Source organism: Mustelus asterias, chromosome 17 (genome assembly GCF_964213995.1).
Source record: "Mustelus asterias chromosome 17, sMusAst1.hap1.1, whole genome shotgun sequence".
Lineage (NCBI taxonomy): Eukaryota > Metazoa > Chordata > Chondrichthyes > Carcharhiniformes > Triakidae > Mustelus > Mustelus asterias.
Genome location: NC_135817.1, coordinates 21,382,823 through 21,654,507, shown reverse-complemented (window position 1 = coordinate 21,654,507; position 271,685 = coordinate 21,382,823). Strand labels below are relative to the sequence as shown.

The window sequence follows — 271,685 nt, the reverse complement described above, 5'->3', positions numbered from 1 at the left end:
GCGTGCTTCACTACATGACATAATGTCTGCCTGGCAATGGCCTTATTCTCACATGATTGCTGTCCACCATTGAGCCATTTCATCAGTTCCAAAAATGGAACAGTGAGCTGCAGACTGATGACAATGTCATTAATCAATGTCATTAGGGTTGGCTTTCTGTGAAGAACTCTTGAGGTTTTGCAGATTCCACCAATCACACAACAGAATTACTGACATTATATCAAAGTCATCATTCATTTCATCTAACATTGAGACAACGAACTCACATCTCATGCGCTATTGCATGTTTTAAGGAGCACCACATCGTTTTGTCATGATTAGACCGGGGTTAGATGAAAATCACAAGCTCACATTAATGCACATCCATACACACCAGTTTCTGCATTACTCACCTGAGCTTAGTGTGTGTTTAATAATTCTAATAAGTAATGAACATATTTCCTGAAAAATCAACTGTTGATTATCAGTGTAAGCTTGTGGTCACATAACAATTAGTAATCCTTCAATGTAGATGTGGGACACTCTGACCATTAACATTCACCATGAGTGCTAGCAAAGGAAAACTGATGAGTCTTTTCCTTCTGGCTTAATCAAATTCTGTGCATGTGAGAGACTGAGTGTGAGAGAGTGTGTCTAAGTGTTGGACTGTGAGTATGTGAGAGAGTTTGAGAGTGTGTGAACATGTTTACTTCCCAAAATTCGTTCAAGACCACTCTGTTATGACATGTCTCAGATGTCAGTTAGAAACTGTTATTGAAGTTTACAATGTCACCTGAACCAACAATGAAATTTAAGCCTTATAATCATTCTCAGATACTCAGTTTACTTTATTCATCCAACATAGTAAAAAGGCAGAAATATGCAAAGCATTCTTCTTTGCTTGGGAAAATTCCAGAAAGTGAGTAAAAGTGTTTTCAAGTCGTGAGTACATTAACTTTGCTACTTATTTAGAATATTTCAGTTAAATCTTGATAATGCTATTAATAAAACTGTCACTGAAAAACTTGCATAAAATGAGACTTGGAGCCACAACACTAAACTTGAATCTCACATTATGCTGATGAGACTAGCAGACTTTCACTATCATAGCCTGTACATTCTGCAAAACCAAGAACTAATCCACACAGCAGTATCAGAAAGCCTCATGAAACATCAAGTTTATAGGATCAAATGGTGAAAATAACTTATTAATAGTTTACTGTGTAGCCGGAATCTCGCACTGAATTAAGTTTCAGAAATTCTAAAGCTTTGAAAAGTCATTACACTTCCACTCTCCTACAGAAGTCTACATCTAATATTTGTCAATGATATAGATATTAGAATTTGTATTAGAACTTTCAATTTATGGTTGCATTTTAATTGGGTATCGTTGTTTTGAAATGATAGTCGGGTCACTGAAATGGCCATTTTTCAAGATTAAAATTGTGCAATAGTTTTAGGAATTTGATATGTGCATACAGTTCTACACTAATGTATTAAAGTGCAACAAACAAAATACCAAATGTTCTTTTCAACAATAACAACCTTACACAAACTATCCTTCTTGAGTGATTCTTTTTGCACTGTTATGGAAAGAATGGCTTGAGAAACAAACATCTGACTGGTGAATATTTTGTAGTCGTTAATGTGAACAGCTTACAGATAAACTATCCTGTGACGTAGAGGGTGAAATTCCAGTCTTCCCTAACTGAAAAGTAAGTCAGCATGAGTATTAAGCAGGCAGTAACTACTTCATACTCAGGGTAATTTTTTAAAGCTAAAATTAGCAGATAGAGGAATCTTGGCCACCTACTCTGGGGTTTCAGTTGGTCTAATAGGCAGTTGGTCTAGTTTCAGTATGGATTGTTAAATAGTATGAATGGGGTTTGGTGATTGTTTTATGCAGACACTTTTCAAAGCTGGTTTAATTGTATAAAATAACAATCGATCCTTCAGTAGAACTCATTCAAGCAACCTAGGAGAAAGTGTGAAATCTAAGCAAACTTTACAAACCTTACTTGTTGCGTATCTTATAGTTGCTACAATTAATTGGTCATATTGGCCAAGATTCTCCAACCCTGTCCGCGGCTGGGATTCTCCAGTCCCTCATCTATCGAGGAAATAAAATGTTGTCCATTTGGCCTTGGTCAACAAATAGCCCTGGTGGTATCAAAAAGCTTTGCCATGTCATGATGATCAGCATATATATGGACAGGCTTTCTCTTTCCACCAGCTGTCCTTTATCTTCCAGATTTGTCTCTGGATATTAGCCCTGGTCTGTTGGAATACTGCCTTCTTGACATCTGACCTTGTGTTGTTCTGCTAGGCAATAAAGATTGCTCATTTTTGTTCTGGGAGGTCACATATTTCACCTTCATTTTCATCAAGCCAGTCCTAGTGACCTTGCTGCTCGGATTCAATGGAAGGGCACAGGAGTCTAATGTATCTGACTTTAATTGCAACGATGTGGAGATGCCGGCGTTGGACTGGGGTAAACACAGTAAGAAGTTTAACAACACCAGGTTAAAGTCCAACAGGTTTATTTGGTAGCAAAAGCCACACAAGCTTTCGAGGCTCTGAGCCCCTTCTTCAGGTGAGTGGGAATTCTGTTCACAAACAGAACTTATAAGACACAGACTCAATTTACATGAATAATGGTTGGAATGCGAATACTTACAACTAATCCAGTCTTTAAGAAACAAAACAATGGGAGTGGAGAGAGCATCAAGACAGGCTAAAAAGATGTGTATTGTCTCCAGACAAGACAGCCAGTGAAACCTGCAGAGTTTCACTGGCTGTCTTGTCTGGAGACAATACACATCTTTTTAGCCTGTCTTGATGCTCTCTCCACTCCCATTGTTTTGTTTCTTAAAGACTGGATTAGTTGTAAGTATTCGCATTCCAACCATTATTCATGTAAATTGAGTCTGTGTCTTATAAGTTCTGTTTGTGAACAGAATTCCCACTCACCTGAAGAAGGGGCTCAGAGCCTCGAAAGCTTGTGTGGCTTTTGCTACCAAATAAACCTGTTGGACTTTAACCTGGTGTTGTTAAACTTCTTACTGTGTTTAATTGCAACCACAGTTTTAGAATGGATTTGGATGTGTGGAAATTTTCCAGATCTGCTCCTGGAATTCCTCTCTTTGGTTGGGCTGCTTAAGGGCTGAGACATTGATCTGCTTACACTTGTACTTTTGAGACTTGTGATATCTTGGTGCTAAGTGAATGTTCATCACTGATCAAACAAGTCTATGATCTGTCCAGCAGGCACCAGTCCCTCACATTGATCATGCGATCCAGACATCACTTAGATCTTTGATCTGCACAATGACATTATCCAAGATGTGCCATTGCTTTGAGCTAGGATGCCTTATACTTGTTCTTCTCGTGGAAGAGCGTGTTTATTATAATGAGGCCCATACTGAGCAAACTCTGAATGCAGGTAGACGCTATTCACATTGAGTTTTCCAGTTTTTTCACAATGGGTCCACCCCAGGCATAAAGTCATGACTAACCTTGGTGTTGAGATAGCAGCGAGGATTTCATCAAGGTCACAATGGATCTTCTCCTTACGATCTTCATCGGAGTCTTTCACTATACAATGGGGGAGTTCTGGCAGGGCATCCAAGAAATTAGTCTGGATGGCATGAGAGTCATTATCAGCCTTTCCTTTCCTGGACAAGGTGTATCCCCCTTTGCTGCTTTTTCCTTCGGCTGCCCCTCTGCAAGAAGGTGAGCATCATTAAAGACAGCAATGTCAATTTGGAGTTGTGATATGATTGCAATTCTTTTTTTCGGATGGTCACTCTTGAGACTACCCGTGAGCGTTCCAACATTCCAAATTGTAAAATTTAAAGTTTGCTACCTTTGATTCCATAATGTGGAGATGCCAGCGTTGGACTGGGGTAAGCACAGTAAGAAGTCTGACAACACCAGGTTAAAGTCCAACAGGTTTATTTGGCAGCACTAGCTTTCGGAGCGCTGCTCCTTCATCAGGTGAGTCAGGACTTGTGTTTACAATCAGGGCATATAAAGACACCAACTCAATTTACAAGATAATGGTTGGAATGCGAGTCTTTACAGGTAATCAAGTCTTAAAGGTACAGACAATGTGAGTGGAGAGAGGGCCAAGCACAGGTTAAAGAGATGTGTATCGTCTCCAGCCAGGACAGTTAGTGAGAGTTTGCAAGCCCAGGCAAGTCATGGGGGTTACAGATAGTGTGACATGAACCCAAGATCCCGGTTGAGGCCATCCTCATGTGTGCGGAACTTGGCTATCAGTTTCTGCTCAGCGATTCTGCGTTGTTGTGTGTCGTGAAGGCCGCCTTGGAGAACGCTTACGCGAAGATCAGAGGCTGAATGCCCGTGACTGCTGAAGTGTTCCCCGACTGGAAGGGAACACTCCTGCCTGGTGATTGTCGAGCGGTGTTCATTCATCCTTTGTCGTAGCGTCTGCATGGTCTCCCCAATTACCATGCCTCGGGACATCCTTTCCTGCAGCGTATCAGGTAGACAACGTTGGCCGAGTCGCAAGAGTATTCTTGCAACTCGGCCAACGTTGTCTACCTGATATGCTGCAGGAAAGGATGTCCCGAGGCATGGTACATTGGGGAGACCATGCAGACGCTACGACAATGAATGAATGAACACTGCTCGACAATCACCAGGCAGGAGTGTTCCCTTCCAGTCGGGGAACACTTCAGCAGTCACGGGCATTCAGCCTCTGATCTTCGCGTAAGCGTTCTCCAAGGCGGCCTTCACGACACACAACAACGCAGAATCGCTGAGCAGAAACTGATAGCCAAGTTACGCACACATGAGGACGGCCTCAACCGGGATCTTGGGTTCATGTCACACTATCTGTAACCCCCACGACTTGCCTGGGCTTGCAAAATCTCACTAACTGTCCTGTCTGGAGACAATACACATCTCTTTAACCTGTGCTTGGCCCTCTCTCCACTCACATTGTACCTTTAAGCCTTGATTACCTGCAAAGACTCGCATTCCAACTATTATCTTGTAAATTGAGTTTGAGTCTTTATATGCCCTGATTGTGAACACAAGCCCTCACTCACCTGTTGAAGGAGCTTGAGGCTCCGAAAGCTAGTGCTGCCAAATAAACCTGTTGGACCTTAATCTGGTGTTGTCAGACTTCTTACTTTGATTCCATAGCCAGGAGGAAGTGGGACAGTCACTTTAGGGCACCTTTTCCAACCTCCTACCCATTATGGGTGAACAGAGGATACCCCGAAGCTTAGTCACAGATGTTGCTGCCCAAAGACACCTTTGTCTCAACACAGGTGTCCAATGAAATTCATGAATCTGCTTCATGTGTGCAAGTTCTTGACTCAATCCTCCCAGTGTCACAGCCCTGTCCCAGTTGCCAGTCCTGCATCGCCACAGGATTGGAAAATGGATGCCAGTAGAAGCCTACGCGTGACTTTGTTTAAAATTGTGATCTTTGGGTGCTGTGATTGTCCACACGATCTTAGTGGTTTGGTGATCAAATTTCTGTGACATGTCAGACCATGATGACCAAGACCACCTTGCCATTGCTGCCTTCTGACTTCTTAGCCGGTGAAACGCACAGTCTCCCTTCACTTGTTCCGGCATTGAGGACTTTTGGACAACACTTGGTCTGGTTTCCCAACCTTGCTGTCATGGGTAGCCAGGAGCAAGGAACTCCCGATGGCATTGCTCAAGCGATTGTCAGAGTGCACAAACCTCTCTACCACGTCAAGGTGGCAATCCATAGGAGGATCAAATTGCATTAGCATTATGGGTAGACCTGGTCTTGTAACTCAAAATTTAATTGCAATACAGTATTAATTTTGAAGATTTAAAATTGTAAGAGGCCTTAGATTTATAAATAGGATATTTAATTTCCACAAACACTGAGGTTTATTAGCCTCATCAAGCGTGCATATCCTGCAACCATTAAGAAGTGGCATTGGCAGCAACTTGCGGCATGGACTCTCCCTTTTTGCCACTCGAAGATATAAATGCAGATGTTGGAAGCAATTTTAAAAAGTTAAAATTGAATTTGAATTATTGCAAGCAAATTCAAAACAGTTTGAAGCAGTGGATTACTTTGTTTTTAAATTTTCTGAAGTTTTCTTTACTAATTATGGCTAAAACCAGTGCTATAAAAGATCTAATGCCAGCTTTGAACTGTTTTCATCCTAATTCTTCTTCACTTCTCTCCATTTATTGTATGTTGTCCCATAGATACAGAAACAAAAAATGTGAAAAAAGGTTCTGTACTTTTATTATCGTTATTGCAAGCAAAGTTGCCTATATTCTTACCAAATTAAATGTAATGGGGCATATTTTGGAAATGAAATTACATTTCAATATTCAGGTGGCAAAGTACAATTTGTAAAGATTTCAGTTTTTTAGTTCAATAGGCAGAATTGACTTTTCAAGCTACAATTTATGGCCTGAATGTCTTATAGAATCCGGATAGTGCAGAAGAGGCCATTCAGCCAATCGAGTCTGCACCAACTCTTTGACAGAGGCCCTCTCCCATGCCCTTTGCCAGTAACCCCACACATTTCCCATGACTAATCCATCTAGTCTACATATCTTGGGACACTAAGGGACAATTTAGCATGGCCAATCCATCTAACTTTAATATCTTTGGACTGTGGGAGGGAACTAGAGCACCCAGATGAAATATATGTAGATATTGGAGAACGTGCAAACTTCACACAGTCAGACACCCAAGGCCAGAATTGAACAGGTGGCATGGTGGTATAGTAGTTAGCACTACAACCTCACAGCGCCAGGGACCTAGATTTGATTCCTGGTTGGGTCACCGTCGGTGCAGAGTCTGCACGTTTTCCCCGTGTCTGCGTAGGTTTCCTCCGGGTGCTCCGGTTTTCTCCCACAGTCCAAAGACGTGCTGGCTAGATGCATTGGCCATGTTAAATTCTCCCTCAGTGTACCCGAACAGGTGCCGGAATGCGGCGACTAGGGGAATTTTCCCAGTAACTTCATTGCAGTGTTAATGTAAGCCTACTTGTGACACTAATAAATAAAAGTTTTTTTTAAAATACTGAACCCGGGTCCCTAGAGATGTGAGGCAGCATTGCTAACCACTGTGCCACCAAGCTTATTTTCATTCTATTATTTTAGAAGTATATATTTGACAAATGATAAGTTTTTATATAATGGCTTAAATTTTCTTTTCATTCGTGTTTTTGCTTTGGTTTCATTCCTCAAGTGGATGGGGTTAATATTTTAATCATTACATCACAGTATTAGGCAATGCTACTAATGAATTACCTATTGGAGATCATCTATCCTGCTAATGTACTGAAATGAATTTGCAGTAACACTGACATTGACAATGAGTTTGGGTACTTCATTTATTTTTTATATGGTACAATTTTTATTTGATTTTGAAAGTACTGTATTTTTGTGACAAGGCAATAAAACTTCAAAGGAAACCCACTTGACAGAAAAGGAGATACATTCCCTTAAAGTGGGAGATTGTCCTTCACATATACTATAGCAGAATTATGGACAGGATTTTCAGACCAGCAGATGTTTTTCTTACTCCACCTGTGAAGAAGCCTTACAGGCATCGCATCTACACGAAGGAAAATCAGTCTGGGACCCATCATGTATCACGTCTGTTGCACCAATGATATGGATTTAGACTATGAATGATGGATAAAATTAATAGAATAACTTTTATTTTAATAAAGCATAAAGTTTATAGTATAAATCATTGCAGTTTCAGTGAAATTAACCATTTAGTCATATTAATTTCTTCATTTTTCTTTAAGAAACATTGTCAATTCTTGATTGTTGCAAAACCAAGCATTAAGACTTGAGGCAATTATATATTGTTGTGCAGAGTAAATGTGTGTTCAACCCTGTATTTATTTCATTGTTAATGTTTCCTTTTTATATCATACCTGAGTAGAATGTAACAAATTTTGTTTAAAAGGGAAAAAAATGTTGTTTGCACTATATAGTACTATAGATTTATGTATTTTATAAATCTATTGGGTGTGATCTGAATTATTTGAATGTTTGACCCACGCAAAAAGCTTGCTATAAGTGGATCATGTGTGTCACTGTATAAAGTGCTTGTAGCTGAGGGTATTTTAGAGACAAATTGCATAGTCAAAGCCAGCTTCAGAGCATGGCAAGTTTAATAATTCAGATTAAACCAAGGAACAGTGTTGGCTTCACATTTAGTGATTCTGTGTCAAATTTATTATTGTTTATTTCATCACATGATTCAGTTACGTCAGTTTTGTACTGTAATAGCCAGTGTCATGTCAAATCTATAATTGTATCTTTTATAAGAAACATTTGAGTCTGACAAGCTTTCTGGTAATAATTGCTCCGAAGAATATTTTTATGGTTTTATTTATACATCCAAAACAATATAAGCACCAGATATTACAGTAACTTTTTAAATATTCTGTTATGTAATGTTGGTTAGCACATGCATAAATGTCATGCCTTACACTGAGCCAGTTTATAACTACAAATTATGGCTTTCAATTTGACAAATTTTGAACAGCACATTTTATGCTTACTTGTGTTGAATTTATTGCAAGCACGCCATTCTGTGTAATAGTTGTTTTAATAATGCTGTACAGTACTTGATTGATGCAGTACAAAGTTTGTGTGGTGACTTCATTGAATATCAGAGAGCTGAATTTTTACTCAGAGAATACAGCATCGTCAGGGATCAGTTTTGTTTGCTGCAGAAAATATTATGAATTTTGTTCTATTAAAGTAATAAAAAAAAGTTCTTATACTTGTTGTGCCTTTCATTTAAGAGTTTAAACTTCAAATGAAAATGTTTTTCATAATAGGACACCTTGCATTTTCAGGAACATGAATTACTTATTGCTGCATTCCTCCAAATCTGGCCTCCTGCACCTCCCCGATATTCTTGGCTTCACCATTGGAGTCCACACTTTCAGCTGCCTAGGCCTGAAGTTCTGGAATGTCATCCCAACTCTTTAGCTCTCTCTCCTTCAGTAAGAAGTTCCTTCAAACCACCTCTTTGACCAAGCTCTTGGTCACTTGCCTGAAAATCTCACAAGACTTGTGTAAAATTATGCTCCTGTCAAGTCCCGTCTTGAGACATTATATCACATTTTATTAGGGACTAGCTCAGAAACCCCAAACTATGTTATGAAGCCCAACTAGACCCCAAATATTTTTTTTTACTTTGGCATTAGTGTGAGGATAAAGTATTTCACCCCAGGTGTGATTCTGTTGACTCACAAGGAAGCTTTTATCAAAACAAACTTTATTGTAAGAATACAGTTTAAATACAATGAATGAATTAGCTTAACTTTAAACAATTGAAATACTTAAATATGACAAGATACAATTCTTAACTGCTAACCTATCTCTATTAGTCCCAATTGACTTAAACACCTCTTCAAAATCAGTTCGCAAACATCACAGGCTTATGAGCTGGTATATGGGCTGCTAGTTTTTAAGCTTCCAGAATACTTATGGAGAGAGAGAGATCTATTTTCTAGCAGGTCCTAAACAGCAGACTCCAGAGAGAGAAAAAAAAATCACCTGCTTCTCGCAGACTCAAGCAGACGGATTCACATGACTCTTGTCAATCAACTTAATTAGACCCTACTCTGAAACCTCAAGGGAGAAATCAAAAATACACAGAAATGCATTCGCTCAGATTAAAACAAACACCCCATTACCTAGGATCAATTGTTCTTCTACATTCTCAGCACATGGGCTGCCTGGAGCAAACAGATCAACACTGTTTAAACAGAGCTGGCTCTTAAACATATCCTTCACAAGAGACATAATATAAATACATTTCTTAAAGGCACAATATTATCACAATTTAAGGGCACCATATAAATTCAGGTTGTTGTTGCTCTTTAGTAATAAATTTTGATCAGTTTAACCCCATCAAACAATTTAAGAAAATAGGAAATAGGAGCAGGGTTAGACTATTTGGCCCTCAAATCTGCTCTGTTATTTAATATGGCTGATCTTCTGCCTCAGATCCACTTTCCCCTCTACTCCCCATATCCCTTAATTTCCTAAGAGACAAAAAGTCTTTCCTCCAGCCTTGAATACATCATTGGATGAAACATAGAAATGTTTCATTTCTATGTTTCATCCAATGATGTATTCAAGGCTGGAGGAAAGACTTGATGAGCACATGTAACTTGCCAGAATAGAGAATTCATAACCCTCTGAGGAAAAAAATTCTCCTTATTGCGGTCCTAAATGATCGGCTCCTTATTCTAACACAGTGCTCCGTGTTCTAGATTTTCTAGCCAGGGGAAACAATCTCTCAGTGTCTAGCATGTCAAGCCCCTTCAAAATATTGTCTGTTTCAATGAGATCACCTTTCATTCTTCGAAACTCCAGAGAATACAGGAGCTATTTATTCAGCCTCTCATCACAGGACAACCTCCTCATCCCAGTAATCAATTTAGTGAACCATTGCTATACTGCCTCCGAGGTGAGTATATCTTTACATAGGTATGAAGACTACACACAGTTCCTCCAGATGTAGTCTCACCAAAGCTCTGTATAATATGCACGGTAGCACAGTGGTTAGCACTGCTGCTTCACAGCTCCAGGGTCCCGGGTTCGATTCCCGGCTCGGGTCACTGTGTGGAGTTTGCACATTCTCCTCATGTCTGCGTGGGTTTCCTCCGGGTGCTCCGGTTTCCTCCCACAGTCCAAAGATGTGCAGGTTAGGTTGATTGGCCAGGTTATAAAAATTGCCCCTTAGAGTCCTGGGATGCGTAGGTTAGAGGGATTAGCGGGTAAATATGTGGGGGTAGGGCCTGGGTGGGATTGTGGTCAGTGCAGACTCGATGGGCCGAATGGCCTCCTTCTGCACTGTAGGGTTTCTATTAAAAAAAAAATAATTGTAGCAAGACTTGTTTCATCTTCCAGTCTCCTTGTAATAAAGGCTAACATGCAATTTGTATTCCTAATTACTTGTCAAACTTACATGGTAATTGTCTGCGTTCCCTGTACGAGTACACCCAACTCTGTCTGAGAATCAATGTTTATAAGTCTTTTAAAATTGCTTTTATATTCTTATGACAACAATGAATAATCTTGCACTTCCCCACATTATATTCCATTTACCATATTGTTGCTTACTCACTTAACTGTCCAGTTCTCTTTGCAGCCTCTTTTTGTCCTCCTCACAGCTTGCATTCCCGCCTAACTCTGTATTGTCAGCAAACTTGTAAACATTACTCTCTGCCTTTGACTCAGTTATTAATATAGATTGGAAATAGTTGAGGTCCCAGACTTGATCATTGTGATACTCCACTGCCAGCTGGAAAATACCCTATTTATCCTTAGCCTCTGCTTCGTCTCCAGTAGTCATGATGTGGAGATGCCGGCGTTGGACTGGGGTAAGCACAGTAAGAAGTCTCACAACACTAGGTTAAAGTCCAACAGGTTTATTTGGTAGCAAATAGTATTTGCTACCAAATAAACCTGTTGGACTTTAACCTGGTGTTGTGAGACTTCTTACTCGTCTCCAGTAACCAGTCCTCTCTAGTCATGCTAATATATTTCCCTAACTTGACTGAATTTTGTGCATTATCCTTCTGTGCAGCATATTATCAAATGCCTTTTGAAAATTCAAGTAAACTACATTGACTTTACTTACCCTGCTAGTTGCATTCTGAAAAAGACTCTAATAAGTTTGCCAAACACAATTTCCATTTGGTAAAACTATGTTGGCTCTGTCTGATCACTTTATTATTATCTAAGTACATTGTTAACAATGGATCCCAACAATTTGCTGACAATGGTTGTTCTCCATCTTTATTGATGAGCAATATTACATTTACTAATTCCAAATATTTTGATAAAATATCAGATATTTTGAAAAAATGGCAGTACAACAGAACTTTGAAAACTCAGAACCAATGCATCCACTGTCTCCACAAATAGTTATTTCAGAAGTCACATCAGGTCCTGGTGATATTTCAGTTTTACTCTAATTTGTGTTTTCTATAGACCGCCCAATAGTAACAGGGTTGTTGAGGAGCAGATAGGGAAACAGATCCTGGAAAGGTGTAATAATAACAGAGTTGTCGTGATGGGAGATTTTAATTTCCCAAATATTAGAAACATAGAAACATAGAACAGTACAGCACAGAACAGGCCCTTCGGCCCACGATGTTGTGCCGACCTTCATCTGAAACCAAGATCAAGCTATCCCACTCCCTACCATCCTGGTGTGCTCCATGTGCCTATCCAATAACCGCTTAAATGATCCTAAAGTGTCTGACTCCACTATCACTGCAGGCAGTCCATTCCACACCCCAACCACTCTCTGCGTGAAGAACCTACCTCTGATATCCTTCCTATATCTCCCACCATGAACCCTATAGTTATGCCCCCTTGTAATAGCTCCATCCACCCGAGGAAATAGTCTTTGAACGTTCACTCGATCTATCCCCTTCATCATTTTATAAACCTCTATTAAGTCTCCCCTCAATCTCCTCCGCTCCAGAGAGAACAGCCCCAGCTCCCTCAACCTCCCTCAACACGTGGGTCACGGTTAGGAGGGGTAATAGTCAGAAGGGTGATGTGCCAGAAAGCACCCCAGTGGCAGTCTCCCATAAGAGAAAGGGATGGGCAACAGATGGGAGAAGGGAAGGGAGTGAGCAGTCTGTGGAGGGATCCCCTGTGGTTGTCCCCCTCCACAATAGGTATATTGTTTTGGATTCTGTGGAGGGGGATGACCCTCCAGGGGTAAGCCACGAGGACCAGATCGCCTCCACGGAGACAGGCTCAGGGGTCCGGAAGGGAAAGAAGGGGTTTAGGAGAGCGATAGTTGTGGGGGACGCAATAGTTAGAGACACGGACAGGCGCTTCTGTGGGACTGAACGAGAATCCAGGATGGTAGTCTGCCTCCCTGGTGCCGGGGTACTGGATGTCTCCGAGAGGGTAGGAAGCATATTTAAAAGGGAAGGTAGTCAAACGGATGTGATTGTACACATTGGGGGAAATGATGTAGGTAGGAAGAGCAGGGGGGTCATACGAGAGAAATTCAGGGAGTTGGGTGCTAGGCTAAAAAGTAAGACCTCCAGTGTAGCAATCTCTGGACTGCTCCCGGTGCCTAGTGCAAGTGAGGCTCGGAACAGGGAGATTCTACAGTTGAACGCGTGGCTAAAGGACTGGTGCAAGAGGGAGGGTTTTAAATTCATAGATAACTGGGAAATCTTCAAGTCAGGATGGCAACTGTACAGAAAGGATGGGTTACACCTTAACTGGAAGGGAGCAAATATCCTGGCTGGGAGTTTTGCTCGAGTGTTTCGGCAGGATTTAAACTAGTGTGGCAGGGGGGTGGGGAACAAAACAGGAGGTCAGTAAATACTGAGGCTGGGGTCGAGCTGGGGGCCAGGGCAAGGCTAGCTAAGAAGAGGAGCACTCTGGAGGAGGAGGACCTGACTGGGCCTGGAGGTCTGGAGTGCATCTGCTTCAATGCGAGGAGTGTAACGGGTAAAACAGACGAACTTAGGGCCTTAATGCTTGTGCGGAATTTGGATGTGGTTGCGGTGACGGAAACTTGGTTAAAAGAAGGACAGGACTGGCAGCTGAATATTCCGGGGTATCAGTGTTTTAGGCGAGACAGAGGAGGGGCTAAAAAAGGTGGGGGAGTAGCGATATTAGTTAAGGAGCATATTACCGCGGTGCAGAGGGTAGACAACTTAGAGGGGTCATGTACTGAGTCGCTGTGGGTGGAACTCAGAAACAGGAAGGGTGCAGTCACTATGCTGGGGGTGTACTACAGACCACCCAACAGCCCACGGGAAGTGGAGGAAAGGATATGTCAGGAGATTCTGGATAGGTGCAGAAAACATAGGGTTGTTGTAGTGGGGGACTTTAATTTCCCTGGCACAGACTGGAAAGTGCTTAGAGCTGGGGGACCGGACGGGGAGGAATTTGTAAAATGCGTACTGGAAGGTTCTTTGGAACAGTACGTAGATAGCCCGACTAGAGAGGGGGCTATACTGGACCTAGTTCTGGGAAATGAGCCCGGTCAGGTCGTCAAAGTTTCATAGAAATCATAGAATGATTTCTAAAGTTTCGGTAGGGGAACATGTGGCAAATAGTGACCACAACTCTGTTAACTTTAGGATAGTAATGGACAAGGATGAGTGCTGTCCTACGGGCAGGGTGCTAAATTGGGGGAAGGCTGACTATAGCCGGATTAGGCAGGAATTGGTGGATGTTGATTGGGAGAGGATGTTCGAGGGTAAGTCCGCGTCTGGCATGTGGGAGTCTTTTAAGGAACTATTGATAAGGCTGCAGGATAGGCATGTGCCTGTGAAAAGGAAAGATAGGAAAGATAGGATTCGAGAGCCGTGGATAACCAGGGAAATTGAGGATCTGATTAAAATGAAAAGGGAGGCGTACGTTAAGTCCAGGCAACTGAAAACAGATGGAGCTCTGGAGGAATACAGAGAGAGTAGGAAAGATCTCAAACGGGGAGTTAGAAGGGCAAAAAGAGGGCACGAGATGTTCTTGGCAGGCAGGATTAAGGAGAATCCTAAGGCATTCTATTCATACGTTAGGAACAAAAGAGTTGTCAGGGAGAAAATCGGACCTCTCAGGGACAAAGGAGGGGAATTATGCTTAGAACCCAAGGGAATAGGGGAGATCCTAAATGAATACTTTGCATCGGTATTCACGAAGGAGAGGGGCGTGTTAACCGGGAGTGTCTCGGAGGGAGGTGTTGACCCGTTAGAGAAAATCTCCATTACGAGAGAGGAAGTGTTAGGTTTTTTAGGGAACATTAAAACTGACAAAGCCCCAGGGCCTGATGGCATCTATCCTCGACTGCTCAGGGAGACGAGAGAGGAAATTGCTGGGCCTCTGACGGAAATCTTTGTCGCTTCTTTGGACACGGGTGAGGTCCCTGAGGATTGGAGGATAGCGAATGTGGTCCCGTTGTTTAAGAAGGGTAGCAGGGATAACCCAGGAAATTATAGGTCGGTGAGCTTGACGTCCGTGGTAGGGAAGTTGTTGAAGAGGATTCTTAGAGACAGGATGTATGTGCATTTAGAACGGAACAATCTCATTAGTGACAGACAGCATGGTTTTGTAAGAGGGAGGTCGTGCCTTACAAATTTGGTGGGGTTTTTTGAGGAAGTGACAAAAACGGTTGATGAAGGAAGGGCCGTGGATGTCGTCTATATGGATTTCAGTAAGGCATTTGACAAAGTCCCACATGGCAGGTTGGTTAAGAAGGTTAAGGCTCATGGGATACAAGGAGAAGTGGCTCGATGGGTGGAGAACTGGCTTGGCCATAGGAGACAGAGGGTAGTGGTCGAAGGGTCTTTTTCCGGCTGGAGGTCTGTGACCAGTGGTGTTCCGCAGGGCTCTGTACTGGGACCTCTGCTATTTGTGATATATATAAATGATTTGGAAGAAGGTGTAACTGGTGTAATCAGCAAGTTTGCGGATGACACAAAGATGGCTGGAATTGCGGATAGCGAAGAGCATTGTCGGGCAATACAGCAGGATATAGATAGGCTGGAAAATTGGGCGGAGAGGTGGCAGATGGAATTTAATCCGGATAAATGCGAAGTGATGCATTTTGGAAGAAATAATGTAGGGAGGAGTTATACAATAAATGGCAGAGTCATCAGGAGTATAGAAACACAGAGGGACCTAGGTGTGCAAGTCCACAAATCCTTGAAGGTGGCAACACAGGTGGAGAAGGTGGTGAAGAAGGCATATGGCATGCTTGCCTTTATAGGACGGGGTATAGAGTATAAAAGCTGGAGTCTGATGATGCAGCTGTATAGAACGCTGGTTAGGCCGCATTTGGAGTACTGCGTCCAGTTCTGGTCGCCGCACTACCAGAAGGACGTGGAGGCATTGGAGAGAGTGCAGAGAAGGTTTACCAGGATGTTGCCTGGTATGGAGGGTCTTAGCTATGAGGAGAGATTGGGTAGACTGGGGTTGTTCTCCTTGGAAAGACGGAGAATGAGGGGAGATCTAATAGAGGTATACAAGATTATGAAGGGTATAGATAGGGTGAACAGTGGGAAGCTTTTTCCCAGGTCGGAGGTGACGATCACGAGGGGTCACGGGCTCAAGCTGAGAGGGGCGAGGTATAACTCAGACATCAGAGGGACGTTTTTTACACAGAGGGTGGTGGGGGCCTGGAATGCGCTGCCAAGTAGGGTGGTGGAGGCAGGCACGCTGACATCGTTTAAGACTTACCTGGATAGTCACATGAGCAGCCTGGGAATGGAGGGATACAAACGATTGGTCTAGTTGGACCAAGGAGCGGCACAGGCTTGGAGGGCCGAAGGGCCTGTTTCCTGTGCTGTACTGTTCTTTGTTCTTTGTTCTTTGTTCTTTCCTCATAAGACCGACACTCCAAACCAGGCAGCATCCTGGTAAATCTCCTCTGCACTCTTTCCAGCGCTTCCACATCCTTCTTATAGTGAGGTGACCAGAACTGCACGCAATATTCCAAATGCGGTCTCACCAAGGTCCTGTACAGTTGCAGCATAACCCCACGGCTCTTAAACTCCAACCCCCTGTTAATAAAAGCTAACACACTATATGCCTTCTTCACAGCTCTATCCACTTGAGTGGCAACCTTTAGAGATCTGTGGATATGGACCCCAAGATCTCTCTGTTCCTCCACAGTCTTCAGAACCCTACCTTTGACCCTGTAATCCACATTTAAATTTGTCCTACCAAAATGAATCACCTCACATTTATCAGGGTTAAACTCCATTTGCCATTTTTCAGCCCAGCTTTGCATCCTATCTATGTCTCTTTGCAGCCTACAACAGCCCTCCACCTCATCCACTACTCCACCAATCTTGGTGTCATCAGCAAATTTACTGATCCACCCTTCAGCCCCCTCCTCTAAGTCATTAATAAAAATCACAAAGAGCAGAGGACCAAGCACCGATCCCTGCGGCACTCCGCTAGCAACCTGCCTCCAGTCCGAAAATTTTCCATCCACCACCACCCTCTGTCTTCGATCAGATAGCCAGTTACCTATCCAATCGGCCAACTTTCCCTCTATCCCACACATATTGATTAGAATCTTCCTAGAGTAAGGGGTGTAGATGGGGAGGAGTTTGTTAGGTGTGTTCAGGAGGGTTTCTTGACACAGTATGTAGATAGGCCTGCAAGAGGAGAGGCTGTACTTGATTTGGTATTGGGAAATGAACCTGGTCAGGTGTCAGATCTCTCAGTGGGAGAGTATTTTGGAGATAGCGAACATAATTCTATCTCCTTTACAATAGCATTGGAGAGAGATAGGATCAGACAAGTTAGAAAAGTGTTTAATTGGAGTAAGGAGAATTATGAGTCTATCAGGCAGGAAATTGGAGGCTTAAATTGGAAAGAGGTTTTCTCAGGGAAATGTACGGAAGAAATGTGGCAAATTTTCAGGGAATATTTGTCTGGAGTTCTGCATAGCAACGTTCCAATGAGACAGGGAAGTTATGGTAGGTTACAGGAACCGTGGTATACAAAGGCTGTAATGAATCTAGTCAAGAAGAAAAGAAAAGCTTACAGAAGGTTCAGGGAGCTAGGTAATGTTTGAGATCTAGAAGAGTATACGGCTAATAGGAAGGATCTTAAGGAAATTAGGAGAGCCAGAAGGGGTCATGAGAAGGCCTTGGCAGGCAGGATTAAGGAAAACCCCAAGGCATTCTACAAGTATGTGAAGAGCAAGAGGATAAGACGTGAAAGAATAGGACCTATCAAGTGTGACGGTGGGAAAATTTTTATGGAACCGGAAGAAATAGCAGAGGTACTTAATGAATACTTTACTTCAGTATTCACTATGGAAAAGGATCTTGGTGGTTGTAGTGCAGACTTGCAGCGGACTGAAAAGCTTGAGCATGTAGATATTAAGAAAGAGGATGTGTTGGAGCTTTTGAAAAGCATCAAGTTAGATAAGTCGCCGGGACCGGATGAGATGTACCCCAGGCTACTGTGGGAGGCGAGGGAGGAGATTGCTGAGCCTCTGGCGATGATCTTTTCATCATCAATGGAGACGGGAGAGGTTCCGGAGGATTGGAGGATTGCGGATGTTGTTCCTTTATTCAAGAAAGGGAGAAGAGATAGCCCTGGAAATTATAGACCAGTGAGTCTAACCTCAGTGGTTGGTAAGTTGATGGAGAAGATCCTGAGAGGCAGGATTTATCAACATTTGGAGAGGTATAATATGATTAAGAATAGTCAGCATGGCTTTGTCAAAGGCAGATCATGCCTTACGAGCCTGGTTGAATTTTTTGAGGATGTGACTAAACGCATTGATGAAGGAAGGGCAGTAGATGTAGTATATATGGACTTCAGCAAGGCATTTGATAAGGTGCCCCATGCAAGGCTTATTGAGAAAGTGAGGGGGAATGGGATCCAAGGGGACATTGCTTTGTGGATCCAGAACTGGCTTGCCAACAGAAGGCAAAGAGTGGTTATAGATGGGTCATATTCTGAATGGAGGTCGGTCACCAGTGGAGTGCCCCAGGGATCTGTTCTGGGACCCTTACTCTTCATGATTTTTATAAATAACCTGGATGAGGAATTGGAGGGATGGGTTGGTAAGTTTGCTGATGACACAAAGGTTGGAGGTGTTGTGGATAGTGTGGAGGGATGTCAGAAGTTGCAGCGAGACATTGATAGGATGCAAGACTGGGCGGAGAAGTGGCAGATGGAGTTTAACCCAGATAAGTGTGAGGTGGTTCATTTTGGCAGGCCAAATAGGATGGCGGAATATAATATTAATGGTAGGACTCTTGGCAGAGTGGAAGATCAGAAAGATCTTGGGGTCCAAGTTCATAGGACGCTCAAAGCAGCTGTGCAGGTTGAGGCTGTGGTTAAAAAGGCGTATGGTGTACTGGCCTTCATCAATCGAGGAATTGAGTTTAGGAGTCGTGAGATAATGTTGCAGCTATATAGGATCCTGGTCAGACCCCACTTGGAGTACTGTGCTCAGTTCTGGTCGTCTCATTACAGGAACATAGAGAACATAGAACAGTACAATACAGAACAGGCCCTTCGGCCCACGATGTTGTGCCGAGCTTTATCTGAAACAAAAGGATGTGGAAGCCATAGAAAGGGTGCAGAGGAGATTTACAAGGATGTTGCCTGGGTTGGGGGGCATGCCTTATGAGGATAGGTTGAGTGAGCTCGGACTTTTCTCCTTGGAGAGATGAAGGATGAGGGGTGACCTGATAGAGGTGTATAAGATGTTGAGAGGTTTTGATTGAGTGGAGAGTCAGAGGCTTTTTCCTAGGGCTGAAATGGTTGCCGCAAGAGGACACAGGTTTAAGGTGCTGGGGAGTAGGTACAGAGGAGATGTCAGGGGTAAGTTTTTCACTCAGAGGGTGGTGGGTGCGTGGAATGGGCTGCCAGCGGATTCGATAGGGTCTTTTAAGAGACTTTTAGATAAGTACATGGAACGTAGTAAGATAGAGGGTTATAGATAAGCCTAGTAATCGCTGAGGTAGGGACATGTTCGGCACAACTTTGTGAGCTGAAGGGCCTGTATTGTGCCGTTATTTTTCTATGTTTCTATGTTTCTAATTTTCTCGAATGATTTTCTCTAAGTTTCTCTAATACTTTTTTCTGCTGATATTAATTAACTTATGTTCCTCACTCTTATTAGTAAAGTAAAGTTTATTTATTAGTCACAAGTAAGGCTTACATTAACACTGCAATGAAGTTACTGTGAAATTCCCCTAGTCACCACAGTCCAGCACCTGTTTGGGTCAATGCACCTAACCAGCATGTCTTTCAGGATGTGGGAGGAAACCGGAGCACCCAGAGGAAACCCAAGCAGACACTGAGAGAACGTGCAAACTCCACACAGACAGTGACCCAAGCCGGTAATGGAACCCGGGTTCCTGGCGCTGTGAAGCAGCAGTGCTAACTAACCACTGTGCTACCATGCCACCCTGCTTGGGTACCCTCTACTTCTGGTTTGTGATTTGTGTATTTGACGGGCGGCACGCTGGCAAGTGGTTAGCACTGCTGCCTCACAGCACCAGGGACCCAGGTTTAGTTCCGCCCTCGGTCACTGTCTGTGTGGAGTTTGCACATTCTCCCCGTGTCTGCATGGGTTTCCTCCGGGTGCTCTGGTTTCCTCCCACAGTCCAAAGATGTGCAAGTTAGGTGCATTGGTCATGCTAAATTGCTCCTTAGTGTCAGGGGGACTAGCTAGGTAAATGCATGGTGTTATGGGGATAGGGCCTGGGTGGGATTGTGGTTGGTGCAGACTCGATGGGCCGAATGGCCTCCTTCTGCACGGTAGGATTCTATGACTGTGAAGACAGACACAAAGGGCATGAGTTGAGAAGAAATCCCAAGGGTCTAATTTGGGTTGCCTGACCACACAAGCAGGTGGCGGGACCTCCTCAGGGTGGGGGGACATTCCCATCAGCAGCTAATTAACATCTGTCAAACGAAGGAGCCAGCCGATAAAGAAGCTTGGGCATGTCAAAGAGAGGTGCCATATTTAAAGGGCAGTCGTCAGCCTGCATGCAGTCCCCACACATTGGTCATTAAATAAGGTGCAGACCAGGGAGGCTATGAAGGAATGGCTGGAGTGAGAGGAAGGGTGTCTTCACATTTCAGTGACGCCTCATTGGTGGTGTTCCTACAGGCAATGAAAGAACAAAGAGCGACTTTGTTCCCAGGGGTTGAAAAGAGGCAGCCAGCAAGCCTTATAAGGCATTGCTGCAGATGGCTGAGGACATCAGCAGCCATAGGTTGGTTGTGTGAATCAGGGTGTAGATCTGGAAGCATTTCAATGACCTGGTATGGCATGGCAAGGTGAGCGGCATTCATTAGAGACCTTGTGTAATCAGTCTTCAATGGAAAGTGCTTGTGTAAATCAGATTAAGGATTGGAGACAAAATGATCCAACTTTATATTAAATTAAGGCATATCCTACATGGTGGATTCCAAGGATGGCCCTCTGAAGAAATGAAACCCCACCTTAGTAAGAAAGATGAACTTAGTGTTGAGGACAGGATCATTCTTTGGGGGTTCCGAGTCATTGTTCCATCCCCAAGATGACGTCCAATATTAACAGAACTACATAATAGCCACCCAGGAGTATCCAAAATGAAAACGCTGGCTATGAGTTACCTCTGGTGGCTCAGTTTTGACTCTGACATCACAGACTTGGTGAAGCAATGTGACCTATGCCAGGAAAATCAAAAACGCCCTCCATCAGCTTCCCTACACCCATGGGCGCGGGTACATGTGGACTTTGTGGGACCCTTTATGGTTGCATATTTTTAATCATGGTAGATGCACACTCCAATTGGTTGGAGGTGCACTGCATGGGTTCCAGTGTCTCAGGCTATGATCGAGAAATTATGACAAAGCTTCAGTATACATAGAATACTGGACGTCCTGGATTCTGATAATGGTGATTTCCAGAACCTGTGCTCTCCAATGGTACCCAACATGTCCGAACTGCACCTTCTCACCCGTCGTCAAATGGATTGGCAGAACGGGCAGTTCAAAACTTCAAAAATGGCAGGAAGAAACAACATGCAACAGCCATGGAGACCAAACTAGCACGATGTTTGTTCGATTACAGGACTGCACTGCACATAACAACAGGTGTTGTCTAGGGGAGCTGGTAATGGGATGATAACTTGGCACCAGATTGAGCCTGCTATTCCCAAAGCTTGGTACACAATAAAGGGTGTTCAGTGACAAGAAACTGATGTTTGGCTGAATTACTACAGCAATTACTACACTATATCCTTTCTTAGGTAAGGAGACCAAAACTGCACACAATACTCCAGGTGTGGTCTCACCAATGCTCTGCACAACTGCAGTAAGACATCTTGCTTCTGTACTCAAGTCCTTTTGAAATGAAGGCCAACATACCATTTGCCTTTCTAACTGCTTGCCATACCCTGCATTCTTGCTTTCAGTGACTGGTGTACAAGGACACGATGTGGAGATGCCGGCGTTGGACTGGGGTGAACACAGTAAGAAGTCTCACAACACCAGGTTAAAGTCCAACAGGTTTATTTGGTAGCAAATACAATAAGCTTTCGGAGCGCTGCTCCTTCGTCAGATGGCGTGGAAATGTGCTCTCAAACAGTGCAAAGAGACACAAAATCAAGTTGCAGAATACTGATTAGAATGCGAAGGGATTTGCATTCTAATCAGTATTCTACAACTTGATTTTGTGTCTCTTTGCACTGTTTGAGAGCATATTTCCACTCCATCTGACGAAGGAGCAGCGCTCCGAAAGCTTATGGTATTTGCTACCAAATAAACCTGTTGGACTTTAACCTAGTGTTGTGAGACTTCTTACTGTGTACAAGGACACTCCAGTCCTTCTGTACATCAACATTTCCCAATCTATTACCATTTAAATAATATTCTACCATTCTGTTTTTCCTTCTGAAGTGGATAACTTCATATTTATCCATGTTATACTGTATTTGCCTACTCATTCAGCTTGTCTAAATCACCTTGAAGCCTCTTAACATACTCTTCACCACTCACATTCCCACCATGTTTTGTGTTGTCAGCAAACTTGGAAAATATTACATTTGGTTCCCTCATCCAAATCATTGATGTATATTGTGAATAACTGGGGCCCAAGCATTGACCCCACTAGTCATTGCCTGTCACTTTTAAAATGACCCATTTATTCCTACTCTGTATTCTTTGTCTGCTAAGTTCCGACGCGCCACAGCGAAAAACCGCACCGACCTCCACAGAAGACAAACACGGGACATGGTGGACAGAGTACCCTTCGTCGTCCAGTACTTCCCCGGAGCGGAGAAGCTACGGCATCTCCTCCGGAAACTTCAACATGTCATTGATGAAGACGAACATCTCGCCAAGGCCATCCCCACACCCCCACTTCTTGCCTTCAAACAACCACGCAACCTCAAACAGACCATTGTCCGCAGCAAACTACCCAGCCTTCAGGAGAACAGTGACCACGACACCACACAACCCTGCCACAGCAACCTCTGCAAGACGTGCCGGATCATCGACACGGATGCCATCATCTCACGTGAGAACACCATCTACCAGGTACACGGTACCTACTGTTGCAACTCGGCCAACGTTGTCTACCTGATACACTGCAAGAAAGGATGTCCCGAGGCATGGTACATTGGGGAAACCATGCAGACGCTACGACAACGGATGAATGAACACCGCTTGACAATCACCAGGCAAGACTGTTCTCTTCCTGTGGGGGAGCACTTCAGCAGTCACGGGCATTCAGCCTTGGATCTTCAGGTAAGCGTTCTCCAAGGCGGCCTTCACGACACACGACAGCGCAGAGTCGCTGAGCAGAAACTGATAGCCAAGTTCCGCACACATGAGGACAGCCTAAACCGGGATCATAGAAATCATAGAAACCCTACAGTGCAGAAGGAGGCCATTCGGCCCATCGAGTCTGCACCGACCACAATCCCACCCAGGCCCTACCCCCACATATTTACCCGCTAATCCCTCTAACCTACACATCCCAGGACTCTAAGGGGCAATTTTTTTTTAACCTGGCCAATCAACCTAACCCGCACATCTTTGGACTGTGGGAGGAAACCGGAGCACCCGGAGGAAACCCACGCAGACACGAGGAGAATGTGCAAACTCCACACAGACAGTGACCCGAGCCGGGAATCGAACCCGGGACCCTGGAGCTGTGAAGCAGCAGTGCTAACCACTGTGCTACCGTGCCGCCCCATTGTTGGATTTATGTCACACTATCAGTAACCCCCACAGCTTGCCTCCTGGACTTGCAGAATCTCACTAGCTGTTCTGTCTGGAGACAATACACATCTCTTTAACCTGTGTTGAATGCTCCCTCCACCCACATTGTCTGTACATTTAAGACCTGGCTGGCTGTAGAGATTTGCATTCTAATCAGTATTCTGTAATTTGATTTCTGTGTCTGTTTGCACTGTTTGAGAACAGATATCCACTCCATCTGACGAAGGAGCTGTGCTCCGAAAGCTTATGGTATTGCTACCAAATAAACCTGTTGGACTTTAACCTGGTGTTGTGAGACTTCTTACTGAACCAATTCTCAATCCAGACCACTACTCCCAATCGCAGGTGCACACTAACCTCTGTGGGACTTTATGAAAAGCATCGTCAAAATCCAAATACATTGAATCTATTGGTTCTCCCTTATCTATTCTGCTAGTTGCATCCTCAAAACTCCAGTCGGTTTGTCAAATATGATTTCAGTTTCATAAATCCATGTTGACTTTATCTTAATCCTGGTGATATTTTCTAAGTGTCCTGTTATTGCATCCTTTATAATAGACTCTGACATTTTCTCTATCCCTGATGTTAGGCTAACCAATCTGCAATGCCGTTTTCTCCCTTCTTCCTTTATTAAAGAGTGGGGTTGCATTTGCCACCCTACTATCTGCCAGGATTGTTCCAGAATCTGTAGAATTTTGGAACATTGATAACCAACACATCCACTATTTCCAAGAACATTGTCTGTACATCCAAGTCCAGGTCTTCAATATATGCCAAAAAGAGCAGTGGCCTTCATACCAAACTCTGGAAAACATGACTAATATGCTTCTCCAGCCTGAAAAACAATTGGCTACCATTAATGCAGAGACATGGAACTTTGTTTACTATCACTTCAGTAAAGTCATCTGCTTACTGTGATCATCTTAGAGCTATTTTTAATCATTACCCACAGATTAAGGTTCTAAATGTTGTGATTGATTATTTACAAAGGATTTACAGTACAGAAACTGGATGTTTGGCCCAACTATCAAGGCTGCTATTTATGATACCGACAGCCTGCTGCAACTCTCATGACCTCTTCCCTACCTTGTATAACTCTATTTCCTTCTCCCTCAATCAGTCTTAAAGATTCTCCTTAAATACATCAATGCAATGTGCTACAACCACACTGTGGCAGCATTCCGCAATTTCTTCACATTCGACGCATCAAACCCTTTCTTAATTTTAAACTTATTTCATCTTAGTCTCTTTTCCAGAGAAGCAAGCCCACGCTTCTCGCTTTTGCTTGATATTTGATTCCTCTTAATTCTAGTAACATCTTTGTATTGTAAATCTTCGCTGCACTTTCTCTTGTGTTTCATTTTTTTTGCTGCATGGAGATCAGAACTGCACATGGTACTCAAATGTGGTCTAACCAGGGATTTAAAATTACTTCACTGCTTTTGTATTGTATTCCTTTAGAAATGAACTCCAGTGCTTTCTTAACACTCTTTATGACCTTATCAATTTGTACTGTTACTTCTCGCAATTTACATTTCTACATTCTCTTTGCTCCTGTACCCCATTTAATTGCTTGTCTTCCATGGACTAACTGGCCTCCATTTTCGGCCTCCCAAAATGAATTACCTACCTCACACTTTACCAACCTGTTTATATCTTTCTGTGTTTTGGTACATCCTCTGCATTGTTCCTCCACGCCCACCAGTACCCACCTCCCTAAGCAACACCACCAATCCAGTATTTCTGTGAATTTTGACATACATGCAGCTACTGAGTTCAAACCATTTATGCTCATGTTCAGTAATCATGGTCCTGCATGAATCCCTATGGAACATCACTTTCCACTTTCTGCTAGTCCAAGAAACTTTACTGAACTCCTAGCCAACATATACTGATTTGAATGAAGGCAATCAAATGGGTGGATAAACTGAAAAACAAATCTTGATAAAGAGTTACTTATCTAACACAGCAAATAGACAGGAAGCTGTAGTAACCATTAGAAATGCTATATAAATATGAGTAATGAAAAGAGAAACATCCAAATACACAGCACAGACAGGCACAAGGAAGATGGCTACTAATTCAGGGAGTGATTAGGAAGGGTAAAGGAGGTCAGGCAGAATTTCCAACAAATCGCACCTAGTGGAGTGAAGGGAGGGAGTTGTACAAAAGGATATCAGAAGAACAGGGGAATTGAAGTGTTCACAAGAGTATACTGGTAGAGTGGAGCAAGAGCATGTAGTAATTAAAAGGCAAGGATTTTAAATCTAATACTTTGGAGCAATGGAAGTCAGCAAGAATATGATTGATATACGGAAGTGGGAGACAAGTACACTTAGTATGGGGCAAAACAAGTGTTGCAATTTTGGGCAAGTAGTGGAGGATGGACGATGAGCCAGTAAGCACAGTTTAGAATAAACAGGTCTGGAGGTGAAAAAAGTGGGTATGCATTTCAGTGACAATGACGTTGAGACAAGTAATGCCACAGAAGTGGAAGTGGTCTTTGCAATGGAAAGGATGTAGCATTTGGAAACTGAGCTATGCGCATTAAGATCACAAATGGCCTGGTTCAATCTGCAAACTGAGGGGAACATGGCAGCAGTCGTTTACAATATTGTTAATGCTCTTGGCAATGAGATTGCAGGAGGTGTGGTTGAAGTATGTGTGGAAGCTTGCTGTTGCACATCTTGTAGATTCTATATATTACAGCCACAAATTGCTGGCTTAAAAGGAATAGATTTCAAGTGTTACAACAACTTTATTCATCAAGCATGCTGTGTCTCAGATGGTTTACAGTTTCTTATTGTTGCAGTTGCAACAAGACAAATAATTCTATCACAAACCTGACTTATGCCTTGCAGTCATGATGTGCAGGTGCCGGCGTTGGACTGGGGTAAACACAGTAAGAAGTTTAACAACACCAGGTTAAAGTCCAACAGGTTTATTTGGTAGCAAAAGCCACACAAGCTTTCGGAGCTCCAAGCCCCTTCTTCAGGTGGGGTATGCCTTGCAGACAGCAGATAGTTTTTGAAGGGTCAGAAACTGAGCCACAGCATCCAGCCTCTGGTAGCCAGTGTTGACATGCCTAGCTTCTGGCCAATAGTGACACTCAGATTTGAGAAAGCTTGATGTATACATGAGGCATTTGGATTGGTTAGGTAGAGGTAAATACTACGTGAGAAGCCTGGTTAGAACAAAGAACAGTACAGCACAGGAACAAGCCCTTTTCCCACCAAGTCTGTGCTGACACAGATGCCTCTCTAATCTAATATTTTCTTGCCTCTATGTGGTCCATATCCCTCTATTCCCTGCCTATCCATGTATCTATCCAGATGCCTTTTGAACATTATTATAGAATCTGCTTCCACCATCTCCTGGGCGGCACGGTAGCACAGTGGTTAGCACTGCTGCTTCACAGCTCCTGGGTTCGATTCCCGGCTCGGGTCACTGTCTGTGTGGAGTTTGCACATTCTCCTCGTGTCTGCGTGGGTTTCCTCCGGGTGCTCTGGTTTCCTCCCACAGTCCAAAGATGTGCGGGTTAGGTTGATTGGCCAGGTTAAAAATTGCCCCTCAGAGTCCTGGGATGCATAGGTTAGAGGGATTAGTGGGTAAATATGTGGGGGTAGGGCCTGGGTGGGATTGTGGTCGGTGCAGACTCGATGGGCCGAATGGCCTCCTTCTGCACTGTAGGGTTTCTATGATCTCCTCTGGCAGCACGTCCAGGCATTCACCATCCTCTATGTGAAAAAGTTGCTCCTTACATCTCTTTTAAACTTTCCCCCTCTCACTTTCAACCTATATTTAATTGACCCATGGGCCCTAGGGAAAAGACTCTGACTATCCAAATCGCATCACCTCACATTTGTCCAGGTTAAATTCCATCTGCCACCTTTTGGCCCAGGTCTCCAGCGACTTATATCCTACTGTATCCTCTGATAATCCTCCTCACTATCCACTACTCTCCAATTTTTGTATCATCTGCAAATTTACTAATCAGACCACCTACATTTTCCTCCAAATTTTTTATATATATTAGAAACAACAAAGCCCCCAACACTGATCCTTGTGGAACACCACATGTGACAGACCTCCAGTTGGAAAAATACCCTTCCACTGCTGTGCTTTTTTCCAGATATGAGGTGATGCGATTTGGAAAGTCTACTGCAGAAGGGAAGTATACAGTAAATAGTAGAGCCCTTAGAAATATTAGCATACAGAGGGATCTAGGTGTGCAACCTGAAGGTGGCAATTCAGGTGGACAATGTGGTCAAGACAGCATAAGGCATGCTGGCCTTCATCGGTTGGGGTGTTGAGTATAGGAATTGGAAAATCATGTTGCAGCTGTCTAAGACTTTGGTTAGGCCGCATTTGGAGTATTGTGTATAATTCTGGTCACCACACTACCGGAAAGATGTTTTCCAATTTACAGCAATCAACTTGGCAACTCAAAAAATGCACATCTGAGGTTCAGCCACCATGTTCCACATCATTTCAGTTAAAATGAATTTTTAAAGCAGTCATTTAAACATCTCAAACAAGGTCCCATCAAGATTTCATGGCTCCTCTTCTGCCCAAGCCAGTTTTGTATCCATCTTACCAGCTCACCTCAGATCCCATATGACTTCACCTTCTGCATCAGCCTGCCATCAAGAACCTTATTGAAGGCTTTACTACCATCCATATATACAACATCCACTGTCCTGCCCTGGTTAAATTTATTTTCCTCAAAGAATTCAATCAAGTTTGTGAGACACAACCACCCCTTCACAAAACCATGCTGCCTATCGCTAATAAGCCTATTCTCTTCCAGATGTGAGTGCATCCTGTCCCTAAGAATCTTCTCCAATTATTTCCCCACCACTGATGTAAGGCTCACAGGCCTGTAATTTCCCAGATTGTCTCTTCTGCCCTTCTTAAACAGAGGAACAATGTTAGCTACTCCCGAATCCTCTGGTACCTTCCCCGTGGCTATGGCAGATACAAATATTTTGGCCAAGGCCTCAGCAATTTCTTCCCTCTCAGTATTCTGGGATAGACCCTATCTAGTCCTGGGGACTTGTCCACCTTAATGTTTTTCAAAACCTCTAATACCTCCTCCCTTTTTATCTCAACATGTCCTAAAATGTCAACATCCTCTTTTCTACACTCACCATCCACCACATCGTTCTTTGTGAATACTGAGGCAAAGTACTCATTAAGGACCTCACCCAACTCATCTGGCTCCACACACAAATTCCCTCCACTATCCTTGATTGGACCTACCCTTTCTTTAGCTAACCTCTTCCTCTTTATATACACATAAAAAGCCTTGGGATTCTCCTTAATCTTGCCTGCCAAGGACATTTCATGGCCCCTTTTTGCCCTCCTAAATCTCTGTTCTTCCTTGCTATCTTTGTATTCCTCAAGAGCCTTATCTGTTTTCAATTTAATGAAATTTATGTAAGCCTCCTTCTTTTTCACTAACCTCACAGTCTCTGTCATCCAGGGTTCCCAAACCTTGCCATATTTATCCTTCATTTTTACAGGGACATACTTGTCCTGAATTGTTAACAATTGATTCTTAAAAGACTCCCACATATCGGATGTGGGTTTACCCTCAAACAGCTGCCCCCAGTCTACATTTCTTATGCTGCCTTATACTGTCGTAGTTAGTCTTCATCCAGTTTAGTGCTTTCACTCTGGGACTACTTCTATCCTTTTCTACAAGTAATTTGAAACTTATATAATTGTGATCGTTGCTCCCAAAAATGGTCCCCATTCATCAATCACTTGTCGAGGTTCCTTTCCCAGAAACAAGTCTAAGATGGCCTCTCCTGAATTGGACTATCTATATATTGCCTCAAGAAGCACTCTTGGACACACTAAATAAACTGTCCCGTCCAAGCCCTCGGTTCTAAAGGAATCCCAATCTATATTGGGGAAGTTAAGATTGCTCATCACAGCAACTCTGTTGTTTTACATCTTCCCATAATCTGCCAACATATCAGTTCCTCCATTTCACACTAGCTGTTGGGAGGTCTGTAATACAACCCCAACAGGATGATTGTTGTAGTTCCTGAGTTCTACCCATATGGCCTCACTGCATGATCCCACCAAGGTGTCCGCCCTCTGTAGCTCTTTCGATATGATCCCACCAAGGTGTCCGCCCTCTGTATAGCTGTGATATTCTCCCTAATCACTAAAGCAACAACCCCACCTCTTTTGTCACCATCTCTATCTCGCCTGGAATGCTAAGCTGCCAGTCCTGCCCTTCTTTCATCCACGTCTCCGTAATTGCCACATCATAATTCCATGTAGTAAGCTTTAAGTTCATCTGTCACATTCCTTGCATTAAAGCAACCACATCTCAGACCATCTGTCATGTTTTGTACTCTCCCTATGTTTTATTTCTCTTAGCCTTACTGGACCCATTCACTGAGTTCTCCACAGTCTCTGTACTCTCTGACCGACTGTTAGGAGTATGATCATTGCCATTGACCAGTTGGGCTGAATGACCTGTTTTTGTGCTGCAGGCTATAAGTGGGGGCTATAATAGGATGGCCATTGATGAAGCAGTTGTAGATGGGTGGGCCAAGATTGCTGCCATGAAGAAATAATGAAGCTTTGATGAATGCCCTCCTACCTGATAATTTTCTTGTGGGTCTGGATATGGTTGCGGATCCAGCAGGGGGAAAGGGACACTATATTTTGCTAGGGTTGTTTGGTCTTACTCAGATGACATTGATATGGATGACAATATTTGTTACCTCCCTGCTGTCATTAGGCTCTTCAATCTTTGCCTGATCAGGGCTGTGATGAGGTCTGAAGCCAGGTGGTCCTGGCAGAATCCAAACTATCATCAGGACAATTGACAAGTAGCAGCCACTTAACAGCTATATTATTTTTATTGCTGATAAACAAAAGCTGTTTAGGTTCATGATTGGCTCAATTCACCCTTTTTGTTGAGCATGGAATGTAACTGGATGGTATATCTTTTGGGAAAGTAGAAGTTGAATTGGAATTGCTTGACTAGGGGGAAGTGAGCAGTCAACATTTTTTCACAGCACAAGCACAATGTGCTTTATCAATCCATTACTTCTGTGTACATCTTCAACACTGCAGCTAGAATGTTACCAGAACCTCTAGCTTTTCTGTGTCGAATGTCTGCAGATCATAAAATTCCTGCAGTGCAAAAGCCCATCGGGTCTGCACCGACTCTCCAACATAGCATCCCACCCAGACCCTAACCCTGTAACCCCAAGTATTTATTCCACTAATCTCCTAACCTACACGTCCTGAGACACTAAGGGGCAATTTAGCATAGCCAAGCAACCTAACCTGCACATCTTTGGACTGTCAGAGGAAACCGGAGCACCTGGAGGAAACCCATGCAAACATGGGAAGAATAGGGCGGCACGGTGGTTAGCACTGTTCCTTCACTGTGCCAGGGACTCAGGTTCGTTTCCTGGCTTGGGTCAGTGTGTGGAGTTTGCACGTTCTCCCAGTGTCTGTGTGGATTTCCTCCGGGCGCTCCGGTTTCCTCCTACAGTCCAAGGAAGTGCAGGTTAGGTGGATTGGCTATGCTAAATTATCTATGAGTGTCAGGGGAATTAGCAGAGTAAATATGTGGGGTTACAGGGATAGGGCCTGGGTGGGATTGCTGGCGTGCAAGCTCAATGGGCCAAATGGCCTCCTTCTGCACTGTAGGGATTCTAATGTGCAAACTCCACATAATCACCCAAGGCCAGAATTGAACCCAGGCCCCAGTGAGGCAGCAGTGCTAACCGCTTTATGTCACTTTAAATCATGTGAAGTGAATTAAATTTTTTGGACAGTGCCATCTATGATGTTCAAAACCTTCAGAGGAGGCCAAGTAGAGCTACTCACTCAGCACTTTTGGCTTATGTTGTTGGAAAGCCACAGTTGAAAAGCTGTGTGCAAAGGTTGTTCTTACACTGCTGTGTCCTGGGCTCCACCGTGGTTGAGACTGGAGCTGTGCATGCCATCTTCTACTGTGATTTACTTCATTCTCCAGCACCATCCTCAATTAGATGTGACAGGCTTACAGAGCTTTTCTGCTATCAGTTGATTGTGTGACCATTTATTGCTGTCTATAGCTTTTGGTGTTTAGCACAATGATAGATTCATTTATTTTGAGATCAGCAAACATTGTTTCGGAGAACTACCTCCATTTTGCTCCAAGGAACCTTCTATTGCCCATCTTCTCTCCAGGTTTGGCCTGCAAACTTGTGCAGTTCTCCAATTGACCTTTGGCCTAGCTAAGTCAGCATTCCCCAGGTGCCTTTTTGGGAAAACCTCGAGTTTGATTTCCCCAACACCCCCAACCAAATCTAGCTCTGTTCTGGTTAAAAAGATTTATAATGCAGCTTCAATAGGCCGGCACCAGTACTTCTCCAGCCACATTCCTTTATATTTCCCACTTGATAGTGACAGGGAATGAGTTATCTTCCAGCGTGCAAGATTAAAAGTAGTAATTGTATCTAATTTTGCAGCTGTTGATACAGTGGTCTGCTTAATAGATGCCAAGTTTCAGGCAGCTGGATATTTCCTTAGTCTGTCACATTCAGCATAGCACTCATGCCGTACCATTTGTCAGATGTGTTAATTGTCAGAGGTAGTAAAACACAAGACTGAAAACAGACCAAGATCATTTATTCCTTGCCAAGATGCTGTATTATGTACAGTGCTTTGACTATTGCTCATTATATCAGAGTTGCAATAGAGAAATGTGCAGTTAACACCAAGAATGGGACTGTTCATAAACACTGATGAGACGATGGTATTTAACTTATAACACAAATACACTTGGAAGTATCATACACAAGTTTATATAACTACAAAATGTTTATTAACCATTATGCATAAAGTATTTTTTCCATAAGTATGTAATTACCTATGCAAAAAATAGTTTTCTTACTAAACAGGAGTTACCTTGTATAAAAAGGCAACCAGCAACAAAATAAAAATTTCTACTTTCACAGACTACATACTTACGTAAAATAGTCATTTCCTCCGATTAACATACTTATTTATGAAATACATTCAAACTGTTACTGGCTAAGAGATATTACATTCTTGTCCCTGATTTATTTTTTCTTCACAGGCACAGATAGTAACACAGCTTACTATCAGTATGTTAGGTCTCAGTGTAAAAAACATGGCTGGTTGACTACACATCATCAGTCAACAAATTACAAAAAATAAAATTGAGGGTAAGAACGCAGTATAAATGTACAAACAGTTAAGGTCTTTTAAGATAACCTGCCAAAACATTGTGCTGGTCTAGTTTTCAGTTACTGCATAACAGTGTAAACCTCTGTCTGATCCCTTCAAGGGTGACAGTATTAGCCTGGTTGATCATATGACAAAAATCATACGTACAAGATTGATTGCTCCACTGGAGCATAGGAAGAGCCAGGTAAGAATAGTCACAGGGTTTGCTGAGGCAAGAATACCTGTTCACTCAAAAATCCTTCTAGTAATCTAGAAGCTTTGCATAAACATTTTAGTACAGTAAAATCCTGATGCAGATATCCTTTGGATTTTAGCTATTTTGGTACCAGAAGATTAAAAGCAGTTATGGATTAACAGAAACCTGCAAATGGAACACTGCAGCACTACTGCATTTTAACACCAGAAAAAAAGATATGTGTCCTGTATTTAACAGCAGACTCAATGATGTCAAAAAGAATTACAACAGCATTTACAGAAACACCATAAATGCATAATATTCAGCATTTCTGCACTCTTGTTATTTGAAATTAAACTTACACACATCCTTTGACACTGATTAAAATACAGACCCATTTCAAATACTACATTGCAGGATGAAACTGTACATTTTTCTTGGTTTAAAAGTCATTAAATAGCAGTACGGCCACTCCTCTTTAAGAGAAATCCTAAAATGATTTCACATAATGGAGGATTTCAGTGACTTTCAAGATCAACATTTCCATCAGGTGGATGAAAGAGAAAGAATTTTCTGTTAATATTTTCCATGCTTCAATCTCTCAATGTGATAACAAAGCTTCAAAGCTGGGCCCAACTTCAGTCCCATATATTTCATTATCATGTCACTTCGCAGTAAAAGTAATGCCTTCCCATCAATTTCCTGCAATATACCATAAAATACATGTTAAAGCATTAAAATATGTTTAGACAACACAGATTCTAGCCTAGACACAGGGCTGAAAACCACATGCATTTCAAAAAGTGTCAAATAACTCTGAAAAATACTTGCATGTTTTCTGAAGAGATCTGCATGTGGTGCTAAAGCCTGGGGATCTGCTTCCCTAACAAACTTCATAACTTCTTCAATAGACCAAGTGGAAGGATCTTTGCTATTAGTTCTTGGGGATTCACGTTCTGTCGAATGAAGGTCAGGTCCAGTAGTAGAACTTGCAGCTACATCAAAAAAAAAATCAACATGAACACAAGCCTAAACATTCATTTCTACTATGGACAAATTCAATTCAGCTATTTTTTGGGTTAAAAAAAAAAATCACCTCAGATAAGGACACCAGAACTGCACACAATCCTCCAGGTATGGCCTCACCAAATTCGTATACAATTGCAGCAAAACATCCTTATCCCTATACTCAAATCCTCTCGCCATGAAGGCCAACATAGCATTTGCTTTATTTACTGCCTGCTGTATCTGCACGTTTACTTTCAGCGACTGATGAACGAGGACACCAAGGTCTTGTTGAATATCCATCTCCCTCAATTTACACCTATCAAGTAATAGTCTGTCTTCCTATTATAGCTACCAAAGTGGATAACCTCACATTTATCCACATGGCACATTTGCCATGCAGATGCCCACACACACAGCTTGTCCAAATCACGCTGAAGCATCTCTGCATCCTCCTCACAGCTCACCCTCCCACCCAACTTTGTATCATCTGCAAATGTGGAGATAATACATTCAGTTCCCTCTTCCAAATCATTAATATATAACAGTTGCGGTCCTAGACAGATCACTGCGGAACCCCACTAGTCACTGACTGCCAACGCTTTGCTTCCTATCTGCTAACCAGCTTTCTATCCATCTCAAGACTTTACCTGCAATCCCATGTGCTTTAACTTTACAAAGTAGTCTGTTACGCGAGACCTTGTCAAAAGCCTTCTGAAGGTCTAAATAAACAACATCCACTGGCTCTCCTTGGTCAACTCTACTAGTTACATCCTCAAAAAATTCCAATAGATTCGTCAAGCCTGATTTCCCTTTGATAAATCCATGCTGACTGTGTCTGATTGTACCACTGCCTTCCAAATGTCGAGTTACGAAATACTTGATAATAGACTCTAGCCACTTTCCCAGTATTGACATTAGGCTCACTGGTCCATAGTTCCTTGTTTTCTCTCTACCTTCCTTTTTGAATAGCGGGCTTACATTAGCTACCCTCCAATCTGTAGGAACTATTCCAGATCCAAAGAATTTTGGAAAATGAAAATGGATCTATTTCCAGGGCCATTTCCTTAAGTACTCTGGGAGGAAGATCATCAGGACCTGGAGATTTATCCACCTTCAATCACATCAACTTCCCCAAAACAATTTCGCTACTAATGTTGATTTCCTTCAGCTCGTCACTTAAATGTTTCTCTCAGCACTTCTGGTACATTGCTTCAGTCTTCACAAAGGAAGACATGAATAAAGTACAAATTTAATTCTTCAGCCGTTTCTTTAACCAGTTATGAATTCTCCCGTTTCTGACTGTAAAGGGCTTACATTCGTTTTTGTCAATCTTTTTCTCTCTACACATCTATAGAAACTTTTAGTCAGTTTTTATGTTCCCTGCTAGCTTACTTTCATACTCCATTTTTCCCTTCTTAATCAATCCCTTGGTCCTCCTTTGCTGAATTTTAAACTGCTCCCAATCCTCAGGCCTATTGCTTTTCTTGCCAATTTGTATGCTTCTTCCTTGAATCTGATACCATCTCTAATTTCCCTTGTAAGCCATGGTTTGGCCACAATTCCCTTACAACTCTTGGGCCAAACAGGAATAACAACTTCTGGAGTTCACCTATTCGTTCTTAAATGCCTGCCATTGCCTGTCCACTGTCTTTCCTTTCAGTAATATTTCCAGTCCGTCATGGCCAATTCAACCCTCATACCATCATAACGACTTTTATTGAGATTCAGGATCCTGGTCTTAGAAGCAACCTTGACAAAGAATTCTACTATATTATGGTCACTCGTTCCCAAGGGTTCTCTCACAACTAGATTGCCAACTAATCCTTTCTCATTGCACAACACCGTGTCCAAGATGGCCTGCTCCTTGTTTGTTCCTCAACATATTGCTCCAGAAAACCATCCCGTATGCACTGCAGAAATTCCTCCTCTATTGTACTGTGACTAATTTGACTCTCAATCTATATGCAGATTAAAGTGGCCCATAATCACAGATGTTCCTTTAACACATGCATCTCTGATTTCCTGTCTAATGATTTTTCCAACATTACCATTAGTTTGGCAGTCTGTATATCACCCCCACCAATGTTTTGTGCCCCTTGTTGTTTCTTAACTCGATCCATACAGATTCCACATCATCTATGCTAATATCTTTCCTCAATATCGTATCAATATCATCTTTAATCAACAATGCAACTCCACCATCTTTTCCAAACACTGAATAGCCCTCAATGTTGTTTCCATCCTTGCTCACCTTGGCTACGGGGTGAGCTGGGAAGGGTTTTAAAAAATATATATAAAGCCACTCACCTGGCAAATCGTTCTCATTGTTCGTCGGAACAAGCTGAGAGGAGGATCGATTTGTGGTGGGAGAGTGAAGGTAAGCCACTGACTAATTTTTAGTTTTTCGCGGGGTTCCTTTTATTAAAAAAAGTTACTTTAAAAGTAAAGCGGAAGTGGGCCGCGGGGTGAGCTGGGAAGGGTATTTTTAGTGTGTAAAGTTCAAAAGGCAGGCCGCACTATCCAGCGGGCAGCGTCGGTAGCGGGCAGCGGGGTGAGCAGGTATCAGAGTGAGAGCTAGAGGGCTTTGGCTCATCGGGCTTAGGCGGAAATGGGCGAGGCAGGTAGGATTATTTCTTAGTTTGTAATAACTTAAACCAGGTAATTGGGATGGAGGGTCATGTGATGTGCTGTTTCTGCATGATGTGGGAGCTGGTGGACCCCACTGTGGTTCCCAGTGAGCACGTCTGCAGTAAGTGTTGGTTGTTTGAGGAACTCTGGCTCAGGGTTGATGAGCTGGAGTCTGAGCTTCGGACACTGCGACATATCAGGGAGGGGGAGAGTTACCTGGACACTGCGTTTCAGGAGGCAGTCACACCCCTTAGACTAACTAATTCAGCCGGGGGTCATGGACAAGAGGGTGTGGCTGAGTGAGGCAGGAAGTGGGATCCAGAAGTTAGAGTTGCAAGAGCCTCAGTCCCTGAATCTGTACAACAGGTTTGAGATTCTTGCTCCCAGCGTGGACGTGAACGGGGACTGCAAGGAGGACGAGCAAACTGCCCACGGCACCGTGCTACAGGGAGCCATTCAGGTGGAGGATGACAAAAGAAATGTAGTGGTAATTGGGGATCGTGTAGTTAGGGGCATTGACACTATTTTTTGTGACCAGGATCGAGAATCCCGAAGGTTCTGTTGCTTGCCTGGTGCTCAGGTCCAGGATATCTTATCTGGGTGGCAAAGGAACTTGGAGTAGGAGGGTAAGAATCCAGTTGTAGTGGTCCACGTAGGTGCCAACGACATAGGCAGAACACGAACAAAGGTTCTGCAGAGGGAGTACGAAAAGCTCGGAGCCAAATTAAAAAGCAGAACCAACAAGGTGGTAATCTCTGGATTACTACCTGAGCCACAAGCAAATTGGCGCAGGGTCAATAAGATTAAGGAGGTAAACGCGTGGCTCAAAGATTGGTGTGGGAGGAATGGGTTTGAATTCATGGGACATTGGCACCAGTATTGGGGAAGATGGGACCTGTTCAGATGGGATGGTCTTCGTCTGAATCGTGCTGGGACCAGCGTCCTGGCGAATCGTATAACCAGGGCTGTAAATAGGGCTTTAAACTAAATAGTGGGGGGAGAGAGGAGGGTTCAGGGGTATGGGGAATTACAAAATCAAAGGTAAAAGGAGAGGGTACGAGTGCAGGTTAATGATGAGGACATTCATCTAGTTAAAGGAGTCAAGGGCTCAGGCAGAGTAAAAAAGGTGACAAACACAAGTAGGGAGGTGGTCAACGCAGTGCAAGGAGATGGTCTGGGGAAGGATAACCAGTTTGCGACAGGTAGGGACAGAGCGTGCAATCAAAAGAATGTACGAACAAATCGGGTCCATATAAAGGCTAGCATAAAGACACTTTACCTGAATGCACGTAGCATTCAAAACAAAGTGAATGAGTTGATGGCACAAATCAGTACAAATGGGTATGATCTAGTGGACATTACAGAAACGTGGTTGCAGGGTGACCAGGACTGGGAACTGAATATCCAGGGGTATCAGACATTTCAGAAGGATAGACAGGAAGGAAAAGGAGGTGGGGTAGCTCTGTTAATTAAAGATAACATCAGGGCGGTAGTGAGAGACGATATAGGCTCTAAGGAGCATAATGTGGAATCATTGTGGGTGGAGATGAGGAATAGTAAGGGGAGAAAGTCACTGGTGGGCGTGGTCTATAGGCCCCCAAATAATAACTTTGAGGTGGGTCGGGCTATAAACAAGCAAATAATGGATGCGTGCAAAAACGGAACAGCAATAATCATGGGGGATTTTAACCTGCATATTGATTGGTTGACTCAAGTCAGACGCAGTGGACTTGAGGAAGAGTTCTTAGAATGCTGTTGGGATAGTTTCCTCGAACAGTATGTTACAGAACCTACGAGGGAGCGAGTTATCTTGGATCTGGTCCTGTGTAATGAGACAGGTAAAATTAATGATCTTCTTGTGAGGGATCCTCTTGGAATGAGTGATCACAATATGGTTGAATTTCTAATACAAATGGAGGGTGAGAAAGTAGGGTCCCAAACCAGTGTCCTCTGCTTGAACAGAGGGGAGTACAATAGGATGAGGGCAGAATTGGCTAATGTAGACTGGGAGCGCAGACTAGTTGGTAGGACAGCTGAGCAACAGTGGCGGATTTTTAAGGAGATTTTTCTCAGTTCTCAGCAAAAATATATTCCTGTGATAAAGAAGGAATGTAAGAAAAGGGATAAGCAGCCGTGGATAACTAAGGAAATAGAGTATTAAATTAAAAACCGATGCATACAGAGTGGCCAAAGCTAGTGGGGAATTAGAAGATTGGGAAAGCTTTAAAAAACAACAAAGAACTACTAAGAAAGCGATAAAGAAAGGAAAGATAGATTATGAAACTAAACTAGCACAAAATATAAAAACTGATAGCAAAAGTTTTTACATATAGAAAGGAAAAGAGTAGCTAAAGTAAATGTTGGACCCTTAGAAGACGAGAAGGGGGATTTAATAATGGGAAAACAAGGAAATGGCTGAGGCCTTAAATAAGTTTTTTGTGTTGGTCTTCACGGTAGAGGACACAAATAGCTTACCGAAAATTGACGGTCGTGGGACTGTAGGGGGTGAGGTCCTTAAAACGATTACTATTACTAAAGAGGTAGTGCTTGGTAGGCTAATAAGACTAAAGGTAGACAAGTCCCCGGGCCCGCATAGAATGCATCCCAGGGTACTGAAAGAAATGGCAGAAGTAACAGCAGATGCGTTGGTTGTAATTTATCAAAATTCGCTGGACTCTGGGGGAAGTGCCGGCTGATTGGAAAACAGCTAATGCGACGCCACTGTTTAAAAAAGGAGGTAGACAAAAGGCGGGTAACTGCAGGCTGGTTAGCTTAACGTCTGTAGTTGGGAAATTGCTGGAATCCATCATTAAAGAAGAAATAGCAGGACACCTGGAAAAAACTGGTTTGATCAAGCAGATGCAGCATGGATTCATGAAGGGAAAGTTGTGTTTGACGAATTTACTGGATTTTTATGAAGATGTAACGAGTGCAGTTGACAGAGGGGAACCGGTGGATATGGTGTTTTTAGATTTCCAGAAGGCGTTCGATAAGGTGCCTCACAAAAGGTTGCTGCGGAAGATTAGGGTACACGGAGTTGGGGGTAAAGTGTTAGCGTGGATTGAGGATTGGCTATCTAACAGGAAGCAGAGAGTTGGAATAAATGGGTGCTTTTCTGGTTGGCAGTTGGTGACTAGTGGCGTGCCGCAGGGATCGGTGCTGGGGCCTCAACTGTTTACTATATACATAGACGATCTGGAGGAGGGGACCGAGTGTAGGGTAACAAAGTTTGCGGATGACACAAAGATGAGTGGGAAAGCGAATTGCGTGGAGGATGTGGAAAGTCTGCAGAGAGATTTGGATAGGCTAAGTGAATGGGCGAGGATCTGGCAGATGGAGTATAACGTTGACAAGTGAGAGGTTATCCACTTTGGAAGGAATAATAGTAAAATGGACTATTATTTAAATGGTGAAAAATTACAACATACTACTGTGCAGAGGGACCTGGGGGTCCTTGTGCATGAATCGCAAAAACTCAGTTTGCAGGTGCAGCAGGTGATCAAGAAGGCAAATGGAATGTTAGAAACCCTACAGTGCAGAAGGAGGCCATTCGGCCCATCGAGTCTGCACCGACCACAATCCCACCCAGGCCCTACGCCCATATCCCTACATATTTACCCGCTAATCCCTCTAACCTACACATCTCAGGACACTAAGGGGCAATTTTAGCATGGCCAATCAACCTAACCCGCACATCTTTGGACTGTGGGAGGAAACCGGAGCACCCGGAGGAAACCCACGCAGACACGAGGAGAATGTGCAAACTCCACACAGACAGTGAACCAAGCCGGGAATCGAACCCAGGTCCCTGGAGCTGTGAAGCAGCAGTGCTAACCACTGTGCTACCGTGCCGCCCAAATGTTGGCCTTTATCGCGAAGGAGATGGAGTATAAAAGCAGGGAGGTCTTGCTGCAATTGTACAAGGTACTGGTGAGGCCGCAACTAGAGTACTGTGTGAAATTTTGGTCCCCTTATTTGCGGAAGGATATATTGGCCTTGGAGGGAGTACAGAGAAGGTTCACCAGGTTGATACTGGAGAGGAGGGGGGTTAGCTTATGAGGAGAGATTGAGTAGATTGGGCCTGTACTCGTTGGAGTTTAGAAGGCTGAGGGGAGATCTTATAGAGACATATAAGATAATGAAGGGGCTAGACAGGGTAGAGGCAGAGAGATTCTTTCCACTTAGAAAGGAAACAAGAACTAGAGGACACAGCCTCAAAATAAGGGGGAGTCAGTTTAGAACAGAGTTGAGGAGGAACTTCTTCTCTCAGAGGGTAGTGAATCTCTGGAATTCTCTCCCATTGAAGCAGTGGAGGCTACCTCGTTAAATATGTTTAAGTCACAGGTAGATAGATTTCTAATCAATAAGGGAATTAAGGGTTATGAGGAGCGGGCGGGTAAGTGGAACAAAACCACGATCAGATCAGCCATGATCTTATTGAACGGTGGGGCAGGCTCAAGGGGCTAGATGGCCTACTCCTGCTCCTATTTCTTATGTTCTTATGGAGCCATGTCTCCGTAATGCCAACTATATCATACCCCTTTACATTTATCTGTGCAACTAATTCATCCATTTTGTTTCGAATGCTCCGAGCAGTCAGGTACAAAACCTTAAGGTGGGCACTTTTAAATGTTTCTTTTCCCTTTCTTACTATTTTTTTTTTAACTCTGTTCTTATCTGACTCGATTTCTCTGCCCATCATTTTCTTTATTCCCCTTGCTATCTTTTCCCCTTGTTCTTAATTCCCCCTGCCCTGAATCCTTGCAAAGGTTCCATCCACCTGCCATTTTAGTTTAAACTCTTCCCAACCACTCCAGCAAGTACCCCTCAGCCCTCCCTGCCAAGGACATCAATCCCGATCCTGCCCAGGTGTAACCCGTCTAATTTGTACAGGCCCAACCTGCCCCAATGCCCTAGGAATCTGAAACCCTCCCCCTCACACCATCTTTTCAGCCACATATTCATCCTATGTATCCTGCTGTTTCTACTCTGACTAGCATGTGGCACAGGTAGTATTCCTGAGATTACTACCTTTGGGGTCCTACTTTTCAGCTTGCTTCCTAGCTCCCTATATTCTGCTTTTAGGGCCTCATCCCTTTTTTTAACCTATTTGGTTTGTACCAAAGTGTATACAACCACTGGCTGTTCGCCCTCCCCCTTCAGAATGTCCTGCAGCCCTCCGAGACATCCTTGACCCTAGCACCAGGGAGGCAACATACCATCCTGGAGTCTTGTTTGTGGCCACAGAAATGTCTATCTATTCCCCTTACAACTGAATCCCCTATAGCTATTGCATTCCCACACTTCTTACTCCTCTTCTGTGCAGCAGAACCAACCATGGTGCAACGGATTTGGCTGTTGCTGTTTTCCCCTGAAAAGCCATTCCCCTCAACAGTATCCCAAACGGTACATCTGTTTTGCAGGGGAACAGCCACAGGGGATTCCTGCACTGCCTGCCTAGCTCTCTTGCTCTGTCTGGTGGTCACCCATTCCCTTCCTGCCTGTGGAGTCTGAGCCTGTGGTGCGACCACCTCTCTATACGTGCTATCCACAATACTCTTCACCTCACGGATGCTCCAGTGTCCCCAGCTGCAGCTCCAGCTCCAAAACCCAAACTTCCAGGAGCTGCATCTGGAGACACTTCCTGCTGGCCCCGGGCACTGGAAACATTCCCGGCCTCCCACATAGAGCACGAAGAACATGGCTTGGAGCTCTCCTGTCATGTCTTACCCCTTTAAATTAAACTTAGGCTGGGTCTTTGAATTACTAGCTCATTGACAATACCATTACACCACTGCATCACCTTATGATATTATAGGGCCTCTTTCAGATTCAGCAAGTAGCTGGGTGCTGTCAGCATACTGCAAGTTTGTTATATTCTTGCCTCCAACCTTTAGCCCTGTAAGTACATCCATCTCTCCGAATATTTGTTCTCTGTCCAGATTAAATAGTTTTGGTAATAGTACATAATATTGTGCTGCTCCTCTCTTCACTTGAAAGATATCTGCTTGTCTATCTTTTAAGATAATGCTTGCAATTTGCTGCCAACATAGGCTTTGGATAAATTTCATATCATTGTTATCAATGCCCAGCAGCACAACGATTAGCTTTTGGTGATAAACATGATTGAGCACTACATACGTATGTACAGCCACACTGTGATGGAACAGAACCTAATGCTATAAATCTTTATAAAAATATATCCTCATTGCTATTTCTTAATTTTAATACCCCTTTTTGCTGAATTAGGATCATTAAATTGGCTGACCCCGAGTAACCAGAACAAAGAGGCCATCTCAGTGTCAGAAATGTCTCATCTTGTTATTTCTGAGAAGCTACTAACAGACGACCTAATTTTAAAGGGAGCTACATGAAGGCCATTTGCGTTTGAGAGACCAGGCATGCCCGCAGAGTCAGAGAGTCTACAACAACAATGGCCTCCCAAACATTCCTTTTAATTCAATGGCGACAAAGTTAGCAGTTTTGAAGACCAAGCCGTATTCAGACACTAGATAAAAAAGGTTGAAGACCTTGTGGGTAAGTAAGGCCAATTGACTCAAAACTCTGGCTTGTTAAACATGTTAATATTGCCTTCCTGAACTGCAAGCCAGTTTGTTGCATTAACATCTGATTAGCAAGCCACATTGACATGGGTGGCACGGTGGCAAGCACTGCTGTCTCACAGCCCCTGGGTTCGATTCCCGGCTTGGGTCACTGTCTGTGTGGAGTCTGCACATTCTCCCAGTGTCTGCGTGGGTTTCCTCCGGATGCTCCGGTTTCCTCCCACAGTCTGAAAGATGTGCTGGTTAGGTGCATTGGCCATGCTAAATTCTCCCTCAGTGTACCCCAACAGGCGCCGGAGTGTGGTGACTAGGGGATTTTCACAGTAACTTCATAACAGTGTTAATGTAAGCCTACTTGTGACACCAGTAAATAAACTTAAAAGGAGGAACTCTGGTGAGGTTGGACAATAGGCAATCTACTCTGCTTCTGCTGAAAGTTCTGTACTATTGTCTACAAACTGAAACATCACTACATCTCTATTTTATCATGTGAAGTTTACACTACTAGAAAAGCTAATCCTACCACCACTGGTTTTATACCCACTGATCTCTGTGAAGGAATTCCTCATGGGATGTTGATTCTGGACCACACATGAACCAATATTTATTTTCTGTGGCCTCTTTACTGTAAAACCTTATTTTCTTTATTTTTCCTTTTACTGTATGTGTGCAGCGGCAGATGTTCTGAACCCTCCTTTACAGCTTCTTGAATGTGCACAATGAAGTAACCCATTTGAGTTCATCCTCTCTCATGTTTGTTGAAGAGTAATAGCAAAAACCATGGGGGTGAGGTACATGCCCCTGCTTATTAAAAAGGAAACAAATCAAAAAACCCTTCGGTCACGGATGCAGTGCATGCCACCACCCCTGTAACACATATATACACACATGCATGCACCATGGATTAAATTATGAGGACATGTTGGATAAAATTGAGTTGCATTCTCTTAAATTTGGAAGATTGAGATCTCTAATTAAAGTGTTTCACATTATAAAAGGGTTGAACATAATAGATACAGAGAAGTTATTTCAGCTGATCTAGGAATTCCAGAAAAAGGAGGTAAAATTTTTAAACTAAGGGCTAACCCATTGTGGAGTAAAATCAGGAGACACTATTTCACACAAAGGCTAGTGGAAACTTGAATTCCCACCACCATAAGATGTGTATGCAAGGTCAAATAGGAGCTTTAAGACTGAAACAGCAGATTTTTATTCAGAATAGAGAGATATGGATCAAATATAGTAAATGGAGTTTAGGTACAGAGCAGTCATGATCTACTTAAATGGTTCAAAAGACTGTCCATCTCTCCTCTTAAATTCCTATGGTCCTTAGAATCATAGAAACCCTACAGTGTAGAAAGAGGCCATTTGGCCCATCGAGTCTGTACCGACCACAATCCCACCCAGGCCCTACCCCCATATTCCTACATATTTACCCGCTAATCCCTCTAACCTACGCATCTCAGGACACTAAGGGGCAATTTAGCATGGCCAATCAACCTAACCCGCACATCTTTGGACTGTGGGAAGAAACTGGAGCACCCGGAGGAAACCCACGCAGACACGGGGAGAATGTGCAAACTCCACACAGACAGTGACCCAAGCCGGGAATCGAACCCGGGTCCCTGGAGCTGTGAAGCAGCAGTGCTAACCACTGTGCTACCGTGCTGCCCTTCTCATGTGCCTTTAAGCTGAAGCAGAATTGCAACATTGCATACATACCTCCAAATTTAAAAAAAAAGTTGCAAATGTTTTATTTCTGATGTGTAAGTTTCAAACAGCCTGGCCATCTGTTTCATTTCAAGAGCACAAAGCAAAAATAGTTTGCAAGTATATGCCAGATGGTTACACTGCGGAAGCACATTTATCTTCAACTGAACTATTCCCCAACTGAATTGGAGGATCATCTTGATATTTCTGCTTTGTTTAGATGATTAAGGAATTAGTTAACATGCGTCATGTAACACTGTCATCTAGACACACTTGATTCAGTATTACACACTGTTAATAGGTTCAACAGTTGAATGCTTTATTTTGTATATCAGAAGGCAAGTTAAGCATAGTCTTTTATCTTTCTCTCCAATTTAAACAAGATATTTCTCTTTCTTCACACCAACTAATGAATCCAATGGATCAATGTGATCAAAAACGAATTATTTCATTTTCTTTATTCAAAGCATATTCTAACGTATTACAATGACAAATTTACTTAAGCTTCCTCCTCAAATAGTTGGATTTGTCTTTTTTCCATGCTTCTGAAGTATGAGGGGGGTTTGGTTAGAAGTAAGAGATAAAGATTTTCTACGTTTTGGAAATGAGCGCTTTGTAGGATGTGTCTCTCTCTGGGCAGGTCTGAGAATTTTCATTTATAGATTTGACTTATACCTTGCTTCCTGTTATAACAGCAGAATAACAATCGCTGTATTGATGTGATGACCTCATGCAGCGTAAATGTAAAAGTACAATTGATTATTTGGGTAATTTCAGAGGACTAGCTTCAGGTTACCAATCAAAGTTACAAGTTCATTTTCTTCCTTCTCTTTACTGAATTTTCTTCCTCCCTAACATTTGTAGTCATGTAATGTTCAGCCTTCTATGGTTCCATATAATAGCTTTGAAGGTTCTCTGATTTTGTGCTGTGGAGTGCCAATTCTTCTTAGATGCTATTATGTATTTAACTTCAATGACATAATTTGTCATGGACTGCAGAATAAATTGGAATATTTTAACCAGGTAATTTAGGAATAAATTACAACACAATACATAAATTACATAATACATAAATTACCATATGGAAACAGGCTGCTTAACCCTATTGCATCTTTTTATTTCCCTTTCTTTCCTGCCTCTATTTAACCCTTAGTTCACCAAAATGTGTTTATGCAATAAGCTGTAATGCTACTATGAAAGGAATGCTGCAGAATCTAATTACCTACCTTCTATTCTTCTTTGCATACGGGTTCTGTTGACATCATAGTAACCATTGTTTGCTGAATTTGAAGTCTGTCTTCGCAAAGTGGAGTTTGAGGTAGAGCCTGAGGGTACAACAGAACTTCTGAAAAAAAATTTATTTCCTGAGTTACGATATTCACTTGAATTTCGTTGAGGGGGGCTAGGTGGTTTAACAGAATTCAGGGCAGAATCCAAGGACTCCGAATATTTGTGTTCCTTTGGTATAACATTCTCTTCTGCAGGCAATGTTTCTGCTGAAGGCAAAGTAAAATAAAAAAAATCTATGAAAAACATTTGAAATAGAATATCTTTCCACTGACTCACCATTTTTCACAAGAAGCAAATTTCACACGTATAAATCTGTGCATAATCTTTATTCTTGATTGGCTTTCTTCACGACATGTGGCTAGCCTTTTTATTGATTGTACAATTAGTAAAAATCACTTAATTATATAGTGTATTACAAATGACTTCCTCACACATTAGCTCACTTAAATATGATGGAAATGGACAATGTTAATTTTCTCAGTTGAAAAATTAACACTTCACCAAATTACTCCCTTGCCTCCCTCCTGAAACCACTGGTTTCAGAAGTATGGTTTCACTAATAGTAAGGAAGATTTGCAGAAATTTCTTACCAGGAGAATTGTTGGGGCTCGGATTGCCACACAAAGTGTGAGTAAAGCAAAGCTCATTGCACTTTTTAAGGGGAAATTGGGTAATTATCTAAAACCTAGGAAGATTGTCTATATGGATTTCAGTAAGGCATTTGACAAAGTCCCTCATGGCAGGTTGGTTAAGAAGGTTAAGGCTCATGGGATACAAGGAGAGGTGGCCAGATGGGTAGAAAACTGGCCTGGCCACAGGAGACAGAGGGTAACAGTCGAAGGGTCTTTTTCCGGTTGGAGGTCTGTGACCAGTGGTGTTCACAGTAAGAGTTTTAACAACACCAGGTTAAAGTCCAACAGGTTTATTTGGTAGCAAATGCCATTAGCTTTCGGAGCGCTGCTCCTTCGTCAGATGGAGTGGAAATCTGCTCTCAAACAGGCCACAGAGACACAAAATCAAGGTACAGAATACTGATTAGAATGCGAATCTCTACAACCAACCATTCTCATCAGTATTCTGTAATTTGATTTTGTGTCTCTGTGCCCTGTTTGAGAGCAGATTTCCACTCCATCTGACGAAGGAGCAGCGCTCCGAAAGCTAATGGCATTTGCTACCAAATAAACCTGTTGGACTTTAACCTGGTGTTGTTAAAACTCTTATTGTGTTTACCCCAGTCCAACGCCGGCATCTCCACATCATGACCAGTGGTGTTCCGCAGGGCTCTGTACTGGGACCTCTGCTATTTGTGATATTATATATATATATATATATATATATTTCATAGAATCATAGAAACCCTACAGTGCAGAAAGAGGCCATTTGGCCCATCGAGTCTGCACTGGCCACAATCCCACCCAGGTCCTACCCCCATATCTACCCCCTGACCCACACATCTCAGGACATTAAGGGGCAATTTTAGCATGGCCAATCAACCTAACCCGCACATCTTTGGACTGTGGGAGGAAACCGGAGCACCCGGAGAAAACCTACGCAGACATGAGGAGAATGTGCAAACTCCACACAGGCAGTGACCCTGTTTCTACCCTAGTTCTGGGAAATGAGCCCGGTCAGGTCGTCAAAGTTTCGGTAGGGGAACATGTGGCAAATAGTGACCACAACTCTGTTAACTTTAGGATAGTAATGGACAAGGATGAGTGCTGTCCTACGGGCAGGGTGCTAAATTGGGGGAAGGCTGACTATAGCCGGATTAGGCAGGAATTGGTGGATGTTGATTGGGAGAGGATGTTCGAGGGTAAGTCCGCGTCTGGCATGTGGGAGTCTTTTAAGGAACTATTGATAAGGCTGCAGGATAGGCATGTGCCTGTAAAAAGGAAAGATAGGAAAGGTAGGATTCGAGAGCCGTGGATAACCAGGGAAATTGAGGATCTGATTAAAATGAAAAGGGAGGCGTACGTTAAGTCCAGGCAACTGAAAACAGATGGAGCTCTGGAGGAATACAGAGAGAGTAGGAAAGATCTCAAACGGGGAGTTAGAAGGGCAAAAAGAGGGCACGAGATGTTCTTGGCAGGCAGGATTAAGGAGAATCCTAAGGCATTCTATTCATACGTTAGGAACAAAAGAGTTGTCAGGGAGAAAATCGGACCTCTCAGGGACAAAGGAGGGGAATTATGCTTAGAACCCAAGGGAATAGGGGAGATCCTAAATGAATACTTTGCATCGGTATTCACGAAGGAGAGGGGCGTGTTAACCGGGAGTGTCTCGGAGGGAGGTGTTGACCCGTTAGAGAAAATCTCCATTACGAGAGAGGAAGTGTTAGGTTTTTTAGGGAACATTAAAACTGACAAAGCTCCAGGGCCTGATGGCATCTATCCTCGACTGCTCAGGGAGACGAGAGAGGAAATTGCTGGGCCTCTGACGGAAATCTTTGTCGCTTCTTTGGACACGGGTGAGGTCCCTGAGGATTGGAGGATAGCGAATGTGGTCCCGTTGTTTAAGAAGGGTAGCAGGGATAACCCAGGAAATTATAGGCCGGTGAGCTTGACGTCCGTGGTAGGGAAGTTGTTGGAGAGGATTCTTAGAGACAGGATGTATGTGCATTTAGAACGGAACAATCTCATTAGTGACAGACAGCATGGTTTTGTAAGAGGGAGGTCGTGCCTTACAAATTTGGTGGAGTTTTTTGAGGAAGTGACAAAAACGGTTGATGAAGGAAGGGCCGTGGATGTCGTCTATATGGATTTCAGTAAGGCATTTGACAAAGTCCCACATGGCAGGTTGGTTAAGAAGGTTAAGGCTCATGGGATACAAGGAGAAGTGGCTCGATGGGTGGAGAACTGGCTTGGCCATAGGAGACAGAGGGTAGTGGTCGAAGGGTCTTTTTCCGGCTGGAGGTCTGTGACCAGTGGTGTTCCGCAGGGCTCTGTACTGGGACCTCTGCTATTTGTGATATATATAAATGATTTGGAAGAAGGTGTAACTGGTGTAATCAGCAAGTTTGCGGATGACACAAAGATGGCTGGAATTGCGGATAGCGAAGAGCATTGTCGGGCAATACAGCAGGATATAGATAGGCTGGAAAATTGGGCGGAGAGGTGGCAGATGGAATTTAATCCGGATAAATGCGAAGTGATGCATTTTGGAAGAAATAATGTAGGGAGGAGTTATGCAATAAATGGCAGAGTCATCAGGAGTATAGAAACACAGAGGGACCTAGGTGTGCAAGTCCACAAATCCTTGAAGGTGGCAACACAGGTGGAGAAGGTGGTGAAGAAGGCATATGGTATGCTTGCCTTTATAGGACGGGGTATAGAGTATAAAAGCTGGAGTCTGATGATGCAGCTGTATAGAACGCTGGTTAGGCCGCATTTGGAGTACTGCGTCCAGTTCTGGTCGCCGCACTACCAGAAGGACGTGGAGGCATTGGAGAGAGTGCAGAGAAGGTTTACCAGGATGTTGCCTGGTATGGAGGGTCTTAGCTATGAGGAGAGATTGGGTAGACTGGGGTTGTTCTCCTTGGAAAGACGGAGAATGAGGGAAGATCTAATAGAGGTATACAAGATTATGAAGGGTATAGATAGGGTGAACAGTGGGAAGCTTTTTCCCAGGTCGGAGGTGATGATCACGAGGGGTCACGGGCTCAAGCTGAGAGGGGCGAAGTATAACTCAGACATCAGAGGGACGTTTTTTACACAGAGGGTGGTGGGGGCCTGGAATGCGCTGCCAAGTAGGGTGGTGGAGGCAGGCACGCTGACATCGTTTAAGACTTACCTGGATAGTCACATGAGCAGCCTGGGAATGGAGGGATACAAACGATTGGTCTAGTTGGACCAAGGAGCGGCACAGGCTTGGAGGGCCGAAGGCCTGTTTCCTGTGCTGTACTGTTCTTTGTTCTTTGAAGGGGGGGGGAGGTTTAACACAGATATCAGAAGGACATATTTCACACAGAGGGTCGTGGGGGCCTGGAATGTGTTGCCGGGCAAGGTGGTGGAGGCGGACACACTGGGAACGTTTAAGACTTATCTAGACAGCTATATGAACGGAGTGGGAATGGAGGGATACAAAAGAGTGGTCTAGTTTGGACCAGGGAGCGGCGCGGGCTAATTGTTCCTTGTTTCTCGTTTCAAGGCTTCATTCTATGATCATCTTGCTGGTGCCAGTACAGAGCGAGACTGCGGATAGTTGGGAACCTGTCTCGGGGGCAGGGAATTCATATGGTGTTCATGGAAGTGGAAATGACTAGCGTTGGGAAGCATTTTCCGATCAGGGCCATTGTGATCTCCTGGACTCGTTTCGATCGCCTCAGGGGGTCGGAGAGGAATTTCCCAGATTTTTTTTTTTCCCCATATTGGCCCTGGGGTTTTTCACTCTGGGTTTTCGCCTCTCCCTGGGGATCACATGGTCTGGAATAGGGGGGTGGGGGTGAGTTAATAGGTTGTAATGAACAAAGCATCGTAGCTGTGAGGGACAGCTCAGTGGATAGGATATTGGTATGTAGATAGGCTGGAAAATTGGGCGGGGATCCTGGATTCAGGATTCAATCCTGGACCGGGGAGCGGCGCGGGCTTGGAGGGCCGAAGGGCCTGTTCCTGTGCTGTATTGTTCTTTGTTCTTTGACCCAAGCCAGGAATCGAACCCAGGTCCCTGGAGCTGTGAAGCAGCAGTGCTAACCACTGTGCTACCGTGCCGTGCCGTACCGTACCGTGCATAAAAATGATTTGGAACAAGGTGTTATCAGCAAGTTTGCGGATGACACGAAGATGGCTGGACTTGCGGATAGCGATGAACATTGTCGGACAATACAGCAGGATATAGATAGGCTGGAAAATTGGGCGGAGAAATGGCAGATGGAATTTAATCCAGATAAATGCGAAGTGATGCATTTTGGAAGAACTAATGTAGGGGGAGTTATACAATAAATGGCAGAGCCATCAAGAGTATAGAAACACAGAGGGACCTAGGTGTGCAAGTCCACAAATCCTTGAAGGTGGCAGCACAGGTGGAGATGGTGGTGAAGAAGGCGTATGGTATGCTTGCCTTTATAGGACAGGGTATAGAGTATAAAAGCTGGAGTCTGATTTTGCAGCTGTATAGAACGCTGGTTAGGCCACATTTGGAGTACTGCGTCCAGTTCTGGTCGCCGTACTACCAGAAGGACGTGGAGGCTTTAGAGAGAGTGCAGAGAAGGTTTACCAGGATGTTGCCTGGTATGGAGGGTCTTAGCTATGAGGAGAGATTGGGTAAACTGGGCTTGTTCTCCCTGGAAAGACGGAGAATAAGGGGAGACCTAATAGAGGTGTACAAAATTATGAAGGGTATAGATAGGGTGAACAGTGGGAAGCTTTTTCCCAGGTCGGAGGTGACGATCATGAGGGGTCACAGGCTCAAGGTGAGAGGGGCGAGGTATAACTCAGAGATCAGAGGGACGTTTTTTACACAGAGTGGTGGGGGCCTGGATTGCGCTGCCAAGTAGGGTGGTGGAGGCAGACACGCTGGTATCGTTTAAGACTTACCTGGATAATCACTCTGAGTCTGGGAATGGAGGGATACAAACGAATGGTCTAGTTGGACCAATGAGCGGCACAGGCTTAGAGGGCCGAAGGGCCTGTTTCCTGTGCTGTACTGTTCTTTGTAAGATACAGGACTATGAGAAATGGGCAGGTAGTGGAATTAATTTTTGATTGTTTTAGCAAAGAGATTTTGCAGATTCGATGGCTTGAATTGCTATCTTCTGTGCTATAAACTCCCATGGCTCTATGGCTCCTGCACTTAGTGCATTGAGAAGTCTCAATGTGTAAACTTTAACTGGAGTGACTGCTTGCAAGGTATTTGGGGCTGTGCATGCACATTAAATTGATTGCATTTTGTATGCACGCAGCCACAGAATGTCGACTGAAGAAGCTGGAAGTGAGGCCTAATGAACCATGTTGTTCTCAATCCTGTTGTATTGTCCAGCCTAGAATTGCCTTGCTCGGCCTGTTGACTGAGAGCAGAATAACCTGCTGTATTATATTATTCCAGAGCCTGTTACAAAATATAGAACATAACAGCGCAGTACAGGCCCTTCGGCCCTCGATGTTGCGCCGACCTGTGAAATGAATCTAAAGCCCATTTAACCTACACTATTCCAATATCATCCATATGTTTATCCAATGACCCTTTAAATGCCCTTAATGTTGAAATGGCCTATGGATCTCAGTGGTGCAAAAGCAACAGAAAGCCAGTAAAGATTTACCAGAAAATAAACTTCTGGGTCCAGGTGTAAGTAGGGTACACACACTTGTGACAACGCACCCATAATTTTATTGACTGGCAATTTTTTTAAAATTATTTCATGGGATGAATGCCAGTAGAAAGGCTAGCACTTATTGCCAATCCCTAATTGCCCCCAAGACTGCAGCCCATGTGGTATAGATATACCAACAGTGCTGTTAGGAAGGGAGTTCCAGAATTCTGTCTCAGAAAGTGACAGGATGGCAGTACAGTTCCAATTCATGATGGAAATGACTTGGAGAAGAACTTGCAGGTGGTGGTGTTTCAATGTCTTTGCTGCCCTTTGTCTTCCAGATGGTAAGGGTTGTGGGTTTGGAAGATGCTGTTAGAACCATAGAAAAGTTACAGCCCAGAAAGTGGCCAGGCAGCCCATCATATCTGGGCCAACCAAAAAAAAAAGGATAAAAGAAATTAGCCACTCATTGTAATCCCACTTTCCAGCACCTGGTCAGTAACCTCCCTACAAGAGAGGGGCGTAGTACTAAGCCTAATTTTAGGGAGAGAAGCTGGGCAGGTGGTAGAAGTGTCAGTGGGAATCATTTCAGTGACAGTGACCATAACCTGGTAAGATTTAAGGTAGTTATGGAAAGGACAAAGATGGACTGCAAAAGGTTCTGAATTGGGAGAAAGCCGATTTTTTATATAAGACAAGATCTGGCCAAAGCAGACAGAGAGTAGCTACCTGTAAGAAAATCCACATCAGAACAGAGGGCACCATTCAAAAAGGAAAAAAAGATAAGAGTACAGGGTCAACATGTCCCATAAAGTCCAGAGAACTCTGGATGTCACGAGATATACAGGATTGGGTAAGGAATAATATGAGGTTTAAAATCGGACATGGAGTTTTACAGCACAAAAAGAGGTCCTTCAGCCTGTCATGGCTGAGCTGGCCATCAAGTGGCTATCTACTCTAACCTCATTTTCTCACACTTAGACTTGTATGCTATACCAATTCAAGTACTCAGCTAAATGCTTCTTCAATGTTTTGTTGGTTCCTGCCTTAACCAACCTTTCAGGCAGTGAGTTCCAGATTCTCACTACCCTCTGGGTGAAACAGGTTTTCCTTAAAACCCCTCTAAATCTCTTGTGCCTCATCTTAAATCTGTACCCCCTGCTTATTGACCCCTCAAGAGGAAGCATTCCTTCCTATCTATTCTATTGATGTCCCTCATAATTCAATCTCCTTCTCTGCTCGAAGGAAAACAACCCCAGCCTTTTTTCTTGGTTGAAACACTAGAGCCCAGGCAACATGCTGGTGAATCTCTTCTACATTTTCTATAGTTCACATCCTTCCTATGGTGGTGTGACCAGAACTGCAAACAGTATTCCAGCTGTGGCCTAACAAATGTTTTGTGCAGCTCCATCATAACCTTCCTGGCTCTTATATTCTGTGCTTAAGGCAACAAAGACAAGTATCCAAAATGCCTTCTTAACCACCTTATCTACCTATCCAGCTGCCATTTAGAAATCATAGAAATCATAGAAACCCTACAGTGCAGAAGGAGGCCATTCGGCCCATCGAGTCTGCACTGACCACAATCCCACCCAGGCCCTACCCCCACATATTTACCCGCTAATCCCTCTAACCTACGCATTTTAGGATTCTAAGGGGCAATTTTTAACCTGGCCAATCAACCTAACCCGCACATCTTTGGACTGTGGGAGGAAACCGGAGCACCCGGAGGAAACCCACGCAGACACAAGGAGAATGTGCAAACTCCACACAGACAGTGACCTGAGCCGGAATCGAACCCGGGACCCTGGAGCTGTGAAGCAGCAGTGCTACCCACTGTGCTACCGTGGCTTTCCAACTGATGCTGTACCTGTATGCTAACTTTGTGTACTTTGTATGAGCAGACCCAAGAAAATGCTGAAGTTCAGAGTGACAAGTTCCACACCATTTAAATAAATATTGCTTTGCTATTCTTATTAAAGTGAATAACCTCACAACATTATACTCTATCTGCCACCATCTTGTCTTTTCACTTAACTTTTCTATTTCTCTTTGCAGTCTGTGTTCTCCTCACAGCTTATATTTCCAACCAGCTTTGCACCTTCAGCAAACTTACTCTTGGGTCTCTTCATCTAAGTTAATGTAGATTGCAAATAGTTGGTCTTTGCGGCATTCCGTTGGTCACTGCCTTCCAACTTGAAAATGTCCCCTTTATCCCTACTCTTTGTTCCCTGTCTGTTAACCAGCCCTCTATCTATGCTAATATATTTTTCCCAATTACATAAGCTCTGATATTGTATGTGTATCTTTTATTTGGCAACTTAACACATGCTTTTCAGAAATCCAAGAACTCAAGAGGTGGAGGAGTGGCATTGATAATCAAGGAGAGTTTAACGGCTGCAGAAAGGCATTTCAAAGGGATCTGCCTACAGAGGTAATATGGGCTGAGGTTAGGAATAGGAAAGGAGCGGTCACGTTGTTAGGAGTTTACTATAGGCCCCCAAATAGTAATAGAGAGGAAGAAATTGCTAAGCAGATTATGGATAGGTGTGGAGGTCACAGGGTAGTTGTCATGGGGGACTTTAACTTTCCGAATATTGATTGGAACCTTTATAGGTCGAATAGTTCGGATGGGGCAGTTTTTGTGCAGTGTGCGCAGGAGGGGTTCCTGACACAATATGTGGATAAGCTGACAAGAGGTGGGGCCACATTGGATTTGGTAATGGGAAATGAACCGGGCCAAGTGTTGGATTTGGTTGTGGGAGAGCACTTTGGAGTTAGTGACCACAATTCGGTGTCTTTCATTATTGCAATGGAGAGGGATAGGGCGATACGGCAGGACATAGTTTACAATTGGGGGAGAGGTAATTATGATGCGATTAGGCAGGAATTAGGAAGCATAAGATGGGAACAGAAATTATCAGGGAAAGGCACTAATGATAAGTGGAACTTTTTCAAGGAACAAATACTGCGTGTCCTTGATAGGTATGTCCTTGTCAGGCAGGGAGGAAATGGTCGAGTGAGGGAACCATGGTTCACAAAAGAGGTTGAATGTCTTGTCAAGAGGAAGAAGGAAGCGTATGTAAGGTTGAGAAAACAAGGTTCAGTTGGCTCGATGGAGGGTTACAAGTTAGCAAGAAATGAGCTGAAAAAGGGGCTTAGGAGAGCAAGGGGGGGCATGAGAAGTCCTTGGCGGGTCGGATCAAGGAAAACCCCAAGGCTTTTTACTCTTATGTGAGGAATAAAAGAATGACCAGGGTGAGGTTGGGGCCAGTCAAGGACGGCAGTGGGAATTTGTGCATGGAGTCAGAAGAGATAGGAGAGGTGATGAATGAATACTTTTCTTCAGTGTTCACCAAGGAGAGGGGCCATGTTTTTGAGGAAGAGAGGGTGTCACAGGCTGAAGGAAGTAGATGTTCGGAGGGAAGATGTACTAGCAATTTTGAATAAACTGAAGGTTGATAAGTCCCCTGGGCCTGATGAAATATACCCTAGGATTCTTTGGGAGGCAAGGGATGAGATAGCAGAGCCTTTGGCATTGATCTTTGGGTCCTCACTGTCCACGGGGGTGGTCACAGTAAGAAGTCTCACAACACCAGGTTAAAGTCCAACAGGTTTATTTGGTAGCAAATACCACAAGCTTTCGGAACGCTGCCCCTTCGTCAGATGGAGTGGTTATCTGCACGGGGGTGGTGCCAGAGGACTGGAGACTGGCGAATGTTGTTCCTCTGTTTAAGAAAGGGAATAGAAATGACCCTGGTAATTATAGGCCGGTTAGTCTTACTTCGGTGGTCGTTAAGTTGATGGAAAAGGTCCTTCGGGATAGGATTTACGACCATTTAGAAAGATGCAGCTTAATCCGGGATAGTCAGCACGGATTTGTGAAGGGCAAGTCTTGCCTCACAAATTTGATAGAATTTTTTGAGGAGGTAACTAAGTATGTAGATGAAGGTAGTGCAGTTGATGTCATATACATGGATTTTAGTAAGGTGTTTGATAAAGTCCCCCATGATCGGCTTATGAAGAAAGTAAGGATGTGTGGGATAGAGGGAAGTTTGGCCGATTGGATAGGTAACTGGCTATCTAACAGAAGACAGAGGATGGTGGTGGATGGAAAATTTTCAGACTGGAAACCGGTTACCAGCGCAGTGCCACAGGGATCAGTGCTTGGTCCTCTGCTATTTGTAATTTTTATAAATGACTTGGAGGAGGGGGCTGAAGGGTGGTTCAGTAAATTTGCTGATGACACCAAATTTGGAGTAAAAGTGGATGAGGTGGAGGGCTGTTGTAGGCTGCAAAGAGATATAGATAGGATGCAGAGCTGGGCTGAAAAATGGCAAATGGCGTTTAACCCTGATAAATGCGAGGCTATTCATTTTGGTAGGACAAATTTGAATGTGGATTACAGGGTCAAAGGTAGGGTTCTGAAGAATGTGGAGGAACAGAGAGATCTTGGGGTTCATATCCACAGATCTCTGAAGGTTGCCACTCAAGTGGATAGAGCCGTGAAGGAGGCCTATAGTGTGTTGGCGTTCATTAACAGGGGGTTTGAGTTTAAGGGCCGTGGGGTAATGCTGCAACTGAATAGAACCTTGGTGAGACCACATTTGGAATATCATGTGCAGTTCTGGTCACCTCACTATAAGAAGGATGTGGAGACACTGGAAAGAGTGCAAAGGATATTTACCAGGATGCTGCCTGGTTTGGAGGGTAGGTCTTATGAGGAAAGGTTGAGGGAACTTGGGCTTTTCTCTTTGGAGCGGAGGAGGTTGAGAGGAGACTTGATAGAGGTTTATAAGATGATGAGGGGGATAGATAGAGTGAACGTTCAAAGACTATTTCCTCGGGTGAATGGAGCGGTAACTAGGGAGCATAACTATAGAGTTCATGGTGGGAGATATAGGAAGGATGTCCGAGGTAGGTTTTTTACTCAGAGTGGTTGGGGAGTGGAATGGACTGCCTGCAGTGATAGTGGAGTCAGAAACTTTAGGAACATTTAAGAAGCTATTGGAAAGGCACATGGAGCACTTCGGGATGATAGGGAGGAAATAGCTTGATCTCGGTTTCAGACAAAGCTCGGCACAACATCGTGGGCCAAAGGGCCTGTTCTATGTTCTACGTCTACTGGCTCCCCTTTATCTCTCCTGCTAGTTATATTCTCAAAATAAATCAATAAATTTGTCAAACACCATTTCCCTTTTGAAAACCATGTTGACTTTGACTGATCTTATGATCAGGCATCATTCATCCAGGTAAGTGGCAGGTATTCAAAGAACAAAGAAGCACAGGAACAGGCCCTTCGGCCCTCCAAGCCCGTGCTGCTCCCTGGTCCAAACTAGACCATTCTTTTGTATCCCTCCATTCCCACTCCGTTCATGTGGCTCTCTAGATAAGTCTTAAACATTCCCAGTGTGTCCGCCTCCACCACCTTGCCTGGCAGCGCATTCCAGGCCCCCACCACCCTCTGTGTAAAATATGTCCTTCTGATATCTGTGTTAAACCTCCCCCCCTTCACCTTGAACCTATGACCCCTCGTGAACGTCACCACCGACCTGGGGAAAAGCTTCCCACCGTTCACCCTATCTATGCCTTTCATAATTTTATACACCTCTATTAAGTCTCCCCTCATCCTCCGTCTTTCCAGTGAGAACAACCCCAGTTTACCCAATCTCTCCTCATAACTAAGCCCCTCCATACCAGGCAACATCCTGGTAAACCTCCTCTGTACTCTCTCCAAAGCCTCCACATCCTTCTGGTAGTGTGGCGACCAGAACTGGACGCAGTATTCCAAAATTCCATCACATGGATGATTTGTAGATGGTAGAACAGCTTTGGGGAGTCAGGTAGTGAGATACTTGCTGTAGGATTTCCAGCCTCTGACCTGCTGTTGTAGCAAAGTATTTAGATAACTGGCTTAGTTAAATTTCTGGTTAATAATAACCCCAGGATATTGATGGTGGGAGATTCAGCAATTATAATGCTGTTGAACAAAGGGAGCTGGTTAGATTCTACAAGACCATAGCAGAAGTAGAATGGCAGAAGTGGGGCATTCAACCCATATTGTCTGCTCCACCATTCAATGAGATCATGACTGATCTCTTGTTGGAGATGGTCATTGCCTGACACCTGTGTGGTGCGAATGTTACTTGCCATTTATCATTCTTTTGGTCTTTCTACATGGATGCACAAACTGCTTCATTATCTGAGGAATGTTTTTAATGGTGCTTTACACTGAGCAATCTCCAGTGAACATATCCATTTCTGACCTTATGAAACAGCTGAAGATGGTTGGGTCTGGTACACTGCCCTGAGAAACCCCTGTGGTGATACCCTGGGACTGAGATAATTGGCTACCACAACGACCTTTGTGCTCGATAAGACTCTAGAGCTTTCACCTGATTTCCAATTACTTCAATTTTGTTAGGGTTCCTTGATGCCATATTTCATCAAATACTGATTGGTGTCAAGGGCAGTCAATCACATGTAACCTATGGGGTCTTTTGTCCCAAGTATGAGCACTGTATGTAATTAAGTCTGGATCTGTGTAGCATCTGTGATGCTGGGAACCTCATGAGGCTGAGATGGATCATCCATGGGCACTTTTGGCTGCAGCATTGTCTCTTGCACTCATGTACTCGACTCACCCATCATTGAGCATACGTGGAGCATTATTGTGGATTCTCTTTCACAGATCTACTGTCGATGCATCCTCATCTTTCAAATTCTACCAACTCTGGAATAGTTCCTGCAGATTGGAAGGTGGCAAATATAACCCCACTTTATAAGGGGGGGAGAAAGAGAGAAAATGGAGAGCTTCAGACCTATTAGCCTGACATTGATATTCAGGAAAATGTTAAAATATGTAACAAAATATGTGTAAACAGGAGACTTATGAAATAATGGTAGGACTGCGCAGAGTCCACATGGATTTATAAAAGAGAAATTATGTTTAACAAACTTGTTTGGAGTTTTCTGAGGATGTAACTAGCAGAATAGGTAAGGGGTAACCAGATAATGTGCTGCCTTTAGATTTTTAGAAAGCTTTTGATAAGGTCTCACACAAGAGGTTAGCAAACAAAATTAGAGTACATGGAACTGGGGGGAATATACTGGCATGGATTGAGAACCGGTTAATGGACAGAAGGTATGAGTAGGAATGAATGGGGAATTTTCATATTGACAGGCTGTGACTAGTGTGGTGTTGCAAGGATCAGCGCCCGAGCCCCAGCAATCCCCAATCTATACCAATCCAAACCAGCCATTTACTGTCCCATCAGTCTATTCTCAGTCTTTAGCAAAGTAATGCAAGGGTTCATCAACAACATTACCAATCTCACCAATAACATGCTCACCAATATTCAGTCTCAGTGCCATCAGGACACTCAAATCCAAGCTTCATAGAATCATAGAAACATTACAGTGGGAAGGCGGCCATTCGGCCCATTGAGTCAGCATTATAGATTGTGTCCAAAAATGGATTTAAAAAAGTGAATTCCATGGGTCATAGAGGGTTACAGCATGGAAACAGGCCCTCAGCCCAACTTGTCCATGCCAGGTGATATGAGATGACTTGAGTGACTGCCCTTGATACCAAGTGTGATGTTAGTGTACCTTTAAAAGTTTTTTAAAAATGTCATGCTCTCTGCAGCTCACAGCCTTAGCTGATCTCATTGTGGCACTGGGTTTGTCTAGGGCTTGTCTACTTTAAACCCCCATTAAGTGGCTTAAATGGGGGTTGTTTATTTTTACTTTGGGAATTAGTTTTATGAGCCAGCATTGTCAGAAGGAAGAATATTTGCAGGTCAGGTGACAGGAGCTCTTTTCATTTTCAGTTCTGAGCTGCTCGTTTTAGTTTGTAGAAGGGACATCAAGCTGGAAAGAAGTGTCTTTCTCTCGCTCTCCCTCGTTTTGGGAAGTTCTGCTAGTTAGATCAAAGCAAGACTTCTTGCCTTCCTGCAGTAGAAAAGCTGCTGTTGGTGGCTTGACCAGAGTCTCTCCCTGGTGTTCTGGGAAGCTATTCTGACTTCAAACTGTTCCGAGCGTATTAATAGAATTGTGACATTCATCCAAAGGACTCAGTTCCAGTATCACGTGAGCATTAGTATTTGCTGTGTTAAATCTGTGGAAGGGTTTTGTCTAAAAGGAAGTTTTTGCTTAATTGGAACATGAGATATTTTTGTTAAAGGTTATATTATCGTGGTTTTGTTTTGTTTTTAATTGATAAAAATTATTGCTAATTTTCTTTACTTGTTAACTATATTGTTAATTAAACCTTGTTTGGTAAAAACTCCCTAGTGGGTCTTTTGAATCATACCCGTGGTGAAACATATGCTTATCCTCGCCAAATTCAAGGTGCAAAACCTATGATCCAGGTGGGCTCCATAAAACACTCTGGAGTTTCTGACCTGAACCGTAACACAAGACAATATTCATCAACTATCTTACCAAAATTAAGACCCTGAATTTCAGCTGGCTTTTCAACTAGACTAAGAATCACTAGCACCTGTGATTTGTAATTCTCTGCCTCAGAGGGCTGTGGCAGCTCATTGAGCATGTTCAAGACAGATAGATTTCTACATATTAAAGGGATATGGGAATAGTTCTGGAAAATGGTGTTGAAGTGGAAGATCAGCCATGATCTCATTTAACGGCAAAGTGGACTCATAGGGCTGATTGGCCTACAAAGAAAATTACAGCACAGGAACAGGCCCTTCGGCCCTCCAAGCCTGCATCGACCATGCTGCCCGACTGAACTAAAACCCCCTACCCTTCCGGGGACCATATCCCTCTATTCCTAACCTATTCATGTATTTGTTAAGACGCCCCTTAAAAGTCACTATCGTATCTGCTCCCATGACCTCCCCCAGCAGCGGGTTCCAGGCACCCTCTGCGTAAAAAAAACTTGCCTCGTACATCTCCTTTGAACCTTGCCCCTCACACCTTAAACCTATGCCCCCTAATAATTGACTTTTCCACCCTAGGAAAAAGCTTCTGACTATCTACTCTGTCCATGCCTCTCATGATCTTGTAGACTTCTATCAGGTCGCCCCTCAACCTCCGTCGTTCCAGTGAGGACAAACCAAGTTTCTCCAACCTCTCTTCATAGCTATTGCCCTCCACACCAGGCAACATTCTGGTAAATCTTTTCTGTACCCTCTCCAAAGCCTCCACATCCTTTTGGTAGTGTGGCGACCAGAATTGAACACTATATTCCAAGTGCGGCCTAACTAAGGTTCTATAAAGCTGCAACATGACTTGCCAATTTTTAAACTCAATACCCCGGCCAATGAAGGCAAGCATGCCGTATGCCTTCTTGACTACCTTCTCCACCTGCGTTGCCACTTTCAATGACCTGTGTACCTTTACACCCAGATCCCGCTGCCTATCAATACTCATAAGGGTTCTGCCATTTATTGTATATTTCCTCTCTATTAGACCTCTCAAAATGCATTACCTCACATTTGTCCGGATTAAACTCCATCTGCCATCTCTCTGCCCAAGTCTCCAACCGATCTATATCCTGCTGTATCCTCTGATGATCCTCATCGCTATCCACAAATCCACCAACCTTTGTGTTGGCCGCAAACTTACTAATCAAACCAGTTACATTTTCCTCCCAATCATTTATATATATTACAAACAGCAAAGGTCCCAGCACTGATCGCTGAGGAACACCGCTTGTCACAGTCCTCCATTCAGAATTGCACCTTTCCACTGCTGCCTTCCGTCTTCTATGACCGAGCCGGTTCTGTATCCACCTTGCCAGTTCACCTTTGATCCCATGCAACTTCATCTTCTGCACCAGTCTGCCATGAGGGACCTTGTCAAAGGCTTTACTGAAGTCCATGTAGACAACATCCACTGCCCTACCCTCAATCATCTTCGTCACTTCCTCGAAAAACTCAATCAAGTTAGTGAGACACTGCCTCCCCTTCACAAAACCATGTTGCTTCTCGCTAATACGTCCACTTATTTCCAAGTGGGAGTAAATCCTGTCTCGAGAATCCTGTCCAATAATTTCCCTACCACTGATGGAAGGCTCACCGGCCTGGATTACTCTACTGCTGCTCCGATTTCATATGTTCTTATGTTCTCACATTAGTTGCTTCATTGTCCACCAATATTCATGACTGGATGTGGGACTGCAGAACTTTGATCAGATCCATCGGTAGAGGTATTGCCTAGTTCTGTCTATAGCATGCTGCATCTGCTATCAAGTAGATATACCAGGTTTGCACCTCATTTTTAGATATGGTGGGATTTGGGATCAAATCTCTCCAGCTTTAGTCCATGGCTGGAATTTTACAGTCCCGCCCACCATGGGAATCGGAGCGGGCAAAGAGCGGACCATGGAAAGGTCCGTTGACCTCGGATGGGATTTTACGGTTTCGGGACGAGTGAGGCTGCAAAATCCCACCCCATGTCTCTGGATTACTATCCAATAAAAACATTACAGCTATGCTACTATTCTTACCATCTATAAAATTAGATTATAAAGTCTTTCACATTTTACCTGCCAATGACAAGTATAATTATAATTGCAGGCATATCAGAAGATCTTCACAAAGCTAACTACAGCTTCACTTTGTACATTATAGTAAAATATTATTCTCACATGATTTGCACCTTCCTTGGTCACACTGTGCAATCACAGCAGCACAGAATGCTGAAGCCTTACAATGACAGGATTGAACATTCTAAAGGACACTGAGTTACTCTGCAGCAGAATTGATCAAATAACACATTCCAGACAAACTGTTGAGTTTGTCTTGTCCTCCAAGGGGTCTAATCAGAACTCTGGTCCAACCCGCTAGTGTTGCAGATAAACGGTGCCAATTTTAACAACGAGTGTCAGCAGCTCGTGGGGCATTACACCAATTCCAATCCTGTGTTTACTCAAAATGGTCGCCTGGTGGGGGTAACTGTGATCAGGAGCAGAAACTCCGACTAATTTTTCCATTCCTGATTTAGGGATGTCAGAGGTAATAGTACCATCCGTATCACTCCTCCATTTAAGCTTTCAGATTTCAATGGTTCAGCAACTCACCGGTTTAATAAGCTGAGCCATATAGAAAACATCTAGGGCGGCACGTTGGCACAGTGGTTCACAGCACCAGGGACCCAGGTTCAATTCCAGCCTCAGGTCACTGTCTGTGTGGAGTTTGCACATTCTCTCTGTCTGCGTGGGTTTCCTCCGGGTGCTCCGGTTTCCTCCCACAGTCCAAAGATGTTCGGGTTAGGTGGATTGGCCATGCTAAATTGCCCCTTAGTGTCAGGGGGACTAGCTAGGGTAAATGCATGGGGTTATGGGGATAGGGCCTGGGTGGGATTATGGTCGGTACAGACTCGATGGACCAAATGTCCTCCTTCTGTACTCTAGTTTTTCTATGATTCTATATCTTCATTGTCTAAACACTATAATGGATGATCTGACTTCACAACTAAAATTAGATGCAAATACCAACTGTTTGGAGTCATAATCCTTATTAGAGCTGTAAGCTACTACCAATCTTGATAGGTCTACCTGCTGACAGGCATTAAGCAAAAAGGTGTTACAATTATGATGTCTATTAGATTATGTTTTGGACTGTGTCATTAAATTCAAAGTAAAATGAAAATGGGCTCACGTGACTTATGAAGTCTACTGTGAAAACTGTAGGCTGGCTGGTTTGACTGTTGAAGTTAAAGAAAGGCTTAGATTGTTTACTGGGAAGAAGGTGCAAGGTAGAGAGGAGCAGCAGGACCATTCACAGTGAGAAGCCAGTGCCACCCTCATGAGCCCACTATTGCACTCTACAAATCCCAGAGAGGTCCTGTGGATAGGAGAAAGGAAGACAGTAGGAGTAGGAGTGCTTGTATATCCTAGGTCCATACAGCAGAGCCTGGTCTCCAGTTGTCTTGAATCCCTTGTCACTGGACCAAGGCCTTGCTCCGTCAAGATTATGGGGTAGTTGGTATACAAAAGCCACCCCACATTAAAAGAACTCGCACACAGGTATTCTCCACCTTAAAATGAAATTCAGGATCTGAAATTATAGACAACTTCAACAATGACAGACTGGAACAGTGTACGGCTCAAATATGTGGATTATGTACAGCAGGCATTTCAAAATTCTGGAGAAGTACCATCAGTGATGCCTCTGCAAGAGCTTGCAAATCCATTGGCAGGATAGGTGCACTAAAGTTAGTGTTCTTGCTCAGGCCAACATCCCCAGCATCAAAGCATTGACCATGCTTGGTCTGCTCCACTGGGCAGGCCACATGCTTGACATGAGACTCCTGAAACAAGTGCTCTACTCAGAGCTTCAACGTGGCAAGTCCCGGGGGGGGGGGGGGGGGGACACTTCAAAGAAAATCTCAAAGCCTCCCTGAAAATGTGAAACATCCCCATCAACACCTGGGAATCCCTGGCCCACGATCGCCCGAAATAGGGAAAAGCATTTGGGAAGGAGCTGAATACTTCAAGTTTCATCGCTGAGAGCAAATTGAAGTCAAACATTGATACATGGCAACCATGGCCACCAGCCGCTACTTGAACCACTGTTTGCGACACCTATGACAGAGAAAGTAGGTCATGCACTGCAATTCTCAGTCACCTGAGAACTTAATTTTAGTGTGGTAGCAAGTCAACCTTGACTCCAAGGGGTTGCCCACGACGAACAGACATTTAGTTAAGTGTTTTTATTCATTTGTTACAGTAAAAATCTTAAAAAATGAAAGCCTGTTGTGTCATCCTTTTCAGCTATTAACTGTAAGTTTGAATTTCTTTCTAAATGTTATTGGATAGTAAAAGGTAGATTTCTCACTTTCATACTTTGAAAGAAAATACTAAGTAACGAAGTAGAGCCGAAAAAAGTCAATATAGGCTCCAATCACCAGAATGCATTTGATTTGCCTTATTTTATCCTCCAACATAATTTTCTACAGATGTCACTCCAGTTTTTCTTAACATTAGTTACTTTGGGTCATCCTGACTTGAAACATTGGTTCTATTCTCTCTCCACAGATGCTGAGTTCTTCTGTTTTTGTGACAAAGTAATTTTGCCCTGAAGCTAAACTGTAACACATTTCAATAATTTTCATTAGATGTAGCTTGCACTACATCCAAGGACGTTTTTAACCGCAGGATGAAAACTACCAAAAGACGCAAGTTCTATTTTCAATCTCTTTCAGAGCTAGTGTGCTAAAACATGACAAAATAAATACAATATATGCATCAGTAAATATGTATATATACAAAAGAGAAAGTCATACAAAAATGTGAATTTCAGCTTCAACATTTACCTTGTTTGGAAAGTTTATTCAAAGTTAAACTCACAATGTGCAGACCAACTGATTCTCAAATATTTACTCAAGTTCTTAAACACTAAATTGGCCAAAACAGCTAAACATAAAAACAAAAAGTAATTTAAAAAATATATTCTAGCTTATATTCTAAGCCATTAGTTTTCTGGCTCATCAACTGCTAAGTTATTTTTTCGTTCTCTCAGCCTAGCAGCACTAGAATTAAATAGCATACAAAATAGATTACGACAAATAATGGAACTGATTGAGGTATATACCAACTTCAACCATTCTTCTCTCCACTGCAGTCTCTTGTCAAATATTTATAAATCATTATATATTCAGATAAAACACTAAGTGCATCAATAGTGGTGCCACCAGTCAGATGAAATGAACACGCAAGGAACTTTCCTTGGCTCATGTTATTCTATTGTTCATCCCGCTTAAAATTTATATAGGATCCCACAAGGGAAAATATATTTAGCAAAAACACTGTACAGAAAAAATTAGGCTTGGAATATTTATTATTTATCAAAGTAAATGTACATTGTGTCTTTACACTGACACTGGTCTCTTTAAAACGATATCCACATCATTATTCAATGCTTAAGAGGATCAAATAATGGTCATCTTCAATTAGCTATACAGTACCTTCTGAAGGATGTGACTCTGTTCTAGGAAGTTTTGGAGAGAGGGGAGCAGTGTAAGGTGGAGATTCCTGTGGAAATCGTTTCAATCCCCTGTTTAGTGTGGTTGGATCTAACGTCTCTTCTTTGGCTAAGAGAAAGGATTCCATTTGTCACAAGTACATTATAGCAGTAACATTTTTTTTTTTACAGAAACTAAAATCTCAGCCATTCATCTGATTAACCAAAAATGTAGGATAAAGGAAAGACCAATTTGATAAATCATCTAAGTTTTGCTTCATATTCATGAACTATTTTACATCAGCCACAGTTTCTTTTTGAAAGTTTAAATTGAACTGGTAACCATTCTACAAAAATAACTAGGGCATATACAAACAGTTAATTTTTGATAGAGAGAGAGAGAGAGAAAAAGAGTGCATAGCTAGAGGCAGCCAGTCTCTATGGTTCATTGCACAGGAACATGAATGGGAGCTTGAGAGACGATATTCATGAGGATTTAGAATGAGATGGGAAGACTTGCTGAGCTTGAGCTAGAGGGAGAATCTCAAAAACCCTCACTGTGGAAAACTGTTCTGGGGTTAAACGTTTCCAGGCTGAGAAAGGAAAAGTACAGAAGTAAACACTGGGGAACTAAGAATCATTATGGATTGGTTCCGGGAGAACTGAATGCCCACTTAAAGGTGTAGGACCCTATTTTACCATTTTGATTCTAAGTTCTGGGCGAACTTGAAACTGGGAGTGTTTGAGATCTGACTTTTAGACCCGTTCTCAGGTACGTACACACTGCATGAAAAAATATCAACGATTCCGAATAGAGGTGCAGAAGCCTGTGGGTGGGGCTTAACGTGCCCAAATTCCTGCAGCTCCGATCGGCACTTCCAACTGCACACGCACAGAAAAAAAGATAGAATGCAACTCCCCTGCCACATCACTCCCGGGCAGATAATGCCTCCCCCTGGCCCCCACAAACATTGCCCCACCCCCCCCAACATTACTGACCCCCTTATCCCCCCACCAGCCAGACCGATCGCAGACCGCTCCCCCCTCCCTTCCCCCACACCAATCTCAGGCAGTGGCAGTGAACCACCCCCCCCGCCCCGCCGATCGATCTCAAGCAGAGAGCCATCAGACGCTCGGTACTTACCTCCTCACTAACTGGAGTGCCCGAATCAGACTTTTGTGGAGTATGTCTGTTTCACGCTGATTCTGGATAGGCGAATATGGTGGTAAAGAGGGAAGTGCCAGTAAGGTTGGGCATGCAACCTATTAAATCAATTTAAATGATGCAAATACATTTAAATAGCTGTCGTGCCCGTTTTGGGCGTGGTCCCGATTGCTTCCATTTTCATGTCTTGGTAAAGGGGGAACCGGAGCGGAGGCAGGAGTGGATCGCGCTACTCTTCTCACGCCCAACTTTACCAAATTTTCACACCCAAAATTGTGATAATAAAATCGGGCCTGTAGAATACAACTGTGGCATGAGATTTTTGGTTGTGGCAAAAGCGGAAGTTGTTTCTGTAGTTCTGATATAAGTGCAGATTATTATTCAGCTACGTCATCTTTATAATTTGATTTAGAATTTTGAAGAAGCCTGATCAACATCATTATCAGAGCTTTCTGTTAAGATTTCTTTAAATCTTGGCACTGACCAATTTATTAAACTTTTTCTTCATACTGCATCAGGTTTCACTCCAGTAATTCTGCAAAGGCAATGCTACAGTAATTCTGCAAAGGCAATGCTACCAAGGTAACCTGCCTGGTTGCTTCAGCTGTGGACAAGAGAAGGATTACGTACATCTCCAGTTGCATCACATTACAGTTCCCCAAGTACGTGTTGCTTTTACAGTGCTATTTATGGCAGTCTACAAATAGTCCAGCCTTTTCAGGATTTTGGAACGTCCTTTTACTGTGACAGTAACAGGGACTATTGGGAAAAATACAGGCTCCAAGAGTCTCTTTTTCAGGATTCCATTGTTGGACTGAGTGACCATAAGACCATAAAACATAGGAGCAGAATTAGGCCATTCGGCCCATCAAGTCTGCTCCACCATTCAATCATGGCTGATATTTTTCTCACCCCCATTCTCCTACTTTTTACCCATAACTCCTGATCCCCTTATTAATCAAGAACCTATCTATCTCTGTCTTAAAGACACTCAATGACCTGGCCTCCACAGCCTTCTGCAGCAAAGAGTTCCACAGATTCACCACTCTCTGGCTGAAGAAATTCCTCCTCATCTCTGTTTTAAAGGATCGTCCCTTAAGCCTGAGGCTGTGCCCTCTGTTCTAGTCTCCCCCACTAGTGGAAACATCCTCTCCACATCCACTCTATCCAGGCCTCGCAGTATCCTGTAAGTTTCAATAAGATCCCCCCCATATCCTTCTAAGCTCCAACGAGTACAGACCTCAACCGTTCCTCATACGACAAGCTCTTCATTCCAGGAATCATTCTTGTGAATCTCCTCTGGACCCTTTCCAAGGCCAGCACATCCTTCCTTAGATACAGAGCCCAAGACTGCTCACAATACTCCAAATGGGGTCTGATCAGAGCCTTATACAGCCTCAGAAGTACATCTCATATTCCAGTCCTTGCAGCATGAATGCTAACATTGCATTTGCCTTCCTAACTGCCAACTGAACCTGCATGTTAACCTTAGGAGAATCTTGAACAAGGACTTGAACAAGTCCCTTTGTGATTCTGATTTCCTGAGCATTTTCCCATTTCGAAAATAGTCTATGCCTCCATTCCTCCTTCCAAAGTGCATAACTTCAAACTTTCCCACGTTGCATTCCATCTGCCACTTTTTTGCCCACTCTCCTAACCTGTCCAAGTCTTTCTGCCCCCTTGCTTCCTCAATACTAACTGTCCCTCTACATATCTTTGTATCATCTGCAAACTTAGCAACAGTGCCTTCAGTTCCTTCCTCCAAATCGTTAATGTACATTGTGAAAAGTTGTGGTCCCAGCACAGACCCGAGGGACACCACTAGTCACTGGCTGCCATCCTGAAAAAGACCCCTTTATCTTCACTCTCTGCCTTTTGCCAGTCAGCCAATCCTCTATCCATGCCAGGATTTTACTCTTAACACCATGGGCTCTTAACTTATTTAACAGTCTCCTATGTGGCACCTTGTCAAAGGTCTTCTGGAAATTTAAATAAATCACGTCCACTGGCTCTCCTTTATCTAACTTCCTTGTTATCTCCTCAAAGAACTCCAACAGATTTGTCAGACATGACCTCCCCTGATGACGCTGTGCTGACTCAGTCCTATTTTATCATGCACTTTCAAGTACTCCACAATCTCATCTTGAATAATGGACTCTAAAGTCTTGCCAATAACTGAAGTCAGGCTAACCGGCCGATAATTTCCTATCTGCTGCCTCGCTCTCCCTTCTTAAACAGTGGTGTTACATTAGCTACTTTCCAGTCCTCTGGGACCCTCACTTGCCTCCAGTGATTCCTGAAAGATCACCCCAAAGCCTCCACAATTTCCTCAGCTATCTCTTTTAGAACTTTGGAGTGTAGTCCATCCGCTCCAGGTGATTTATCCACCTTCAGACCTTTCAGTTTCCCCAGAACCTTCTCCTGAGTGATGGCCAGTACCTTTACCCCCTGATTCTCCTGGAGTTCTGGCATCCCACTGGTGTCTTCCACCGTGAAGACTGATGCAAAGTAACTATTCAGTTCCTCTGCCATTTCTTTGTTTCCTATTATTACTTCTCCAGCCTCATTTTCCAGTGGTCCTGCCTCTCTCTTACCTTTTATATATTGAAAAAAAACTCTTCCTAATTTTTTTTATATTACTAGCTAGCTTACACTCATGTTTCATCTTCTCCCCCCTTATTACTTTTTTAGTTGTCCTCTGCTCGCTTTGAGGCTTCCCAATCCTTGCCACTTTGTATGCTTTTGCGCTGTCCTTGACTTCCCTTGCCAGCCATGGATGCCTCGTCCTCCCCTTAGCATGTTTCCTCCTCCTTGGGATGAATTTCTGTTGTGCCTCCCGAATAACCTCCAAAAGCTCCTGCCATTGCTGTTCCACTGTCTTCCCTGCTAGGCTCCCTTTCCAATCAACTCTGACCAGCTCCTCCCTCATGTCTTTGTAGTTATCTTTATTGAATTGTAATACCGTTACATCTGATTCCAGCTTCTCCCTCTCAAACTGCAGGGTAAATTCTATCGTACTGTGGTCACTGCTCCCTAAGAGTTCCTTCACCTTAAGTTCCCTAACCAAGTCTGCCTCATTACACATCACCAATTCCAGAATTGCCTATTCTCTAGTAGGCTTTGTCACAAGCTGCTCTAAAAAATCCATCTCTTAAGACATTCCACAAATTCCTTTTCTTGAGATCCACTACCTACCTGATTTTCCCAGTCCACCAGCATATTGAAGTCCCCCGTGATTATTGTAATATTGCCCTTTTTATATGCCTTTTCTATCTCCTGATTTATTTTCTGTCCCACATCTTGACTACTGCTCAGGGGCCTGTACATAACTCCCATCAGGGTCTTTTTACCTTTGCGATTCCTCAACACTACCCACAGTGATTCTATATCGCTTCTTGCTGTTGATTAAACTTCATTCCTTACTAACAGTGCAACCTCGCCCCCTCTGCCTGGCCTTTCAAAAGGACAGCAAGAGTTTTACCAACACCAGGTTAAAGTCCAACAGGTGTATTTGGTAGCAAATGCCATTAGCTTTCGGAGTGCTGCTGTCCTTAACTTCCCTTGTCCAACGCCAGCATCTCCACATCATGACTTTCAAAAGGACACATATCCTTGGATATTTAGATCCCAGGCCTGATCCGCTTGCAGCCACGTCTGTGAGATGCCCACAACATCGTACCGGCCAATTTCAATGTGCGCAACAAGCTCATTTACCTTGTTCTGTATACTGTGCGCATTTGGGTACAACACCCTCAGTCCTGCATTGACCATCTCCCTTCTCATACTTGTCAGCTTTTTTTGCTCTGCCTGAGGTTAGATTCCTACCACCTTCCATACTCTGTTCTATTATGTGGTCTTGAAACTTTACTAACCTCTCCTGAGCCCTTGGCTCCTTTAACTAGTTGATCAGAGTTCACCCTGCTGAACTCTGACCTCCAACCATAACTCTGATGTACCTTTTTCAGACACTATATCTTGCAGATTTGTATAAAGTTTAACATTAACTTCCCAGCGATCCTGTACTGGAGGGGCCCGATCACCTGCCTTTTGGAACTCTCAACATAAACGCTATGGACCAGATTCTCTGACCTTGCTCGTAGCCAGGATTCTCCCATCCCATTGCAGTGAATGGAGATTTGATTGCGTGCCACTTGCAGTAGCGGCGGGGTGTGAACAGCTGGAGAATTCTAGCCTGGGTTTTTAAAAAGATTTCAGCATTCTGGCATAATTCAAATAACTACAAGTTGTCCCATTCGGTATTTTTTCGCCGAAGGCTCCGAGATCTGCTGATTAACAAATAATCATCCTCAGTGATAGCGTACGCGCACATTGCTGTGTTGTTCTTTTGTGCCTTGTTATAAAATCTTGAAAAGTTACCTATTCTAACTATGATGAAAGTTTTGAACTAAGCTACAAAACACTCAAAAACAATTCAGCTCCATACACATGAAGTGTCTCTAAAGTTGTGTTTTTCATTCTATCTAATGAACAACAAAAACAATGAACTTAATTTAAGCAGCCCACAAAATTCAAAGATTAAATTGAAGCACTGCTGTTTCAATTATACAACTCAATTCATGCCGGCTAAACAGATGCAGTGAAGGCAAAGTTAACAGCAGCATGCAATTTATATGTGGATGGACTAAGAAAAGAAAGCAACTTTCAACAACAATTTACACTGCAGCTATATTATCTTATTACTGCCCGACAGCCTCCATGTTTTCAAAGTGCTTTTATTCTAGTGTTAACTTTTAATGTATATACAATGGATGGTATATCAACATATTATTAGTAGCATTTTTGAAGCTGTAGATTATTACTTTTGGACATGAGCTTTTTGTTCAAAATGTTTGGGAGCTTGAACCCAAAGTGATGTTGCTCAGAACCACTGTCACCTCAGCAAAATAGTGGGCATGCCCAGCAGCTATTCAGGAACCTTTCCATGTCCCAATCTATGCATTACTTCATCCAGAAAATCAACACCACCAACTCAAACTGGCAAGCTTTCTTTTGAAATGTGATCATAAACAACATTTTCTTCTCAGGTTGAAAACGCCTGCTTAGCTTTAATAATTTTCCACTGAAATGAAATAATTGCCAACACCTGACATTGTAAAACTTGGCACTATTGCAACTGGAGAGCAGAGAAGGGGAGATGAAGATGACATGACAATTGATTGAGACAGTATGATGATAAATAGATTGAGACAGTAAGATGACATTGAGCACACAATCTGAAAATTAAGATGAAGCAGGGCAAAATCAATAAAGCTTTCCTTTTATCCTACCATCTCACCAAAAATAGGGAAATATGACTGGTAAGGATGTAATCAGTTCAGGAATATCTGTAAATGTACTTCAATTGGCTGATCCAGATTTCACTTCATCCTCAATATTTTCACTTTTAGTTTTCCAGAAAAAAATGGCAACAAACTAATTAACGTCCTGGGTGTGCTATTGTGCAGATCTGTATTAGCAAAATCTGCAGTTTGAATGTAAAATCATAATAGTTTTATTTTTAATTGAAAGCGAGTCTTCTTTACCTGTTTTAACTCTCTCGTATTCTGTTGGACTGTGTGCATTACCTATATACGGGCTGAAAGGTTGGCTGCTAAAGAGGTTCTCACATTGCAGACTGTAACAGAGTTTCTCCAGAAATCTCAACACAAACGAGACACTATTTACAGATGGAAGCTTCACAGTGTGTTTCTCTCCATCAAATGTGGCTATAAAAGGAAAAAGAAAAATAGTAGAGTGGTTGTTGGACTAAGTGCAAAACAGTTCAGTATACCACTAGATAAAATTAATTAATTGCATATAAATCAAGTACAGAACATTAAAAAATACTTAATTTTGTTTACGAATCTCAGATTTTCAAAAAATATCTAGTTGCTTGCCAAAATTTCAAAATTATCTGGGAAAGTTACAGAATTAGCATGTTATGTGACATGACTGTTCTTGGGACTACCAATCACAAATTTAGATAGGAAAAAAGGGTATTGAATAAAATGCATGCCAATTTAAACTCAAGATCTGTTGAAGAGCTTTGGATTCCATTTGGAACTCGAGGTGCAGAAAAAACTCTTCATCCCAAAGTATACACCCATAAAATATAGCCCTTTAAGGTTATAGAACAGTACAGCACAGTACAGGCCCTTTGGCCCTCAATGTTGTGCCGAGCTTTGTCCAAAACCAAGATCAAGCTATCCCATTCCCTATCATTCTGGTGTGCTCCATGTGCCTATCCAATAACCGCTTGAAATTTCCTAAAGTGTCTGACTCCACTATCACAGCAGACAGTCCACTCCACACCCCAACCACTCTCTGAGTAAAGAACCTACCTCGGACATCCCTCCTATATCTCCCACCATGAAGCTTATAGTTATGCCCCCTAGTAACAGCTACATTCACCCGAGGAAATAGTCTCTGAACGTCCACTCTATCTATTCCCCTCATCATCTTATAAACCTCTATTAAGTCGCCTCTCAACCTCCTCTGCTCTAAAGAGAAAAGCCCTAGCTCCCTCAACCTTTCCTCATAAGACTTACCCTCCAAACCAGGCAGCATCCTGGTAATTCTCCTCTGCACTCTCTCCAATGCTTCCACATCCTTCTTATAGTGAGGTGACCAGAACTGCACACAATATTCCAAATGTGGTCTCACCAAGGTCCTGTACAGTTGCAGCATAACCCCACGGCTCTTAAACTCAAACCCCCTGTTAATAAACGATAACACACTATAGGCCTTCTTCACGGCTCTATCCACTTGAGTGGCAACCTTCAGAGATCTGCGGATATGAACCCCAAGATCTCTCTGTTCCTCCACATTCCTCAGAACCCTGCCGTTGGCCCTGTAATCCGCATTCAAATTTGTCCTACCAAAATGAATCACCTCGCACTTATCAGGGTTAAACTTCATCTGCCATTTTTCGGCCCAGTTCTGCAACCTATCAGTGTCTCTTTGCAGCCTACAACAGCCCTCCACCTCATCCACTACTCCACCAATCTTGGTGTCATCAGCAAATTTACTGAACCACCCTTCAGCCCCCTCCTCCAAGTCATTAATAAAAATCACAAATAGCAGAGGACCAAGCACTGATCCCTGTGGTACACTGCTGGTAACTGGTCTCCAGTCTGAAAATTTTCCATCCACCACCACCCTCTGTCTTCTATGAGATAGCCAGTTACTTATCCAATCGGCCAAATTTCCCTCTATCCCACACATCCTTACTTTCTTCATGAGCCTACCATGGGGAACTTTATCAAACGCCTTACTAAAATCCATGTATACGACATCAACTGCTCTACCTTCATCTACACACTTAGTTACCTCCGCAAAGAATTCAATCAAATTTGTGAGGCAAGACTTACCCTTCACAAATCCGTGCTGACTCATAGAATCATCATAGAAACCCTACAGTGCAGAAGGAGGCCATTCGGCCCATCGAGTCTGCACCGACCACAATCCCACCCAGGCCCTACCCCCACATATTTACCCGCTAATCCCTCTAACCTACGCATCTCAGGGGCAATTTTAACCTGGCCAATCAACCTAACCCGCACATCTTTGGACTGTGGGAGGAAACCGGAGCACCCGGAGGAAACCCACGCAAACACGAGGAGAATGTGCAAACTCCACACAGACAGTGACCCGAGCCGGGAATCGAACCCGGGACCCTGGAGCTGTGAAGCAGCAGTGCTAACCACTGTGCTACCGTGCCGCCCATTATAAACCTCTGGTAACTGGTCTCCAGTCTGAAAAGTTACCATTCTGACTATCCCGGATTAAGCTGCATCTTTCCAAATGGTCATAAATCCTATCCCTCAGGACCTTTTCCATTAACTTACCGACCACCGAAGACTAACCGGCCTATAATTACCAGGGTCATTCCTATTTCCTTTCTTGAACAGAGGAACAACATTCGCCACTCTCCAGTCCTCTGGGCACTATCCCCGTGGACAGCGAGGACCCAAAGATCAAAGCCAAAGGCTCTGCAATCTCATCCCTTGCCTCCCAAAGAATCCTAGGATATATCCCATCTGGCCCAGGGAACTTATCGACCCTCAGGTTTTTCAAAATTGCTAATACACCTTCCCTCAGAACATCTACCTCCTCCAGCCTATCAGCCTGTATCCCATTCTCATCCTTAAAAACATGGTCCTTCCGTGTTCACCAAGGAGAGGAAAAGTATTCATTCATCGCCTCTCCTATCTCTTCTGACTCCATGCACAGGTTCCCACTACTATACTTGACCGGACCTAACCTCACCCTGGTCATTCTTTTATTTCTCACAAGAGTAAAAAGCCTTGGGGTTTTCCTTGATCCGACCCGCCAAGGACTTCTCATGCCCCCCACCCCCCCGCCCCCCAGCTCTCCTAAGCCCTTTTTTTTTTTAGCTCATTCCTTGCTACCTTGTACCCCTCAAGCCACCCAACTGAACCTTGTTTTCTCATCCTTACATACGCTTCCTTTTTCCTCTTGACAAGACATTCAACCTCTTTTGTGAACCATGGGTCCCTCACTCAGCCATTTCCTCCCTGCCTGACATTGACATACCTATCAAGGACACTCAGTATTTGTTCCTTGAACAAGCTCCACTTTTCATTTGTGCCTTACCCTGACAGTTTCTGTTCCCATCTTATCTTCCCTAATCGCATCATAATTACCCCTCCCCCACTTATAAACCTTGCCCTGCCGTAAGGCCCTATCCCTCTCCATTGCAATAATGAAAGACATCAAATTATGGTCACTATCTCCAAAGTGCTCTCCCACAACCAAATCTAACACTTGGCCCGGTTCATTGCCCAGTACCAAGTCCAAAGTGGCCCCACCTCTTGTCAGCCTATCCACATAGTGCCAGGAAACCCTCCTGCGCACACTGTACAAAAACTGCCCCCATCCGAATTATTCGACCTTTAAAGGTTCCAATCAATGTTTGGAAAGTTAAAGTCACCCATGACAACTACCCGTGACCTCCACACTATCCATAATCTGCTTTGCAATTTGTATCTTGTATATGACAACTTATGCTTTTATAGAACATAGAACAGTACAGCACAGAACAGGCCCTTCGGCCCATGATGTTGTGCCGAGCTTTGTCTGAAACCGAGATCAAGCTATTTCCTCCCTATCATCCCGAAGTGCTCCATGTGCCTATCCAATAGCTTCTTAAATGTTCCTAAAGTTTCTGACTCCACTATCACTGCAGGCAGTCCATTCCACACTCCAACCACTCTCCGAGTAAAGAACCTACCTCGGACATCCTTCCTATATCTCCCACCATGAACCCTATAGTTATGCCTCGTTACCGCTCCATTCACCCGAGGAAATAGTCTTTGAATGTTCACTCTATCTATCCCCCTCATCATCTTATAAACCTCTATCAAGTCTCCTCTCAACCTCCTCCACTTCAAAGAGAAAAGCCCAAGTTCCCTCAACCTTTCCTCATAAGACCTACCCTCCAAACCAGGCAGCATCCTGGTAAATCTCCTTTGCACTCTTTCCAGTATCTCCACATCCTTCTTATAGTGAGGTGACCAGAACTGCACACGATATTCCAAATGTGGTCTCACCAAGGTCCTATACAGTTGCAGCATAACCCCACGGCTCTTAAACTCAAACCCCCTGTTAACAAACGCCAACACACTATAGGCCTCCTTCACGGCTCTATGCACTTGAGTGGCAACCTTCAGAGATCTATGGATATGAACACCAAGATCTCTCTGTTCCTCCACATTCTTCAGAACCCTACCTTTGACCCTGTAATCCACATTCAAATTTGTCCTACCAAAATGAATAGCCTCGCATTTATCAGGGTTAAACGCCATCTGCCATTTTTCAGCCCAGCTCTGCATCCTCTCTATATCTCTTTGCAGCCTACAACAGCCCTCCACCTCATCCACTTTTACTCCAATTTTGGTGTCATCAGCAAATTTACTGAACCACCCTTCAGCCCCCTCCTCCAAGTCATTTATAAAAATTACAAATAGCAGAGGACCAAGCACTGATCCCTGTGGCACTCCGCTGGTAACCGGTTTCCAGTCTGAAAATTTTCCATCCACCACCATCCTCTGTCTTCTGTTAGATAGCCAGTTACCTATCCAATTGGCCAAACTTCCCTCTATCCCACACATCCTTACTTTCTTCATAAGCCGACCATGGGGGACTTTATCAAACGCCTTACTAAAATCCATGTATATGACATCAACTGCACTATCTTCATCAACACACTTAGTTACCTCCTCAAAAAATTCTATCAAATTTGTGAGGCAAGACTTGCCCTTCACGAATCCGTGCTGACTATCCCGGATTAAGCTGCATCTTTCTAAATGGTCGTAAATCCTATCCCGAAGGAGCTTTTCCATCAACTTACTGACCACCGAAGTAAGACTAACCGGCCTATAATTACCAGGGTCATTGGTTATAGTTCCTTAAACATAGCAAAATCTGAGCAACTTTTTTCTGAAATGGTATTCAAAATGTTTCTATACACTTGCTTTGCAATCAAAACTTCCGTAAGTATAAGGAGCTTTACAGCAGTACAATTCAACTGTCTAGCCTTAGCAAGTGGTTGAAGATAGTAGCTTCAACTGGGTGGCTATAAATTGCAAAATAACAGTTTAGTTGTACACTGGTAGCCTGTGGATAAATACTGGTGGTCAAAGCCACAGGAGAGCTTTATATTGAGGCATATATACCTACAATTGTTCCTTTATAGTTGGTCAACAAGTCATTACTATTTCAAACAATGAACACAAGCAGCCTCCAATGCACCCAGCAGTAATCACATGGTAGGGTGGAGCATAAATAGTAAATAATTGGAGCTCATCAGAAAAGTACAATGATAATAATGGAAAATTTTACTCTATACACGGAATGGAAAATTCAGATGGGCACAGGTAGCCTAGACGAGGTGGTCTTAGAATGTTTCTGGGATAGTTTCTGAGAACAACATGCGCTGGAGCCAGAGAACAGGTTTGCTAAACCTGGTATTGTACAATGAGATGCAAGTAAGATTCTATAAGTTTCAAGATACTTGTAGAAAAGAATGGAAGTAGTCCCAGAGTGAAAGTACTAAACTGGGGGAAGGATAACTATGACAGTATGAGGCAGGAGCAAGGGAATGTAGACTGGGGGTGGCTGTTTGAGGGTAAACCCACATCCGATATGTGGGAGTCTTTTAAAAGTCAGTTGTTAACAATTCAGGACTAGTATGTCCCTGCAAAAATGAAGGATAAAGATGGCAAGATTCAGGAACTCTGGATGACAAGAGAGATTGTGAGCTTAGTGAAAAAGAAGAAGGAGGCATACATAAATTTCAGGAAATTGAAAACAGATAAGGCTCTTGAGGAATACAAAGATAAGAGCTTAAACAGGGACTTAGAAGGGCAAAAAAGGGTCATGAAATATCCTTGGCAGGCAGGAGAATCCCAAGGCTTTTTATGTGTATATAAGGAAGAAGAGGGTAAGCTAAGGAAAGGATAGGTCCACTCAAGGACAGTGGATGGAATGTGTGTGTGGAGCCAGATGAGGTGGGTGAGGTCCTTCACATCAGTATTCACAAAAGGAGAAGGATTGATGGATGGTGAGTGTAGAAAGGAGGATGTTGACATTCGAGACACGTTGAGATAAAAAGAGGAGGTATTGGAGGTTTTGAAAAACATTAAGGTGGACAAGTCCCCAGGAATAGATAGGGTCTATCCCAGAATACTGAAAGGCGAGGGAAGAAATTGCTGAGGCCTTGGCCAAAATCTTTGTATCCTCTTTAGCCACAGGCAAGGTACCAGAGAATTGGAGAGTAGCTAACATTGATTCTTCTGCCCTTCTTAAACAGACAAACAATCTGGGAAATTACAGGCCTGTGAGCCTTACATCAGTGGTGGGGAAATAATTGAAGACTCTTAGGGACAGGATGTACTCACATCTGGAAGAGAACAGGCTTATTAGCGATAGGCAGAATGGTTTTGTGAAGGGGAGGTCGTAGAGTTCTTTGAGGAAGTGACAAGAACAGTTGACCAGGGCAGGGCAGTGTGTGTTGTATACATGGACTTTAGTAAAGCCTTTGATAAGGTTCCTGATGGCAGGCTGATACAGAAGGTGAAGTCATATGGGATCTGAGGTGAGCTGGTAAGATGGATATAAAACTGGCTTGGGCATAGAAAGCACAGAGTAGCAGTAGAAGGGTACTTTTCTAACTGGAGGTCTGTGACAAGTGGTGTTCCACAAGGATAAGTGCTGGGGCCTCTGTTGTTTGTAATATATATAAACAATTTGAAAGAAAATGTAGGTAGTCTGATTAGTACATTTGCAGGTGATACAAAAATTGGGGGAGTAGTGGATAGTGAGAAGGACTGTCAGATTCAGCAGGATATAAATCAGCTGGAGACCTGAACCAAAAGATGGCAGATGGAATTTAACTCGGACAAATGTGAGGTGATGCGATTTGCAAGGAAAGTAAATGGTCGAGCTCTTAGAAATATTAGCATACAGAGGGATCTAGGTATGCAGATCCATAGTTCCCTGAAGGTGGCAACTCAGGTGGACAAGGTGGTCAAGAAGGCATATGGCATGCTGGCCTTCATCAGTTGAGCATTGCGTATAGGAACTGGGAAATCATGTTGCAGCTGAATAAGGCTTTGGTTAGGTCGCATTTGGAGTACTACATATAATTCTGGTCGCCACACTACTGGAAGGATGTTGATGCACTGGAAAGGGTGGAGAAGAGATTTGCCAGAATGTTGCCTGGTTTGGAGGATATGAACTATGAAAAAAGGCTGAACAAACATGGATTGTTTCATTGGAACGTCAGAGGATGAGGGGGGACCTGACAGAGGTTTACAAGATTATGACAGGCTTGGATAGATAGGATAGTTTGTTTTTTCCCTAGGGTCGAAGGATCAATTAATCAGGGGCATAGGTTGAGAGTGAAAGGGGGAAGGTTTAAAAGAGATGCAAAGGGCAAGTTTTTCACAAAGGGTGGTGAATGCCTAGAACATGCTGCTGGAGGAAATGGTGGAAGCAGTTTCTATAACAACGTTCAAGAGGCATCTGGATAGATACATGAATAGGCAGGGAATAGAGGGATATGGACCATGTAGAGGCAAAAAAATATTAGATTAGAGAGGTATCTGTGTTGGCACAGACTTGGTGGGCTGAAGGACGTGTTCCTGTGCTGTACTGCTCTTTGAGAAATTAATGATCTCAGGTACCAGAATATGGTATGATAGAATTTCATATTCAGTTTGAATAAGGAGGGGTCTGAGGCAATATTTTTAATCTCAAATAAGGACAAATTGGGTTAAGATATACGTCAATACAAATGTAGTGGTAAACATTTAAGGGGACATTTCAGAATGTACACAATAAATACATTACAATGAATAAGAAAATGTCCAAGGGACAGACCCACCATCCATGATTAAATAGAATGAATAAAGATAGTATCAAACTTAAAGGAAAAACATATGTTTGTGCAAAGACAGATGGCAGGTCAAAAGACTGGATAAAATACAAAGAACAGCAAAGAATGACTGATGGATTAATAAGGAAAAATTAGAATGCAAGAGAATGCTGGTCAAAAATATAAAAACAGATAGTAAATATTTAATAAATATTTTAAGAGAGTTAAAGTGCGCACTGGCCCGATAGAAAGTCAGCCTGGAGAACTGATAATGGAAAACAAGGAGATGGCAGATGAATTGAACAGGTATTTTGCATCAGTCTTCACTATAGAGGATTGAAGTACATCTCAGAAGCAGCTGTAAATCAGGAAATGGAAGGGAGGGAGGAACGCAGTAAAATTACTGTTGCCAAAGAAGCGATTCCCTGTAAATTGTTGGCGCTGAGGGCTGATAACAGCCTGGGTCCTGATGGACTTCACCCCAGGGTTTTAAAGTAAGTGTTGAATGAGATAGCTGATACATTGATTGTAATGTTTCAAAACTCCCCAGATTTGGGGAAGGTCCCATTAGATTGGAAGATAGCAAACATAATTCCATTATTCAAAAAGGGCAGAGGACAGGAAGTGGGAAACTATAGGCCAGTTAGCTTAACATGTGTTGTAAGGAAAATGTTAAGTTATTGTAGGACATTTGGGTAAGCTCAAGATAATCAGGCAGAGTCTGATTATTTGGTTTTGTGAGGGAAAAATCATGTTTAACCAACTTGCTGGAATTTCTTTGAGGAGGTAACATGCTGTAGCTAAGGATGGATGTATTGTACTCAGATTTCTAGAAGGCATTTGATAAAGTGCCACATTTCTTTATTAATTCGTAGGACATGTGCGTCACTGGCTGGCCAGCATTTATTGGACTTTAACCTGGTGTTGTTAGACTCCTTACTGTGTTTACCCCAGTCCAACGCCGGCATCTCCACATCAGCATTTATTGTCCATCCCTAGTTGTCCTTGAACTGAGTATCTCACTCAGCTATTTCAGAGGGCAGTTGAGAGTCAATCACATGTAGGCCAGACCTGGTAAGGATGGCAGATTTCTTTCCCTAAAAGGACATTAGTGAACCAGATGGGTTTTTCCGACAATTGACAATGGTTTCATGGACATCAGTAGATTCTTAATTCCAGATATTTTTTATTGAATTCAAATTCCACCACCTGCCATGATGGGATTCAAACCCAGGTCCCCAGAACTTTATCTGAGTTTCTGGATTAATAGTCTAGCGATAATACCACTAAGCATTGCCTCCCCTAATAACATTAAAGGTTATTGCGGTTAATAAAAGCTCATCATGTAGGGGGAAACATATTGGCATGGATAGAAGATTGGCTGGATAGCAGGAAGCAAAGAGTAGGCATAAATGAGATGTAATCTTGCAAGAGGATCAATGCTAGGACCTCAACTGTTTACAATTTATATAAATGACTTGGAGAAAGGGATGGTTTCCAAATTTGCTGATGACACAAAGATGATAGGAAATTCAGTTGTGAAGAGGATACAAGGAGGCTACAAGAAAAATATGGATAGGTTAAGTGAGTAGGCAAAGATCTGGCAAATTGAGTAAAACATGGGAAAATGTGAAATTCCCCTTTTGGTCGGAAGAATAAAAAGCATATTATCAAATGATAAGAGATTGCAGAGCTCAGAGGTTCAAAGGAACTTGGGTGTCCTACTGTATGAATCACAAAAGACTAGTAATGCAAATACAGCAAGTAATTGGGAAAGCTAATTGAATGTCATAATTTATTACAAAGAGAATTGAATACATAAGTAGGGAGGTTATGCTTTAGTTGAACAGGGCACTAGCAAGACCACATCTGGAATATTATGCACAGTATGGGTCACCTTGTTGAGGGAACAATGTAATGCATTTGATGCAGTTCAGATGAAGTTTACCAAAATAATACCTGGAATGGGTGGGTTGTCTTATGACAAAGGTTGGATGTGCTAGGCTTGTATTTGCTGGAATTTAAGAGTAAGAGGAGACTTGTTTGAAACATGAGATCCTGGGGTTTTGACAGGGTGGATGTTGAGAGGACATTCCCTCATGGGAGAATCTAGAACTAGGGGTTAGTGTTTAAAAATAACGGGTTGCCCATTTAAAACAGATGAGGCAAATTATTTAACTCGAGTGTTGTGGGTCTTTGGAATTCTCTTCCTGAAAAAGAGGTGGAAATCGAACCTTTGAATATTTTAAAGGCTGAGGTGGATAGATTCTTGGTAAGCTAGGGAACGATAGGCTATTGGGGATGGACAGGGTGCAGATTTGAGGTCACTATCAGATCAACCATGATCTTATTAAATGGTGAAGCATAGAAACATAGAAATTAGAAGTCGGAGTAGGCCATTTGGCCCATCAAGCCTGCTCCGCCATTCATTTTGATCACGGTTGATCATTGAATTCAATATCCTGATCCCCCTTCCTTCCATATCCCTTTAGCCCCAAGAGCTATATCTAATTTCTTCTTGAAATCAGACCACGTTTTGGCCTCAACTGCATCCGGTGGTAGTGAATTCCACACATTCACCACCCTCTGGGTGAAGAAATTTCTCCTCAGTTCTAAAAGGTTTACCCCTTATCCTCAAACCATGACCTCTAGTTCTGGAATCCCCCACCAAAGAACAAAGAAAATTACAGCACAGGAATAGGCCCTCCAAGCCTGCACCGACCATGCTGCCCGACTTAACTAAAACCCCCTACCCTTCCGGGGACATTATCCCTCTATTCCCATCTCATTCACGTGTCAAGACGCCCCTTAAAAGTCACTACTGTATCCGCTTCCACTACCTTCCCCGGCAACGAGTTCCAGGCACCCACCACTCTGTTAAAAATCTGCCTCATACATCTCTTTTAAACCTTGTCCCTCACACCTTAAACCAATGCCCCCTAGTAATTGACTATTCCACACCCTGGGAAAAAGCTTCTGACTATCCACTCTGTCTATACCTCTCATAATCTTGTAGACTTCTATCAGGTCTCCCCTCAACCTCCATCGCTCCAGTGAGAACAAACCACGTTTCTCCAACCTCTCCTCATAGCTAATGCCCTCCATACCAGGCAACATCCTGGTAAATCTTTTCTGTACCCTCTCCAAAGCCTCCACATCCTTCTGGTAGTGTGGCAACCAGAATTGAACACTATATTCCAAGTGCGGCCTAACTAAGGTTCTATAAAGCTACAACATACTTGCCAATTTTTAACCTCAATACCCCGGCCGATGAAGGCAAGCATGCCATATGCCTTCTTGACTACCTTCTCCACCTGCATTGCCACTTTCAGTGACCTGTGTACCTGTACACCCAGATCCCTTTGCCTATCAATACTCTTAAGGGTCCTGCCATTTACTGTATATTTCCTATCTGTATTAGACCTTCCAAAATGCATTACCTCACATTTGTCCGCATTAAACTCCATCTGCCATCTCTCTGCCCAAGTCTCCAACTGATCTATATCCTGCTGTATCCTCTGATGGTCCTCATCGCTATCCGCAAATCCACCAACCTTTGTGTCGTCCGCAAACTTACTAATCAATCAAGTTACATTTTCCTCCAAATCATATATATATATATATAAACAGCAAAAGGTCCCAGCACTGATCCCTGAGGAACACCACTTGTCACAGCCCTCCATTCAGAAACTCACCCTTCCACTGCTACCCTTTGTCTTCTTTGACCGAGCCAGTTTTGTATCCACCTTGCCAGCTCACCTCTGATCCCATGCGACTTCGCCTCCTGCACCAGTCTGCCATGAGAGACCTTGTCAAAGGCCTTACTGAAGTCCATGTAGACAACATCCACTGCCCTACCCTCATCAATCATTGGGAACATGCTTTCTGAATCTACCCTGTCTAACCCTGTTGGAATTTTATAAATTTCTATGAGATCTTCTAAACTCCAGTGAATATAATCCTAATCAATTTAGTCTCTCCTCATATGATAGACCTGCCATCCCAGGAATGAGCCTATACTCCCTCTATAGCAAGGTCACCCTGCCTCAGATAAGGACACCAAAGCTGCACACAATACTCTAGGTGTGCGAGATAATTTCGGCCAGGCTAATGAGGTTGGCTTGCTAGAGTACGAGCTACCTGATGAGTCCTAATTGATGAGTAAATCAAGGAGTCTCATGCTCCCTATTTAAAGCAGGTGTGCCAATCTCCCAGCCTGCATTTGGCAGGGAGCAACTGGAGAGCTGGCTGTGTATAGATGTATGGTGTAAATAAAGTAACTTGGTGTCGGGACTTGCCTCCGTGGAGTTATTACAGTGTGGCCTCACCAATGCTGTATACAAGTTCAGCAAAACAACCCTATCCCTATACTCAATTCCTCTTGCTATAAAAGCTAACATACCATTTGCCTTCTTTACTGCCTGCTATACCTGCGCGCTTACTTTCACTGATGCAGGCTCATGGGGTTGAATGGCCTACTCCTGCTCCTTATTTGTATGTTCATATGTTCCAATTATTTTAATCAACTTTTCTCTTTTTAAAAGTCTTTCCACATCCCTTTTCTCCTAGGGTTTTATTTTCACTTTCAAAGAACTTAATTTTTGTTAAATTTTGCCATGCTTACTTCTGTTTTAAGAACCTGCCACACTTCCTCTCACTTTTAACCAACTTCAAGGTTTAGGTAGGCTGAAAGTGAAAACCTGCTAAACTTATTGAACGTGAATTTAGTTTCCAGTACATTAGAAAGCAAATGGAGGAGGAAGGATTTCAAAGATAACAAGGTGTATCTTTGAGGACATAATGAAAGATTTTAGGAAACTACATGTATAATTATAGACAAGAGAGCATTCAGGTGGGTTGGGATGCAATATTTGTTCAGTGGAGAACCCATGAAAGATTTTCACTCAGCCCCATAACTTCTGTTGCAGAATCAGAGGTCAAAAATAACAATCCAAAAAATAATTTAAGAATTTAATTAACATAGATAGGTGCAGATCTATAAACTTAAAGGCAACAAATAATTTAAAAATTGTTTCAAGCTTGTGGTCCATAAGGAGCTTTATTTTTGCTTTATATGATTAAAACCCATGATAATAACACGCACCTCCTCATTTATTATGGCAAAACTGCCATCCATGGTAAGATAAACTCATGCTGAGAACACAGTTTTTAAAATTTTACTGATTTAGTGAACATTTTAGTTGAATAAAGTAGATGTCTCACTGCTGGCAAATTAACTTTGTGATGTTAGTGTACCCTTGAGGTTTCTTTTTAAACCATGGTCACAGCCTTGGGTATGTCATTATTGGAAGGAGGAAAAAAAAAACTTTGGGCAGGTCAGATAACTGAAGTTTTTCAGGTTTCAGTTTCGTTTTGGCTGCAGTGATAGAGGCAGTCTTAGAAGCATGCTGGACAAGAAGTTTCTTTCTCTGTAGTTAGCTGAAAGAAAGGCTTGTGGCATTCTGCAGTAAATAATCTGTGCTTTGGTGTTTTAGGGAGCTGATCTGACGAAAACTGCTCTGAGTTTTCAAGATAATTTGAAATCAGCATTCAACCCAGTTTTCCATTATCACGGGAGCTTTAGCCTGTGCAGTGATAAATCTGTTTAAAGGGTTTTGTTTATTTAAATGGTTTTGATTGGAACATATTTTGGTTAAAGGTTTTACATTATTGTGGTTTTGTTTTCTCTTGTAATTGATAAAAGTTCTTGCTAATTTTCTTACTATACATGTTAACTATATTCTTAAATAAACTTTGTTCGATAAAAGCTCCCTAGCAGGTCTTTTGAATCATACCTGAAGTGAAACATCTCATGCTTATCCTAGCCAAATTCAAAATGATGATTTAGGCAGGCTTCATGAAACACTTTGGAGTTTCTGACCTGAACCATAACAACTTGTAAAAGGAGGTAATTTATTGAGCCTTCATTCCAACATTTAGTTTAGGTTTAGTAAAAGGCATACTCAATAATACCTTTATTAGAAACAAGCATTTAGAATCACAATTCATATAAAACAATTCAAAGATTGCTAATAATGGCTTTTAACAGCAAATTAACTAAAGACCTCAGGCAAAACACATCCTTAAATAGGACACGGAAGTATTACCAGTATATAACAGAATAAAAACATAAATTAAGCTAGATTTCCTTCTACTGTTCTTATAATTTAATCACCCTCTAAAATAATTACTCCCGACCACCTGTCACGCGCCTACCAAGTCTACATCAGATATCAATATTTGGTATTCGTTGCCGAGCAAACTGCACTAAAAATCACTCTCTTGTAACTTAAGCGACTGGCAACTGCTTCCACGTTGAGAATGCTAGAGAACAGATGCAAAATACAATATGTTTGATTGTTACTTTCAGTAGAATCAAGTCTAGAAAGCACTTCTGTGAGATGATTTTACATTAGCTATGTTTGAGAGTGTGATGGAGACGGATTCAATCTAGTCAATGCCTTCCAAATAAGTGAAAAGAGAAAAAACTGCAAGCTTACAGGAAAAAGACAGTTGAGTGGGACTAGGTGAACTGCTCTTAGAGAGCTAGCATGGCCATGATGGGCCACATGGCCTCCTACTGTGCTGTATCTATTCTATGATTCTATTTAAAATGTATCCAATTGGCTATAAAGCATTTTGAGTTCATGAAAGAGGCAATATAAATGCACTTCTTCAACCGCAACAGAAATATTCACGGGAAACAGACCTTTTGATAAAAATCACATTATGAACAAAACCTTTAGCAACATCTCTAAATAAATGTAACAAAAGGGTATATATGCAGCAGCTTTTTTCCCTCACCTGTTATTGTCTCTCCACCATGATGTCCAGACTTAAGAAATGAGAAGACTGTTTTCGCCTGGTAGGCACAATCAACACAACCCTGAACAGCCTGTTGAAGCACTGTAGGCACTGGACCAGGCCCAAAATGATCTGGAAGCTGCTGAACATTTTTTTTATTCAGATGCGGTCCACAGTTTCCATGTTTGTTAACGTACACACAAACTGTAACAAAACAGCTACTATTAAATATAGCTTCATCTTAATCTAGTCAATAAGTTGACTAGCACACTACTTAATAGATGCTCATTTAATCCCTTATCTCTAAATGTTTTACTTGGGTAACTTCTGTCCTTACAAACGTAAGGGATGTTGGCGCTAAGAGACGTTAACAGTTTTTGACACCAGGCATTAATATTGCACTGAGAGCTCAAGTTGCAAAGATGCAAAGCAAAACTCATTGTATGCAGCCTTCAAAAAGGAACCCCTGATAAGTGCATTTTCCCCTATTTTCCATCCTCCTGGTTTCTTGGAATAGAGTTGGACATTTTGTGCCAAATTATGGAGTTCCTTGATATGGCAAATCAACTCATTTGGAATGAGAAGGAAATATTTCACAGGTGATGTTTAAACTCAATAGTGAGATGGGATTTCCATCTCATCAGTCCAGCATAAATTCAAATCTGGGTTTCAAGTAGAAGAACAGAGCGTGCTAATTCAGTACTGCACCAAATTCCCTAAATTCCAAACTTTAAGTACAATAGTACAATCAAATGGTTTGTGCGAGATATTTGACCACTCTAGCCTAAGCACCTTAGTCAGTCATGTGCAGTTTTAAATCACTGCCACTCTGTTATGCTGCAACATTTAATAAACAGAATATAGAAGTAAAATGAGTCAATGAGTTTTTATAGTTGAACAACTGAAAAGCTTGAGATCACTTTCATTGCATACAAAGATACCATGCATAGGGGATATCTTCAAAGATGAGGAAGAATGATGGATTAATGTACTAATCTGCAGCTTTTCACAACAGTGATAATGAACTCTTAGAAATCTGATCCGAGTAAGAATTAAATATGAATTAAGAAATGGTTTCTCTTCAAAAGTGCAACTGGCATTCGATATACGTTAACTATGATTATCCACCTGGATTAACTACGATTATCCATCTGGATCCACCTGGCCCAAATATTTTCTTGTCAATCACAAAATTTATATAGAGCAACCAATCCATTAAAATGAAAATACACATTTCTAACATTTATTTGAAGCTTTTTGGGGTCAATTAAGTAGCTTAATAATTTCAGTTATTAAACACCTCAAGTAATTCGATATTTCAAATCACGTGACTTTGTTATGCACCATTACATTTTCATGAAATTCTCAGTTGGATCATGTAACTACTTTCTAAATTCAAAAGAGTAAGGGTATCTTTATTGTAGTTCAATTCATAATCAAGCATTAGATTTTCTCCGAATGTTTTATGAATTGTTCAGGATGTGTTCCAGTTTCAAATGGCAAGAGCAAATTTGATCAGTGAGTGTTCAGATGATGTTCATCGTTAATATTGGAGGAATCAAGAGTGCTAAAATGTAGCTTTTGATTGACTGCATAAAACCACAACGATGCAATATTCAATTTGGAAAAAAGCATTTTTCATTTTTGCTTACTGGTTAGAAATAAAGAGACATTTACCTGTGGACATTACTGATGGAGTGGTGTTATGGACAATCGCAGCATCTTGAGGTGCCTGGGCACTGCTAATATCAGGTTCTGGTGTTGTTGTGGTAGGTGAGGGAGGATGTGGGCTCTGTGGTGTTCGAGGCTTTCTCTGAAATGTAAAACTAAACTTTGAAAACTGAAGTTATTACAAATGGGTTTATTTTTGTTGATACTTCAGTAATGCTGACTTCCTCAAACAAAATACAAATGAGAAGTCTCAGAACATCAGGTGAGTGGTAAAGGAGCAGCGCTCCGAAAGCTCATGATTCCAAATAAAGCTGTTGGACTTTAACCTGGTGTTGAGACACTTCTTACCGTGCCCAACCTAGTCCAACGTTGGCATTTCTTTTTATTCATTCATGGGACATGAGTCTTATTATCTTTGAAAATCTGCCTCAGGGAATCAGGCTGAGAAATTTCACTCATTGTTTCAATTAGTGCTATTAACAACTTGCAACTATTTTGTTGAGTATTGCAAGTACACAAGCTACATGGGTTTCAGTGGAAATTGAAGTCTCTTGCTACGACTGTACACATTTTACAAACTAGAGTAACACTGATAACTGGGAATTAAATTACTTATTTGCTCTTGCCTAGGGAATTGTGTAGAGAGAAAGTAAAAGGGAATCTCATGTAAACCCAAAACAACACAATAACTACATCTACCAAGTGTTCTAAAGATGAAACTGGAAGTTGAGTAATAAAGAGAATAATGACAATTTGTGTAAGCAATAATTAGTTAAATACACTTGCCAGGATTTTACAATAGAGGTAACAGTGAAGCAAGCAACACTGACCATTATAAAGTAATGCAGATGACAATGTCTGGTACCTGCATACAGAGTGTAAAATGTGGAAATCAGAAAGTTTCTGGCGAGTTGTCCTATACCTTCACTACCTATACTTACACCTACAAGTCTCACTACACCAGTACTTCACTGACAGACCTGGTAGTAAAGTATATGAAGGGCAAGTTATATTTACCCACAAAACATACCAGAAGATCTCAGGGAATTGAGGGATAAGTTAGTTTTTGGCAGCTGACCAGTGTTAAATCCTGCCAAACATCCTCATGGCCACTAAAATTTTCATTCCATGTGTGCAGTCTCATTGTGTCAGAATTTACTTATTAAGATTTCAAAAAGTTATGAATTAACTTTTTCTTATTCATCTTTTTCTTTCTATTTTACTTTGCACACGAGCAATAGAAAGAAATCATAGAAAGAAATAGAATCATAGAAACCCTACAGTACAGAAAGAGGCCGTTCAGCCCATCGAGTCTGCACCGACCACAATCCCACCCAGGCCCTACCCCCATATCCCTACATATCTTACCCGCTAATCCCTCTAATCTACGCATCCCAGGACACTGAGGGGCAATTTTAGCATGGCCAATCAACCTAACCCGCACATCTTTGGACCGTGGGAGGAAACCAGAGCACCTGGAGGAAACCCACGCAGACACGAGGAGAATGTGCAAACTCCACACAGACAGTGACCCAAGCCGGGAATCGAACCCAGGTCCCTGGAGCTGTGAAGCAGCAGTGCTAACCACTGTGCTACCGTGCCGCCCTATATGCTTTATAGTAACAAATTTGAAGCTGAGGAGGGTATTTAATTGGTTGGGAAGATGGCAGGTGGGAAAAACCTACTACTTTCCTGCTTCTACCCCAATTAAGTACATGGTGGGAAGGCCTGTGGACGGCCTTCATACCCCACCAACTGAGGCCCTTATGTGGGCCTGTTTTAAACACACCCACAGGTGGACACATTGCGACACAGAGCATATGATATGTAAACTTCTGTGGGCCCCCCCATTCAAAGGCACTTAGTGCCTTATCGAGGGACCCAGCAATAAACTCCTCCTGCCATCATATATCTCTAGCCTGGGTCACTCTACAATCCTGGGTCTCCTGTTGGTGTGCTCCTTGTAGCAGTCATTGCCTCATCAACGGTGTTCCTGGGCAATGGAGTCTCTGATTAGCTGGGAGCTCTCGTGGGCAAGAGGGTCCTGTCTCCAGGGTCTTGATCCAGTGAAAGACCTGCAGTGACCTCTCAACTGCCTGTCTGGTTTGCAACATGGTAGGCGCGTCAGCTGTCAGCCAGACAAGATCCCCATCGCCTCAGTAAAATTCCCCCACTGAGCAAATCAGTGACGATTCTTCAACATAATTAATTAGTTGCTTACCCCTAGTCATAAGCGTTACAGACCTCCCGAGAGGTCTGAAAGTATCTTTAATAAACAAATATTACCATGCAGAGGGGGAGGGATGAATCAGGCAGAGAGGAAGGGCATTCTGGAGTGGCTTCTGACAAGTGTCTGGGATGTTTCATTACATTAAAGGTGCTATATAAAATGTGTCATTGTCATCGAGTTAGTTGAGCTGTTGTGTACTTAATGGGTCACATAACTCTCAGCATCAATTAACATTGCGGCCACTCACTTTTTAAAATATATTATAGTTACTTAGAAATTAACAATTTTTCACCACAGAAATATTAGTTGGTTCAAATACATATTTAACGCCATTAAATAACAGAAAAACAAAACACCATTCCTTTAAAGAGGGAGATAACCGAAGACAAATTAAAAATTACAATCCATAACATAATATTTTTGTTTAATAAAATTTATGAAGTATCACTAAAAACCATATACCAAATATTCAGCACTAGATTTAGAAATATTTTAATTATGTAACTAGACCTGTTTGAACAAACCTTGACTCCAGGCTTTGCACCTCTTTTCGTTGGTTTGGATGGTTCAGAGGTGGAATCAGATTTCAGTGATGAGTTGATTTGCGATGGTACACTCTTTTTTGAACTGGATTGCCCAGGTCGTTTGCCTCGTATGCTTTTTCGACTTTTTTGATTTGGCAACTCATCAGATTTCTGTGGTGATTGCATTGTGCGTTTAGTCAATCTGGAAGGGGTTGATGGAGTAGCAGGAATATTCTTTGGAATTGAGACTGAGAATTAGAGAAAGGTAAAAAAGAATGTCATATTAAACCCAACTGATGTACAATAAATGCCTCTCCTTCAAAAGAAACCAAAACAACCATCACATTGCCTATTATCCTCTTCTCTGTTCGTCCTTGTGAAATTTATGCACGAAAGCAATCAGTCCAGCCGGTGCTCAATGGTGGTACTCCCATCTCCCCGTTGGAAAATCGTGGGTTCGAACTTCATTCCAAAGACTTGAACACATAAATTAGGCTGACATTACTGAGGGAGTGCTGCACCATCGGAAGTGTGGTCTTTCAAAGTAAATATGAACTGAGGCCCATTCTTCAGGTGGAAATAAAAGATCCCCATATAATTTGCAGAACGATCGTGGAGTTCTCCGCATGTCCGGCTAAGCTTTATAAACACTCAGATTATCTAACACAGGGATTCCTAAACTGGATTCCACAGAACCGGAGGTCCCCAGAAGGGATGAGGTCGAGGTTCCAGAAAAGAGCTGACGTTGGGGGAGGGGTGGGAGTGAGATGAGCCAGTGCTGGGGCAGCCCTCGAGAAGAGCCAAGGCTGGGGACAATAGCAAGAGTGGGTGAGAGTGAGGGTGTGAGTGGGCGCTCCCATTAAAAAAATAAAGGTTTGGAAGTATTTGTTGGATAACAGAACTTTATTATAATAAATGTGTACATACATAGATTTTTTACATAGAAACATTTTAAAGTTTGTTTTTGTATGTTTGTATGTATTGTACAATTTTCTTTTGTGGTTTAGAACATAGAACATAGTAGAACATAGAAAGCCACAGCACAAACAGGCCCTTCGGCCCACAAGTTGCGCCGATCACATCCCCACCTCTAGGCCTATCTATAGCCCTCAATCCCATTAAATCCCATGTACTCATCCAGAAGTCTCTTAAAAGACCCCAACGAGTTTGCCTCCACCACCACCGACGTCAGCCGATTCCACTCACCCACCACCCTCTGAGTGAAAAACTTACCCCTGACATCCCCCCTGTACCTACCCCCCAGCACCTTAAACCTGTGTCCTCTCGTAGCAACCATTTCAGCCCTTGGAAATAGCCTCTGAGAGTCCACCCTATCCAGACCCCTCAACATCTTGTAAACCTCTATCAGGTCACCTCTCATCCTTCGTCTCTCCAGGGAGAAGAGACCAAGCTCCCTCAACCTATCCTCATAAGGCATGCCCCCCAATCCAGGCAACATCCTTGTAAATCTCCTCTGCACCCTTTCAATGGCTTCAACATCTTTCCTGTAATGAGGTGACCAGAACTGCGCGCAGTACTCCAAGTGGGGTCTAACCAGGGTCCTATAAAGCTGCAGCATTATCTCCCGACTCCTAAACTCAATCCCTCGATTAATGAAGGCTAGTACGCCATACGCCTTCTTGACCGCATCCTCCACCTGCGAGGCCGATTTAAGAGTCCTATGGACCCGGACCCCAAGGTCCTTCTGATCCTCTACACTGCTAAGAATGGTACCCTTCATTTTATACTGCTGCTCCATCCCATTGGATCTGCCAAAATGGATCACTACACACTTATCCGGGTTGAAGTCCATCTGCCACTTCTCCGCCCAGTCTTGCATTCTATCTATGTCTCGCTGCAACTTCTGACATCCCTCCAAACTATCCATAACACCACCTACCTTGGTGTCGTCAGCAAACTTACCAACCCATCCCTCCACTTCCTCATCCAGGTCATTTATGAAAATGACAAACAGCAAGGGAACATAGAAAAACTACAGCACAAACAGGCCCTTCGGCCCATAAGTTGCGCCGGTCATGTCCCTACCTACCTAGGCCTATATATAGGCTTACCTATAACCCTCAATCCTATTAAGTTCCATGTACTCATCCAGAAGTCTCTTAAAAGACCCCAACGAGTTTGCCTCCACTACCATTGACGGCAGCCGATTTCACTCACCCATCACCCTCTGTGAGAAAAACGTACCCCTAACATCTCCTCTGTACCTACTCCCCAGAACCTTAAACCTGTGTCCTCTCGTAGCAGCCATTTCAGCCCTGGGAAAAAGCCTCTGAGAATCCACCCGATCTATACCTCTCAACATCTTGTACACCTCTATCAGGTCACCTCTCATCCTTCGTTTCTCCAAGGAGAAAAGACCGAGCTCCCTCAACCCATCCTCATAAGGCATGCCAACCAATCCAGGCAACATCCTTGTAAATCTTCTCTGCACCCTTTCAATACTTTTTACATCCTTCCTGTAATGAGGTGACCAGAACTGAGCACAGTACTCAAAGTGGGGTCTGACGAGGGTCTTATAAAGCTGCATCATTATCTCCCGACTCCTAAACTCAATCCCTCGATTGATGAAGGCTAGCACACCATACACCTTCTTAACCACCTCCTCTACCTGCGAGGCCGATTTAAGAGTCCTATGGACCCGGACCCCAAGGTCCTTCTGATCCTCTACACTGCTGAGAGTCTTACCCTTGATATTATACTCCTTCATCCCATTTGACCTGCCAAAATGTACCACTACACATTTATCCGGGTTGAAGTCCATCTGCCACTTCTCCGCCCAGTCTTGCATCCTATCTATGTCACGCTGCAGCTTCTGACATCCCTCCAAACTATCAACACCACCACCAACCTTCGTGTCATCGGCAAACTTACCAACCCATCCCTCCACTTCCTCATCCAGGTCATTTATGAAAATGACAAACAGCAAGAGTCCCAGAACAGATCTCTGGGGCACTCCACTGGTGACCGACCTCCATTCAGAAAAAGACCCATCTACAACCACACTCTGCCTTCTGCAGGCAAGCCAGTTCTGGATCCACAAGACAACAGCCCCTTGGATCCCATGCCCTCTCACTTTCGAGAAGTCTTGCATGGGGGACCTTCTCAAACGCCTTGCTGAAGTCCATGTAAACCACATCTACCGCTTTTCCTTCGTCAGTGTGTTTAGTCACATTTTCAAAGAACTCCGCCAGGCTCGTAAGGCACGATTTGCCTTTGACAAAGCTATGCTGACTACTTTTGAGCATACTAAACTTCTCTAAATGTTCATAAATCCTGTCCCTCAGGATCTTCTCCATCAACTTACCAACCACTGAGGTTAGACTCACCGGTCGGTAATTTCCTGGGCTATCCTTATTCCCTTTCTTGAATATAGGAACCACATCCGCAATCCTCCAATCCTCCGGAACCTCTCCCGTCTCCATCGATGACGCAAAGATCATCGCCAGAGGCTCTGCAATCTCTTCCCTCGCTTCCCACAGTAACCTGGGGTACATCCCATCCAGTCCCGGCGACTTATCTATCTTGATGCTATTCAAAGTTTCCAATACATCCTCTTTCTTAATGTCGACAAACTCAATCTTCTCAGTCCGCCGCAATCCTGTAGTACAACCACCCAGGTATTTTTCCACTGTGAATACCAAGGTAAAGTATTCATTAAGCAACTCTGCTATTTATTCCGGTTCTGTACAGACTTTCTCACCTTCACATTTTATAGGTCCTATTCCTTCACATCTCATCCTTTTACTCTTCACATATATTTAGATCGCCTTAGGGTCCTCCTTAATCTTACCTGCCAAGGCCTTCTCGTGACCCCTTCTGGCTCTCCTAATTTCCTTCTTAAGTCCCTTCCTACAAGCCGTATACTCATCTAGATCCCCATCATCGCCTAGCTCTCTGAACCTATTGTACGCTTTACTTTTGACTAGATTCAGCACAGCTTTCATGCACCACGGTTCCCGTAACCTACCAAAACCTCCCTGTCTCATCGGAACGTTGTCATGTAGAACTCCAGACAAACATTGCTTGAAAATCTGCCACCTTACTTCGGTACTTTCCCTCGAGAATACCTCCTTCCAATTTACGCCTCTAATCTCCTGCCTGATGGCTTCATATTTCCCCTTACTCCAAATAAACACTTTCCAATGTTAGTGTAAAGGAGATAGAGTTATGATCACTATCCCCAAGATGCTCCCCCACTGAGAGATCCGACACCTGTCCAGGCTCATTAGCCAGTACCAGATCGACTACAGCCTCTCCTCTTGTAGGTTTCTCCACATGCTGTGTCAGGAAACCCTCCTGAACACACCTCACAAACTCCTCCCCATCCAAACCCCTTACCCTAGGGATATTCCAATCGATGTTTGGGAAATTAAAGTCTCCCATCAGGACAACCTTGTTATTACTACGTCTCTCCAGGATCTGTTTCCCTATCTGCTCCTCAACAGCCCTGTTACTATTTAATTCTTCAATATAATAAGAATGCTTCTCCTTCAGTACTCTTGGGAGGTCAAAAGGATCCCATGGCTGAAAATGTTTGGAAAACCCTAGTCTAACAGGTTTATTAGAAATTTACTTAAAGATGCCAAGATGGAAATAATATTTCCTCAATCCAGCTTAATTAAATTTCTTGCATTTAATGATCAGCTATTTCAGTTGGCCTTTTTTTTTTCAAAACTCATATGTGCTACTGACACCTTGAACTGATATAACAACATGAAGGGAATGTTACACTTGAGTCACATTGGTATCCAGTGTTGATCAATTTAAAACTAAACTGTGAATCACATTTAAAATTTGCTCAAAAACTTTCAATCAATTGCAGAGACTTGGAAACCAAACCATTAAAAAAAATTACAGTATTGATACCAACAACAGAGATAGCGAGCAATTTAACAGAATAAATTTCTGAAGGAAAAAAATATGCTTGAAGAATCAACACTTATAACTGTCCAATAAAACACAATGCCAAAAGGAGTTGATGAACATCCTCTACCATGCATGCAACTTTATCCAACCACCTGTACATGACAGATGAAACTGAATGCATGAAGAAATGGTGTGGGACAGGAGAAAATTGGTATTAGCTCCTAAAACACATGAGCGCTGACAGTAACTGGCTGCATCCGTGCTGACTCATTTTTGGAATCTGTCAATGTGGGATGGTGAAAAATGAATTATTGGTTTTAATCCTATTTAAATGTAAATCATAAAGTTTACATAACATCTACATTAGAGATTGGAAAGATGTAATCAAATGTTGAGGTTCTGATCAAATTTCAGAAAAACTCAAACTTTACCTCATTATTATTTGAAAGGTTACAGCTTTATAATTCTTGCTTGGCTGTCTGATACTGATGTATTTGGGGATGGGGGGACAGAAATTGACTTAGCAACACAAAATAAAACTGATGCCAAAGTCCTAAAACCTGAAACAACTATATACTCACGACTGCACAAATTCCTTCAAAGTCAAAGGAAATTAACATCCCCAGAGAAGATAATCTGAATTCATAAATGCATATTATTAACAGTGAATGTGTATTTCAGACCATACAACTATCGAGGCTCATGTGGCAAATATCTCATGTACAGGTAATCTATGTTAAACTTATGTTTTTTTAAATGTGAAATATAACCATGATTTTTTAAAATCCCAATATCCTTAATATGGTTTATGCAGCAAAATAGCTTTTCAAAAACATTTGTGATAAACATAGTCTTTAAAAATGTATTTAAAATTTTGCAAAACCCAGTACATAAATCTCACTTTCATGTTGATGTGTAAATCATGACCAGTAAACATTGGATATGCTCTGTTTAATATACAAGTTTTAAATAGGTTTTATAACAGGTGTTATATTACATCAACAACTTTTATGATTTTCTAGGCACAGCTGCACTCCCTTGATACGGAAGTAAGGATATATTAACGGCCTTAAAGTTCATAGAATGCTATAAGCAATGCATTTAAGCATACATTTTTAAAAAATCAGATTGTCCAAATTGTAAAACAATTTTAGCAAGCTATTAATAGCAATTTGGGAATGACAACATAAAGCATTCCTTCAGATAAAATACTAAAAAGGTGATGTGTCTTAAGCTCAAGCCAATCCACTATCCTGTTCTTCTGCAAATATCTACCAAACGGCCAAGAAAAAAAGTGTTGATTTGCTTCCAATTCATTTCCACAGGATCCCTGGGTGGTTAGCACAGCTGCCTCACAGCACCAAGGACCTGGGTTCAATTCCAGCCTTGGGTTAGTGTGTGAAGTTTGTGCATTCTCCCCCCCCGGTGCTCCGGTTTCCTCCCATACTCCAAAGATGTGTGGGTTAGGTTGATTGACCATGCTCAATTGATCATTAGTGTCAGGGGATTAACAGGGATAATACATGGGGCTACATGGATAGGGCCTGGGTGGGCTCGATGGGCCAGGTGGCCTCTTTCTGAACTGTAAGGATTCTGTGAACAGGCACAGGGACCCCATGCTGCTCGGGGATGGGAGAATTTTCAAGCTGTGCAGTTAGTCATCGGGGAAAATGGTAATATTTTGTACATACAGATGCAAGGAAAAATAGTGATAAATACACCTGAAAAACCCAGCTGCAAAATGTGCCAAGAAAATACAAAGATAAGCATGCCCAAAATTTGACAGACTATTACAGAGAAGATATTGGGTAAGATTCTCCAGCCTCCCAGCCATATGTTTCCTGTCAGCGGAAAGTGGCACATTGTTTGCTAGTGGCAAGATTCTCTGGTCTCACCACTGTCAGTGGGAATTCCCATTGACATCACCCCACGCCGACGGGAAACCTGACAAGGGGGGTGCACTACAAGGCATTCCTTCCTGATACCATTATAACATATCTGCAATTTTTCATTCTGCAGAGCCTTCTCAGGATGAAATGGCAGACCTTGTGTTCCTGAATATCACAGCATTTTACAACCTGTTGGCCCATAACTTCCTCAGAGTGGCAATCCAACGAGATTGCCATTGTGAATGAATTTACCTTCGCTGTTATTGTACAGTGCATCTTGCCAAACTTCCTCATTCAGGTTGGGTGAGACAGGAGCAGTGCTGAACGTCACTGGCAGCATTGGCATGGAGTAGCTGGGGTACAGGGAGGCAAGAAAGATAAGTCATTCCCCCTTTTATGGCAGATGGGGTCAGAGCCCGAAGAGACTGGGTCACCTGGGAGTCTTGTGAGGTTTGATCTGGCTGTTCGGTTATTTACTGTGGAGTTAAAAGTACTTTTTTTCCTTCTAACTCAGAATAACTATCAGGGTAAAACTGGCAGAACCACCCAATGTTAGCAATTTGAATCACTTCATCGGATGGTTCCCAGCCCAATGCAATTGTCCGGAGGAAGTTTGTACTTCTGGACAATGTAAACGTTACGTGGGAACTTCATAGAGGGATTTATCACTCCATCACTGGGGTGCCCTCCAAATACGACACTGGGAACGAGGAAGTTATGGGACATTGCAATTTGCACAGGAACCATTATCGGTACATGCAGCCTCTGGCATTTAGACAGCAAGTTAAAGGAAGGTACACCAAAGAAAAACACATAAATGAAGAGAAAGTCAAGGTGATAGCAGCAGAATAAGTTTACAGTGCCACCACCAGGCATTCCTGAAATCTATGGATCATCTAGCATTTGTAAGAGCACTATTGGATGAACAAGGATCTTGGTTGACATTTTACTGCATATAGTGAGAGTTTATTGGGGATTGCAGCTCACAACATCATAATAACAATAAATTATAGAATCATAGAATCTACAGTGCAGAAGATGGCCATTTGGCCCATCGAGCCTGCACCAACAACAATCCCACCCAGGTCCTTTCCTGTAATCCCACATATATACAGTCCTAATCCACCTGACACTAAGGGGCTATTTATCATGGTCAATCAACCTAACCCGCACATCATTGGACTGCTTCAAATTCACAGTTCATTTTAAGTGCAAGGGCAACCCCATGGCTTTCTTAAGGGGAGCTCCTGAGAAGGTCTTAAATGAGATGTCTTCTCTTATGGACTACTGTACTTTGGACTCTAACTTAAAGGTCTCTGGCAGAATGGACAAGATGGGAGATGAGTTTGTAACTACCCTAATGGTATGTTTCACACTCCTTAGTAGTATACCATTATCAGTTCCGAGGCAGAACCCTGCCCATCTTCCAGGAGTTCACATCAACCAGGGCCCAGCCAAAGAAGGGACGAATTAAGCAGCTTTGTGGGTAACAAGCCTCCCATGGGCTGACGAGTTAGGCAGCCATATTGGAAGTAGCACCAGATGTTGCAAGGTATTCTATGTTCTTCCATTAAGACGTGCACATCTAGCTCCATCATGGAGTCCCCACAAAAAAACAGGACCTTGCCACCAAACATTTTTCCTGAGATAACAAATGCAGAACAAAAGATGCCATCTCCAAAAGTACTTAGCGTTGTGCTGGAATATCAGCTTCTATTATGTGCATGTATCCATAAGCAGAACTTAAACCCACACCTTCTGATGCAGGGAAACAAGTGTTAGCAGATGGCACACGACACCTTGAACTCTTGGGAACCTTCTACTTAGTTCAAGTTCTGTTCAGGTGGTGCTTCCTTTCTACAGGGAAAGTGATGTTTCTTGTAAACGTGTCATTTGCAGGATGCATCTATGGGCAATAAATTGGCTGATGTGACATCATCTGCATGGTTAGATGGTTCTAGCTGCATAAAAGCTTAATGCATTAATGATCTTTACAGCTGCAAAAAGAGCTGCTCGTATTGTTGAATTTACCTGAAGGTCAACCTGGAGCAGGTGGCTCAACTCCAACACTCGATTATGAAGGCGGTCTGAAGACTAGTCGCCAGTCTTATTTTGTCAATTCAAGTCCTGGGATAAGGTCTAACATTTGCATAACACCTCTGGTGTAATCATGTGCTGAATGCAAAACTTTGAGATATAATTTTCCCACATCCGCCCTGATTGTGGCAATCAGGGTTTTGGGATGTGATTTCTATCAGGCAGCTTGAGCTTTACTTGGCCCTACTGATGCTGAGGGGCTCACTGGCCAGAAACTCCAACCCACCAAATTTGTTTCAGCAGAAAACATGGTTTGCTACTACACTGTGAATGGCTTAATTTCTCCAATTGTCAATCTTGTGAAATGTATTTTAAATAGGTTTCCTTCCCGACTTAAAATATTTTAAAAAGTTTAAATTTATAAATATTTGTACTGCCCTAATTTTATTTTAATATATAAAAACACCAGCATTTTAGTTCAGTAAAAAGATAAACCAATTCCTATTACTAAGCAACCATCAAGAGGGATGTAAGAACAGTAAACAGTAGCCATATTTTCTGATGGAAAATAAACAGTTCACAGCTTAAACTGAGCGACTGCCTCCAAATCATGAGACCTGAATACATGAGGAATTGGAGGTGGAACAATTGAATAAAGATATTTTGCAACAAAAATATTGATTGTTGAAATTTTAAGTAATGCTGTGGTGCCAAGAACACATTTTTGAATAACAAAATGAAAACAAATTGGGTTATAAAAGTGTTGATACAATGTTAGAGTTAATTTTAAGAAAGCAACACCGTTTGCATAATAAAACACAATTTAAATTGAAGTTAAACTATGACAATCTTAGAGATATTTAAACTTCAACAAAATTGCTGCAGACTTGACTTAGAACAAAGGCCAATATCCACTTCAAAGCAACTGGATCTCTTAAGCCTATTTTGATTTTCCAGTCATATGATAGAAAGGCAAATTCTCTAAAATAGTAAGCTACGGTCAAAAAAAATGGCACCGAAGTTAAACAATAACTGTAAAACATTACACATTTTTGTCCTCGAACATTGCAACATTCAGAAATAACTGATTCAGCAATTGTATCAGAACATACTATTTCAAACTTAGATCTGCACCCCTTGTTTTAAATCTGTTGATACACAAATTTATTATATTTTTACGAAGTACCACAGCCTTCACTTGGATTGAAGCACTCGTGTCACACAAAAGCTATGCGAGAAAACAACAACAAAGGCCTACAGCTCAATTCATTTTGGCAGCAAAGTTTCTAAAAAAGGTTTACATTCTCCAGCAATGCTTACCGTGGCTTAGTTTTCAGTGCAATTCTTACTGAGACTTCAACTTCTCCCAACTTAAGAGCCTTGAATTCCCTTTCTGGATTTCCTCTGTCGACTACACTTCTCCCTTTTTTTTGCCTGCTAACCCATCAACAAAGCTCATGCTGACTGGAGCTCTATCAGCAAACAGCATGTCTAGAATATTTGCATTCATTTGGAAGGGGGGTGGGGGGAAGAAGAGAGAAGAGACTTGTGTTTTAAAGTAATATGTATATTGTGTGCAGGCTATACTGACAGTGCTCATCAGTCACCTGCTCTCGATGTCTCCACCCCCACTTTTGCAGAAGGCTAAAAGGTTAAACTGGGTCACAGATTCACAAAAGAAAGAAAACCAAATTGGTAATTTGCATTTGTAGACAAAAGTGTCCATTCTAAAACATATGCAATGAAACCAAGCCAATAAGACTTGGATCAAATTCTCATGCAATGGGATTTTAACAGTCAACAATGCAATCAGGATGTGCTCAAACCTTTTGGTAATTTGGTAAATTACCAAAAACATTTTCATTTAACAATGTGCTCATGTCACAAACTACATTGAATAGCCTTTTTTTTGCAGAGACATCAGGTCAACTGCCCAAAGACAATATTCAAATTTTACTATGCTACAGCAACAGTATTTGTCAGATGTAAACAACAGTTAAAACAATTAATGTTTGTACAAGTTTCATCAACCTAATATTGGAGGGGGGTGGGGATTAAGGTCAAGTGCATTGATTACTTTCATTTTCCTTAATTGATGATTGGTTCATACGAAGACCCTTAAATGTTACATGAAACAATTTTATCAACTCAATTTTTAAAAAACTACTTGCCATGATAGCATGAAACAATAAATCAGGGCAGTGTTCTTTAAGAGTAGGTTACAGATTGATTCCTCAAACCACCTTTAACAAAAATATCTCAATATTAAAATACTGTTATTTCTTCAACCACTTCAAGGGCTTGCACAAAACTTTAATTTCATACTGAAATTAAATACTGATCTAATTGCGTGTGAGAAAAAATTGGATTATATAGAATCCCAACGCTTAATTGCAAAAATTAACTATTAATACTATGGTTAAGTCAATGATTTGACAATCTGGAGCAAATAGAAAACCCAGAAAACAACAAAATAACCATGATGTTTACGACAAAACTGTAATTTTTCTGAGGAGACATTTTTACCCTCCCTGACAGATCAAATCTTGAGCATAAGCTAACACCGAGTCAGACCCTCAGTCCCTCCAAGAAGCATTTTACTGCCTGTCACTGAAGGTCCTAATGTTCACTGCAGGCATACCATACTCCGCCTTCTTGTCACCACCAGATTCTCACGTGAGAACAAAGAGCCTCTGTCTTATTGGCCTAAATGAAAATGTTGCATCTCCCCTCCCTTCATACAAAAGATTTTAAGGGTTTGTAGGCAGCCACAGTGCGTTCTGAATAACATTTCAGAATGCAATATAATGAAACTGGATGTGATCCTCGTGAGACCTGCAAACACATAATGGCAGACCTCTCTATCAACCAACATTTTAGAAATTATATTTCTTAAGCTTTCTGTAATGAGATTACAATGTGTAATACAATGGTCAGTTCCAGATAAAAACAACCTAAATATACATTTTTGTACTCAGTATATATTTTTTCTAAAACGGTTCACATTCAAAATCTGAACGGAAACATTACATGTTTCCCTGTACAATTTTTAAAAAATCAGTGAGAAATTTCAACAATAGATCGGCATAATGCAAAGGAATTATTATTCAGCAAAAAAAAAAGCACAATGAGTTAGTTACTCAATGGCCTTTGGTGGAAAGATCTGACAATTATCCATTTCTTCATGGAAATGCTTATCAAAACACAAAATTTCTTCACAAGCTATTTTGGTATTCACAATAGAAAGACATGTTGGGAAAGGTCAAGGCAATTACAGTTCGAAGTGGGGTTCTCAACCTGACATCACAGTCAGCACTATATCAGTATGTGAACCACCTAACAATGTTATTTTGTGACTATATGGCATTTAATTTATTACCATCCCCAATGTTTCTCCTTTCACCCACCATCCGCTTCCACCTCTCCCTTTGCCTCAGTACAAAATAACTTCTGTATCAGTGAGCACAAGGATGGAAGTTTCAACAGAGAGGGGCTCCCTTGTATGGGAGACAGCAAGTGCTCCATGTGTGAATGCACCAATAAATAGGGCACTTTCTTCTGGAGAACAGACCTTATGGACCCATTTAGTACAATCTACTTATACAAAGCTGGATTTTCAGTGACAATGAAAACAAAGTACTGAGCTAGGATGAACAGTGACTGCGGGTGTGTGCATTTGACACTATACATCATCAGAACTATAACTCAGCACCAGTAGCACATTGCACATCAAGTAAAACAAAAAATCTAGTTTAATTCAATAACTAATTTTTATAAAGATAACTTGTGTTATTGTGGTCCATGCAGTTTTAAATAATACTTCAACGGGTTATAAGATTTATTTGTAACTATTTATGCATTTTGCGGGGTGATGCCAGCATTGGGCTGGGATGGGCACAGTAAGAAGTCTCACAACACCAGGTTAAAGTCCAACAGGTTTATTTGGAATCATGAGCTTTTGGAACACTGCTCCTTCATCAGGTGAGTGGAGTTGATTACCTGAAAAGACTCGCATTCCAACCATTATCTTGCTATTGTGTCTTTGTCTATATATGCCGTGTTTGTGAAACGTACCTCTCTATTCACCTGATGAAGGAGCAGCACTCCAAAAGCTCGTGATTCCAAATAAACCTGTTGGACTTTAACTTGGTGTTTTGAGATTTCTTACTTTATGCATTTTGTCATTCAACAAGAACTTCATGGTACTCTCCAATAGGCAAGTCATTATCATCCGCTTCCAAAGCCAAGAGATCCTCACTTAAAGTGGTAGATGCATTCCTGAAAATCACCACTAAGTGAAAACTTAAGTGAAGGATGGTTTAGTCAAGGTTAGGTTCCAGCGGATAATTTTTGCCTAGAAAAATTGAAAAACATACCATACAATAGAATACTGTTAAGGTTGCTGCCTTGCCTGCAGGTTTCTATCTTGAAGTGACCTCTAAAATATCAAGTTTGCAACAGGTTCATTAAAAACAAGTACTGTACAGAGCAGTACCCCTGAACAGCAAAAGAATTCTTTCACAAACGGAAGTCCACAGCAGTTCTTCAGATACATACGAAGAGAGATTTGAAAAACAAGGTTTGCAGTAGTGTATGCACTGTGCATTACTGCACAGTGCAGCGGAGAATTCTTTCAAAAAACAAAGTCCACAGAGTTCCTGAACTAGTAGAGCGTACAGTAAAAAGTTTTAAAATGGTTTTTGCTCTTTAATATATTTTTATTAGAACTTCTCCATTTTTACAAATAACACAACACACTCTCAAAACTGGTACAGTACAGCTCGATCATTTTTCCAAACTTAAATATAGAAAAAGACAGGAGGAACCAGAACAGTTGGTTCAGTATGTTCAGTATACTTGGCACTTCCAAGTATACAAAAAAAAGTCCAAAGATGTGCAGGTTAGGTGAATCATCTCTTAGCGGATTAGTGGGGTAAATGCATGGGGTTCAATGGGGTGTGAGCCTGGGTAAGATTCTCTGTCAGAGTCAGTGCAGACTTGATGGGCCAGATGGTCTCCTTCTGCACTGTAGGTATTCTATGATTCTACAAGTAACAGGATGGGAGAAGAGGATAAAGCCATGGAAACATGGCAAAGTGGTGCACAACCTCACGTATAGTAAACTAGGGGCAGTGCTACACAACCTAGAGAAAACCTTGTAGGAGTAAGTCAGACATCATGGAACCTGCATATTTGAGATAGGGGCCCCATACTTTTTGGAATGCATCTGATTTGCATTCGAGTATACAGGTTAGGAATTCCATTGGGATACATTCCACGGTAGCACAATGGTTAGCACTGCTGCTTCACAGCTCCAGGGACCCGGGTTCGATTCCTGGCTTGGGTCACTGTCTGTGTGGAGTTTGCACATTCTCCTCGTGTTTGCGTGGGTTTCCTCTGGGTGCTCCGGTTTCCTCCCACAGTCCAAAGATGTGCGGGTTAAGTTGATTGGCCATGCTAAAATTGCCCCTTAGTGTCCTGAGATGTGTAGGTTAGAGGGATTAGTGGGTAAATATGTAGGGATATGGGGGTAGGGCCTGGATGGGATTGTGGTCGGTGCAGACTCGATGGGCCAAATGGCCTCTTTCTGCACTGTAGGGTTTCTGTGATTTCTGTGAATTTTACGCCAATTCTGAACAGGAGACTTATTGTAAATCCAGGAGCAAAGGATATTCTTCTGTGCTGCAAATGTTAAGATATCATAAAGGCTTTTTGTCTGGGAGCCCCAGAATTAAATACAAAGGATCAAACACTAAGGCTGTATTCTCAAACTCTAAGTATGCCCAACCAGTAGGACTTAATTTTGACACAGGACCAGACGTGTGTAGTCACCTCTCACCAACTTGCATTTCTGGCACAGTGATGAGAAAGAGGGGTCTGTCCTGTGTATTAAGCTTGATGTAATATGCAGACGGTACAATATTTTAAGATGGGTCTCCTTTGTTCTATTGCAGACAGATGCTATTGGCATTTTCCCAGATACTGCCCAGGTCTCCTCATTAATATTCATTGCAAGATCTTTTCCCCACTATCACATAGTCTCTAGCATATTCACACAGGATCTAGAAAATGTGTTATACAACTTGATCAATTGCTTTGGTTCCATAGATATCAGGATTTATTTCCACCAGAGACACACTAGCATCAAGATGCAGAGATGTCTTATTAAGAATAAAGTCTCTGAGTTGTAAATATCTGAGTATTTCAGGATATTATATTGTTGACAGTTGCTCAAAAGATAACAAGGAGACATCACTAAACATGTCACCCAACCTGATGAGTCCCCTAACCTTCCAAATATCAAAACCATGGTCTATAAGGCCTAGTGGGAATTCTGGGTTATCCTGGACGGATGAGATAAGTCAAATTAAATCTTCCTTCCATTCTCCACGCTGTGTTAATTATTGAATTCTCAAATTTTTCAGGCAGTCTTGAAATCCTTAATATAATAATTCTGTTAAGGCCAGTCTTCCATCACCAGGAAATCCATTATTGGTAACAAAAGAAGAGCCGTACCTGGGCTTATAGCATGCAGTCTGCACCTGGGGACCAACAACAGTCTAGGTTTAATCAACAGGTTTTAACCTCCACCCCACCCTGCTGCTCACTTCCCATTGGGGAAGCCTCCGCTCGCTCAATAAGGGAGTTTGTACTCAACGAAGTTCACAGGGAAATCTGTCATGGATCCCGCGCGGCCTTCCTGAGCGTCATAACATCCCTCTCCACAGCACTCCCATTGCGAGAAGGTTCTTTTGTCACTAAGCCTTGGGTCTAAGGTTCATCGATGGTAGGGCTGGGTCAGGCAGTCTGAACCAAATGGGGGATCTTTGCTTTCGGAAGGAAAGCCGCAGGGTCACCGATGCAGGTTCCTCCTCTGGGTCTGCTTCAGTCAGGATGCCTGCTTCCATCTCAGAGTCCGTGCTATCCAGAGGGGCTAACATGGGGTCAACTTCGAGCTGTGGGCAAACACTGGAGGTGGCCATCTCCATAGCTGGCAGTGAGACATGCTCAGGAGTAGACTCCCTGCCCTGAATTGGTCCAAATGTTTCTTTACCATTTTATCCTGGACTTTAAGCTTAAAAGATATTGGCCTGTTTTCTCTATAATGATCCCCAGGACCTAACTGGGACCACCTTCAAAGTTACTTATATGAACCAAATTATCCATTTTGAATGTTCTTTCTGCTCTTACACAACTGGTTTTCTTGTTGGGACTCCACGCTCCCCACAAGGCTTGAGAACAATAGGCTCAGTCTTGTGCCCCATTATCAGTACCGCAATTTCTGTTGTTGTGAGAGCTGTGGTCCTATAACCAAACAAAAATTGTGCCAGTTTGGTCACCATAGATGTCGCTGGTTGAAACTTTGCATTGCCTGTTCCACCAGTCCATTTGACGATGGGTGTTAAGGTGCTGCTGGATGTGTTGGATGCCATTAAAGAGCACAAAGTTCTGGAAATCACGGCTAGTAAAGGCTATGCCATTATCAGAAACCAGGACTTCTCATATTCCATGCATGCAGAAACGTTCCTGTAATTTATAGAATCATAGAAACCCTACAGTGAAGCAGGAGGCCATTCAGCCTATCAAGTCTGCACTGACAACAAATCCCACCTAGGCCCTATCCCCATAACCCCACATATTTACCCTGCTAATCTCTCTAACCTATGCATCCTGGAACACTAAGGGGCAATTTAGCATGGCCAATCTACCTAACCCACACACCTTTGGACTGTGGGAGGAAAGTGGAGCACCCGGAAGAAACAAACAAAGAAACAAAGAACAGTACAGCACAGGAAACAGGCCCTTCAGCCCTCCAAGCCTGTGCCGCTCCTTGGTCCAACTAGACCAATCGTTTGTATCCCTCCATTCCCAGGCTGCTCATGTGACTATCCAGGTAAGTCTTAAACGATGTCAGCGTGCCTGCCTCCACCACCCTACTTGGCAGTGCATTCCAGGCCTCCACCACCCTCTGTGTAAAAAACGTCCCTCTGATATCTGAGTTATACTTCGCCCCTCTCACCTTGAGCCCGTGACCTCTCGTGATCGTCACCTCCGACCTGGGAAAAAGCTTCCCACTGTTCACCCTATCTATACCCTTCATAATCTTGTACACCTCTATTAGATCTCCCCTCATTCTCCGTCTTTCCAAGGAGAACAACCCCAGTCTACCCAATCTCTCCTCATAGCTAAGACCCTCCATACCAGGCAACATCCTGGTAAACCTTCTCTGCACTCTCTCTAACGCCTCCACGTCCTTCTGGTAGTGCGGCGACCAGAACTGGACGCAGTACTCCAAATGTGGCCTAACCAGCGTTCTATACAGCTGCATCATCAGACTCCAGCTTTTATACTCTATACCCCGTCCTATAAAGGCAAGCATACCATATGCCTTCTTCACCACCTTCTCCACCTGTGTTGCCACCTTCAAGGATTTGTGGACTTGCACACCTAGGTCCCTCTGTGTTTCTATACTCCTGATGACTCTGCCATTTATTGTATAACTCCTCCCTACATTATTTCTTCCAAAATGCATCACTTCGCATTTATCCGGATTAAACTCCATGCAGACACAGGGAGAATGTGCAGACTCCACACAGACAGTGACCCAAGCTGGGAATTGAACCCAGGTCTCTGGAGCTGTGAGGCAGCAGTGCTAACCACTGTGCTGCCCCATTTTCTCAATCGTAACGCGAGAGATCATGGCGGCCATGTGCTGCACCTCCAAAGTCCACATTTACGCATTCCCATGGCCTGCTAGGCCACTCCCATGGATGTGGGGAGGCTAAAGGAGGGAGTTTTTGACTCTCTTGGCGCAAGTCACACTGCTTAACCAAATCGGAGTTGAGGCTGGGCCACCAGACGTAGCTCCTGGCAAGTATTTTCATCTTTGATACTCCAGGGTGGCCATTATGTAGTTCTGATAATAGCAGGCGCTACCCTGGAGCAGGTCAACTATTTGGGACCCTCAGAGAATGATCCCATCTTCAACAATGAACTCGTCTTCCTTAGCTAGTGTTGCAAAGTAATTGTAGATTGGTGTTTGTAAAATTGTAAAATACTAGGGGGAAAGCATTGCATGGTCCCTTTAAAAGGTGGTGCTTTTTCTGCGCTGAGAGTTTTTAAAAAAATGCAAGTACATTGAGAGCCCCCAAACTGAAACATCTGTACCGAAAGGCCAAGCAGCAGTGTTACCAAGACAACAGGCTTTTGAATTTTTTGAATTCAGCCAATAAATATGAATCAGACACTCAGATATCAAGAACCTATTAAATTTAAAAATCTGATGGTTTTGACAACCTAGGACCAATCCTGTTGTGGGAAATATTGATATATGTCGTCACAGGCATAACAGACAGTGGGACAAAAAAAAACAGAGACCAACTGCCATCTGGTAGGGATAATAGCCACAGCTCTCAGCTCAAAGCACCATATAGAGAGCAAAGGTACCAAAGAAGAAAGATCCAGACAGAAGAATCAACAGAGAAGGCCCAGAATATTCCAGAAGACACAAAACCTGGTTGTAATTCAGAGAGTGACTAAATTCTATATTTTTGTTAATGAGTGGGAATTGTATTTGTTTGAACAGCATTCCATTAGAATCTTGTTTTATTCGGGGTTAGTTAGAACGGATTTATTAATATTTTAGTTAATTTATTCACTGTTAGATAAATAAATTGTTACGTGTTGATTTTAAAGTGAGTGTCAGGGATTTATTTCATATTTAACGGCTAGAAGTTGCTGAAAAGCCTGTCACACCACTTCATACACACTTTTTACGGATTGTAAGGTGAGGTACTCGCCTTGGGTGTTTCGGTTTTAGTTCCGAGAGGTGGAGGAGGATCAACTTCTGTTTTATAACACTAGGGAGGGCTTCATTTCTTCAGAAGGTTGTCCTCAGAACCCACCATGTAGGATCACATACCTTATAGACAAGATTGGATCTTTTTGAGTCCAGGTCTTAATCTGCCTTGCAGACACTGGCAGACTCTCCAAAAAATTAGGGTCATCACAACCCTAATTTTGTAATGGTGTATTGGATGATATTGGGGTTAGATGCTCCAGTGTGTGACAAAGCCCGGACAAAGCAATGTTCTTGCAAAGATTTTTAAGTGCAGCACAAGTTTAATTATTCTGTAGTTTAAATTTTCTTTGCTTATTGCATTAGAAATTTTACTATTAACAGTATAACTTCAAGTTAGCAAAAACAAATCATGAGCATCTTCTGATTTTTTTCTAGATACCATTTCTTTATCAGTAGTTGGTTGTTGGCTACTGTAATTAATAACTTCTATGTATTTAATCACATTTCAGGCAATTTTGATGCTGCAACATCAAGGACATCCTGCAGGATAATAGTTACCTTGATCAGATCATTTTGTGCTGTACATCATGCAAACTCATGACCGGGCTAAAGGCTGTCATTTTCAGCCCTGAAAAGTGCACAGTCTACCTCCGATTGCCCTGGAAGGGAAAAGTATCTCAAAAATTTGAGCAATAGGTGAATCTTGTTGTTACACACTGCTATTATGTAGTAGTAATTTGAGTAGTATTCGCCACTAAAAGAATGCTGCCATCAAGCCACAAAGACGTTTTGCCCATCACACAAATGAGTAATGTGGTAGATGTGGTAGCGGTGTGATGCTAGGTATGCGGGATGTACATCTCAAAGACTGGTGGATCCTACCAAACAGCATGTCCCTTCCGCTGCTCACTACAGGCAAAGTCATGATGTGGAGATGTCGGCATTGGACTGGGGTGAACACGGTAAGAAGTCTCACAACACCAGGTTAAAGTCCAACAGGTTTATTTGGTAGCAAATACCATAAGCTTTCGGAGCACTGCTCCTTCGTCAGATGGAGTGGAAATGTGCTCTCAAACAGTGCAAACAGACAAAATCAAGTTGCAGAATACTGATTAGAATGCGAATCCTACAGCCAGCCAGGTCTTAAAGGTACAGACAATGTGGGTGGAGGGAACATTAAACACAGGTTAAAGAAATGTGTATTAGCATCCCTCACAATGATGGCATTGCTGCAACGGCCTCAGTACTCAATGCCGTCAACTGCCAGTTTCCAGATGCAATTTTACAACTCATCCGCTTCATCCTGGACCACAATGTCTTCACCTTCAACAACCAGTTCTTCATCCAGACGCACGGAACAGCCATGGGGACCAAATTCGCACCTCAATATGCCAACATCTTCATGCACAGGACCTTCAATCGATGCTATACACTAGATACATCGATGATATTTTCTTCCTTTGGAGTCATGGTGAGCAATCACTGAAACAACTATATGATGACATCAACAAGTTCCATCCCACCATCAGACTCACCATGGACTACTCTCCGGAATCGGTTGCATTCTTGGACACACGCATCTCCATTAAGGACGGTCACCTCAGCACCTCACTGTACCGCAAGCCCACGGATAACCTCATGATGCTCCACTTCTCCAGCATCCACCCTAAACACGTTAAAGAAGCCATCTCCTACAGACAAGCCCTCCGAATACACAGGATCTGCACAGATGAGGAGGATCGCAACAGACACCTCCAGACGCTGAAAGATGCCCTCATAAGAACAGGATATGGCGCTCGACTCATCGATCAACAGTTCCGACGCGCCATAGCGAAAAACCGCACCGACCTACTCAGAAGACAAACACGGGACACGGTGGACAGAGTACCCTTCGTCGTCCAGTACTTCCCCGGAGCGGAGAAGCTACGGCATCTCCTCCGGAGCCTTCAACATGTCATTGATGAAGACGAACATCTCGCCAAGGCCATCCCCACACCCCCACTTCTTGCCTTCAAACAACCACACAACCTCAAACAGACCATTGTCCGCAGCAAACTACCCAGCCTTCAGGAGAACAGTGACCACGACACCACACAACCCTGCCACAGCAACCTCTGCAAGACGTGCCGGATCATCGACACGGATGCCATCATCTCACGTGAGAACACCATCTACCAGGTACACGGTACCTACTCTTGCAACTCGGCCAACATTGTCTACCTGATATGCTGCAGGAAAGGATGTCCCGAGGCATGGTACATTGGGGAAACCATGCAGACACTACGACAACGGATGAATGAACACTGCTCGACAATCACCAGGCAAGACTGTTCTCTTCCTGTGGGGGAGCACTTCAGCAGTCACGGGCATTCAGCCTTGGATCTTCAGGTAAGCGTTCTCCAAGGCGGCCTTCACGACACACGACAGCGCAGGGTCGCTGAGCAGAAACTGATAGCCAAGTTCCGCACACATGAGGACGGCCTAAACCGGGATGTTGGATTTATGTCACATTATCAGTAATCCCCACAGCTTGCCTCCTGGGCTTGTAGAATCTCACTAGCTGTTCTGTCTGGAGACAATACACATCTCTTTAACCTGTGTTGAATGCTCCCTCCACCCACATTGTCTGTACCTTTAAGACCTGGCTGGCTGTAGGATTCGCATTCTAATCAGTATTCTGCAACTTGATTTTGTCTGTTTGCACTGTTTGAGAGCACATTTCCACTCCATCTGACGAAGGAGCAGTGCTCCAAAAGCTTATGGTATTTGCTACCAAATAAACCTGTTGGACTTTAACCTGGTGTTGTGAGACTTCTTACCGTGTTCACTACAGGCAAACACAGACCCTATCCCAAAAATCCAGTTCTTTCAAAACTCAAAACATTCTTCACAGCTCCAGGGACCTGGGTTCGATTCCCAGCTTGGGTCATTGTCTGTGAGGAGTTTGCACATTCTCCTCGTGTCTGCGTGGGTTTCCTCCAGGTGCTCCGGTTTCCTCCCACAGTCCAAAGATGTGCGGGTTATGTTGATTGGCCATGCTAAAAAAAATTGCCCTTAGTGTCCTGAGATGTGTAGGTTGGAGGGATTAGTGGGCAAGTGTGTAGGGATATGGGGATAGGTGGGTTTGTGGTCAGTGCAGACTCGATGGGCCAAATGGCTTCTTTCTGTACTGTAGGGTTTCTATGTTTCAGTGTCCATCCATTAGATACGATTCTGCAATTGGACAACATTTGCTAAATAATCTTAGGCGTTCTGAAAATTACACTGACAACCAATTTAAGATTGTCAGTCGGGCTCACAGTGTGGCACATTTGCATGTACTGGAAACTAAACATATTAACACAGGAACCTGTTCTTTGCAGGCAGAAAGTACATGAACACACATTGTGCCTGTTTGAGCTAAATAAAATAAGTGGTTAATCATTTGCTGGCTTATTCCTCAGGGCAAGGCCTTGACCAGAGTCAAGCTGCCTAGTTTAAATTTTCAAACAATGTTTGGCAGTTAACTGTCAGTCACTATTAAGTGGTGCATCCTCCATCGCAATGCCACTACCAATCAATCAATCAGCACTTAATACAATATAAAGTTGTTGCTTCCCCTGACACTGGTATTCTTGTGACTGTCCTATCGCTTCTCGGCTTTTTGGCTAAGATCAAGTGTGGTATGGATCGGATGCTGCACTTGGTTGGGGTCATTGGGTTACATTTAAGCTTCATATTCATATGAAGCAATTTTTAAAAGCGACATCTCGGCCTTTTGGCTAAGATGCAAATGAGATCAAGCCTTGGAGGAGGAATCCTCCCCCTCCTCCAATCAGCTTGGCTCATGTAGATCAGGCCCAAGACAGGTGTGAAGGCCCTGTCTTGTCAGCTTGGATCGGAAATGTCTCAACTTGTTGAGACTCTGAATTGGACTTGATTTGATTGAATTGGAAAAGTACAAAAAAAAAATTCTTGTGACTGTCCTGATGAGTAAAAGACGAAAAATGTTGATAACATGTATTTTTCAGCAATATACACAGATCTATGCAGAACAACGATATAATACTTATTAGAGAATAATTTTCTTTTGATTGTTTTCAATATAGTAAAACCAGTTCATTTCTTGGAATTTAATTCTTATTCTACTCTGAAGAATAACTATACATTTTTTGCAAAGTCAGGATTTATATCAAAAGGGTTTTTCTGAGTTCACTGGTTAGAACCCTTAATTAATTTTTAAAGATTGATTAAAATACATTCCAGTGACTTGGGATCAAAGCTGGCTGCACATTTGTATCATTGCACCTTCTACATACTATTGATATGGATGCAACCTGTCTGCAAAATTACACCTTGAAAGAGATTAAACACTCATGGAATTGGCAACTTTATCTGATTTTAAAAACTGTTACGGTCAAATCAGGAGAAGAAAAAGTGGAGCCATTTGACTCCTTCTCACCTGATCATTACATAATGGTCTATATTATCAAATCAGTGAAGCAGTGGGGCAACAATTCAAGCAGAAATAAAAAAGGCAGGATGTTAAACAATGATTGCAATGCATACTTCAACAAACTTTGTTTGAAGAAAATGAAAATGAAGGAAGTAGAAATATAAAAATGAGTGCTTTAATCAACACAAATCCAAAGCTTCAATGCAAGATATTATGCAATGTTCATTTTGAAGAGTTTGACTGAACAATTGACCTGACTAAGTCCACTTTGACATGTCAAAGCTTCCATAAAAGACAATCCATTTGAAAAACTTACCTCTATTTCCAGGTGGTTGAAGGCCATCTCCTGTCATACCACACCATCCCACCGGAAAGATATCGCGAGAATCATATCTGCACCAGTAGTCGAATGCACCTCTCCACCCATCAAATGTGATGAAAATGTCATCTGCTTTTACTTCACTAATGGTTGCTGGACAAATCAGATGAGGATTTTTTCGATCAACTGCTTCTAGTTTCATCCCAACTTTGAAATGGTTTTGCTGTGGGCTTGGAGGTTCCTCAAATAGGAGAGAAATATGAGCTTTTTCTTTTTCAAATATAAGCATGAATTTAACATGCAACACAAACCAAATGTTATAACTTTTAACTTAAAAAAAACTGAATCCAGTGTTTACTGAAAGGAACTAATATGGCTTATACATTGCATCTATAATTCAGCATTTGTGGATACATAAATTGATATTTTCCAATGTAGAATGCTTGCAGGTATATGTTTAATGCACAAACGATGCACTAAGTTTTGAAAAAAAAAACTTATAGATCACCACTTGATGATCTTAAAGGGTTTTCATTTACTCAGCAAATAATTCTGCCCTAACAGATTTGGTAAATGTGACATGCGACAGTTAAAAACATGTCAATATTTAAAAGAATCTCAGTATCTGATGAAAAACAAAGTGTAATTCTCTGAGGCTTCCCTACCAGAGCGAAGCCTTGTTTCCAGAAAGCTTGAGTCAAAAATAAAATGAAGACTACGTTACAATCATATCTTTGATTTGTGTCCACAGCTAGCAATGCTACATGATGTAATGGAGCCTTACCAAATAATTCCTATGAAATCCAAAATGTGTGAAAAAGCATTCAAGCATGTTCATACCCAAGTGCAAGATAGAAGAGAAAGAGAGATACCTGGTCCTAAATAGTACCAGGATTCATTTAAATTTTAAATCAAGATGGAAGATATGTAACCAGGAATGAATTGGGAGATAAGGAAGGTTGTCAATTAAATAAAGTATGGAACGTTCAGTAGATTAACAGCTGACATTAGCAGCTTATACAAATGAACATCACTCTTCCAGTGGTGTGATATTGAATTCTTCCCCAAGTGTCACCTGGGCCAAATTGCTGATTTTAAGATTTATGTCTGTTATTTAAATTTGGGAGAGGTTTTGTCAGTGTCCTGTCAGTTACCAGACTGATCACACATTTAAAGTCACTTGTTCATTGGGAAACATCTGATCTTAGTCTATCATCTAGCATTATTTTAAACAATTAAAGACATTTTGTAGATGAGCATTAATATTCTAAACCACTAAGTTTTTTGAACAACTCAAACTGAAAATAATAATTGTCAATATGCCACAGCAACAGAAAATGCCATTTAATTTTAGAAACCGTCCTTTTCAAAGCTTTCAACCTGGTACAGATTACTGGTGTGTAAATTAGTAGATTAATATGCTATTATTGCACAATAAATGAAGATTTTCTGTTTATTGTCTGAAGTGTTTAAACGCCAATTTATTCATCATATGCAAAAATACAGGGAAGGGTTATCCTTCAACGTTTTTGCATACGTCTTGCCATAGCTATAATATTTATTTTTTGCACAGATCATGTACATAGTTGTACATAGTGCATTTATACAGGGCTTCATCATATCCCAAAAGGTTCTTTATAACCGATGCATTACTTTTGAAGTGCCATTTTTATTATGTAGGCATGTTAATGCAATAGGTGCTTCAAAATGACAAACGACCAGATAATCTGTTTTATGCTGATGTTAGTGAGGGTGTATGGGGGAGGGGTTATAAGCTGTTGGCCAGGGCACGTGGGAACGCCTTGTTCTCAAAATATTGGCTTCTATATCCACCTCTAAAAGCAAACAAAGTTTAATGTCTCAGTCAAGACAGCAGCTCCATCAAAGCAGTATCGCTTTAGTGCTGCATTAAATGTCTACCTCTATTTATAAAAGTCTTCCAACTGAAGCAGTCTGCTTTCCCTTAAGGATTTTCTTATTTAATTTTTCGATGTTATAAGTAACGTCATTGATATTTTGAAGAAAAACTTTACATGTCGTTTTGATTATACCTAAAGGAAAGTCTAAAGATGTGTAGGTTAGGGAGAGTAGTGGGGTAAATAGATGGGTTACAAGATTAGGGTGGGGGAGATGGGCCTCGATGGGATGCTCTGTCGGATCGTCGGTGCAGATTCGATGGGCCGAACGGCCTCTTTCTGCAATGTAGGGATTCTATGAAAGGAAACATCCTCCCATTTCATTTACATGAACAGAAACATTTAAGACAGCCATCACCTAACATTAAAATATGCTGCCTAATTATTTGAGGGGATGTTTGACAGTCAATGAGCAAACTTCAATTTTATTTTAAATTTCCAATTAATAATCAGGCACTAGGCATCAGAAATTTCCAGCACTTTTTGTTACATATTTTAAAAAGGACATTTCTTACCTTCTTAAATATGGATGCCGGGGCCATTTCTGCTCCATTTAGAGTTCTCAATAAAAACATTGGCCAGGATGAAGCATTCATTCTGAATCCTAATCATGCGAAACAAACATCAGTTATTCAAATAAATGTCCACTCCAAGTAACAATAGTGATGGGATTTCTGTTAACTTAACATGCCAATGCATCTTTGGTAATGCTGGAGGTCTACCTGTTACAAGGATGTACTCCTGATTGATTAATTTTGCAGGATTAGGCTCAAGGCCATTTACATTTTTTATGCATGTTCCCCAGGGTCTGATTGTTGTCCTGACTAAGGCCCAGGCCGAAATTCTCCCGCCTCGCCACCTGTGGGAATCACAGCAGGCAAGACAGAAAATTCGGCAGACCACTTAAAGGTCTGTTGAGTTCAGGCAGGAATTTCTGGACTTGGGGGCATGCACGGCCGGAGAATCCTGCCCCTAGTCTCAATTATCATTACCTTTGCAGAGGTGATCATTAGCCATCTTATCACGTCTGCTCCTACATATGGATTTGACAGTGCTATGTTGCATTACAATTAGTTTTCCCAACACAGTCTTAATTATTCCAAAAGGCACCTGCCATATGCAGCCCATGGGCTTACGATACATTGAATGGAAGCACATTACTTCAGGGTAACCATCTATCTTTTTATCAGTGTGTCGTACTTCACATAGCACGAGATTCCCCCATATATGCTCAGGCAGAAAAATCCAAAGCTGCCAAGACCATATATTTCAGGCTGAACTACAATATTTAATGAGTAACATTACAATAATGAATTATTTCAAGATACAAAATAACAATACAACAACTGGCATAGAGGTTTTGTTTCCTTAAGAACAGGGGTAGTGCCAGAGGACTGGAAAATTGCAAATGTTACACCTTTGTTCACCTGTAATGATAAACTCAGGCCAGTTAGCTTGTCCTTGTTGGTGGACAACCTTTTAGAAATAATAATCTGGCACAATATTAACAGCCATTTGGACAAACATGGATTAATTAAGGAAAGCCAGCAGAGATTTGTTAAGGACAAATAATGTTTTATCTAATTTGATTGAGTTTTTCATGAAGTAACGGAGATGAATGTTAAGGCTAATGTGGTATACATGGACTCCCAAAAAGACATTTGATAAAGTGCTACTTAACAGGCTTGTCAACAAAGTTAAAGGCCATGTGAGATGAAATTTAATGTAGAGAAGTGTGAAGTGATACATTTTGGTAGGAAGAATGAGGAAAAGCAATAAAAAATAAACAATACAATTCAAAAGGTTTGCAAGAACAGAGGGACTGAGGGGAAAAGTGCACAAATTGAAGAGGGTGGCAGTTAAGGTTAAGAAAACAGTTAATAAGGCATATGGGATCCTGGGTTTTGGAATTAGGGGCATAGAGTATCAAATTCTGGTTTGGTCTCAACTGGAGCATTGTGAGCACATTTGAACAGCACACTTTAGGAAGGATATGAAGGTACTGGACAGCATGCAAAAAAGATCTATGATAATGGTTACGGGAATGAAGAACTTTAGTTATGCAGATAAATTAATCATAAGAAATATGAGTAGGCCATTCAAGTGCGTGCGTGCGTGCGTGCGTTCCCCCCCCCCTCCGGTTTCCTCCCAGTCAGAAGCTGTGTTGGTTACGTGCACTGACCATGCTAAATTCTCCCTTAGTGTATCCGAACAGGCACCAGAGTGTGGCGACTAGGGTTTTTTCATAGTAACTTCATTGCAGTGTAAAATGTAAGCCTACTTGTTACACTAATAAATAAACGTCATAAAAGAATTCCAACGACTGGTGACCCTCAGAGAAGAAATCCTTCATTGCCATTTTAAATGGGAGACCTCTAAATTTTAAACTGTGCCGGCTAGTTCTAGCTTTCCTCACATGGGGAAACATCCTTTCAGCACTTATCCTGTCAAATGCCCGCAGAATCATATATGTTTCAATAAGATCACCTCTCATTCTACTTAATTCCAATAGATAGAGGTTCAACCTTTCCTCAATTCGCCTAATAAATCTTCTCTGAAGTGCTTGAATACAAAGATATTCCTCCCTATGTTGGAGCCAAAACTGTGCAGCCTCACCAGTGCCTTGTACATTTGAAGCAAGACTTTTCTACTTTTCTACTTCATTCCCTTTGAAAAAGGCCAACATTCAATATACCTTCCTCATGACTTGCTGTATCTGTATGTTAACTTTTTTGTCATTCATATACAAGGGCACCCAGATTCCTCTGGATAGCAGCATACTCTAATTAAATAATATTCTGCTTCACTATTCTTCCTGCCAAAAATAGACCATTTCATACTCCATCAGCCAAATATTTGTTCACTCACTTAACCTATGTCCCCATGCAGGTTCTTTGTAGCCTACTAGTTTCGGAGCCATGAGGTCATGTTGCAGCTGTACAAAACTCTGGTGCGGCTGCACTTGGAGTATTGCGTACAGTTCTGGTCTCCGCATTATAGGAAGGATGTGGATGCATTGGAAAGGGTGTAGAGGAGATTTACCAGGATGTTGCCTGGTATGGTGGGAAGGTCTTATGAGGAAAGGCTGAGGGACTTGAGGTTGTTTTCGTTAGAGAGAAGGTTAAGAGGTGACTTAATAGAGGCATACAAGATGATCAGAGGATTAGATAGGGTGGATAGTGAGAGCCTTTTTCCTCGAATGTGATAGCTAGCACAAGAGGACATAGCTTTAAATTGAGGGGTGATAGATATAGGACAGATGTCAGAGATAGGTTCTTTACTCAGATAGTAGTAAGGACGTGGAATTCCCTGCCTGCAACAGTAGTGGACTCGCCAACATTAAGGGCATTTAAATGGTCATTGGATAAACATATGGATGATATTGGAATAGTGTAGGTTAGATTAGATGGGCTTTAGATTGGTTTCACTGGTCGGAGGGCCGAAGGGCCTGTACTGCGCTGTAATGTTCTATGTTCTACTTATAACTTGCATTTCTTTGTATCCTCAGCAAATTTGAGCATAATACAGTCAGTCTCTTCATTCAAGTCATTCATCTAGACTGCAAATAGTTGAGGTGCCAGCACTGATACCTGCGCACTTCACTAGTTAAGTTTTCTGACCTGAAAATTACCCATGTATCCCAACTCTCTTTTTCAGGTTAGTTGACCAATCATCTATCCATGCTAATGTACCATCCCCAACATCATGAATTCTTACCTTGCAGCACCTCATGAATGCCTTTTTGAAATCCAAATGTACTACAGCTACTAGTTCCCCTTTATTCACCTGCTTGTTACATCTTCAAAGAATGCCACTAAATTAGTCAAACACAATTTCCATGCTCACTCTGCCTGATTGTAATATGGTTTCCTAAATGTCCAGCGACTTACTACCTCCTTAAAAAGATGTTAGATTAACTGGCCTATAGCTTCTTACATTCTATCTCCCTCCCTCTTAAATATGGCATCATATATGTGGTTTTTCAATCTGCTAGCACCTTTCCAGAATCTAGAGAATTTTGGAAGATTACAACCAATGCATCCACTATCTCTGCAGTGACTTCCTTCAAATACTAGAATGCAGACCATCAGGTCCAAGGGGCTTATCAGCTTTTGATCCATGAGTTTTCAGAGTATTTTTCTCAACTGATTGTTTTGTGGTGCACTCCCTTTTGCCCCTTGCTTTTCAATTACTCTTGGGATGCTTTTGTGTCTTCCACTATGAAGACAGATACAAAATACTTATTCAAAGTCTCTGCCATTTCCTGGTTTCCCATTATTGATTCCCCAGTCTGATCCTCCAAGGGACCAACACTTACTTTAGCTACTCTTTCCCTTTTTATATAGACTTTTGCTATCTATTTTATATGTCTTGTTAGTTTTCTCACATATTCTACATTTTCCCTTAATTTTAGTATTTTATGAAGATGACATAAGGAGCTTGCAGACAGATTATAGATAGGTTGAGTGAGTTGGCAGAAGTCTGGCAGATGGAATATAATGTGGGAAAAGGTGAAGTTGTTCACTTTGGCAGGAAGAATAAAAAAGCAGAGTATTACATAAATGGAGAACAACTGCAGAATTCAGAGGTGTAGAAGGATCTAGGTGTTCTAGTACACAAGTCACAAAATGCAGATATAGCACATAATCAAGAAGGCTAATGAAATGCTATATTTTATTACAAGTGGAACTGAACATAAAAGTAAGGATGTTATGCTTACAGGGAATTGGTGAGACATCTCAAACAGGGTGTGCCGTTTTGGTCTCCTTATTTACGAAAGGATGTAAATGTGTTGGAAGCAGATCAGAGGCTTTCTAGATTGATACAGGTTATCTTATGAGTAAAGGTTGGACAGGCTGGACTTGTTTCCACTAGAGTTTAGAAGAATGAGGGGTGACTTGATTGAAGTATATAACATTCTGAATGATCTTGACAAGGTGCAGGTGGAAAGGATGTTTCCTCTTGTGGGTGCATCCAGAACTAGGGGAACTGTTTTAAAATTAGGGGTTGCCCTTTAGGACAGAGATAAGGAGATTTTCTTTTCTCTGAGGGTTGAGACACTTTGGAACACTGCCTCACAAGGTATGAAAGTGTTATTGTTATTGGTGTCAATTCAATACGTCCATAAGGTTGACGCAGAAACCAAAAGGTCTTCACAAAAACGTCAAGGTCTTGGAACCTCAAGTAAGCACTGGAGCACAGGCCCAACAGGTCCTCAAGGAGCATCAGGCGAGCCCATGTGAAAAAAGTGGGGACAGGGATCCTTGTTACCATGTGGAGTTCAATAAATTTGTAAGAAGTGTTTTTGAGAGTTCTGGAGGGTCTGGAGCACCAGAGACTATTGCTGCAAATGTTAGTTGCATAAGTAGACTGGTTAGTGGGTGAGTTAATATGTGGAGCTTACGCTCTCATCTGTCATTGAAACGTTTATATGATTGGCGCCATTCGCCTGGTAAAGGTGGCTGTCCAGGTTAGGCCGGGATGGTGCAAAGTACCCCACCTTAAAAATATTCAATGAACCCGGTTCCACGCCATGCGGAGCAGAGAGCTCCAAAGTCTCTCAACCCTTAAAAAATATATATATTCTCATCTCTGTCCTATAAGGGCAACCTCTAATTTTAAAACAGCACTCCTCGTTCTGGATGCAGCCACAAGAGGAAACATCCTTTCCATCTCCACCTTGTCAAGCTCATTCAGAATCTTAAAGTACTTGAGACTTAACTTGCTATACTAATTTAAGATGTATAAACGGTCTATTCTTCTCCTCTAGTCCTACCGTCATTGCCCAGGTTAGGTTTCTTACTTTAGCTTTGATTTATCATACACTGAATCATTCTCCAAGGTCTGTTTCCTTTTTGGAAATAGACACACTAATAATTCTTGCCATATACTACAACTGGTCTCAACTTTGATTTTGGCAAGATGATGGCATAGTGGTACTGGACGAGTAATCCAGGAGACCCAGGTTTGGATCCCACCATGACAGATGGTGAAGTCTGAGCTCCACAGAAATCTGGAATTAAAGGTCTAATGGTAATCATTGTCATCAAGAAAGCATCTGGTTCATTAATGTCCTCTAGGGTAGGAAATTTGCCATCCTTACCTGGTCTGGCCTACATTTGACTCCAGATCCACAACAATCTGGCTAACTCTTAAATGCCCTTTGAAATGGCCTAGCTTGCTGATGGAGGATAGTAAAGAAGCCCTTCCATTTTAGTTTACCTTAATAAGCAGACTAGGTTAAGGTAATTATAAAATGCCATATATATATATATATACAATATATATATAGTATATATAGTGAGAATTCACAATGTGCCTGGAACAAAATATGCAAAGGTATTATAAATTGCAATGGTATTATAAACTGTACAACCACAAATTAACCAAATATTACAAGCTTAAACTGTATTTTCAATATATATGTATTGTGCACTTTGGCCACCTTCATTCTGAATGCAGCATGATGGGAAACAGCGGTAGACAGGCTGAATTCTTTTAATACAATGGAGCATAGAAAGGCAGCTTCTCTTATCTGTTTTTGTATATGTGAAAGGCAAGTTTAATCATAGGCCTGCTATTTAAGGGTGTAAATGAGTAGCAAGGCTGGAGCAGTCTCTCAAGCTGATAAAGGAGGCCCTGGTTCCAGCGGAAGAGTGACTCCTTTCACCAATTAAAATCACAGATGTTCGCTATGGCCTTGGTTACTGGTAATGATGTGGGTTAGGTTTCCCAGGTAAAGGGAAAGGAACCTACACAGGCAATAAGCTCCTATTCCTGTTGACAGGGGCAACGTTATTGCCTAAGGTAATAACGTTGAATATTGTGATTGGGCCCTCCAGTCTGATTGACGAGACTGGGTGGGATATTGAAATGTTCAAAATATAATAATTTTACCTCGCAATATTAGGTCAGAGAAGATAGTCAACCCTCATTGACTGTGTCTCTCTCCTGATGAATGCATTAGCAAATAAATTCCTTTTCGTTCTTTAACTATATACAGTCTTTTGCAGTCTATGTATTGGTTGAGTGAGGTTCAACAAGTACAGAGCACCCCAGGGGATCCCTGAGAAAATTCCTCTTACAATTTGGCGCTGCGACAGCAGGGTACTCACTGGTGACCGGTGGCGAGACGTGTTGCCAAAAGGTGGGTGAGTACGTTCTTTAAATACCACCCAGTAGCTAAGGGGCTACGCGTCTAGCAGCCGTAAGTTGTAAGTTGAGTATCTTGGACTGGGAAAGAGGTGCAAAAGTGGTGTATATGTAAAGAGCCCGCACTTAACGTAGAGGGGCTGGGGACAGACTCTCGGATCTCCTACGGAGCGGAGCGAAAAACCACGTGGGTATAAGAGGCATTTGCAGACAAGCCACGCTTAAACATAGCGGGGCCGGGGACTGACTCTCGGACATTCCTATGCAGCGGAGCTGAAAAAGCCGCATAGCTAGAGAAGCGTCAAGGGGCTAGACCATGCGTACAGACGGCACTTGGCTCGGGCACAAGGAACTCACAGGGAGGGGTTTCAGAGGTAGAGAAGGGACAAGGCCGTATGAGAGAACCTGCAGGGAGAGGTCCCAGGAGTACAGGTGTCCTGTAAGACTTACGACAGAGACACAGACAGGTTAAATTGGTTGGTCTAAAGTGTCACAAACCAAAGAGGGAAGTAAAGGGTTAAAAGCAGGCACGGACTCTCTCTCTCTGGCAGAGAGAGAGGGAGGATGCAATTGTGTGATTCATGGTCATTTTCAAGAATAAGAATCCAACAGAGATTTGAGCTCTGCCATGTTGGGAAAGGAAAATCAATTTCAAGATGGTGTTACATTACATCTAAAAAATTGTAAGGAGAGTTAATCATTTAGGTACACAGTTGATTTGATTTTGTTTCTGCCTGTGTTGGTTACGGAGGCAGAGTTGTAGAAATAACTAATCGTGCAAATTTTGAGCTAAGCTGGAGAGGTTGTAAGTAAGTGTAAAAGTTTTAATTTAGTAGGGATATTTAAAAATGATAAAAATAAAAATAAAGTTAATTCTGGATTAATCTTGATCAACTTTTGAAAATATATTCTTGATAGAACTGACAATGAAAAGATAAATGGAAAGAATTATTCCAGAGTGTTTGAGTGAATTTACTCTGCCCCTGCTGAAACAAGCAGAGAATTAACCCATTCTGTCCCAGACAGGATGGATTTTTGTTTGTGTTATAAAACTTGTAGTAGTTTTAAGACAAAATCAAAAATCTAACAGAAAGGGGAGTTGCCAGAGGTAGAATGGGAGTGCACGTTGAATGATGGGAATTATTAAACCGCCATAATGCATTCTAGTTAAAATGCGTTACATGGATAGGCAAAGTAGTGAATCAACCACAAAACTGGAGTAGTTCTGAACACAAAGCACACCGAGTTGTAAATTTTGAATATGGGAAGGTTGAAAACTGTATGGGCCAAAATGGAGAGCCTGCCAAAACATCAAATTGACAGATTAATATAATTAGAGATGAGGAAAATAATTCGGTAGAATAACTGAGAAAGGAAAATGAAACAGGGTATAAAGATACATTATAGAGGAGTTGATAGTAAATAGAGGACGACATAATCAAAAGCGGGATTAGATACAAGAGAGCATTTAAAGGGATTGCAGGAAGTAGAACACAGTTTGGGTGATAGCTATGGATGAAGGAACAAGGTTTTCTTAAAGGAAAGAAGAGATAAGATAGACATTAATGGACAGTTGAAAGCCGAAAACACTGCCTTCGCAGCTTGGGATGATTCTGACATAAGAAAATGTGCTGTAAGCAAGTTACCTTAATAAAACGATGTCATTTAAGATAAGAACCAACAATTAAAATAAGTTATGGTCTAGGATCAAATTGAAAGGTTTGATTTCTGTTTCAAAGATGCGTATTAGGTTATAGTATTCGGGGGGGGGGGGGGGGGGGGGGGGGGGGGAAGTTTCCAGAGGACCAGGGGAAGGTTATTTGCGTACAAAGGCTTTTCACCGGAAAAGGGGTAAGACAAGTATTGAAGACTTTTTAAACTATTGTAGGAATTATGTGAAAGATTATGCCCCAGTGGTAAAGCTCTTAGAGGACTTGATAAAGGGAGAAAGGGCTAGTCAGGAAAAGAGAGTGGGGAGATGCAGAAATATAGGCTTTTTCAGATTTGAAGTAGGCTTTGGTGACAGCCCCAGTTTTGGTCGCCAAACCTTTCCACATTTTCTGTGAGGAAAATGATGGAATACAGGCAGCTGCAGTTGCTCAGCAGCACATGGACAGGTTGAGACTGATGGGGTGTTATTCCACTCAGTTGCCAGAGGGATGCATCGGTGTGTGAGGGCACTAGCTTGTGCCTCGTGGGCGGTCAATGTTTCGGAACCCCCTCACCTTGATGGAAAAAAGTGATCCTCCATAGCCTGCATATTCAAGAATTTACTCCAGGCAGCCAGTGCTCCTTTAGAAGCAGCAGTAATAAAAGTTCAAGCTCACAGGAAAATTGAGAATAAAGTGCAGCAAGGAAATTATTTTGCCAACCAGACAGCAAAGGCCTTAGTAAAACAGGATTGGGAGTGGACACAGCCTGTACGGCTGGCAGCTGTCGCAGTTGAGGACAGTCCAGATATTGATGTAAAACAACTGCAGGAACAAGAGCTGAAGAGGAAAAGGAGCAATGGAAAAAAGATGAAGGATGGTAAAGGTCATGATGGAATATGAAGGAGAGAAGGGAAAATAATAGTTCCTAAAGCAATATAGCATTCACTGCTGAAGATTTATCATAGAATAGCACACGAGCAGGGGCAGAATGTTTGATTCATTGAAGAAATGTTAGTATTGTCAGAAGTGTCTGCAGTGCACCCTAGTGGTGCCAGGACATCCCTGCAAGATTAAAATGGGAAGTCAACCCAGACCAAAGGACCCTGGGAGAATTTACAAATGGATTTTACAGGGCCATTACCACAGGTACAGGAAAAGCATACTGTCTAGTAATTGTAGACCAGTTTACCCGATGGGTTGAAACATTCCCATGTAAAGATGTCACAGCTACAACAGTAGCTGTGACATTAGCAAATGAGATCATTCCCAGGTGGGGAATACCTCTTCAGCTGGATTCTGATCAGAGAACTCATTTCACGGGGAGAGTTTTGAAAGAGGTCCGTCATATGTTGGGAATAAAGCAGAGGTTTCACATACCATATCACCCTCAGTTGAGGGATGGTGGAGAGGATGAATTGAATATGGAGGGATCTAATAAACCATCTACATTTTCTCAAAAAACAGGTGATCACGCAAAAGCAGCATCGAGATTGGACTAAATTGGTGGGAGAGAGTACTTCTAAGTTGCCTTCACCAGGAGAAAAGGTAATGGTGAAACTCATGACAGACAAAAAGGGGCTAAGAACTCGCTAGGAAGGGCATTTTGATGTGGTGGTTACAGGGCAGACATGTGCCCTAATTGATGAGAAGTGCGGCCCGCGTCAGAGACACTGGACTCATTAAAGGCCATACCCTGGTGGTAAGCCCCAAGATAGCGAGCCTGACCCAGCGACTGAATGATTTAATATAATAGTAGAAGTGGAGAGAATCTGATTAGATCGAATTTATTCTGATTGCTAAATTTAAGGTCATGAGGCCATCTGGAATATATTACAGATCATGTGCACAGAAGATCTCTGACCTGCCACAGCTACAGTCAAGGCACAGCTCCAATCAAGATCGACCGGACATCCCCCAATGCAGAAGCAAGTCAAGTCGCGAGTGCGTGCAAAGTGTGGCACGGTGATTGTGCAAGTTTTGTAAACAAGCTATATTATTACCTGACATTGAGCAACAATTGTGTTTGATTGTAAGACAGAAGTTGTAGAGACTGCTATAATGAATGCATGTGATTATATCTTTTTAGTATTGAACATACAGGTTTTGACTCAGGTGGGATAAGCAACTGAGGTCCTTGAGTGTTCCCCTTGGGAGGTACGTGTTAATACTTACTTATATATGGCACACACATATGTTAGATTGATTCGTCAGGCAAAGTGTTGGGTATGTTCGCACATCCCCATACATGCAGGAGGGGGAAATCAGTCGAGAGGTAAGGAAAGAATTTCTTAACATTGAGTCTTGTGGACGGAAGTTAGGTCATAGGGAAACCAGCTCCTAGTTTAGTTTTAAAACAGCCAACACCAAAACCAAAAGGAATATGTTGTGCTAGAAACATGGAAGGCCAAGGGGAAAACTTAGGCATGAGTGAATGTGACCATATGGTAGATCGAACCACCTGGCTATGCCCGAGTCCACCCAGTAATGATCAATCTTGCAATATTTCTTATTGTTTTAGAGGAGGCAACACTTATCCAACTCTCAATGGAACATATTGGATTTGTGGGGATAGGGTATATCCTTGGCTCCCTGTCGGATGGAAGGGGTCGTGTTACCTTGGAAATGTAACCCATGCATATATCACAATGCTAAACTCCCTCCCCTGTCAAGACATCGACGAGCTATTACAGAAACAGAACGGTTCTTTGGCATATTGTTTCCCCAATATGGAGTAGCTAAAGCGATGCGTGAAATTCTGGTTCTACGCTGCATTCTGGAACAAGTCGCCAATGATACAGCAACTGCCCTTGCTAAGGTTAATGATGAGATAGTAGCCATGCGCACTGTGGTACTTGGCATTAGATTATGTCTTGGCAGCAAGGGATGGGACTTGTGCAGTGATTGGATCAGAGTGTTGCATGCACATACCAGATAGTTCAGAAAACATAACTAATCTGGTTAATCATATCAGGAAAGAGGTGGAGAAACTCAAAGACCCTGAACCATTTACCTTAAGTGGTTGGCTCTCAGGCTGGCTAGGCTCCTTGGCAACATCAATCCTACAAGGGATTGCAATATTCTTCATGGTGATCTTGGCATTGATGGTGCTTGTCAATGTAGTTAAGTGTGCCTGTGCAAGGTTGTCCAAGTCCACGGAAGGGATGGTACCAGTGACTGCAGTGAAATTGAGCAAGCAAGGATATAAAGGGACCAGTTGTTCTTCAGGACAGAGGAACAACTATTGGGACACTTCTATTCCATGACCTTACCTTGGGCTATAGCAAGGGCCAAAAGCAGGGACTGATGGGGGGTAGTATAGAATTCCCCTTCCATTTTAGTTTTACCATAATAAGTAGGCTAGGTTAAGGTAATTATAAAGTGCCTTTATATAACACATAATATATATATAAAAATATATTACAAGCTTAAACTGTGTTTTCAATATATATATTTGTGCGCTTTGGCCAACTTCTTTCTGAATGCAGCATGATAGGAAACAGTGGTAGACAGGCCGAATTATTTTAATACAATGGAGCATAAAAAGGCAGCTTCTCTTATCTGTTTTTGGATATGCGAAAGGCAAGTTTAATCATAGGCTTGCTATTTAAGGAAGTAAATTCGGTCATGGATAGCAAGGCTGGAGCAGTCTCTCAAAGGAGGCCCGGTTCCAGTGAAAGAGCGATTCCTTTCACCAATTAAAAATCACAGATGTTCGCTATGGCCTTGGTTATTGGTAATGACATGGGTTAGATTTCCTAGGTAAAGGGGAAAGAACCTACATGGGCAATAAACTAATAAGCTCCTATTCCTGTTGATAGGTGGAACGTTATTGCCGAAGGTAATGATGTTGAATATTGTGATTGGGCCCTCCAGTCTGATTGACGAGACTGGGTGGGATATTGAAATATTCAGAATAATCTAATATTGCAAAGTAAAATATTATGTCAGAGTTAACCCTCATTGACTGTGTTTCTCTCCTGATGCATGCATGAGCAAATACATTTCTTTTCATTCTTGAACTATACACTGTCTTCCGCAGTCTATGTATTGGTTGAGTGAGGTTCAACAAGAGCCACCCAGGGAATACCTGAGGAAATTCCTCTTACACCTGCCACTCAGTTCAAGGGCAATTAGGGATAGGCAATACATACTGGCCTTGCTTGCAATGTCCACATCCCATAAATGAATTTTAAAGTAATTATACAGGGCGGCAAGGTGGCACAGTGGTTAGCACTGCTGCCTCTCAGCGCCAGGGACCAAGTCCGATTCTTGGCTTGAGTCGCTGTCTGTGTGGAGTTTGCACATTCTCCACATGTCTGCATGGGTTTACTCTGGGTGCTCCGGTTTCCTCCCAAAGTCCAAAGAAGAGCGGGTTAGGTTGATTGGCCGTGCTAAATTGACCTTGGTTTCAGGGGGATTTGCAGGGTAAATATGTGGGGTTACGGGGATAGGGTGGGATTATTGTCGGTGTAGGCTCGATGGGTTGCATGGCCTCCTTCTGTACTGCAGGGATTCTATGACAGTGTAATTTGTGCTGATTTGTCCCTAAAAGTTCACAGGCACACTTAAAATAGGAAGATTTCATGTTGTTCATTAGTGTTGGTACCTACATATAGATCGGTTGCTTTATTAAATATACTTTTATCAGATCTGAAAATAGATCAAAGTTTTATAATCTTACCCAGTGGAGGCTGCAGCATTCCACTGTTCTTCTCACAAGTTCCAATAGGTTGTATGTCAGATGAATCAACCAATCGCCAAAAGTCATTTTTGTTGTCACTCCCATCTAACCGTAATCGTAGCCTTGCTCCAGTTATTCCAACCACAGTAGCTATACAAATTGAGGTAACGTTTCTTGGGTCTTGAGCCTCAAGTTTCATGTCAATTTTGAACTCATTGGTGGGTGGAATTCTAGGCTGGAAGTGAACACACAATGGAAACACACTTTTTGAATAAATCCTCTTCGCATAACATTACTATAAGAAATTATATATGCATTTCAAAGCCAATTTTATTTGGAAATACACTTACTGCAACTATTCCACTGCAGGATATTATATATATAGAACATAGAACATAGAACATTACAGCGCAGAACAGGCCCTTCGGCCCACGATGTTGCACCGACCAGTTAAAAAAAAAAACTGTGACCCTCCAACCTAAACCAATTTCTTTTCGTCCATGAACCTATCTACGGATCTCTTAAACGCCCCCAAACTAGGCGCATTTACTACTGATGCTGGCAGGGCATTCCAATCCCTCACCACCCTCTGGGTAAAGAACCTACCCCTGACATCGGTTCTATAACTACCCCCCCTCAATTTAAAGCCATGCCCCCTCGTGCTGGATTTCTCCATCAGAGGAAAAAGGCTATCACTATCCACCCTATCTAAACCTCTAATCATCTTATATGTTTCAATAAGATCCCCTCTTAGCCGCCGCCTTTCCAGCGAAAACAATCCCAAATCCCTCAATATATATATTTCCAATTTTTAAAAAATGGATATGGGGAACAGGTGGGGAAGTTGAGACCAGGGAGAGATCAGCCATGATCTGACTGTATGGCAGAGCAGGCTCGAATGGCTGAATTTGCCTACTTCTGCTCATAATTCCTATGTTCCTATGATGCCCAATTACAGTCTATGCCCTCAAAGAAGGGCTCAATCAGTGGTTCACAAGGAGGTTTCAAAAGCCTCCAAAAATCGTCCAAATGAATCACCCCAGAAATGCTAAATCAGAAACTAAAAATCAATCAACAGGGAAGATGACTGATTTACTAGCAGAAGGAATCCCTGAGCTCTCTACTTTTAACAGATCCACCTCAATAGGTTTTGAGGATTGTCACCAGACTTCCTCGAGTCTGACCCAGTATAATTTGGTACTCTTTTGGCTTCTTTGTTGAAAACAGCGCATCTAAGATAGACAGTTGCAGGCCAGAGAATTCAATTGAAAAACTGTTCTCCACCTTACTGTTCTCACAATGCCCAGCAAAGCCGCATGCACACAGGCTCGTTACTGTCCTCCTTACTTCAGCAAGCTAGTGTTGACCTGGAGGAGATCTGAAGTTCTGGCCCAAAGTTATCAGCCCTAGTACACTTGGCCTGGCAGTGGAGTCACCATTTCATCTCCGTCTCTGGCTTGATCAGGCCTGAGCAGTCACATACCATGTGGCAGAGCCAGCACTTTCCAATAGGCAACTCCCAGAAGAAATCAGACTCAGAACTTAAAACACGTCAAACTGTGACAGTATTAATCAGGGGCAATCGGAAATCATTAAATAATTTCAGACAGCACTCAACTATTTCCCATTTCAGCTTAGTCTGAAAATTATTTTTTGTCTTTTAGATAACCATTTTCTCTCATCCACTAACATCCACATGTTTTGGCTCATCATTTCCCCATTTTTTGGTCTGGACTTTGGACCAATCTGGACTTGGTCTCTGGGGGCATTTTCCACTATCAGTTAATGATTTCTGATCATTTTACCAATTTGTGCAGCTTTTATTTTACAGTTTCTTTGCTTTCTCATTAACCGTTTCCTTTTGGACTTGCTCTCAAAATTATTTTTTATTTTTCAGTTGCTCAATTCACTGCCATTTGTTTAACTCCCTTTTCAGACTTGGTCTCTGCGTACATTATTTGATTTCTCAAATGATTGGTTCCCACATTTTACTTATTTTTGTTGAACATAACATAAGAAGCATGAGCAGGAGTAAGCCATCTGGCCCCTCGAGACTGCTCCGCCATTCAATCAGATCATGGCTGATCTTTTCGTGGACTCCGGTCCACTTACCCTCCCACTCACCATAACCCTCAATTCCTTTACTGTTCAAAAATCTTTCTTTACCTTAAAAACATTCAACGAGGTAGCCTCAACTGCTTCACTGGGCAGGGAATTCCACAGATTCACAGCCCTTTGGGTGAAGAAGTTCCTCCTCAACTCAGACCTAAATCTGCTCCCCCTAGTTCTAGTTTCACCCACACAACCTCCCTGCTTCTATCTTATCTATTCCTTTCATAATTTTATATGTTTCTATAAGATTCCACCCCCGCAGTCTTCTAAATTCCAATGAGTATAGTCCCAGTCTACTCAGTCTCTCCTCATAAGCCAACCCTCTCAACTCCAGAATGAACCTAGTGAATCTCCTCTGCGCCCCCTCCAGTGCCAGTATATCCTTTCTCAAGTAAGGAGATCAAAGCTGTACACAGTACTCCAGCTGTGACCTCACCAGCACCTGATACAGCTGCAACATAACCTCCATGGAGTTTTTAAACTCCATCCCTCTAGCAATGAAGGACAAAATTCCATTTGCCTTCTTAATTACCTGCTGCACCTGCAAACCAACTTTTTGTGATTCATGCACAAGGGCACCCAGGTCCCTCTGCACAGCAGCATGTTGCAATTTTTTACAATTTAAATAATAGTCCATTTTCCTGTTATTCCTACCAAAATGGATGACTCCCTTGCCCACTCACTTAAACTATCTATATCCCTTTGCAGACTTTCAGTGTCTTCTGCACACTTTGCTCTCCAACTCATCTTTGTGTCATCTGTGAACTTTGACATACTACACTTGGTCCCCAATTCCAAATCACCTATGTAAATTGTAAACAATTACGGTCCTGATCTGAGGCACACCATGAGTCACTGATTGCCAACCAGAAAAACACCCATTTATCCTCACTCTTTGCTGTTAGTTAATCAATCCTCTATCCATGCTAATACATTACCCGTAACACCGTTCACCTTTATCTTATGCAGCAACCTTTTGTGCAGCACCTTGCCGAATGCCTTCTGAAAATCCAGATACACCACATCCAGTGCGCTCATAATGTCCTCCAAGAGTTTCAGTAAATTAGTTAACCATGACCCACCTTTCACGAATCCATGCTGCATCTTCCCAATGGGACAATTTCTATCCAGATGTCTCACTATTACTTCCATGATAGATTCAAGCATTTTCCCACTATAGAAGTTAAGCTAACCGGCCTATAGTTACCCGCCTTTTGTCTACCTCCTTTTTTAAACAGTGGCATCACATTTGCTGTTTTCCAATCTGCCAGAACCGCCCCAGAGTCAGCGAATTTTGGTAAATTACGAGTGTATTTGCTGTTTCCCCTGCCAACTCCTTTAGTACTCTGGGATGCATTCCATCAGGGTCAGCAGACTTGTATACCTTTAGCCCCATTAGCTTGCCCAACACTACTACTTTAGTGATAACGATCGTTTTTAGGTCCTCACCTGCCATAGCCTTCTTGTCATCAATTTTTGGCATGTTATTTGTGTTTTCCACTGTGAAGACCGACACAAAATATCTGTTCAATGCCTTGGTCATTTCCTCATTTCCCATTATTAAATCCCCCTTCTCATCCTCTAAAGGACCAATGTTTACCTTAGCCACTCTTTTCTGTTTTATATATATGTAGAAACTTTTACTATCTGTTTTTATATTCTGAGCTAGTTTACTCTCATAATCTTACTTTTCTTTATCGCATTTTTCGTGGATTTCTGTTGACCTCCCAATTGTGACATTAGCGTCCCTTTAAGAAAGGGTTTTTATTAAAAAAAACATCATTTCTGCAGCTCACAGTTTCATTGGTTTCTTAGATCACAGCTTCAGTGGTGTCATTGTTGCTGGCTTGACTGGAAATGTCCTTTTATTGCTACTTAAGTGCTTAAATGGGGTTGTTTGTGTTTACTCTGGGATTAGTTTAGGATCCTGCATTGTTAGGAGGATGGTCATGCGTTTCTGGACAGTTTTTTTTCAGTGAGTTTAAGGTTTCGTTTTGTGTTTGGCTGCAGTTAGAGTTGAGTTTTAGAAGGAACAGCAAGCTAAAAAGCAGTATTTTCCCTCTCTCCCTGTTGTTTTTGAAAATTCTGTTGGTTAGCTGAAAAGCAAGATCTTGTTTTCCTGAAGGATGAAAATCTGCTATTGTTGGGGAATACCCCGATCCCCCTGGCGTTTTGGGAAGCTGCCTTGTTTTCAAACTGTTCAGAATGAATCCAGAGAACTGCAGACTTCAACCAAATAACCCAAATTCCCTTATCACGTGAGCCTTAGTCTATGCTGTGTTGAACTTGTTTAAAGGGTTGTTTATGGAGGTTGGTTTGATTGGGACAGCTTATTTATATTCATTAAGGGTTATACATTATTGTGGCTGTTTTGTTTTTGTTTGTAATTGTTAGATTGCTAATTTTCTTTCCATACATGGTAACTATATTCTTAAATAAACTTTGTTTGTTAAAAGCTCCCTAGTGGGTCTTTTGAATCACACCTGAAGTGGAACATGTTATGCTTATCCTAGCCAAATTCAAGGTGCAAAACATATGATTCAGGCGGACTTCATAAGACACCTTGCAGTTTCTAACCCAAGCCATAACACAATCCTCTAGTTTCCCACTAATCTTTGCCACTTTGTATGTATTATCTTTCAATTTGATTCCCTCCTTTATTTCCGTCTATATTGATGGCTGATTATCCCTTTTTCACTGGTATATACCTTTGCTGAGCTGTGAGAAAAATCGCTTTGAAAGTCCTCCACACTTCCTCAATTGTCCCACCATAAAATCTTTGCTCCCAGTCTACCTTAGCCAACTCCTCCCTCATACCAGTGTAGTCGCCTTTCTTTAAACGCAAGACCCTGGTATTGGGTTTTACCTTTTCACCATCCATCTGTATTTTAAATTCAACCATACTGTGATCGCTCCTTCCGAGAGGATCCATAACTGTGAGATCATTAATTATTCCTGTCTCATTACAGAGGACCAGATCTAGGATAGCTTGCTCCCTCGTAGGTTCTATTACATACTGTTCGAGGAAACTATCGCGGATACATTCTATGAACTCCTCTTCAAGGCTGCCTTGACCGACCTGGTTTGACCAATTGATATGTAGATTAAAATCCCCCCGATAATTGCTGTACCATTTTCACATGCATCAGTTATTTCTTTGTTTATTGCTTGTCCCACCATGCTGTTATTATTTGGTGGCCTATAGACTATGCCTATCAGTGACTTTTTCTCCTTACTATTTCCAATTTCCACCCAAATGGATTCAGCACTTTTCTCCATAGAACCTATATTATCTCTCACTACCACCCTGATGTCATCCTTAAATATCAGAGCTACACCACCTCCCTTGCTTTCCTGTCTGTCCCTCCGAATAGTCTGTTGCCCCTGGATATTTAACTCCCAGTCGTGACCACCCTGCAACCATGTCTCTGTAATGGCCACTAAATCATACTCATTCATTTTGTGCCGTCAACTCATTTACCTTGTTTCGAATGCTACGAGCATTGAGGTAAAGTGCTCTTATGCTAGTTTTTAATACCTTCTTTTTGAATCCTAACACCTCCTGAGTTCGCCTTCCTTTTAACTTTTTTCATAATTTTTGTGGAAGTTAAAATGCTCAGATTGAAGTTTCATAGTTTGGAAGCTCAATTGTGTGGATGCTAAAATGTTCAAATTAAAATTTCATAATGTCTCTGTACAGTTGTTAAAATGTTTATCAGCTTGCAGACCTTCAAAGGAGTCAGTGCCTGCTATTTCAGCATGAACAGTCTAATCTTCATCTGCCTAAGCCCCATAACATTCTGCTTTACGGCCTTCACCAGAGGGTGAGCAAGACCAGATTTTTCCATAACAAATACCAAAGGCAAATTATGGGGATATGCTATGCAAAAGGAAGGAAGGATTAGCAGAAGTCAGTTTTTCATCAAATGAGAAAGGGCAAAAAGCCAGGATTTAATTGGCGGATATGTATGCAAATGAAGGATTAGAAAAATTGCTCGTTTCTGATTTGCTGTAATTGACTATAATTACTAAGTTGTTTTACTGTAACTTCAGAAACATTTGCAGGACACCTGCAAGGTGGTTCTCCTTGTGCACAAGTCATTAAAGGCCTCACATCGGATTATGCATAGTGTCTAGCGCTGTTTGTACTCAAGTCGACTAAGAGTGCCTAAGGTTGCTGGATCTCAGGATCCAGGATCTCTGACATTTTCCATGTAGTTGAAACCTCCTCCCCACACGCTAACCTGCTGCTTTGCTTCCCACTGACCACTGACCTGTAGTTTTACCCTCCCCCTCCCTCCCCCACTTGCTAGTTTAAAGTCCTTGTGACCACCCTATTTATCCTTTCTGCTGGAACTGGTACCAGATCGGTTCAGGTGAAGACCATCCCAATGGTACAGATCCCTCCTGTTCCAATACTGATGCCAATGCCCCATGAAATGGAACCCCTCTTTCCTGCACCACTTCTTCAGCCACGTGTTCACTTCCCTAATTTTCTCATCCCTCTGCCAATTCGCACGTGGCTCAGGTAGTAATCCAGAGGTTATAACCCTCGAGGACCTGTTCTTTAAAGTAGCTCCTAGTGCCTGATAATTCCCAAACAGGTTCTCTTTCCTAGTCTTGCCTATGTTGTTTGTCCCAACATGGACCACAACAACTGGATCCTTCCCCCTCCCACTCCAATATCCTTTCAAGCTGGTCAGAGATGTTCCTCACCTTGGCACCAGGCAGGCAACATACCAAGCGGGACTCTCGATACTGTTTACAAAAGATGCTATCAATCCCCCTAATTATAGAATCCCCTACAACTACCACTTGTCTTTTTGCTCCCCCCTCTTGAATGGCCTCCTGTACCACAGTGCAATAATTGGTTAGCTCATCATCCTTACAGCCCTTTTCCTCATCCACACAGGGAGCAAGTACCTCATACCTGTTGGACAAGGACAAGAACTGAGGCTCCTCTGTTCCTGAATTTAGGATCCCTCTACCTGCCTCACTTGCAGTCACACCCTACTGTCCCTGCCCACTGACCAAATTAGAGGTACTTAATCTACCAGGTGTGACGAGTCCTGAAACAAAGCGTCCAGATAACTCTCCCCTTCCCGGATGTGCCGCAGCGTCTGAAGCTCAGACTCATCAATTCTGAGCCAACCAACACTTGCTGCAGATGTGGTCAACTGCAGCTCACAATAGGCTCTGCCAGTTGACTATATCTCCATGTCTGGGCATGACTGCTGCTCATTACCAACATGTTCCACATTAAGTAAAAGAAAAGTAATGTATGTATATAAAATAAATATATGTGCAATTGCATAACCAATTTTTAAGCAAAATAAACAGCTATGGCAGTATACATGGAATGTTTATACCACAGAAAGGGGGTGGGGGGAGGAGATACAGTAACAAAACGTTTGAGAACTTTTCCTTTACATAAGAACTTAAGGAATACGAGTAGGAGTAGACCGTTCGGCGAGGTTGTTCTGCCATTGAATAAGATAATGACTGATCTTGGGCTTTAACCTCACTTTCCCATCCACTCCCCATTTCCCTTGGTTCCTTGAGACACCAAACATTTGTCATCTTAGCATTAAATATTTCAATGATGAAGCTCCCACAACCTTCTGGGTTAGAGAAGTCCAACGATTCACAACCCTTAACAATCATCCCTTTACCATGAGACTATTCCTCTGTGCCTTCCCTATTTAGCTCCTTCAGAATCTGGTACGTTTAAATAAGGTCATCTCCTATTCTTCAAAATTCCAGAAAATATAGATCAGATTCACTCAACCTCTGAGCATAGGACAATCCTCTCAAACCAGGGATTAATCTCATGAACCTTGGCTGTACCAGCTCCAATGCAACTACATCCTTGCTCAATATGGAGGCCAAAACTTCATACAGTACTTCAGAGGTGGACTCACCAAAGCTCTGAACAATTGTAAAAAGACTTCTTCAATCCTGCATTCCAATCCCCTTGCAATAAATAATATGCCACTTGCCTTCCTAATTGTTCGCTCTACCCGCTAACTTTCCATTTCTTGTATGAAACACCAAAGTCCTTCTAAACATCAAAATTTACAAATTCCATAACTTTTAAAAAATATTCTGTTTATCTATTCTTATTTCAAAATGAATAGCCTTGCACTTCCCCATATTATACTTCCTCTGCCATCTTGCTGCCCACTCACCTAACCTGCCTATCTCTCTTTCAGCCCGTATTTTCCTCACAGCTTGCATTCCAACCTAGTTATGTATCAACAAATTTAGATGCATTACTCTTTGTCCCTCTGTCTGACTCATTAATATATTTTCTAAATAGCCGAGGCCCAGCAGTGATCCTTGTGACATTCCACTAGTCACAGCCTGCCAACTGGAAAATGCCCCATTTATCCCTACGCTCTATTTCCTGTCTATTAACCAATCCTCTACACATGCTAATGTATTACCATCAACTCCATGAGCCCTTAGGACTCTAGGATATAGGCCATCAGGTTGTCAGATTTTAATCCCTTAAATATCTCCAGTAATGATACTCTCTAAAAGCCTTATCTTCCTCACTCTTTTCATAACCAGTTTACCCTCTATTTCTGATATGTAACTTTTGTCTTGTCTTCACAGTAGAAGACACAAAGGTTTAATGCCTCTGCCATTTCCACATTCCCCATGATGTTTTTTTCCGGTCTGTTTCGAAGGGAGCAATATTTACATTAGCCACTCTCATACTTTTCATACACTTGTAAACATTCTTAGAAGCTGTTTTTATATTCCTGGCCAGTTTATTTCCATATTCAATTTTTTCCCTTTTTATAAACATTGCAGTGGCTCTTTGCTGGTTTCTAAAAAATCCTCATACTTAATAAAAATACTCCCTTGTCACAGATTCTAAGATACAAAGGAGATCACCTTGTACCCAATCTGATGTTACCTGAAAAGATTTCACAACACCGGACAATGCCTAAAAATAACCCTATTTTGTTCAGAGCTGACTGATGCTGCAAGAGGAAGACAGGCAAGAGGAGATTGGAGCAACACTTTGTAGAAGTGGTCAGTGCCTTGGAGCAAAAGAGGCAGTAAAAGTTGGAAAAACATAGTCAGAACTCAATCAACCAGCATCTCCTGACCCTAAATCAAAGCAACACACTGATATGATCTGGTGCTATATATGTGTACATTTAAATAAGTTATATACAAGAGATAGGTACACACATTTATGTGCACACACATATATGCACTCATTGGTACTAACTGGACTGTTCAGTTTCAATGAGTTTAATAGCTGCCTTCTGTGCTGTACTGTTCTATACAGCATTGCTGTTGATCACTTAACAAAGGTTATGTCATTAGTAACTATTGATTAAGACAATATATCAAGTCAGAATAAACAAGGAAAACTTCAACTCTCAAAGTGATGAATGCTGAACAATAACAGATCAATAAACTTCCATCTCTAAATAAGAGAATTGTAAAACGTTTCTAAACATAGTTTGAAAGCTGAAAGTAGAGCCATATGGTCCTGGAATGGGAAAAATAAACAGCCACTCTATAAGGTCATCAGGAATAGAAGCAGCAAAAGGCTACTTCCCACCCTCCTCACCAAAGGATTTGCTCAGCCATTCAATAAGATTATGGCTGATCTGACTTGGCCTTAACTCCTCTTTCTTGCCTGCTCCCATATCTTTGACTGTTGATCAAAATTCTCTAACTCAGCCTTGAATATATTCAACGATCCTGCATCCACTGCTCTCTGTGCAAGATAATTCCAAAGACGACAACGCTTAAAGAAAAAAATCCTCATCTCATTTTTTAAACTGTGCCTCTAGTTCTAGATTCCCACACGAAAGAAAGCAGCATTCCTCATAGACAACTCCTTTATCTCTGGAATCTGTCTAGTAAACCTGGGTCAAATGCAAGTATATCCATCCTGAAGAAAGGAGGTCAAAACAATACACAGTACTTCAGGTATGGTCTCACCAATATCCATTATGGTTGTAGCTAGACACTTTTTTTATTCAACAGCCCCCTTGAAATAAAGGCCAACATTCCATTTGCTTTCCTAATTACTTGCTGCACCTGCATGCAAACTTATCATCCAAACAGGGACACCCAGGTCCCTCTGGAATACAGCACTCAGTCACCAACCATTTAAATAATATTCTACTTTCCTGTTCTTCCTGCCAAAGTGGAAAACCTAATTTTCCAACATTATCGTCCAGCTGCCAATTTGTTTGTGTCAAATTTCTTACTCTAACTATATTCCTTTACAGACTTTTTGTATTCACCTCAATTTGCTTTCCTACCTAATTCTGTGTCATCAACAAATCTGGCTACAACACAAGTCGGTCTCTTTATGCAAATCTTAACATACATAGTCGAGACTCCCAGCAATAATCTCTGCAGCACCCAATTAGTTACAGTTTGCCAACCCGAAAATTATCCATTTATCCGAACTCAACCTCAGAGCTTTTTACTGTATATAAATTACACATGCTAGTGCTGCTTTCTGGCACTATTACATCAAATTTGTCATATACATCATGTGGTATCCCCAGAACGTGTTCCTGGGCTGGCTCTATTCCAGGAATCTGTGACCGAAGACACATGGAGTGTAGTCAATTCAGCTCAAATACTCAGCATTATTATTCTTGTCATTCAAACCAAACATGATTTTGTTCCCTAATACTATCAGAAACTTGACACGATGGAATCGAAGGAAAAAAGTACTCTATGCAGTTCTGAGCTCAGTTTCTGTGGTTACGTACCTGTTTAAAACAATGTGAAGGAGCAGGGACTTCTCCATTTTCTTTCAAGTAATCATCCCAATTAAACTGTTCTGTAATCAATAAGAACAACTTAGTAAGTCATGCAATAGAACCATTTCATAGCCTTAATTATACTCATGGTCAAATGAAATCCATACAAGTGATAAGGGAATATTTACACAAGTTCTGCTTCATGTGCTTTGGTAACTATGACACATGTCACATTCACAACAAAAGCAATAAAATTCTATACTTGGCCTATTAAGCCGTTTTAAATAAATCACATTGAAGTTTCACAGTTTAAATTTGGACTAAAAACCTTCCTGAATCTTAGGTTATTATGCTAGACTATGCACCAAATTTGGCAATAAACTAAGTAGTTATTATTGATCATGTGCATTGCGATAGGTCAAGATTGCATTTATGTAGGAGGACAGGAAAAGAGGAAGTGGAATGTTCAAGATGGCAAATATTTGGAGATGTATTATTTCCAATCTTCCAATTAATTATTCTCTGCCCCTACTTAATAAGATGCTGCTTTGCTCAAAAGGTAAAAACAAGTAAAGCTACATAGGCCATGAAAGTTGTAGTTACTTAGTCTACGAAAGCTCTGGGTCCCAAGGGGTCAGTTCTTTATACTTGTGGTTGCAAAATTGGAACCGAGAAACCTACTGCAACACTTCCAAATGATGATCTGAATGGATTAACTTTTAGCTCTAAGCTAAGTCAATCTCCTGAATAGGATCAGAGGATAAATAACATTCTATGTAGCGAGTTTCCAAGCCAGGAACCAATTTCATGAACTGTCAAGTCTGCAATGTGAATCTTGCACAAGGGTCCCAATAACCCCCAATGAATCCTGAAATTGATGATTGTGGTCTATAGGGAAATTGATATTTTCTGACAGCCAATGCAAGTTGCTGAAGGCAACCTGTGTGAGAGTTTGAGAAAAGTTCAACTTCAGGATCAAGGATGAACATGTTTAAGGTTTTGAGTGAACTACACATGGAAATTGGGGAATGGACCAGTGGACAGATCAACAAATCCACCATACCATTAAAATACCTACATTATCAGTAGATATTCATGTTAGCATCAAATGAAGCAGGTCATCCCAATTATTGTTGATATTTGTAGGAATTAAAACCAGGTAACAAACTACCTGTTGTATCCTGCGATTATGAAACATTTCTTTGATGCTTGGCTCATGCGCATACAATTTCACTGTCTTGGTGGCTAAAGATTATGGCCAGAAGAATAATTTTAAACTTATGCAAATACACCCCCTAAATGTAACTCACATTCAAAATACTGTGCGAGAAAATGGTTAAAAACATATTACTTAGCTTACAAATCTTTTTTTACTCTTCAAATGATATGCACTCTCCACAAAGAGAAGTATGACCAAATTTGACACTCTGGGTAAATTTTACGCCAAACATGCAACTAAAATTTGCCATTACAAACCAAACTGGCAGCTCTACATGTGATTTCCGACTATTGTTATACAAAGTCCCAGAATATGCTCATTTTGCTCTGAAGCAACAATGCAATTATTTATTACAAATGTGGCTTAATCAGTTTTCATGGTCCCATCTTGAGAGCTTGCAGTTTATTTGACAGACACTCAATGGTAAAGAATGGGTACAACTCTGGTCTATTGGAGGTGCATGCAAATAAAGAAGCCCCTCATGGGATCGATCTTCAATCTGCATCCACAATACAAAACTGTGCACTATTAGGAAGGGAACATGTGTTGAAGCCATAATATCCCAATAGTGATCTACCAATAGTATTGGGTGCTACAGTTAAAACTAGACTGTATTTAGAAAACGTGATGCCTACTTCATAAGAGGACACAAGGCAAGACTGCCACACCACAGGAAGCAATTAACTATCAAGAGTGTCTAAATCGCTTTATATTAAACATTAAATAGCTCAAGACACTCCAAGCAGCTACAGAGGGTGCACCATATTTGTATTCTGACATAGAACCATGGAATCCCTACAGTGCAGGAGGCCATTCAGCCCATCTAGTCTGCACCGACTCTCTGAAAGAACAGAGAGTCCCCCCCCAAACTAGCCCCATAACTCCCGTGCATTTACCACAGCTGAACTACCTAACCTGCATATCTTAGGATACCAATGGGCAATTTAGCATGGCCAATCCACCTAACCTGCTTATCTTTAGACTGTGGGAGAAAACCAGAGCATCCAGAAGAAACCCATGAGACAAGTTACCCAAGGTCGGAATTGAATCCGGGCCCCTGGTGCCATGAAGCAGCAGTACTAACCACTGTGCCACCATATTTCTTCATGGATAAAATCAAATTGGAAAATGGCCTTAGCTGAAGATTCCAGTCAAGTCCGCTGCCTTGTAGCCAAATAAAATCAGATATGCCATGAAAAGAATCTGCAGTTCAGTAACTCAAACTATATACTATTTAGAAATAGTTAAAGAAATTATTAAGTACAAAGTATTTTAAAATGTAGGCATGGTTAATTGTGAAGCATTAGATTAAGATCCAAATGGAGTTCAGTGAAGTATAAAATGGGTACAATTTCCAACAAATTTACACAATTTTGAAATGATTCAAATGCAAAGGGATCACATTAATATCATAACCACAACATCAATCGGATTAGAATAAAGTTTTAAATAAAGGCAAATGGGGTAAATTTCTTCACTCAAAGTGTTTTATGTCTTCCGAGTTCTCTACCCAAGAGGGCAGTAGATGATCCATCATTGAATATCCTTCTCCTCCCCAGGTAATCTCTTGGGATTAAAGATGATTGGCATCCACTCTAGTTCTCTGGGTTTTGAGATGGCAGAGTCCAACGCATGATCTGCAGTCTCTATCACACGCAGGGAAGGTGGTGCTTGGAGGGTTGGGTAGATTAGCTACAGGAAGCTGTGTGTTCTAGTGGCTAGGCCAGTTCAGCTACTGTTCCAGGGTAACACCATGGGAATTCAGCGATGACAGATTATCCAGTCATAATTATCTGCTTATTATGCACAAACTGACCGCGTATTTTTTTTCCTTTATTCTTTCATGGGCTCTGGGCATCGCTGGATGGGCCAGCATTTGTTGCTCATCCCTAATTGTCCCTTGAACTGAGTGTTTTGCGAGGCCATTTCTGAGGCCTAAGAGTTAACTACACATTGCTATGGGAAAGATGACGGGTGGGTTTTTACGACAATGGTTTCATGATCATCATTGGATTTTTAATTTAGATTTTTAAAAAAAATTGAATTCAAATTTTATCATCTGCCATGATGGGATTCAAACCCGGGTACCCATAGCATTACCCAGAGTCTCCAGAATACAAATCCAGCGACAATATCACCATGCCACTGCCTCCTCCCAATGTTACACATCACAAAAGTGACCTCACTTGATGACACAAAGCACTTTACAGTCAACGATCATCAAAGTGGAATAAAAATGCAATTTTAGAACAACTGCCTTCCACACACTCATTCTAAAATCTAGCCAGCAACCTTCTCTTGATCACTAACTGGCAACATTTATTGGAAGTATACTCAAATTGACTAGGCAAAGGCAGGGCCAGTATTATCATAGGAATCATAGAAACCCTACAGTACAGAAAGAGGCCATTCGGCCAATAGAGTCTGCACCGACCACAATCCCAACCAGGCCCTACTCCCATATCCCTACATATTTTACCCACTAATCCCTCTAACCTACGCATCTCAGGACACTAAGGGGCAATTTTAGCATGGCCAATCAACCTAACCCGCTCATCTTTGGACTGTGGAAGGAAACCGGAGCACCCGGAGGAAACCCACTATTAATTTTACACTAACTACTAACTAAACTACTAACTATTAATTTTAGTTGTGATATTGAACAACTCAGTTAGATGCGGGAATAAAGAGTGACCAGTCTACACAATGCAAGTTAAAAAGTCAAAAGCATTTCACATGTACATAGCATCACAGCTTAAATAAATTTACTTTGCCAATTTATTAAGTTCCTTGTATTCTTGAATTATCACAATACCAGCACACACACACTGTAGCCATGGGTTTAATCACAAATTCAGCATTCACACACTGCCGCCACCTTCTGCACAGTGAAAAAATTATCAGTTCACCACTGTGCATTGGCATGCATTTTCACTGCACAAGAACAAAAATGATAAGATTACACCAGTGGAGGGCACTAGTGCTTTATTTACTAGCTCCATATTATCCTTCAGTAAATCTTAACCATATCAGATATCATGGTCAAAATGATTGCATTCCAAATTTTGATAACTGGATTTCAGAAAAAAATTGGTTCAATTTAAAAGTTTTCTAAAAAAATAAATATCCAATATTTAAAGTTTGACTTTAAATGTAGTTTAACACCAACTTGCATTTGATACAGAATAATTTCACATTTGGAATACTGCGCCCAGTTCTGGTCGCCACACTACCAGAAGGACGTGGAGGCTTTAGAGAGAGTACAGAGGAGGTTTACCAGGATGTTGCCTGGTATGGAAGGGCTTAGTTATGAGGAGAGATTGGGTAAACTGGGGTTGTTCTCCCTGGAAAGACGGAGGATGAGGGGTGACCTAATAGAGGTGTATAAAATTATGAAAGGCATAGATAGGGTGAACAGTGGGAAGCTTTTTCCCAGGTCGGTGGTGACGTTCACGAGAGGTCATAGGTTCAAGTGGGGGGGGGGGGGGTTTAACACAGATATCAGAAGGACGTATTTTACGCAGAGGGTGGTGGGGGCCTGGAATGCGCTGCCGGGCAAGGTGGTGGAGGCGGACACACTGGGAATGTTTAAGACTTATCTAGATAGCCACATGAATGGAGTGGGAATGGAGGGATACAAAAGAATGGCCTAGTTTGGACCAGGGAGCGGCGCGGGCTTGGAGGGCCGCAGGGCCTGTTCCTGTGCTGTATTGTTCTTTGTAATGTCCAGAGGTTCTTGACAGATGCATGACTAGACAAAAATGGGCCTTCAACTACAGAAGGAGGTATTAACAGTGTGATCAAAAGCTTGGTCAAAGAATTGGGATAATGAAAGGGTTCTTTTGAACTTCTTGGAATTAGCTTAACTTTTGTCTGTTGAGCGAACTTCTATTCCTTGCTTTAGTTGCTAATATCTGTATTCCACCAACACTTTATATGGATAGTAGTAGCTAAACATGAAATGGCAGCCCTAATGATGAAAACTATTAAATGAAAATAATCTAAGTATGGGTCTTTAAGATTTCAAAAGATGAGGATTGTGGCTATTTCCTTTAGCAGTTTGTCCCATTTGTTGTCCTTGGGAAGAAAGATTGTTGGAACATGGTCTTGGAAACAAAGGGTCTTTGTAGTTTTTGTGATGGCTACCTTCTGTTTTGCCAGTGCCAGAGGGCATTGGGTACTTTTTCTGTCAATTCCCACCAGTCCATTTCATATTTTATAGAAAATGGCAAGTCTTGTTATGCTTTTTCGCTGTAGTGATTCCCATTTTAAGTTTTAGATCAAGGTTGTGATACCATTGTACTTCCTAAACTGATTTGTGCAGCATATATTTAGACTGCTTCAATCTTACATGCATCTTTCATCATACAAGGACCCCACACACAATTTGCATACTCCAGGATTGGAGGAAATGTTTGGTGAGCTGTAAGTGACATTTTTGTTGCAATACTGAAGATTCCTCCTTCGGCAGTCCAAATTAGACCTTGTATCAGAGAGAGACATTTAGTTGATAAAGTGATTCAGCAACAGATTCCTTAGTTTTTCTAGTCTCAAAGTTATTAGTTGTGTAAGGAAACACTACTTAGGCAGTTAAACATCCCTTTGGGATTTTTATTTCGACTACCAATTCCAGTACCTATAATTTTAACAGCAAAGAAAATTAACAATGTGGTGATTTTGCTTGTTCATTAATCTCTCCAATTTGAGTTACTCCATAGAACCATAGAAAATTACAGCTCAGAAACAGGCCTTTTGGCCCTTCTTGTCTGTGCTGAACCATTTTATGCCTAGTCCCACTGACCTGCACTTGGACCATATCCCTCCACACCCCTCTCATCCATGAACCCGTCCAAGTTTTTCCTCAAATGTTAAAAGTGGTAAAAGCATTTACCACTTTATCCGGCAGCTCATTCCACACTCCCACCACTCTCTGCGTGAAGAAGCCCCCCCCTAATATTCCCTTTAAACTTTTCTCCTTTCACCCTTAACCCATGCCCTCTGGTTTTTTTCTCCCCTAGCCTCAGCGGAAAAAGCCTGCTTGCATTCACTATCTATACCCATCAAAATCTTATACACCTCTATCAAATCTCCCCTCAATCTTCTACGCTCCAGGGAATAAAGTCCCAACCTATTCAATTTCTCTCTGTAACTCAGCTTCTCAAGTCCCGGCAACATCCTTGTGAACCTTCTCTGCACTCTTTCAATCTTATTTACATCCTTCCTGTAACTAGGTGACCAAAACTGTACACAATACTCCAAATTCGGCCTCACCAATGCCTTATATAACCTTACCATAACACTCCAACTTTTATACTCGATACTCCGATTTATAAAGGCCAATGTACCAAAGGCACTCTTTACGACCCTATCCACCTGTGACGTCACTTTTAGGGAATTCTATACCTGTATTCCCAGATCCCTCTGTTCAACTGCACTCTTCAGAGTCCTACCATTTACCCTGTACGTTCTACTTTGATTTGTCCTTCCAAAGTGCAATATCTCTCACTTGTCTGCGTTAAATTCCATTTGCCATTTTTCAGCCCATTTTTCTAGTTGGTCCAAATCCCTCTGCAAGCTTTGAAAACCTTCCTCACTGTCCACTACACCTCCAATCTTTGTATCATCAGCAAACTTGCTGATCCAATTGACCACATTATCATCCAGATCATTGATATAGATGACAAACAACAATGGACCCAACACCGATCCCTGCGGCTATTAAAATTTCAGTAATTGATAAGAACAGCTAATTGAAGTAACAGAAAATGCTAAAAATATTTGGTAGATCTGGCAGCATTTGTGAAGAGAGGGAAGACAGGGTTAACCTTTCAGGTCTCAATCCTGCATCAGAGCTCAATTGACCCAGAAAAACAATCAACCACTTGAAACATTAATTCTGTTTCTCTTTCCACCAATGCTGCCAGATCTGTTGAGTATTTCTAGCATTTGCCTTATTTCAGATTTCCAGCATCTGCAGCTTTCTGCAGCTTTCTATCATCTCAAGATGATAGTTTGTGCCTCGGTGGTCAACTAAGTTGAACATTGCCTGGTGTGGCTCAAGTGCTCCACTTTGGCATGGCAGTCTCTGCCACATTTGCTGCAAAAGGAAAAGAGTAGGCTGATAAAGTGTATGATTTGTTGGCCTCTTTTCCTCAAGTCCCTCTTCTTGACCAGCTGTTTTTCATTTCTGCTCACCCGCTTCCAATGCCCTTCAAGTCAGCTTCCAGAGTTTATAGTTTATTTTATTAATTGGTCACAAGTAGGCTTACAGTAACTTCATTGCAGTGCTGATGTAAAAATCCTCCAGTCGCCACACTCCGGCACCTGTTCTGGTTCACTGGAGAGCCCCAGTCCTGGCGCTGAGAGGCAGCAGTGCTAACCACCATGCTGCCAGCAACCATCTCCGTTTCAGTGTCAATGTCTGCCACCTTCAGATCTCACTTGCAGGTGCCCTTGTAGTGGAGAAATGGAGATCCAGGAGGTCATAACCTAGTGTGCAGCAGTTCACCAAAAATGTCTTTGGGTATACAGCCATCATTCATCTGCTAAATTGAGCCAAACCAATGCAGATATCATTTGCTTTGCTATAAGTGTATGCTTATTAGCCAATGGAATTGGTAACAACCTTGATCTGCCAAGAATCCAAGGATATGTCCAAGACAGCAGCGGTGGAAACTTTCAGCCATTTTTGCATGCTTCACATATGTTGTTCAGGTGTCACTATTGTAGAGGAGTGAACTAAAGATGAGGGCGATACCGCACTAGCATGTTGTAGTGAGTAAATGGACAGACTGCATGCCTACAGTTTAATTTCATCATCAGCGTCAGGAAGACAAACTTCATGGTCCAGGATATGCCATACTGCCACCTATCAGCATTGACAATGTGATGCTGCAGGTTAACATCTGCACACACTTGGGTACCACAATCACCAGCAACGTAATTTGATGTTGAAATCAATCATTTTTAAAATTCATTTACAGGGTATGGGTGTCGCTGGCATATTCAGCTTTTATTGCCCATCTCTAGATGCCATTGAAAAGGTGATGAGCTACCTTTTTGAACCTCTGCAGTCCCCAAGGTGTATACACATACACAGTGCTCTGAGGGAGGGAATTCCAGGATTTTGACACAGCAACAGTGGAGGAACATGGATATATTTCCTGGTCAGGATGGTGAGTGACTTGGAGTGGAACCCCAGATGGTGGTGTTCCCAGTTATCTGCTGCTCGTCCTTCTAGATGGCAGTGGTCGTGGGTTTGATAGGTTCTGCCAAAGGAAGCTTAGTGAGTTCCTGCAGTGCATCTTGTAAATGGTACACACTACTGCCAATGTTTGTCGGTGGTGGAGGGATTGAATATTTGTGGAAGGGGCAACAATCAAGCAGGCTACTTTGTCCTGGATGATGCAAGCTTCGAGTGTTGTTGGAACTGCACTAATCCAGGTAAGTGGGGAGTATTCCATCACATCCTGGTTTGTGCCTTGTAGAGAGTGGACAGGCTATGGGTTGTCAGGAAGCAAGTTACATGCTGCAGGATTCCTGGCCTTTGAGCTTTTCTTGTAGCCACAGTATTTATATGGCAAGTCAAGTTCAGTTTCTTGTCAATTGTAACCCCTAAGGTGTTGATAATGGGGGATAGTGGTAACAGCATTGAATATTATGGGGTGATGGTTAGATTCTCTCTTCTTGGAGTTGGAGATAGTTATTGTCTAGTACTTGTGTGGCACAAACGTTACCTGCCATGTGTCAGCCCAAGCCTGGATATTGTCCAGAAATTGCTGCATTTGGACATGAACTGCTTCAGTATTTGAGGAGTTGCGAATGGTGCTGAACATTGTGGAGTCAGTGAGCATCCCTACTTGTAACCTTACGATGGAAGGAAGGTCATCAGTGAAGCAGTTGAAGATTATTGGGGCTAGCACACTACTCTGAGGAACACCTGCAATGATGCCCTGGAGCAGAGAATATTGACCTCCAACCATCAAAATCATCTTCCTTGTGCCAGGTATAACTTCAAACAGCAGTTTTCTCCTTGATTCTCGTTGACTCCAGTTTTGCTAGTGGTCCTTGCTGCCACACTCGGTCAAATGCTGCCTTGATATCAAGGGCAGTTACTCTCACCTCTCGAGTTCAACTTTTTTGTCCAGGTTTGAACCAAAGCTGCAATAAGGTCAGGTGTTTAATGAACTTGGCAGAACGCAAACCGGTCGTCAGTGAGCAGCTTATTGCTAAGTGCCACTTGATAGCACTGTTGATGACCCCTTCCATCCCTTTACTAATGATCGAGAGCAGACTGATGGGGCGGGGGTAATTGGCCGGGTTGGATTTGTCTCATTTCTTGCGTACAAGACATATCTGGCAATTTTCCACATTGCAGGTAGATGCCAGTGTTATAGCTGCATTGGAACAGTTTGGCTAGGGGCATGCTAAGTTCTGGAGCGCAAGTCTTCAGTACTATTGCCGGAACATTATCCATAGCCTGAGCAGTAACCAGCCCTGGAGTGAACCAACTGGCTGATTATTGACATCTGTGATGCTAAGGGCCGTAAGAAGTTTAACAACACCAGGTTAAAGTCCAACAGGTTTATTTGGTAGCAAAAGCCACACAAGCTTTCGGAGCTCCAAGCCCCTTCTTCAGGTGAGTGGGAATTCTGTTCACAAACAGGGCATATAAAGACACAGACTCAATTTACATGAATAATGGTTGGAATGCGAATACTTAAGTAAGTGGAGTGGGGATATGTCAGATAATGAGGTTACAGATTGTGGTCAGGCACAATTCTGCTGATGGCCCACAGTGACTCATGCCCAATCAAGTTGCTAGGTCTGTTCAAAGGCAATCCCATCTAGCAAGGTTGCAGTGCCACTTGCATCATAAAAGCCGCAGTTGTTGTATCCAAGCTGAGTAGGAGAGTTGGAACAACAACAATCTGACTGAGACCACCAAGGACTACTTTGCTTTTCTATAACACATAGGATTCTTGCAAAACAAACTTGAGAAAAATGAGCAAGTGGCTATTAGGACAGTTAACTTAATTTGATGTTGCCTGATCAGCCTTAAAAAATCAGAATTGCTACAGTGCAGAAGACGGCCCGTTGTGTCAGCACCAAGTTCTCTGAATGAGCAATTCACTGTGCCAATCCCTGGTGTTCCTCTTGTAACTCTACACATTTTTCCTTTTTAGAGAACAGTTTAATTCCCTTTTGAATGTTTCACTTGAATCTGCCTTCACCATACTCAGGCAGCGAGGCACTGAGTTTTTGCTTCTTTTGCCAATTACTTCAAATCTGTGCCTTCTCATTCTTGTTGTTTTCACGAGTGGAAAGTTTCGTCCAGATCTCTCATGATTTTGAATACCGCAATCAAATCTCTCCTTATTCTTGTCTCTAAGGAAAACTGTCCCAGCTTGACCATTCTATCATCATAACTGAAATTCCTCATCCCTTGAAACACACTCAAATCTTTTCAGAGCTGTAACATGTACCTAACTCTCCTGTGAACTTGCAAGATATCACCAAAACTCGAAGAGTATATGTAATTACCATTAACCTTATTTTACAGAGAAATTTATCAATTTATAATAGCCAGCCTGTTTTTTTTTTGGTAAAAAGCAGTTTATTGGTGAATCATTCAATTGTTAGTGTTCTGAAGGAGACCAGTAGCCCGTTGTGTTGGCACTAGCACCACAAAGATGCATTTTACCCAGTGTCACGCCCCACCTTCTCCTCTCAGCCCTGCGTATCCATCCTTTTCAAATAATTATCCAATCATCTCTTGAATGCCTCAATCAAGCATGCCTCCTCCAGGCTCTCAGTCAGTGCATTCCAGATGCTAACCATGTTATTCCACCAATGGCAGCTGGTTTCCCTGTCTACTCTGTCCAGACTCCTCAGGATTTCCTGTATCAAATCTTCTCTGAACCTTTTCTAAGCCAAGGACAACAGTTCCAATTTCTCCAATCCTTCTGCATAACTGAAGTTCCTCATCCCTTGAGCCATTCTAATGAATCTCTTCTGCACCCTCTCTCTTGGCTTGAGCTCACACCACTTAAAATCTGCCAACCACAGTCCCTTCTCTGATCAAAGCCTTTTTCCTCATTTAACTGGGGCCTCTCCCATTCTTAGCCTGAAATGTCTCTTTTCCCGGTCACATGACCCAAGTTTTCACACAGTTTTTCCTTTCTGCACAAAGAACTGAAAATGCTGAATTCTGCATGCGTAGCTGATTTGGTTTGCCCATGCACAGACTCAGAGGTGCCGAATCTGCTCTCGACAAGGTGGTAAGTTCATGACAAATGTCTTTTGGAAGTCTATGTATAGCACATCAAAAGCATTACATTCATCAACCCTCTGTTACTTCAACATTAAACTCCAGCTAGTTGAACATGATTTGCCCTCAATATATCCATGTTGATTTTCCTTAATTGACCTGCATTTGATCAAGCAACTACTAATTGTATCCAGAATCATCCTTTCTAGAAGTTTTTAAACTGATTGGCTTTTTGAACAAGGATGTAACATTTTCAATTCTCCATTCCCCTGACACCACTCCAGAATTTGAGACTGCCTGGAAAATTACGTCCAATGCCTCAATAATATTTACTCATTTAATATTCATCAATACCTCAACTATGGTCTATGCATAAATCCCCTTTTTGGTCCCTAATCAAATCCAGTCCATCTTTTCCTGTCCTTTTATTATTTATATGCTGATAGATGAATTTGAGAATTCATTTTATGTTAGCTGCAGTCTCTGTTCATACTCGCTTTGCTTCTCTTATTTGCTTGTTCACTTCCTATGTGCATTCTGGTTCTCACTTCTATTATCCACCTGACATCTGTCATAGGCACACTTTTTCTTCTTCATCTTAATCTCTCACCCTATTGACATCCAGAGAGCTGTTGCCTTGCCTTTCCACTTCCTAGGAATATGCCTCCACTGTCTCCATATTCTCTTCTCTTTAAATGCAATACATTGCTCAGTTATGAATTTGCCAGCCAAGCTTTGATTTCAATTAATTTGGCCCAGATCCATTCTTATAACATTTGTGGAATCAACAAATCTGGGGATAAAGTTGTTAACGCCATTAGAGACACAAATTTTTCATGAGAACCCCACAATCAAAGAGTTGTTTTGAATGTAATAGATAATTAGTTTAAATTTATGTTTGGAACATCCCAAGTATGCCATGTTGCGATGAAGATAGGTGGTGGAGAAATTTTATGTGGGGGCCCTTTTATGTGGGGTTCATATATTTTTACTCACAGAAACAAGTAGTTCAGCTTGGGAACAAACTTAAGTCAAAGGAGCAAATGACATAAATGTTAGCAGGCATGCGACTTAAGCAGAGAAAATATTTTTATTGTTCACCACATAGAATGGGAGTGGAAACTTGGGCTCAGTTTGGAGACGGAGTCCATGATAGGAAATAAATCAGCTAGTAGGACCAGGGAATAGAGCTGCTAGAATTTTTGTTTAAACTATTGTGCATAAATTGCAGGTGAAGCTCAGGCTTGAACTGCAAGTCCCAGACCTTACAGGGTAGCTGTGAAAAAGCTTGGAGTTGATCATCTTGAAGAATCCGAGGGAAGATTCAGTTGAAGATTTTAGACTGAAATATGTGCGTGTTTTAAGCTTTTCGATGCAACATATAAGCAATCACTTAAGTGTTTATTTGGTGGTTCTGAAAAGAAATATTACTGTTAAAATGTTAACTCTTTTTCTCTCCATAGATGCAGTCAGACCTGCTGGAGTTTTTCCAGCACTGGGTTATTTCAGATCTCCAGCATCTGCAGTATTTTGCTTTTATTATATATTTAGCAGTGTTTAAATTACTTAATTCTTGTACAGTAAAATTCATTTGTTTTAAACCATGGAATCTCATGGTATCATTCTTTCAGAAGATAACTGAATTTCAAGTTTCTCTTTAAACTTTAATGGTCTCTATGGTGATTGTAACAGACAAGGTTAAAGGGTGAGCAAGACAGAATATGGAAAGCACTATTTTGGGTTACCTTAAATTTAATGATGGGCAGCCAGGGAGCTGAGCATTGGAACAGTTGAGTCTAGAGATGACAAAGTTATGGAAGGAAGTTTCATCAGTGGGTGGGCAGGTGCAGTGGCAGGCAAGGTCAAAAATGGACAACAGCAACATGATTCAATTTCTATTTGAAAGAATTGGCTGTTTATATTAGTCCTAATATCTTTCAGCATTCCCACTCACCTGAAGAAGGGGCTTGCAGCTCCGAAAGCTTGTGTGGCTTTTGCTACCAAATAAACCTGTTGGACTTTAACCTGGTGTTGTTAAACTTCTAACTTTCAGCAATACAGTAGAAAAGTGACCAACAGTTCCAAGATTAGATTAATGCTGATTGAAGGCCTGAAACAATGTTTCTCCAAGATTAGTCTTGGATCAGGCTTGTCCATTTTATTAACTTAATTTTAGAAAAACATTACCAAAGACTGGCACCTAGACCGTCATACAGGAAAATCATTTGCGTGAAGCTTTCATTTGTTTAACCTAGATGGCTGCAGTTTATAGAATGCATTTCTATATTGTATGTTTTGCATATCTTCGCATTCTTTTCTCCCTTGGAGAACGATGTGGAGTGTTGGAAGAATTTTGCATACCAATTAACAGCCTGCTTGGAGCTGCATGAACACCTCTTCCATGGCCGAGTCCTGGAGTCAGGTTTGAATCCAGTGTCTTCCAGCTCAGATAGTAACATTACCAATTGAGCCACTCAGGCTCTCATTTATATAATGATAAAAAGGAAGACAGACAAATATATATGAGGAGGACACTGGGTTGCAAGGGAGTAGAATAGACAGTATTACAGTTGATAAGGAGGATGTGCAGGATATTCTGGAGGGTCTGAAAATAGATAAATCCCCTGGTCCGGATGGGATTTATCCAAGGATTCTCTGGGAGGCAAGAGAAGTGATTGCAGAGCCTCTGGCTCTGATCTTCAGGTCGTCGTTGGCCTCTGGTATAGTACCAGAAGATTGGAGGTTAGCGAATGTTGTCCCATTGTTTAAGAAGGGGAACAGAGACTTCCCCGGGAATTATAGACCGGTGAGTCTCACTTCTGTTGTCGGCAAGATGTTGGAAAAAATTATAAGGGATAGGATTTATAGTTATTTGGAGAGTAATGAATTGATAGGTGATAGTCAGCATGGTTTTGTGGCAGGTAGGTCGTGCCTTACTAACCTTATTGAGTTTTTTGAGAAAGTGACCAAGGAGGTGGATGGGGGCAAGGCAGTGGACGTGGTATATATGGATTTTAGTAAGGCGTTTGATAAGGTTCACCATGGTAGGCTTCTGCAGAAAATGCAGATGTATGGGATTGGGGGTGATCTAGGAAATTGGATCAGGAATTGGCTAGCGGATAGGAAACAGAGGGTGGTGGTTGATAGTAAATATTCATCATGGAGTGCGGTTACAAGTGGTGTACCTCAGGGATCTGTTTTGGGGCCACTGCTGTTTGTAATATTTATTAATGATCTGGATGAGGGTATAGTTGGGTGGATTAGCAAATTTGCTGATGACACCAAAGTCGGTGGTGTGGTAGACAGTGAGGAAGGGTGTCGTAGTTTGCAGGAAGACTTAGACAGGTTGCAAAGTTGGGCCGAGAGGTGGCGGATGGAGTTTAATGCGGAGAAGTGTGAGGTAATTCACTTTGGTAGGAATAACAGATGTGTTGAGTATAGGGCTAACGGGAGGACTTTGAATAGTGTGGAGGAGCAGAGGGATCTAGGTGTATGTGTGCATAGATCCCTGAAAGTTGGGAATCAAGTAGATAAGGTTGTTAAGAAGGCATATGGTGTCTTGGCGTTTATTGGTAGGGGGATTGAATTTAGGAGTCGTAGCGTTATGTTGCAACTGTACACAACTCTGGTGCGGCCGCACTTGGAGTACTGTGTGCAGTTCTGGTCCCCACATTACAGGAAGGATGTGGAGGCTTTGGAGAGGGTGCAGAGGAGGTTTACCAGGATGTTGCCTGGTATGGAGGGGGGATCCTATGAGGAGAGGCTGAGGGATTTGGGATTGTTTTCGCTGGAAAGGCGGCGGCTAAGAGGGGATCTTATTGAAACATATAAGATGATTAGAGGTTTAGATAGGGTGGATAGTGATAGCCTTTTTCCTCTGATGGAGAAATCCAGCACGAGGGGGCATGGCTTTAAATTGAGGGGGGGTAGTTATAGAACCGATGTCAGGGGTAGGTTCTTTACCCAGAGGGTGGTGAGGGATTGGAATGCCCTGCCAGCATCAGTAGTAAATGCGCCTAGTTTGGGGGCGTTTAAGAGATCCGTAGATAGGTTCATGGACGAAAAGAAATTGGTTTAGGTTGGAGGGTCACAGTTTTTTTTTTTTTTAACTGGTCGGTGCAACATCGTGGGCCGAAGGGCCTGTTCTGCGCTGTAATGTTCTATGTTCTATGTTCTATACAAAGTATTTCACAATTACAGGATGCCTCAAAGCATTTTACTGTCATTGAAGTACTTTTGAATTGTACTCAATGTAGCAATGTTGGAAAATGTAGTATTCTCTGCTCTACTTTAAAATTGTGCCAAAGGATCTTTCATGACTGCCCAAGAGAGCACTCAGGGTCTTGGTTTAATCTCGTAGAAAGTCGGCATTACTGAATGCAGTACTCCCTCACTAGAACTGCAGGATGTCAGTTTTTATTTTTGTACCTATGTTCTGAAGTGGGGTCCAAACCTACAGCCTTGTGACTCAGAGGCAACAGTGCTACCAACTGAACCACAGCTGACACACAACAGCATTGGGCTAGGGTGGGCACATTAAGTCTCACAACACCAGGACTCAGTCACCTGATGAAGGAGCAGTGCTCCGAAAGCTCATGATTTTAAATAAACCTGTTGGACTTTAACCTGGTGTTGTGAGACTTCTTACGATACACAACCACTGCTAAGAGGCCAATAATTAAAACTAGGCTAACTTGGCCTCTACAAAACTATCGAGGAACTGAATTTTGATGGGGACCACGAACACAATCATTTTCAACAAGAGATAATATGAGCTTTATTTTCTTTGATCATCAAATCAGACCACTGAAGATCTTTCTAGGTTGGCAAGAAAAATTGTGACACTGATACTAAATATCATCATTTCCACTTGTGCCAATCTTTGGAAACCACTACAGCAAGAAAATGCCTACAAATTCCACATTCTGTGCTCAAGAACAAAGACAAGATAGAAGACAGGCATGCAAAATAAAGCACAGGCAATTTCCATGTTCCATCAATGCTCTTAATGTATTATAATATTGGTTGAAAAATTGGCCAAAGGCAACAAAACAATTAGATTATTTAAAGCACACTAGTGAACACCAGCAAATACTGAATGATTGATACTTTAGAATCAAATATTAAAGCAACAGCAATTGGTCATAAACCAATATAATTGGCACATTTCACAGAAGTGAACTCAAGGTCAGTTGTTGCATCATCAATCCATTGGCTGGATCTTTACAAAACACAATGCACCTATATACACTGGTCATGTTTCACCCTCCCCATTTCCAGACCCATTTTAAGGTGATGCCTGTATAAATTGGGGTAAAATCACTGGCTCCAGAAAACAAAATTTACATTGTCAGAATTTCAACTGTTAACATAGAACATAGAACAGTACAGCACAGAACAGGCCCTTCGGCCCACGATGTTGTGCCGAGCTTTATCTGAAACCAAGATCAAGCTATCCCACTCCCTATCATCCTGGTGTGCTCCATGTGCCTATCCAATAACCGCTTAAATGTTTCTAAAGTGTCTGACTCCACTATCACTGCAGGCAGTCCATTCCACACCCCAACCACTCTCTGCGTAAAGAACCTACCTCTGATATCCGTCCTGTATCTCCCACCACGAACCCTATAGTTATGCCCCCTTGTAATAGCTCCATCCACCCGAGGAAATAGTCTTTGAACGTTCACTCTATCTATCCCCTTCATCATTTTATACACCTCTATTAAGTCTCCCCTCAGCCTCCTCCGCTCCAGAGAGAACAGCCCTAGCTCCCTCAACCTTTCCTCATATGACCTACCCTCCAAACCAGGCAGCATCCTGGTAAATCTCCTCTGCACTCTTTCCAGCGCTTCCACATCCTTCTTATAGTGAGGTGACCAGAACTGCACACAATATTCCAAATGTGGTCTCACCAAGGTCCTGTACAGTTGCAGCATAACCCCACGGCTCTTAAACTCCAAACCCCTGTTAATAAAAGCTAACACACTATAGGCCTTCTTCACAGCTCTATCCACTTGAGTGGCAACCTTTAGAGATCTGTGGATATGGACCCCAAGATCTCTCTGTTCCTCCACAGTCTTCAGAACCCTACCTTTGACCCTGTAATCCACATTTAAATTTGTCCTACCAAAATGAATCACCTCACATTTATCAGGGTTAAACTCCATTTGCCATTTTTCAGCCCAGCTTTGCATCCTATCTATGTCTCTTTGCAGCCTACAACAGCCCTCCACCTCATCCACTACTCCACCAATCTTGGTGTCATCAGCAAATTTACTGATCCACCCTTCAGCCCCCTCCTCTAAGTCATTAATAAAAATCACAAAGAGCAGAGGACCAAGCACTGATCCCTGCGGCACACCGCTAGCAACCTGCCTCCAATCCGAAAATTTTCCATCGACCACCACCCTCTGTCTTCGGTCAGACAGCCAGTTACCTATCCAATCGGCCAACTTTCCCTCTATCCCACACCTCCTCACTTTCATCATAAGCCGACCATGGGGGACCTTATCAAACGCCTTACTAAAATCCATGTATATGACATCAACTGCCCTACCTTCATCAACACACTTAGTTACCTCCTCAAAAAATTCTATCAAATTTGTGAGGCACGACTTGCCCTTCACGAATCCGTGCTGACTATCTCGGATTAATCCGCATCTTTCTAAATGGTCGTAAATCCCATCCCTAAGGACCTTTTCCATCAACTTACCAACCACTGAAGTAAGACTAACCGGTCTATAATTACCAGGGTCATTTCTATTCCCTTTCTTAAACAGAGGAACAACATTCGCCATTCTCCAGTCCTCTGGCACCATCCCCGTGGACAGCGAGGACCCAAAGATCAACGCCAAAGGCTCTGCAATCTCATCCCCTGCCTCCCACAGAATCCTAGGATACATTTCATCAGGCCCAGGGGACTTATCGACCTTCAGTTTATTCAAAACTGCCAAGACATCCTCCCTCCGAACATCTATTTCCTCCAGCCTACTGGCCTGTAACACCTTCTCTTCCTCAAAAACATGGCCCCTCTCCTTGGTGAACACTGAAGAAAAGTATTCATTCATCACCTCGCCTATCTCTACTGACTCCATACACAAGTTCCCACTACTGTCCTTGACCGGCCCTAACCTCACCCTGGTCATTCTTTTATTCCTCACATAAGAGTAAAAAGCCTTGGGGTTTTCCTTGATCCGACCCGCCAAGGACTTCTCATGTCCCCTCCTAGCTCTCCTAAGCCCCTTTTTCAGCTCATTCCTTGCTAACTTGTAACCCTCAATCGAGCCATCTGAACCTTGTTTCCTCATCCCTACATAAGCTTCCCTCTTCCTTTTCACAAGACATTCCACCTCTTTCGTGAACCATGGTTCCCTCACTCGGCCATTTCCTCCCTGCCTGACAGGAACATACCTATCAAGGACATCCAGTATTTGTTCCTTGAAAAAGTTCCACTTTTCATTAGTTCCTTTCTCTGACAGTTTCTGTTCCCAAGTGTGGTCTTCATAAATCTTATTCTCTACATACCGCTGAACAATTATCGATTTAGCAAATCAGCTAATTTTGTAGCATCACTATTCAACAAATGAGGAACAGCGCAAACAATCCAGACATTTCACACGCAACACACAGCATTGAGTAAACACTTCAAAACTGGCCATCCGTGAGGCTTTGAAGACCAACAGCAGGAGAATTGTAGAGAAAGTAGAGTTAAAAGTTAAGGCCTAAAAATTTATCAATATTACTTCAAAAAACTACAAAATATAAAAGGTTGGAAACAGTGATGACTTACAAAGTTCAGTTCAACATGTTTACTTTGGTATATCTATTATAATATAGGTTATTTAATTATGCTGATTTTACATTACAATGGCTCAATGGCAGTTATATACATGAAAAGGATATTTCTACAAAACATTGATACTTTAAACTTTCAAAATCCATTGATTCATTTCATGGAAAATACCACAAATTCGTAAAACCAATTTTCAATTTGTTTAGAATTATTGGGTTATTCTTAAAATAATTGAAAATAATTCCAATTGGTTTCTGCATCAAGCCGAGAATTAATTTGCTATGAACTGCAAATAAGCATACTCTATCCCCTGCGAGATGCAGAGTTCTGCTAACTTCATTCTCAAATGCTTTAAGTAGGTTATATTAACAGCATTTTGTACAATAAACTCATCTGAAGCTGGAACAAATTAACAAGTGGAAAAACAAAGACATCCTTTGGCAAGGCCACTGTCATGTCAGTCATCTAAATGTTGAAAATGTCATCAAGTTAATCAAAAAACTCAATCTTTCTCAACACTATTGCAATTACTTAACCAAATTAAGTGAAGTAAACACAAAACGATTTTAAGAGTGGTGCTAGAATTGTATTTTAACCACTTCCGTATCGTAAAACTTGTTTGCATGCAAATAAGCAAGAAGTTTGACAGTAAACAGAAAAATAGGGTATTTTCAAGCCATTCGTAGGTAACACCACAACTAAAAAACAAGATACCGACGCAAACTCTACTGGTGTAAAAGACAGAAAACAAACCAGACACTGTTGAAGTTTCATACAAGAAAGTTTTGTATCAATCTCCTTTAACATATCACACAATAATACTTACCACTGCTCTTTAGAGGGTTATTTGGTATATGGCTCTTCCCAGCTTTTTCTTTTCGATTTTCTTTTGAATCTAAAGTACAAATATGGTGCTTAATCATTAATCACTCTTCCAAAATAAGTTCTTCACATTGTTAGATAAAACTAGTGATTTACAGTTTGATTTATCTTTTATTTAAAAAATCCTCAATGGCTTTAAAATGCAGACATAGTAGATGATGTTATCTAACGAAGTATACATGCCTTAAATATTAATGTGCTTATTCTCTCCACGAATGCTGCCCAAAATAATGTTTGTTTGCAGCATTTTCTGTTTCAGGATTGACATCTGCACTATTTTACTTTTGGTCAGAACACTCATCCTTCCTCACTGTGTTGATACATGTGACTGTACTGTTAAGACGAATTTCACTATCAGAGTTTACTCATGCCCTCGGTATAGGATGATTAATCCTGAAGTGAAGGAGTTGATTTTAAGGAATATCAAGAAAGGCAGATTGAAAAAGATTATATACGAAGGGAAAATTTAGAGGGAAAATTTAGATGGCTTATTCATTGACAATTTACATTCAAAAATTAATGAACATTAATTAACATTCGGGCGGCACGGTAGCACAGTGGTTAGCACTGCTGCTTCACAGCTCCAGGGACCTGGGTTCGATTCCCGGCTTGGGTCACTGTCTGTGTGGAGTTTGCACATTCTCCTCGTGTCTGTGTGGGTTTCCTCCGGGTGCTCCGGTTTCCTCCCACAGTCCAAAGATGTGCGGGTTAGGTTGATTGGCCATGCTAAAATTGCCCCTTAGTGTCCTGAGATGCGTAGGTTAGAAGGATTAGTGGGTAAAATATGTAGGGATATGGGAGTAGGGCCTGGGTGGGATTGTGGTCGGTGCAGACTCGATGGGCCGAATGGCCTCTTTCTGTACTGTAGGGTTTCTATGATTCTATGATTAACTGGTATTAAATTCTTAAATATTTTAGTTGTACCTGAAATATCAAATACCTCTCTACAAAGAACCATAAAATCCTTAGTGTCGAAGGAGGCTAATTGAGTGTGTGTCAACTCTCTGAAAGAGCATCTTAGCCAGGCCCATTCCCCTGCCCTATCCCTGTAACCCCAATGCACTTACCATAGCTAATCCATCTAACCTACACATCTCTGCATACTACAGGACAATTTAGCATGGCTAATCCACTTAATCTGCACATTTTTGGACTGTGGGAGGAAACCGGAGCACTCTCAGGAAACCCACGCAGACAGTCACCCAAGGGTGGAATTGAACCCGAGTTCCTGGCGCTGTGAGACAGTAATGCTAAACCACTAAGCCACCACACAGCCCAGAAGCCAGGTGTCCAGAGAATCGTTGATTACAATACATTGACTTAACTTACATCCTTGTGATCAGTGCACACAAACAAGGTTCTATATGCATGATATACATAGCTTGGATGACTATGTGAACTGATTCTGGAAAGACATATTAGTGTTGTGATGTATCTCTGGTTCTGTTGGTATGGCCCCAAACATTTGTGTTTTACTACATTCAGCTGAGTGATATCCAAATCTCCTAAATGATGTCCAAGAAGTTCATGTGCTGACTGGAAATTGAGGCCAAAGTGTTTCATCTCATCTTCATCAGATCACTACCTCATGCTCAAAGAAGGAATAGCCGATGTGAAAACAATTTAAACAAAACTCAAAAAATGTCTAACATTAGATGCGACTCCGTGTAAGTAGTTAAAACAAATTTAAAGGAAATTGGCCAAAATTGGTTCTCTATATACCTATTGATCTGTGTTTTCACTTGGGGGAATTGGGGATGTGGAAAGAAAAGATCAGCCACATTTTTGATTATCCAGACTTACTAGGGGATACTAGGAGAATTGGCTAGATGGATTGGCTAGCACAGTTCCATTGTCTAAATTTCTATCTTCCTCCTACAAACCTGCATTCCAGACTGCTTTTATTTCAGATTTCCAGCATCCGAACTACTTTGCTTTTGTATCAGGGTTCAATTAACTGTCATTCCTTTCCCAGCATGAAGAACTTTTACTCTACTCTCCCAACTGATCTCCCATTTGTCTCTTTCCTCCCCTGCCTTCCACCCTAGCGGAGACCTTCCCTTTTATTCTTTCCCTGACACTGTTCCTGCTTAAAACCAGTTGCATCTTTTTTTTCCCAGTTCTGAAGAGAGATCAACCTGCAACATTATTCCTCTCTCCAGATGCTACTAATAGGAGTAGAATTAGAGCATGCTCAACATGTTACTTTTTTTAACTAAAATATTGCCTAAGGCTATGCAAAATAAACTTGATACAACAGCCTTATAATACAGAAAAAAGTAAAAACTAAAATTGTTTTTTCCATTCTTTGGAAGCTTGAGCGTTTTGCAGGGAAGGCGGCCTGTGGTTGGATGGGGCAGTAGCAGACCTAGAGTTAATCCAGAACTCCAAAATTCCAGTTTCATAATCCTTCAATTTAAATAAATTACATGGATACTGTAAACCTGTACAAATCACTACTCTGCCTCACATCTAATGTCCAATTCTAGGATGCATAATTTAACAAAGCTATCAAAGCCTTGGCGAAAATGCAAAGGTTATAATTGTACCAGATATGAAAGACTTCAGTTCCTAAGCATTGCTGAAAAAAGAACCATGTTCAAGCTTTTCATCCCGCAATCAAGACACTTTGAGAGAATACCAGCATAAGGGAGAAACAACAATTTATATTGTAAAAGAGACTGCTGATTAGTTGGCAAATGGGCTCTGATTGGTAGAGGCGTTGCCATGGAGAATGCACCAGTGACTGACAGATAAGTGCCAAACACGGTTTGAAATTTAAACCAGCAGCTTGACCTTGATGGTGAAGGCATTCCCCTGGGGAATGAATCAGTGAATGGCTGTTGCTTATGTTGTTTAATTGAAACAGGCACAATGTTCTGTCTGCAAAGAACAGGACCTTGTGTATTAATATATGTGACTTCCAGTACATGCAAATGTGCCACAGTGCGAACCTGACTGACAATCTTAAATAGGTTGTCAGTGTAACTTTTAGCACACTGAGGATTGAGAAAACATTGTCTAGTTGCAATGGGCATGGTATAAACCATACCAACCCTGCCAGTGCTAACAAAACTCAAAAAATGTCTAACATTAGATGCGACTCCGTGTAAGTAGTTAAAACAAATTTAAAGGAAATTGGCCAAAATTGGTTCTCTATATACCTATTTGATCTGTGTTTTCACTTGGGGGAATTGGGGATGTGGAAAGAAAAGATCAGCCACATTTTTGATTATCCAGACTTACTAGGAGAACTGGCTTGGCCATAGGAGACAGAGGGTAGTGGTCAAAGGGTCTTTTTCCGGCTGGAGGTCTGTGACCAGTGGTGTTCCGCAGGGCTCTGTACTGGGACCTCTGCTATTTGTGATATATATATATATATATATATATATATATGAAGATGGCTGGACTTGCGGATAGTGATGAACATTGTCGGGCAATACAGCAGGATATAGATAGGCTGGAAAATTGGGCGGAAAGGTGGCAGATGGAATTTAATCCAGATAAATGCGAAGTGATGCATTTTGGAAGAAATAATGTAGGGAGGAGTTATACAATAAATGGCAGAGCCATCAAGAGTATAGAAACACAGAGGGACCTAGGTGTGCAAGTCCACTAATCCTTGAAGGTGGCAACACAGGTGGAGAAGGTGGTGAAGAAGGCATATGGTATGCTTGCCTTTATAGGACGGGGCATAGAGTATAAAAGCTGGAGTCTGATGATGCAGCTGTATAGAACGCTGGTTAGGCCACATTTGGAGTACTGGTCGCCGCACTACCAGAAGGACGTGGAGGCGTTAGAGAGTGTGCAGAGAAGGTTAACCAGGATGTTGCCTGGTCTTAGCTATGAGGAGAGATTGGGTAAACTGGGCTTGTTCTCCCTGGAAAGACGGAGAATGAGGGGAGATCTAATAGAGATGTACAAAATTAAGAACATAACATCATAAGAAATAGAAGCAGGAGTAGGCCATCTAGCCCCTCGAGCCTGCCCCGCCATTCAATAAGATCATGGCTGATCTGAAGTAGATCAGTTCCACTTACCCGCCTGATCCCTATAACCCCTACTTCCCTTACCGATCAGAAATCCATCTATCCGTGATTTAAACATATTCAACGAGGTAGCCTCCACCACTTCAGTGGGCAGAGAATTCCAGAGATTCACCACCCTCTGAGAGAAGAAGTTCCTCCTCAACTCTGTCCTAAACTGACTTCCCTTTATTTTGAGGCTGTGCCCTCTAGTTCTAGTTTCCTTTCTAAGTGGAAAGAATCTCTCCATCTCTACCCTATCCAGCCCCTTCATTATCTTATAGGTCTCTATAAGATCCCCCCTCAGCCTTCTAAATTCCAACGAATACAAACCCTATCTGCTCAGTCTCTCCTCATAATCAACACCCCTCATCTCTGGTATCAACCTGGTGAACCTTCTCTGTACTTCCTCCAAGGCCAATATATCCTTCCGCAAATAAGGGGACCAATACTGCACACAGTATTCCAGCTGCGGCCTCACCAATGCCCTGTACAGATGCAGCAAGACATCTCTGCTTTTATATTCTATCCCCCTTGCGATATAGGCCAACATCCCATTTGCCTTCTTGATCACCTGTTGCACCTGCAGACTGGGTTTTTGCGTCTCATGCACAAGGACCCCCAGGTCCCTCTGCACAGCAGCATGTTGTAATTTCTTTCCATTTAGATAATAATCCAATTTGCTGTTATTTCTTCCAAAGTGAATAACCTCGCATTTGTTAACGTTATACTCCGTCTGCCAGATCCTTGCCCACTCACTCAGCCTGTCCAAATCTCTCTGCTGACCTTCTACGCCCTCCACATGATTCACTTTTCCACTTATCTTTGTGTCGTCTGCAAACTTTGTTACCCTACACTCAGTCCCCTCCTCCAGATCGTCTATATAAATGGTAAATAGTTGAGGCCCCAGTACCGATCCCTGCGGCAAGCCACTAGTTACCATCTGCCAACCAGAAAAGCACCCATTTATTCCGACTCTCTGCTTCCTGTCGGATAGCCTATCCCCAATCCACACTAACACCCTACCCCCAACTCCGTGTGACCCAATCTTCTTCAGCAACCTTTTGTGAGGCACCTTATCAAACGCCTTTTGGAAATCCAAAAACACCGCATCCACCGGTTCCCCTCTGTCAACCGCACTAGTCACATCTTCAGAAAAATCCAACAAGTTCGTCAAGCACGACTTTCCCCTCATGAATCCATGCTGCGTCTGCTTAATCGAACCATTCTTATCCAGATGGCCTGCTATTTCTTCTTTAATGATGGATTCCAGCATTTTCCCAACTACTAACCGGCCTGTAGTTACCTGCCTTTTGTCTATTTCCTTTTTTAAACAGCGGCGTAACATTAGCCGTTTTCCAATCCACCGGCACTACCCCAGAATCTAACGAATTTTGATAAATAACCACTAACGCATCTGCTATTACCTCTGACATTTCTTTCAGTACCCTGGGATGCATTCCATCCGGGCCCGGGGACTTGTCCACCTTCAGTCCCGTTAGTCTACCAAGCACTGCCTCCCTGGTAACATTAATTGTATCGAGTACCTCTCCTCCTACCAACCCTCTATCGTTAATATTCGGTAAACTATTTGTGTCTTCCACCGTGAAGACCGACACAAAAAACTTATTTAAAGTTTCAGCCATTTCCTCATTTCCCACTATTAAATCCCCCCTCTCGTCCTCCAAGGGTCCAACATTCACTCTTGCCACTCTATTCCTTTTTATATATTTGTAAAAGCTTTTACTATCATTTTTTATATTTAGAGCTAGCCTAGCTTCATAACCTATCTTTCCTTGCTTTATCGCTTTCTTAGTCGTTCTTTGTTGTTTCTTAAAGTTTTCCCAATCTTCCAATTCTCCACTATTTTTGGCCACTCTGTACGCATCGGTCTTTAATTTAATACTCTCCTTAATTTCCTTTGTTATCCACGGCTGGTTATCCCTTTTCTTACAGCCCTTCTTTATCACCGGAATATATTGTTGCTGAGTACTGAAAAGAATCTCCTTAAAAATCCTCCACTGTTCCTCAGCTGTCCTACCTACCAGTCTGCTCTCCCAGTCCACCTTAGCCAATTCAGCCCTCATCCTATCGTACTTCCCTCTGTTCAAACAGAGGACACTGGTATGGGACCCTACTTTCTCCTCTTCCATTTGTACCAGAAATTCGACCATATTGTGATCACTTGACCCAAGAGGGTCCTTCACAAGAACATCCTTAACTCTACCTACCTCATTACACATTACCAGATCTAAGATAACTCGTTCCCTCGTCGGTTCTGTAACATACTGTTCAAGGTAACTATCCCGACAACATTCTAAGAACTCTTCCTCCATCCCAGCCCTTCCAACTTGAGTCAGCCAATCAATATGCAGGTTGAAGTCCCCCATGATTATTGCCATTCCGTTTTTGCACGCATCCATTATTTGCTTGTTTATAGCCCTCCCCACCTCAACATTATTATTTGGGGGCCTATAGATCACGCCTACTAGTGTCTTTCTCCCCCTACTATTCCTTATCTCTACCCATAACGATTCCACGTTTTGTTCCTTAGAGCCTATGTCATCCCTCACTACTACCCTGATATTATCTTTTATTAACCCCACCATCTTTTCCTTCCTGTCTATTCTTCCTAAATGCCTGATACCCCTGGATATTCATCTCCCAGTCCTGGTCTCCGTGCAGCCACGTTTCTGTAATGGCCACTAGATCATACCCATTAGTGCTGATTTGCACCATCAACTCATTAACTTTGTTCAGAATGCTTCTTGCATTCAGGCAAAGTGTCTTTATTCCAGCTTTTATCTGGACCCGATTTGATGAAACGCTATCAACCTCTCCCTCGCCCTCTACTCCTTTAACTACTTGAATGCCCTCATTCACTTGCACTCGCTCCCTCTCCACTACCATTGATTTCGTAATTCCTCTTACCTCTGCACCCTCCCCCCCCCATAAATTAGTTTAAAGCCCTATCTACAGCCCGAGTGATACAATTCGCTAGGACTCTGGTCCCAGCACGGTTCAAACAGAGACCATCCCATCTATACAGGTCCCATCTGCCCAAAAACTGGTGCCAATGCCCCATGAATTCGAACCCATTCCTCCCACACCAATCCTTAATCCTATTAACCCTGCGCCAATTTGCACGTGGCTCAGGTGGTAATCCAGAGATTACCACCTTGTTGGTTCTGCTTTTTAATTTGTTCCCCAGCTCTTCGTACTCCCTCTGTAGATCCTTAGTTCCTGTTTTGTTGATGTTATTGGCACCTACATGGACCACGACAACTGGATTTTCACCCTCCCACTCCAGATTCCTCTGCAGCCCAGATGATACATCCTGGACCTGAGCACCAGGCAGGCAACACAACCTAGGGTATTGCTTCTCCTGGTCACAGAGAACAGTGTCTATGCCCTTAACTACACTATCCGCAATTACTACTACATTTCTCTTTGATTTCTCCGTTGCAGCAAATTATGAAGGGGATAGATAGGGTGAACGGTGGGAAGCTTTTTCCCAGGTCAGAAGTGACGATCATGAGGGGTCATGGGCTCAAGGTGAGAGGGGCGACGTATAACTCAGATATTAGAGGGATGCTTTTTTACACAGAGGGTGGTGGGGGCCTGGAATGCGCTGCCAAGTAGGGTGGTGGAGGCAGACACGCTGACATCGTTTAAGACTTACCTGGATAGTCACATGAGCAGCCTGGGGATGGAGGGATACAAACGATTGATCTAGTTGGACCAAGGAGCGGCACAGGCTTGGAGGGCCGAAGGGCCTGTTTCCTGTGCTGTACTGTTCTTTGTTCTTGCTCTGAAGTGGATATGGTCAGGTAATTTTCGTTTTATTGGTTGCTTGCATTGACCTTTGCAAACTATCCAACTTCAAAATCAAAGAGGAGTTTTGGTCAACTAGATAAGTCAACAATGAGACCTGGTATCAAGTGCACATACATGAGTTGTGTGTGAAACTTATTTAATTATTTTCATGACTTCAGTGCATGCATAAACTCATGCATGTGTATTACCTATTATTGACAAATTCACTCGCGGTTTAAGTGACAAACTCAGACGCCATATCATATTACAAAAAAGACAGACAGGTTTGCACTTATCTAGCACCTTTCATAACTACCAGGCATCTCAAAGTGCTTTACAGCCAATGAAGTACATTTTGAACTGTAGTTATTGGAGTAATTCAAGAAATGCTGCAGGCACTACATGCACAGCAAACTCCCACATGCAACAGTATCAGATACTCTGATTTTGTGATGTTGATCAAGGATAAATATTGCCCAGGATAGGGGGATAGCTTCCTGCTCACCCTCAACAGTCCCATGTGTGAAGTTGTACGAACTAAGTAAGGGCATGATGGGAAAATTGGTCAACTATTTGTTACAATATAAAGGGCTGGCCAAAGCTATTTCAAAATGCCAGACCCCTCTAAGAGTTAATAAGGCTGTATGAGTAAATAAAACAAGATAAGGTCAGGGAGGAAGGAGTCACCGACCTTCTTCTGTTCCATCAAAGGACAAGATAAGGGCATGAATAATGAGACAAAGAGTTCTTGGAGGTCAGCAAGTTAAAACATGATCAATGATATTGCTCACGATTCTATTACTAATCGAATTCCTGAATATGCTCTGGTCACGAAAACTGATAATGATCATGTATAAATACTGAACTGTTTCTCTGTGTAATTGCGGACTTGTGAAAGAATCAGCAGTTGTACCAACTGCTCTCTGACCCCAAGTTTCAGCCATATACTACATGCAGTTTTTCGTAAATAAAGACTAAGTTATTTAGTCGAAACAAATTTTGTTGAGCCTTTCTATCACAGTCAAGAAGCAGGAAAGTTTCCACTTCAATATTTGATGCTGTGAGCAGAAACCAATACCCTGAGTGAATTCCGTGGGGGACTGAAGAAGTGATCGAGACACGACCCGGAGGGAAGAGACGGACGCCGGCACAAGGTAAGATTTGCCTTAGTCTCTCTCTCTCTCGGATCGGTGCTACGACCCCTCGTCCCTGACGGAGGACACCAATAGGTGACGCTATTCAAACCTAAATTGGACTGTGAGTAGAATATTTAGGGTCAGGGACCCGTTTGTGTCCAGCCTAAGGTCAGGGACCCTTTGATCTCGTGTTGCATCCGGATCTGGGTTACACAGGCTTAGTTTGGGTCAGGGACCCTGTGATTTGAATTTTGTACCAGGAATTCTTTTTTAAAATGTTTTTGCCAGGGGCACAGTATACTGACGTTATGGGACAGAGTTTAGACAAAACGGGGGACAATTCTCCATTGCTTTTTATGTGTTCTGAGTCCCCTACTCAGTAACGTAATTTACGTCGCTTATCTACCACACTAAATAGTAAATTAGGTACCGATATTTGGCCACTAGGCGGCACATGGAACTTGGCAAATTGTGCTGCAGCAGAAAAAGCTATTTGGGAAAAAAATGCAGGTTGCAAATGGAAAACTTTAATTTCAAAATGGAAAAAAAAGTCAACTAGGCACCACGAACAATCGCTATTAATGAGTTGGAGGGATAACACCCGCAAAAAAGGGATTGATGAATGTGTGGACGGGAAATCTAAGGATTGGGAAACTTTAAAATTAGAATGTGGACTTTGGTATAGGAAGCATCAGGGGACAAAACGACAGGGTGGGGGTACGAAAATCATCGGGTGATAGGCAGGTTGGGCTAGCCCATCAGGTTAAACAACAGGAGGATCCTCCCAGTTGCCCTGGCATGCCGCTGTTTCCCTATTCAGGCAATACGGAGGAAGAGGAGGAGTTCTCCTCGATGCTGTTCAGCTTCCTCGTCAATTGGCTATTATTAAATGTGCTGCGCACACGAAGGGGGACACTCCTGTGCAATTAGGGAATGCCCGTGCTGATTCAGCTGCTGAGGCGGCAGCTGTATCGGCCTCTGTGATTGTTCCCACTGGGGGTAATCAGGCTCTAAATTGGGTACCTGCATTGGGGATGAAGGGCATGCCAGAGGTGACTGAGGTTCAACATTTACAGAGGGACGCCTCTGATTCTGAGCGCACACTATGGAAGTCAATGGGGTGTTCGCACTTCTTGACACGGGACCTCTGGCTTACTCCAGTTGGTCAAGTTTGTATCCCGGATTCTTGATTGCCGGTACTTATTGACGATTTGCATTCTTGTACCCATCTTGGCAAGGAGGGAATGGTACAGCTACTTCTAAAGACTTGGTGGCACCCAGATTTGAATACAGCAGCGCAAACGCGGCTGGATAGATGCCTTATTTGCATGAGAAATAATAAGGCATTAAATACCCTCCTGGAACCACTCCCTTGCCAGATGGCCCTTTTGCCTGTATATAGCTTGATTTTATTGAATTACCAAAAGTACAGTGCTATGAATATTGTTTAGTAATAATCGATGTGTTTAGTAAATGGATTGAAGCCTTTCCCACCACGAATTGTACTGCACATACGGTGGTAAAGTTATTGACAGAAGTTATTCCCCGTTTTGGGGTACCCAAAATGGTGAGCTCAGATAATGGACCACATTTTGTGGCTCGGATCAATACTGTATTGTGCGAAGCACTCGTAATTAAACAACAACTGCACTGCGCGTATCACCCGCAGGCTTCAGGAATTGTGGAAAGAGCCAACGGGACTTTAAAAGAAAAATTATCTAAATTGACTGAAGAAACGGGGTTAAATTGGCTAAAGGCATTGCCCTTGGCACTATTTCACATGAGGGTGACTCCACATTCGCGGACCGCACTGCCAGCTGCAGAAATAGTCTACGGTCGGCCAATGAGGACTCCCTGGGATGCCCATGAAAAGCCCCTGGAGGGAGTAGACCTCCATGTGATGGGGGAACAGATGCAGAATTATTTGAAGCAATTAACACTTTCTCTGAAGTTTCTCCACTCACAGGTGAAACAAGCGCACCTCCCAGTGACAGCAGGAATAGCCACCCCTCAATATCCAGTGATCGAACCCGGAGACTACGTATTGGTGAAGAACTGGGACAGAAAGAAGTTGGGACACCGCTGGAGTGGTCCTTTTCAAGTACTATTGACCACACCGACTTCCGTCAAGCTTGAAGGACATACAAGTTGGATTCACCTGTCAGACTGCAAGAAGATTGTCTCCAACCCAGATACGAACACAGGATGAAGATCTTCATTATATTTTTTGGACTTCCTGGACTATTTGGCCTTAATGGCCACTCGGTAGTGAAAAAACGAACTGCATGCCAATACCTATTTATATATGTTGTAGTTCCTTGCGGTCATATATTTATGCTGAAAAATTGAATATAAGCAAGTGTTGGGTTTGTACCCACATCCCCGTCCATTCGAGGGAAGGAATACCTCTCCAATCCCTCCCATTCCAGATAGCAGAGACAGTTGAATGGATTCTACATCAAAACCAAACAGGGATTGGAGGAGATATGGGAGAGTGGAAATCGGCTGGCTATGAAATGGCTAGGTTTTTGGCTTGGTACCAGCCTGCTTATAATCATGCCTTGCTTCCACCCTCCCTTACCATCCCCTCGAGTGATGTGTGAGGTTCCCTATGTTTTAGTAAATTAGGGAAAGGAAAGCTGATGGGGCAAAGTAGATGTAACCTTACAGCTGAGTGGCAAGGACCAGTAGCAAACCTATCCACCAAGGGTATGTTTATTCTTGATTGGTCCAGGGTATGGAATATAACCTCTAATAGCTCATGGGCACATACTTCCCCAACACCCTGGGTGACATTGACTGATGATTTCACGGCCTATAATGGAACGTATTTCATATGTGGCACGAAAGCATAATCGTGGCTTCCTACCAATTGGATAGGATCCTGTTATCTGGGATATGTCGTACCCTACATGCACCACCTATCCCCCCCCTTCAGCATCACCCCTCGCAAGCCAAAAGGACCATTAGCGGAACCAAATGGTTCCTTATGATGGCCTTTCCACTATATGGAAGGGGCAGGACAGCCAACGAACTGATTCTTATGGAACTGGCAAACGTAACAGCAGCAGAAGCCAGGGCAACTGGACAGGCACTGGCCAAGGTCTCGACTGAGCTGGTGGCTGTCCGGACCGTGGTATTACAAAATCGAATGGCTTTGGATTATCTGTTAGCCTCACAGGGAGGAACATGCACCATTGTAGTTCAGGAATGCTGTACTTATATCCCAGACGCCTCTGAAAATATCAACCTGGCTGACCATGTTAAGAGACATGCTGATCAAATTCAAGAGATTGGCCGTGAATTTCATGATTATAACCCACCGGGTTGGTTAGGATGGCTGGATCACAGATTATTTGATTGGATCTTTAAGGCCTTCATGCTACTACTACTACTGCTACTGGGGATAGGATTGCTTGGTTGCTTGTGTAAATGCATCGTTAATCGGGTCATGGAAAAACCTATTTAATTAGTTGTCATATGACGACAAAAGGAGGGAATGTGAAGTTGTACAAACTAAGCAAGGGCATGATGGGAAAATTGGTCAACTATTTGTTACAATATAAAGAACGGCTGACCAAAGCTATTTCAAAATGCCAGACCCCTCTAAGAGTTAATAAGGCTGTATGAGTAAATAAAACAAGATAAGGCCAGGGAGGAAGGAGCCACCGACCTTCTTCTGTTTCATCAAAGGACAAGATAAGGGTATGAATAATGAGACGAAGAGTTCGAGGTGGTCAGCAAGTTAAAACATGATTAGTGATATTGCTTATGGTTCTATTGCTAATCGAATTCCTGAATATGCTCTGATCACAAAAACTGATAATGATTATGTATAAATACTGAACTGTTTCTCTGTGTAATTGCGGACTTGTGGAAGAATCAGCAGTTGTACCAACTGCTCTCTGACCCCAAGTTTCAGCCATATACTGCATGCAGTTTTTCGTAAATAAAGACTAAGTTATTTAGTTGAAACAAATTTTGTTGAGTCTATCACAATCAAGAAGCAGGAAAGTTTCCACTTCAACACCGTGGAATCTTTTGATATGATTTATTGTCACATGTATTAACATAGTGAAAAGTATTGATTCTTGCGCGCTATACAAACAAAACATACCGTTCATAGAGAAAGAAACGAGAAAGTGCAGAATGTTACAGTCAGAGCTGGGTGTAGAGAAAGATCAACTTAATGCAAGGTAAGTCCATTCAAAAGTCTGACAGCAGCAGGGAAGAAGCTGTTCTTGAGTCGGTTGGTACGTGACCTCAGACTTTTGTATCTTTTTCCCGAAGGAAGAAGGTGGAAGAGAGAATGTCCAGGGTGCGTGGGGTCCTTAATTATGCTGGCTGCTTTGCTGAGGCAGCGGGAAGTGTAGACAGTCAATGGATGGGAGGCTGGTTTGCGTAATGGTTTGGGCTACATTCACAACCTTTTGTAGTTCCTTGCGGTCTTGGGCACAGCAGGAGCCATACCAAGCTGTGATACAACCAGAAAGAATGCTTTCTATGGTGCATCTGTAAAAGTTGGCGAGAGTCGTAGCTGCCATGCCAAGTTTCCTTAGTCTTCTGAGAAAGTAGAGGCATTGGTGGGCTTTCTTAACTATAGTGTCAGCATGGGGGGACCAGGACAGGTTGTTGGTGATCTGAACACCTAAACATTTGAAGCTCTCGACCCTTTCTACTTCATCCCCATTGATATAGACAGGGGAATGTTCTCCTTTACGCTTCCTGAAGTCGATGACAATCTTCTTCGTTTTGTTGACATTGAGGGAGAGATTATTGTTGCCACACCAGTTCACCAGATTCTCTATCTCATTCCTGTACTTTGTCTCGTCATTGTTTGAGATTCGACCCACTACGGTGGTCTCAGCAAACTTGAAAATCGCATTGGAGGGGAATTTGGCCACACAGTCATAGGTGTATAAGGAGTATAGTAGGAGGCTGAGAACACAGCCTTGTAGGGCACCGGTGTTGAGGATGATCATGGAGGAGGTGTTAGACCATAAGACATAGGAGCGGAAGTAAGGCCATTCGGCCCATCGAGTCCACTCCACCATTCAATCATGGTTGATTTCAACTCCATTTACCCGCTCTCTCCCCATAGCCCTTAATTCCTCGAGAAATCAAGAATTTATCAATTTCTGTCTTGAAGACGCTCAACGTCTCGGCCTCCACAGCCTTCTGTAGCAATGAATTCCACAGACCTACCACTCTCTGGCTGAAGAAATTTCTCCTCATCTCTGTTCTAAAGTGACTCCCTTTTATTCTAAGGCTGTGCCCCCGCGTCCTAGTCTCCCCTGCTAATGGAAACAACTTCCCTACGTCCATCCTATCTAAGCCGTTCATTATCTTGTAAGTTTCTATTAGATCTCCCCTCAACCTCCTAAACTCCAATGAATATAATCCCACGATCTTCAGACGTTCATCGTATGTCATCGTATAATCCCACGATCCTCAGACGTTCATCGTATGTTGTTGCCTATCCTTACTGATTGTGGTCTGAGAGTTAGGAAGTTCAGGATCCATTCGCAGAGGGAGGTGCTAATGCCCAGGCCACGGAGTTTAGAGATGAGTTTCATGGGAATAAGTGTTGAAGGCTGAGCTACAGTCAATAAATAGGAGTCTGACACAGGTGTCCTTGTTATTTAGGTGTTCCAGGGTTGAGTGCAGGGCCAGAGAGATGGCATCTGCTGTGGACCTGTTGCAGTGTAGGTGAACTGTAGTGGATCCAGGTAGTCCGGGAGACTGGAATTGATTTGTGCCATGACTAGCCTTTCGAAGCACTTCATAATGATGGATGTCAGAGCCACTGGTCGATAGTCATTAAGGCACATTGCTTGGTTATTCTTCAGTACTGGGATGATGGTCGTCGTCTTAAATCAGGTAGGGACCTCAGACCTAGTGACCTTACATTCATCTATGCAGACAAATAGGGCCTCAATTTAACATCTCATCTGATGAAAGATGCTTAATTTGTAGGGAGATTTATAAGTTTTGACTGTGCTTATATTGACTTGCTTCTTTCATAAAGACCATTTTAAAAAATAGCTCAATGCAAAAGCTAAAGCAATAATTCATAAGATTTAAATTTTATGACAAAAAAGGTCACCCAATCCATAATTGGAAATAAAAATTAGTGAGTATTTGGAATGCATGTGAAAGTCAAGGACATTCAACATGGATTTGTTCAAGGCAAGTTATGTTTAACTCATTTGAGCTTATTTTGAAAAATAAATGGCTGATTGAACAGGTGAAGAGGCTGTAGTAATTGTCTTGCATGTGGATATTCAGAAGGAGTGTCATATGGGGTTAATTAGGCAAATTTGGCCATATGAATTAATAAAAGTAGCAGCATGGATAGCAATACAGATGATGGGTAAATTAAGATTGGATACTGCTCAGATTGGAGGAAGGGTGGATGCAGTATACTGTGGGCATTAATGTGGACTTAACCTTTGTTCTTGGTGATTTCAATTATTTGATTTAGGCATAGGGAGCACAAACTGAAGTCTACTTATGATACAAAAGGACAAGGGTCTCCTGGGTGGCAGGATCTAACAAACATCAAGAAAGACTGCAACAGACAGGTTAGAATGATGAGCAAAAAAGCATCAGATGTAACTTATTGCGAGCGAGAGATAATGTGTTATGGGAGAAAAAGAAACAAGGACTACATAGTATACAATGAATGGAAAGATGTAAAGGCATAGATTAAGAAAGAGACCTCAGAGGTGCAACTATATAATTTTCTGAAAAGCAAATGCAGTTAGATAAAGCCATAATAGGCCAACAGTATTCTACATTTTCTAAATAAAGGAGTGAAGAGTGAAGTCATGGCAAGTTGGAAAAAAAACTGGATAAGCCATTGTTTGAAGCAACAGAAGACACAGGTTTGAAGCAACAGAAGACAAAGAGCTTGATACCATTAGCTGGAATGACAAACTCCTGTTTTGTAATGCATCAACACTTTTATGCAGCACCTCAATGTCTTAAATTAAAATACGCAACTGCACTATTTCTTGCAAAACATTGGACCACAATTTCCTCAGTGTGACAACCAATGTTGGATTTCAACTTTCTGCCAATTATTTAGAATTTTTCTTCTGATGCTGTTTCGCCTGACCTTCCAATTTAGACCTGTCGCAACACATCCTTAAAGCCCAGTTGCAACAAAGTGAAGGAGGACATGTCCCTTTTTTAAATGGCACAAGCTGTCTCTTTTTAAACAGCTGGCAATCTTCATAATCTATCAAATAAGGAGACTGAAAGTTGTTGGGCAGCATTTTCCCAAACAAATTCGAAGTGTCATAACAACGAGAAAATGGGAGTCCTCCACGTTGGCCTATTCGGTGTGCCGACACTTCATGCAATGAAAGAACCTCCATTCGATTCACGCCGTCATGACTCGCCCAAAGTGGCCACAGGTGTGTGCCGTTAAGCAGGGGGAGCTCCTTTTAAACACTAATGATATAGACGCAGTCATGCCAGGAAGATGGCACCACACAGAGCTGCTTCATGGTTTACAGAGGGACAGCTGGGTCGGCTGCTGGAGGCCATGGAGGAGAGGGGGACAATTTTCTTCTCCCAGGACACTCAGTGGCCCCCAGCACTCTCTGACACCCCGCGGCCTCCCAGCACCTGACCCCTTAGCACCTTCAACCAACCCCTCTTGCGTCTTCCTTGACAAACTCTTGCCTGCCGAGGCATGGCCCTGACATGCCCCCACTCCACAACCTTCCAGCCATCAGGCTTTCAATCATGCCTTCCGTCCCTGCAGGAGAAAATGGCCCATAATCTGGATGGGGTCCCAAAGCTGTGATTCCTAGCCGCTTGAGGAGCGCATGGTGGAACTGTCGGGGCAGTCAGTCGACAGATCTGTGACCGACAGTTAGGTCGGGGTGCGCCACAGAAGTGAAGAACCACAAAACCTTTACTAATATGCTCTATATAAAGTAAATTGCAATCTACCCCGATACTTGCCCCTCCCTTGCACTTACCCATGTCTTTTGCAGGAGCAGAACCTGATACGGCCGGGTCCTCAGAAGTCATGCCCCTACAGAGATCACAGTCCACATTTCGGAGGACGCCCCAATGATACCTCCAAGAAAAGCACCGAACAGTTGACACAGGCATCACACACCATCCACCAGTGCAGGTAGTCACCATGGTTGGACAGGTTAGCATGAGGCTTCTGGGGCACTTTCCAATGAGCACCACACAGCCGTTGATGCACTTGTTGGTGGAGGTGGAAACGTCCAAGGGCTCAACAGGCAGAACTTTCCCATAGGCAAGGAGCCAGCGGTTGGATCAGTTCTCCCGGAACTGCTGGGGATTGGAAGAGGGGCTGTCAGGAACCTCCAGCAATTGCAAGGCTGCTTTCGAGGATCCCAGCGCCTTTGGTCGCGGGAGATAGTGCTCACACTGCGTGGCACCCAGGCCAATACTGCAAGAATGGCAACCGCAGTGGAAAGCCTGGGGCAGGAAATGGTCACCACAAGGGCCTTAGGAGGTCACGAGGGCCTGAAAGTCAAAGCTGCAGGCCTCAAGAGCATGTCATAGTCTCAACAGGCACTTGCTGCAGGACTCAAGAGCTTGGCCCAGTCTGAGAGGGTACTTGCTGAGGGAATCCAGAACTTGCCCAGTCTCAGAGTATCGCTGATGGAGCAGATGCAGTTGGGCTGGCAGGAGGTGCAGAGGCCTCTGGAGCTCACTCTGGCTGCGTTGCCATCATGGAGTGTCCCAAGGGCCTGAGAAGGATGAAGCACTGGAGTCCATGCCTGGGACTGCATCCAAAAGGCCCCAGCCCCTCCAAATTCCCCCTTCCTGACACTGATGCATCTCATTTGCAGCAGGATGAACAGGGTGGCACGGCTACATCCGTGACAACAGAAGTCAGCCAAGGCACTACAGGTCTCAGCCCACCCCTCCACATTTGATATGCATCCTGGGAGAGACACCTAGACATAGCAATAGGACATGAAAGGTTAAGAAGTTGCAGGGCCACCAAACATATAGACCAAATCAAACAAACTCAGGGAGCAGCCACCCAAAAAAAGGGAACTGCCCAAACCAAAAAACAAAGCAGAAAGGAAACTTAAAACAATAAATCAAAATGTGATGAAAGAGGTCAATAAAACAGCCCAGTCCTTGTGGTGCCCAACGAGCATGGGTGATGGGTGAGGGCACAGTAGTGGAAGGTGTGCAGCAGCAACCCATACAGGAAATCCATAATGTTGCTTGATGGTGCCCTCAGACACCACATACTCCCTCTCCAGGGACACCCAGCTGCAAATATAGCCATGGGAGAGGGACAGGCAGTCAGGTTGGATGACCCCCAGTTGCCTGCTGCCTGGTCCTGTTTATGGCAAGCTTGGTTAGGCCCACGAGGAGGTCCTCCGCCTTCCATGCCCCTCTGAAAAGGGTGCCCTTAAAACAGGAGCTTGGGACTGAAGTGCAAACAGAACATCAGTAAAAGATTTTTTAGATAGCTGAACAGGGTGCATTCTATAACATTGAACGTAGACAGGATCCATGGACTTCGCAACATCGCAAAAGGAGCAGGTTTTTGGGGAGCCTGTGAACCGGTGCAGTTTACGGTTATATGGTACTGCTGTGTGCGCTCGCCTCCACCCCAGGCCCCGATGTAGTAGGGGAGGATCCCTCTGTAGAGGGACCTCTACTGGGGACCTACGCCATCGGACAGCAACAAGGCCCGCCATGGGCGAGGGCACAGTAGTGGAAGGTGTGCAGCAGCAGCCCATATAGGAAATCCATAATGTTGCTGCCTGGTTTTTACACTGGGGACCTTTCGCGTGTGAGCCGAACATGATGACCACTACACTAGAGAAACTCTTGGTGTCATCAAGAGAGCATGGGTGAAGGCATACACTAGTTAGGGTTCTGTTAATTGTCAATTAGAAAATCACTTAAATGTTATTGCACCCCACAGCTATGACTAACCTGTCTGTGATCTGCCTTCCACAGGAATGACCATACCCTGACCGTACACACTGGGGCACAGACCACAGTTCTGCATGAGGGGCAATCTTCGGCCCACTGAGCTTGCGATCCCTAGTTCCCAGCACCTGTGTCAGACCCCTAACTGAAATGGTAATCCAAGTGCTCATCCTCAGCAGTCCGGGCCCTGTAGGCTCACAGTGACAGACAGCCTGGCTTGGTATCTTCATCACCCACCAGACCCTAGGGCCGTTGTCTTCCTCCTCAGCGGTGACAGCCTGGTTCTCCCCCTCCTCAGTGGTGTCTGTCTGGTCTCCCTCCTCCAGGATGTCTCCCTGCTGCTCGTCAGATTGTGGAGCGCACTGCAGACAACGATGATGCAGGAGACCCTCAGGGAGCTGTACTGGAGGGCGCTGCCAGCGCAGTCCAGGTAGCAGAATCGCATCTTCAGCAGCCCGATGCACCACTCGACGATGGAACGGTTGGCAGAATGTGCCTCATTGGAGTGGGTCTCCGCATCGGTCTCAGGCCTCTGCACTGGTGTCCTCAGCCATGACCTCAGCAAGTAGTTCTTGTTCCCCATGAGCCATCCAGTAGCCTGGTTGATCCTCAAAGAATCTGCGGATGTCCCATCCCAAGTTCCACGGGATGAAGCTATCATAGAACATAAAAACCCTACCGTGCAGAAGGAGGCCATTCGGCCTATCGAGTCTGCATCGACCACAATCCCACCCAGACCCTATCGTGCATGCTGCCTGGGTGGCTCGCACATACGTGATGTTCAGAAGATGTCATACACAACATGAACCTTCAGCAAGTTGAACCCCTTCTCATTGAAGAATGGCATTCCTTGATCATACGGGGCCTGCAGGTCAATGTTCGTGCCCTGCACATGGAGCATCCCGGCCTGAGCCTCCCAAGCTGATGTAACTGGCTGTCCGGGTGGCCACGTCCTGCCTCCACCAGGGTGAGACACCGAGCGAGCGCAAACCCCGGTGCCATGCACCACCTCAACACACGGCTGACCAGTGCCACATCATTGCTATGGCAGGCACGGGGAGCATACGGGTGGTTTTGGGTGTCCCCATTGAAACCTCCTGAAGTTTAGACATGAGTGCACCCATCTGGACGTCTGTTGCAGTGACTTCCAGGAATGGCTAGCAGTTCAGGCAGATGGCGGAGAAGCATCCTCGTATAGTCAAATGGACAACGCCTGAGCAATTAGGCCCAACATAAAATTGGACACTTTAAATTAATACAGCTAAAGCTGCTTCTACAAGGTTACCACAGGTCAAAAGCCAACAGGGACAGATACCAGGACTGTAACTGGCTGTCCGGGCGGCCACATCCTGCCCCTGCCAATAATACTTTTAACCACAAAAGTGTTTTGATAGCCAAAGTTATTGTCTTTGACCTCTGATGCAAAGAGTTCATCAAATTCATTCACCTTCACTTTGGCTACAGCATCATCATAATGATCCCACTCTGGATCAGACATTTTTGGTCTCAGAATTATTCCTCCATAACAAATCACCCTCTGCTCCATCCCTTGAATTTGATATTCCACATTTATTGAACAATCTGATGATTTGTACACCAACCGCATTCCACGATTTGATGACAAAACCATTCAAAACATCAAGAGTGCACATTTCCACTTTTTGTAACGGTTCTCTCTGTGAACCACCTATCTATTTCATTCAGCGTTAACATGTTGATACTTGAATGGGGTTTAAACTACGGACATTAGACACCGGGTACAACTGCAATATGGCTGTTACTTCTTCACAGGTGCCTCTTTTTCTAATCAGTTAGATGGGATTTGAAAACATCCCACACAAATAACTGCAATCTTTATGTAGGTCACCAGGATGCCTATCCCACACATTATTGATCAATAACGTCACTCCATCCTCATGCATCCAACCATTGTCATGGACATGCACAGAACTCCTGAAAATTACTAATTAATTTTGTCCCATCAGGCCATGCAGGCTAGTACTACAGTAAAACTTGTCTTCATGTTCTTGTGGCAATTTTTGAAACTTGCCATTCCACATTTCAATTGCTGGGTATATCGAAATTCATGACATTCGTGAATTATGCCACATGTTGCCAGTGTGGCATAATACGCAATTATGCTTTTGCTACTGTCTGTTGACAAATTGCTTGAAACTGGTAATTTTGGGGGAGATCTTTTAGTAGTCCAAGTGATCTTGGCCTTCTGCCACATTAGACATTTTTTATTGCATAAAGCAGTTACACCAATTAGTTGCTGCTCGGGAATCTTTGCTAAGACGCTCAGTTTAACTTGGCCCACTTTAGCATGTATATACATATTGAACATGTGAGGACCCATTTCAAGGCATGCTTCTTGAAATCAGGATGTGTAGATGCCGGCGTTGGCCTGGGGTAAACACAGTGAGAAGTTTAACAACACCAGGTTAAAGTCCAACAGGTTTATTTGGTAGCAAAAGCCACAAGTTTTCGGAGCCTTAAGCCCCTTCTTCAGGTGAGCGGGAATTCTGTTCACAAACAGGGCATATAAAGACACAAACTCAATTTACAGAATAATGGTTGGAATGCGAATACTTACAGCTAATCAAATCTTTAAGATACAAACAATGTGAGTGGAGAGAGCATCAAGACAGGCTAAAGAGATGTGTATTGTTTCCAGACAGGACAGCCAGTGAGACTCTGCAGGTCACAGTCGCTGAACAGAAACTGATAGCCAAGTTACGCACACATGAGGACGGCCTCAACCAGGATATTGGGTTCATGTCACACTATCTGTAATCCCCACAGCTTGCCTGGACCTGCAGAGTCACCTACAAGTCAACGTGTAATCTGGACATTGAGGCAGATAAGACAATGGGCACACAAGGATAGCACAAAAATGCATGCAGCATAAAGAAACTAAATAAGCAACTTAGAAGCACTTAGCTTAAAATCTACATTACAGAAATGCGGGTACAAGTTAGACACAATTAATAGTGAAATATTCCAGACTATTGGATTTTTCAAGGGAACAGGGAAATTGGGATGGAAAACAGCAATGTTGATAGAAGACCATAATTACCAAAGTTGAAAGGAGAGATTTCAGTGTGATCAGACAATGTATGTAGATGGGCAGAAAGGAACACCAAATTTCAACCCAAGACTTTAGTAGTAGTTTGCTCCTAACCTCTTGACCGTCATGTCATAGTAGGTGTTTGATGGTGTATAAAATAGATGATCATGGAAGATGTAGCAAAAATCTCTTATAATAATGGGAAATTAATTTTAATATAAATTAGGAAAAGCAGAACCGCTCTAAAGGCACTTCTAGAAAGTAATTGGGTATTTTTTGGGAAATAATGGGCCAATAGTGGATCCAGAACTGGCTTGCCCAAAGGAGGCAGAGAGTGGGTATAGATGGGTCGTTTTCTAAATGGAGGTCGGTCACCAGTGGTGTGCCCCAGGGATCTGTTCTGGGACCCTTGCTGTTTGTCATTTTCATAAATGACCTGGATGAGGAAGTGGAGGGATGGGTTGGTAAGTTTGCCGACGACACGAAGGTTGGTGGGGTTGTGGATAGTCTGGAGGGATGTCAGAAGTTACAGGGGGACATAGATAGGATGCAAGGCTGGGCGGAGAAGTGGCAGATGGACTTCAACCCAGATAAATGCGTAGTGGTCCATTTTGGCAGGTCAAATGGGATGAAGGAGTACAATATAAAGGGAAAGACTCTTAGTACGGTAGAGGATCAGAACGACCTTGGGGTCCGGGTCCATAGGACTCTAAAATCAGCCCTGCAGGTGGAGGAAGTGGTTAAGGCGGCGTATGGTGTGCTGGCCTTTATCAATCGAGGGATTGAGTTTAGGAGTCTGGGGATAATGATGCAGCTATATAAGACCCTCGTCAGACCCCACTTGGAGTACTGTGCTCAGTTCTGGTCGCCTCATTACAGGAAGGATGTGGAAAAGATTGAAAGGGTGCAGAGGAGATTTACAAGGATGTTGCCTGGATTGAGTGGCATGCCTTATGAGGATAGGCTGAGGGAGCTCGGTCTTTTCTCCTTGGAGAGACGTAGGATGAGAGGAGACCTAATAGAGGTATAGAAGATGTTGAGAGGCATAGATCGGGTGGACTCTCAGAGGCTTTCTCCCAGGGTGGAAATGGCTGCTATGAGAGGACACAGGTTTAAGGTGCTGGGGGATAGGTACAGGGGAAATGTTAGGGGGAAGTTTTTCACACAGAGGGTGGTGGGCGAGTGGAATCAGCTGCCGTCAGTGGTGGTGGAGGCAAACGCAATAGGGTCTTTTAAAAGACTCCTGGATGAGTACATGGGACTTAATAGGATGGAGGGTTATAGGTAGGCCTAAAAGGTAGGGATATGTTCGGCACAACTTGTGGGGCCGAAGGGCCTGTTTTGTGCTGTAGTTTTTCTATGTTTCTATAATTTCTGACTAGCATCAGAAAGCAATGGCCCATTGGAATTACAAGATTTTAAAAGTGCACTTACCTGCTCAAGAAAATCACACTGTAACCTCTAAATGGTCAGAGCCTTTTGGGCCTGCATTGAAAGAGTTCCAGCTGTGTCAGATTTATGTTGGCACACCCCCCTTTTTACTGCATTAACTGTCATAAATCAGGCAAGTTTAAAGGGCCCAGTAAAATTGACAGGCCAGAGAGAAGGTAATTGTCCAAGGTACATGAATGGGATTTGGGTGGTCAGGAACATCTGGGGTGGGGTCAGATCAAGACATTTAAAAGTTAAGCAAAAGTTAGAAGCTTTATTTATAAAACTTTTTGAGTAACTATTACAGAACCATCTGAAGTTAGCGATTTAAAACACTTTGCTGGATGGTTCACAGCGCAACTGTCCAAGAGTAATTGACACCTTTGGACAAGTGCTTTGCAAATGCTTACATGGGAAGTTCCGAGAGGGATTCCCAGTGCATGTTTGGGGTACTCCCCAATCCAAAGCTGGAGAGTCCGGAAGTTATGGCCCATTTTCTTTTCAAAAATGACAATAGAACAGACCATACAAGATTTAGTAATGAAAAATTAAGCACACAATCTGACGGTATGGGAGTGTCTTGCAAATAGCATCCATAACATATTGGAATGCGTTTTAGACTGGAGATACAAGGCAGAGTCACAACTCAACTTTTTATATTGAAGGCAGGCATATCTTGAAAGAGAGAGATGACTGACCGCCGGCCGAAATACAATTTACTGGCAAATAATGGAACCTACACAAACAATGGAAACTACTCAGAATCATTTGGTATGATACAAACCAGTACATCTCAGTAAAAGACAAAAGCTCAAGGTGCTTAGTTCAGCAACCATGAGCAATGGAAGAGTTAAAAGGCAGGATTAACACAAATGCAAGGAAAAATATAAATCCAGTAAACTGGAAGAGCTATATAGAGCAAGAGGGTACAAAGGAAGTAATAAGACTTAAAATGGAATATGAAACAGGATATCAAAGCTAGCAGAAGTTTTTTTCAACATTTGGAGAAGAATGTGAGGCCATTAAAGGTGTTTGAAGGTGAGGGTGTAATAAAGGAGGAAATGACAGGCTTGTACTTTTTTTTAAACACAGTGCAGGAAGAGGACAAAATATTTGCAGTACAAAGGGAAGCTAAAAAGTCAAGAGAAAGAATTTTGTGGGGTTAGCAAGTAAAGATAGCAATAGTGAATAAAATAATTGGATTTAAGATAGACATATCACCAAAATCTGATGATTTCCACCCACACCTTGATGCTAAAGGGAATACCCAACTGCAAGTACTACAATTGCAATTTTGCAAAAAAATTTAAAGGGGGGGATTTTATGGTCTCACTCATCCCAAAACTGTAAAATTCCGTCCAAGGTCAACGGACCTTTCCACTGTCCACCCCTCACCCGCTCCAATTCCCGTGGATTAGTGGATAAGTTGCTTTCTCCAATTTAAAGCTACATTAAGGAAAGGTAAGAGTTCCAGCTTTTAAAAAAAAACTTTCTACTTGGTATAAATTGAAGGCAAGAGTATTTTAACAGAAAGTATGACTAGGGAACTCAGTCCAGTGTTTTGCCTGGCCTGCAGCATGTGGGAAATCATAGACACGCCTTGCAGTCTGGATGACCACACGTGCAGGAAGTGCCACCATTTGACCTGCTCGAGAGCCAGGTTTAACGTCACTTTAAGGTTACAAAGAACAAAGAAAATTACAGCACAGGAACAGGCCCTTCGGCCCTCCAAGCCTGCACCGACCATGCTGCCTGACAACTAAAACCCCCTACCCTTCCGGGGACCATATCCCTCTATTCCCATCCTATTCATGTATTTGTCAGGGCGCCCCTTAAAAGTCACTACCGTATCTGCTTCCACTACCTCCTCCGGCAACGAGTTCCAGGTACCCACCACTCTCGGTGTAAAAAGTCTGCCTTGTACATCTCCTTTAAACTTTGCCCCTCACACCTTAAACCTGTGCCCCCTAGTAATTGACTCTTCCACCTTGGGAAAAAGCTTCTGACTATCCACTCTGTCCATGCCTCTCATAATCTTGTAGACTTCTACAGCTAAGACAATTGTTGAGCAATGATTATTGCCATGTGACCTTGTGTGTAACCCCATCTTTTATTCAAATCCATAAAGTAGCTTAATTCCAAGGAAAATTTTCAAGAAAGAAATTGGGCATTTGGACACAAACGACTGCAAGCACTAATCTAATCTTGAGAAATCACATGCTTTTTCTAATGAGAACCACAACACTTTGCTTAAGAAATACAACTTCCAATGCAATGAGACCAACCACATGCTTTCAATCCACAAGAAAGTTGATACATTAAAAATGATTTTAATTAGACAAGCTTACCTTTAGTTGCTGAAACCCTCCCCATGGTAATTCCTGTATTCAATGTTCTACAACACACACAAGCTGGAACAACATCAATTGTCTTCTTTTGAAAGGGTGATTTCCTGCAAAAATAACAAATTGCAATTAACACTGATGACAATACAGAGGGTGCAATAAGGTTCCCACGAAGAAAACAGAAAAACTGCATAAATATGAATGTTATTAATGAAGCAGATTTGGAGGTCAGTTATAAACAACTGATGTCGGTGCCCGCCTCATCTCTTCACTGTTGTAATGCATTTTCCTTGAATTGTGGGACCATTTGGATAGTTAACATCGCAGCCCACATACTGGGGAAACAAATCATCTGCGCTACTCTCTCACATTAACCTTTCTAATGTTTAGCCAGATTTCCTATTATGTAGGCATACATTCCTTCCCTTATACAGACTGGTCATGACACATCAGCTTTTGAGAAAGCAAGTAGGTGTTTTATTTAAGTTTGAGTCAGAAAATAATCACAGAATAGCTGTATAATAGGCAATGTGGCACTGACCAACCACTACAGAAAATGGCTGCATGACGCACGAGTGAAGTGAGTTGACAGATAAGAATTAGAAGTGCATCAACTATTATTAAAAGGTGTGTCCACTCTGATGAGAATAATTCTTAGAAATCGCTTACCCTTTTTGAAAAGGTTATCAGTCAATTTTCTTTTCACTAACGAAAAGAATCATTTGCAGACATATGTGGACAACAGAACATTTTTATTCCATCAACATTTGTTAAATCCAAAAATATCCAAGCATACGAAATAAGAGCAGAAGTAGGCTTTTTGGCCCCTTGAACCTACTCTGCCATTCATTATCTTGGCTGATGTGTTTGCGTTTCTAATTCCACATTCACATCTACCCCCAATAACCTTAGATTCCCTTCTCTAACAAGAAAGGATCACTAATCCAGAAATAAGTTGCCTTCCAGAGGGTAACTTCTCATTTCCCAGTTGTCAAGGCAAATGAGCACAGGCAGTGGCAATCATTTCCTTTTTCAGCAAAGAGAGTGAATTTACATACAAATTAGATTTATTTTTTTAAAAACTTCAAAAATTGGTCACTTAAACAGCTGTTCATATATATTTACAGCATATCTTGAAAATCTCAATCACTGCCTCAGTGTGCACACTTCCGATAATTATGTTGTATGTACAGTTGCTAAGTCAAAATCCTGGTGCAAGCTTTACGTTAGTTTTTGAACCGATAAAAATCGCAGCCAAAAATCTTAACGTAACTAACGTCATACCAGAAGATGCATGAGCAAACCCTGCAAATGAAGCATAGTGCAGCACTACTGTATGACTTAAAACAATACATGAAATTTTAAGGAAGTAGCTTTGGCTATCTTGGTCAGCTGATCAGCTGCAAATAGTGCAATGACTCATAATTTAAACCAGGCTAAGCACACCCTTCAAGCTTAGTTGATAGTGATATTATTTTTGCGCTTTAAAGTAAATACTCAAAGCTTTTCTGCAGATTCAAATATTACTCTTAAATAAATCCAATTGTCTACATTTGTTCAAAGCATATTTGAATGAGTTGATACTTCAAAGATAATCTTGAGATAGTGGAAGTAATATTGGTTTACATAGCTGCACTGTAGATTACCCATATTGAAGCTTACTGAAGCAGCCAATATTTGTGATGAGGATGTGATGAGGCAAATAGTTATTCATGTACTGTCAGAGGCTACAATAATTATGCTATGATTTTACTTATGACGGGAACTTAATTTATGAATGCATAGTGCAAACTTGCAAATCCACAAATAAATTTGAACATTATATTCTGTTGCATCTAAAGAAGTCAGAAGTCAGCAACGAATGCTTATATTTACAGCAAATAGTATTCATTTATATCTACATAAAATTTGGGCACTGTTAGGGGTTGTTACAATGGTTTTCTTGTATTTAAAACAATAGTTCCCTTCAAGTAGCAAGACAAAGTAACAGAGTGGTTCAAGATGATTTATTAAAGAAAAACTATAGCTACAGGACTCCAAATGAAATCACAGACCAGAGTGAAAAATTCAGAAATACAAAGGCAATTCAAGTCTCAGCTTCAATTACAAGTAATTAGCATATGCCAATCAACATAAGAGTTAAGTCTAACCAATCATATAAAGTACAGTTTTTAAAAACCAATCACAATCACCTTACACTTGCTTAATTATAATATCCAATTGACATAAGGTTTTACTTGAGTATTGGTTTCCCCCATCTTTAGGCATTCCAACTGTTTCTGGATATTAGGACATGGATCACTCCCTTGTCCAAAGGATGATTTAAAGGCCTTTTCCCAGCATAGTATCTAATCTGAAGGTCACTTGTCTGGAACTAGCTGCTTACTATTCTGTAGTTAAACATTGTGTAGGCTTTTGTGATTTGTCTCTGCTAACCCTTTCAACCGGGATATTGGGTTTATGTCACACTATTTCACATAAATATTTCTGCTTTTTTCCTCCTGAGTCTTTATCATGCGATCCTAGAATCAGAATTTATGTCACACTATTTGTAACTCCCACAGTTGCGTGGACCTGCAGAGTTTCACTGGCTGTCTTGTCTGGAGACAATACACATCTTTTTAGCCTGTCTTGATGCTCTCTCCACTCCCATTGTTTTGTTTCTTAAAGACTGGATTAGTTGTAAGTATTCGCATTCCAACCATTATTCATGTAAATTGAGTCTGTGTCTTATAAGTTCTGTTTGTGAACAGAATTCCCACTCACCTGAAGAAGGGGCTCAGAGCCTCGAAAGCTTGTGTGGCTTTTGCTACCAAATAAACCTGTTGGACTTTAACCTGGTGTTGTTAAACTTCTTACTGTGTTTACCCCAGTCCAACGCCGGCATCTCCACATCATAACCCTTTCACTGGACAGTTATTAATGACTTATTTTCTTCCATAATTATTAGTATGGGTTTAATCCTCCTCAGGCACCACTAAGCTAACTTAACGTCCTAAAATTCAGCAACTAATTCACAAGCAGTTGATGGGTTTTTTTCCCAGTACCAGTTTTCTGTAATGCAATCAATAGCATAATGCATCTTAAAAGGTACTATTTAGTGTCATGTCAGGCATTCGTTAGGGCAAAACCATGGAATAGAGCATGAATCACCAAAGAGAAATGAAAAACACCTGCCTCATCTGAAATTACAGCTGTTTAATAGTTAATTTTCAAATTGGAGGAGATGAAAAGCATAGCATTTCTCAGGGTGTGTGTGTCAAACATTCCAATCATTAAAAAGCTTGTCTGAAACAAACATGACTGATATGCTCTTGACACAAAGTCTAAAGTAGTAATGGTAAAACAAAGCATTGCCCACTTAAGGCACAAGATCAGCACACGACAACGTTCATACTACAACCTACTGAAGCCCCCCAGACATTCAAGAAATTTTCTCTTTTGATTATGAAACAAAATCAGAAGTACAAAGTGTCAACAATAAAATAAATGCGTCTACATTCCTCAATTGAAGATTCTACAATATAGTTTGCAGTAAAAATCAGGGCCAATGTCACTGACATCATTTATAACATAGAATAAGATTGTAACCCTAATACACACAAAGATGCATGCACAGGCTATAACTCCACCACCGCAATCCATGAACATTGGTACAGTAAAATTTCACTTGAGTTAAAAGCCCCACATTCTAATTCACATGTAATGAAACTAACATATTATTAGGTGAACACTCCCTTAATGCACAAAATATTAGAGGATTGAAACAGGAAAAAAAAACTGCAATGGCAACAACAGCATTAGCGCAAGGGCAAGTACTGTCCAAAAGACATTACAAGTAGAGAAATAAATGAATATCAGCTCTATACACAAACAAATGACAATACGTTTGTAAATCATATTTCAAATATTGAATAAATTAGCTGTCACAATTTTGTCATATGTATGACCATTTTACATTAAAATTGCTAATGTAAACATTTAGAGATGTAACTGTTGCTTCTCAGTTTGATGAAGCAATCAAATCACAAAGAATACATGTTTTCCATTCACCTGATACACATTCCTCAGTAACCAAAACTTTAAAAGCCCAAAATTTTTAACCAAAATAGAACAAGGACATAAATGATTAAATTAGCCATTTTTGCCTTTCGCAAGTTTTCATTTTTTCTGAAGTGTCTTTTGAAATAAAGAAAGTTCTCCCTCTGGATACAAATCAGTTAAAAATTTAAGATAATTTTCTTTGCAATGGTTACAAGGTAAATCAAGTGAACCGAGCAAATAGAGTTGAGTAAAGATCAGTTGCTGAATTAAGGGACAGGCCTGAGAGAATGAATGGCCAGTTCCTGTTCCTAAGTGCCAGAGTGGAGTTCGCATTTACCTTTCTTCAGAGTCGTATTGAACTCCCATCCTCTCTCTAAAGATGCTGCCAGACCTGCTGAGTTTTTCCTGCACTTTGTTTTTAACTTCAGATTTTCATCATGCATGGTATTTTTCTTTTATTAATAAGCTATATTATATAACATGCACACATATATAATTAGTATTCCCCAACTCAAAGTACATGCACATTTGCAAAATAGGAGAGCTGAGTTTTTTTTTAACTCCCCAAAGCTGATTTTCAGCTAATCCAGAAAAAAACACCAACTCCAGCATGTTATTTTTACAACGTATGCCACCGTTAAGAAGCAGTATTGAGCCTCAGGATTTTTTTTAAAATGACATTTCTTCTGGTGAATTAGAAAAACATTGCAAGATAGATCACCGGTACCAAGATAAGTGCTGAAATATTTTACCTTTTTACAGTCCATTGATTTTAACCAAATTTTAGTACACTTCCCCAAACCACAAATCACTTTGGAACTTTCTATTAAAATCAAACGTACTGTCGATAACAGAAATGTAATTTGGCTAGCTACAGGACAACACAAGATGTAGAAATTTCACAAGATCCTCAGATATCCTTACCCTGCTGTGATAACTCCACGGAGGCAAAAGTTCCGTCACCAAGTTACTTTATTTACACCATACATCTGTACACAACCAGCTCTCCAGTTGCTCCTTGCTGAATGCAAGTTGCGAGTCTGATACACCTGCTTTAAATAGAGAACATGAGGCTCCCTGATTTAACCATCAATTAAGACTCATCAGGTAGCTCTTTCGGCACCAATCAAGTAAACGAACTCAAATTAACTTAGGGACAAAGTAAAAGGGGCGGCTCCCCAAAAGGAAGGGGGGAACAGCCCGAACCAAAATCAAAGTCGAAAGGAAACTTAAAACGTCAAACCAAAAGGTGATTATCGGGGTCGATAATACACCCCAGCCCCTGCGGCGCCCAGCGGTCGCGGAAGGCGTCAACCGCGCCCGTGGACACCGCATGCTCCCTCTCCAGAGACACCTGGCCGCGAATGTAGCCGCGGTAGAGGGGCAGACAGTCGGGATGGACGGCCCCGTCGATCGCCCGCTGCCTGGACCTATTGATGGCGCGTCTCGCCAGGCCCAGGAGCAGGTTCACGAGGAGGTCGGCATCCCGACCCGCCCCTCTCCGCACCAGGTGCCCGTAGATCAGGAGCGTGGGACTGAAGTGCAAACAAAACATCAGTAAAAGGTGTTTGAGGAAACCAAAAAGGGTGTGCAGCCTAAAACACAGAACGTAGACATGGTCCACGGACTCCACGAGGCCACAGAAAGGGCAGTCTCGGGAGCCCGTGTACCGGAAAAACCTACGGTTGCACGGCACTGCTGCGTGCAGCACCCTCCACCCCAGGTCCCCGAGATAATTGGGGGAGATCCCTCCGTAGAGGGACCTCCACTGGGGACCTCCGCCACCCGGCGGCAACAAGGCCCGCCAAGGTGTATCCGGGCGACGGGCGAGGACGCGGTAGTGAAAGGTGTGCAGCAGCAGCCCGTACAGGAAAGACTCATCAGGTCATTCATACTCTAGCAAGCCAACCTCATTGGCCTGGCTGAAGTCATCACACTCCTGGTATGGAGGGGAGATCCTATGAGGAGAGGCTGAGGGATTTGGGATTGTTTTCGCTGGAAAGGCGGCGGCTAAGAGGGGATCTTATTGAAACATATAAGATGATTAGAGGTTTAGATAGGGTGGATAGTGATAGCCTTTTTCCTCTGATGGAGAAATCCAGCACGAGGGGGCATGGCTTTAAATTGAGGGGGGGTAGTTATAGAACCGATGTCAGGGGTAGGTTCTTTACCCAGAGGGTGGTGAGGGATTGGAATGCCCTGCCAGCATCAGTAGTAAATGCGCCTAGTTTGGGGGCGTTTAAGAGATCCGTAGATAGGTTCATGGACGAAAAGAAATTGGTTTAGGTTGGAGGGTCACAGTTTTTTTTTTTAACTGGTCGGTGCAACATCGTGGGCCGAAGGGCCTGTTCTGCGCTGTAATGTTCTATGTTCTATGTTCCTGCCCCCCGCAAAGTCCAATGAATCCCCTCGGTTTGCTTCCCTCAGGGGTCTTTTCCTCCACTTGAGCACCGGGTCAGGATCCTTGCTGCAATTGTACAAGGTACTGGTGAGGCCGCAACTGGAGTACTGTGTTCAATTTTGGTCCCCTTATTTGCGGAAGGATATATTGGCCTTGGAGGGAGTACAGAGAAGGTTCACCAGGTTGATACCAGAGATGAGGGGGTGAGCTTATGAGGAGAGATTGAGCCTGTACTCGTTGGAGTTTAGAAGGCTGAGGGGAGATCTTATAGAGACATATAAGATAATGAAGGGGCTAGACAGGGTAGAGGCAGAGAGATTCTTTCCACTTAGAAAGGAAACACTAGAGGACACAGCCTCAAAATAAGGGGGAGTCAGTTTAGAACAGAGTTGAGGAGGAACTTCTTCTCTCAGAGGGTAGTGAATCTCTGGAATTCTCTGCCCACTGAAGCAGTGGAGGCTACCTCGTTAAATATGTTTAAATCACAGGTAGATAGATTTCTGATCAATAAGGGAATTAAGGGTTATGGGGAGCAGGCGGGTAAGTGGAACTAAACCACTATCAGATCAGCCATGATCTTATTGAATGGCGGGGCAGGCTCGAGGGGCTAGATGGTCTACTCCTGGTCCTTTTTCTTATGTTCTCCAACTCGGCCTCTGATGTAGACGGTGTGTAATGGTTGGGCACCCGTCTCTTCCGCCGCGAACACCGGAAGTCTGGTTCCTCATCCACTTCAGGTGGGAGGGGAAATCGCTGCAGTTTCGTCCCATGTCCATTTCGGACTCTTAGGTCCCCATTAAGGGTGCAGGGGAGGCGGTGCTGGCTTGTCGAGGAGGACTCTGCTCGCCCCGAGGGCTGCAGGGCGGACTCGGCTCTGGAACGGGTGGAGAGCTTGAGGCCCGGACCTGCTCCAGGTGTTTCCTTACCACTGCCTCGCCTACGTGTACTACGTGTAGGATACCAGTCTGGTCACCCAGGCGGGTCCATTTGCATAATTTCTAACCCAAACACTCTCCCCCGCTTCAAAGTGACTCTCTCGGTGAGTGTTATGGCCCCTGCATTGGGCTTCCTGATGTCTTTCCACCTTTCCTCCCAGGTTTGGCAACAACAGGCTCCGTCTGGTGCAGGGCCGTCTGCTCATCAGTAACTCTGCAGGTGCAGTTCCCATGGTGGCCTGGTCCTATAGTCAAATAACCACCTTGAGAGTTTTGTCTCTAATGAGGCCACTGGCTGGTTTTTCAACCCGACTTTTAACATCTGGACTGCTCTCTCCGCTAGCCCATTTGATGCCAGGTGATAAGCTGCTGTCTTGATGTGCCGGATCCCATTTGATTTCATAAATTTTGTGAACTCTAGGCTGGTGAACACTGAACCATTATCAGAAACTAATACCTCTGGGATCACATGCGTTGCGAACGAGGTGCGCAGTTTTTCAACGGTTGCTGTCGTGTTTGCTGAGTTTAGTTTTTATAGACATCCAACCACTTGGACTGGGCATCTATTATCACCAGAAACATGGACCCCATAAATGGGCCTGCAAAATCAGCATGGAGTCGCGACCATGGTCTACCTGGCCATTCCCACTGGTGCAACGGGGCTGCTGGTGGTGCCTTCTGCCCCGTTGGCACTTCTGGCACTGTCCTACCAATTTCGCTATGTCTGCGTCCAGACCTGGCCACCAGACGTAGCTCCTGGCCAGCGTCTTCATTTTTGATGCTCCAGGGTGCCCATGGTGTAGTTAGGCCAGTATGTCCCAACGGCCCTGCCTTGGGACGATGACCCGTGCTCCCCACAGCAGTATCCCGTCTTCCACCGTGATCTGCTCCCTCCTGCTCCTGTATGGATGGAACTGTGGGTAGACCGGTCTTTCCAGCTGCCCTGTTAGCACCACGTGTTTTATCTTCGCCAATACAGGGTCCTCCTGCGTCCACTGGTGTATATTGTGTGCATCCACGAAGTTTAACGTCATCACGGTCTCCTCTATTCTGGGTACCAATGGTGGGGTGTCTGGTAACAGTAGCCAGCTTAAGGCATCGGTATTTGCCACTCTAGTCCCTGGTCGGTGCTCCAATTGATACTGATATTCCGCCAGCAATAATGCCCAACGCTGGATCCGGGCTGACTATTGGCGGCACTGCTTTGTCTTCCTTCAGTAGGCAAAGCAAAGGTTTATGATCTGTTACAATCGTAAATTTGCGCCCATATAAATACTGGTGAAATGTTTTGACTGCGAAGATTATCGCCAGTCCTTCCTTTTCAATCTGGGCATATCTTCGCTCTGCCATTGCCAGGGTCCTGAAGGCATACACTATTGGCCGCTCTTGTCGGTTCTGCCACCTGTGTGCAGGACTGCGCCCACTCCATATGGGGATGCGTCACAGGTGAGTATCAATTCTTTCTTGGGGTCATAATGTACCAATACCTTTTCGGATGAGAGTTGCTGTTTAATTTTCTTGAAGGCCCTGTCCTGGTGAGCCAACCATTCCCAAGTTTGTCCCTTTTTTAGCAACTGATGGAGGGGATCCAGAATGGAGGCCCTATTCTGTATGAATTTCCCGTAGTGTGTTACCAGTTCTAAACACAACCGTAGCGCCTGGATAGTTGAGGGAACCTTTTATTGCTCGCACCTGATCCTCCAGAGGATGTAGGCCCGACTTATCCGAGGTAGGCTACTTGTGGTGCTAAAAAGACGCATTTCTCCCTTTTCAGATGCACCTGCTGCTGCAAATCTCCTGAGAACTTCCTCCAGGTTCTGCAGATGTTCTGCCCTTGTTTTACCCGTAAGGAGGACATAGTCTAGGTAAATGGCAACCTGTGGTAACCCCTGTAAGATGCACTCCATGGTCCTTTGGAATATGGTACAAGCTGACGAAACTTCGAAGGGCAATCTTTTATACTAGAAGAGGCCTTTCAGCGTATTTATTGTGGCGAATGTTTGCAAATCCTTGTCCAGCCATAGTTGCAGGTATGCGCGGCTCATATCTAGTTTTGTGAATAGGAGTCCTCCTGCCAACTTTGCGTACAGGTCCTTAATCCTAGGAATTGGGTATTTGTCTAGGCGAGTGTAACGATTTATTGCCTGTTTGAAGTCGCCACAAAGGCACACTGAGCCATCCGGCTTTAAGATAGGAACCACAGGTGCCGCCCATTCCACAAATTAGACCAGTTTTATTATCCCTCTGTGCTGTAATCTTTTGATTTCTGCATCGACCTTTTTCCTTAATGCAAATGGTACCGGTCGGGCTTTGCAAAACTTTGGGACAGCCTCCGGGTCGACGTGCAATTTTGCCTTGCCCCTAGGCCTTCCCAAAAAACCTCCGGATATTTGCTCAGGGCCTCACTCAGGCAACCATTTTCCAGCTGGAATATATTTGATCAATCTAGCTGGATCTCTTTTAGCCAATTTCGCCTTAATAGGCTCAGTCCCGAACCTTCCACTACCATTAATGGGAGCCTAACTAATTGTTGCCCTTAAGCAATTGGCATATGGGTCATACCCATCACTTTCAGTGGTTCCCCATATAGGTCCTCAGCCTTGCCGAAGTTTTGGTCAAGGTTAAGGGTTGGAGTTCAGTGCGTATCTTGTTAAGCACCGTCTTCCCTATGACTGATATGGCTCGGCCTGTGTTGACCTCCATTAAAACTGGACGTTCACTCAGTCTCACTGACAATTTGATGGGTTCTGATTCTGTCATCATTACACACAGTAGCTGTTCCTCGTCAGAGGTAGGATTGTGCATTCTCCTGTCTCTCGGCCTATGTGTTCTTTTCAGCCATGTTGGTTTAGGAGACTTGCTTTTCCTCTGTGCATCCTGACACTGGCAACCATAGCAATGTCGTGTTGGGCGGGGCTCTACAGGAACTGCTGTCACTCTGGGCTTAACCTGACCTTGTCTAGGTGCGGTTCTATAGGCGGACTGGGCTCCCTCGTATCCGAATCCTCCCAGAGGGCCGCTATGTAGTGGCCTGCCCCGTAGTGGTAGTCCCCTAACCCAGTCTCCCGGGTGTTGGCCTCTACCTCCATCAGGATACCTTGGAGCTCATGCGCTCATTGCCGCTTTTTCTAATGACAAGGTCAGTTGTAATGCCTGTTTACAGTCCAGCTGGGCCTCCACTAACAGGCGTTTCTGTATAGTCATATCGTTAATTCCGCACACCAACCGGTCTCGGAGCATCTTATTCAGTGTCCTCTCCCCCCCTCTGAATTCGCAAGCCTCCGCCAGACATCTTAGCCTTGTTAGGAAACTGGTGATTGACTCCCCTCCTTCTCTAAATGTGGAGTAAAAATAATACCTCTGCAGGATCAGGGGTGGCTTAGGGTCATAATATTCTTGAACTAAGTTTGACAACTCTTGGAAGGGAGCAGTGTCCAGTGCCTCCGCAAAAGTTAAACGACGCATAATCGCAAAAGCTGCTGGTCTACATGCAATCAGCAGGATAACACTTTGCTTCTCATCTGAGGTTATGTCATTTTCCCCGAAGAAATACTTCTTCATTTCCACATATTGGGCCCAGTCCTCCACTGCGGGTCAAAAGAGTCCAATTTCCCAAACAGCAGCATGTTTCCTCAACAATGGCTTATCCTCAATATGTGCAGTGATTCAGCAAGTTCCTTCAGGTCACTCCTTTTCCCTCGTCGCCACTGTAATAACTCCATGGAGGCAAAAGTCCCGTCACCAAGTTACTTTATTTGCATCATACATCTGTGCACAGCCAGCTCTCCAGTTGCTCCTTGCTGAATGCAAGCTGGGAGTCTGACACACCTGCTTTAAAAAGGAGCACGAGGCTCCCTGATTTAATCATCAATTAAGACTCATCAGGTAGCTCTTTCGGGTACCAACATAATAAACTAACTCAAATTAACTTAGGGAAGACTCATCAGGAAGCTCTTTTGAATACCAAACAAATAAACTAACTCAAATTAACTTAGGTATTCATACTCTAGCAGGCCAATCTCATTAGCTTGGCTGAAGTCATCACACCTACATTACTTAAAAAAAAATTCTTGAAAAGCAGAGAACATAAGCAAATCCAGGAAAATTAAGGAAAAGATTTTCACTTTTGCGTGCTCTCTTTTCACTGCAAAAAGTTCACCAATTAAATTGTCACATCAAGCAAGTAAGCAAAAGTAATCATGTCCTCGGCTGCCTCAATTTATTTTCTCTTTCCCTCAATCTGTTAGAGATGATTTACATTTCATCCCAATGGTGCCCATTACTGAAACATGCCTATGTTTCAATGGGCTTCTCCAATTCTTATCATACATTATTACAGCATTGTTCTTTGACTGCAAGGCACTGGCCATTAAAGTCATAATTCTGAAGAGGGCGTCACATGTTCTGAATTGTCATTTGTGGCAAATAAGTATATTGTTCAAAACAAAGAATTTAGATTTATATGAATGTTTGCCAGTTAATAGAATACAATGCTCATGTTGTAATGTGTACAGTACAGTTTCATATGCAAGGACAAAATAGGGTATTGCATTTCTTATAACTTGAAGGAAAGTTAGCAATTCACAAATCTCTAGTCATATGCAGTTTCTTAAAATCTCAAACTAACTTATTTAAGAATCAATTCTGAAAATCTCTTCTGCTCTCTTCCTTGGTACATTCTGAATTCAGCCTCTGGCAGTGCTATTGCATTTCTTATCCAACCTGTAGGCCAATATGAACTGCTCCAGTTGTTAGAATGTAACCGGCGACAACTTTGATTGGATGTAATGTGACCAATGGGAACAAGGTGTAATAGTCAGCTGATTCACTATAAATAAGGAACTATGTAGAATTGTGGGGAGCTTGGACTGGCCCAGGGTGAGGCCCCAAATTTGGAGTAATAATGTTTCTTTATTAAACCCTTTTTTGATTTATAAGTTGAAGTTTTGTTGTATTTTCATTAGCTGCATTTTGAAGAGTTCGTTCCGAAGAAACACCAGTAACCCTTCTGCCTTCCAAGCATGACCTTCCAGCTTACTCCCCAAAAAGATTCCCATCATCCACTAACATCCCCACTTAACAGCATTACCTGTACCTCCAACCCACAAACCTGATCCAAAAGGGAGAATGTTATACAATTATAACAAGCTACGAGCCATAAATAAGATTCTAGACTGGAATCCTACCAAGATCTGAATAGTATGGGTTATGATGCAGCCTAAAGTGGTTGATCAAGTTAAGTCCACACAAGATGGCACAGGCAAAGGTCAGTGATTAGCCAAATGAAGGGGAAATGTGGGCAGTGACTCCAAGGTTTATGTAGGTGTGATGTCAACGAGCAGGTGCACGTCTCAAAGCCGCAGGAAAACATGCTGAATCTAACCAAGCAACAAATTATGAAAACAAAAAATTAAGGGCAAGACTGAAATAGGGAAGTGGACTCATCAATGATAGTAGAGTTGCAGAAAGGAGATGGACACACTTCACCACTACCAGTATGGAAGTCTGGAAAGCACTGAAAATCCTCAAACATAAGGATGTAAACATAAAAATGTTAATGCTAAACTTTTTCATACAAAGTGTAGATTCAAGTTTAGAAACAGAGAATAAGGTCCATGGATAGAAACTTACCTATATACATCTCATACATGTATTACAGTGACTAGACACATCAAAGTACTTCAATGACTGTAGTACACATCCTGAAGTCACGAAAAGTACTATCTAAATTCAAGCCTCTCTTCTCCAATGTGCGATGAATGCCAATAAAGTATCAAACCACAGTGCTTATACTGAATGTATTTATTCTCATGAAATATCTCTGACTAAAGTGTGAAACAAAGACAAATCACTTCTATTTACTGCCAAACAGCAACAAGTAAATAAATTATTTTCACAGTCCATAATCCAGCAATCATCATAACACAAACTAATCAAATTACTCAACTTTTTTTCTCTTTCCACAGATTAGCAGATGTAGCTAAAATATCCAGTGTGAAAATCATTGTATTTCTTTGTAACATCACTGCAGGAATTCCTCAAGGTAGTGCTCCAGGCCCAACCTTCTGCTGCTTCAATGGCATTCACTCCAACATTAGATCAAAAAAGTGTTCAGATCTATTTGTAATTACTCAGATAATGAAGCAGTCTGTTTCAGCATGCAGCAAGACATGGATAACATTTAAACTTGGCTGATAACATTCATGCCACACAAGTCAAAGACCATGGCCATTTCCAACAAGAGTCTAACCACCTCCTGTTGACATTAACAGCATTACTATTGCTGAATCTCCCACTATTATCCTGGGGAATTACCATGACCAGAAACACAAAGGCACAAGCCGCAAAAATGCAGATCAATTTTTACTAATACCCAGAAAGAAGTACATTGTAGATAGAGCACAAAGTTTCATAGAATACCACAGTGCAGAAGAGGTCATTCGGCCCATCGAGTCCACACCAGTGCATGAAATGCCCTGATCTGCCCACCTAATTCCACTTGTCAGCACTTGGCCTATAACCTTGAATATTATGGCGTGCCAAGTACTCATCCAGGTAGTTTTTAAAGGATGTGAGGCATCCAGACCATCTTTTGTAATCTATACTCAATTGATAAAGACGAATGTGCCATATGCCTTTTTCACCACCCTATTAACCTGCCTTTCCGCCTTCAGAGATCTATGGACAAACACTCGAAGGTCCCTTTGTTCTTCAGAACTTCCCAGTGTTAGACCTTTCATAGTATACTTCCTTGTCAAATTACTCCTTCAAAGTGCATCACTTCACACTTTTCAGGGTTAAATTCCATCTGCAATTTATCCGCCCATTTGACCATCTCATCTATATCTTCCTGTAACCCAAGACACTCAACCTCACTATTAACCACCCGGCCAATCTTTGTGTCATCGGCGAACTTACTGATCCTACCCCCCACGTAGTCATCTATGTCATTTATATAAATAACGACCAATAGGGGGCCCATCACGTACCACTGTGGTACGCCACTGGCCTCCAGTCACTATGTGGAGATGCCGGCGTTGGACTGGGGTAAACACAGTAAGAAGTTTAACAACACCAGGTTAAAGTCTAACAGGTTTATTTGGTAGCAAAAGCCACACAAGCTTTCGGAGCTCCAAGTCCCTTCTTCAGGTGAGCCAAGATATCTCCAAGCCCCTTCTTCTCCAGTCACTAAAGCAGCCATCTGTCATCCTCTGTCTCCTACTGCTAAGCCAATTATGAATCCACCTTGTCAGATCACCTTGTATCCCATATGCATTAGCCTTCTTAATAAGTCTCCCATGTCGGACTTTGTCAAAGGCTTTGCTGAGATCCATGTAAATGACATCAACCGCACTACCCTCATCCACACACTTGGTTACATGCTCAAAAAATTCAATCAAATTTGTTAGGCATGACCTCCCTCTGACAAAACCATGCTGACTATCCCTGATCAAACCTTGCCTCTCCAAATGGAAATAAATTCTCTCCTTCAGAATCTTCTCCAGTAATTTTCCAACTACAGACATGAAAGTTTGGGAATTTTGAGAGTTGAAATTCACTAGAAATAACTGGTTTGACATTTGAATTTAAATTAGAGCTTTAAAGCTGCAAACAGAAACCTGAATCAGTGGCAGTTATTTATCAATCAGCTTTAATTGATAGATGCTTATTACTGTCTGTAGGAATCAGAGCATGCGGCCTAGGACATGACTCAAAAAAGGTATCTTAAGTGAACAGTGTCTGTTGTTCAGAATGGTGTTAGAGTCCAAAAATGAGAAATTTAAGATAAATTCAGAGCAGAGAAGGAACGTGCTGCTGCTTTTTGCTTCCAGCACCAAGTGCTTTGCGTCAAGCCCAAGGCAGCAAATAATTAAAATTGTCCAGCGTTTTACTGCTTCATGCAAGTTACTGTGTAGAAAAACTTACAACTAAAAAGTAGATATAAATATATTTATACTAGAATATGGAAGACAAATGTGTTTGGATTGCAGTACGAGGAAGTTTGTGGACTGCGAGACATATTTGCAGGCTGTGTCTCCATCTTGAATCTCTGAATGGTTCCAAGTCACTGAGCTGGAGTGCAAGTCGGAGACACTCTCAACACAAAAGGAGTGGGAAAAGCATCTGGAGAGTTGGTTGCAGTTTACAGTCACATTTCAAGAGATGAAGGTTCAGAACAGTGCGGCCAATAGTTTGCAGAAACTGATCTGTCCAACAGGTACAAAGTACTTGCTACATGTGAGGAAGGACAGCCAGAATGCCGACTATGATATCTTTGAGTAGGACGCTGTCCAAGAGGGGAAGGAGGAGTATAATGTGGCAGTTGTAAGGGATTCAAAAATTTGGGGACAAATAGCATTCCTTTGTGAGCAGGACCAAAAGTAGCACTGTGGTGAACCATCGTTGGTTACCACTGTGGGGTTATTCCAATGTTACTGTTGGGTTAGGGTGTTGCCATTATGGGGGTTGTTATAATGTTGTGGGTTAGGGTGTTTACACTGTGGGATTAATATACCTGTGGTGGATGTTGTTATGGCACATCCCGGTCGGGCCCCGCCTCCTGGGGAGAGGTATAAGACCCTCTGCTCAGGCGGGACCCCTCCAGTCTGGATTGGTGTACTCGTGTTAGATAGTTCCATTGTTTGTCAATAAAAGCCTTCAATCGCTGAAGCCTTGTACCTCGTGCTTGATTGTCGTGCATCAATTTTATTGACAAACACAAAACTCTCGACAGTAAAGAGAGTATGGAGCAAATGCTGAAACCAGAGCGTCTGACGCTGGACCCACGTGCGGTCGGTGCCTCTAACACCTTCGACCACTGGTTGAAGTGTTTCGAGGACTACCTGGCGGCCTCTGCAGCAGTTACTACGGACGACGACAAACTCCAGGTCCTCCACGCGAGGGTAAGCGACACGGTCTATCTTGCGATTCGTGCGGCCACCACTTACCCGAGGGCCATCGAGCTCTTGAAGAAACGATACACGAGACCACCCAACGAGATTCACGCTCGTTACCTCCTCGCTACACGACGTCGGCAGTCGGGCGAAACCATGGAGGACTACGCCAATGAGCTCTTGCAGCTTGCCAGGGGCTGCGACTGCAAAGCTGTGTCGGCTGAGCAGTATATGTACGACCTCGCCCGAGATGCGTTCGTAGCAGGGGTAGGGTCCTCGTACATCCGGCTTAAGCTATTGGAGAAAGGGAACCTCAATTTGACCCAAGCGATGGAGATGGCTGAGATGCTGGAGGCAGCGTCGAAAAGCTTGGCTCTGTACCCCGAAGACCACGTGGAGACAACGTGGCAGGAGCAAGCACAAATCCCTCCTCGCCCCACGGGCTCGCGCTCCCATATCGACCCGACGACGGCGGCAGCTCCAGGCGGCCAGCGATGCTATTTTTGCGGAGGAGCCAAGCATCCACGGCAACAGTGTCCAGCAAAAACGGCGATCTGCAGTCAGTGCGGTAAAAAGGGGCACTATGCTAAAGTCTGCAGGTCGAAGCCCAAGAACGGCAGTGCAGCCTGTGACCCTCCAGAGCGGAGACAATCTCCTTCGGCGTCGCAGTACCCGCGAGGCCCGACCACGTGCGAATCCAGGACGGCGCCATCGTGGCTGACGGAGGAGGAGGATGACCACCAGGAGTCGCTACGCTTGGCGCCCTCACCCACGTGCGATTCATGGGGGCGGCCATCATGGTCGACGACGACCAGGAGCGACCAGCAGGGGTCCTCAGTATCAACCTCGGCTGCATGCAGTGACGCCCTGGGGCCAACGGTGGCGTCGATCTCTCTGGACCAGACAAAGCATCACAGGCTTGACAGTTCGATGATGAACATCAAGGTAAATGGTCGTACTGTGTATTGTCTGTTTGACAGTGGGAGCACCGAGAGTTTTATTCACCCTGACACTGCAAAAAGGTGTGGACTCCGGGTTCTACCTGCCAAACAGACAATTTCTATGGCATCACGGTCCCGGTCTGTACCGATCCAAGGACGTTGTATGGTAACCCTAGAGGTGCAGGGCACAATTTACGAGCGATACAGGCTCCTTGTGTTGCCGCACCTTTGCGCGCCAATTCTCCTCGGACTAAACTTTATGGTCCACATGAAGAGTGTGATCCTACAGTACGGTGGGCCACTCCCTTCACTGGCAGTAGGGAATCAGCCGCAGCCTCCAAATTGCCCAAAGCGCCCCGCATGCAATCTTTCCACACTAAAGATCACCACACCTTCTTTATTTAAGAATCTGGTACCAGGCTGCAAGCCCATCGCTACTAAAAGTAGGCGTTACAGCGCTGAAGACCGGATCTTTATCAGATCTGAGGTTCAGCGGCTCCTCAAAGAAGGGATCATACAGCCCAGTGCTAGTCCGTGGAGAGCGCAGGTCGTGGTGGTTAAAAGCGGGAACAAACCCCGGATGGTCATCGACTACAGTCAGACCATTAACCGTTATACGCAGCTGGATGCGTATCCTCTCCCGCGCATATCTGATATGGTCAATCAGATTGCGCAATACCGGGTGTTCTCCACCATAGACCTTAAGTCTGCCTACCACCAACTCCCCATCCGCCCAGAGGACCGACAATACACGGCTTTTGAGGCGGATGGTCGTCTATATCAGTTTCTTAGGGTTCCATTTGGTGTCACCAATGGGGTCTCGGTCTTCCAGCGTGCTATGGACCGAATGGTGGACCAGAACGGGTTGCGGGCTACCTTCCCGTACCTGGATAACGTCACCATCTGCGGCCATGACCAGCAGGACCATGACACGAATCTCCAAAATTTTCTGCGCACTGCATCTCGCCTGAATCTGACCTATAACAGGGAGAAGTGTGTATTCCGTACGCGCAGGTTAGCTATCCTTGGATACGTGGTGGAAAACGGGGTCATCGGCCCTGATCCAGACCGTATGCGCCCCCTTACTGAACTTCCCTTGCCCGCTAGCACAAAAGCACTGAGGAGATGCCTCGGCTTCTTTTCTTATTATGCGCAGTGGGTCCCCAACTATGCGGACAAAGCCCGTCCGCTCATCAAGTCCACGACCTTCCCACTCACGCCGGAGGCCCAATTGGCCTTCAAGGCTTTGAAAAGCGACATTGCGAAAGCCACGATGCACGTGGTGGATGAATCCATCCCTTTTCAGGTGGAAAGTGATGCATCGGATTTCGCCCTGGCCGCCACACTAAACCAGGCAGGCAGGCCCGTCGCGTTTTTTTCCCGCACCCTTCAAGGTCCCGAAATTCGGCATTCAGCGGTGGAGAAGGAGGCTCAGGCCATTGTGGAGGCCATCAGACACTGGCGCCATTACCTGGCGGGGAAGCGGTTCACCCTGATCACGAATCAACGATCCGTGGCGTTCATGTTCAGCACGGTACGGTACGGTAGCACAGTGGTTAGCACTGCTGCTTCAAAGCTCCAGGGACCTGGGTTCGATTCCCGGCTTGGGTCACTGTCTGTGTGGAGTTTGCACATTCTCCTCGTGTCTGCGTGGGTTTCCTCCGGGTGCTCCGGTTTCCTCCCACAGTCCAAAGATGTGCCGGTTAGGTTGATTGGCCATGCTAAAAATTGCCCTTAGTGTCCTGGGATGTGTAGGTTAGAGGGATTAGTGGGTAAATATGTAGGGATACGGGGGTAGGGCCTGGGTGGGATTGTGGTCGGTGCAGACTCGATGGGCCGAATGGCCTCTTTCTGTACTGTAGGGTTTCTATGATTTCTATGATTTCTATGATAATACGCAGAGGGGCAAGATCAAGAATGATAAGATCTTGCAGTGGAGAATTGAGCTCTCCACCTATAATTACGATATTATGTATCGTCCAGGGAAGCTCAATGAGCCCTCGGATGCCCTCTCGCGCGGAACATGCGCTATCATGCAGGAGGACCGCTTGAAGGCCCTCCACAATGACCTGTGCCATCCTGGAGTCACTCGACTCTACCACTTCATAAAAGCCCGCAACCTGCCCTACTCGATGGAGGATGTCAGGTCAGTAACGAGAAGCTGTCGGATTTGCGCGGAATGCAAACCGCACTTTTATCGACCGGACCGGGCACAATTGGTCAAGGCCACTCGCCCCTTCGAGAGGCTGAGTGTGGATTTTAAGGGCCCCCTTCCCTCAACGGACCGGAATGTCTATTTTCTCAATATCATAGATGAATACTCCCGGTTCCCGTTTGTTGTCCCCTGTGCGGACACGTCGACTGCCACAGTGATTAAGGCATTCAGTGATCTTTTTACCCTGTTCGGGTACCCCTGCTACATACATAGCGACAGGGGCTCGTCGTTCATGAGTAACGACTTGAGGCAATTCCTGCTCTCATACGGGATTGCCTCTAGTAGAACCACGAGCTACAACCCTAGGGGTAACGGACAGGTGGAGAGGGAGAATGCTACAGTCTGGAAGGCTGTCCTATTGGCGCTGAAGTCCAGGGGCCTTCCAGTCTCCCGTTGGCAGGAGGTCCTTCCAAATGCGCTTCATTCCATTCGCTCCCTCCTGTGTACGGCAACCAATGCTACTCCCCACGAGAGGATGTTCTCATTCCCTCGGAAGTCGTCCTCGGGGATCTCCTTACCAGCCTGGTTGACGTACCCAGGACCCGTCCTTCTGCGGCGACATGTGAGGGCCCGCAAGTCCGACCCCTTGGTCGAACCGGTCCAACTCCTCCACGCCAACCCTCAGTATGCCTATGTGGCATATCCTGACGGGCGAGAGGACACAGTCTCGATTCGAGACCTGGTGCCCGCAGGGGACGTAGCAACTCCTGTCGCTCCTATACCCCCTGTCACGAACCCCCTTTCACTTCTTTCTTCCCCAGACGTGGCGCGGTCAGCACCGGGACCAGTGCATAACAGTTATACTCCCATGCACAGCTTGCCTGAGACTCGGAGATCGGCTCCAGAAGGTTCCAGGATCCCCTGCACCACCGCCTCACCAGGGTCAACCGGCCCGGGAGTCCTCGAGGGGACAGCCGGACGCTGTTTTGGAGAGAACGCCACCGCAAGCACCTGCTCCGGTGTCGCAACCGGTGTTGAGGAGATCACAGCGACGGTGCGGTCCTCCAGACCGTCTGGACTTGTGAATTTTGTATATATGTGACCGGTTTTCGCACCCCGCCGGCCTTTGTTTTTAAAGGAGGGGTGAATGTGGTGAACCATCGTTGGTTACCACTGTGGGGTTATTCCAATGTTACTGTTGGGTTAGGGTGTTGCCATTGTGGGGGTTGTTATAATGTTGTGGGTTAGGGTGTTTACACTGTGGGATTAATATACCTGTGGTGGATGTTGTTATGGCACATCCCGGTCGGGCCCCGCCTCCTGGGGAGAGGTATAAGACCCTCTGCTCAGGCGGGACCCCTCCAGTCTGGATTGGTGTACTCGTGTTAGATAGTTCCATTGTTTGTCAATAAAAGCCTTCAATCGCTGAAGCCTTGTACCTCGTGCTTGATTGTCGCGCATCAAGCACATAGCATGATATCCACCTGGAGCCAGGATGAGGAACATCTTGAACTGGCTCGAAAAGATAATGGGGAGAGCAGGGAAATATCTCAACAATCATTTCTTAATTATTACTGAGCCACGTGCAAATTGGCATGGGAATAAGCAGATCAGGGAGGTGAACCTATGTCTAAAGGAGTTGGAAAAATGGGTTCCATTTCATGGGATACTAACAGCAATATTGGGCCAAAAGAAATTGAGCTGTGGAATCCGACTGGAACCAGGGTCATCCAGAAAAAATAGGTTGGCCAAAAGGACTTTATTAAATGGGGTGGGGAAGTGGGCCATAGGTTCAGGTAAAAAAATGCAATACAAATAACAGTTCCAAAACAATAGAAAATAGTAGAACAGTAATAAATTTGCTTCAGGTAATATAGGTAAAGGGAAAACTAAAAATGTAAATAATTAAACCATAGATAGAAAAGAACAAAATGAGCCAAATGTTAAAAGCAAAAGGATACATTAAGGTACATGGTCCAAATTAACATTCTTTATACAAATGCATGGAATATAAATAGCAGCAAATTCAACCTGGACTGCATGACATAGCAACCACTCGTGTTACATGGCTGCAAGACCGTTAGGAGTGGGAACTAAATATGCCAGGTTATCAGCTCTGACAAAAGAGTCATCCTGGTTCGAAGCATTAGCTCTGTTCTCTCTCCACAGATGCAGTCAGACCTGCTGAGATTTTCCAGCATTTTCTGTTTTTGTTTCAGATTCCAACATCCACAGTAATTTGCTTTCATCACCTCCTTTACAGTAGTGAGGCATGAACATCTTAGGCAAGCCAAAAGTAGCTGCCTCAGACGAATACTCGGCATCACTAGCAAGACAGAGTGCCAAATATGGAAGTACACCAGCATGTTTGCAGAGTCAGCGGCAACTCCATTGGCGGGATATGAGCTGAATGGATGACAGCCACATCCTCAATAACATGCTCAATGATGAGTTTGCTACAGATACGAGACCAACAGGTCACCCACGTCTGTGATACAAGGATGAGTTCAAGAGAGACTTCAAGTTGATGCATGTGAAATCCTTGCTGTTTGACTGGCGTGCCTGGAGACAAGCAATGAGGAAGAGCTTGGAAAAAAAAACAAAGAAAAGAAATGACTACATGGCAGGAAGGAAAAATCATCAGTTGACCTTGGGCCACCACTATTCATCTGTGCCAGCTGCGGAAGGGATTGCCACTCAAATAGCCTCTACAGCCACAAAATAAGATGTTCATTACAAAATTGACATATACCCTGAGCACAATCCATCATCTCCCAAGACGGACGGATGCCAATAATAATTTAACTACATTATAGTGAAACTACATAATTTGGGGCTTTTTAAAGCAGGGTTTAGTAGCAGCATTATTCCATTGTATTCACTAGAAGAGTTTCATGCGAGGCCACATAATAAAACTAGCAGTTGAAATAAATTGAACAGGTTCTCCGTTCATTCTCTGGGCACATTACACAATTTTCAGCTTTTATGTCAGATATTCTAGCTCAGGGCACATCAATCATTCCCAGCCTCAAATTCTCTACACCTGGAGTGTTGCCTTGTAATCCAGGTAAAAGATAATATGACGCAAGAATCTTAACTCTTGATACCAGTCAAGTAACGCCACACAAACCATTATCTTTGCAATATCAAGACACAGCACAACTACAAACAGATTGGCTTACTTCATATATAATGAAAATTATGTGTCATATATAACAGAAAACTGTAGATTGATCTGATCCTGTTGAAAAATAAAGACAACTTGACTTGTGTTCCAGTTATAATCCAGTTTTCAAATTAATTCTAAAGCTAACTGGCCCCATCATTCATCTGTTACAAGCTGTTCAGTTTTGTACACATGCATGCTTAAGTGAATACAGAAACAAGGGCACATTGAGGATGTGGCTGTCATCCATATCGTTTCACAGATGCCTCGGGTACCTAATGAAGCCTGCTGGGCTGTCCATCACCATAATGGTCTAAATTAAACTTACCTTCAGAGTTCTGGTACTAACTATTCAATAAGCCAGAGTGGCAAGCTTTAAACAACATTTGTTAAGATCCCAGGATTTTCACCAATGGTTGGCCATTATAACTGACTGACTGAGCCAGAGTTTTGCCATTATTTCAAAGCCAAAATCACAAACATTGCAGTCTTGATGACAGGAGTTTGTCTCGCCCAGAAATCATTCCTTCATCATGCACAAAGTGTTTTAGATTTTACGCCATCATCGCTCCATTGTTCATCAATCAACATTTCAGATTACAAAGTCAACCAATTTGGATGCTGCCTTAAATATTCAGTCAAAAATGCTGCATTTCCAAAGTCAAAATTCAGTTCAGGTATACAAAACATGAACTCTAAAGCATTCTGCAAACTTACTTATATCTGGACAAATGGAAATGTTCTCTGGAGCATTGGAGAGTTCACCGGCTGAGACATGGTTCAATCGAAGTCTACGTGAAGTACAATTTTTTTGCCATGTTTTCAATTCATATAGTTTCAATCTAGCACGAGATCAATCAAAATATTCCATCTACATACCACACACCAAAACTTGCCACTTTGCAATAGAAATTGGTACAAATTCAGGCAACTGTATCCTTCAATTTCTTCAAGTCTGCCGGTAAGCACAAGACTAAACAAACCACAAAAGGTTTTGCTCCAACACATTTGGCAAGCCATGCTGCTTTTCAAGCCATTGAATATTAAATTTAAAGTTTAACAAGTAAATTTACATTTGACACAGCAAAATGAAAACTTCCACTGCATTGCTATATATTTTAGAAATCTTTAAAGCAACATTTCTCTACATAGGCATTAGCCTCTCTCTGGGGATTTGGCTTGATTCAAAAAAAATTCTGTATTAGAAATTTAAATTGATCTGCCTACAGATATTTCCCAGGCTCTTTAAGCTTGTTTCATCCCAGTTTGCAGTCTGTAATACTTACAATTACAAGACTGCCATGCTTGTCTGACAAAATAAATCAGATTGGAAGCTTATCTAGATTGATTATGTGTTTCTAAATTCTCCATTGCTGAAATAAATAGTCCGACTATGGCATAAAGTTAACCAGCAGGTGGCATTTAATGCATTGGCACAAGTCCTGCATTTAAAGGTTTTTTTGGGAGATTCAGAGTGGCTCAAAAGCATATCGCACCAAAATCCATTGGGGGGAGGAAACGGAATGATCCACAGCAAGTGTGCTGGGTGATTTAGAGTGTTTCGAAGGGAATGGAACTGTGGTCTAGGAGTTTGTAACTTGTTTTTTTGAGGGGGGGGGCGGAAGGATTAGTGTTGGATTTGGGAGTAATTAAAAGGAATTCTGGAAATCTTGTACTGGGAAAATAGTGGTGGGAAATCTCAGCTTGTGGGAACACTCGAACAATGTGAACACATTCGCACAATTGACAGGGAACAGGTCTGGTGTAAGAGCACCAAGGAAGAGATCCCATTGGATAAAACAGAGGAAAAGGGCCTGCAAAGCCGAGATACACATTGCAGTTGGTCTTTTGAGAATCTAGTAATCCAGTAGATCATAGAACAAACAACAGTACAGCACAGAACAGGCCCACGATGTTGTGCCGAGCTTTATCTGAAACCAAGATCAAGCTATCCCGCTCCCTATCATCCTGGTGTGCCCCATGTGCCTATCCAATAACCGCTTAAATGTTCCTAAAGTGTCTGACTCCACTATCACTGCAGGCAGTCCATTCCACACCCCAACCACAGATCTCTAAAGGTTGATTGGAACCTTTGTAGGTCAAATAGTTTGGATGGGGCAGTTTTTGTGCAGTGTGTGCAGGAGGGTTTCCTGACACAATATGTGGATAGGCCGACAAGAGGTGAGGCCACATTGGATTTGGTACTGGGAAATGAACCGGGCCAAGTGTTAGATTTGGTTGTGGGAGAGCACTTTGGAGATAGTGACCACAATTCGGTGTCTTTTGTTATTGCAATGGAGAGGGATAGGGCCGTACGGCAGGGCAAGGTTTACAATTGTGGGAGAGGTAATTATGATGCGATCAATATTTGGAAAGTTAAAGTCCCCGATGACAACTACCCTGTGACCCCCACACATATCCATAATCTGCTTAGCAATTTCGTCCTCCACATCTCTATTACTATTTGGGGGCCTATAGTAGACTCCTAACAACGTGACCACTCCTTTCCTATTTCTAACCTCAGCCCATATTACCTCAGTGTGCAGATCCCCCTCGAAGTGCCTTTCCGCAGCCGTTAAACTATCCTTGATTAACAATGCTACTCCTCCACCTCTTTTACCAGCTTCCCTACACTTACTGAAACATCTATACCCCGGAACGTCCAACAACCATTCCTGTCCTTGTTCTACCCATGTCTCCGTAATGGCCACAACATCGTAGTCCCAAGTACCAATCCATGCCCCAAGTTCATCTACCTTGTTCCGGATGCTCCTTGCATTGAAGTAGACACACTTCAACCCACCTTCCTGTCTACCGGTACTCACCCTTGACGCTGATACCTTCCCCAATACCTCACCACCCTCAACACTGACTTCTGGACTACAACTCCTTTTCCCACTCCCCTGACAAATTAGTTTAAACCCCACTGAAGAGCCGTATCAAATTTCCCTCCCAGGATATTGGTGCCCCTCTGGTTCAGGTGCACCCCGTCCTGTTTGTACAGGTCCCACCTTCCCCAGAATGTGTTCCAATTATCCACGTATCTGAAACCCTCCCTCCTACACCATCCCTGCAACCACATGTTTAACTGCACTCTCTCCCTGTTCCTCAACTCGCTATCACGTGGCACCGACAACGTACCAGAGATGACCACATGTTTTGTCTTGGCTTTCAGCTTCCAGCCCAGCTCCTGAAATTCCTGTTTTAAATCCCCGTCCCTTCTCTTACCTATGTCGTTGGTACCAATGTGTACCACGACTTGTCACTGTTTCCCCTCCCCCTTAAGAATCCGGAAAACACGGTCCGAGACGTCACGGACCTTGGCATCCGGTAGGCAACATACCATCCGTGAGTCTCTTTTGCTGCCACAGAACCTCCTATCTATCCCTCGAACTAATGAGTCCCAAATAACTATTGCCCTCCCGCTCTGCCCCTTACCCTCCCGAGCCACAGAGACGGACACAGTGCTGGAGATCCTCTCACTGCGGCTCACCACTGGTATGTCGTCCCTCTCAACCGTATCCAAAGCGGAATACGTGTTGCTAAGGGGAACGACCACAGGGGATCCCTGCACAGACTGCTTCCTCCCAGCCCCTCTCACCGTCACCCATCTGTTTTCATTCCTCAGAGTAACTGTATCCCTAAAGCTTCTGTCTATGGCCACCTCTGCGTCCCTAATGATCCTAAGTTCATCCAACTCCAGCTCCAGTTCCCTAACACGGTTTTGGAGGAGCTGCAGATGGGCGCACTTCCCACAGATGTAATCAGTAGGGACACTGTCGTCGTCCCTCACCTCAAACATAGTGCAAGAGGAACATAGCACTGCCTGCACACCCATCCCCTCTAGATACCTTGCCAATACCAGGTAGAAACAGCAAAAATGAATTAAACTCACCCCTGCTCGCCCTTTCTGCCTAAGCCCTGTGAGCTAAAGCCCTTATAGCTCACACTCTGCTTCCCACACACTCCTCTGCCCACTCCCGACGCTGCCCGCTGTATACTGCAGCCTACCTTTTATACTTCGCACGCTTAAAAAACCCTTCCCAGACTCCTTAGCAGCCCACTTCGGGTTTTCACTTTAAACTTAAGAAAAATACTACTACAAAAGTAAAGGCCAAAAAAAACACACACTAACTGACTAATTAAATAAATAAATAATTCAATCAATCTCTCACCAGCACTCCTGCCTCCAATCACTCCCTCTCTGCTTGCTCCAGTGGAACAATGTAGTCTGGACTAATGCTCTACAGATGAGTTCAAATTCCATCTCAGCACTGGAATAAAAAGCTAGGCTCAGTAATGGTGACCATGATTGTTGTAGAAACCCATTTGGTTCACTTTGTCCTTTAGGGAAGAATATTTGCTGTCCTTATCTGGTCTGGGCCACATGTGACTCCAGACTCGCATCATGTAGTTGAGTTTTAATTAGCAAGCGACTCAATTGTCCCAAATTGCTGCAGAAAAGTTGAAAAGGAATAAAACTGAACAGACATTCTGGCCTCAACTTTGGCAACAGAAATGTCAAAGGCAAACACTGCTCAGTCAACCTTGCAAAGTCCTCCATACCCCAAGACAAGGAAGTTTATGCCAAAATTGGAGAGCTGTCTCACAGATGGGTCAAACAATGGCCTGACATGATAATACCTTACAGGCAATGCCTCTCTATCTTGTGTCTAAAGACATTGGCACAACTATGTACAGTTGACAGACTCTAATGGCATCAGGTCAAACATGGATAAGGAAATCCCTGATTACCATCTACCACCTTTCCTCAACTGATGAATCAGTATATTAAGTCCTCACTTAAATGCAACTTTAATTGAAATAATGGGTCATGCAGTTATTTGCTAATCCCAAGCATGAATACGGGCTCTATTAACTGACCATATGTTAAAGCATAACAACTTAAAAACGGGTACATGTTGAACTCCTCCATTTTGAACAACATTTGGCAGAACAGAGGGTTGCAAGAGCACAGAATGTAATCTAGATGGGGAACATTTGACATTCCATCAAATGTCCACCATCAAGATCAGTCTGAATCCTTATGGACATACCTGCCAGACTGGGCATGTGGTAATGGGTCGAGAGCCAACAAGTGGGAAAAACCTACCGGACCTCAACCTGATGTGCACATGTCCATGACAATATTGATCAAATATACCACTACACAGACCTTAGGGAGACAAAGTCCCATCTTCATACTAAGGGCACCCTATAATTATCGTGTGGCATTACTACCGTGTCAATGTTATAGATTCAGAACAGATGTAGCAATTCAAACATCTTCACTCATGAGGCACAAGGGGGCCACTAGCAGCAGAAAGAATGCATTCAATCACAATCTGTAACCTTGTGATTCAGCACATCTCTCAAGCTACCGTTGCCATCAAGCAAATGGGCCCTGACCAATAAGAGAAAGAATTTAATCATCGCCCCCTTCACATTCAACAGCATTACCATCACTGAATCTGCAACCATCTACTGCCTGACCAGAAACTTAACTAGACACGCCCATAAACATTGCGATTATCAGAGCAAATCAGAGGTTGGGAATGCTGCAATGAATAACTCGCTCTGATTTCCGAAAGTCAGTCCATCATTTATAAGCATAAGTCTGGAGCAGAATTCTTGTCTGGATGAGTGACTTAAGAAACTTGACACCATCCAGGATGAAGCAGTTCATTTAACCAGCATCTGATCCATGACCAATGCACCTTGGCAGCAGTTTGTATCATTGAGAAGCAGCAACTCGCCACAGCTTCAACAGAACCTTACAAACCCACGACCAATAGCACCTAGAAAGTCAAGGGCAACAGACAAACAGAACATCACCTGCAAGTTCCCCTCCAAGCCCCACACCATCCGGACTTGGAACTAAATTGCCAAGAGGGTGTGAATCAATCAAGGCTGCAACCTTCATGAAAAATTAGAGCTGGGAGGGGAGGAGTGCCTCCTCAACATTAAATTTCAAAACATTTCATTACAGCTTTTAGTTTTTAGTACACCTAGGCTGTAATTGTCAACTGTACATCCAGAATATGTTTGAGACTCATTCCCAGCCTTGGTCTGAAAATCAATTCAGAAATCACAAGCAACATAGAGAACAGGTCAATAGTGAGCTGAGGGTCAGGGGGATGGGAAGATTAAATACAAGGATAATTTAGGCTCCTACATCACACTAGGCCTTCCCTCCAATTCACCTCCAGTCTTAGAACATGGAGTGATGGCGCAGTGGTATCAGCCAAAAATGCAGAGTGGATGATCTATCACGGCCTCTTCTGGTGGTCCCCAATGTCACAGCTGTCAGTCTTCATCCAATACAATTCATTACATGACATCAAGAAATGGCAGAAAGCACTGGATACTGCAACGGCTATGGGCTGACAATATTTCAGCAATTGTGCCATAGCACTTGCTGCAGCCCTCACCAAGCAGATCCATCATAGCTACAACATTGGCATCTACCCAGCAATGTGGAAAATTGCCCAGATACACAAAAAGCAGGACTAATCCAACTTGATCAATTACCACCCCATCAGTCTACTCTCGATCCTCAGTAAAGTGATAGAAGGGTTCATTAACAACACAATCAAGCAGCACTTACACAGCAATAACCTGCTCTGACACTCGCTCAGTTAGGGTTCCACGCAGCTGCTGACCTCATCGCAGCCTTGGTTCAAACATGGACAAAAAAATAAGAGGGGTGAACTCCAAAGTGAAGTTAAAGTTTATTTATTAGTCACAAATAGTCTTACACTGCAATGAAGTTACTGTGAAAATCCCCTAGTCGCCATACTCCAGCACCTGTTTGGGTACACAGAATTTGCCATGGCCAATTCGCCTAACCTGCACACCTTTGGACTGTGGGAGGAAACCGGAGAACCCGGAGGAAACCCACGCAGACATGGGAAGAATGTGCAAACTCCACACAGATAGTGACCCAAGCCAGGAATCGAACCCAGGTCCCTGGCACTGTGAGGCAGCAGTGCCAACCACTGTGCCGCCCCAAGGTGAGGCGAATGACTACATTTGACATTAAATTCTCCCTCAGTGTACCCGAACAGGCACCAGAGTGTGACGACTCGGGGATTTGCACAGTAACTTCATTGCAGTGTTAATGTAAGCTTACTTGTGACGAATAAATAAACTTCAATTTTTATTTTACAGTATGGCATCAAGGAGCCCTAGCAATTTGCTTTTGGTAGTTGGTCAATCACTTCAGTTAAAAGGACATCACTGCATGGTGTCCTAGGCCCAACCATCTTCAGCTGCTTCATCGATGACCTTCCTTCCATCATAAGGTCAGAAGTGGAAATGTTTGCTGATGACTGCCCCATATTCAACACCATTCATGACTCAGATAGTGAAGCAGCCCATGCCTAAATGCAACATGACCTGGACAATATCCAGGCTTGGGCTGACAAGTGGCAAGAAACATTCATGCCACACAAATGCCAGGCAATGACCATTTCCAACAAGAGAATATCTAACCATCGTCCCTTGACATTCAATGGCATTGCCATTGCTGAATTCTCCACTATCAATATCCTGGGGATTACCATCGACCAGGAACTGAACTGGACCAGCCATATAAATACTGCGGCGACAAGAGCAGGTCAGAAGCTAGGAATCCAGCCATGAGTAACACCCCTTCTGACTCACCAAGACCTGTCTACCATCTATAAGGCACAAGTCAGGAGTGTAATGGAATACTCTCTACTTGTCTGGATGAGTGCAGCTCCAACACAAGAAACTCAACACCATCCAAAACAAAGCAGCCTGCTTGATTGGTACCCCTTCTACAAACATTCAATCCCTTCACCATCGATGAACAGTGGCAGCAGTGTGTACTATCTACAAAATACACTGCAGGAACTCACCAAGGATCCTTAGCCAGTGCCTTCCAAACCAAAGACTGCTACCACCTAGAAGGACAAGGGCAGCTGATTCCTGAGAACACACTATCTGGAGGTTCCCTTCCAAGTTACGAACCATCCTGACTCAGATATACCGTCGTTCCTTCACTGTCGCTGGGTAAAAATCTTGGAACTCCCTCCCCAAAAACACTGGGTGTACATACATCTCAGGAACTGCAGAGGTTCAAGCAGGTAGCTCACCACCATCTTCTCAAGGAAACCAATGATGGCAATAAATGCTGGCTTAGCCACTGATGCCCACATCCTATAAATTAGTTTTAAAAAACTAAGCGGTTTTATTTAAAACACAGCAAATATTATATCTAGATTTTGCACCTTGTGTACATTTTGATTTTATGGGGAAGTAGCATCTAAATTTACAAACAATCCCATGAAGAGAGGTTTGATAAATAATCGAGCGTCAATAAAGCTATCTGAGACACTGACCGATAATGTGGTGGATTTGGCCAAAGACAGGCAAATGGAATGGAATTCAGTAACTGCAAATTAATTACACTTTTAAGAGGAAAGTTGGGTAACATGGTAGAGCAGAGGGATTTGGGGGTTCCAGTAGGTCAGCAGTGACTCAGTGGGAGCACAGTTTCCTCAGTTACAAGATTATGGGTTCAAGTCTCACTTTAGAAACTGGAGGTGAAAAATCCAGATTGACACTCCACTGTTGGAAGTGCCATCTTTTGGATGAGAAGTTAAACCAAGGCATTGTTTGCTTTATGAGATGGACATCTATAACCCATGGCATGGTTTCAAAGAGGAGCCAATTTATTTTCCTCAATCAACACAAATTATCCAATCAATATCACGGATCATGTTGTGTGACCTCTGCCTTGCAGAAGCTGAGTGCCAACTCTCAGACACTGCTTCCTATGATCCCCTGAACCCCACCACTGAACATCAAGCCATTGTTTCCAGGACTATCACTCACCACATCTCCTCTGGAGATCTTCCTTCCACATGTTTCAACCTCATTGTCCCAGAGCCCGCTTCCATCTCCTTCCCAAAATCCACAAACAGGACTGTCCTGGCAGAGCCACCATGTCAGTCTTTTCCTGCCCCACGGAACTCATTTCTTCCTATCTTGACTCCATCCTCTCTTCCCTTGTCCAGTCTCTTCTCACCTATATTCACGATTCTTTTGATGCCCTACATCACATCAGCAATTTCCCAGTCTTCTGACCTTAACTGCCACTTCACCATGGGCGTCCAATCCCTCTGCACCCCTATCAGGATGGTCTGAGGGTTCTCTGCTTCTTCCTTGAGCAGAGACCCAAACAAATCTCATCCACCACTACTTCCTCCACCTAGCTGAATTTGTTCTCTCACTCAACAATTTTTCCTTTATCTTGTTTCACTTCCTGCAAATAAGAGATGTGACTATGGTTACTTGAATGGGTCCCCAGTCATGCCTGTCTTTTTGTGGGGCACATGGAACATTCCTTGTTCCAGTCCAATTCAGGCCCCCTCCCACAACTCTTTTTCTGGTACATCAATGACTATCAATGCTACTTCATGCTCTCACATGGACCTGAAAAATGTACTCAATTTTGTATCACATTTCCATCCCTCTCACCCCTTCACATTGTCTATCTTCAACACTTTCCTTTCCTTCCTTGACCTCTTCTGTCTCCACTTCTGGTGACAGACTGACTACCAACATTCATTACAAGCTCACAGACTCCCACAGCTACTTGGTCTACAACTCCTCACACCTCAATTCCTTTAAGAACTCCGCCTCCAGCATATCTATTCAGATGATGCTACTTTCCAAAACAGCATTTCAGACTTCTTGCTTTTTCCTGAACTGAGAATTTCCTTCCACTGTTTTGACAGGGCACTTAGCCACGTCCAAACCATCTCTCATATGTCTTTCCCTCCCTCCCAGAACTATAAAGATGGGGTCCCCCTTGTCCTCACTTTTAATCCCACCCAACCTCCTCATTCAAAAGAATCACCTTACACCAACTCCAGCATGTCACCACCAAACGCATCTTCCAACAACACTGTGCAACCTACCTCTGCATTCCGCAGGGACCACTCCCTACGTGACACCCTGGTCCATTCCTCAATCACCCCCAACCCATTCTCCTTCCCACAGCACCTTCCTGTGCAAACACAAAGTGCGACACCTGTCCCTTTACCTCCTCCCTCCCTACTGCCTAAGCCCCCAAACATTCCTTTCAGGTGAAGCAGCATTCCACTAGCATCTCCCTCAATTTTGTCTCTGTATTCACTGTTCCCAGTGCAGTCTCTTCTACACTGAGACTAAACACAGGCCGAGCGACCACTTTATGAAACACCTTCTCTCAGTCCACAAGCGTGACCCAGATCTTCCTGTCACCTGCCATTTCAACTCATCATTTTCCTCATGCTCACATGCCCATGCTTGGCCTGTTGAGTGAAGCGCAACAGAAATTGTAGGAACAGCACCTCATCTTCCAGATCGGCACTTAATGTTCAGTCCAAAAGGCTGCTGAGTTCAACAATTTCAGACTATAAACTCTCTCTCCTCCATATTGACCCACTTTCGAATCCAAAATTTGTCTCCTTCCTCTTGGGCCACCTGTCACTTGTTCTCAAGTTTTACTTTCACAGAGTGCTTTTGATCTATTATTAACACATCTAAATTCATGACTTCAGTTCCACCGGAAGTGTTTTGGACTCCTTTCTAGAGGATGCAGTGCAGATTCCCTCAGATTCTGCCTGACAAAAGTGCTTAAAATTAGAATCAAGCGCAACATATTTGATAGAATCACTGTTTCTAGTGGTTGAGAAATCTAAAATCAGAGGACAAAAGTTTTAAGGGGAAATGCAATATAGTAATCCCAACTGATGCTGCTACTGGACAAGTCAGGTCCCAGAGTGAAACTTGGCTTAATAAAACCATGGACGCAGGTTACTGCACAAATTCACAAGTGTTGACTGATGAACTTTTAACACAAAGAAGAAAACATTTATTAAACAAGAAAAATAGTTGTATTACACTGGAGAAAAAAAGCTGGAAAGATCACAATTCATACACAAGAAAATGATTCAAATATTCACTATTCCTTCACCCCAGCTATATCTTCACAGACACATACAAATTCAGAAAACAACACAATTTACCATATCTATCTTACACACTTAATATTCAGGGTGAGTATGTAGTGCATGTGAACTAACAGACAAACAGCGGTCAGACATCACACTCATGACAGATGTGACCAAAACAGATTCAATGGATCTCTCAACAATCCACTCAGATGCTTGTCATACTGTGAGCCAACTGGACTCACTGAAATTCTCTCCCTCATGGGGGTTTCCAATCTCCACATTTGAAGAACTTTCTTTAAAATTATCTTCAAACATCACTCCCCGTGGACAACTTCAATAAAAATCCACCTCCAGCATTTCAATCTCACCTTCTAAAGCTCCTTTCCCCTTGACTTCCACATACACTTAAGCATCACCTTCCGAGCACCCTGCCAGATCTTTGGTCATGCCAATTAAAACACCGCTGCTCAAAAATAGTACCTTAGCAGTTCGAAACCACCAACCTTTCGCAGCGCTCTAGGATCTTCAGGCTTCTCTCAAGCCGATGTTGCTTCAAGTTGACTCACAACCGCTCTCTCTTCAATTCAGAGCCTGTTGCTCTGCTCCTTTCTCCCTACTTTACTCAATAGGATCCGTTTCTCATCTCTGTCCTTTCCCCTTATGTGATTGTCTTATGACACCTGTTTATGCCCCACACCTTGGTTTGGCACCTACATCTATTCCATACTCAATGTGCAGCTCCCTGGGACACCTCTCAAATTGCATTCTTCAGGTCACCCAACCTTTAGCTTCATGCCATTTTACTTTTCTTCTGTGTATGCAAGCAAGGTTGGTGACAGGTGAAGACATGGAAGGCAGCAACTTCCCAGCCAATACATGCGCAAAAGTCCTGAGGCCCTCTAGGAACTATAGTTCCCAAACTCCAAGGTAAGTTTCACAACACAAGAAATTTAGCAGAAATGTTTTTTCCCTTTTGGAATGATCTACCTGATGTAATGATCAACAGAGGATCTACCAACATTTAGCATCAGTTAAATAGGTGGCCTGGTATGGGGAAAATAAAGGGATACAGGAACAAGGCACTCACATGGGATTAGAACCCCTCATGTAGAGAATAACCACCAACAAAGGCTGGTTGGACTTAACCTGTGTCTATATTATTTCTATATTTAAAGAAATCTTTTCGTGTTGAGTTAATCCTTCAATAATTTTCAAAAATTTGTTCATGAAATGTGGACATCCCTGGCTGGGCCATCTAGACCAGGTAAGGATGACAGATTTCCTTCCCTAAAAGGACATTAGTGAACCAGATGAATTTTTATGACAATCAACAATGGTTTCATGGTCATCATTAGACTTTTAAATTCCAGATTTTATGGAATTTAAATTTCACCTTCTGCCATGATGGGATTTGAACCCGGGCCCCCCAGAGCATAACCTGGGTCTCTGGCTAGTCCAGCAACAATACCACTACACCACTGCCTCCCCAAAGACACCCTGTATGACTGGATCCTAGACTTCCTAACCCACAGACCGCAATAAGTACAGGTAATGACACCTCCTCCACGATTATCCTCAACACTGGTGCCCCGGAAGGCTGACTTCAGCCCCTTACTATACTCCTTATACACTTGACTGTGTGGCCAAATTCCCTTCCAACTCCATTTTCAAAGTTGCTGGTGACACCACTGTAGTGGGTCGGATCTCAAACAATGACGAGACGAAGTACAGGAAAGAGATAGAGAATCTGGTGAAATGGTGCGATGATAATAATCTCTCCCTAAATGTCAGTAAAATGAAGGAGATAGTTATAGACTTCAGGAAGCGTAGTGGAGGATATGCCCATCTACATCAATGGGGATGAAGTGGAAATGGTCAAGAGCTTCAAATTTCTAGGTGTCCCGTCCTGGTCCCTCCACACCGACGCTATAGTTAAGAAAGCCCACTGTGGAAAGGGGTTCCGAGTTAACAAGCAGAGCCACAGGCAGATTCTTAGTTTTAGCAGCAGCTGGGAAGGAATGAGTTAAGATGACTTTCACCTAACAAACTAATGTTAACAGTTTGCTCATATGTGAATGCTAAACACTATTAAAATTGAAGAGATTATTTTAATGTTAAGTATCCATATTAAGTAATTTATATTAAGATATTAAATTTAATTCAAATATATTTATTCACCTCAGTCAAAATGTGAGCACTGCAGAGACTATAAAAGTTCAAGAGTTCAACAGCTAAAGCCATTTAGTCAACAGAATCACAATGTAGTTTCAAACTCAGGACAAATTCATGTCAAAAGTAAAAGGCCCCATTGTCCAGACATAAAGTATCAGTCTTTGGGCCGAGGGCTGGTGCTATCAGTTTGTCTTGGCAATGTGCCATTGGGAAAGGTATTTAGGTAGTAGTGTCCTTAGAGACATAGCAACAAGGAAGTGAACCATGCCAGGGGGAGGAAATGATGTGGAGATGCCGGCGTTGGACTGGGGTAAACACAGTAAGGAGTCTAACAACACCAGGTTAAAGTCCAACAGGTTTATTTCGTAGCAAATGCCACTCGCTTTCGGAGCGCTGCTCCTTCGTCAGGTGAGTGGGAGATCTGCTCACAAACAGCAAACAGGGCATATAAAGACACAAACTCAATTTACAGAATAATGATTGGAATGCGAGTCTTTACAGCTAATCAAGTCTTAAAGGTACAGACAATGTGAGTGGAGAGAGCATTAAGCACATGTTAAAGAGATGTGTATTGTCTCCAAACAGGACAGCCAGTGAGATTTTGCAAGTCCAGACAAGTTGTGGGGGTTACAGATAGTGTGACATGAACCCAAGATCCCGGTTGAGGCCGTCCTCATGTGTGCAGAACTTGGCTATCAGTCTCTGCTCAACGACTCTGCGTTGTCGTGTGTCATGAAGGCCGCCTTGGAGAACGCTTACCTGAAGATCAGAGGCCGAATGCCTGTGGCCGCTGAAGTGCTCCTCAACAGGAAGAGAACAGTCTTGCCTGGTGATTGTCGAGCGGTGTTCATTCATCCGTTGTCGTAGCGTCTGAATGGTCTCCCCAATGTACCATGCCTTGGGACATCCTTTCCTGCAGCGTATCAGGTAGACAATGTTGGCCAAGTTGCAAGAGTATGTACCATGTACCTGGTGGATGGTGTTCTCACGTGAGATGATGGCATCTGTGTCGATGATCCGGCACGTCTTGTAGCGGTTGCTGTGGCAGGGCTGTGTGGTGTCGTGGTCACTGTTCTCCTGAAGGCTGGGTAGTTTGCTGCGGACAATGGTCTGTTTGAGGTTGTGTGGTTGTTTGAAGGCAAGAAGTGGGGGTGTGGGGATGGCCTTGGCGAGATTTTCGTCTTCATCAATGACATGTTGAAGGTTCCGGAGGAAATGTCGTAGCTTCTCCGCTCCGGGGAAGTACTGGATGACGAAGGGTACTCTGTCCACCGTGTCCCGTGTTTGTCTTCCGAGGTCGGCACGGTTTTCCGCTGTGGCGCGTTGGAACTGTCGGTGAGTCGAGCGCCATATCCTGTTCTTATGAGGGCATCTTTCAGCGTCTGGAGGTGTCTGTTGCGATCCTCCTCATCCGAGCAGATCCTGTGTATACGGAGGGCTTGTCCGTAGGGGATGGCTTCTTTAACGTGTTTAGGGTGGAAGCTGGAGAAGTGGAGCATCGTGAGGTTATCCGTGGGCTTGCGGTACAGTGAGGTGCTGAGGTGACCGTCCTTTATGGAGATGTGTGTGTCCAAGAATGCAACCGATTCCGGAGAGTAGTCCATGGTGAGTCTGATGGTGGGATGGAACTTGTTGATGTCATCATATAGTTGTTTCAGTGATTGCTCACCATGACTCCAAAGGAAGAAAATATCATCGATGTATCTAGTGTATAGCATCGGTTGAAGGTCCCGTGCGGTGAAGAAGTCTTGTTCGAACCTGTGCATGAAGATGTTGGCATATTGAGGTGCGAATTTGGTCCCCATCGCCAAGGCCATCCCCACACCCCCACTTCTTGCCTTCAAACAACCGCACAACCTCAAACAGACCATTGTCCACAGGAAACTACCCAGCCTTCAGGAGAACAGTGACCACGACACCACACAACCCTGCCACTGCAACCGCTGCAAGACGTGCCGGATCATCGACACAGATTCCATCATCTTGCGTGAGAACACCATCCACCAGGTACATGGTACATACTCTTGCAACTTGGCCAACGTTGTCTACCTGATACGCTGCAGGAAAGGATGTCCCGAGGCATGGTACATTGGGGAAACCATGCAGACGCTACGACAACGGATGAATGAACACCGCTCGACAATCACCAGGCAAGACTGTTCTCTTCCTGTTGGGGAGCACTTCAGCGGTCACGGGCATTCGGCCTCTGATATTCGGGTAAGCGTTCTCCAAGGCGGCCTTCACGACACACGACAGCGCAGAGTTGCTGAGCAGAAATTGATAGCCAAGTTCCGCACACATGAGGACGGCCTCAACCGGGATCTTGGGTTCATGTCACACTATCTGTAACCCCCACAACTTGTCTGGACTTGCAAAATCTCACTGGCTGTCCTGTCTGGAGACAATACACATCTCTAACGTGTGCTTAATGCTCTCTCCACTCACATTGTCTGTACCTTTAAGACTTGATTAGCTGTAAAGACTCGCATTCCAATCATTATTCTGTAAATTGAGTTTGTGTCTTTATATGCCCTGTTTGCTGTTTGTGAGCAGATCTCCCACTCACCTGACGAAGGAGCAGCGCTCCGAAAGCTAGTGGCTTTTGCTACCAAATAAACCTGTTGGACTTTAACCTGGTGTTGTTAGACTCTTTACTAGGGGGAGGAAATTCAGTTTTTGGATTGGCAAATGACAAGACCATTAAGTTAAGCAGAGTATAGCAATTGGCTGGGGTAATCTGTCACATTTTGGACTGACATGTTAATGTGTAATGAAATCAAGTCCAAGCTAATTAGAAGGAGCATCTTAGATAGCGAATTGTAATGGGTTTTGGCTCAGTGTGTTAGATCTTCGGAGGGGTCTTTGGCACTGACTCAGAGCTATTTGACCATCCGAAGGCCTCCCAAGGCAGAGGTTAATGTTTTGTTTGTCTTGTATGTCTTTTATGTTTAGATAAATTTTTGGTTACGTCTTCAACTGAGACTTCTTGCCTTTGCAAGTTTAATTCTCAAGTTAAGAGAATCACCAACAAAGAAACCCCCACTACACCCACCAATGCCTCTACTTTCTCAGGAGGCTAAGGAAATTCGGCATGTCCGCTGTGATTCTCACCAATTTTTATAGATGCACCATAGAAAGCATCCTTTCCAGATGTATCACAGCTTGGTATGGCTCCTGCTCTGACCAAGACAGCAAGAAACTACAAAGGGTTGTGAACGGGGCCCAGTCCATCACGCAAACCAGCCTCCCATCCATTGACTCTGTCTACACTTCCCAATGCCTCGGAAAAGCAGTCAGCATAACAAGGACCCCACGCACCATGGACATACTCTCTTCTACCTTCTTGTGTCGGGAAAAAGATACAAAAATCTGAGGACATGTATCAACCGACTCGAGAACAGCTTCTTCCCTGCTGCCAAACTTTTGAATGGACCTACTTTGCATTAAGTTGATCTTTCTCTAGACCCTAGCTATGACTGTAACACTACATCTGCACCCTCTCCTTTCCTTCTCCTCTATGTACTCTATGAACTGTATAGTGCACAAGAAACAATACTTTTCACTGTATACTAACACATGTGACAATAATAAATCAAATCAAAAACCCATAGCTGTTTTCCTGGCCTCTGAGGCACTGGTTTTAAAGGCTCCTTTTAACACATGACTTCCCATGATCAATTGTAGCAATTTATTTTATTTTTTTTATTAGTGTCACAAGTAAGCTTACATTAACACTGCAATGAAGTTACTATGAAAACTGTGGACAAACTGAAGATGTTTATCTATCAAATTAAATGACTGTTATACTTTAAGCCAATGCCAACAGTGCAACTTATGTAAAAATAAGGAAAACATGTGTGAGGGAACACAAACTCAAATTTCCCTTCAATCGAGCACCTTCACTGGCATGAGTTATGATGTTTTATGTGAGCAGCAATAGTTATAATGCCAACTCATTACCACAGTAGGAAACAGCAGACCTTCACAAGTAGAGAAATACAAGTTACTTCCTAATAGAATGAGTTTACAAATCAAGAGCCCATTCTCATTAGCAAAAACAATATTGGTATATTAATATAAAACAGTCAGTTTAACAATTTGGCAAGACTTGACAGAAAGATTGAAGTTGGGTTCAAGCTTAAATTCTGGCTAGGACACCAGGGTATTACTTCATAAACTGGAGTCTTTTTTACTTATCCTTGATAATGTTTAGAGTTGCCATAAACAACTTTTTCTTAACTTGTATATGACATTTTGTCTCAAATGTCATTCAATGTTTTACTGACCCTTGACCCGCCCATATTTGATGTATGCAAAAAGCACTTGGCAACTATCACGACAGGAATTCCTCAGGACAGTGTCCTCAGGCTGGCTAAACACCAAGGCTGTAAGACCAGGGCAAAGACTGAGAATTCTTCAGTGAGTATCTCACCTTCAGACTTCCAAAAGCCTGTACACTACCTACAGAGCACAAATTAGGAGTGTGATGGAATACTCACAATTTGCCTGAATGTGTACAGCTCCAACACTTGAAAAGTTTGGCACCATCCAAGCCAAAGCAGCTGACATTATCTGTACCCTTAAACACTCACTCCCTCCATCACCAGCATACTGTGTACTGCGATTTGCATCGTCTACAAGATGCACAGAGCAACCTGCCAAGGTTCCTTCAACAACCCTTACCAAACTCATATCTACCATATTTTTTTAAAACTCAGCAGAAGCAGGGGAACACCTGCAAATCTCCCTCCAAATCTCTCACCAACCTGATTTGGAAATATATTGTCTTTCCTACACTGTCATATGGTCCGAATCTTGGAACTTCTGTGGTTGTACCTCACCAGGGACTCAGTGGTTCAAAGCAACAGCTCACCTTCAAGAGCTACTAGTCTTACCAGTAACACACACATCCCATGAACAAAAACAAAATTGCTGTTGAGGAATTTAGAACGTGGTTGGTCAAAATACTTAATTTCCGCCCTTGTGCAGGGTTAAGGCTTTCAACTTGAGGTGGTGACCAGCAAAAGTAGCTTGCTTTCTCATTATTACAGATTCTTAGTCATTGATGGATTGTTTCACCTTTTCAGTTGCGATTCATTGTAATTGTACGAATATATCCAAGTCAATACGGTACATGCGAAGGTTTGCACACAAAATATATGCTACACATGCTCAGAACTATATACAAACTAGTAGACCCAAAATGCACGTGCAGTCACATTCGTATCATTATTGCAGCAGTACTTCTTAAATACAAGATCACTAGTTATCCTTTCACAAAAAACTTTAACAGATTTAAAACTTATCAGGAAAAGGAACTCAAGTCATTCATAAAACCAAGTCTAGGCACAGGAATACATAGTTTGTCATGGATCTGGCCTTTTGACTTGCTTATAGTCATAAAATGTGAAGTCTAATTGGGAACGGTTTTCTCTCAAGTTAAAAAAAGGCAGGTTCACCTCAGATGGGCTTAATATTATTCAAGAAATAAACATTTTATTCCCTTGAAAATTGCCTGTTATAATTTCAACACTGATCCAAGAACACAGTTAGCTGTCAATCTTACCATCCGCCATTTACTTCCTCCAACCATGCCACCATCCTGGTGCCAACTATTGGCAATAACAGGTACTTCACATGCTCCAGTCTTCTGTGCCTCTGCATGTGCCAGCCATCAAATAAACCCACCAACAGACATGCCCTTAAATTGACCAAAGTTTTTACCTGTCTGGATTGCTGAGTATCATAGTTTGAACATCGCTGTGGCTCTCCTATAGCATTATGTTTACTGCTAAAACGGAACCTCGTCTAAACTTACTTGTACTTTTAAGACAGCCAAATATTTCCTGTGAAATGGGTAATTTTAGAAAAGTAACTGTAGATGCTTATAAACTCAACTTAGTATAAAATGGCCACTGTTTGTAAATATTTAGTTGAGAGTCCCCAATATGAAAAGTTGATAGTGTGAAATAAATGACTGTTATAGATGCAAAATGTTATCACTGTCTGTTCAGAGTGCAAGGCAATAATGAAGAGCACAGGGCATAGGTACCAGTTAATGCTCTCACACATAATCGGGTCAACCCTGTTCAACATTAACAGTGCCGACCACCACCTCCCCAACAGTGCCAACTTCCAGACACCCCTCCTCCACTGATACAAAATCCTGACCCAATGCTTCCTCAACCTGTGACTTGATTTCTCCAACTTCTTGCCGAAACTCAAAATTTGCTTAAAAGCTTAGCCATCCACATCCTGTCCCAAACCCAGTCCTGCTCAACTTCCAGCCTCATTCTCACTGACCTACTGTGCACCAGTTTAAAATCCTCATCTTTAAATTCATTCACAGCTTAGTTCCCATCCTATTTTAACTCTCCGACTTTATTCTGTTTTAAATGCTTCTCAAAATCCTTTTTCCTAACCAAGCTGGTGTTAATTCAATTACCTATCCTGCTTTCCACTAGATACTTAAGTGTGAATGGCAGAGTAGGTAGTTGTACAAAATGTACAAGCATTTTTGACCCATGTAGAATAGAATTAACGGCCCTTTCCATCTAGATCTCCCAACAGTGGAACTGTTTTCATTGGAACATAGGAATTACTAGACAGATATAAAAAAGACAAGGTACATCCGGTTTCCCTTTGCCCATCCTGGTAGTCACATGACTATCAAAATCAATTTTTATTAGTCTACAATAAACCCAGAAACTATATGAGGAACCTCCCAGTGGTAGAGACTGCAGGGACCACAGGTCCCGAATCAACTTTGAATGACTTTCCAATTGTACAACATACTATCGTTTTCATACCTGCCATCCTTTTGGTCCAAGACAGAGCATTCAACATAGGTTAGCACAGTTGCACTTTGGTGTTCAGTCCACACTGAACTGAAATGAAAACCACCAACCCCATTTCGGAGATGAAAATCTTTGATGGTTAAGTGTTCTATCAGTGCGAGCTTACAAGTTACAAGGAAGTGCTAAGCCACAGTGAGGTAATTGCCAACAGTTCAACTATCTATTTAATACCGTAAGCAAATATTTCACCATACTGCACATTAGAGTAACAAAATTTAATACCATCTTTGAAAAAGATGATAGGTGAAGCAGTAACATATCAGTAACAATGTAATTACAGGAAGCAAGTTTACAGGCATTGGTCTCAGAATCTAAGTGAGATAAGCACAAAAGGACATAACAGGTCTGTTAAATTTTAAATAGATGAAATGCAAATATAGTGATAAATCTACATTGGCAGGAATGAAGTTAGCTTTTTGAAACATGCTTACATTTCTCCGTACACCACGCTTAGTAAAACCTTCAATCAGTCCCATCTTAATAATGATACCACTTTCAATTATTCCATTTCTGGGCCAGAGAGGTCAATTAATATTGCATTAACAGTTATCACATTGTTAAAATGTAATTATGCTGATTTAATGGACAATTAAATCCCCATGTTCTTAAAATAAGGGAAGTTCTGGAGATTCTTAATTACTTGAACTTTCTAGCAGATCTGCACATTATTAATGCCAAGTGTTAACAGTTATTTTTCCAGCAAACTTTGGCCCAAGATTCCCAGTGATTTCTCTGCTGGCTCTGATTTCTTCAATTGTTTCCTTAGCAAATCCACATTTGAGATGTTAAAACGAGATCAGCTCGTATTTTTTTTTCATCATCAGTGAGCATTGGAAGAGCAAGGTCTTAAACACGAACTTTTGAGATGAAAAAGAAACACATCCACTTGTCAGTAAAATTTACAACAGTAACAGCTTTCCAACTCCATCTGCCCAAAGCCTGTATGCAACCATTGCACAACAGGAATATCATAGCATTGGTCATGGAAAACATGTAAGAAAAACAACTTTAATTTATATAGCACCTTTAACCAAATACAATATTTGAAGCCGCTACATAGGAGCATAATCACAAAATACATAAAGCCAAAGAAGTCATTCACAAGGATAAAAGTTTTGAGTAAAGATGCACTTTTAAGGAGGATATTGAAGAGGTGGAGATGTTTAACAAAGCCATCAGTCTTGGCTCAGTTTGTAGCAGTCAAGGCTGAGCTCAAATCTCACCAAAGTGACTCTTGCACAAAATCTAGAATGGCACTTCAGCGCAGGACTAAGGAGTGCTGCATCATTGGAGGTTGTGTCTTCTGGATGCAAAGTCAAACCAATATCCCATCTGTTCTCTTAGATGGGCATAAAAGATTCTGAAGTATTATTTCAATGGGAGGAGACTTCTCCCTGAACCAATTATTCTTCAACTAACATTGCTAGAACATACTGTGTAGTCATTATCACTTTGCTATTTGTCTGACCCTATGCCTAAACACTAGCTGCCACAGTAAAAATTACTACACTCTAAATATTGACCAGGACACTTCCTGGAAATAGTGTCATATCTTCTATGAAAAGGCAGGTGGAGCCTCATTTAATGTCCCATCCAAAAGACGGCACCTACAGCATTGCTGCAGCACTCCCTATGTGCTTTACTGGAGTTTCGGCCTTTCTAGAGTGGGATTTGAACCCACAACCTTCTGACTCAGAGGTGAGTGCGCTACCAACTGAACCATGGCTGACACTAAAATTTGTTTTTGTTTTCTCCATATTTCCTGAGCTTATCCAAAATTCTGTTGCCTATATCTGAATTCCAAACAATTTTTCACCCTCACCCCACTGCAAGCTGATCTACATTGGCCCGAAACATTTGTTTTAAATTCACATCCTTATGTTCATCTTCTTTCATGCCTCACCTCTCCCTAACTCTGTAACCTTCTCCAGTCCCACAACTTTCATATTTGGAATTTGTAGAAGCTTGCCATGCACCAATTGGCTTCGACGATTCCTACACTACAACATGGATAACACTTCAAAAGTACTTCATTGGCTGTAAAGCACATTAGACATTCACTTGTCCTAAAAAGAGTTATATACATGCAAGTATTTTTGAAATGTCCCTAATGCTTTAAAGCAGCTGTAAAAGATCCATGGCATGATTCCAAAAGTAGTTGTTTTCAGTGTCTCGCCAATGTTTCACTGGTCATTTTTTTTAGGTTTACATGTGAAATCACTGCCACTTCATTCAATACTTAACATTTGCAACCAAAACTTAAACCAAGCTGTCACCACTATCAATAACTAATTTTTGACTCAGCACCTGTTTTGATAATGCATCTGTGAAGGACCTTGGGATGCTTTTTCTGAGCTTTTAAAATGCTATCGTTGAGGTTTGTAGATTAAATTTTGCTTCCCATGCAGTCTATCAAACCAATATAAATATTTTACAATAACTTCACTATATTCCAATAATTAAATTTCTGGAAAAATCCATGGACATCTTCATTTGAATAAACCAATCCATAAACATAGATTACAGCGGATATCTTTACACATTGAAAAGATTTTCATAACACAGGTTTGTTGCAGAAAAGTGACTGAATATTGTTTCATCAACTTCCATTCACAACCATATAGAAAAGAAAAATCTTCTTCCAGTTTGGGGAGTTGTACATAAATGGTGACGAGGACACTTGTCCATGCATATTATAAAGTTGATACGAGGAGGAAGGAGATCTGACAAGACTAGAGATGGAGTTTTTTGTCTTCAGCACAGGGTATAATCCTATTCAAATGGTAAGATTTCTCTGTCGTCCACGGCACTATCCAAATAGGGGATTCCTAACTGAGTGGCATTCCCTGTATCCTATAATTTAGAAGTGCAAAAGAAAACTTTGCTTGTTGGACCTTTTCTCTATTTTCCCAATGCTATATGAGAAATGATTAGCTGAACATTAGATGTAATTGCAAAAAATAGATTTTTCTTCACACCACTAAAGGGAAAGATAATTTAATTAAAGTAAAGTATAAAACATCAAATGCACTATAGTATTCAAGTCCTGTTTATCCATTGAAAGGGTAAAAATAATTCTCTCATTTCAATTATATATTATGAATAATACAATATTGTGGCAATATCAAACAAAGAATTGTCCCCCAAGGGAAACTGGTGTTTTGGGTAATTGGAAACATGCACTGGTGCCTCATTTAAATTAACAATCTATGAAACCACAATTACCATCCATATGTAACAACATAATACTGATCCAAAGAACAACATTTCCCCAAAACTTCTAAATAACTATATTGATGTTAACATTCTTGGGTCAGGCATATTGCCATTACCTAATTAAATGCCAGTAAACAGGAACTGCCAAATATTTTCTTACCTGAAATAAGTCTCCAAATTTCAGGCCTGTTACATTTGTTACTGACCATATTCAATACATTGGATTTTTTTTTAAATCACAATTTGTTGGGGTGAGAATGTTACAGTGCATGGCATATTCATATATCTTGTTGGAATCACTCAGTAACATTTGCAGACATAATTTATCAAAATACAAGACGTTCCATAATAAAAGCTTAACTTAGTCTTTCAACTTGTACTTTCTAATATATAAGTTAACACACATTGTATTCAAAGCAGATCCAAATAAAGAAAATATTTGCTCAGAGAAGATTCATATATTGCATTGTATATTTAAATTATCTAATGAATTGGAATAGGTGACTATGACAGTATGGCACTCGTCACAGAATCCCTATATTGCAGAAGGAGGCCATTTGGCCCATCAAGCCTGTACCTACAACAATCTCATCTAAGTCCTATCTCCGTAACCTCACGTATTTACCCTGCTAATCCCCCTGACACTAAGGGGCAATTTATCATGCCCAATCAACCTAATCTGCACATCTTTGTACTGTGGGAGGAAACCAGAGCACCCAGAGGAAACCCATATAGATACAGGGAGAATGTGCAAACTCCACAGTCACCCGAAGCTGGAATTGAACCCAGGTCCCTGGCGCTGTGAGGCAGCAGTACTAACCACTGTGCCATCGTGTTGCCCACTTCTCCTAAGGAAAGATATTACAGAGCTTGTACAAAATCCATATTTTTTTTCAGCAACTCAAGCCTTGAATTTACTGCAAGTCAGGAGTCAAGTTCAATTCATTTTTAGGAGAATCAAAATTGTCCAGTATAAATACAACATTGCACCATGAACCATTGCATGCAGTCAGTTGGGTGTTCACTGGCATTACCATGACTTGCCATTTACCCAGACATTTACTTCTCAGTACATGCAGAGGTAAAAATATTTATGCTGGCACCAGTGTCCACCTTCACCCAGAAGCACGTGTGCCCTCCAAAAATACAAATTGATACAAACACCTCCAGTTATCAAGCAATGTGTTTAGTGGCATTAACGTAAAATGGCAATTCCTCTCATCGACAAGATTTTAACCCTCACCATCACTAGGGTTGGCTTGGTGCACAATGAAATGGATCTGCTTTGACGTGGGGCATGACTACTAAGCTTGCCAGGGAATGAAACCGTCTTACAGTCTGCCAGGCTTTAAAACCCTTACTAGTAGCTCCTAGCTTGGATTTCTGACACAGATATTTCCGGTGACCCCGAAGCTGGAATTGAACCCAGGTTCCTGGCGCTGTGAGGCAGCAGTACTAACCACTGTGCCACCATGTTGCCCACTTCTCCTAAGGAAAGATATTACAGAGCTTGTGCAAAATCCATATTTTGATCTGCAAATGCAATGATATGCTGGGCAACTGCCAGGCATATCTAAGAGCCTGTACCCTTTACACGATTTCTTGGGTCCATTACCATTAATGCATTGAGTAAAAGTTATCAAAATACATAGGGATTGTGAACTCTCAAATATTCGAGAATCTGTGAACAAGACATCCCCAGAAAACTCTTGGGTTTTTCCAAGTGGTCCCTTTGGTATGTCTCTATTGTTCTTCATGCAATCATTAGCTCAATGATACAGTCCACTCGTTCAGCCTCTGAAGTCATACTTGCAACCTTTTGCTCAAAACCGACTGAAAAACTGATCAATAACAGCTGATATTATATCGAAAAGAAATTTGAGCAAATGGACATGAAAATTGAGCTCAACTCAAGTTGATTTGTTATGGTTCGGATTTTCACAGGATCTTTCGGCTCCTCAGTGCTCAGGCCTCAAATCTTAAGGTAATTCAGGCCTTCATTGCCAATGACAATGCATACCTTTGTTTTCTTTTTCTCAGTTGTGCCTGCTAGGTCAACAAAACAAAGCTGGACTCTGCTTGAAATTCTGATAGCACGTCAACTGCTTTCCAACTGATTTTAGAAAATTGTTTTGTCATTCTTACAATGACTCACTACTTCTACCTGAAGTTAGGAGGAATCTCCTCCTATACGGGTAGTCAAAAATACTGCAGCAATAACTGACTGATGATCCACTGATCAACGGATCAACGGATGAACGGATGAATGAACACCGCTCGACAATCACCATATGCTGCAGGAAAGGATGTCCCGAGGCATGGTATATTGGGGAGACCATGGAGACGCTACGACAACGGATGAATGAACACCGCTCGACAATCACCACATCATCTCATGTGAGAACACCATCCACCAAGTACACAGTGCATACTCTTGCAACTCGGCCAACGTTGTCTACCTGATACGCTGCAGAAAAGGATGTCCCAAGGCATGGTACATTGAGGAGACTATGCAGACGCTACGATAACAGATGAACACCACTCAACAATCACCAGGCAGGAGTGTTCTCTTCCTGTTGGGGAACACTTCAGCAGGCACAGGCATTCAGCCTCAGGTAAGCATTCTCCAAGGTGGCCTTCATGACACACGACAACACAGAATCGCTGAGCAGAAACTGATAGCCAAGTTCCGCACACGAGGACGGCCTCAACCAGAATCTTGGGTTCATGTCACACTATCTGTAACCCCCACGACTTGCATGGGCTTGCAAAATCTCACTAACTGTCCTGGCTGGAGACAATTCACACCTCTTTAACCTGTGCTTAATCCTTTCTCCAATCACACTGCCTGTACCTTTATGACTTGATTACCTGTAAAGACTCGCATTCCAACCGTTATCTTGTAAATTGAGTTTGTGTCTATATATGTCCTGTTTGTGAACACAACTCCCACTCACCTGATGAAGGAGCAGCGCTCCGAAAGCTTGTGGCTTGTGCTACCAAATAAACCTGTTGGACTTCAACCTGGTGTTATGAGACTTCTTACTGTGCTTACCCCAGTTCAACGCTGGCATCTCCACATCACAGATCCACCAATCACCAGTGCTTTTTCGGCTTTCACTGTCCTTTGAGGGGTACTGATGGTTTCCAATGTTACAAGTTTGTTCCAGATCCAAGCAGGTGCAAGATGATATTAAGTTGGAGTAATCTTGAAGCTTCTAAAGAAGGCAGTAATTGCACTATTTTCTTTATGTCAATTCACACATTCCCACTGCAAGCTGCCCTTGAAGTTTAACTTCTTTGTTCAATTGCCTGAACGCGGCACAACCAACACCTGTGGTCAATCAAGTAGCTGTATACAGTGCTGATCCTCTCAAGGGGTTCCAAAAATGAGCAATTCGGTAATTTTTAAAACTGGCCCTCTACATTTGGCCCTGCACACTCACACCTGCCCCTAGTTGAGCCAGATGCGAGAAATCTGATCTTCAGAATCTCTGGTTTTTAAGCCTAACTGGAATTTTAACCACACAACCTCGAAGCTCAAATGCACACAAGTTTACCCAATTGCCTAAGCTACTATTGTGTAAAGTAATGGAATCAATATTTAGGGCCTAGGCAATGGCTGTGGCCAGCATTTCTTTGAAGGTTTGGAACAGAACTTAAAAAGCTGATGTTGAAAATCCCACTGCTGACACCATCTTGTGTTTGTGAATCTCTAGGTACTACTATGTACAAGGCACTAATCATCTAAGATAGGCTCAATAACAGAAATAAGATGGATTCTTTATTCAAAGATGGTTCTGCACTTAAACACAGTAAGAGTTTTAACACCAGATTAAAGTCCAACAGGTTTATTTGGTAGCAAATGCCATTAGCTTTCGGAGCCCTGCTCCTTCGTCAGATGGAGTGGATATCTGCTCCCAAACAAGGCACACAGAGACACAAAATCAATTTACAGAATACTGATTAGAATGCGAATCTTTACAGCTAATCAAGTCTTAAAGATACAGACAATGTGAGTGGAGGGAGCATTAGGCACAGGTTAAAGAAATGTGTATTGTCTCCAGACAGGACAGCCAGTGAGATTCTGCAAGTTCAGGAGACAAGCTGTGGGGGCGACCGATAGTGTGACATGAACCCAAGATCCCGGTTTAGGCCGTCCTCATGTGTGCGGAACTAATCCCCCACGATGATGGCATTGCTGCAACGACCTCAGTACTCAACGCCGACAACTGCCAGTTTCCAGATGCAATTTTACAACTCATCCGCTTCATCCTGGACCACAATGTCTTCACCTTCAACAACCAGTTCTTCATCCAGACACACAGAACAGCCATGGGGACCAAATTCGCACCTCAATATGCCAACATCTTCATGCACAGGTTTGAACAAGACTTCTTCACCGCACAGGACCTTCAACCGATTCTATACACTAGATACATCGATGACATTTTCTTCCTTTGGACTCATGGTGAACAATCACTGAAACAACTATATGATGACATCAACAAGTTCCATCCCACCATCAGACTCACCATGGACTATTCTCCGGAATCGGTTGCATTCTTGGACACACGCATCTCCATTAAGGACGGTCACCTCAGCACCTCACTACCGCAAGCCCACGGATAACCTCACGATGCTCCACTTCTCCAGCTTCCACCCTAAACATGTTAAAGAACCCATCCCCTACGGACAAGCCCTGCTCGGATGAGGAGGATCGCAACAGACACCTCCACACGCTGAAAGATGCCCTCATAAGAACAGGATATGGCGCTCGACTCATCGATCGACAGTTCCGACGCGCCACAGCGAAAAACCGCACCGACCTCCTCAGAAGACAAACACGGGACACGGTGGACAGAGTACCCTTCGTCGTCCAGTACTTCCCTGGAGCGGAGAAGCTACGGCATCTCCTCCGGAGCCTTCAACATGTCATTGATGAAGACGAACATCTCGCCAAGGCCATCCCCACACCCCCACTTCTTGCCTTCAAACAACCGCACAACCTCAAACAGACCATTGTCTGCAGCAAACAACCCAGCCTTCAGGAGAACAGTGACCACGACACCACACAACCCTGCCACAGCAACCTCTACAAGACGTGCCGATCATCGACACGGATGCCATCATCTCACGTGAGAACACCATCTACCAGGTACACAGTACCTACTGTTGCAACTCGGCCAACGTTGTCTACCTGATACGCTGCAGGAAAGGATGTCCCAAGGCATGGTACATTGGGGAAACCATGCAGACGCTACGACAATGGATGAATGAACACCGCTCAACAATCACCAGGCAAGACTGTTCTCTTCCTGTGGGGGAGCACTTCAGCGGTCACAGGCATTCAGCCTCTGATCTTCGGGTAAACGTTCTCCAAGGCAGCCTTCACGACACACGACAGCGCAGAGTCGCTGAGCAGAAACTGATAGCCAAGTTCCGCACACATGAGGATGGCCTAAACCAGGATCTTGGGTTCGTGTCACACTATCGGTAACCCCCACAGCTTGCCTCCTGGACTTGCAGAATCTCACTGGCTGTCCTGTCTGGAGACAATACACATTTCTTTAACCTGTGCCTAATGCTCCCTCCACTCACATTGTCTGTATCTTTAAGACTTGATTAGCTGTAAAGATTCGCATTCTAATCAGTATTCTGTAAATTGATTTTGTGTCTGTGTGTGCCTTGTTTGGGAGCAGATATCCACTCCATCTGACGAAGGAGCAGGGCTCCGAAAGCTAATGGCATTTGCTACCAAATAAACCTGTTAGACTTTAACCTGATGTTGTTAAAACTCTTACTGTATTTACCCCAGTCCAACGCCGGCATCTCCACATCTGCACTTAATGACAGGGGTTTCACTGTAAAGGTATGTTCAGACTGCTAACAAATGGAGGACACATGGTGTATCACATTACAGTGTACCTTAGAAATATAATCATACCTCTTAAAATGTGTACCACAACATTAAAAGCTTGTATTTATGTAGTATCTTTAACAGAGTAAAAAACTTCCCAAAGCATTTACAAGTTATTTACCCTCTGGTTTCCCCCCACCCCCCCTCCCCCCTCCCCCCTCCAACAAGCCCCTTCCTTTTAAGTTACGTGACAGTTTCAAACGGTCTTCGCCTATCTCTGGAAATCATTTCACAAATCCCTTTGCCCATATTTCTCTTTTGCCTTCCGTGTCTTACAAGTTCACCTTTTTACTCACATTACTGGGCAACTCTAACACCAGTCCTGGTCAGTGCCCACATAACTCACCCGTGAAGCTCATGATGTTCAATATTAAGGGTATCACTTATCTCCAGGTCATTGTTGCCAGACAGAGTCAAATCACTCTCAGTCTGGCTTACACATTAACATTGGCTCCCCAGGCACAGGAGGAAGTGGTAAATGCTAGAAGGATACCAGCTTTAAAATTGCGAAGAAAAAGCAGAGGAAAAAATTGTCAAGAAATATACACCATATATAAACCACCATTGCATTCATTATTGTAACTTTGATAATTTCTGCACCATGTTCAAACAAACTAGTTAAACGTCAACTGTTTAGTGTTTCATTTATCAGCTTTGGGAAAATAAGTTTTAAGCAAAAAGAAATTATAGGGGCTGAGCTGACAGAGACTCCAAAGACCAATCTATGGTGGAAAAAATACATTACAATTAAACACTTTGCCCAGTCCTTCTGTTTCCCCACAATCATGAAATTCAACATGCATAAATATTGTTAGCTTAATTAAAGGGAACGCCATACAAAAACCAGCATTACTTAGCGATGGTAACCAAACGCACTGCGTCAAAATGTCAGATTTTGTTCTCAAGACAGAATGCTATGTTACTTACATCAGAATGTTAGCTTTATGATTTTGTCCATAACAAAAATCTCAGCATAATTGTTTTATGACCAAGTATTACATAAAAATGTATTTATTGACAGCTAGGTTGAGAAAATAACAAAAAAGCAGCAGAAACTCCTTCTGAAATATTGAAATTAATGAACTGTTTAATTTATGTTTCCTAGTATATCAAAAAAGCAGACGACGACTTCAGCAATCATATTTTTAAAAAGTATTAATTTTATATTTAGATAATCATGTCTGTCACTCCCTCCTTTGCCCCAGTGAAATTAATTGCAAAGTATAAAAAAAAGCAGAAATGACATTAGAATTAGTTTTTCCATCTACCTTCATCATGCCAAATTACATACCAGTTGGGCATATATGCAGCATTCAACAGATATTTCATTGAAGTATAGAAACATTACTCCCTAAATAAGTAACATTATCATGTTCTTTCAACAATAAGGAATTCAGGAAGTGCACAACAGCATAAAACAATGTTTCCAATTGCTACTTAAGGGAAATAATACTTTTCCACTATAATGTTGATTCGGCTCATTTTAAGCTCATTAATCTTATCCACAAAAATCTGTTTGCTATCTTGTACATCTATCCAAATAATTTATAAAGTAGACAATGGTTTTAGTTTCCATTGTCTCTGCATATCCCTTTGTATGTTGAAGCCCTGTCAGCTGTTTACAGAACAAAATTGTCTTATAATTTTCGAACAGAAACATAATTTCAGCAAGAGCACTATTTCATGCCTGAGAGTACTGTTTTTTCCTCCCCCACCCCAAGGATGCTTAAAGCAAAACAAAATTGTACCCATAACTCCAACTGGCAAATTAGGCTACATCTTAATTGTTCTGGATTTTGAAGACCCTTTAATCAACCTAAATACAACTAGAGGTGTTGTGCATTGCTACTTGAGGAGGACCTTTAATTGTTTCTACCTTCACAGTGAAACTTGTAGAGCACCTTTCAGAACCGAAGTACTTTACAGCCACTGATATGTTTGAGAAGAGTCATCACTGTTACAATGTAGAAAATGTGAAAGCCAATTTGGACATAGCAAGCTCCTACAAAAAGCAACATACAATTGCCAGATAAGCTGCTTTTTGCAATGTTGATTGAGGAATAAATATTGGCCAGGACACTGGAGATTATTTTCCAACTCTTCTACAAAATAATGCCATGAAGTCTTTTATGTCCACCGGAGGAGACAGATACAGCCTTGATTTAACGTCTCATCTGAAAGACATCATCATCAACAGCAGCACACCTCCCTCAGGACTGCATTGGTGTGGAAGCCTTGATTGCTGGGGTCGAACTTGAACCCACAATCTGTTAGAGTGCTACAAACTGAACCATGGAGGACACAAACGCAATTCAACTTGCAAAAATATACGAAGAACGGTAACAAGTGAATGATTTGTGAAAAAAGTCACTGCATGTAAAGATATGATGTGGAGATGCCGGCGTTGGACTGGGGTAAACACAGTAAGAAGTTTAACAACACCAGGTTAAAGTCCAACAGGTTTATTTGGTAGCAAAAGCCACACAAGCTTTCGGAGCTGCAAGCCCCTTCTTCAGGTGAGTGGGAATTCTGTTCACAAACAGGGCATATAAAGACCATATAAAGAGTTTGTGTCTTTATATGCCCTGTTTGTGAACAGAATTCCCACTCACCTGAAGAAGGGGCTTGCAGCTCCGAAAGCTTGTGTGGCTTTTGCTACCAAATAAACCTGTTGGACTTTAACCTGGTGTTGTTAAACTTCTTACTGTGTAAAGATATGAACAGTGTGTTCACCACCAAAAAGCAAGCACATGAGTTGGTTATATCCAAGGAATAAAAAAGGTTCAATTAAATTGCTTTACAAGCCATCAACTAGTGGGAAAGATGTAAAGGAACAAACTTGCAAGTAAATTACAGAGAAGGGCAAGAATTTATAGAATAGTTATAATGGTGGTCTTTAACTATCTGAATATAGACTGGGATAGTAGTAGCGTAAAGAGTTGACAGTGGCAAGTGTGTGTTCAGGAGTTTTTTTTTACAGCAGTATATTTCCAATCCAATGAGTAAGGAGGTATTGCTAGACCTAGTTCTTAGACATATAAAATTGTAAAAGTGCAGCTAAGAGATGGGGTGGGGCCAATTAGGGACCAAAAAGCGAATTATGTCTGGAAGTAGGGGACATGCCTGAGGTATTAAATAAATATGCTATATCTGTAATTACCAAGAAAGAAAATTCTGTCCAGGTCATGGCAAGAGAGGCAATTCAAGCACTTGAGCTCAAAATTCATTTTAAAAAAATAGGTATTGGAAAATTCATTTAAAAAAGTGGTGTTGGATAGGTTTCCTGTACTTACAGCTGATACGGCACCAAAACACCAAAGCAAGTGAGAGTGGAAATTAGGGAGGCACTGGCCATAATTTTCAAATCTTAGACTCAGGGGAGGTCCAGAGGGAAAATGTTACACCTCTGTTCAAGAAAGGGTGTAAAGATAAGTCCAGTAACTGCAGGCCAGTTTAATTCCAGTTATGGGGAAGCTTTTCGAGACGATAATGCAGGATAAAATTAACAAGTCACTTGGGCAAATGCGAATTAATTAGGGAAGCCAAGATTTGTTAGGGAAAATGGCTGGAGTTTTTGAGAGAGGGTCGATGAGGATAATGCTGCTGATGGACTTGGACTTCAGTGCCACACAACTGACTTATGAGCAAAGTTGGAGGTTATGGAATAAAAGAGACATTAGCAACATCTCTATGGAATTGGCTGAGTGACATGAAAGAAGTAGTGGTGAACAGTTGTTTTTCAGACTGGAGGTTTATATTGGAGCTCCTCAGGATGTTTCAGGATCGCTGTTCCTCCTGATCCATTTTAATGACAGACTTTGGTGTACAGGGTACAATTTCAATATTTGCAGATTGTAGGAAGCTTGGAAGTATTGAGGATGGTGGAGAAGATCAAAATAATATAGGCATGTGGAATGCACAGATGCATTTAATGCCGGAATGGGCAGACAAGTGGCAGGTGAAACTTAATGCAGAGAATGCGAATTTTGATAGGAAGAACTTGGAGACGATACAAAATAAAAGGGTACAATTTTAAAGTGGATACAGGAGCAGAGGGGCCTGGGTAATAGGTATATAAATCATTGAAGTTAACAGAACAGGTTGAGAGAGCTGTTCATAAAACATACAGCATTCTGGGTCTTATCAATAGAGGCATAGAGTACAAAAGCTAAGAAGTTAAACCCTGGATAATTACTGGTTCTGCCTCAACTGAAGTATTACACCCAGTTCTGGGTACCGCACTTTAGCAAGGATACAGAAATAATTCACAAGAATGGTTCCAGGGAAGAGGAACTTCAATTACATAAACAGATTTGAGAAGTTGGGACTGTTCTTTTTGGAAAAGGCAGAGAGGAGAGGAAATTTGATAGGGGTATTCAAAATCATGGAGAAGTCTGAACAGAGTACGGAGGGAAAAAAATGTTCGAACTTAAGTATTGAGAACATGAAGGCACAAATTTAAGGCAAAAGAAGCAATGGCAACATGAGAAAATGGTTAAGTACACTGTCCTAGAGCATGGTGGAGGCAGGTTCAATTGAGGCATCCAAGAAGGAATTGCATTATCAGAAAAGGAAGAATGTACACCTGGAGAATCATGCCTCAAGTATTGCGTCCAATTTTGGTGTCCTTATCTGAGGATGGATGCCCTTGCCATAGAGGGAGTACAGTGAAGGTTTACCATGCTGATTCCTGGGGTGACAGGTCTGTCAGTGAGGAGAGACTAGGTCAGTTAGGATGATATTCACTGGAGTTTCGAAGGGTGAGGAGATCTCATCGAAAGTTATAAAATTCTAACAACATTAGAGGGGGTAGATTCAGGAAGAATGTTCCCAATGGTGGGAAAGTCCAGAACTAGGGTCATAGTTTAACATGCATAGGCAGCTGGGATCAAGTGAATCCCTTGAAAAGTATAGGTGGTGTAGGAGTAGAGTTAAGAAAGAAATCAGGAGAGCAAAAAGGGCACACAAAATTGTTTTGGCAGATAAGGCAAAGGAGAATCCAAAGAGCTTTTACACATACATAAAGGGCAAAAGAGTAACAAGGGAGAGAGTAGGGCCTCTTAAGGATCAACAAGGTCATCTACGTGCGGATCCACAAGGGATGGGTGAGATCCGAAATGAATATTTCTCATCCGTATTTACTGTTGAGAAACGCATGGATGTTAGGGAACTTGGGGAAATGAATAGTGATGTCTTGAGGTGTGTACATATTACAGAAAAAGAGGTACTGGAAGTCTTAAAGCACATCAAGGTAGATAAATCTCCAGGACCTGATGAAGTGTATCCCAGGACATAAGAACATAAGAACATAACTAGGAGCAGGAGTAGGCCATCTAGCCCCTCAAGCCTGCCCCGCCATTCAATAAGATCATGGCTGATCTGAAGTGGATCAGTTCCACTTACCCGCCTGATCCCTTTAACCCCCAATTCCCTTACCGATCAGGAATCCATCTATCCGTGATTTAAACGTATTCAACGAGGTAGCCTCCACCACTTCAGTGGGCAGAGAATTCCAGAGATTCACCACCCTCTGAGAGAAGAAGTTCCTCCTCAACTCTGTCCTAAACTGACCTCCCTTTATTTTGAGGCTGTGCCCTCTAGTTCCAGCTTCCTTTCTAAGTGGAAAGAATCTCTCCACCTCTACCCTATCCAGTCCCTTCATTATCTTATAGGTATCTATAAGATCCCCCCTCAGCCTTCTAAATTCCAACGAGTACCCCAAACCCAATCTGCTCAGTCTCTCCTCATAATCAACACCCCTCATCTCTGGTATCAACCTGGTGAACCTTCTCTGCACTCCCTCCAAGGCCAATATATCCTTCCGCAAATAAGGGGACCAATACTGCACACAGTATTCCAGCTGCGGCCTCACCAATGCCCTGTACAGATGCAGCAAGACTTCTCTGCTTTTATATTCTATCCCCCTTGCGATATAGGCCAACATCGCATTTGCCTTCTTGATCATCTGTTGCACCTGCAGACTGGGTTTTTGCGTCTCATGCACAAGGACCCCCAGGTCCCTCTGCACAGCAGCATGTTGTAATTTCTTTCCATTTAGATAATAATCCAATTTGCTATTATTTCTTCCAAAGTGAATAACCTCGCATTTGTTAACGTTATACTCCATCTGCCAGATCCTCGCCCACTCACTCAGCCTGTCCAAATCTCTCTGCTGACCTTCTACACCCTCCACACGATTCACTTTTCCACTTATCTTTGTGTCGTCCGCAAACTTTGTTACCCTACACTCAGTCCCCTCCTCCAGATCGTCTATATAAATGGTAAATAGTTGAGGCCCCAGTACCGATCCCTGCGGCACGCCACAAGTTACCATCCGCCAACCAGAAAAGCACCCATTTATTCCGACTCTCTGCTTCCTGTCGGATAGCCAATCCCCAATCCACACTAACACCCTACCCCCAACTCCGTGTGACCCAATCTTCTTCAGCAACCTTTTGTGAGGCACCTTATCAAACGCCTTTTGGAAATCCAAAAACACCACATCCACCGGTTCCCCTCCGTCAACCGCACTAGTCACATCTTCATAAAAATCCAACAAGTTCGTCAAGCACGACTTTCCCCTCATGAATCCATGCTGCGTCTGCTTAATCGAACCATTCTTATCCAGATGGCCCGCTATTTCTTCTTTAATTATGGATTCCAGCATTTTCCCAACTACAGACGTCAAGCTAACCGGCCTGTAGTTACCCGCCTTTTGCCTATTTCTTTTTTTAAACAGCGGCGTAACATTAGCCGTTTTCCAATCCGCCGGCACTACCCCAGAATCCAATGAATTTTGATAAATAACCACTAACGCATCCGCTATTACCTCTGACATTTCTTTCAGTACCTGGGATGCATTCCATCCGGGCCCAGGGACTTGTCCACCTTCAGTCCCGTTAGTCTACCAAACACTGCCTCCCTGGTAACATTAATTGTATTGAGTACCTCTCCTCCTACCAACCCTCTATCGTTAGTATTCGGTAAACTATTTGTCCCTTCCACTGTGAAGACCGACACAAAAAACTTATTTAAAGTTTCAGCCATTTCCTCATTTCCCACTATTAAATCCCCCCTCTCGTCCTCCAAGGACATTGTGGGAGCCTAGGGAGGAAATTGCAGGTCCCCGAGCCGAAATATTTGAATCATCGATAGTCGCGGGTGAGATGCCTGAAGATTGTAGAGTGGCAAATATTGTGCCTTTGTTTAAAAAGGGCTGCAAGGAAAAGCCTGGGAACTACAGGCCAGTGAGCATCACATCTGTGGTGGGTGAGTTATTGGAAGGTATTTTGAGAGACAGGATCTACAGGTATTTAGAGAGGCAAGGTCTGATTAGGGACAGTCAGCATGACTTTGTGAGTGGAAAATCATGTCTCACAAATTTAATAGAGTTTTTTGAAGGGGTAACCAAGAGGTAGATGAGGGCAGTGCAGTTGATGTTGTCTACATGGACTTTAGCAAGGCCTTTGACAAGGTACCGCATGGTAGGTTATTGCCTAAGGTTAAATCTCACGGGATCCAGGGTGAGGCATCTAAATGGATACAAAATTGGCTTCTTGACAGAATGTGGAGATGCCGGCTTTCTTGACAGAAGCCAGAGGGTGGTTGTAGAGGGTTGTTTTTCAAACTGGAGGCCTGTGACCAGCGGTGTGCCTCAGGGATCAGTGCTGGGTCCACTGTTATTTGTCATTTACATTAATGATTTGGATGAGAATATAAGAGCATTGGTTACTAAGTTTGCAGATGATACCAAGATTGGTGGCATGGTCGACAGTGAAGAAAGTTATCTCCAATTGCAACAGGATCTTGATCAATTGAGCCAGTGAGCTGACGAATGGCAGATGGAGTTTAATTTAGATAAATGCGAGGTGATGCATTTTGGTAGATTGAACCAGGGCAGGACTTACTCAGTTAATGGTAGGGCATTGGGAGAGTTACAGAACAAAGAGATCTAGGGATACATGTTCATAGCTCCTTGAAAGTGGAGTCACAGGAGGACAGAGTGGTGAAGAAGGCATTCAGCATGCTTGGTTTAATCGGTCAGAACATTGAATACAGGAGTTGGAATGTCTTGTTGAAGTTGTACAAGACATTGGTACGGCCACACTTGGAATACTGTGTACAGTTCTGGTCACCCTATTATAGAAAGGATATTATTAAACTAGGAGTGCAGAAAAGATTTACTAGGGTGCTACCAGGACTTGATAGTTTGAGTTATAAGGAGAGGCTGGATAGACTGACTTTTTCTCTGGAGCATAGAAGGCTGAGGGGTGATCTTATAGAGGTCTATAAAATAATGAGGGGCACAGATCAGCTTGATAGTCAATATCTTTTCCCAAGGGTAGGGGAGTCTAAAACTAGAGGACATAGGTTTAAGGTGAGAGGGGAGAGATACAAAAAAGTGTCCAGAGGGGCAATTTTTTCACACAAAGGGTGGTGAGCATCTGGAACGAGCTGCCAGCGGTAGTAGTAGAGGCGGATACAATTTTGTCTTTTAAAAAGCATTTTGACAGTTAGAAGAAGAAATTAGATATAGCTCTTGGGGCTAAATGGATCAGAGTGATAGGGAGGGATCAGGATATTGAATTCAATGATCAGCCATGATCAAAATGAATGGCAGAGCAGGGTCGAGGGGCCGAATGGCCTACTCCTACTTTCTAATGTGCAGGGCTCCGGGGACATGGTGGCGATTGTCTCTGGGTGGATTGTTACTTCAAGGGGCCAGCAAAAACATGACGGGCCGAATGGCCTCCTTCTGTGCGAAACATTTTTAAGTATGGCGGTCTGTCCGTTTGGGGGCGGACTGATAGACTTAATTGATTTTACCCGAGTTGCTCATCATCCTTAGCAAACCAATCGCGTAACTTAAAATCACATACTTCTGAAGCCGAGAAACCAAACACCTGCCCCTGAAAAGCGCTGCTATGGCAGCAAACAATGCTAAGAACGCATGAAAGTTTTTTCACCACTGAACCAATTCATAGGCTGCACAGTCCGAAACGCACCTGTAACTGGAAAAGTCGCACAACTTTCAAAACACTTGTCAAAAGCGGCGGCGCGCAACTATATTGAAAAAAAAGAACATTTTGCGGGAGACGGAAAGGGGCGAGGACGAGGAGGAAAGAGATGAACAAAATGGAAAAGGAAGGAGGTGGTAGCAGGTGGGGGCGCGATGCCTTGAGAGGATAACGAGATTAAAAAGAGAATTGAAGTAAAACTGGAAACAAAGCATACATTCCTGGTGCATTGGAAGAATACGCAACTTGAGTACCCCCCTCCCCTCTGCCCCTCGCCCGCCCCACGCTCCGTTAGGAGAGTCGTTGGGATCCCATTTCCAGTTGCTTCTTCCCTTCGCTGCTGTCTGAAGCTCAGGCTCCTGCGCGAACTAGAGTGAAGGAGCCAACAGGTGAGGCGGCCGGGCGCGCGAGGCTGATTGTTTTCCCCAGGGCGCAGATCGGCGGGCTCGCATTGCACCGCGCGCTGCAACCGCCTCCTCCTGCCAATCCGGCAAGCGAACGGCGGCGGTTGAAGCACACCGTTGTAATATCACGGGGGAGTCTAGGGACGATATACGGCTTGCCCGGCCGCCACGTAAAAGAGGGCGAAAGCAGCGTCTCGACGGACCTGGTGGCTACTCGTCCAAACAATTTCCTAGCTCTCACTCACCCAGTTGTGGGAAAAGCGCTGAGAGCAGCTCAGCTCCGCAATCGCAAATCCTACTGAGCCGCCATGTTCCGCTGCGTGACCGCGACGTCAGTAGCATCGCGTGCACGGATGACTCAGTCCGCTGGGCGGCTCGCGGCAGCGCGGGGGAGGGAGCGAGCGGTACGTGCTGCCAGCACAGTGTTCGCACTGAGGCAGCTTTGCATTCATTCCAGCACGACAAACCCTCTTACGTTTTGAATGCACTGTCAAGAGATTTTGCCCGAATTTCTATCTGATGGGAGGAACAAAAATGATGTACAGTTTTTTTTGCTCGCAACTACATCTCTCCAGCATGGTACACAACTAACGAATGTATTTTAGTTTAACGTGGATTTAAACAATTAGGAACAAATCAAAGTTTGAATTAACATGCACAACTGAAACGATAACATTGCTTCAATAATTTGTGTTAATAATTGAAAGTCACCGATATATTTGCTTTTGTCAGGATTTTAACTTCCTTTGTACCATGTTTTCTCTTGGCAGTCCAACAGCGCAGCCCTATTGTTTTCAATGATCTCGAAGCTGTACCTTTTATTGTGCTCTTCCTTTACACAAATCTGTCACGGTGGCTAACAATCCTACTTGTAAGCAGTCTGCTTTATGGATTGAATATCCTTTCACACCACACAAGCAAATTCTCTCCGAATTAGTACAAAGCTTATAGAGGTATCCTTGGTGAAAATAGTTTATTTTGTTCAAGTCAATCTGACTAAATTCGTGATATTGCTCTTCAATTCTGCTCCATTTGCTGTCTCAAACGTTCAGTGTTTAACTCTAAAGGGTGTCAAAAGGAAAACTTTGATGTTTTTCCCCTGATAATGTATCGTGCAACTTTCTGATTAATATGAGACTGCCATAACAAATCCAATAATACTTTATGCATATTGGCAGGAAATAGATTGCATTAAATACATGTTTTAATTTCCAGAATGTTGACGACAAGGAGCAATTGAACATTTACATTTTCACAACAGAACAAATCAGTTATTGAGATCATAGGAACCACCAGCTAATAAAATCAATTACTCAATCTGATCTAAGACCAGATATAATTTGATTGTCTCAGTCAAGGAAACAAACAATTCAGACTTGGTCTTAGTTTCCATCACAATGTGGGACTCTGAGCAATGTAATTAACAATCACTGTTCAAACAAATATACAGTACAAAATCTTTTAAAATATAGGTTTTACATATTTGACCATGCTCATAAAAGGGCGGCACAGTGATTAGCACTGCTACCTCACAGCACCTGGGTTCAATTCCAGCCTTGGGTGACTGCCTATGTGGGGTTTGCACTTTCTCCCCATGCCTGTGTGGTTTTGCTCCGGTTTCCTCCCACACTCCAAAGATGTGCAGGTTAGGTGGATTGGTCATGCTAAATTGCCCCTTAGTTTCAGGGGGATTAGTAGGGGAAATACATGGAGTTGCTGGGTCTGGGTGGGATGGTTGTTGGTGCAGGCTTGAGGGGCCAAATGGCGGCCTCCTTCACTGTCGGGATTCTGTAATTCTATAAAAAGCCATCTTATGCCTCTGTACTTCGGTTCTGCTATAAAGAGAAAAGTTGATCTGGCAAGAATTATTAGCTTACTTTTAACAGAAATGTGATGCTATTAAGGATGTTTCAATGGAGTTTGTGCTATAAGCAAAATTAATTGTGAGTAGTCGACAGAAGGCTGGTGCTTAATATTTCAGAACTATTTATTTCAAAAAGGAACCAAGAAATTATCATTTTTGCAGCACTTTAAACCATTTTCTGATGGAATAATGAAATGTATTAATAGTATAAATCTTTTATTTTCAGCATTTACTAGGGAGAAAATGTGTAGCAAAATATCTGGTGATAATTTAACTGACCCCACCCACTCCGAGGAATCCTCACTTGCTGGTGAGCATATGGTAAAATCAATACTAGTGTTTTAACTGTGTGTCCAACTATGCTGCCTTCAAGTGGAAAAGGAAGCATTTGAATTGATGCTAATGTATTCAGATAAATAGATAATGCTAGATTATGCAGTGTTTAATGATTTGAGTTGATTTATTGTCACGTCACATGTATACAGTGAAAAGTATTTCTTGCGCTATACAGACAAAGCATACTGTTCAGAGAGAAGGAAAGGAGAGAGTGCAGAATGGAGTCATAGAGGCTTACAGCATGGAAACAGGCCCTTTGGCCCAACTTGTCCATGCTGCCCTTTTTTTTCAAAAACCCCTAAGCTAATCCCAATTGCCCGCATTTGGCCCATATCCCTCTATACCCATCGTACCCACGTAACTTTCTAAATGCTTTTTAAAAGACAAAATTGTACCCGCCTCTACTACTACCTCTGTGGCAGCTTGTTCCAGACAGTCACCACCCTCTGTGTGAAAAAATTGCCCCTTTGGACACTTTTGGTTCTCTCCCCATTCACCTTAAACCTATGCCCTCTAGTTTTAGACTCCCCTACCTTTGGGAAAAGATATTGACTATCTAGCTGATCTGTGCCCCTCATTATTTTATAGACCTCTATAAGATCACCCCTCAGCCTTCTATGCTCCAGAGAAAAAAGTCCCAGTCTATCCAGCCTCTCCTTATAACTCAATCCATCAAGTCCTGGTAGCATCCTAGTAAATCTTTTCTGCACTCTTTCTAGTTTAATAATATCCTTTCTATAATAGGGTGACCAGAATTGCACACAGTATTCCAAGTGTGGCCTTACCAATGTCTTGTACAACTTCAACAAGACATTCCAACTCCTGTATTCAATGTTCTGACCGATTAAACCAAGCATGCTGAATGCCTTCTTCACCACTCTGTCCTCCTGTGACTCCACTTTCAAGGAGCTATGAGCATGTACCCCTAGATCTCTTTGTTCTGTAACTCTCCCCAACACCCTACCATTAACTAAGTCCTGTCCTGGTTCAATCTACCAAAATGCATCACCTCGCATTTGTCTAAATTAAACTCCATCTGCCATTCATCAGCCCACTGGCCCAATTGATCAAGATCCCATTGCAATTGGAGATAACTTTCTTCACTGTCTACTATGCCACCAATCTTAGTGTCATCTGCAACCTTACTAACCAATGCTCCTATATTCTCATCCAAATCATTAATATAAATGACAAATAACAGTGGACCCAGCACTGATCCCTGAGGCACACTGCTGGTCACAGGCCTCCAGTTTGAAAAACAATTCTTTACAACCACTCTCTGGCTTCTGTCAAGAAGGCAATTTTGTATCCATTTAGATACCTCGCCCTGGATCCCGTGAGATTTAACCTTATGCAGCAACCTACTATGCGGTACCTTGTCAAAGGCCTTGCTAAAGTCCATGTAGACAACATCAACTGCACTGCCCTCATCTACCTTCTTGGTTAACCCTTCAAAAAGGGGTCACAGTCATAGCTAGTGTATAGAGAAAGATTAACTTAATGCGAGGTAGGTCCACTCAAAAGTCTGATGGCAGTAGGGAAGAAGCTGTTCTTGAGTCAGTTGGTACATGTCCTCAGACTTTTGTATCTTTTTCCAGATGGAAGAAGGTGGAAGAGAGTATGTCTGGGTGCGTGAGATCTTTGATTATGCTGGCTGCTTTTCCAAGGCAGCAGGAAGTGTAAACATGTGTTCCACAAGACTATGTCCTCAGTCCCTTACTATACGCTTTACACACCTATGACTGTGCAACCAAATTCCACTCCAACTCAATTTTCAAGTTTGCTGATGGCACCACCAGTGTCGAGGATGATCATGGAGGAGGTGTTGTTGCCTATCCTTGCTGATTGCGGTTTGTGTCATCATATGTAACATACAATGTCATCATTATATAAAATATCAATTAGTTGTATTGTGATGAATCAGATTACAAAATATTCCCAAATCAATTACAGGGAATACTGAAACCATTGTTTTTGGTCCCCCACTCTGTTTGTTAATGATCTATTTCATCCCCCTCCCTGGCAACAGTAAGCCAGTCTATTTGCAACCTTGGTGTCAGATTTCATTCTGAGAAGAGCTTCGGATCTCCTATTCATGCCATCTCTAAGTCCTCCTTTTTCTATTTTGTAACGTTGTTCAACTTCATCCTGTCCCAGGTCATCTGCTGAAACCCTCATCCATGCCTTTGTCACCTCTAGACTTGACTATTCCAAAGCATCCCTGACTGAATTCCCACTGTAAACTTGAGGTCATCCAAAACTCTGCTGCCCATGTCTTAACTCATGCCAAGTCCTGTTTCCCTATCACCCTGTGCCTGTTGACCTAATTTGGGTTCTGGTCAAATAACTTCTTGATTTTAAAATTCTCATCCTTGTTTTCCAATCACCTTGCCCCTTCCCATCTCTGTAATCTCCTCTAGCACCACAAGATGTATGTAAAATATATCTCCTGCAGGATATATATGCTCCTTTAATTCTGGCCATAGGAGGTCAGATCTCAAACAATGGTGAGACAGAGTACAAGAAAGAGATGGAGAATCTGGTGAACTAGTGCAATGACAATAATTTCTCCCTCAATGTCAAACAAACAAAGGAGATAGTCATCCACTTCAGGAAGTATAGTGGAGGACATGCGCCTGTCTACATTAATGAGGACGAAGTGGAAATGGTCAAGAGCTTCAAGTTTCTAGGTGTCCAAATCACCAGCAATCTGTCCTGGTCCCTGCATGGCGACGCTATGGTTAAGAAAACCCACCAATGTCTCTACTTTCTCAGAAGGCTAAGGAAATTTGGCATGCCCGCTATGACTCTCACTAACCTTTACAGATGCACTATAGAAAGCATTCTTTCTGGTTGTATCACAGCTTGGTATGGCTCCTACTCTGTCCAGGACCGCAAAAAGCCCAGTCCATCACGCAAACCCATCTATTGACTCTGTTTACACTTCCTCTTATACATTCCTAATCATAATTGTTCACCATCAGTGGCCAGGAGTTGTCTATGCCCCAAGCTCTGGAATTCCCTCTATACACCTCTCTTAAGAACATAAGAAATAGGAGCAGGAGTAGGCCATCTAGCCCCTTGAGCCTGCCCCGCCATTCAATAAGATCATGGCTGATCTGAAGTGAATCAGTTCCACTTACCCACCTGCTCCCCATGTGGAGAATGTGGGCACCCTGTGGGCAACCATCCTCTTTGACCAAGCCTTTGGTCATCTGACCTTTGTGGTTTAGTGTTTTATAATGCTCTTAGGATGTTTCATTTTGTTAAAGGCACTATATAAATATAAATTGCTGTTCTTATTTACAGATGAGGGGTGGAATTAAGTCCATCCCATTTCATGTATCTCCGGTTCCTGAAACTATGGCATTTCAGCATCCTATATTCCTTAAAAAGTACAAGGGCGTTCTGTTTCTGTCCAGAGCCCTGTCCATGCTGTTAATGCTTTATGTGAAGAACTTTTTGATAGCACACCTTTGCAAGTTTGAACCTGTGTCTGCTGGTTGAACTCTCACATTCCGCTGACAGTTATATATCCTTATACCATGACTTCTCAGACAACTTCTTTGCAAACTTCTGAGTCATTTGTATGTCAGCCATAGCTCATTTGGTGGAACTATCCCCTCCTGAGTCACAAGGTTGAACAGTTTCAAGTTCAAGTCCCACTCCAGAGCAGTACTGAGGGACGGCTACATTGCCAGAAGTGCCATCTTTCAAATTTGGTGTTAAAGTGAGACCACATCTGCCTGCTTGGATGCATGATTCCAAGGCACTATTTTGAAGAAGAGCAAAAGTGCCATCCCTGATGGCAAATATTTATCACTCCTCAGCTTTTTGGCTGAGATCAAGCCCAAGATCAGATGCAATGTTTTTTTTTGTCACCTTGGATCTTGTTTGTCTCTCTTGTGGGGACTATGATTTGGATTCAGTTTAATTGGTTTTGCAGCAGGAAAGGGGATAGATTAAGGGTTTGCCCGGCCTACATTGACTTTGTAACTTTAGGAATGGAGTAAAATTAAAAAAGGAAAAAAAATCAATCAACGTCATGTGAACGCATTGTCTGGTCATTATTATGCCACTGTATGTGGGAGTTTGCTGTGTGCATATTGAATATCATGTTTCCTAAATAACAACAGTTCAAAAGTACATTGGCAGCTGCAAAGTGTTTTGAGATGGCCAGCGATCATGAAAAGCATGCATAAATTAAATCTTCCTGTTTTTCCCTCATAGATTTTAGCTTATTGGCACTAGGAATCAGCTTTGTGTCTTTTCTTTGCACTGTCTCTAGCACCTGACGGTTACCCTATGTCTCAGGAATCAAAATTACATATGGTTTGGCCATAGCATTATAAAGTTTGGTCACAATTTACTCTGACTTACACTTTTCAGGCATCATAATTTAACATTCTTTTGATTGGTGCTTTGCTTTGGTGGATATGGTGAGAATCAAATCTACAGTGACGCTCTCTAGTATCTTTGTTTCATACTTGGCAATTTTAACACTGTTCGTGGAGCACTGTGTCATTTATTATTTATTGCAATGTACAGTATTTACACTTGGTTGCATTAAATTTCATTTGACATGTACATCACATGTAAATATTTTTGCAACTCATTTCGTAATTAATAGCTAGCTCCTTCAAATCCATTGCTCCTCCAAGTCAAGTTTGGTATTATCTGTAATTTTATACTTCATATTATGTTTCTGAATTCATCATTTATATATTAGAAATATTAGTGGATCCAAACCTGAATTTTGGGACAACCCTCTCAATACTTTACCTGACTCTAATATAACTCATCCAACAAGTTTTTGCCCTTCAGTCAATTTTTCTACCTTACAACAATGGCTAGTTTTCAAAAGTACTTTATTGGCTGTAAATCAATTTGGGATGTCTTCATATCTTGAAAGGCTCTATTTAAGTTCAAGCTATTCTCTTTTATTTCTTACAAATTCCCAGGTGTGGCTTAAATTCTGGCAATATATTTTGTAATCTGTTTAAATGCTGCTAAAGTATCATTTAAAATATTACTCACAATGCATTGTTGATGCCAGCATTTGCAAATTCCAAATTAACATGACAAACAAGGGCAAATTATTATTGTTGTCTTAAATTAGTAAAATAAACAAATAATTCACTTTCAAAATCTTAAGGAATTCCAGAATCAATTGTTGATGCAATTCAATTTTTCTAAAAGTATTTTAGAATGCCTACCACTTTCTCAATTTCTATTTCCACAAAGTATGATTTTAACATTTCATGATAAGTTCTTTCATGGAAGGAGAATGTTCGGCAGTTGTCATCATTCTTCACACTTGTAATTCTATAATTTCTGAGTTGGTTCCTCCCAATCCATTGCTCCTCTTAGTTTGGTATTATTGTAATTGTAAACTTTGTATGTTTCTGAATCCACCGTTCATATAATTTATAAATATTATTTGTCCCAAAACTGAATTCTGGGGCAATGCTCTAAGTGATATTACTTTTCTCATAATTAGATGCCCTTATCTAATATGATGTAGTGGCATTTATGTGCTCGTCCAGTTGAGTTTCTGGTCCAATCGGAGTCTCATCATGCCTCACATTCAGTAAATTCTGGTTTTCCACATTTAGTATTTGTATTTGCAAGACCAGAGCAGACTTCTTTATCTATGTGGTGCTTCCATACAGCATATGTACTGCAGACAGGCTGTCATGGCTATAGGATCATGCTAGCCTTATTCTGTCCATATCAAGATGCAATTCATATGGAAGGTTAGATTCATGTATAATCCACAGTGAATGGGTAACAAATTCTGACGTGATAGATCCACTTAATAAGGTCATTTCTGGTGTGAATCATTCACCTTGTGCATGCTTTTCTCGTAGATCTGCTGCAGTATAAAATAGCAGCAAATGCACCTATGCAGTAGAGCAGAAAGTTTATCTGCCCCAATCATTTCTGTCAGAGTGCTGGATTTATACTTCTAAATCTTGACTTCCACTGCAAGACTATAATTGTTCTAATCTGGAACTCATACACGTTTCCTTGATATTCCAGTATTCCCTCCCTCAGCTCTTATCTTGCATCTGTATGACGCCCTTGGTAACATAATCCAAAAACACAGCATTAGGTTCCACATGTATGCTGTCTATACTTAACTTTACCTCGCCACCAACTCTTTCAACCCCTCCATTGCTCCAAAATTGGAAGACATGCTTGTCTGACATTCAACACCTGATGAGCAAAAATCTCCTCCAACCAAATAGTGGGAAGACCAAAGCCAGTACATTTAATCCCTGCCGTAAACTCTTGTTACATAACCAACAATTCTATCCCTCTCCCCGGAAATTTTCTGAGTCTGAGCCAAACTGTTCAGAACCTTGATGTCATTTTTGATTCCAAGATGAACATCCAGAAATTCCACCTCCAAAACATTGCCCCAGTCTCAGCACCTCTCCTACTAAAATCCTCATCCAAACATTTGTTACTGCTAGACCTGACTATCCCAAAACCTCTGGGCAACCTTTCATCTTTCATCATCCATAAGCTTAAGATCATCCAAAACTCTGCTATTCATGTCCTAACCTACATCAAGTCACGTTCACCAATCACAACTCTGCCTGCTGACCTACCTTAAAACCAGTTAAACAATTCCTCACTTTTAAAATGTTCGTCCTTGCTTTAAAAAATCTCTGTGGCCGTGTCCCTCCCTCTATTTGTAACTTTTTACATCCCTATAAACCTGAGATGTCTACACTTCTCCTAGTCTGGCCTCCTACACATCAAAAAGTTTAACAACACCAGGTTAAAGTCCAACAGGTTTATTTGGTAGCAAATGCCACTAGCTTTTGGAGCGCTTCCCTTTCATCAGGTGGAGTGGAGAACTGCTCACAAACAGGGCATACAGAGACACAAACTCAATTTACAGAATAATGATTGGAATGCAGTCTTTACAGATAATCAAGTCTTAAAGGTACAAACAATGTGAGTGGAGAGAGCATTAAGCACAGGTTAAAGAGATGTGTATAGTCTCCAGACAGGACAGCCAGTGAGATTCTGCAAGTCCAGGCAAGTTGTGGGGGGTTACAGATAGTGTGACATGAACCCAAGATCCTGGTTGAGTTTGTGTCTCTGTATGCCCTGTTTGTGAGCAGATTTCCACTCCACCTGACAAAGGAGCAGCGCTCCGAAAGCTAATGGCTTTTGCTACCAAATAAACCTGTTGGACTTTAACTTGGTGGTGTTAAACTTCTTACTGTGTTTACCCCAGTCCAACGCCGGCATCTCCACATCACTCCTACACATCACCATTTCTTTAAGAAAAGTAGTGTTCTTCAGTGATTGTCACAGTGAGAGGTTTTATTGTAAGATGATTGAATTATGTCTGCCTCCAGAGATAGCCTCAAGCCATAGTCACATGACTATGAAAAGTGAGCAATGTCGATCAAACTGGTTACATTTCAAAACTCATCAAATACCATTGCTGACAATGCCTTCAGATGATTTGATTTATTATTGTCACATGTATAGTATGCAGTGAAAAGTATTGTTTCTTGCATGCTATACAGACAAAGCATACTGTTCAAAGAGAAGGAAAGGAGAGAGTGCAGAATGTAGTGTTAGAGTCGTCATAGCTAGGGTGTGGAGAAAGACCAACTTTGTGCGAGGTAGGTCCATTCAAAAGTCTGATGGCAGCAGGGAAGAAGCTGTTCTTGAGTCAGTTGGTACGTGTCCTCAGACTTTTGTATCTTTTTCCTGACGGAAGAAGGTGGAAGCGAGTACGTCCAGGGTGCATGGGGTCCTTAGTTATGCTGGCTGCTTTTCCAAGGCAGCAGGAAGTGTAGACAGTGTAGTTTCTTGCAGGCTTGGGCAGAGCAGGAGCTATACCAAGCTGTGATACAATCAGAAAGAATGCTTTCTATGGTGCATCTGCCTTAATTATGCTGGCTACTTTTCTGAGGCAGCGGGAAGTGTAGACAGTGTCAATGGGTGGGAGGCTAATTTGAGTGATGGATTGGGCTTCGTTCATGACCCTTTGTAGTTTCTTGCGGTCTTGGTCAGAGCAGGAGTGACACCAAGCCTTGAAACAACCAGAAAGAATGCTTTCTATGGTGCATCTGTGAGAGTCGGAGCGGACAAGCCAAATTTCTGAAGTCTTCTGGAAAGGTAGAGGCATTGATAGACTTTCTTAACTATTGTGTCTGCATGGAGGGACCAGGACAGGCTGTTGGTGATCTGGACACCTAGAAACTAGAAGCTCTCAACCATTTCTACTTCGTTCCATTGATGTAGACAAGGGCATGTCCTCACTATGCTTCCTGAAGTCTATGACTATCTCCTTCGTTTTGTTGACTTTGGGGGAGAGATTATTGTCGTCGCACCAGTTCACGATTCTCTATCTCTTTCCTGTACTCTGTCTCAACATTGTTTGAGATCCAACCCACTATGGTGGTGTCATCAGCAAACTTGAAAATTGAGTTGGAGGGGAATTTGGAAACACAGTCATAGGTGTATAAGGAGTATAGTAAGGCGCTGAGGACACAGTCTTGTGGGACACCAGTGTTGAGGATGATCGTGGAGGAGGTTTTGTTGTCTATCCTTAATGATTGTGGTTTGTGGGTTAAGAAATTCAGAATCAACTCGCAGAGGGAGTAGCCAAGCCCCAGGCCACGGAGTTTGGAGATGAGGTATAAAGTGGAGATGCTGAGCCATAATTTCTTTCCTAAACATCTCAACCTCTCTTTCTTCTTTAACATGATCCTTTAAATCTAACCAAGTTTTTGGTCATATGTCCTAATATTTCCTTATGTGGCTCCATTTCAAATTTTGTATGCTAATGCTCCTTTTTCCTTTTTGAGTCATTTTACTACAATAGAGGCAGTATATTAGTGTAAGTTTGTTGCATACATTTCTTGCGATTTGCATTTAACTTGTCAACAAATATTTTTTTAAAAATTAATTTCTTGCAATCTAAACTTGGACAAAGGAATCCTCAGTGCTGTGGCAATCACAGAGCAATAATTATGTTTCTGCTTGGATTACACCACTGTTATCTATAAAAAGAAAACAGGGCCTCATATTCCTTAACCCCCATCTATGATCGTGATGATCTCCAAGTATTTTGTAGTACAGGAATTAATCATTTCACAAAAGGGAAAAGATGGTCCCTTTCATCAAAATGAAAATGCTTAAATAACTTAAAAGCTGAAGAAAAACTAGAAGGAGGAAGTCTTGTACTTTCGTTCTTTAAAAAGCAGATAGTTTGTGAATTTACAAAATTCTATTTGTATTGAAAATATAGTGGCAGACAGAGAAGAAAGATTTGTTTGCTTTTATTTTAGATAAGATAGATTTGTTTGACTTAACAATAAACTATCCTTTTCCTTTTTTTAAGTACAAATATTGTAAATATTTATTTCCCTGAATTTATCATGAGCAGCTTTGTCATTTTGTCCATTTTACCCAAGTAATAGCCGGAATTACTCTCTTTACTCAACTTTGGTGCAATTCTTTGATGGTTGAACTGCAGCTCAACGCAGTATAATGACGCATTCAAAGTCTTGTTTATTATGGAAGTTAGACTCGAGTACCATTGAAAGACAGGAGTCCTGTTTTATAGCTCACAAGCAATTTGGCACTTGGAATTGGTGGTATAAATTCCTGAAAGAGGAAATGTTTCTAAGGAGTTGCTGATGATTCCTCAGATTTTGGCATTGTTTGTTCTTTTCATTGATTTGAAGGAGTTGTTAGCAGCATTCACTTAAACTAGTTGAAGGATGTAGTTAAAATAAATTCAACAGGAAAGGATTCAGTCAATCCTGGAGTGGATCAGAATATATATTGTTTTGACTAGAATCTGCTTTTTCTTTTATTTTAACATCAAAATATTATTCATCAGACATGGCATGCTACATGCTTCGACCACAAAAATATGATACAAGACAAGGTTAAATTTTCAAAAACAAAATCATACATTTGAGCATCAGCCATGGCACAGTTGGTAGCACTCACCTCTTGAACCACTCCAGGACTTAAGCACTAAAATTAAGGCAGTTCTGAGGAGTACTGTACAGTTGGAGGTGCCATCTTTCAGATCCGATGCCTCCTTAGTTTGATATAAAAGGTTTCTTGGCACTATTTTGAAGAAGAGCAGGGGAGAGTCTGATGTCCTGGCCAAAGTTTATCCCTTAATCAAGACTGCAAAAACAGATTATCTGGTTATTATCACATTGCAGTTTGTAGGAGCTCGCTATGTGCAAATTAGCTGCTGTGTTTCCCACATTACAACAGTAACTACACTTCAAGAAGTTCTTCAGTGCCTATATAGCACTTTGGGATGTTATGTGATCATGAAAGATGCTATATAAATGCAAATCCATTTCTTTTTGAAATATCAGTGGCAAATAATTATAGAATATGACAACTAAATGATTTCAGTTGTCTCTGAACTCAGATGGCCCTCCCAAACTGTTTCACTGAGAAACATTCAGTAACTGATAATATGATGGTAAATTATTGAAAACTAATGATAAGCTAATATTTTTCTGGCTGAGAAAATATTATTTGCTTTGGTCTTCATTAGCCTTTGTGGCATGTGCTGCACTTTGAGAACCACTACATCCAAGATGTTTTTGTAAAAGCATAATGTTGGAGTATTTTTACTTTTCTATCTACTTATTCTTGTTTTGAAAAGGTCACCTGAAATATTAACTCTATTCTCTTGCTACAGATGCTGCCTGGCCTGCTGAGTATTTCTAGCATTTTCTGTTTATATTCTTGTGTATTGGCTGATCTTGCAGAATAAATGTATGGATGAAGCTGAAACTCAACACCAAGCTGCACTCCTGTTCTCTATGGAACTTACTAGTTTTTCCAGCCAGCAGGTCCAGTGCCGGTTATAGAGTTGTCCACAACCTCCGCCAAACGTACTACCTGAAGATGCTAGTATTCTTCTTATCGAAACAAGTATATTATCATACTCATGGATCAGTTTGGGATATGAGGCCTAATAGCAACTCTGCAACTGAATCAAGGTAGACAATAAATCCTGCAGATCTGAGCATGTGTTTGCATATATGCATTTAAATAACACCTCCAACAGCTGTGATTCTAAAACTTAGAATTTTGTAATCATTCTGTCTAAGTGCAATCTATAGCACCTTGGACCCTGAGGTATTTTCTTGTTACTATTAGGGATATGTTCCTCCTGTTGCAGAGTGCCTTTCTGATCTCTGCAAACTGCAATATACTAGATCATTAGATGTCTGTTTTATGCTTGGAAAGGGGGCACAGTGTGATCTAATTTCTCAGCCTTAATGTTTACACATCTGTTTAAAGCAGCAAATGGCCACTTGCCTGTGGTACTGGAGGACTACTTATGCTTGAAAATTGTACCCTAGTAACAGCCAGCAGCTTCAAGAAGGCAAAAACCAAAGGAAATAAAGTGAGAATACTTCTCATAATATTTAAAGCCACTGCTAAATTGCTTGTCATGTGACATTAGGAAAGAGTAAAGATAAAAATGATCTGCCTTTGGTGTGGATGGCAGGTTTATTGCTTGGGCAAAGAAGAGTTGGACAGACAACAAAGGAGTACATGCTGCAGAAAAATTAAGAAAGAGAAAATAAAAGACTTGAGGTGGAATGAAAAACATGCTGATGTTGTCTATAAACTGTTAAACTGCTTTGTTTTCAGCCCCAGGCTTATTGATGAATGGAATTTTTCAGGTCTGGTCTGAACTTAATATATACACATGTCAAAGACTCAGTAAACATATACTTAAAATTGGTTTGCATTTAGCTGCTTAACAGATTCACAGGAATGGGATGCAGATGTCAGATATAAACCTGTAGGAACCATACTTTTCAAGTAACTTCAAGACTGATTAAATCCATAAGTACAGTATAATCCTTTTAACCAAGTCTTTAAAAACATGCTCCAATGCTTTTCTATACAAAATGTGGAATTTTGGGGTGGAAAACAATTTATTCCAACATTTTATCTGAATTAATAAATTAGTCAATCTGCTTTGACCTTCCAACATGCTTTACATAATTATCCCATTGACTTGCCTGTTAATTTCAATGCTGAGTTATTATTCAGCACAATATATACATATTAAAATTTCTGAATGATTAGTATCTGACTTCATGATGTGAAGAATACACATCTGGAAATGTAGACTATAGTCATTTTATAACATGTATAAAAAAGATACTACAGGCAAAAGTGAATAATGATGGTTTCTTTGCACAAGTGAAGGAAGGTCTGAAATCTTGGTTGTACTTTGATCTGATGAGTAGTAATCAATTCTGTCTATTTAAGCAGCATTTAGTATACGTGCAACTAAAGATGGAAGGTTTTTTATGCTTATGGCGTTGCTCATTGATAAGTTTTTAAAAATCTGTTTATCTCCCCACAGATGTTGCCAACCCTGCAGAGCATTTCCAGCATTTTCTGTTTTAGTTTTTAAAAGTACGTCTCTTTATGTTTATTTGAAATCTATCTCCTTCACTCCTTTCTATTTATCTTGCATTCTTTCTGCTTTTCATTTTGCTGCATGGCTCTCATTTTCTCTCTTTTTTGTGACTCTCTGTTTCTCTTCCCTTTCTCTTTCACTTCCCTTTCTCTGTCTTTCACTCAAAAGTCTCATGCACTGCAACACTTACCTTTTTATATATCATTCTCTCATTCATTTCTCTTTTGTCTCTTTCTCCCTTTGTTTGTCTCTTTTACCTGCTACAGACACCTGATCCAGACTCCAGACATCCATCTCCTGATTGCAATAGAAATAATATTCAGTATTTCATTGCATGCAGGATACAGTGCAAAGTGAAATATAGGAAAGTGGGCTGCAATGGATAGTTCTAGCCATGAAGGAGCAGGGAGGCTGGTCAGGAGAAGGATGTTTAGGGTTAGGGAGGCTGGTGATGGGGGTTAGTGAATGAAAATTGGGCTTGGATTTTGGGAGCTTGGCCCCTGGTAACCATGTGACTAGTAATGCATAATTAACAGGACCAATTTGATCTGTGCAACAATGAAATGTATATAAAGAAACACAGGACCAAATGTAAATTTGACAAATTGTAAAATAAACACACATACATTTTGAAATGGATTGTTAACCTCAACATCAAAATGATTCTATGAACTGCTTCCTGAGACACAAATAAAAAATGGATAAATCCTAACTCCATACTGTAGCCTACTACTGGTATGACTGGGGAGAACTTTGGAATAAGGGAAATGCCCATTTAAAATGAAATTAAGTGTCCCTTGACTTGAATGAGACCCACATTACTATCTCTACACAGAGCTGGGTGGAACATGTGCCAGGTAGGCTTCTGCCAAATTGGAGTTTCTCCTCATTTTTGTGGACCAGTGCCTGTTTAACTCTTGTACCCGCTTCTGCAAATTCAGCTTCCTTCCTTCCTCTTCAGAAACCTTCTTTATTGGAGGTTGACAGGGTTGCCTGATGTTTGCAACTTGTCCTGTGGTGCTCAAACTCTGGTTGTAGCCAAATGAAATCTGGGTCTCAAAATGAACTATCTGGCAACCAGCGCATGGTTTTTGTTCCTAGGGAAAATACACTCTATTGTTTCTTTATTTGGTAAACTAGCTTCTTCTCAGAGTATAGTTCATAGTAGTATACATAGCCTCTGGTCCCATTTTGGTCACTATATCTCACAGTGACCTAAAACAGCACATGTGTCCCTTACCAATACAGATTCATTGAATGGTTATAGCACAGAAGGAGACCACGTGGCTCATCGAACCCATTATGTATCCCCAGGAGATAATAATTCAAACTCAGGTCCAGCAACGCAAAACAGACATGGGGAGTTTATTATACCAAAATTAAAACTGCACAAAAGGACTATTATCTAATCTTAATTTGTATGTGAAAAAGACTTTTCAAAAAGTATTTATTCCTCACAGCAAACCAGAAATTACATTATCTCATATGCAGAAAAAATCTCCACGACCCACATTTAATCATCAGATGTGTTCGTTGCTAATGCCATGCATCTGCAGTTGTACTGTTTTACTCCATGACATGTACTTGATGGAGTCGGCAGCGGCCTGGAGCAGAGATGCTTATCAAACAGTTAATAAAGACAGTGATTTTAAAAAGCTTCACTTTCTCCGAGACGGTGGGGCAGAGGGGAGGAATGGGACCAGTTATCGGGATGGGAAGTGAGGGAGGCTTCTGTTCCAACCAATGACGGCCACAATTCCAGACTACAGCCTCCATATCCTGCGTTTGCTGCTCTGGGGCCTCTTCTGTATGGATATTATTCGGATCCTAAAGCCATTTGGCGGACAGTCGAGGCTTGGCCTCTCGGCAGTTTCTGAATCTCTCGCTCCGGAGCCTCCTCCCCTTAAGCCGGGCCTGTCATCAGGAAGAAGCACTGGAATTGCAAACACGGGATGTAGAGGTTGTAATCCGGAATTGCGGTTGTCACTGGGTGGATCAGAAACCTCCCCTCCCTTCTCATCCTGATCCCAGGAAACTGCAGGGAACCTCACTGAACTGATTATTATATTTGTGCAAGCCTCCTTTGCAAATGCAGTGTTGGCAGCTGCTCAAGCTATTTTAGGATATTACAATAAAATCTGAACATGTCTTAACTTCAAATTTTTAAAACTAGGACAATGCAATTGGAAAACATTTAAGTTTTTTTGATATTTTTGTTCACATTTTGAAAAATATTTGTTTCAATACACCTGTAAACTTACTTGATCTGAACATGGTCCAAACTTGGCCTGCTTGCAAAATAAGGTCATTGGAAAAATGCCAAGAAACCTATTCCATTTAAAATTAATGTAAATGATTATTATCTCCCTTCTACATCATTTACTGGAGGTGATTTTATAGAATTAGTGATTTTGTAAACCAACATGATAAACTCACTTTTTCCATTTAATAGGAACCCCTGTCCCAGTTTGCTGAACTTCTACACAATCCATAAACAAATTGGTTTCAGTGCTGAAAATGTTAACCTATTCTGTTTATAAAATTGTTTGTGCTGGAGAAAAATGAAACCAAAAGAGAAAATAGAAACAGAAAGTAACAGTATAGAGATTAAAAGCAAATAGATAACAATACCGTTCAAATTCCCTCCTAATCAGTGTTCAACAAAAAAGTGCTTTCCAAAATGTATTTTAATCATCTGGATTAACACTTTGAGGAATGATAAATTCAGGTTCGTTGTGAAATGTAAACAACCTACAAACCTCAGGTACTTGTGCCGCATCATAAGCATTATTGCACTGGGGTGGCAGGATGGATTACTTCCTGAGTTCACCATTTACTTCAGCTCTTTGTTTCAAATGTGCTATGCGAGTAAGAGCAGTGCAAAAGTTAGGCTTGTGTAGATGAAGGAAAAGCTGACAGGATGAACACTTAAGACTGTACTTTATGATGCTCCTGTGACTGAATCATAGAAACAGGAATGTGCAATTTAATCCATTGAGCCTTGAAAGGGTTAATAATCACACAAGTTTAATAATCACATAAACTGCAAGCTCAGTCACACAGGAAAACTTGATTAAAGCAGACCCAGATAAATGTCAAGGACCAAAAAAACTCCTAGCTACAAGGGAGGACTCAGTCACACAGCATATACACAAGTCTTCCATTGAATTATGCACAGCTGTAGCTTGTCAATATCTGTTCTAACAAGACACAATGGGAGGGGGAATTGCTATAACCACTGGTTAGAAAGATAACTTCATAATTGTGCAGAAAGAAATACGTGCTTGATATTAGGTAGACGTGCATAAGTTGTAATTGGACAACTATACCCTTATATTGTGCGTGATATAAATCTAATCAATAGTTGTGAGTGAATATAAATAACTTCTGTGTAAATGTGCATCTTTGATTGTTATATGCCAATTTCTTGTAATTGGATCTTAACTATAAATGTCTGTATAATTCCTGGATCGGGGCTCTCCCTGGTAAACTACTAGCTGGAGCCAGCATGTACTATAGTTTGTAATAAAGACCTTTTCTGAAACTCCAAGAGTCTTCATCTGGATTTCTCGAAAGTGATAGAGTGACGTACACTGCAGCCAAATAGCTTTATTTTTCTCCCTAATTGTTTTCCAATTCACTTAAATAAGGGTTGATCTATATTTTGTTATTTACATAACCTTTCATTCTTAATACAATCACATTTTTTAAATTTTCAATTGGCTTATCCTCAGGGCTTTTTTGCATGAAAATTTCAGTTTTCCATTACCCTTTGTATGAAGATGTCTGACATGAAACCTGAACAACATGGATCTAACTTTGAGGCTTTGCCCCTTTGTTCTGGACTGCCCATCTGAGGAAATAGTTTCTATCTGCCCTATTAATCGATTGTTAAACACATCAATTTGATCACTCCTTATTCTTCTATAAACAAGAATATAAAGAATCACTTCTGGACTCAGCGTCAGGAAGAGATTGCATAACTAGAATGGAGGAAGGTCAAAGAAGGGGTTTATGAATGACAGGATTTTGAAATCAATACATGGAGAAGCAGTGCAAAACAGTGAGGATAGAGGCGGACCTAATTTCAAGATCAACCTAGACCCCCAGGGATATTCACTATTGTTTTCCATCAAAGAAAGCACCTGAGCACTTGAGCCAAAAAAAGATAATCTGCCTCCCGGCCTGGAGCAATGAAACTCTTAGAATCATAGAATCCTACAGTGCAGAAGGAGGCGATTTAGCCCATAGAGTCTGCACCAAACACAATCCCACCCAGGACCTATCTCCATAACTCCATGTATTTATCCTGCTAATCTCCCATATACTAAGGCACAAATTGAGCATAGCCAATCAACCTAACCTGCACATCTTTCAAATGTGGAAGGAAACCGGAGGACTTGGAGAAAACCCACATAGACACGGGGAGAATGTGTAAACTCCAGTCACCCGAGGCCAGAATTGAATCTGGGTCCCTGGCACTGAGGCAGTATTATGCCACCGTGTTGTCAGATTGGCATTGAGATGTTAGCTGACTAGGGCTCTCTTATCAGGGTCTTTGAGTGTCTCAGCGTTGATTTGCCTGTGGAATAGTGTTCTGTTGCTGTCGCTGTTTTGGGGCTACATTGATATTGATTACAGACCAGATTAGATGGTGGTCCATCCAGCAGTCATCAGCTCCTGCCATGCCAAGGGTGATAATACTTCCATGCAGTCCCTCACTTGGACGATGACGTAGTCGAGCAGGTGCCAGTGCTTGGAGCAATAGTGTTTCCCTGAGGCCTTGTACTTTTCTCTCTGATGGAACAAGGTGTTGGTTATTCTAAGGCCATGTTCTAGCGATTTTGTCAGAAGCAGGGTGGTTTTGAATTTCCTTTCCCCCTTTCTACCGATTACAGCTCCCCAGAGGTCTGTTTCCTTTCCAACTCTGGAGTTGAAGTCGCCAAGGAGGATCAGCTTGTTGCCCATTGGGACTCGGCCAAGGACTGTTTGATGCTGGAGTAAAATTCCTCTGTGGACTCATCTGTGACTTCCAGCATAGGGGGAAATGCACTGAGGACTGTAGCACGCTGGTTCTGAGCTCGGGTGAACCAAAGCATCATGGGGTGTTCATTTATCCCTCGAGGGGAGTTTCTGTGATGGCCAACTAGAATGTTATTAATGGCAAAACCAATCCCATGGAGATGGCGATCACCTTCTGGTTTACCTCTCCAGAAGAATGTGTAACTGCCAGATTGTCCCTTGAACTGGCCTTCCCCTGCCTGTTGGATCTTTCATAGGATGGTGATGTCAATGTCGAAATGCCTGAGCTCCCAGGCAATGATAGCAGTATGCTGTTCCAGTCTGTCGCTGTCGGAGTTGTTCTTGGGGATCTTCATGTTCCCACACTTTACTTTAAGGAGTGGAAGATGCCTATTCGTGAGTTCTTTTAATGTGGGGTGACCGTTGCACACAAGCTACCACACAGGCTTGATAGAGCAAGGCCTTGGTCCAGTAGTAAGGAGGTCCAAGATGACTGGAGACCAGTCTCCGCTGTATGGGCCTAGGACGTACAAGCGCACATGCTCCTATTGTCCTCCTTCCTCTTACCCACAGGACTGCTCACCCTGGGATTCGTCATGAGTTCATGAAGGTGGCACTGGCTGCTGGGTCCATTTGGAAAAATTCAATGCTGTCTAGCCCAAGTGTTGCAGAACAGCCTTGTGACAGAACTAAAAGCAGAAGTCCTGTGATTGTGAACTTTTATTAGCCCTGATACACGAGGATTTTTAAAAAATCTTTCACAGGATGTGGGTGTCACTGCTAGCCCAGCACTTATTACCCATCCTTGATTTGTCCTTGAGAAGGTGGTGGTGAGCCACCTTCTTGAACCACTACAGTTCTTATGATGTGGGTACGCCCACAGTCCTGTTAGGAGGGGAGCACCAGTCAAAGAACAGCAATACAATTCTAAGTAAAGATGGTGTGTTGATTGGAGAGGAACATGGTGTTCCCATGCATCTGCTGCCCTTGTCTGATTAGATGGTAAAGGTCACAGGTTTGGAAGGTGCTTGCAGTGTATCTTGTTGATAGTACACACTGCTGCCACTGTGCATCAGTTTTGGAAGGAATGAAAATTGAAGGTGGTGGATGGGGTGCCAATTAAGTGAGCTGCCTTGACCCCAATGGTGTTGAACTTCTTGAGTGTTATTGGAGCTGCACCCATCCAGGAAATTGGAGAATATTCCATCACAGTCCTGACTTGAGCCTTGTAGATGGTGGACAGGCTTTGGGGACAGGGTCAGGGCAGCACGGCGCTTAGCACTAATGCCCCACAGCTCCAGTGACCCGGGTTCAATTCCAGCCTTGGGTGACTGTGTGGAGTTTGTACATTCTCCCCATGTCTGCATGAGTCTCCTCTGGGTGCTCAAGTTTCCTCCCACAGTCCAAAGATGTGCAGGTAAGAAGGATTGGCCATGCTAAATTGCCCCTTGGTGTCCTAAGATCTTTAGGTTGGATGGATTAGCCATGGTAAATGCGTGGTGTACAGAGATAGGATGGGGGAGACGGCCTGTGTAAGATACTCCTTCAGAGAGTCAGAGCAAACTTGATGGGCCAAATGGCCTCTTTTACACTTGGGGATTCTATGAGTCAGGAGATGAGTTACTCGCCACAGAACTCATGGTCTCTGACCTGCTCTTGTTGCTACAGAATTTGTGGTTGGTCCAGTTAAGTTTCTGGCCAATAGTAACAACCATGATGTTGATAGTAGGGGTTTCAGTATGATAATGTCATTGACTGTCAAGTGGAGATGATTAAATTCTCTCCAGTTGGAGATGGTCATTGCATGGTGTTAAATAGCTGGATATCCATTTACAGAATTAGACAGCAGAAGACATCCTGATAATTAAAACTGTTTTATTGTGATACTATAGCTCAGTAAAAAATACTGGCTTCCACTCTATCATTTTCGATCTATTCTCCCACAGCTGAAAAAATAATAATCAATTTAGCTCTTTTGGCCACATTCAAGGAAGTTTAGGTTAATCGACATAAAAGCTTCATTTTTGCAGCATAGTACTTTTCAGCAAGAAGTATTTCTGAAACCACTCAAAAAGGCAGCAGATGCAGAAAGAAAACTATGGAAACATGCATCTGTTGTCTGAATGATTCCTCCGGGGGTTGGTATTTTCTGGTGAAATCTGTGTTTCTGAAAATAAATTGTGTTGAACTAATAGCAGATCCCATAATTGTTTATTAGCATTTAAAGGAAAACCTGCAGAGATCTTCATGATGCATGTTGATAATTTCTTATGGGTGGTACTGCAGAATTTGAAAAATGTGTTATTAATAAGATAACAGTAAAATTTAAAATTGGGTGTCTGGCTTATGGGGCTTTTAAATATATTGGTTTAAATATTAAGAAAAGTAGATCTGAAATAATTTATAAATCACCAATCCTCTTTAGAGAGTATTACTTCTATCCCAGTTAACTATACCAGTCATCACAGGAATATGTTGTTATACCTGAAGAGAGAGAGCAATTGTGAAGCTTAGTTGGTCGATTTAACTGATTGTGCACTCAGGCTAGATCAGATTCTAGTTTTGATGTGTTGAATGGCACTACAATGAAGCACCCTAAAGCACAATGTTTAAAAGGCAAATAAAACATGAAGAAAGTTATCGATAAGTGCATAGTTAGCTACCCATCTTTAGATGATCCAAAAGAACATGAAGCAAGTTATTTTTATAATGCTTCACATACAAATCTTCCCAGTGGGTATTCTAGTGCTGCAGGTTTCATAATCTTTTTGATGGATGAGAATGGGAAATGTTACCCCATAGATTGGGAAACTAAAATGAAAAAGGATTGAATTTAAGCAAACGCTTGGTAATTAACTGCTCCTGGTGCATTCTCCATGACAACAGCTCTACCAATCAGAGTCCACTTGCCAACCTATCAGCACCATTGTCTCTTGCAGTATACGTTGTTGTTCCCTTTATATTTGTTATTCTTGCATCTGTCCTGATGATAAGTGGGCTGGGTCTGAATGAAATCATACAGTTAGTGAT

At 42.5% G+C, this 271,685-nt stretch overlaps 1 protein-coding gene across 8 annotated transcripts; it reads right to left on the bottom strand.

Moving 5' to 3' along the window:
• Positions 1 to 32,364: 32,364 nt before the first annotated feature.
• On the bottom strand, positions 32,365 to 249,315 carry LOC144506358 (sex comb on midleg-like protein 2). 8 transcript variants are annotated; one of them, XM_078232360.1, is made up of 15 exons: positions 249,216 to 249,315; positions 187,882 to 187,985; positions 162,046 to 162,114; positions 141,948 to 142,018; positions 131,077 to 131,311; positions 118,107 to 118,195; positions 115,673 to 115,916; positions 92,307 to 92,554; positions 89,559 to 89,694; positions 87,882 to 88,085; positions 73,222 to 73,404; positions 66,518 to 66,643; positions 46,275 to 46,544; positions 33,971 to 34,134; positions 32,365 to 33,841 (listed from the first exon to the last, which is right to left on the bottom strand). In XM_078232360.1, the coding sequence occupies exons 2-15, from the start codon at positions 187,904 to 187,906 to the stop codon at positions 33,716 to 33,718; spliced, it is 2,190 nt and encodes a 729-aa protein (XP_078088486.1). In that variant the 5' UTR covers positions 187,907 to 187,985; positions 249,216 to 249,315; the 3' UTR covers positions 32,365 to 33,715. The 8 variants fall into 8 exon arrangements, with proteins under 8 accessions (XP_078088486.1, XP_078088491.1, XP_078088488.1 ...); XM_078232365.1 differs by having other exon boundaries at positions 46,275 to 46,373; XM_078232362.1 differs by having other exon boundaries at positions 73,264 to 73,404.
• Between the last annotated feature and the right edge of the window lie 22,370 nt (positions 249,316 to 271,685).

Coding starts and splice junctions, on each gene's coding strand:
- LOC144506358 (XM_078232360.1), bottom strand. CDS start 187,906: ATGGGGAGGGTTTCAGCAACTAAAG. Junction 162,115..187,881: donor GAGGGTTTCAGCAACTAAAG/GTAAGCTTGTCT, acceptor TTTGTACTTTAG/ATTCAAAAGAAAATCGAAAA. Junction 131,312..141,947: donor CTTCACATTGTTTTAAACAG/GTACGTAACCAC, acceptor GTTCACTTCCAG/CCTAGAATTCCACCCACCAA.